Source organism: Callorhinchus milii, unplaced genomic scaffold (assembly GCF_018977255.1).
Source record: "Callorhinchus milii isolate IMCB2004 unplaced genomic scaffold, IMCB_Cmil_1.0 Scaffold11, whole genome shotgun sequence".
In the NCBI taxonomy this organism is placed as follows: Eukaryota; Metazoa; Chordata; class Chondrichthyes; order Chimaeriformes; family Callorhinchidae; genus Callorhinchus; species Callorhinchus milii.
In genome coordinates, this window is record NW_024704752.1 from 17333655 (window position 1) to 17564890 (window position 231236).

Genomic DNA, 231236 nt, shown 5'->3' on the forward strand with positions numbered 1-231236 from the left:
GAGTGGGGAGTGGGGAGAGAGTGGGGGGAGAGAGCTGAATGCAATGCAATGCAAACATAGGAATGAATGCAATGAGCCCAGAGATGGTGGAGATACTGTGGATGTCAGAGGAGAGTTGCTCTGTGAGAGGTGAATGCAGTGCAACGGTGTGAGAAGCCACAACATTTTTTTTTGCTTAATGACTTTTTGATAAAACCAGTGTCCTGTGGCTCTCTCAGTGGTTTAGAGCGCTCGCCTCGCAGCGGGTTCGGTAACCGGCGGGAAATTTTCCCTTACTCCGCACAACGCCTGCTGGTAGTCCCTCGAGAGATAAAGAAAAACAACCACAGGATGACGGGTCCCCTTCAATCCGCGACTGTTTGGGGGACGCCGCTGTGCGCAACTGTCCGCCGCGTTTGGCCCACGGGATGTGCAGTCAATCCACTTTACGGTCTGTCCAGTGAAGCGCTTTGAGACGTCTCGAAGCACTCTTATCAAATGCAGGGATTGTTATTATTTATTATTATAAGGGCTCAGTAACAATAACAGCCCTTACATTTGATACAGCACCTAATCACGTCCTCGAGACGTCTCAAAGCGCTTCACAGGACAGTCCGTCAAGTGGGTTGACTCTAATATTTTGACGGCGAAAGTACGCAGAACGATTAAACCAAAAACTGGATTCCCAATTCGCCCCATGTGGCTCGTGGCTCACTGATCGCACAGCCCTCTGCTGTAAACAGGAGCTGAAAATTGTCTGTTCAAGCTCAGTATTTCAAATAACACTCTGTAATATGAGCCAACCCCACCCCTCGCTGAATGGATTGGCCAGAATCAGTACCAGCGGGAAACAGTTCATTGCATTAGGAGCTATGGGCACGGCTTGTGATTTGCGCCCTCAAGACTGAGCTGGATAGATATTTGTTAGGTCGGGGTATCGAGGGATACGGGGCAAGGGCAGGTAATCGGAGCTGAGGTACAGATCAACCGTGATCTTATAGAATGACGCAACAGGTTCGAGGGGTTGAATGGCCTCTTCCTGTTACTGTGTTTCTATGTTTACAAACTTTGAAGATGTTTCCTCTCAGAAGCAAACCTTGCTCTTGAATGGCTGCGAATGATGCAATCAGTTGTAATGAATTTATAAACTCGATTCTTCCGGATCCAACTTACAATTATTGTTTCCCACTACTCGTTATTCAACTACTTAAATACTTCCAGTGTTTCATATTAAATCGCCCAACTTGTAACTTTCTTCTGCTAATGTGACGTTTTATCATCAATGTTTGCTCTGCAGTGACAGGGCGGGAGATCAAATGCAAAGATTATTATTATATTATTAGGTGTGAGGAGCAGTGCGAGCCCAGAGCAGAGGATTACCATTCCTTCTTATTGAGAGCTACCTGCTCGATTCTCCCTGGCACCTCTCGCTGTCGGCGTGGCCGTACACGCAGGAGATCATTCAGCACAGACCTGAATCCCAACACACCATGTCCCTGCATGTCAACTGCCAGAGGAATCCACATCTGGTTCAAATTAATTGGACAAAATGTCAACGCTCTTCCTGCTTCAATTGCGAAGATTTCAGCTGCATGAAAGAATGGCAATACTGTTGTGTGGACATCAAAGGTCCCGCACAGCTATGTGCCATTGAGGGTTGCTGAGAAAAAAAGTCGACGCAGGAGGTCTTAGATGGATCAATAAAGGACGCTTCTTTAAAAAAATTAAACAAGATTATTTCGCTTGGTAATGCATCATAGTGCAGCGCCTTTGGGATGTCCTCACGCCGTGAAAGGCACTACACACATGTTTGTATTGTGTTATGCATGTGTGACTTTTCTTTAACAGTCTTCCCAGTCAATAAAGCAAAAGGTACATTTAATCATAAAATAGAAATCCATTATTTGCATTTAAGCAAATAAATCTATCGGATTCCCTCCCTCGCTCTGTTCCAAGGTATCATTTGGTGCTGCAACATCTGAAACTGATGACGTTTTTGTACTTTCCAATCCATTTAAGAACAGGGTTACATTAACACTGATGAAGTGGACATCCCATAATCATTAACATTACCGCTGCGATCATTAGTCATACATCAATTCAGAGTCTTGTTCATTGTATCATCAAATTCTCATCATCTCCTCTTTGAGATCATTGAATTTAGTACATTATAAAAAAACTATCTGGATTTCAGATACTTTTCACAGATCTGTAATCCTAAAGCCTAATTAGCCCGAGATTCCTATCAGGTTGATTTTATTTCTTCAACCACCAAATTAATACTTTTGGTAGACGCGTTTCTTTCAAGTGTACTTAATTATCTCCTATTGATTTCTCTCTTTTCCAAAAAAGATTAATGTCAAAACAGAATAAAAGGGAGAGAAAAAAAGTTTAGCCTCGAGGTTGGATTGTATTGGTACATCAGACTGTGCTGTAAGGTGTCAATCACACTCTACGGGGACAGCCGATATACAGCAGGTTTTCAGCAGAATACTGACCAATAAATAATAAAATAATAATAATAATCCTTGCATTTGATTATTAGCACCTTATCAGGGTTTTTTTTTTGCCATAAGTTGAATGAGAATTTGTGCGGGGTGGAACTCCATGGAAATAATAAAATGGACTCTACCTACACTAAAAAAATCTAACATTTCCTTTCTACCCACTTCTGCCTCAAGAATTCTTCTCTCACTTATATTTGGACAAGTTTCCTGACTCCACACGCCTCTGTTTACCTAGCAGTAAGTGGGAACCCGGTTGTTAATCGATTGGTGCATCGCTTTTCCCGGGGTAATAATCCTTTTAAAAAAAATAATAATTTGGTCACTCAACCCACGACTGTTTGTGGGACGCTGCTGTGCGCAATTGGCTGCCACGTTTCGCCCACAATATATACAGTCAATTCACTTTACAGTCTATTCTGTGAAGCTCTTTGAGACGTCTCGAAGACGTGATAAGGTACTATATCAAATGCAAGGATTATTATTATGATTCCTTACCTCCAAGGTCTTGCTTGCTCTCTGAAAAACCTTGTCTTCTGGTTTCTGAGATTGAACTCAGGTCCCACGAACAGCCATATATGCGAGGATTATTAGTATTATTATTATCATTATTTCATCTGTCCGCAGCATTTGTACAATACAAAATTACATTTGTATTAGTGCCTTTCATGTCGGGAGGATGTCCCAAGGCGCTGGATAGTCGGCAATTTGGACCTGAGCTGGGGATCAGGATTGGGAGGGTGGGAGGGTGGGAGGGTGGCCGAAGGCATGGTCGAAGAGGAGCATCTTGAGATGCGTCTTGAAGGAGGCAAGGGAGGGAAGGAGGCAAAGAGAACAGGCCAAAGCACGAGTGGAACAGGCACTGGATTTCTGACTAGAATAAGTAATTAATCCTCACCATTATTAATGTAAAATGGGCTGGAAATTGAAAGCTAAATCCCCAAAAGACGCATAAATAATCGGATGCAATGGATCTACCACATGCTGGTGACTAAAACTCCTGTTATAAACGTGTGAAACAAGATCGTTTTTTAGCAACTTTAGCGACAGAACAAACAAATGTAATATTTGTTGTTGTTGTTGTAGTAAAGTCACAGATTATTCATGCAAGCAAAGTTATGAAATCCTTAATAGAAAATGATCATTCAATTCAATTGTTCAAACTGAGGTATTTTGCAAAATGCAAATGTGATTAAAACAAATAAATGCCATTATAAGGGTTTTACTGACGCTTGTTTTTACTTTCATTTTTGGTCTTAGTGCTAAGATAAGGCATTATTTAGGATGTTATCTTTTGCATCTGAATGTATTAGCGAGAGGGAAAGGTCAGTGCAACAATGTGCTTTGTTCTGCTTCTTGATATGTTCCAAAGATGTGGAAGAAATAACACTGACTGAAGTCTGGCCTTATCACGATGCAAACAATTCAAAGAGACTGCCACCACAGGCCACTTCACAGATGGCATTAACACAGGGTTTTGCTAAGCACGAGGAGGACATTGAGAGGCAGAAGAGATGCCTTTAAATGCTGAGTGTGTTCTGGACAATTGATCTTCATCCCTTGTTAATTGAACAAGCAGAATCTTGTGTATATTTGGGATTATTTGAGGTTGATTGAAAGGTTGAATTCTGGACATGACAGCCCAGCCGAGTGACGGTGAATCAGTTGTACTCAACATGCTTTGTGATTGTTAAATTGTAGTTTATATTGAAAATGTTCCTCTCGTTCTTCAACCAGACAGACTTCTCTTATTACTGACAATGCACAACTCTTACCGGTAGTGTGGAGGAATGCCTATAACTCACTAGATGTTGTGTCAATCTGATGCATCTAATCCTTCATAGAGACCTTATGATGAGGAGAAGATGATCTTCCCCAAGGATAAACCCTTGGCCTTTATCCAGTAATAATTTGTCCATGAGATGTTTGTTCAGTGTGTCAGGAAGGCAAAGTGTGCAATCAATCCTGACCTTCTCTACTTCCTTATTATTTTCTGCTTCAGTTAAGAGTGTACTGGTTCCGTGGGATTCCGTCTCACTTGCCAACAGGAAAGACCGGTCAGTCGTATTCCCTGACGCCTCAATGTGAAGGAAAGGGTAGTTATGGAAGGCAGTACTCCTTAATCTCTAAACAGTTGAACGTAGGAGAAATGTTTCACTTAATGCTTGCAGCATTACGTATTCAGGTGACATGGCAGTTTGCTGCAGTCCGTACTTGATGGTTTTCTTTTCGTGCACTTACGCAGAGCTTCCCTAATCCAGTGGGTCACTAATTGCATTAAAAGCATGGGTGATTGACTTGTGCCATAAATAGAGGCCGGTTATTCCCTGTATTGGTTTTCTTTATTGGGATACATTTGTTAGGCCAAATATTGACTTTGTTCACATTAGAGTAAAACACATGGAATATAATTCATGATTGAATTCCTCAGAGACGATTACATCAAGCAATGCAGAAAGAGTGGTATCCTCAGCAGCAGTAGGGGACACCATTTAAACAGTCATACAATACAATACAAAATTACTTTTGTAAAGCGCCTTTCATGTCGGGAGGAATTCCCAAGGCATTGAACAGTCAGGGACTCAGACCCGAGCGGGTGGGGTGTGTTGGACATCAAGAGGGGTGGAGGGCAGAGACGGTAGAAAGGTAGATGAAGGCATGGTTGAAGATAAGGGTCCTGAGATGTGCCTTGAAGGAGGCAAGGGAGGGAGCGAGGTGAAGGGAATGTGGGATGGAGTTCCAGAGGGTGGGGGCAGAGAGGCTGAAGGCCTGACCGCCGATGGTGGGGCGGGCCAGGCGGTGCATATGGAGCCTGCTGAGCGGAGGGAGCGGATAAGTTGATAAGGGGTTAGAAGGTCGGAGGGGTAGGAGGGGACAAAGCCATGGATGGCCTTGAAGGTGAGGACGAAAATTTTGAACTCGATCCTCTGAGGGATGGAGAGCCAGTGGAGCCAGGCGAGGGTGGGTGTGATGAGGTCACGGAGCCCGGTGCAGGAGAGGACTCGAGCTGCAGGGTTTTGGAGGATATGCAGTTTGTGAAGGGAAGAGTTGGGAAGGCTGACAAGCAGCGTGATGGCATAGTTGAGCCTGGTTGTAATGAAGGCTTGTATGAGGGTTTCGGCAGCCTGAGGGGTGAGGCAGTGGCGGAGTAGGGCAATGTTGCAGAGGTGGGGGAAGGCAGAGTGGGTCATGGCACGGATATGGGGGAGAAAGGACAGTTGAGGGTCGAACAAGATGCCCAGATTCCTGACTGGCTCAGTGAGGTGGAGTGTGCATCCGTGGATGCTGATGCTGCCAGTGCCTAAAGTACGAACCTCGGTCTTGCTGACGTTCAACTGGAGAAAGTTGGCTCTCATCCAGGACCTGATGTCTAACAGACATTCTGTGGGATCCTGGGGTCGAGGGTGGAGGCAGAGAGATAGAGTTGGGTGTCATTATTATTATTATCTGCATACATATGGAAGTTGACTCCATGTCTGCGGATGATGTCACCAAGAGGGAGCACGTTCATAACTGGAAACAACACCAAGATTGCTGGCAGTTTCCAGTATAGGAATGGAATTGCTAGTACGGGCAGGTCTTTGTGCAGATTTGTATTTGAGATTGAGAAGGTTTATGTTTGTGTCAGGCAGGAGCCAGCTAGAGTTTTCTTTTTGGAAAGAAGTTGCAGAACTGGCCCATGTGTGGAGCTCAATACGTTCACGTCATTCTTGAAGCTATTTGCTACACGATAATGAGTTTCGTACTTAGCCGCACTGTACTGTACTTCATCTGAATGCTTGTCTCTGACCATTTCTGTTCCACTTCCTGCTTTTCGTAGAGTTTTCATGAGTCAGTCAATCAATGTAGCTGTGCGAGCGATAAAGAATCCTTTCCGACTTGCAGCACAGAACGTTCATTTGGGCAAATTTTTGACAAGTCATTTTGTTTAATGGGAGAGGATCTTGGGAGATGGGAGGCCAAATGCTGTGTTGCTTTCAAGCGAGAGCACTAAACTATTCACAGAGTCAAGCAGGATGTCCAACATTCTTTTTATGTACTCCACTTCCTTGAAAAGAAAAACTTAAAGCAAAATGTTACTGCTCGAATCTACCAGTTTCAGTCACAGTAACGCTTTTTATAAAAAATGTACAATTTCTCAATGACGTTGTTGTAAGTTATTGTGTGCTGTTTACTGGAACCAATCATGTAAATGGGATTAACAGACGTTTACATTTTAATTACAGGCTAAACTCATTTAAACTCAACATGCGTTGAATTGTTAGTACAGCTCCATAAATATGTATCCTTGTAAGAAACGTTACCTCTCTTTGTCGGGGTCTTTGATACACAACGATTTCTGAATTAGGGGTCAGTTTTAAGTTCCCGCATTATAAAACTGTTTCCTTATAGCATTTTTATGCTGCATCACCTTTTTATACCGCGATTTTACACACTTCAAAGAGCTTCATAAGGGAGGTGGGGTCTTTGTAAGAGCGGCATTTTCATGGAATCATTATGAGGGCAGACATTGTCTAGATATTTAGTTGCTGCAAGGCATACATAATTTGGATGTAATCGCAGGAATATGGAGCACAGAAGTAGAAAAGGACAATTCTCAAGCAAGACAAGAGATTTAGAAGGAATTATTTTCCCTCAAAGGGGTAGATATGCAGACCGGAATTTAATTAAAGTGGTTTAACACTGCGTTCATTTATGCCGTTGACAGTCCCATTCAAGTGCCGAGTGCTGAATTGTCAGAAGTGCTGTCCTTCGGTTGAATTATATTAAAATTGAGGTCCTGCCTACTTGATTAATCGAGTGTTAAAGATCCTATGGCACAATTCAAAAAAATTCTCCTGGTGTTCTGACCCGCAATCCTCCAGATAAAATTGGAAGCTCTTTGAGATGTTATGAACACCACACCAAATTCAATGATTATTAAATTAAGAGGTATATTTGGTCATTTCCATCAGAGTTACGCGATACAATATATTTTGACTCTTCATTCTCTATCATAAGATTGGTTCGAGGAAGAAGGCCTCAGCTCCATCCTATCCCAGAATATCCACATATCATCTTCCCATTGCACCAGCAAATATGTTTTTTTTTAAAAATGAGTTTAGTGTCCTGGCCCTTTACTGATAACCTGTTCCAGTTGTTCGGTGGCCTCTGGATGAAGAAATATTTCTTCATGTCTGTCCTGAAATTGCCCTTTGCAACTCTAAACCACCAAATACAGTCAATCCATTTTACAGTAAATCCTGTGAAGCACTTTGAGACACCTCAACGACGGGATAAGGCACTCTCACACTATATTATTATTAAACCTATGTCCTATTGTGCTACATTCTTGGTGATTCCACAAGTAAAATTTGTTTCAGTCAGAGTTACTTCTAGTTCAGCACCCTCATCCACTTTGGTCAAAGCTTCCAAATTTGACTCTGAGTTTCTTTTTCCAGCAAGTACAAGTGAATTTGCATATGCACGTGCAAAATACATTCTAAGGCCTATCATTGAGCTGATCAGATATGTAAACCTTCATTACCGCAAAATAAAGACACCAAATGCAGTTTAGAGTTTTTCCTCTACTGGTTCTTGAACCACCAGTCAAGGCTGTCCTTTGTTTATGCTTAAATGGATTACTTCTTAGTGTAAAATCTGAAAGGCATCTATTTTCAGAGATATTTGTTTCACTTTGGAGACTGCTGTAGAGCAGCCTGTTCTTTTATCTGGTCTCCATAAGTTCAAATTCACACTTTGGCTGCAGTGTCAGGAAGTGTGGTAGCAGAAGATGTGTTTCTGGACCTGCCTGTGCAATTGCTCTAAATCTTTCACTTGCCATCATTCGCAGATAAAACAAGTGTTTAAAGACAAACACAAGATGGGACAATAGTGTCCGCCTAACAACATTTCCTGAATCATAGCTACAGATGCCAAGTTATAATAAATAGAACAATAGCACTCGTATTTGATACAAAGCTTAATCACTTTGTAATGTCTGCAATTCTTGATTCATTGGGGCCCTTTGCACAGTGTCCACAATTTTTTTTTCACTTGTTTATAACGGGGAAATCTTGCTATAATTCAAAATTGAAGGTGGCGCCGAATTGTGGAAAATTCCTAAATTCGATCTAAATTTGGAAGTTGTTTTTCCGCAGTTCTTTAAAAAAAGGGGGTAAGTGCTGGAGTCTAACCAGCTCAACCACATGGCTTGTTATTGATATTGTTTTCCCGCTGCTTGTCCAGCGAGGACCACTCTGCCCATTAGGGCTTTGGCTGCAGGTCAACAGGAGCTGGATGGGAGGATTCCCTGCCCCTAGAGACTGGTCGGCCCTTCTAGGACGTGCCAATGAGTCAGGCTGGGCCGCGCTGTTATCAACAGTGAGTGCCCTGGAATACTGCGGACCTGCCTGGCTCAGGAACCGGACAGGAGACCGTCACAGGCATGTCACCTTGGAGCCAGTTCAACACCAAGGAGACCCTGAGGGAGGAAGTGGATAGTCAAGGAGATTTAACAGGAGCAAAGGAAAGACAATAAACAGTATCAAGTGGAGGAGCTTCCTTCTCATCTGATAGCCTAAACCCCAGTGATAAGCACTTTTGCAGTGAATCTGACTCTAAAAGATCGGATCACATTTGCACTGCCTGATAGTCTTGGCAGGTGACTTTAAAGTTGGCCTCAGGCAACGGCTTCAGCTTCAACTCAGGCACAAAGGTTTCTGGGCAAAGAGCCAAAATTTATGCACTTCTAATGACCTGATTTTAATTTGGAAATGAGTGACATGAAGGGAACAATTGCTGCATTCATTATATTTTATAACTGCTCTTATCTGGACTGTCCACATATCCATTCGCTCACAAAAAAATACACATTCAACTCACTTTACGGTAGAAACCGACGTCTTTCCGATGTGAAAGTCACTATTTCGTACCCTCCCACTTTCACATTGACTCTTCAGGCCAGCTTGCAAACACCGACATCAGTGTGTTTATTTCTTTCTTCCTGAGCCCTGAATTCTATAATTTGTTTTAAGTTTTACCTTCCCCGCCTCTACCCTGACCTCCGGTTGCATTCCCTCCCCCAACATGTCAGCTGCGTGAACTGCAAGCTCACCATGCTACGCTCAGCGCACTGCCTAGTGGCCCGGTCTGCAAACCATAATCACAAACAATAAGCAAATAATGGGATGGAATTTTTATTTTAAATTATATTTTTATATTTTCCTTCAGCTGGTTTCACAAAACTCCTCTTTGCCCTGATCGCCTTGTCTGCCTGTATCAGCGTGTCGCTATCAGACATGACTGGATAGTGTCAGAGGCAGCGTTCCTCCAATTTACTGTTAAGTGTCAACATGCTTTTTGATGGAAATCCATCCCAGAATCCCTCCGCCTTTCCCTTACCCTTGCCTCCTTCAAGGTCCATCTCAAGACCTTCCTCTTTGACTGCCTTCGGCCAGCCTCCAAACCCTCTTGCCCTCCAGCTCAGCTCAGAGTCACAGAAACAAAGGTCCATTTGAAGCAGACAGACACGGTTTTCGGAAGGAGTGGAAATCTGAAACAACAGGGAAGAGAAAATACGCACACAAACGTGCTCACACGCACACGCATACAAGCACGCAAACACACACGCGCACATACGCATGCACACACACACACACACACACACACACACAGATCAGTCAAGACCATATGAAGTAACACAACATTTAAAAATAGATCTGTTTATTGATTTAATGCAAGTGAAGCTCATTGCATCAGAATATTATATTGTGTCCACACTCTCCAGTGAACGCCGTTGGTGGTGAAATCACGTGTTTTGGTGAGTTTGGAGAAAAGTGACTGTTTAATTGTAGGCATTCGTGTCGATGAGCACCTCACACAATCAGTCTTGAAATGAACAGCCAGTTTATCTGGAGGGTTTTTGGTCAGGATACTGGGGGGGGATTTCTTTTTTCCTTTTCAATAGCATCAATAGCACACTGTGTCTGACACACAGCAGCATGTTTGAACCTTCTATGTTGCACCCAAGCAGTGCCAATGCGGTCAATCGCAATCAGTGTTCTTCCCTGTAGATCAACTCGGTGCTGTGTGTATGTGTGTGTGTGTGTGTTTCAGCACCAAATTTTGCGGAGGAGAAATAATACTCAGATCAGAGTATTAAACAGATCATTAAATCTGTATTCAACAGATTAAACAGATCACTAAAGGTGGGAGGTTTCTTTGTTCCACAACCTAAACTTATCACAAATTATTAGTGCATTTTAAAACTCTGATCAAGTCCAGGTAGCACTGGGACATCGGAAATTGCACATCTGGTCTAGTTAGATTCGGGACATTTCAGCAACATAATAAGGTGCTAAATCAAATGCAATGATTATTATTCTTATTATTTTCTTCCTATCACATCACTGTCTGTGCTGGGGATGCAACTTTGTGAAGGAACTGATCGTTTCCGTTTTCAAGCCATTAGCACGAGTACACACTCATCCTTTTATTTCCTCCTCGGAGATCTTAACACAGAATATACCGTGTGTACCATAGAATCATAGAATCTTACAGCACAGGAGGAATAATGGTACAAAGAAGCCATCATGCCCGTGCAAATCTGTCCCACTCCCCTGCTCTTTCCTCACGTCTTTGCCATTTTTTTCCTTTTCAAGTACCTATCCAATTCCCTTTTGACAGTTATTATTCAATCTTTTTCCGCCACCCTTTCAGGCAGTGCAATCCAGACCGTAACAACTCTCTGTGTGTGTAAAAAAAAAATGTCTCCTCGTCTCCCCTCTGGTTCTTTTGCCAATTATCTTACGCCGATGTCCCCTGGTTACCCGCCCGCCCGCCAGCGGGAACACTTTCTCCCTATCCACTCTGTCAAAACGACTCATAATTTCGAACGCCTCTATTAAATCTTCCCCTTCACCTCCTGCGCTCCAAGGAGAACAGCCGTCGCAGCGAAGAGGAATTGGAGAGAACAAAGAGAAAGGGAGGACGCCTCATTTGTGACGTTCTTCCGCTGCGTTGATGAACTGTGGCCAACAGATGGCGACAACATGTTGCACGTTTCTCAAGCTGGGAGCAGGAGAGAAAAAAAAAACCTCGCGGTGATGACATCTGAGCAAATAGCGCCCGGCTGACATGTCGATTCCAATATCCGAAGCTGTGGCGCAGTAGAAAGCACCAATGTGCAATTTTGTGGCGTTACGCTACGAATTTTCTACTTCATTTATGCAACAGGCGGGGTGAACTTGACAGCAAATTCGCAGCACGGCAGGAGCAGTTAACTTCAGCCAGCTAATGAAGCACCCCTGTTATTTCTCCTGACCACGCTTAGCCTGACCGGTATCTCGCTGGTGCCTGTAATAAACTGGTAAAACGATAGCCAGACATTTCCCAGGCTATTGTAGCTTTCTCGCATGTTTCTCTGTATTACTTCAGCTCGGATACATCAGAAGCAATGAAATTATTCTTGTGTTTGTTCAGCTAAATACTTCCTCTTTGCCGTCTTCAGTCTTCCCTTTGCTTCTCTCTCTCTCTCTCTTTCCTCCATTCCCCTTCATTGCTTTTCCCTTCTTCCTTTTCAATAGGTCCTTTAAAGTGTAAGTTTGGAAGAGATAACATTTCATGATAGGGAATCCAAGCCACACATATCCTTCAGATATCTAGAAGTAGACTCTGCTAATCTGTCAGAATTTCATTCCAACACAATTCACTTCCTGAGTTCCTTGAGATATTCTAACCCAGAGATGTAAGCACTGCAATTAATTACCTGCAAACATTGCAAAACAGACTCCATAAATAAAACAATATCTAACAGACAGTGAGTATAGTACAACATCAACAACAAAATTACATTTATATAGCGCCTTTCATGTCAGGAGGACGTCCCAAGGCAGAGTTACGGACCCGAGCTGAGGGTCGGGGTGAGGGAGGGTAGACGGCAAGGGGGGAAACAGGGAGATCGAAAGCACGGTCGAAGAGGAGGGTCTTGAGATGGGTCATGAGGGTGGTGAAGGAGGGGGTGAGATGGCGGGATAGAGTTCCAGAGGGTAGGTGCAGAGTGGCAGAAGACCTGCCCGTCGATCGTGGGGCGAGCAAGGCAGGGGACGTGAAGCAGACCGGAGCCCGATGAGCGGAGGGAGCAAACAGTATAGTAATTTATTATGACAAAAAGATTAATATGACAATGTCCAGTCACATGATTCAGTTAGATTCTGCTCATTACAAATCTGACCTATATTAAAACGAGCAAAAAAAAAGCTTCACATCAAACAGACCACAGTGGTATGAAACTCTGTTTCACTGAACGATTCACTGTGTGCTGGACATTGCAGATAGCAATCAACAAAGACATCAATCCAGTCTTGGGGTTCAGGTGACAATTATGTGCCCTCAATCAGATTATTGCCTCATAATTCACTCTGAGATATGTAAGCCTCTGTGTAATAGTCTGTGTAATAACCTCAGATCGTTCCTAGATGTTGTGCAGTATGTTTTTTCACAACGGGAGAATATGCATTGATTACCTTTCTCCTGCCATTCCCCTATATAAATAATTTATTCTATGGGAAGCTCCGTTAATTTCCCTGTCCACTGCATTAATATTTCACATGTGTAAATCCTCTGAAATTATAATTAAAGTGTATGAGATACTAATTGATGGCTGGCCGGCATAAGGCAGCATTCCAGAAGTCATTTAAAGATGTGCTTAAGGTTTTAGCAGAAGTCCTGTTTGGAGAGATGAATATCCCAGTGGAGGCAGGCTCTCCGGATATTACATGTCCCCCCACAAAGTACACAGTCACTCCATCTTACAGTATATCTGGTGAAGTGCTTTCAGACATCCTCTCAATGTGAAAGGCGCTGTATATACAGTCAACTCACTTTACAGTATATTCTGAGAAGCGCTTTGAGACGTTTCGAAGAAGTGTTAAGGCGCTATATCAAGTGTAAGCCTTATTACTACATCTCTATGACTTGACAATCACAAGCCCCTCATGTTGACTCCCCAAATGGCTCCGTGGCTAAAGCCACTGCCTAATGATGTGCAACCCACCCCATACAGACCAGGAAGTTCCCAGGTTTGATGTACGGTCACTGCTGAGTTAGTTGATCTCAGCTGGGACAACAGGAGCATTATAAATAGGCATTGCACCAAGATAAGGAGGGGGTAAAGTGTTCCCACTCAAGTCCCGATCACTCTCCAGTGACCCCCACCCCCCTCGACAAAATGTGTGGGAATAGGATGAGGAAAGGATAGAGTTCAGCGGTAATACTCGCCATGATTGAATAACCTTCTGACAGTGCTTGTCTGCACTCACATATGAAGAACAGTCACTGTAGTGAGGCACTGGAGGGTTATCAATTGAATTTTTCTCTAGCTTTCTGCACAACAGCAAATCAAGAGATATATTAGGGTCCAATTTGCAATGTTTGCAAATCAGAATGGTCACATCAATTGTGGTTTCCGGTTTGTGAATATCGTAGCTTAGACCACTCTTTCATTCCTCCCACCCCCCACCACCCCCCCACCCCCTCACCACCACCTCCTCCAACCACCACCCTGGGGAAATCTATAGTTAAGAAGTGAATAGAAAATTTGTTTCATTGAAATCTAAAACAGGGACATTGACAAACATATGCTGTCAGTTCCATTTAGATCTTAGGCCCTTGATTTGATAAAGAGAGTCCCTGCATTCTTTGAAAATGTTGCAGATAAATCCTCGTTTAGTTTGTCTTCCAAAAATACACCAAGCTGACGATTTTCTTTTTTTTTTAAAAAAAAAGAAGTGTCTCGGTAGAATGCGAAACAGATGTGAAATTATTTTTTCCCACAAATAAAAAGGTAAAATTGCTGAACGTCTCAGATGGTCGATCTGAACTCCGGCAAAAAAAATAAGAGTTGAACTTGCCATCAGCACTGGGCCTGGTAATCAAGCCTGCTTCACAGCACGTCCTATTGCGAAGCATCTTTCTTGGTCCGTGATTCACTCAGTTGTCGTGGGTGGCAGTTAAAAGATTCCTGGGAAAAAGAGTGGGATACTAACAGTTTCCATAAATATTGGCAGCGAAGAGAAAAAAAAACAATTGACCTTCGGGTTAGATATAACATTACATTATAGCGAGATCATCTCTGCATGCACTTTATGAGAATTATCTGTAATTACTGCCTGTTGTAAAGCTGTGGTTAAATGGTTTAGAACAGTGAGTAGTTGTTATTTTTTGTGTGAGGGTATGACCCTCTTTTTTTTCACAGAGCTTATTTTCTCTGCGCTCCCCCAGCCAATGCCTCAAGGGGACAGTGGGAGACAGACAGGCTGATCTAAATACAAATTGTTGTTGTTCGTTGATACCACTGCTATCTGCTCATCAGGCGATGTATGGGAATGTTCTGAATCTCCCTCCAAAGCTCCTCTCCTGATTACCTATCCCCTTCTCCCCCATCTACTCCGCCTGGAAAATTTTCTCCATTTTTCATTTACACACTCAAAGTAGATTCAAGCAAACCTTGCTGCATTTTGCAGTGTGTCTCATTGAGTTCCTTCCTTCCAGCCCCAACCTCCACCCATTTATATAGGTGTCAATTTTCTGTGTAAACTAAAATGAGTTGGAGGAAAAATAAAATTCATAATGACGCATTCATTATTAGTGTCTGATTTTCACTTGCAATGGCTGTCGCTCCTACTCCAAAACCTCTTCTTATCTCTGCAATGTCAGCGATGTGCCCTAAACACGGCCTTTCTGGCTGTGGATCTATTCTGCAATGCTGTGCCTGAGCACCGCTTGACTAAAATGATGTTACAGGCTGTGCACTCCTGAAAAATGCTGACTTTAGCAATAACACAAACCATTTTGTCTGATCTAAGCAATTATTGACGATCTCTGCACTTGAGCCAAGTTCAGAAGATTGTCTCCTGTCTGTGTCGCTGAGCTGTGTGAGACCCAGACAAAGAAAATAGAGCTGTAGGAGAGTGCATTTGTTCACAGTGCAACTCAGCAAAATAGCCAAGAAAGAATTCCCTGTGCTGGTGCTAGGTTGAATAAATTAGCCAACGCATCTCTGGAGTCCTGGCCATGTATTTAGATATCGATCTTGTTGGTAGCTTGTTTAAAAACGTAAATTTTACCACTGTAGTCTATATTATAAGGCTCTATCATGACTTCAAGTGTGAAATTATTATGACTCAGTTAAACTCTGAAACTCTCTTCCTCAATTTCCCTCCTTGCCCCTTCCTTCCTTCTCCATCTTCAGGTCGCGCCTGAAGACCTTCCTCTTCGACTGTGCCTAAGGTCACCAACCCTCCCCTAGGCTTGGCATCGTGCTCTGCCAGTGTCAAGGACTCTGGGATGCTGCCTGGCTCTACAGAAATGCAAGTTGTTGTTATTGTTGAACAATCCACACTTTGTGCAGTTACTGTGGACTCTTGTCACATATGAAACATCAAAATAGATCAAAATAAAAACAATGAACTGAGATGATGCGATGAGCAGATCACATTCAAAATGCAGATTTCAACAGCAGATTTCTACACAGCAATACAATGATTGCTTTGGAGTTTTTACAAGTGCCATGAAAGCTTGTGCTTTTAGTACAAGCGCAGACTGTGTCTAAAGACCGAGGACACAGGAAAAAAGTTGCTTCATCAAAGCTAAGTTTGTGATGAAGAGCATTTCCCAGAGATCAGCCATTTCCAGAATATGTACAACCAAAACCCAAGTAAGATTTATTCCTTTGTGTCAAAGATTGACATGAAAAGGAGTCTCACAAAATTGACCCTTGGAGAAAGGATCAAATTCAATGTGATTTTGGAATGACTTCATCTTGTTATATACTGACCCATGCTTCAAGATGTCACGATTCTCAATAATGAACAAGTGCAGAATTATATAACGCTCTGAAAGGCCTAATTGTCATCGGTTCGATTTACTGTGGTACTTGTCCCATTTGCTCCGTAATGTTTCATTTATAGTTTTGGGGAATATATAAAACAGAGCCATATCAACAGGAAAGAACCCAAAGTTCTATTTCCTGTTATCAGGTTGTCAAGAACCACTGTATGGGCAGAGGTACATTGAGCTCTAATAGTACACTGAACACAAAGTATATGTCTAACTAATGATAAATTATGACAGTATAACAAAATACCATACCAATCGCACTTTCGCATATAACACTGGGATCCAAAGCTCGAAATTAAATGAGAAGGGAGTTTCTCCCTGTGCAAGGTCAAGAATGCCTTAAATAAAATTGGCCATTCACATAACGGCTGTTGGGGTATTGGTGTGCACAAATTGGCTGTCAAGTTCACCTACAAAATACAGTCATCGCCCATGACAGTTTCCTGTGAAACGCTTTGATGTCTTCCTGACGTGAAGGCGTTGTAAAAAAGTGCAAAGGATCACTTATCATTTTATATCGATTCAGCGAAAGAAAAGGCTGTAAATCTCATGCAATTGAATCATCTCAGTAATTTTAAATCGAATTTCTGTTGTCCAACAGCTTGTATTACGTGCCGTGTGGATCAGTATCAGTTATTAAGCTTAATCATGAAAATCCTTCTCTAATCTTTTGGTCAAACCAAATCCACTCTAGCATTTTAGCACCACAGCTGGGTCAACCCTCAGAAGGACTACACAGTTTCTGAGGGTTTCAAAGCTTCGTCGACTTTCTCTTCAAAGAATTGACATCAGTTTTTTTTTGCGTTTGTGTTTTTGTGCCATAATAACCTCAAACCACAAACAATATGTCATTTATTAGTGTAACATTCTAAAATTCCATCCCTCAGACATCTGTGGGGTAAAGAAAGTTTTTTGAATCATTGTAGATTAAAAAACAAACATATGGTTACTCAAACCAGACTGCAAAAAAAAAGTTAAAACATGGTCATTGTAAAGTGGAATTAATTCTGACTTCACTAACCTCACAAACTAAAAGTCGGCTTGCAAGTTTTTATTCCTACACAGGCAGATTGTCAAATTGGAGTACTTCTACCATAATAGGTTTGATGTGACAAAGAGTAAGTTGCGAGGGGTGAGTTTTTGGATGTTGTTCATCTGTTACATTTACCTCGAGTAACATTTCCTGCGAGCAAAATACTCAAACATTCAGTAATTGTCGTCCCAAAAGAAGCATTCTATGGATATGGATATGAAATGAGGACCCTAATCAGAGACAGTGATGTCCTGTTCACCCATGAACCAAACCCTAATAAAAGTCGGCACCTTAAGGTAAAGAGGTCAGAATAGGGGAGAGTATATCTGGGGGAAAAAACCAAGGAGAGCGGAAAAAATAAAATGCAAGTTGAGCTAATCAAGTAAGCTATAAAGCTTCTCATCATTTATTTATACTGTACATTAGCAACATAACAAATGTTTGTTCCTCAGCATACTTTAATTACTGTATATAAAATCCCACTCGACTGTTAAGAGAATACTATCTGGCACTCAGACTAAACAAGAGAATAGGTTTCGTGTGCTGGAACTATTCAAATTGTACCTGGAAATCATTTCTAATCTGACAAATTGCAGGCTACAATCCTTCCTTTCTGGTACTCCATACTAGGGTTTTACTTTACTCAGTCTCTACTTATTGTAAGAGGCCTTGAGCTCTCTCAAAACTAATCTTTTAAAGCTTTCCTGTGAATCCTCTTAGTCTTGTGTTTCAGATCTTCTGGCAAGACTTTCACATATGTGCCGTTGTACACATTTTAAAGAAATTAGCGGATTCAGTTTGCATTTCAGCAATCAGTGACACATCCCCATCGGGACACAAGTAAAAGAATTGAACTGTTATAAAGAGATGTGATGAAGTGTGACTAACTGTTTGCTTTGTCCGCTCAGTTTGTAGATATTAAAGAATTTCAGCCAATACCCCAAGGTGATTTTGTTTGCGTAAAATACCTATAAACATCTGAATTGTGCTGGATGAAATACAAATGATGTTATTGTGATTGTAATTCTCGGTGACTATTTAATAAATAATTATTTATTATTGGTCCTGATGGCAAGATTTTCTTTTTAATAACCGTGACCTATGTAGAGTCAGAAATGTCCCTGTGTCTGGAATGAAACGTGCACTCTCTCAGCTTGAGGGGACACATCCTGTGTACTCAAATTCCAGAGCATTAGACGCAGGTTGGCAAGAGTCAAGGTTAGCCAAGCACACTCTGGAACCAAGGGACCTCAGGCTGTGTGTTGGGGTACCTGTGGAGTTTAACCAACTAAAACTGCGTAGCTTGCCATCGAGAGCACTGTCTGATGAGCTTTCCATTGCTTGTACGTCTTGGAACGCTTTTACCTGGTGCGCTTTGGGATAACAGGTGCCAAGTGGAAAGAATCTCTACTCCCTGTGACCAGTCTGCTTCTTCCAGGTCATGCTGATCGGCCAGGCTGGCTGGTCAACCAACAACAGTGAACTGGAGGACTGCAGACCTGCCGGGCTCAGGAACCGGTCTGCTCAGACACCACGGAGGGTTGACTTGATTCCAACATTCCGCACTCAAGCACATCACGTTCAAGCGAGTTCAACTCCAAGGAGATTTCACTAACAATCCCTTCCCAAGGAGGATAACACACGTGTTGATTTTTGTGAGGTCAGGGTGTCAAGGGATATGGGGGGGGAAGGTGGGTATTTGGAGTTGCGGTGCAGCTCAGCCATGATCTAATAGAATGGTGGAACAGCCTCGAGGGACTGAATGGCCTACTCCCTTCCCTATGTTGTATCCGGTGCAGACACCACATTGAACCCTATTCTATGCTTCTGCTCATGGTTCATTTTATCATATAGGTAACTCATCACTCCAAATGGAACGGGCTCAGCAATTGGTCATAGAATAGAGCTTGAGGCAACACACAGACCAGAGGCATCTGCCATGCAAGATGATATCTTATAGGAGGAATTACATACTATAGGATATTTTACATATATTAGAATACTGCGGTCAAAAAAAATTAAACCATTATATCAAAGTTCTTCCTGTATTTTCCAAGTATTAAGCCTAAGTTTAATTCTACAAGAATTAATTCTCTGCCCCCACACTCTGGAACAACTCCATCCCATGATCCCTTCGCCTCATTTCCTCCCTCGCCTCCTTCAAGGCCGGTCTCAAGACCCTTCTCTTCGACCGTGCCTTTGGTCTCCCTCCCACCTCTCTGCCTTCCCTCACCCCTACCTCACCCCTCCCCCCGGCTCGGGCCCCGACACCTGACTTTTCAGTGCTTTGGGACGTCCTCCCAACGTGAAAGGCGCTCTATAAATGTCATTTTGTTGTTGTTGTTGTATCTAGTCTTTAAATCTTTAGAATGCACGACTGACTGGGCAGCATTATAATAATAAAAAATCGGCATCTTCCTTAGGCTAATGGATGAACAAAGAGTCACAACAATAAGTGGTCATTCCAGTAATGCGCGTAAAAGTCCTGGAGTCCTGTAGCTCAATGGTTAGAGCACTCGCTTTGCAAGCGAGAGACCTGAGTTCAAACCCCGGCAGGTCAGGGCCAAACCTTGGGCAAGTTTCCTTACTCCACACAGGATTATTAAAAGGCAAAAGTATAACACAATCAGTAACATGTTAAAGTCATATCCCACACATACTCTCTTATTATTAATGACATTAGAAGAAAAACGAATTCATTATATTGCCAGTAAACCGATAATAGCCAATTAAAAATAACCGTAATTTTTTTTCGAAATAATGTATGAAATCTTATCAGTTTGTAATCCCCACCAAGCACCAAAACCTTACTCGAATGTCACCGTTCGGGATTTTGCTGATATGAGATGTTATGTTATGTGTTGGAATTAAACGGAAATAACATTCATTCAAAACTCAAAACTTTTTCTTTCCTTGTTCAAATCAGATGCTTTTCCCCTGCAGTGTGAAGCGCTTTGAGACATCGAGAAGACGTGAAAAGCACTATATCAAATGCAAAGATTACTATTATTATTATTATTATTATTATACAGTATAGGAATCCCTGTAGATAAGTGTTGATCATTGTGTGTTAATGTAGAGACTCCCTTTGCCTTCATAACACGCTATCATTGGTGTTGCATTACTATCCTGGGATAATACTTAGTGTTACTCTATTTCTCGCAACAAATGTCAGCAACGGTGTAATATTACTAGCCAATACTTTTTCGATTAAAATCTATCAGCCTTTTTGGCCTGTGCTTTTCGGAGGCCTTTAAGTTGTCACATTGACAAGCCATGTTTGTCACTCAGCCTCGGTTGGCAGAAATAGAAAGGCGTTACAACCCCTGACGAAACATTTGAATGCACTTTGTTTAAATGTGCGTACATTGCGTGAAATGATTTTTATCACTCATGTGGTCTGGCAACCGTTGAAGTAAAAATCCTATTCCACAATTGCCACGTCAGCTAGCTAGCGTGCCAGCAGCTTCCCCCCCTCCCACCCAGCCAGTCTGTCCAGTAATTGATGATCCATACCACAGCTCTTCTGCATGTATTCAGATACTTTCCGGCAGTAACTTCACAGATTGAAGTGGTAAGGTTACATTTCTTTTCTGCAGAGCATTTTTCGAGGATACGGAAAGATACTTGATATTTGTATTTACTCGCAGTCGTGAAGCACGAAGAAAAGAAAAGGACCCTCACTTTGACGCACTGCTGCAAAGAAAACATTATTGGAAGCCAAGACAGACCATAATTTGAATGTTTTGTTCCTCATTTGGTTATTATTTGATCACTCGTAAACAAAGGGGAAGAGAGACTCATCGTGTCTTGTACAATGGAGACTAAGACATTGTTTGTGTTTATAACAATCCTCATTAAAATAACATAAACTTGGATTCTGCAATTTAGTTTCAACGTGAGAAACACTGGGCTGAGGCTATTGCGGTGAAGTCAGCAGTATTCGAATGCTCTGCTTCACTGGCATCTGTACCATGGCTGTGCTTTAATTTATTTTTCGCAGTTCTTTGCCCAAAGGGCCTTCTTCATCCGAATCAATCTTGTGAGAGTGGGGATGGACGTGACAGTGGAGGAAATGAAAGGAAGAGGTGTGGTAGCAAAAATCAGCAGTGGGAAACTAAAATAGAGAAACCCCTAAAGAAACAGCCAACAACCCTCCCGCTGTTTCCCTTGTACCTCCTCTGTGTCCTCATCCCTTCATCTCCATATATCAATCACAACAAAGATCCAAACTCTAAATGGCGCAGGGCTGCAGCGCGTGATTTTACCAAATCCTTCCACATCCGAATGCTGGGGAGAGAAAAGGTGAACTAGGCAAACAAAATTAATCTCAAATAAACACTCCAGGTTTAGCCGTTCTGCAACCAGCAAACAGGTTTATGGAAAATAAATGACTTGTAACGTGAACCCTGTGTCTGATGCACTCTGTTTCATTTCAAAACCCATGGGGTCCCTCGACAGATCGCCGTGTATCATTTCATATGTGACGCATGTTATTTATACCTAAAATTAAAAGCTTATATTTCAACAAAATGTTATTTTTTTTCATAAGTATATAAATGTCAATGGTTATTCCCATTCTACATGTGGCACAAATATATTAACCTGGACGAGTGTGCAGTATTTGCTATGATGTGAACGGGAGAATATTCTTCCCAAATATGCTACGTTATATAATTTGCAATTTGTACCACGGTGTGATGTCAGGTGCAGTCACCAACTCCAACCTACTGGTTCTGATGTTCAATAAACCAGGGAAGTACCAATCAAAGTTGTTTTAAAAAGTGTTATCAGGAAACTGACCATGCAATTAAAACAAAAAATACTAGTTGGATATTAGTAGAATTTAGACACCAGCAACAACAACTTGTGTTTATATAGTGCCTTTCATGCGGGCAGCGTCTGGAAAACATATATTTGTAATAACGGCTCTTTGCATAATGGAATTGCGCATTTCACGCTCGGAGGACATCCCAAAGCACCTCACAAGATTTACTATAAAAATTAATAGAGTGACTGTAATTCTGTGTCTTTTGCACACATAAAAACATTTTGTACCAGACATTCTGATCTACCTCTGTGTATTCAGAAATGATTAAAACCCTGATGATAATGAATTAAACCATCACGTTGTAGGCTTTTGCGGAAATATGTTTTCCTTTCATAGTAAGGTATTATATATTCAGTTGGAGATCAATTTTGCCTTTAATGGATGATATGCTCAGTCATACATTCAGCAACAAATTATATCTAATAGCGTTTGCAGTGATCTGAGTGCTTGATCTGGTTTCAAACAGTGTTATCAGGTTTCTGCTGAGTTTGATTTTGAACATCACAATGTTAGATTCCACTGTTACGTTAGGCAACCTTAAACATGAGCTTTTCCATTGAAAATTAGCGTTGTTTTCAGCAAATATCGGATTCAATGCAACGAAAAGGTTGGAGAATGTGACTAAACTACCTGTCTTGTATTTGAGATGGAATTCAGCCAGATCTGTGGTTGGAAAAGCTATGTCACAACATAATACTGGTCCAAGGTTTGAGTGCAAGATGAGTTGCATCGAGGCTGCCATTAAACAGAGTTTAAGTAGCCCCATGAAATTTTAATGAGAAATGTGAGGTACTGCAGATTTCTTAGTAAACTGAAATGGAAAGGGCAGGACAAGGTGACTGAGGGTTTGCGTTGAATTTGTGTAACTATCTGCTGAGATTCTGGTCTGTCTGCTGTCGCTAATGCTGCTGTAGGATGCGATGGAGCTCTCAGCTACATGCAGCTAATCCACACTACCAGAGAGAGAGAGATAGAGAGAGAGGGATAGAGAGAGAGAGAGAGAGAGAGAGAGAAAGGGAGACTGGAAGGAGGAAGAGAGCAAGATGAATGATGGATAAGTGGCAGAAGGGAAGGTATGTATACTAATGTCGCACAACTTGATTCGATTCGGCTGCTCACAAGGGTTTGGTTTGATAAATTGGGCGATGCAGTATTGACTTGTATTTTTTTGCTTCCTTTCCTATTTTCAGGAAAATCTTGTGCCATAAATGAGTTCCTTTTTTATCATTATTATTATTAAGTCTTGTTGTGTATCTTTATCTTAACAGCCGCTGTTCGGGGGTGACACTTCCTTGCCTTTCTCTGTCCCGTTTCTGTCAGCACAGTTGACCCCAATCCTGGTGTTAAGAAGGGTATTTCTCTCTCTTTCTCTCTCTCTCTCTCTCTCTCTCTGTGTATTCTGTGCTCATCAATCGCCTTGACTAATTGGAAATTGGTTGGTTTGGGACATATTTTTTTCCCCCTCCATCTTTTGTAAAAAGAGAGAGAAGTGCTTAGGATGTTTCTTCGGTTACACGTGTCTAATCTGGCGTTACTATTAATCGTTTTGAGTTTCGGGCAAGTGAGTGGAAAGTGTGGCAACCTGCTGTGTGGATTACATGAGGGCTGTTGTTTCTACGGCAATGGCACCAACCAATATATTCGGTGCTGTAAGCTGCCAATACACAACTTTCTGGACAACATCAGTTGGGTCCTGAGAAAACTCTCGGGAGTGTTGATACTATGTGTGCTCTTTGTCATTGGCTACTTCCTACAACGCATGATCTGCCCACAACCCAGACGCTACAGGACAGACACCTCTTCCTCTTTACTGAGCGACAACATGACCGCTTCAGACAACTGTCTTCTCGACCCCTTCACCGAGCAGGAGATGCGGGTGATCTCTCCTCATGCCGCCGCCATCACTCGGCCGCCCTCGTACGAGGAAGTCAAAGACTTGCCAAGCTACGAGGAGTTCATGCACAGCAGAGACAATGTAGAAGGCAACACAACAGCAGCAGCAACAACCACAACAGAGGGTCCGTCCATTTCAACAGACTCCCCCAGGCAGCAACGATCAGAGAGCGTAGAGAGACCGGCGCCTGAAAGCCAACTTGCCACCTCATCCTCAACCTTGACTATCCCACAAGGGGAAGCTTGTGTATCAAAAAATGTCACTTAGGAATCTATTAAAATCTGCGGTTCTACAGGATATTGTTCCTGATTGTTTCATGGGGACTTATCAATATTTCAACGCGATTCCCCCCTCCCCCCCATACCGCATGTTTGGCCAAAGTATCGCTGGTGTTAGACAAGGGAGTTTCTCTCTCCTCGTGTCGCTCACTCTATGGCTCGTGGGACATTGCTGTGTAGAAAAACGGCTGCTGCATTTTTCGCAAACAACAGTCAATTCACTTTACAGCAAATCCCTTGAAGCGCTTTGAGACGTCTCTTTGGAATTCCACCCCACAATCCCTTCGCCTCAGTCCCTCCTGTGCTTCCTTCAAGGCCGTCTCAAGACCTTCCTCTTCGACCGTACCTTCAGTCACCCCCCTGCCCCTACTCTCCCTGCCCTCCACCCCGCGCCCCCGAATCCCAAACCCCAGCTCGGATCCAAAACCCTGATTGCCCAGTGCCTTGGGACGCCCTCCCGCTGTGATAGGCGCTATACAAATGTAATTTCTTGATGTTGTTATTGTCTCAATGAGGTGATAAGGCGCTACATCAAATGCAAGGATTATTATTTATCATTATTGTGCTTCATGGGGCTAGCAAAGAGCAAGTACAGCAATAGGTGGAAAATGGAGTGGAGGGAGCGCTCAATCAAGCCTATGGAGTTTTAGTGACAGAAAGCTATTATTTTGACAGATTATATTTTTAAATCATTACGTCCATTAAGTCCTTTCAACATCCTTTCCATCATTTTTCTTTAAAAAGCCAGGCAAATGTATCAAACATGAATTGCTGTGAAACAGCAACGAAAGTGCATAGCTTTTTGGTCGCTAATGGTTGAATTGCCAGCATGCAGAGGAACCATCAACTAATATACAGTACTAACATTTTCCGCATAAGGTTTTAGTTGGTATCCCTGGGGCATAAAATGATGAATTACCATAAACGCAATGGAAAAATGGTCAACTGTGAAAGCAATGATTAACTGAGTCTTAAAATCTAAAGGGAAAGTACGCCTAACCCATCTGTTGCAGTCAGGCAAGATTTGGGATTTAAGGGACAGATCAAAGCCTAGTGTTGGGCAGTTTGTAAGCGCTAATAATTTAAGATGTAGAGTGCTGTACATTCCACGTGGTGTAATCTCAGCGTTTACTCTAATGCTGCAGAGTTCCAGAGTATGTTCTGTATCTGGTGCAGTGGACTCGGAAACCCGTCTGACCCTGAGATATCTTTCTCTCTTGCTCAATCGCGGAGGAGCCGCTGTTTAAATCCACAACCGGGCTTTTTGTCGTTCTCTCTCGACTTGTAAACCGCACATCTTGACTGTAGGGCTTTATTCACACATTTCAAAAACGTTTACTTCCTTGAGCCATAGGTGGTGCCACCCCCTCGCACACGTGATTTTACACTTGCAATAATTCGCCAGTTCATCCAATCATTTTTAAACTACTGTTGCTTTCAGCTGAAATTACACTAATATAATTGTCAAACGGCACGAAATATGAATGTGTACCCATTAACACTCACTGATTTTTCGATTATGGAAAAAAGGACAATAATTGAGTTTCACTAACCTGCTTTTTACAACTAATGCGAAAGGAAATTTTTTTTATGTAGAAATGGCGTAGAAAATCTAGTTTGATGTCGGATGGTATGAACTTCTGTTTATGGTGGAGTTGGTTACTCTGAATGATAATTGTGTAGCATCTCCAGCAGTTTTCGGCTGTTCGCTTATAACCGTGGAGTCCTGTAGCTCAATGCTTAGAGCACTCGCTTTGCAAGCGAGAGACCCGAGTTCAATTCCAGGCAGAGGGCGAAACCTTGGGCAAGTTTCCTTACTCCACACAGAGCCTAATAATAATCCCTCCGAAACCCAAAACGATAATAAATTGGTCATTTTCAATCCACGACTGTTTGTGGGACATTGCTGTGCGCAATTGGCTGCCGCGTTCGCCCACACATATACAGTCAATTCACTTTACAGTATATTCTGTGAAGCGCTTTGGGACGTCCTCCCGACGTGAAAAGCGCTATATCAAATGCAAGGATTATTATTATTATTATTAACCGACCTGTAACTGTATTGAGACTGCCCACACCGATTTCAGATAAGATTCTTACAGCCAGCGGAAAGAAGATACTTTCATTACTGTGGTCGTGGCTGCATTAAAACTCTATCTTAATGGTGAAAGGACAACATACACCCAATTTCAAATCCGCATTATTTAACTTTTCTTTTTAAATAAAGGGTTTGACAGAGTGCATTATGAAGCTAGACTTTTATTCAGCTGTGTAAAAAAATTCAATACATTTACAAGAGGTAAACTTCAAATTCGTGTTTTTTCTGGTGGGACAAACATGAGAAATTGTTTCCATCTTCCATTGAGTAGTATAAAAACACCTTCCCTTTTAACAGTACCCATTAAAATGAATCAATAAATAATAATAATAATCCTTGCATTTGATATAGCGCTTTTCACATTTTCTAGACGTCTCAAAGCGCTTCACAGAATATGCTGTCAAGTGAATTGACTGTATATTTTTGGGCGCAATGCAACAGCCAATCGTGCACAGCAACGTCCCACAGTTGTGGATTGAAGTGACCAATTATTATTGTTTTTTTCTTGATGGATTATTATCAGGCATATGGAGTAAGGAAACTTGCCCAAGGTTTCACCCGGCCGGGAATCGAATCCAGGTCTCTCGCTTGCAAAGCAAGTGCTCTAAGCACTCAGCTACAGGACTCCACAATAAAATGAATAAAATGAAAATGTGGCACAAAAAATTGTTTTGGTCAATTATGTAAATCTCTCCTCTCATGAAACTGATATCTGATTCAATAGATTGTTACTGGTGATTTATCCTCTTATTGAGCTGTTCATTACCAATTTTCTGCTTTCACCAAGATAATCACATATTATGTTTGAAGATGTCCTATTATTATGCATAATCTAATTTTTATTTGGTCAAAATAAACATCCCTATGTGCTGCATATTTTGTAGGGCCATAGAAAGTAGAGACCAAAAGTACAGGATAATATCTGAGTAGTTTGACCAACTCAAGGTGATTTCAGTATTATAATAAAAATATTATTAGCTTAAAGTGTGTTAAACATACCCAGATGCAGAGCAAACCGTTACATAGGTACATTTGTATATTGTTTAATGGTTATAGTCTTGCTTCTTATTTACTAATCTACAACCAGCAACATTGTTGATTCTTTTAAAAAGGAAAAGTAGCTTTCAGGTATTTTATGTACAAGATATATTTTAAAGGGTATACATAAAAGTAGCCCTTACAGGGTTAAAAGGAAATTTCCAGAGGGGGTATAACATTTCAAAGTGCAGATGGTACACATCTAACAGTAATAAAAACATAGGCTTTTTATATTGCAGATTAAAGCATAAAATAACTTGGGTGTTAATAATTCATAAAATACATTCAATAAATAAGTCTATTAATACCACAATTTCTTTTGACCCAATGTTTGCCAAAACTTCTGTAGGACGGTTCCCATCTGGAATTGTACTAACTTGTCTGTCAAAACAATCATGCAGTATATGCACTGTCATGTTGACGATATAATGCAGTTCAAATTTAAAAAGATGTTTCGTATATGAAAGATGAAAAAATTAAACATATATCCAGGTGACGTTTTACAAACTTAATTTATTATTAATAGCTTATGATGAGACGTATTACTAGGAATAGTTTGTTGCAAAAGAAGTGTAATATTTTGTAATCTTGAGCTTGTTGTCCAAAGCAGACCTTAGAAGTAAATTACATTTATCATTTTACTGTAAACCTAATAGAGAATAAAAAGCACACATCTGGAACATTACACAAAAGATAAATATTTGCTGCAAAAATGCTCTCTCGGAATGATTCACAATTACAATCAAAATATATTGAAAAAGATAAAATAGTGTTGTTTTAGAAAGTAGTCATTTATTTGAGATGCACTTCTTTCTTATTTCAAACAAAAACAACGATGGTACTTTGAAGAGCTTAAATGTTCTTCTAATACAACCATTGTCCAGATTAGCACTATCGGTGTAAGGACACAATGCTCCGGGATGCTGATACACTGGAAGTATTGCCTGACCGCTCTCGCTCTTTTGCAATCTCCACCTCGATTTTGGCTTGAATTTTCTCCCAGTTAACTTCTACCTGCAAAAGGTATCACATGAAATCAGTAGGAATAAGGACCCCAAATCCTATTTTAATGTGAATTCAATGGTAATATTGAAATTTGAAGGCATATCTGTTCTATACTATGTATATTAAGTACATTAAGGTGTAGATGACAATTCCAGCAATATTTAAAAAATATTTTTATTTTATAATATGAATAAAGTAGGAATATCAAATCTTTCTGCACAACCAACTGAGAATAGCCCATGACAGCTGGAGACCCTGGCGTCCTATCAGATGGGACTCATTAATCTGTCTGCACGACGTAGTTTAAAATGATTAGTTCCCACTTTAGGGTAGACAGACTTAATGACAATCTGTTCTTATAGTTACTTACTCCTTCTGCATACTGCAAAAACCTCTTATTGGTTTCTTTTTTGCTGAAAACGTCCAAAACTTTCTGCCTGTAAGCCAGTACAGTGTCCACATGTGTCTTGTGTTTTACAGCCAACTCCAGTGCTCTGAATTTGAAAAATCAATAAGATCATAAATACAGATGTCCTAAAACAGGCATTTGGCAAAACCATTTTATCTAACTGCAGAAACAGAATTTGGTAAAAATGAATGAAAGCCCCATTCTTTAAAATATAAAATATAAAATATAAAATATTTTTTTCCAGTTAAAGATAGAGGGCTCAAAACTGAATATAGATTTTTTTAATAAAAAGTCCCATCATACAAATATTTTTAATGATTATAAGAATCATATTAGAATTTTCAAATATCTCCACTCCTGTCTTTGACAACTGCTGCTTCAAACAATGTTTCAGACTCTCAAACACCCAAATCACAAGTATTCCTATTGTGTGAATCCCTTAATTTAAGGCTAATAAACTGTGAAAAAACAAGTGCTCGGTCAATAAAATCACTTATTTTGCTCTTACTGAGCTGTATAAGTGAATGCCCAATCTGCACATGGCTTACCAAGAGGTCACCATGGGGCCACCAGCAATTTTTGAAAAACTGTGAAGAAGCAGGACATTTCTGCTCCAAACACTCTGAATGCGGACAAACCCATTTCCATCACAAGTAAGTTGCTAATCGACTAATGACATATTTTCTACAATATGTTCTCACTAACTACCAAAATGGGCTTTCTTTGAGCGGAAGGCAGTCAACGATACAAAAACAACGAATGCACGAGTGATGCATTCACTGTAAGAAACTTGAAAAATGTTGTTAAAAATAGCTGATCTGTCGTGGAAGATTTTTAGGGCGTTGGGTGAGAAAGTTGATTTACATCGAGACGGCTCTAATTTTTTTTAAAAAAAAGTGGCAAACATTCTTTTCATTCCTTAACGAAGTGCTCTGAGACAATACCCCACGTGAAGGTCACCAGGTATAGATCTGCAAGTTGTCAGTTTACCTAATTTTGGAAAATCTGTTAAAAAAAATCTACTTTTGGAGAGTGATTGCAGTTCCTATAATTTAGCAACACTGACCCCTGGTGTCCATTTTTTGACACTGCGGAAAGACGGAAAGAACACGCGTTGTGCAGCTCCTCCACATCGTGCGTCTCAAAGCACTTCACTGTTTTGTCGTCAAGTGCAGTGGCTCTGTGTTGGCACATGTGGCAGCCATTTGTGTCGGCATGATCCCACAAACAGCCGCAGGGTGGTTGAGCAATCAATCTGGAGGACTGTGGTGCCGAGACACGAGGAGAACCTCATCCCCCCTTTCAAATACTGTCGTGGGATCATTAATTTCTACCTGAAAACAGGTAGATCTATGAGAGTTAGCACTGATTTTAATCCAGCATGGGATCTGTTAGGTCTCCTCACCTATCCCAGTTGTACAGGTCAATGTTTACTTGGATGGCCTGATAAGTAAGTCCTGCTTGGATTAGAATCCCTTCAGCATCTTGTACATTCCCAGTAAATAGCAACAGATGTGCCATTCGTGACTCCTTTGAGGGCAGGTCCTTGATACAGTTGATGTATTGCACTTTGTCAATCTTGAAAATGAAAAAAAAAGATTTTTCCTGAAAAACTACAAATGATGCAAACACAACATAGAAAAACGTATACACACAGCTTCTTAAAATATTCATTGTTTCACACCTTCATTTAATAATAAGCATTTAATTATGCCAACGTACATTTCAAGGATATGAAATTAGTGCAAAGTAATAGGTATTTCTGCATTTGACTAAATTAACCTTACCCTCCACATAAAATGCCTGACCATAATTCTATCCAACCACTCGATCTGATCATTACCCATGGCTTTGACATCTACAAGATCTCCATCACGGATAAGGCCATATCTACCATTTCCTCAAATACAGTCTGGTCTCATACCTCTCCAATCGCTGCATAGGCCACTTCTGCTGTTGTTAAGTCTTTGTTTGCGACTGCCATGGCAGCAAGGCACGCCCACATTGCTTGTTCCTGTTTGTAGAAAAACAAATACTTTCAACACACATACTGTTGCAATATTAAGTGACATTAGTTGATGGTTTATTACAATCAAATATACACAAGGCTCTAGTATCATCCCATTGATACTGTTTGTGTTCTCTGCACTTGTTCCAAATGGTTTGTTGAAGGGCCTGCTAATGTGTAATGCCATTAAAATCATCACTAGTAGCCAATCGGAAACATGATCATGTTATTCAATGAATGTACATCTTCACATTACAACATCCAAAATCAGCATCTTATTTATTGACACAAGTGTATCTGAAATAATTAAATCCTGTGAGTTCTGTGTTTCATTTCATTCAAAACATACATGTAACACAAACAGTTACTAAACATCCATTCCAAAAACATCAGCCTTGATGATGTGATATGTGATAGATGTGGCAGTCTTGAAATTCACTCTGTGTAACGTCTCTGTCCTTTCAAGTGGTGTTCAGCCCTTTCTGAACACTCAGTTTCTGCTCAGCAGAAAGTTCAATCTAGTACAGGCATATAAAATTCAATTGGCAATAAAGTCAAATGGAAGCTCTGGGAACCAGTGATACATAAATTGTGGATGTAAGTACGTGGGCAGAAGTTATGGGTTAATTCAGTAGATCAATATTATGTAATCCTGAACTATTCAGAAATAAAAGTTATAGTTTGGCAAAGCTCAAACCAGAGAAGCATCATCTGATTGTCATTATAAGCACCTTAGTTTGACTCAGATGTTGCTTTAAAAACTGCCAGAGATATTGTTTCAATAGCAATGAATAGTGTAGGATCGCCGTGTGGTGATATTTTCCACTAAACTGCCTTTTAAAAAGGAATCATCTGCTTAAGTAGCATCAGCAGCAATGCTGTGAAAAGGTGAATACACAAAAGCTACTCTAAGAAAATAGCTACATTAATCTTTCAACAGCTGTTAAGGAGTGGGTAATGATTACACGAGTTATTCTGTCAGTCACCTCATTTACTCAGTAACCACTGATCATATCATCATAAAAAAAATCTAGTTACCCTGCAGATTCATTAGTTAGCTCCAAGAAATATAGTTCAGACTGACATACTGGTCAAATAAACAAACCAAAAAAACATAATTAACAGGGATATAAAACTCATTACCCTGGCGTCTCTGTCAGATGGGGGTCTATTATTCTGTCTGCATCCTACAGTTTGAAATTATTAGTGTCCCACTCTAAATATGGAGTGCAGCTGGTCTAACCAGTGAAACAACAATGAAAGATCTTATGATCCTCCTCCGCCTGACACTCCACTGCAGCAATGAGGGAACATTGCATTGTTGGAGGTGAGCTCGTTTGGTTGTTACATTAATCCGACGTCTTGTCTGACTGCTCTGCTAATTCGGTGGACATTAAAAAAAAATCTAAGGAAAGCACTATTTCAAAGAAAAGTGGGTAGGTTCCAGGAGTCCTGGCTAACATTTCTCCCTAACCAAATTTAGCAATTTGGTCATTCATCTCATTGCTGTTTGTGGGTGACTGTTGTTACAGTCTAGTTGCTGTGGCTGTCTACAAACAATAGCAATTGTACTTCAAAGTAACTCATTTGTGTGAAGTGGTTGAGATGTTTTAGAAGGGGAAGGCACAATATCAAACGTAAATATAACATTAGGGCTGGGGAAGCAACAGGAGACTTTAATAACTATGTTATTGACATGACGCAGTACAAATAATTTCATGTTGTTTTGTCTATATATTGCTCAAACACAGAGACATTCAGCAAGCAGAATACACAAGTCTCTTATTGATAGAAACGCTTGTAGTTCAAAGCCTTAAATTAAAATCAATTAAGTACTCTAAATTCAGCATGTCCTGCAGGCATTAATACATTTGACAGCTATCAAAAATCGTTGTTTGAAACTAGCATTGCTGAATTGATCAGTCATTTCCTGATGGATGTTTAATTTTGCTCAAGTTGCTTCAGCACCAATTTCAAGCCACCATTTACGTTTTTGCCTTATTTTGTCTTTTGTCGGTTATTCTTTTGATCTTCCTAGACAATTAGACAATTAGAGTGCAAGAGAAAATACCCACTGGGTGTTTGTGAATGGTGCTGAACAGAGGTGCAGAAGAGTGAGGATAAACACCATCACTGATCTTTCCCTCCCAGAGAGACAACTATTTGGTTTCTCCTCACTGTTTTCTCCAATTGCACAGAAGAGAAGGAACGTTTGGTGGAACACCTCTTCTGCGCAATAGTATCTACAAAAGGCACATGAGGTGCGTACTTAATGTAATGGGCTGGAAGGGAATCTGGGTGTAGTCTGTTAGGGAATAGAGCTGAAACAAAGCGTACATCAGCAGTTGTGTGCAAAATAGTAGGTCAGAAATAACTGAATGTACAGTATCCGATATAAATCTTACATGGCCTTTCATACATGAAAGTAAACTATTTAAATTTGCTTAGCTTAATTTGCTTTGCTTAGCTTAACAGCAGGGAAGAGAACAACTGTACAATTTTAGTTGAAATGTTTGATGTTTTGAAATGCTATTAACTGTGGAAATCAAAGAAATGAGACTCAATGTGTAGGCAAGAGTGAAAAGGAAAGGATAAACCATTTATGAGTGATGAAACAGTAGGAAACAAGATAAGGAAAACCTTACGTTCAGACAGCAGCAAACTAACCAATTCAGGTGTTGTTGCCTTAGGTGACAAAAAAAAATTGAAAGCAGTTCAATGCAGCAACCAAAAAAGTAGATTTGATGTACAAGTTGCAATGTGAAGCCTTTTTTTAAATACTGTAAATATAGGAAGCAAATTACATAGTTTTCTGCAGAAACGTTTGCAGTGCATAAAGTAGGTGAAGCGCAGCATAGACCCACCCAGCACTCTTTGTCCCAGTAATTCTGTGTCATTGCAACTTTATTGAAAAGATATTTCAAAAGCATTTACTATATAGCTCCCTTATCAGTGTCACCAGCACAACTTTAACACAACTTTATCAAAAAGAACTTTTCTAATGCAATGTTTTATTTCAGAACCAATCACAAAGGTATAGATGACAAATCCAACAGCTGCAATGTTTCTTCTACTGCAGATCTTTCAAATCTAATTGTGCAAATGCAGAATGAGGACACAACAACAATGTGGTCATTTTAATGATGTGCAAGAATTTACTTGTTTGGACACTGTCACATTTCTGGGGATGCTCTGTTTGCCATCAAATCTTTAGATCTGCTTTTATGTATCGGGAATTAATTTGATCACAACTGGTTTTCCTTCAAATAAAAAGTGTTCTTTTGTTTTAAAAAAAAGCTTCCTTTTTCAAATCCTGCAGAAATGAAACAGAATACACAGAGAATAGGAAAGAGAATAGGAGAAAAAGGTTGACAGAAGCAGCAAATAAAGGATTTACAACTCTTAAATGTAATCCTCTAACAGTAGGCAGGTCTATGAAAACTCACTTACTCTGTGGGTTGAGTAGATTTGCATAGTTTCAGCTAATGTGCGAATACTGAAAAAAAACTAGTACTGTGTTTTAATATTAAAAGCTTTCACTTATCTTTTTGAAACTTTCAGCACTTTTAGGAGGTGGGAGAATCTTGTTTTAAACAAAAAAAAGACTGGAAATTGTCCTTACAGTTTGGCATTATCTATTAAATATCAAAAACCCCTGTATTTTACAAGTTGATTATGCAGCCAATGAAAAGCTAAATGATAAAGTTTGTACGGTCACATCACAGATGTGCCGCGATTAATCAGACACTATTTTGTATTTAAATCAAGACCTAGCAGTGCCTTAACACTCAGAAGCAAAGATGTAATTTTAACATGTAGCTCAGTTGTTTGCAGTAATTGTGTTACTGTTATATTATCTCAGTGGACAATGCCTAGACCTACATGACTCAAGGAGACAGATGTGCCATCACGCTAAGGATTCTATTACCATACTGGTGTCCTTTTAGAGTCTAGAAACACATAAAAAGATCAAAACCTCTGCTAGCATTGGATCAAACCTATAGCTAAGCACTAAAACACCAGAATCCTACTATAATGAGACCCTTAAAGAAGGGTGAATTTCCATTATCAGTATGACACCCACATGGATACTTACATTGGCAAATTTACACCAGAGTTAGATGTATGCTGGAGTTTCTCCAGTAGTAGTGTTAAGGGGGAATACATGTGGATACGTTTCTTGCAACTTAAATGGAAAACAAAGTTTCTACAAGTTTCAACATGACAAACACAGTTGTAACAACATCGCAGGATGTCAACAGTGGCTTTGTATTATAAACATCAACTCACAGGATTAGGAATTGACTATTTTAGGCTATAACAACAATGATTGCAACCAGACAGAAAACTATAACAAAAACAGCAGAAAAGATGCAAAATACACAAAAAAGCAAAATATTGCTTGAATAGTGGAGTGGATTATACCTCATTTGAACCCAAGATTGTGTAACACAAAATTTAAGTATGTGAAAATGTAAATTTGAAAGCAAACTTAATTGTGAGCAATTGCCTTTATAATGTAGATGCATATAATGAAGTAAATCATATAGAAACAATGTTACATGAAGATCAATATTTGGATGAACAACACATCACACATGAACAATTCAATGAATGCACAGATTTTGGCGAGTCAGTATTAGCGGTTTATTATTTAGGAGTTTGTAGTGCTCAATTGAGCGTCCAAGAGGTTTAAGTGCTTTTGTCCCTCATGTTTAAACAGTGACTGACTTGATTCTCACCACCAGCATTTATAGTTAAGGGCCATTAAAGTCAGTTTCTATCAAAAAAATAAGCGCCAAGGTTTTTTTTGTGTTTCTTTCCCCCCAGGCTCTATTTTCTGTCCTGAGAAGGAGAAGCATATTTTAATATATCTGTATTAAGAAAGAAGTCTTGTATCGGAATGACATTTCAGATGAAAATTGGTTCTCTAGTTACACACTGCAGATTCAGTTTCATAAATTATAACAACTATACAACCAGATTTAGTAAATCAAATAAATCAGCCAAAAGTAGTTATATTGTTAACAGAAACTCTTAGTGAATTTTCATGAATGCTTGTGGCTCTGTGATTAAACTTATAACATGATTACAACATGAATTGAAATATGCTATCTATTCCATAGAAATGGACCTTCTCAATGACGAAATCTGAATTTAATTTACATAGATTTCTCTTTGTAAATACCTTAACGAAGCGACAGAGTCTAACAGCATCATCCCACTGTGAGGCACTGATATATTCATGTAAGATGGCTGGGTAGGGTGATATACTTGTATATATCAGTGAGCCATCAGCTCTTCTGATTGTCACCTGGTTTCCCACATAATTCACAATCTGTGGACTTTTACCAAATTCACTGCAAAAAATTAAACAGAGCCTCAGTATAATTGCACAAAAGGTTGGAGAAACATTTATCACAATCAAGAAACAACTTTTTATCACGTCATTTGCAAACTTCCTGTACAAAAGCAATGTAATTAAAAAATGTTGAATAATTACTTACACCTAGCATAGGATATCAGACTGTAGCAATCGCCTTTAATCAAAAAAATTTTGTCAAAATAATTTAATAAAAAATAATTGTGTAGTTTCTGTGTGTAAATATATACATTTTCACTGTGAACTGGTGATTAAGATTTTTATCAATATTTGCAAACAATGACAAAACACAAAAACATGCCTGCAGTTTATATTAAACATATGCTATGGCTGGATGTTTTATAAAAAGATAAAAAGATAATTTTATACCTTGCATCTTTTTCATAAACTGTTTTGGATAAAAGCTCCTTGTCCACATAGACTGTGTTGGGATAGTACCAAACTACGAAATGCATGTTCTGCAGTCCACACAGTACATTGATTGTATCATTCCAAGCCATTGAGTGCACCATAGTACCTGATTATTTTTTTAAAAAATCCTTCAGTTAGAGTTCAATTTCTTTATTAATTAATTCTCCCCTACATTGTAATGTGTTATAGGAAATACCGTACAATGTTAAAAAAATCTTAGTTTTAGACAAACTGATCTGTTCACACACGTTGCATTTTACTCTGCGTTGGCTCAATGTAGGATGCAATTATATTTCTTTGTTTGCTTGCAGTGTAAATGTGACATCTGTGAATTGCTCAGATTAACCAATGAGAAAATGTGTCTGTAACAATTGCTATGAAATCTTAAATTCAGAACTTACTCATTTTAATTATTCGTTGTTCCTTTCCAAATCTACGTACAGAAGAAATGTAAAGATCTCTATTTTTATCAATGATGGCAATTTTCCTTTCATTAGGTGAACCAAATTGATCCAGTGCAATCTCCATCACCTCGATCTGTAACAATCAAAGAGGTAACCAAATACTCGGTTACATTATGATTATAACCCAATATTCTGTACATTGTAATACCTGTCAGCACTCACTAGGTGCTGTCATACACCAACTATTCAATAGTTATCTTTTTTCTGAAATATCATTATTATAAAATTCCCCATTAGAAAGATTGGAGGATGGTGACCCTAATGGGGCCACACTTGGAGACCCGAATGAAGACCTTAGACCTTTATAGAAATAAAGTAGTAAAAATAAAGATACACAAAGGTACTTTTTTGACAGCAAAAATTGTGTGATTAAATCTCAAGTTGTGTTTCAAGAGAAGAGCATCAGCATTTTGTGAAGACAAATCATTAAGAAAAAGTAAAACAAAAGATTTTGTTTCAGCACAAATTCAGTTGAAACATGTGCCAACAATTTAGCTGGGGAAAATTCAAAGTTTGAACTTTTTTCCTCATGGATATTTTCTATGAAACTGGACCAGACATTCAACCCACAGAGGGAGTGATACAGTTTATGGATGTCATATCAGCTAACAGTGTATTATTATTTTCCATGAACATTTTATTTTAATTTACAAAATTGCGTGCAATCCCAGGATAATAACTGGAATTGCTAGAATAACAAAAGCTGGCTTGGGTGTTGTCTTATTCATTTCTGCTTAACCTGGAATTAAATTTCACTCACAAAATATACAGTCAATTCACTTTAGATTATATTCTTGAAGACGTGATAAAGCGCTCTATCAAATGCATTCGACTCGCAAGCAAGAGACCTGGGTTCGTTTTCTGGCAAGGCGAAACCTTGGGCAAGTTTCCTTGCTTCACACCCTGATAATAATCCCTCAAGAAAAAAAATGCGAATAAAATTGGTCACTTCAATCCGCGACTGTGTGTGGGACGGTGCTGTGCGCAATTGGCTGCCACGTTTCGCCTACAAAATGCAGTCAATTCGCTTTACAGTATATTCTGTGAAGCGCTTTGAAAACGTCTAGAATACGTGAAAAGTGCTATATCAAAAACAAGGATTATTATTATGATACAGTGGAATACCAACTTTGTTCCCATTACAAAGGACCTCCTCCCGAGATTCAAATGGATGTTTCATTGTTCCCATGTGTGTTCTGCGTACACAAACCGTGTAGAGGTTTAAAATAATAATGATGAATGTGGGATATTGAGTAGGGGCATAGTGATTTAGCACATCATTGTTTCACCTATGGGACTACGTTTGAATCCAGTTCAGATTGATGGGATGAATCCCCTTCGTTCCTCTCTGTTGATTGCAAGAGTATCAATTCAAGGATTAATTTGAACTATTTGAGATAACTCATTTTTGCATAATACTTAGCTCACTGTATCACTAACGACTTATTTCATTTGGCTTCTTTAAAGTTTATAATGTTGGCCTTGTGCAACCAAGTGCAACTTTAATGATCCTTCTGCTGAATGGCTTTTAGAACTATTATGTTAGTGAATGATTGAATATTGTTTACATGGATCCAGTAGAGGATAGCTGACCAGATAGGATTATTATTCAGAACCCAAAAGTAAAAAAAAAATTCTGAATAAAAAATAAAATAGTAAAGAAAGATAATAGGAATATAGAATAGAAAAAAAGGAAGAACAGAACATGTTTGAAATGTAATTATTCTTTGGGGCACATTACAGTCTGTACTGGATTAGGCTATCAGTTCTGCAGTTGGCTACCAGTTATTTCAACTTTTCTGACATCTGAGTTTGATGTCAGAAAAGTTTGTGAAATGTTGAGTCAATCACATCTATGACTTCAACACGTCAGTCTTCGATTTCTTGATCTTCTCCTCCGAAAACAATCATCTTTGCTGACAATTTTCAACCAATCAAAGGAAATATTTTTCCAACTGGGATTTAACTCCAAAAAGAAGATAAACAGGTGTTTAAAATAACTTCTTTTTTTGCAAAATACACAATTTTTCCATAAGGCTCTAACTTGCTGCTGCAGTATAGTTTGAAGCTTATATTCCGCTGCCAACAACTGTCACACGTCACAAATTGATTAGTAACACATACAGGAAAGGTCACTATCTTTCTACACAACTTAAATGAGGCTAAAGAAAACAGGATTTTATCATTTTAAAAAGTTCCATAGTCCTTTTTGTTAAGTCATTTTCTTGTCTTTTTTTGTCAGAACAGCCCGTCAGCTGGTTGAGGAAGCATGTCTGCAGTAATAAGTGTGGCTGTTCACTTTCATTTGTTGTTCACACACATGAAAGAATGTTACTGTTACTGTCAGAGGTTCTGATTTAATACTACTCAAGTTTAAACAGGAGGCAGATTGGAAACAGAACAGGGGTAGTGTTACAGCCTAAGGGAAAGGAGTGATGAGCTCAGGGTCTTACTGCAGTGAATTGCAACAAATTACCATACAAGATAGACAGGAGTCCACAATACTTTAAAATACTAATTACCATTTTGCACACACAAAAAATATATTTTTACTCCGAAGGAAAACCTAAATTCTGACAAAATTATGTGCAATCGTAGCAGTAAATAACATGCTCATATTTTAAGCCTGATATTTTAAGGTTGTACTCAAAAAAAATAAAAAGCAGAATTTATGATTCAATTTTAAGTTTAACATTAAAAAAGAGCTGATGAAGTACTGTTTTGTTTTGACTTTAAGCACGACATGGGCAGTTCAATGTCAATGGACTAATAGGTACGCACTGAGTTCTGCTTTTCCTCAATTCAACAGTAAGCATAATTCGATTGTCTGCTTCCACCACTCCGAAAATTGGACTAGTATGATATCAGTACCACGAGTATAATTTGCACTATTAAGTACAATCTGCTCCCTTTANTTTTGCTATAATTTGTGCGACATTTTTCTTACACATCTCATCTTGGAAGTCCTTTCCAAATTTTACAATTGGGATTTTAAAATCATCTCCTTTTACATAAAGTGATCCAAAAAAACCTTGGCTCTACAGCCATTTAAGTGGCTGTGTTAAGCCCTTTGGGGTAACGAAGTACAAACTCTGGGGGATGGTCTCAAAGATTGATCGTTGCATTTATCTGAAACATGATACATGGCTGGGGAGCATGTAGTGATTGCAACAGGACCAGTTCCAAACTGTTTCCTAAAACCTGTTTTTCTGAACCACTATGTATGATATAGTACTAAGAGTCTAATCAACCGTTACACTGCCATTTAAAAAAAAATCTGGGATGACTTGCATAATTGTACATCATTAAGTAATCATCTTACTTCAGAAGAAAAGTAATGTTTAAAGTAGGTTATGACACAGACAATTTTATTTTGCAATAGAAATGAACTATGTGTTACTCCATGATGTGTCCTGTTAAATTGTTTTAGTGCTCTTATAAAACAAAGAATTCTACTGTACATATGGATTCTCTCTACCATGCATTAACATTTGGCCAAAATGGAGCTAAGGTTTTAGTGTTTGTGTACTGAAATGTGGCTGATCCCATTCACGTCTTGTAGACATCTCAAATCGCTTTACAGATTACATTGTAAAGTGAATTGACTGTATATTTTGTGGGCAAGACACGGCAGCCAATTGCGCAGAGCAGTGGTACAGAGGTACAGAAAGAGGGAAAAGAAAGGAATCCAAGGACTCTGCATTTCTCAAGTTCTACCTTCTAGCATTGACACCAATAGAGACCAGGATAAAATATATTATAAATAATGTAATAATGGTTCTGCAAGCATCACGTAAAGCGATTTCAATATGTTCACATTTTTATTTTTCACCTCCAATGTGATGCTCCACTAGACAGCCATTTTGTCTTTGTGAACAATTGCATAATCAAGTGTCACTTACATAATCAACTTATGACACAATGGTAAAAATAATTAAAAGATGATATTTTGAACCTATGTAAAAACACAATTAAATTATTAGTTTCAATGAAAGAAATGAAATGTAATATTTGCACAATCCATTTACAATTATCCCAACACAAGTTATACTACATACCTTATGTATAAGAGGTTTTCCATCACCAAGAGATTTTCCAGACAGTGCATCAATCAGATACATCACTGCAACAAAATGTAAGATAATCAAATTGTAATGAAATCTATTAGTTACATATGTAGTCTAATGATAACAAATCATATAATAAGTAAGGATGGAATACTCATTTTATTCAACACATCAAAAGGCATCACAAAAAAATAAATCTGCTGTGCTGCTAAGGCTAAACTTACCTCAAATGACATTGTACTTAACAGATGTTATTCAACAGTTAGGGAGAAAAAAAAATAACCTTTCAAAATCGAACTTACAAGTGAAATAAGAGTTTAAATCATCCCATCAGCACAAAACACTTCCAAAATTTCTCATTTACAAATGATCATAGATAATTTTACAAATAAAGTGCAGCTTGCAATATATTCCCCTACCATTAACTGTAAATCCGATTACTGTATAGGCAAGACAGTTACAACAGGGAAAAGTGTCTAAAAATACTATATATTTTAACTGAATCATTTTAAAATTCATACTACCCAAAAATATTTCTGTACCAAATTCAGAGTTGTTCTGCCTTACCTTTATCATCAGCCTTATCTCTTATGGCAACTGTATCATTGCTGAGGGAGATGGTTTGTGAACTCAGTATATCAGTTCTCATCCCTGGAAACTTGGGAGAAGAAATCAGGCGGCCCTCATACGAATATAAATAAATCCCTGCTCCGTCAACCAGCAGAAAGTGCCTATAAAAATAAAGAAACTATACTATGTGCAGCTCTAATCTTACAAAACAACAATCATTGGAAAATCTAAAGAAAAACATTCTACGTTTCTTAACATAGTTTGAATTTGGCATGAAATATTTTGGATCATTTTTTCAGTAAACATTTTATGGTAACTATATTTTGATATGTTTTTAAGAAAATAAACAGCAAGTGTGAATAAATTCATAAAACTGGACTACAGTTTATTTTGTATATAAAAGTTCACTGTGATCCAAATTTACAAGAAATTTGGTTTTCATGCTGATTTTTATTTCAGAACAAGTCTCTATTCACATTCCCAATTTGCTTTGCATTCTTCTGTGTTCTGGTTACACTAAGCATTCAGCAATTAATACAGATTTCTCACCTTTCTGCCTGTAGAATTAAACTAACTGTACCTTCTTTAAGGTCAAATACCAATGGAGTATTCCAGTTCTTTGTACTGAAACAAAAACAGTGAATGAATAACATGTATTACATAAATGCACAGATGTGTAAAGTCACATCAAGTCCTAAAACACCTAATAGAATATTAGGTTCTTATTGGGTTTTGTTGAACGTGTTATTGCTTAAGAAAACTAAATCAAAAGTACAAAAAGTATCACTGTATATGGAGCGCTACAAAATGTATTTTAATGCACCTTTTGACTTTTCTTTTCATTGAACATGAAATTTCGATTTACTCTGAGAGGTCAGTTAAGAGACATTTGAAAACAGTTTTGCCGAAGGCTAGCACTCGTATTCTGGAGAAAATATTTTGCCAACCTGTATACGTAACACTGTAACGAGGTTACAACCACCAAATGCCCGTGAGACAGAGAGGCCTTTATCACTCGGTCACGGAATTCTAGGACATCTAACGCATCATTTAGCACATTCCGCACCTGTTATGTAAACCCAAAAAAATATATATATATATTGGGGACTTTTATCACAACCAAATAAGGAGCCATGTGAAGTGCTTCAAAATTAAGGATGATTGGGCAGTTCCAATCAGCACAGATTTCGTTCAGGCTAATTTGTTTTCCGCGAGGAACACGGGTGTTTTGTTTGGTTGCTCACTCCAAAAATTGTCGGAATTCTGGGAAAGAAGGACCTCAATATAATGACTCTTTTCAGCATAAATGTTTTGTGCTCGGTTCAAGAAGAACCAGCAGAGGTTAAGCCTTGTTACTGTAACTTTATAAACAAAGCATTTGCTTCTAAAATAATTTGAACTACCAGTAAATACTAAATAATTCATGTTAACAATCTAATTTAAATGGTCTGGAAAGAACTTCCATCCAGACCTACGGTGCCCCTTAATTTATTACATTTTCTTTCCCCATGTTTTGATTAAGTAAATCACCGTGAACTGCAGTTAGCCACAACTATAATTTCAAAGTAGCATATCAGCAATACTTGCATAAAGTGTGAAAAGTTTTCATAAAGTAGTAAAAATTTCCTTCACCATAAAAGCAACCAAATACAGCAAACACTCCAATTACTGAAGCAAATGATAAAACATTAAGTTTAACTTCATCATGAAAAGCTCAGTAATTTGATAATTAGTTCGAGCACCTTAAAAAGATGGGACACATTTCAAGAATCAAAGAATAATCGATGCCAACAACTATCCAGGAATTTATCACTTCAATCAAAGCTTCCAACAGAAGTAAATCTATACGTAGTACACCACATCAACCTGTTTAACTCTCTCACAGTTTTTTTTTCTGTGTCTACAAATACTTAGTAATCAATTAGAAATAGATTATTTTAAAGAATTCCAAATAAGCTATTCCAGATCTGTGGCTGAAAACAAACTTTTTTTCACATAATCTGTACCATAACTGATATATGAGACTACATACAAAATTTTAAAAATGCTAGGTGAGAAATTCCTCTTGCTGTTTTGATGACTTTGATGATATGACCATAGAATGGGATTTTACGCTTATAAGTGTATATATCGACCAAAGTCATTGCATTTAGTAGCAAGAAGAATTCCACCTCGCCCTGACTCCATTCTGTCCACAATTGTATTAGCAAATGTAATTGGCTTAGAATTTACTGAATATGAGTGAGTTTTTGATATCGTATATAAGCATATACTATATATTAATATGAAAGCCGGAGCATGATGTACTCTTAGGTCAAAGTTATAATTCCTTCATATTACCTTTATAATGCTTAGAATGTGCCCGATCTTTAACTTCTTTGAGGTGGACTTAAACACTTGCTCTATAGTTGAACGGCCAATGTTCTAAACTACCATTTATTTGTTGGAAATTTCTATCTAGGTTAGTCTCTTGGGGATAAATAGTCATTTATCAGAAGTCTCTGACTGCAGCACCAAAATAGACACTGTACAATTAATACACGTAATGCACATTGTGTTACAAATAAAACATAAATTACAATGATAAACAGGCTAGAAATAATAGGTATGCATCGGTAGTTTGAGATACTTAGGTGAAAAGAATTGTTTGATTATCGTATTATAAAGGTGGTGGAAGAACTCTATCTGAACTCAAGCCTTAGGGAGCTCCACAAAGTAAAATGGGCAAATGTGTTCCTGAATTACTGCTGTTCTGATGGATATACACATTTTCTATGCTGCTGGATCTGGTTTCATAAAGGATTATTAGAAACTGCTTTTAATGTGTTATTTATGAAGCTAAGGAGTAGAGATTGGTTGCTCTTACGTGTAAAAGCAGCCAGATGGATTTGGTGTCTGTGCTCTCATGGAGCCCGACCAAATTTGGTGAACATTAATCAAACAGAACTGTAATGATCTTGTTACACAATGACTCAAGCTCTCAGTTGCTGTAACATTTGAAACCTGTTAATATTGCTTTTGTTACATGCAGACAGACAATGTTGACATATTCAAACGTGGCAAAAAAGAAAATTAGAATTGTACATTTGAATAGCTGTCCTAAGACTAGGCACCACCTTTTTTTTTAGCAACAATTTGTTAGAAATGATATTTGACCCTGAATCTTGAATATAGATTCATTAAGTGACAAGGTGTCATTTGGGTATAGTGTAACATACCTGATCCATAATAAATTGCCAAAAGTTATGATGATTTTCAGAAACTGGGAGTGGTAGATTATTTCCGTGCAGCAAATTTGGTTTAGAAATTAAGCTTTACTTGATTTGTTACTAACCAGTAAGTTTTTTTTTTAAACCTGATTTTCATAAATGTGTTTACAATTTTATCTGGTAACTTATAATACGGTACCCTGGGGTGCGATTTTCTCTGAGGTGAGTGGTAGCAGATTTACTGCTCAAATTTGCACTACCATGCAAAACGCATATTTTCTTTCTGCCAGCTGTATGCATAAATTTTAAATGTTCACAGAGTAGACCATCTACACTGTGGCGATCATTCTTCTGCAGCTGGAATACTGAAGACCAGTGATTCTCATTGATGACTGTGTGGTAACTACACCTTTATTTGTGACATGCTTTCACCCACAACTCTACAATAGCTTGGCTCTTCGTGTGCATTGAATCAAAATATTACATCGATGCTTCAAAACAATCACAAAGTTACTGTACTGTGCCTCAGAACATAAATGTCTGAATGCTATCATTTTGGGGAAAAAAATCATTGTTCTTGCGCAAGGTTCTTGTGTTCTTCTCCAGAAGGCATATATATCATTCTATAATTCTCTATCCACAGATGGCAACACCAAAGGAGCAGAGCAAGTCATACAAAAAGCTGGTATTATTGGCCTGCTGGTATATTGTTGACTGGAAGCTTGCTCATTGCCAATTTGTCAGCATGATCTGCTTGAGTGCTCAAATGGCGGTTGGGGAAAAAAAGCAGAAAACTGCAAAAATGCAATTAGAAAATGATATTGTGGTTGACAGTACTAAAGCTCACCACTTGCATGGCAAAAATGCCATCCATGACAAACTTTCCACAATTGTTGATCTTATCTTTGTGAAAGATCATTCATATCAATTTCAAGTAAAGAGGAACCAAGATTGAGTATTGAGAAACATCCAAATTAAGATCTAGGTTTGAAATCTAGAATGAATAATTACTCCTCTATAAATTATTATGGGCAATGATAACATTATTATAAAGAAACGCTATAAAGACTCTTGGTTTTCCAATAAAGCCTATTATTGGAATATAGCAACTTCTACTTGTAGTATAGATGCTTGTATTCCGCACCCCCCCACACCCTTTGATAATATTCTTTTCTTTCTTTCACTTTACAATGAAAGAAAGTAAACCATGTCAGACTGTGAAAATGGGAATTACAGGCCACATGAGAAATATAGTAATATGTGCTTGAACAGACTTTATTTACACAGTGCTTAGAGGCACGTTATTGCCAGGGCATTGTCTCTTCTGTTCTATGGGAATGCCTGCCCTTCTTTGGCATCGGTTGCGAAAAATATCCTCTCGGGCTCAGCTGGCGACAACAAGAGAGAGGCACTGCTCTTGGTATTTGCAGGGAAATTACTGGAGGCATCAAAGTATCTTGTGACTAAAATGTACCATCTCGTGTAATATTTTTCTCCAAATGTCCTTGTTTATTTTTAGTGTTCTCGACAGTGCACACAGCTTCTCATACCAAAGTCGGGATCACAGCAGGGAGACAATTGTCATGGTTGTATGTATGAGAAATGAGAAACTTGTAACCTGAAGGGCATTTTAGAAAAAAAGTTTTGACTTGTGATGACATTTTATAAATGTTTCCTCAGCTGTTAAAAGTTTAGTAAACTGTAAATCTTAGTAAACTAAAATTTTAATTCTTAAGACTACATGACATATAGTTCCTTGGATTCCAAGAACAATGATGAAGTTCAGAAACTGGGAGTGGTAGATTTACATGCTGCAGATTTCATCTAAACATTACTTTTAAATAACATTTGCATTTTATATAGTGCCCTTCAAGTAGAATACATCTCGGAGAGCTTTAGTCACAGACAAATACCTTATATAGTTTGCATAAAATATAACAAAAGGCCTACTCTCGACATATTTAAACTGGAAATGTGCAAACAGAATTTTTTGACTTGAAATTCTAGCACCTGGGAAAAAACTTATACTTGGTTAAATGTTAACATGCGTCTCTTAAAAATTCTCTTCATATTCCAGTTCCATCTGGAGTAGATTTCAAAGAAAAATACCTGCATAGATCTTCTTTTAGTTAATGTGATTTCAAAGTTCTTCCATTCCCAGCGCTGCTCTACAATATGGGCAAAGATCACATGGCCATTCCCACAAGCTCCAGCTATCTGGGTGCCATCTGCAGACCAAGCAATATTGAACACACTCCCTGTGTCTGGCTTTTCAAGTGCATAGGACCACTGTAATATAAAAACGCAAAACATCCAACACATTACATTTTATTTAGAATAAGTTTGTAAAAGAGGAAAAATTAGTTAGAAAGTGTCGTTACAGATGTGGCAAATACTGCAATCTAGACTCATTCATCATGTTCTAATCTGTAGTCCAGTGCTTTCTGGTGTAAATGCAAGAGAGGAAGATTGGAGGAAAAAGGTGCTAACTTTCTGCAAAATTTTCTGCAAAACATTTGACACTATATATAAAATTACTATATTTACCTTATATTTTCAAATTTGCTTGGCTCCTTGAATTTAAGAACTCCAGTTGTGCTCAGAATTAGAATAACATTTGGGGCTCATTTAATGCTGATTGAATAAATAGTAATCTTGCATTATCAATTTCTACTGATTTGTTTAGCTATTCTTAAGCAATCAGCAAGTTTTAATTATTAATCTATAACTTAACTGACGTGAATATCAAACTCCAATTTTGTCTTTGCTAAGCATTCCTTATGGCCACTCTTCTAAATTCTACACAATGCTTCCAAAATCAATTAGAGGCTTACCAATACTAAAATGTACCATTATGCATTGTGGAAATTGGAACCATGATGGCCGTTTCCAAATCTTAGAAACACTAAATGTTGTTGAAGGAAAGGCTGTCATGACATTGTATTTTGTTAATCTGTCATCTGCTGCTGTAACATCACTCTCAACAACTTAGATCTTTACGTGGAATTAACTCAGTAACTTCACCACATAAATTATCCAATCACAATCGAAGTATTCCCTTGCACCTTCATACAAAAGAACATTGTGTTGCGCAGTGTGGCTGTGCAATCAATAGTCATCATCTTTGACCTTCTTTAATGGGCAAACTGAACATTTCTGCATCTGATGAAGGTCGGTGGACATTGAACAAATGGAGTTCCTTAAGGCCATCTTAAAAGCGGCTCTGAGAGAATGAAACAATTTTTTTCTGTAGTCTGCATTACTGTAGGCCTCCATGTGTTCTTCAAACATAGCTGACGTCCATCTGAAGATCTTTGACCAAGATAATCAGCATTTTATATATGCAGGTGGTTGGCAGCTACTGGGCTGTTTAAGAGATTAAAACTTAACTCTTTCAGTGTGTGCAACATTATTTATACAGGATCAAAACAAAATTGTTAACCAACTAAGAACTCTTATGGTTAAAGTCACTGACAATAGGTTACAATAAAATAATACATTCTTAAAGCACAAAATGATTCTTAATTCTTAACCCTCAAGAGTACTCTAAGTTTAAAATTGCAGCAAATGGCTAAAATGCAGTTTGAACATACATTTTAAACATCATTTAAATATGATATTTTATAATCATATTAAAACTTACCTGTTACTATATTATGTCAAGATTTAAACCAAACATTAACAAGCATCTAGTTTTAGCAGTGAACGGAGAAGAAAGGGAAAGAAATAATTTTGACCAGTAGTATATATTATTAGGTAAGTAAATAGGCAATCATGATAGAATTTCTAATTTATTTACATATCCTCATTCCCATATTTATTCTTATTTAATAAGAATTGATTTATAATATTAATTTAAATGTAAAACTTAGTACTAAAAAGATTAAAAACAATTATTTGGAAAGTTTAATCTGTAAATGTCTGCAACAGCTATGTTAAAAAAGCGATAATATTGAGATAAATTGTGTTCGGAAGCGATTATAAGGTAGTTATTTCATCAAGCGGCTCAGGTGATGCCATAAACTGTGAGAGCATAACCTGAGTAGTTTCTACTCATCATCTGAATCTAGAGATGAAATTACAGGCTTCAAATGAAGGGTCAAGGTTTTATTTATGATCCAGAGGAGAACTTCTGTGAAGTTCATAAATCAATGACATGACAATCAAGTCAAAGCTCAGTGCATAAAAACAAAACATAAAACACAGACCAAAACACTGAACACTGGATAGTCAGCAAAATGTTACTTTTTCATGCTGCAGGAGGCAACATGTAGATAACGTGCTCCCAGTAGTGGAAGAAGTGAAGACAGGAATATAATAGATGTGTGCGTGAGAGAGAAAGAATAAATAAGGAGAAGCTGGAGCATGGAAAATTATGTTGCTCATCCGATAATGGGCAAAATAGCATTACCAGTTTACATTTGTTATTTTAAATAGAAGAATCATTGCTTTCATCTATCTTCGGAAATTGTATTCTATCTTAATTGAACATGAGCCACTGTAAACAAAATACTTATATTTTCCTTAATTTTATTTTTAAAACACACCTCCAATAAATGCTTGCTACTATCTCAAGACAAGATGCTGACAGGAAAAAGTTGTGCCAAAACTATACACTAGATCCTATACAAGTACATTTACATGATTTCAGAGTTAGGAAAATGAACTTATTGTTGAATTAGTGCTTACCTAATGCTTTTAGTGTATTTTTTTTTACAGTAGACAGGAAATATGAAACAGCCCACTTCTTCAAACACTTGGCAGAACAGCAACAGGGATCCAAAACGTTTTAGAAGAGTTGCCATTAAGAATGTCTGACTTCAAGTCTGAAGTTCCCTTTTACACGATTAGGTGATGCTATGACAATTATATAATTATTAAATTGATACTGTTATTGCAAACAATTTTATGGGATGCCTGAAAAGAGCCCTAAATAGCTTCATCATAAAGATGCTAGGTTAGTATTTTTTGCCACAACTTTGAATTTACTTAACAATTGCATGCAATAGATCAGGTTGTTGACATGAATTTGTATCACTATGGCAACAACATAAATTGTTCATGTTCCTACTTCAAATTGTTTCATATGAAGATTGCACTTTGAAAATTTGGCATGGAGTACTTTCTTAGGTCATTCTTGGAAATGAGCAAACTGCAGCTATACAATCCAAACTTTATTTGCCACAACCACAATTTTCCAAACCTCTTAGTATTGAGTAATGTACTACTCCATTTCTAAACTATATTAAAGGATTTCGAGTTAAATTTGGTTTGAAAAGTTGTCTTTAATCATCAGAAATAATTATTTACATTTTTTTCTGATCTTGTTTAATACTAGGTGCAGACATGAAAAATTTAAAGTGTTTACATCACTTTCTATTCATTGGCAATACACAACACAATAATAAACATAATTAATACAATTTGTAAAGAAGATATAATTTGCAAGATTTACCTAATACTTAATTAAATGAATACAATAGAAATAGTTTATGAGAGATTCATACAGAGCTAGAAGGCATCATCTTTTCTTTTTTTTAAACAGAAAAATCAATCTTAATGACTTTTAGCATACCTAGTTCCAAACAGCAGCAAAATAGGTTAAACTGGCACAATGCAAAATAAAATTAGCAGCTACAGATACTTTCAGGTTTTTTTATATCATGGTTGTCATTGACATTTTTATTTGAAGGAAAATTAATGACCTTGGAAGAAATCCCAAAACATTATGCACAAAGGTATTCTCAGCCATAAGATATGGGAAATTTAATCAAATCCACAAGGGCCATTAGGAGCACATATGCTATTTTAAAATAAGTTGGATCAAGTACTATGTGCTCTTCCTCTTAGTTACAAATTAATAAGAATAACATGTGGGAAGTTCATATTATGTATGAATATATAATAAATATATTTACACACACGCAGTCACTACCCTTTTACAGTAAATTCTCTGAAGCACTTTGAGACATGTATACAGTATTTAGAGTATTGATTGTGGTTTCCTCTTGAACATTTCCTAGCTATATGGCAAACAAAGAATTAAGTATGATGTTATGAAATCCATGAAGATTGACAATGTTTAATATATATTTTTAAAAAGTCAAAAAACACTACAAGCCTGGATCTGAATTGAAGGGCACCAAAACAAACACATCATGTGTACAGAAATATAAAAATGATATTGCTAAAAGAAACATTAAGGTACAAAACAGATCAAACAAAAAGTGCATCATTTTCTTCAATCCAATCAATACCCAGCATAGATTTCAAATCTTCACATGGAACAAAAATGGATCAAAAAGCAGAAGCTCTGCAGATTAATGTCTATATCTAAATGTTTTAAGTTGTGGAAGGGTTAACAATGGATCAACTCATGGCTTCTGGAGGAATAAACTGCTGATTCAGCCCCTACTACCTCAGATGTATTTGAATAAAGGAAAAACACACGGACCACATTGCACAGCAAGTCAAATCTGGAACGCTTCAAGCACTGATCGCACAAGTGGCATGTGACTTTCTCTCACTTAGTACAAACCCATCCCCCAGTTCTCTGTGTGCCCATTTCTCCAGTCACTGTTTACATACTGTGTCAGAGGGAGGGTTGCAGAATGAAGTGATGCTTTTGGATGGTAATGTTATAAATCAGCGCTTCAGGCAGTTACACAGTGGACTCCAGCTGGCTCTAGTTAGCTCCTTATAGTTGACTGAACTACTTTGGCAGCTTGAAAACCAGGTTCCGTGTAAATCCTTAGCAACATAAGACTGAATGTGTAGAGTGCTCCCACAGACTCCAGCATTTCGAGCACTTCGCTGCCAAAGTTTCTGATATCAACTGCCAGATTTTCACCAATCAGAACGATGAGTACAGTCCTTGCTTACTTTTGGAGGGTTATAATGACAAACAATGAAAATATTCCAAAAATCATATCATGCATATCCTCGATCTCAGATTTAATGAAATGATACCATTATATGAAATTATAAATGTGATTTGTTTGAGAAATTATCTAGTTATTAAAGAATGAAAAGTGAGCAACAAAGGCAATACACAATATTGATTTAATGAAATATGAATATTTTTATCTACAAAACCATGTTAAAAAAATAAAAAGTCACAACAGGATGAAGATTATGCCTACATATTTGCAGAAAAAACTAAACACACCACTCATCAGAATGGTACCGTTCATTTCAATCAGTTACTTGATTTGTTTTCAAATCATGCTCATCAATATGAGAAATGTTAATCCTGGGAAAAAGATTCCAATTTCAAGTGTTCATACCCATATCCCTTGACACTGCCTCAACAATGTGCATTTGCGCTAACCTCACAATAGCATCTTTCCTGCACAAATGTAACATTTTCCATTTCATGACCTGTGACTGTGGTCTGAGTGAGATTGACAATTTCACACTATGAGGGTTGAGGTTGTTCAAACTACGGTAAAACTCACATAAGTCGCATCGTAACATTTAATATGACTTATGCGAAGTCTAAGTTGCAGGCAAACTTGCATTATTCGTATAAAATACGATTTAATCAATAATCTGCACTGCACGTATGTAATTCAATGTAGCTGGTAAGCGCGCATGCAGTGATGGGTCAAGACTACATTTCTCGCGATTCAATGTATCTTGACCCGACGCCGCATGAGCCTTTACCTGTAATACAGCTGGTAAGTGGGAGTTATGGAGGATAGGGGGTCTGTGTTACGAGTTAGGAAATGATTAATACAACTAGCACAAAGAAATCTAAGTAGTTTTGATAGGAAACTGAATGGGACTTGGGTGCATGTACGACTTAGGCGATTATAAGATTTATAAAGATATAAGATTTGTGCAAGTTTTACTTTCATATTGTATTCCTATAGCACCAATTTCATGCCATCATGTGGGCTGCATTTGAATGAAAGTCTGACAGACAAAAGTTGAGCGCATACTACATTAAGATTCAAAATCTAAAAACTTCTTTCTATTATTTTTGAAGAAATGTATTTTTGTATTAATCATTTGATTTTCAAATTAATTTGATCTCTATATCCGAGCTATCACGATGAAGCAGAAGTCCACTGTGGTTCTGAAAACTTTTTAGTTTTATTGTTGTGACAAAGACTTCATAGTGCAACAAAAACAATCTGTCTGGACCTTCTCCATGACACTGATACCATGGTTTCAAATAAAACACCACATACAGAGAAATGGAAACTTCTGACCTATGAACCAAGGCTACACTGAAGGAAACGTTCTTCACACTTCCAACCTCCCTCCTGGCCTCTCCCAGGTTTTCCTGTAAAATCCCTCCTTTGTATTAGAAAGAGTGAATAAGCTGAAACTGATGTATCTGTATATACAGCAGACAAATATCCTTACATTCTACATCTGAGAGGATGTAATACAGCAAAAAAAACTATTATATTCCACAAAATATTAGGAACATAGGAAAGCCATTCAGTCTATTGGGCCAGTTTAGTTTGTTAGATTATGGCAGAACCTTAATGTAATTTTCTTTTCTTCGTGCCATTTCAGAATCTTACTTCCCACAATATTACACCTTTAGGATTTGCTTTTATAGGAATATCTTCACCACAAACAAAAATAAATCGTTTCAGATAACATTTTAATAACTGCTGTACATTATGGATTTTTGTTATGGATTATAATAAAACTAACCTCCTAATCTGACAATACTAAACACAGAATATGTTCTGAGTACAAACATGGTTTTGGAGGAGATAAATATATTGAGAGTAACTATGGACAGTTAAGCACCTTTTTTTTATGCCCATGAGCGTGTGCACTTCTGTGTGTGTGCTTCAGCGCCTTGGGACGTCCTCCCGACGTGAAAGACGCTATACAAATGTAATCTTGTTGTTGTTGATACATTTGACTTTCATTTTCTAACTTGGTGAATAACTACAGTAAAAGTAAATAAGTACAATAAATGTGAATAAGTACAATAAAACTAGATTTCATGATGAATCCCAAAGATCTTATTTTTTTTACACTGTCAAAGGATATCAATCTACCCGGTAAATTAAGTCTAGCTGTAAACGTCAGAATGCAATGACCCAAACTACATGGTTGGAATCAGATCAGTGAAGTAAAGATTTCAGTACAACGAATAACAACAGCAGGTTAATTGCTGCAGCCATACTTGGCAGGTTATACAGTTAGAGTATACCATCTGTGAATCTTAAAATTGGAGTTGTGCTAAGATCAATATTAATTGCACTGTTGAGCCATTTCTGAAGCTATCCATAAAGGAAGTATGGCAGGTTTAGGTGGAACTATTTTACTTTTGTTATTTATGAAGAAACGTAAGATTTAAAGGTTGTGTAATATTAGTTTCTGTGTCATTATACAAATCCAAGAAGAGGTGGCATGTGCTAATAAACTCTATATGCAGAGGCCGTTTTTCCTTGAATGTTAAGGCAGGGAAACCGATCATTCAGCCCAATGTGTCTCCGAGGGATCCTGTCGAGATCACGTTGAATGGCAAATTTAGCATCAAGAACTTAAAAAAGTTAAACTTAAAAGCTTATATTATTTTTGCTTACTTATATAGCGCCTTTTAAGTGGCATGAATTTCTCAAGTACTTAAATATAATAGGGAGCACCAAGTAGGAAGAATAAAGAATATGCACTCCCCGACCTCCTCTCCTCAGCACAGTACCCGTTGCCTACGTACCTCCGGGTCTGGCCTCCTCCTCGTCCCCCGAGTCCTCTGCTCCACCCTCGGCGGCTGTGCCTTCAGCCACTGTGCCCCGAGGCTCTGGAACTGCCTTCCTCACTCCCTTTGCCTCGCTCCCTCCCTTCCCATTTTCAGGTCTCTGCTGAAGACCTTTTTTTTCGACCGCACCTTTGGTCACCTTCCCCCCTTCCCCCCCGGCTCAGCCCCGGGATCCTAAACTGTAAAGCGCTCTGAGATGCCATCTGGCGTGGAGGGTGCTATATAAATCCAAGTTGTTGTTGTTGTTATTAATCTGATCAAAGACTCTTAGTTTATGCTTCTTTATCGGGCTATATTAAAGGATACTGTTGAGGCTATGATGAAGCTGTGACGAGGCACTGAGGATTCAGCCAGGCAAGAACAAGCTAATGAACAAGACTGCTGAAGCCTTAGTCTTGTTCATTAGCTCACGTAAGAGTGCTGGAAGCAGCTCCAGCTGCCTCATAGCTCTTTGATCAGGAAGTTATAAATATCCAACAAAAAACTTCAGTTATATTCTACTGAATTCCTATATAATGTGTAATTCCGATAAAAGAAAGCATCACCCATTGATGTATGAGTGAAGTTCGATATAAAATGTCTAATATGTTCAAAAACATAGTAAAAAGCTATTACTAATTTTCCTTTTATGAATAACAGCGACGACAACTCGCATTTATATAACGCCCTGCACACAGAGTAGCGTCTTAAAATTACCAGCAATTTAGTACAACTTATTTCTCTTTCAATGATTAGTAAAAAAAAATACTTCTGGTTCAAGTGTACATTATTTCAAGTCACTTTCTGTATTTAATCTGTTCACGAGAATAGCCATGTGTTTGTGCCACATGCCAATATATAATTAAAAATATCCATGGTTTGGTATTTTACTTTTCAAAATCTTTATAGCAAAACAAATGACATCGCTGCTGATGGGACAGTTCAGCTCATTATCTGACTTCAGGAACATTTAGGATTTAGGCTGACTCTGAAAGTAGATCGTGGTAATTGCCACTGAGGCAGCAGGAGAGTTAGGGAATATGTGGAAACAGGCCAAAATGGCTGATATCAAATATCAAATTACTAAAATAAAACTATATCCCTGAGCATATACTGTAGCCAAAAATGGGTTGTACACATTGGAATATATAGTCCACAGATTTCGGTTTTAAAACATTTTCAAATAATTGAAAAAGACTTCTGGAAAATCAGCATAAATGCATGAACTATAGGATTTGATTGAATGCCTGTTTTCATATACTTCCACAACCTGTCATTTGCCTTGCGTTTTCCAGGCTTGATCTATCTGGAATTCTGTTTGGTTTAACTCAAGAGATTTTCTATTCCAGATTGTTTATAATAAATCTAAATACGAACTTTGATTAAATGTTAAATCCAGTGGCGTTTAATTAATTAATGTTAGTTTACAACAAGCATAATAAAGAACAAGCAAACCCTAGTGTTCCAAATCTGGACTATTATAGATTCTACCCATTTAACAACCTGGAGAAAAGTTCTATAAAGCTTTTCCCTGCCTCTCCCCAAATATAAAGCAGACAAAATGCCAGAAGATTTATCTATTCATGCACATTTTGACTAAATGCCCTAGTTGACATGTCATTTCTATAGTGATAGCAACTCTGAAACCATTATGTTGCACACAGCATTTGATCATCCCTTATCTGTATTTATCCTTGTAATCTTAAATCTTGTCACTATCCAGATATTTACCCAAATGTTTGATAAAGGCATTAAGCAGCATGCTGTAGTTACAAGTTGATTCCACATATCTACAGCTCTGGCAAGGGAGGAATCCCAACCTCAATTCTTGCTTGAGGCTTGTTAACATAATATTCACCGCCCAATGCTATGATCTTGCTTGGATCTATATCATCCAAGTTCTCCCAACATTTTAAGATTTGGATTATGCCTACTCTCAAATTGGGTCCAGTGGAAACATCACTTCTGTGAGTATTCTTTCATAACCTAATTATTGAAGAGAGTTCAATGGACAGCAATAATAATCACTCCAGTACTAGGAGCTCTTTCCCTTTTACACAGATCCTTATTTGGTTAACTACAGAGCAATCCTGCTGGAACTTACCACTGTTGAGTGCGGGTTCACTTAGAGTTAGAACTACTCTGGACCTGCACTATACTGCTTAACTGATACAAGCTTTATGCAGAAAATGTTACCAATGATACCTTCTGGAGACTGCAAATGCAGCTATTTGCGGGGAGTGACATGAACATCACTTCTCAAATAAAGTAAGGTCAGCAGGTATCCTTGCACATTGTAATGCAAAGATTTTTATTATTATTGTGTACACACGTAGCACTAAGGAAGTGACCTCAGCGACCACTCTACTACCTGGAAATATATATACAGGTATATGCATAAGATTGAAACATGACATGATTTTTCTGAATCTGTGTGCCTTACTTGCAGAAAATTCTGAAGGCACGTGAGCTAGATTTATACATGTAAAATGCATCTATCATTACCCCTGGCTCTTATAAAGATTTCAAATTTGAAATCCATGTCAATTGAATAAGCCTTGCATCTTGCGTTTGAGGGGCTAGAGACAAACAAATTGATTTTAATGCAATGCATTAAATGTTGGCAATTTTGTTTTAATGTTTCCGTCGGGTCCCAAAATGCCCTATAGTACCTTGTCAAAGTGTGCTTCATCTTTGAACTTAGAATGCTGGCATATGATTTGACATTGGGTAATATTAAAGGGAATCCCATCTGTCCTCAGCATTCTCTAGCTGGTGATAACTCTATAGTAATCAGAAGTGGAGTCGGACTAATTTTTCCCTGCCCTGGCTAAGGGACACCGAGACAGTGTAGGGTCCTCCCACTGTTGCCCCAACTGAAATCTTCCAATTTTAGCACAAAACAGATATTAACCCTGAACCTTCCTGATCAGTAAATTTAACATTAGAGATTAAATAGATATTTAATCTATGCAGTGGGTTTATTCACTAAGCCTCTCGTAAAAATTCCAGAGTGGAGTATCTTCAATGTGAAATACTTATCCACAGCCTGTTAGGAGTCACCATTTTGGATCTCCCATCTGCAAGAGATATGCTCCATTTGTTTTTTTTACTACCGGGGTATGGTTCCAGCTGCTTCCGTTATCTCGCTAAAATGCCTACTTATTCATATGAGTGTCAGCAAGTTATTTGCCCAAAGGAGGCATCAACTACCCTGCCCAAACAGTCTCCACATTCTCACCTTCCAGTAGGGGTCTAATAGTGATTAGGAGTGGAAACCCTAGCTGGTTTGCTAAGCCTAACTGTGAACAACAGTAGAGAAAGAAAAGGATTAGGAAAATCATAATAAGTTTTATTTTGTAGTGTTAAAATTGGTTGGAAAAAATGGTTATGGGTTAAGAAAAAGAGATGATTCTGTAATGTCACTAAATCTTCCTTCCAAAAGTATTTTTGTTAAACTACTATATCTGTTTGTGGCATCAGAAAAAAAATTCCAATGATCCTGTTCATTATATATTCTCATAAGTGGATTAAGAGTTAATGTCTAGCAGTATTTCTGAGGGTTGCATGTGGCTGGCATTATCAGGCAGAATATCCACTGTCAAAGAATCTGGCATAGACGATGGGCTGCACTCTCAGAAGCATGTTTGCCTTGTCTGTGAAGGTAATGATTTAATGGTTCAGAAACTAATGACTCTGCCAGAGGGCCTGGCGGGGCCCCATTGTGTCTGAGGCCGTCATTTATCTATTCTCCATGTCTGCGGCGGCCAGGGAATATAAGGGGGGTGGGGGCAGAGGAGGGAAAACCACAAGATTTCATACTGGGAAGATTCCATTCAGGCTACAGTATTTCTAAATTTAAAGTTCAGTCAACCAGAAAAGAATCATTAATTCTCCCCCCACCCCCACTCCTAAACTACAACAATTTATGGACCGAGTCCATATTAACAGCAAGAAAACTGCTACCAAAGAGAAGAGTTTTTCTTCTGCAATAGGTTTACTTTTTTATTTAAAGTACTAAACATAATCCACAAAAGCTTTGTATTTTAAACTTTCGAAAGTTATTGATGCAAAATTTACAAATGATTGTTCAACAGTTCCAAGAATGATCATATTGTACATTAATAGGAATTAAAATTCTGCCTTTAAAGAGCAGTCTAACCCAATTCTTTAATAAGCAACTTAGCAACTTGTGTATTAGTCAATCAACTGTTGTTATGGCAGCAAACTGAATTGGGATTCTATATACTTTCTAAGTCACAGAATACAACTTATTTGATCGTGCCTTCAGTCACCCTTCCACCCCTCTGCCTTCCCTCACCCCTACTCCACCCCTTCCCCATGCTTGGGTCCTGACTCGACTGTCCAGCGCCTTGGGACGTCCTCCTGACGTGAAAGGCGCTCTATAAATGTAATTTTGTTGTTGTTGTTGTTGAGAAGTTATTGGAACTCATATTTATAAACTGCTATAAAGCACATTTAACTTTCACCCTGTAACCTTGTTGTTTTGATACTGTATTAATGCTTAAGGAGGATTTTTTGCTGCCACTGCTGACTCAGGCATCTCTTTGTTTCTTTTTAATGTTATCCCAACCCTTTACTCCCTCCTCCACATCTGCTTTTTGATCAAATTTCCATGAGGACAAGTGACAGTTTCTTCCTTTATCAGTTATTAATATGAATACTACATTCTGAACACTTAAGCTTTAATGATACGCATAAGCATAAATGCTCTTTAACTGTGAAATTGGCTCAACTTGCAAACACGGGGCAAATCCTAAGAATTCCTGTAGCCTCCTGGATCTGCTTGAAATCTGCTAAATTGTATACCATCTTTACATCATGTGTTTGCCTGCAATTACAAATCTGCTTTTGCAGACAAACTGGTAATAATAAGCATTTGAGTGCACATTCACTGAAATACTTAAGAGTTTGAAGCACTAAATGGCCTCATAACGAGAAGTTAACAAGCTCATTACTGCACTTTAGAAATTGTTATACTGTACTTCATTATAAAATCCAGTCTTGTATAAACCTCAGTTTATTTAAATAATACAATATTTACCTTTTTTTAATATTACTATCAATCCAAGATTCGGTTTAAATGCCTGTTGTTCTGACAAAAAGGGGTGGCATTACTAGGTTTGTTCTCCACAGTACTTTTCATCAGTTCTGTCGAGTGTTTTTTCTTTAAACCTAATTGCACGGCATGCAACATGAATGCACTATGACCCGAGTTCACATAAAATTGCAATTTTAACCTCTTTAATGCTAAGTAACCTTTTAGCAGCAATTAAATTAGGTAATTATGAGGTCTGGCATTCAAACAAACGCAAAACATTTTGACTAACTTACTTGGTCTGAGACACTATACAAAGGCACATCAAAATTGCAGCACTGAAAAAAACTATTGTAAAAATCAGACATATTGATTTACGGTATTGAAAATGATTAAGCATACGGTTATTCTCGGACTGTGTAAATTGATGTGGCTTTGCTACAAAGCTATAATCATACAACAATGTCAGAAAAATACTAGTCCTTGACAGTAGTTTGCCTGTTATAATGTGTTTTTGGAAAAGTGTGGGCCCTTTTATAGCAGGGGTGTACCATGGATGAACTTCCAGCACTGACTGGCTGGATTCCTGCCTGTTGATCGCATTTGCAGGAAGCTGGTTACTAAAAGTGCCGGCAGTGACTCCAGCAATGACCTCATGACTGTTGGCCGTTTTTATAATGTGACCCAACAACTTTATAGCGCAGAACTACATCTTAACATATTCTCATTACAAATAAATAAGGAGTAATACAGGTAATTGTTTGGCAATCGTTTTTCTAGAAATAAGAGAATATCACACTGAATACATGTACCAGTGTTTCCTTTCAAAGCTGCAATATTAAAATTAAAGCCAGGATCCAGGAAAATTAATTCCAAGAGCCAAACCCTGACACTGCTGATATCAATTTGGGATTTATTTATATGCTGTTTCATTTGCACTATTTGCAATTCTCCCTAGAAACTTCCAGCAAGTGGAAAGCAACAAAGCCAATTATAGGATGGTATGTGAGGGACCCTCCGATAGCCTAGTTAGCAGTCAAAGAGGTAGGGTTAATAATAATAATAATCCATGCATTTGATACAGCGCTCTTCACATCTTCTAGAGTCACAAAGCGCTTCACAGAATAGACTGCAAAGTGAATTGACTGTATATTTGTGGGCGAAACGTGGCAGCCATTGCGCACAGCAGCGTCCCCATAAACAATCGTGGAATGAAGTGACCAATTTATTATTGTTTTTTTTCTTGAGGGATTATTATTAGGCGAGTAAGATTTGAAGCGAGATAGGGAGGGGGTGAGGCCAAAATGACTTTTGGAGGAAGAATAAAGAAGCCAATCGTCCCTTGGATGGTAAAAACCCATTGCAGCATAGGTGCACAAGACTATAAAATATTGCAAAAGTCCTTGGCTTTCTGTGCAGAGGAATGAAGTACAAAAGTAATTTTAAATTTATATAAAATCTCAGTTAGACTACATTTGGAGCACTGTGTGAATCACTTACCCCTGTTTTATCACACAGACGTAGGGTGTTAAATGAACCAATGGCAAATAGCTCTCCATCTGGTGCCCAAGCCACAGACGTGATAGGATAATCGTGCACTTGGGAACTGTACAGCAAACGGCCATAACTGTCCCAAACCTAAACTCCACATAGTATTTTTGAAAAAAAGTAAAATAAATAATTTAAGTGACTTTAAATAAATGAAGCCAACCGATCCAACTAAGTTAATGTTTTATACAATTGAACATTATCAAGGTTCAGCGTTTAAGTTATTCAACACTTCAAATTAAAGAATTATTCCTTTACATATTATTTATCCAAAATAGTGCAAGAATTTTGTACAGCAATAGAATTTAAATTTAACCAGATTATCAATTATATTAATTCAATATACAGATATATAATCTTTTCACATACAAACATAATGTGTGATGTTCCGAATGATTTGCATAGAAAATATGAAGCAATAAACTCCACAGATAACTATCATTGTGTATTTGTGCTTTATTTGTATACCAGTTCTGGATACTATTGTGTTTGTATTGTATTTCTATATGTAAGAGAACTGCTTTTGAAAGATAATCTTTTGATCAAAGAACACACACCTTGTATTTACAGTCTTCACCACCTGAAAGAATTAGGTCATTCACAGTATTCCAATCTACTTTCAGAATGATTCCATCATGGGCTTTCCACTGCATAGACAGATAAAATATGGATGAGAATGGACAGAAATAAATGCTTTGTTTTGATTTTCTAAAAGAAATGCACACCACTGTAGGATTTTGATGAGTCTCAATAGTTTATATGCAGTAAGTAGAATGCATATAAAATATGGTTATTTTGGCTACTGTTCAAATTCAAGTGCATCATGACCAATTATTTATAATTTTAGTTCTCAAAAGTAAAATACTAAAAGAAAATATTCTGTCATTTAATCAAGCTAAATGATATGGGGCACATATTTGAACTCATAATTCTTCATATTTGAATATTTAACATACAATATTTGAACTTACTTGCAATTATTCAGCAAGCCTGAAAAAATATTCCTTAATTTAAAGAGTAAATATAATTTTGTCTATGTATATACCGTGTCATAATTTCCTCCAGATAAAAATGGGTTCACTTCCTGGCTATTTCTGGGAACTGCTCTGCATAAATTGTCTGCAGCTTTTCCCTACAAATACTGCATTTTACAGAAAAATCCTGTGAAGCTATTTGAGATGTTAGAAGATGCGATAAAACTCTATAGCAAATGCGAGTATTATAACAATATCCCAAGATATGTGAACAGCAAATCAAAATCGCAGAATGAAACAAAAGTTTCCCATTATATTTAGCAATTCTCTTTCCATGGAATTATTTTCAAAGTTTCATTCCCTGATTGAAGTACTGTGCTCTCAATTATTTATGCCACTTAATTAACTCCAATTTGTTTAAATAATGATACAGGAGGCCTTTATACAGGAACTGAGCCCTCATTGACATAATTTCCCCAGTATTGTTAACTGGAAAATTATGCAACCTAGGTGGTCCTTTTAACAGAAATAAGAAACACCTGCACTACAATTGAGAAAAAAAATGTTCTCATTGGGATCTAGTTCCCCCTTTGCATTTTATAAATAAGAAACTATACCATCTCACTATCAGGTTCCTTTTACAATTCACAGTACAAAGAATTCTGAATTACTTGAACATCTGCTTTATTCTATTTGCTTCAATGTTTAAATTTTTATTGCTGTAATAAGTCCTGTTGACTTAATTACAGTTCTGACTTGGGGGTCCTGCTGAGTGTGTAAATTGATTTTTAATTTTTAAAAGTGGTTGAGGGTGAAACCTTCACTTCTGAAAAACGTATCTTCTGTACATTGTTATATTTTAAACAATATGAACAACATCTGGAAGGTAGTAAATTAAATCATTACAGTAGCTAACCAAAGCCGATTTAAAATGTATACCTGCAGGATTTTGGCATTTGGTTGTAGAGGTTTAATAATGAGTTGTTTTCCTGAGGTGTAAAGAATCTTGTCCGAGTCTGGACCCCATGCTACTGAATAAACTGAAGTGCCTGTGGAAACAATAATGAAAATCTATGAGCTCTGCTTATTAGATTACGCTTTTGTTTAACCCTGTAAAATTTGACATGGCATTCTCTTCATTTTCATGTCTTAAATGTAAAAACACCATCTTTTTTCAGTATTATACAGATATTTAAGTAGTCTCCCAACTCAAAAAGAAAAATCCTAGTTGTCAACCTGGCTGAGTTGGTAGTACTCTCGACTGGAGTCAGAAGGTTATGGGATCATAAGAACATAAGAATTAGGAGGAGTCGGCCATTCAGCCCCTCGAGCTGCCCCACCATTCGATAAGATCATGGCTGATCTTCTGACCTAACTCTAATTACCTGCCCTCTCCCCATATCCCCTAATCCCTCTGTTTTTTAAAAATCTATCAGTCTCAGCCTTGAAGATGTTCAAGGACTGACTGAGCATCTACAGCCTTCTGGGGGAGTGAATTCCATAAATTCACTACCCTCTGAGTGAAGAAATGTTTCCTCAACTCTGTTCTAAAAGGCTGACCCTTAATTTTAAGACTGTGAACCCTGGTTATAGATTCTCCTACCGGGGAAACAGTCCCTCTGTGTCTACTTTATCAGCCCTTTAAGAATCTTATATGTTTCAATAAGATCGCCCCTAATTCTTCTGTACTCTAGAGAATACAGCCCTAGTTTACTCGGCCTATTCTCAGAGGTCAGTCCCCTCATCCCAGGAACTAATCTAGTGAATCTACACTGCACCCCCTCCAGGGCAAGTATGTCCTTTTTTAAATAAGGAGACCAAAACTGCACACAATACTCTCGGTGCAGTCTCACCAAAGCCCTATACAGTTGCAGCAAGACTTCCCTACTCTTGTACTCGAGACCTGGATTGGGACTGAGCAGCTGACGAGTGACAGTCTAGGTTGTCACTCCAATGCAGTGCTGGGGGAGTGATGCATTATCAGAGTTGACATCCTTCAGGTGAGATATTAAGCTGAGGTCCCATGTGCCTATTCAGGTGAACATCAAAGATTCCATTGCATGATTTGAAACAAAGGTTTCTCCCAGTGGCCTGGCCAACATTCCTCCAGATAATATTTGTTCACTTGATGATTGTTTGTGGAATATTACTATGCAAAACTCCCTACCCTGTTTGCCTCAAAGTAAAATCCTGTGAAGTGCTTTAAGACATTTTCAGTATGTGATAAGGCACTATATCACATACAAGGACTATTAGGAATATCTTGGACTTGCCGTGAACTTTCATTTTCAATGGAAACAAGTTAAAATGTTGAACCTATAATGAGAAATTTGTGCTTTAACACATCACTTTAACATTTCCTCCTTCGTCACTGGGTCAAGTGTATTATGGAAAACAGCAATATGCTCTCTTTAACTGGCTTTGTTTAGTTGAAAGGGAGGTGGTAGTTTGGCCAAGGAGACAATGTTGACCTAACAATCCAAGCCTAATGAAGAAATTCACACTTATTCTAACTGGTGATTACTATGCTCCAGAGACAGACAGGGATTTTTTTATATGTGGTCAACAAACAGAAAGGTACAATGGATGGATTTGATCAACAACAACAAGATTACATTTGTATAGCTCCTTTCACGTCGCGAGGACGTCCCAAGGTGCTGGACAGAGTACAGCATTTCAGACACGAGCTGGGGTTGGGGGCGGGGGAGGGGAAGGGGGTGGCCGATGGCGTGGTCGAAGAGGAGGGTCTTGAGGCGAGACTCGAAGGAGGCTAAGGAGGGGGCGAGGCGGAGTGACTTGGGGATGGAATTCCAGAGACTGGGGGCAGAGTGGCTGAAGGCTCTCCTGCCAATGGTGGGGCGGGTGGGTCGGAGGACGTGGAGCAGCCAGAGATTTTTTATATCAAACAACATAAGAGCAGTTTTAAACATTTAGAAAGACAACATATAGCAATAACCTCTTCTCTCACAGACTCCGTACAAATAGGGTTCGTGACAGGGACATATCTACAGAAATTACAGATCCCTAGAGTCCAGAGTTCCAAGCCAAAATATTCACTCTCCAAACCGGAAAAGACAGGATCTAATATCCAGATGGTTGGCAGTTATAGACAAACAAAAAGTAATGGAGCACTTCACAATTCTTTCAGTGTGAGAATTTTTTTTCCATAAAAATGGATCTAGTGGAATCCAGAGGCAAGTGAAAGGCAGATTAAAAACGTTATTTTGTACTAAAGATGAAGTTCATGCCATATGCTAGATTTGTTTTTTTTAAATAAATGGCCCACAAACACAGCTACCGTTCTTAAAGGGACTAAATGAATGGCTTTGAATTTCCAATCTGATAAGTTTGTTTTATTAAATGAGGTTTTAGAAATACCACTAGATCACACGCAGTGTAAACTGTAAAGGTACTTGTAATAGAGTCATGGAACTTTAGTCCTATTTTCTATCCCCCTCATCTTGTGCTGACACTGTTCTACTCCAGAGTTGGTTCTTTCATTCAGGTAATCAGCAACCAGGAGCTATGCCCATTAGAATTTAAATTTAAGATCATACCTTGCTGCACCATAGTAGATCGGAGCATTCCACTTTTTGACCAAATTTTAATTTGCCCATCTTCTCCAACTGTAATAAGAGCACAATATTTTCTACAGACAGAATTCTGTTAAAAATGTATTCGTTTTAACGTAAAACAAACGTAAAGGTTAAAGGACCTGAGACCCCAAATTCCACCTAATCCTAGCCTGTAAGACCATGTTGAAATAATGCTTTACACTCAGTCTTACATTTGAAAACATTTCTCCAGTTCTTAAAAAGATCACAACAAAATCAAATAATTGTTATCGTAATAAATCAAGTTAATTGTTAAAATTGAGGATACAATATAATTCACGTTGATATAGCACCTTTCGCTTCAGGAGAACGTTCAGTGGTGAATAGGCACCCAAGCTGGAGATGGGAACCGAAGGGGTTGGGGAAGGGAAATTTGTGGTTGAAAAGGTATGTTTTGTTTGAGGTCAAAGGTAAGTTAACAACATGATTTTAATTTTAAACAAATATAAAGGGAGATACTTTGATTCAAAATGCTACTGATTGAATTCATATTTATTGGTCTAAAGTAGCAAAACAGATTAATTTCACTCACCTGTAACTAGTGCAGTTCCCTCACAATTCCATCTTCCAGCCAACACAGCTCCACGATGTGCCTCAACACTTTTCTCGACTCGTCCAGTTTTCGAAACTAAATGAAATTTGCCTGTAGCAAATAAGATAGTCCAGTTAACTTTCAAACATTTTAATCACTGCAGCTTTTATTTGTATACTACTGAATAATCAGCTAAACCCTATCATGGGATTAAAAGATAGGGCTCAAATTTAATATAATGTAAATGATAAATTATGGAAAGTTTAACTTGTTGGGCTCCTGAAAATGTGGAGAAAATAGGGTTAGGCAAAAAGAAACATGGAATTGTTTTTAATGGATACATATCTATACGGTTTCAAAGCCGATTCAGCTAATACTGTAGTACAAGTAGCATTCCTGAAAACTGCTATTATGATGACTGCAGTAACTTTCTGGTGAAATGCTGCACTGAGTCTGAATAAAACTCACAAATTGCTTCTCGACTTTTAGGAATAACTCTTGAAAGAGGTACATACGCTCAATCAAAAAGTCTTTAACACACAGATTTTGTACATGAGCTCATTGAAAGATCATTAATTCCATGTGGTAAAGCAATGAAATGAATATTCCTTGCATGTTCAGATGATTATTCTGACGTATGAGGACTACAGTTGATCTACAAATATTAGGCACCTGTTGTAAAGGGGAAATGAAATACTTTGCTTCCTTCCTTCTAGTTTACAAGTTAAATTAACAGACCTTTTTTCTACTCTCCGCAGTTCAAAAGGAAGTAATTTGTTGATTTGAAGATAATTACCAAAAAATTATCATCTGCATCAGGCAGCTATTATAGGTTACTGATGCCACAAAGGACCAAAACTTGGTGAAAATAAGAAAGAGCTACAGTACTTCTAAACAGAAGATACAAAGTATGGTGTAGAATAATGTACATTAAAATGACACATGGTTAAATGCTTGATAAAATAATCACTTAAGCGTGCGTTTGATTTTTGTTCTCTCCATTTAGGAATATCTCCCCCTTTCTCTCTCAATCATTCTCTATCTCTCTCCACCTCTTTCTCTCAATCACCTTTTCTCTNCCCCTCTCAATCTCCCCCCAATCCTTTCTCAATCACTCTCTCTACTCCCCTCTCTCTTTCTCTCAATCAGCTACACGGTTCATTATTTGGCAGCGACAACGGCCACTCTCCCAGGCTCACAGGGTGGCTCACCTCTGACAGCGGCAGGAGCTGGTAGCTGGGAGAACGCAATTGGTTAGGAGACCCTCAGCTCAAGGGAATTCCTGGCAAGCTGCAGCAACGGGCAATATTATCTCCCACTCCCACAATTCTGCTGCTGTAATGTGCAAATGGTTCCGCTTGGGAGGAAGGGAGTAGGCAGCTTAAAGTTGGAAATGGTTTGCGGGCCGGATGTGGCCCATGGACTGCCAGTTGACCCACCCTGACTTAGGCGATTTATACCATTTATAAAGATAAGACGTATGTAAGTTTTACTGTACATATTTTAAATGCATTCCAATTTTTCCATTTTGGATTAGATTCCTGTGGCATTATATTGGGTAAGGCATGTGTGCTTTTTAAATAAACTCGTTGAGACATTGAGGGAGCTTTCTAGAATTTCACCAATGAAGGCCTGTGAATGCAACATCAAAACCATTAATATACAGTTGTACATCCAATTTGGAAATTTATTCCCCGTCAGTAATAATGCTTTTACTTACCATCTGTACTGGTGAGCACACATATTTCTGCTTGTATTTGCTTCTTGCCACCTGTAGTTTTAGGGAACCAATGCAGATCAATGGGATAGATTTCCTCTGCTAGCTTTACTACCTGTGATGTTTCACTGGTTAATAGATTCCACTTCAGGATTTGATGATCATCACTGGATGAATACAACTCATCTGCTGTTGTCCAACCTACACAACTGACCAAATCTTTATGTGCAGTGGAATTAAAGAAAATTATCAAATGACATATGGCATTCTCAATATTATACATCAGTGAAATAAAAGGCTGCTGTTCTAAAGATTGTAATTGAAATTTAAACAATCAGGTTCAGATTATAATTGAAAATCAACTCAGTTGCGGAAAGAGGTAATCATTAATAATCGCATAATTATTTCCACCACATCAATTTTACCAGTTTGACAAAAGACAAAACTAATTTTGTAAAGCTGCAAAAAACAGACAATAATATTTAGAACATTACAAAATCAAAGAGAACATTTTGACTAGGATAGACACTACCCTGCGCAAAGTGCACTGTACAAATGCACGTTGTTGTACATAAAAACACATCATGTGTGATTTAATGTAAAGAAAGGCATAATTAGATTGGAAATTTTAATTAATTATTCCTGGTGCTATTCTAAATTTAAAGAGTACATCTTGCAGTTTTGATACTATTTCAAAACTCTGATTTTAAAATAATTGTAATTTTGGCAACGTGGCTGGTACATTTACCAAAACAATAATTTATTTTGGTGTTGTGTCAAAATATGTATGAAGCATGCAAATGCAGTTTGCCCAATGGTGATATCTATGTTCTTTCCTATGTTAAATCACTAAATTGACTATGTTAACTAAGCAACAAAACCTTTGTAACTTTATTAAACTGAGCAAGAATGGTACAACAATTGTCTTTTCATTTTGAATAACTAGGTTATTTTTATATGCAAACTTCCAATGACCTGATCAGATTGGCACTCAACTTCATCCAGCTAACCCATAATTCAGATCCAGGTGTCACTCTTCAAAATTTGATGTTAAGACTGTTACGACTGTGTAATCAGCCGCAGCTGAAACTTGAAGTCTCCGATACTTTCTGTTGATCATCCAACTCCAGAAAGGAAACCGATCATTGCTATGGAGCTGTTTGCTTATGGAACTCTTGGCTGACGTCAAGTGAGTGGCACCCTGGCATTGTTCAAACTGAAAATGGCAAGTGTCCAAAAGACTTTAGGATGAACATTACAACTAAATTGCAAAGTGCCAGATTAGTTTTCCTCATAACATGATAGTAGGGAATAGCATGCAAATGTTTTCCTTTAACTTTGAACTCATGTTTGAGTTCTCCATTTGAACCAAGATAGAGATATTAACCATTTACTTTATTGCTATACAGTATACATTTCACACTCTTGCAGTCAAGGTATTTATTACATGGTTGCTGCAATGGCAGAAGTAAACAATATGTTTATGTTCATCATAATTCCTGGATGAGTTTATCCAAATAATCCCAAGGTGAACAGGCACTTTAGGACAACTTCTTAAAATCAAATTATCTTTTAGGAATTAATTCTTGAGTACTGTACCTTGTTTTCAGAATTATCCCTTTTTAAAAGATGTTCAATTCTGTGTAACTGGATTCAGGCACCTGTTGAATTTTATAATTATAGATCCCTTTAAGAATAATGGGTGCAATTTACAAGCAACCAATTATGAGAAACCTGATAGAGATTCTAACCTCAATAGAATTGTAGACTATGCCTGTATCCAGCACCTTGGGACATCCTCCTGACATGAAAGGCGCTATACAAATGTAATTTGTTGTTGTATCTCCCAGATTATGATTACGAGATTAAGGATTATGCATATCCTGGGATTTGAAGGCATCTGAAAACAGTGGCCTTGAACGATTTTGTACATCTAGTTTTCCCTCACCTCTCACAATCTACTGGGGATCATGCAAAAATCAATTATATATATATATATATAAAACAGTAATCCGTTTATAAGCAAATATTGTGTTATAAAAGGTTCTCCAGAGACCTATGTAGATATGGCGCCATCTGGCGGAATTTATGTCCTCACAACTGAGACACCATTTATTCAATTTGGAGCAGTTAGATAGTAGGAACAACATTTCTCTCTTCTCCAGACACCCCGCCTCTTCTCTTCACCACTCAGAAGAGAGATCGGACATTTAAATATTTCTTTTTGTGTGCTTTCTCAAAACGGAAGACATAAAAACAAACGGTATACGTAACAAAGAAATAACTCTTCTTTCAAACAATACAACTTGTATTGACGCAGTCATTTCACATGATGGAACATTTCAATACGCTTGAGAAATGTAGTGATGGGCTTCAACCATTTAAACTATAAGATTAAAAATTACCAAAAGTACAGAGGAGACATGTTTTTAGATTTTTGAAGACTGGGAGAGCAAGGCGAACTGGTTTTGGAAGTGAGTTTTGAAAGCTCAGGTCCAGTGAAGTGATTTGAAAATTAGGTATCTTAAACTTGATTCGCTGAGGTACTCGGGAATCAATGGCACTTGGTAAAAATGAGAGTAAAAGGTAATCAAATGCACTTATGGGAGAGAATGGCCATGTTTGTCTGATGAGAACTGATTAGACAATTTATCCCTTTTGTTTCCTTCCCCTCAAATGCTTGGCCCAACTACCTCTCCGAAGTGGCCATTTTTTTACCCGTGAGTCTTGGCACACAAGCAAAAAATGTCCACCTTCCATTGCTATGTACAGTACTTTATCCGAGTCGGTTTGCTTTGGTCCAACTCTACGCTATTCGAGAAATGATTCATTTGTTTAGTTCTCTGGCATGTTCTGTGCCTGAAAATCATATGTTTTTTTCTAAATGTCACTATGAAGAACTGCATTCACAGCATAGTGAAAACAAATCCTCATAGTGGAAATGATACAACTTGGATTATTATTTTAAGCAGAATTTCAGAGAAATCCAACAAATAAGCCAACTTTGCTATTTACTGTATGCAACAATTCTGAATAGTACAAAATCAGCAGCCTGGTTAAGTATTCCTCTCCTGGTGGATGTTCACATCAAGTTCAGAAGCTACAATTGCTAAGCCTACACAATCTAATCAACTTCAATCCCTTTGATACCTCAAGCAATTCATCCCAGAAAGAACAGTTCCTGGAACTATGGCATCCCAGGATTTTGAACAATATTGATGACTATTATTTTTTTGTCAAACTCAGATTCAAGGTTCACACCAACTCAAAAATCTGAATGGAATGGGGGAAGAAATTAAATTCCAAGGTTCACTGCTTTAGCTCTTAAAATACATTTTTCATGCAAGGAGAACACCTTCCATGGCAATTTCCAGTTAGCAATATGGTGAATATTTATGTTCGTCTACAAAATATATACATAGTTATTACATTTTACAGTAATCTTGTGAAAGTGCTTTGAGGCATCCTCCTAACAACAACAAATTGCAATTGGATTACAATAATAGTCCTTGCATTTCACACAGCTCATTATCTCATCTTCTAGATGTCTCAATGCACTTAACAGAATATACTGTAAAGTGAATTGACTATATAGTTTGTGGGTGTGAAACGCCCTTGTATTTGATGTAGCTTTCTTCACGAAACTTTCACTTTCAAAGTACTTCCTGCTCCTTGGGACAGCTTCCCGATGTGAAAGGCAATTTGTTGTTGTTGTCAGGAAGATGTCTCAAAGCACTTCCATAGGATTACTGTGAAGTGTAATAACCATATATTTTGTAGAAGAATATCCTACCAGAAGTTAGTCTACCCTAACATTCAGTTGCAATAATTTCATTTCAGCAAAAGAAACCTTTTTGGCTTTCCTCCCCCACCCACTCCCAACAATATAAACCTTACTTTTATAATCCAGAAGTATTGATTGTAAATTTGTCTGTGGCTATTAATGGACAACAGAGTGTTATTCAAGTCCAGGGAGCAAACAATCTTGGTGCCCCCCTCTGTCAATAAACCCCCAATGGCTGTGATAATACACTAAACTGATTGAAAGCCATCATCCGAATGAACAAGTTGACATTAGAGGAAACGTTTCCTCGAAAACAAAATAAAATGCTTTCAACTACAAAAATGGGCTTGTTTATCTTTCACTTCTGAAAATATGCAGCCTTTCTAACTGACATAATACCTCGGCTGTACCTTTCTTCCTTCCATAGAATACTTTTACCCACCTATACGGTAGAGCATTTGTTAGGCGTATACCAGAAACTATGAATACCAGGACTGTGAACAATATCAGACAGATACCAGCTGCATGTGCATATTAGGGTTTTAATGAAATACCAGTATGTGAGCATTCAATGGGCACAAATAATACATCAACACTGACTTGACAGTGTATTTCACAGACAAATGATAGTCCATAGATGTCCGCAACCTGAGCTCAAAACTGAAAAATAGGAAGACAACCAGGTTTTCTCATCTCCAAACTTATTTAGTCATGTTATCTTGTCTTACCTCTAAACTTTTTCCACTTCTATAATAATAATAATAATAATCCTTGCATTTGATATAGCGCTTTTCACGTCAGGAGGACGTCCCAAAGCGCTTCACAGAACACACTGTAAAGTGAATTGACTGTATATTTGTGGGCGAACGCGGCAGCCAATTGCGCACAGCAATGTCCCACAAACAGTCATAGATTGAAAATGACCAATTTAATTATTGTTTTTAGTTTTGGAGGGATTATTATTAGGCGTGTGGAGTAAGGAAACTTGCCCAAGGTTTCGCCCTGCCTGGAATTGAACTCAGGTCTCTCACTTGCAAAGCGAGTGCTCTAACCACTGAGCTACAGGACTCCGCTTCTAGCTCAATATTCATTGTTAAGTCTTATGAGATGTTCGTTTATTTGCCACTAAATAAATGCAAGCTATTTTGATTCAACACTGGAAATTCCCTTAAGTAAAACTGTAGTAAACATATCAATGCTACCTCATCTTCTGGTGCAGGCAGACGTGCAGCCCTCTTCTGGATGTGAAGGTTATGCAGCAGACAGCAGCATTCTGCACATATCAGCTGGATCATATGATTAAGTTATCCTTGAAGCTTGAGAACCAAATACTTACTTTATGACTGAGCCCAATGTCTCTGATTATATTTATGTTTTGTCTGTGTTTATGAGTTGTGTAGTGAGGTCAAAGGCAACATTTTGAACCACTGAACAAATCTTTTAACAATCCTGAAATCAGTTGTCATGAATAAAAAGGTGAAGAGGTCATGTGCTGATCCAAGTTATTGTTCATGCGCACATAATTTCCTTTGCTGTGCACTGCAGGCTACTTGCACGATTAATAAACAAAAACCCTTTGAGGCTGATCTCTCTCATATGTCCTGATTGTTGACACCCGTAATTCCTCATGTGATCGGTACATCACAGCCAAAATACTGCGGAAGACAACAATTATCTAAAATCATTGTGGTATCTTACAACTGCTGATTTGCACCCAGTTAGAAATGGGCAAGACAGTACATTTTTGGCTAAATCCCATAACATACTTTGAAGCTTAATGATAATAACTTGAACCCCCCCCACCCCCACCAAAGTTGACCAACAGAATTGTGAAACAAATATTCTTATTTTGTCATCTTTCAGTTAACAAACTTCAGTGGAAATCCACCTCTTTGTTCGGCAACATCCTAAACCTATAGCATCTCTCTTCTACAAAGTCTCCTATTGAGTCAGCCAATTACATGCCCAAACCTCCTTTTCTTCCATCGAAAGCACAACTGCAACAAAAACTAATGCCATGTTGTTGTCCTCTCCCTAGGTTGATTGAATTATGTGCCCTGAGGTCAACTAGTAGTCAACATATTTGTCCACTTAAGTATTCACAATATCTTTGCTTCACTAGCCACATTCCCAACATCTTAATCATACCATTAATATTTATAATTGCTATATGTTCCCCTAAACCCCAATAGACCTGTTTACAAGATCCAGAATTTATTCTAGATTTCTCTTGTGAAAATTTCAGTGTCAAATCATACTGCTTCAGACCCTTCTTCTGCTCAGTGAATACCTTTGTATCCTGTGTCACCCATCTTAGCCATTCTGCCCCCACTCTCTAGAGCTCCAACCTGGACCACCCAGCCATGCGCTCTCACTCCCCACCATTAAACCTTGCATTAAGCCCTCCACAGTCTTGCCTTCATTACTTCGAGGCTCGACTATATAAACTCATTGCTTGTCGGCCTCCCCAACTCCTCCCTCCACAAGCTGCAGATCATCCAGAACTCTGAAGCCCGTGTCCTCTTCCGCACTAGACTTTGCGACCCTATCATCCCCATCCTTGCCTAACTCCACTGGCTTCCCATCATACAGAGGATACAGTTCAAGATCCTGGTCCTCACCTTCAAAGCCCTCCACTGTTTTGCTCCCCCCTACCTCTCCAACTTCCTAACCTCCTACATCCGTTCTGCTCAGCGGGCTCCGGGCTGCTTCATGTCCCCCGCCTTGCTCGCCCCACTATTGGCAAGCGGGCCTTCTGCTACTCTGTCCCCACCCTCTGGAACTCCATCCCGCAGTCCTCCGTCTCGCCCCCTCTCTTTCCACCTTCAAGACCCATCTCAAGACCCTCCTCTTTGACCGTGCTTTCGATCTCCCTGTTTCCACCCCTGCCCTCCACCCTCCCCCACCCCGGGTCCTTAACTCTGTCTGTCCAACACCTTGGGATGTCCTCCCGACGTGAAAGACACTAAACAAATGTAATTTTGTTGTTGTTGTTGCATTTTGACTGCGCTTTTGGTCACCTTACCTCCCCCACCTGTTCCAGCTTTCAGTCAATTCTGTGAAGGATTTTAAGACATACTCCAGACATAAAAAAACTCTTAGAGATCAAAAATTGTTGTTGTTGATATTAATGTATATGCAATGGAGTAAGGACCTAATTCATAACACTTCATCAAACACCAAAAGGAGTTCCAAATTTGCTCAGTAAACGTGCTTCTCTTTCCAAAAAAAATTTCTGGTTCTGACCTCTCTGCCTCTGCATATTTTATATCCCATATAATTATTATATCCCATATAAACACATTTGTTTATTAGCCTAAGCAGTTATACCTTTTTGATGACTTTGTTTTTGCACTTCTAACTGTCCATTTTCTAAACATTTGTGGTATTCTTGCTATAACTAATATTTAATTTAGTATTGACACAGACTTTGGAATTCACAAATAAATATGACATTCATATTAGTCCTGAGTCATGAAACCACCCAACTAAATTTAGATGGTTTCATGTATTGGATGTAGGAAAAAATACTGTATCAGCCACTGTCTCAGATCTCCTGTAGTCAGCTCACTCTCCCACACAGTGGTTTCCCCTTGACCTAACTGCCCTGCTGAGTGGGGACCAGTTGAAGACGTCTAAAATAAATAATTCAGTGTGCACTATATAGACAGTTAGGGGCAATGGCAACATTTCTGGCAGAGTCAATTCAGCAAACAAATATACTTGCATACTAATTAACAAAATCCTTTTTTTCTGGAAAAAAGTAGAGATCAACCTTAAATTGATCCAAGAACCAAAATTGTCATCCTGCTGATTAACAATTAGATTCTCTCCGTTTATTGAACTTATAATACTCTATTTTCTGTCATCACTTTTAAACAAATTAGCTTCAGCCAAGATCTGATGATCAGAAACTCACTGTTTTTTTGTGAATACACTTCAGGTTCTTCAAATATTACATAGCATTGTATTATGTTATTAATTATTAATATATTAGCCCAATAATATTATTCCACAACTACATATTTATATGGAAAAAACAGTATACTGCTAACTCTAATAAATGGGATGTTGCAATTTTCTTGGTTATGGATAAAGTAAGTTATAGATATCAATGCGTTACAATATTTCTCTTTTTGTAGTTTAAGCAAATTCGATCATCCTCCAACCAAGAAAGTGGAGTGTGGTACAGGGAGGCGAAAAACTCTTGCCAATCATGAACCCTTCACACCCCAAAACACACACACACATATATATATATATATATATACACATTATAAAGTCACATATTGAGTCACTATAAATGACAGCAAATACCTGCAAAACGTTTCAACATAATATACTTTAAACATGCAAGTTATTTCTTTCTCTATTAATCAACATCCAGTCAGTCTCACGTCCTTCTGAACATATGACTATCTTGTCTAGATTCAGCTGTGAACCATGTATTTGGTGTACCCATTACATTACTTTCCTTCATCTGCATACATTTTCTAATACAAAAAAGACCAAACTAATACTTAGTTATGCCTCAAGAGAATAAACCTTTACTGAGTTTGTTAAACTATATTCTTTCGACTTTGACATTTATGTACAATGTATGTACATATAATGGATTTAGATTTATAATTTCAAAAAAATTCCACCATATAGTCTAGAAAACGTTTTTGATTTTATTTAATTGCAAGTCTCATATTAGTTCATACAATTTTAAATGAAGCTTAACCCTCAGCCAAATCTATTATTTTGTACATAGTAGTAAAAGTGGCTATTTAGTATTCTGTTTTATCAGGAAAATGGGAATCCAGCATAAATCAAATCCACTAATTACATAGTTTACTGTAACATTTCTAAATCAAACTTACTTTTCATACTAATATGGCTATATTACTATATTTGTATTTAAAAATTCAAGAGAAAATGTTGATACATAAAGTAGGCATAATTCATAGTTGTGCATTGAATTCCACATAAAATATCTGATGGAATATATTCTGATTAAATCAATTATGGCTAAAAGTAGTATTTAGTCATGGCAACATTCAATAGGGTGACTGGTGAATGTCAAAGCTGATGTAATAAATGGGCAAATTTTAAATGAGTAATGTAAAGTTATATTGTATAATAGTAATCAATGTCATTCCTGATGTATCAAATAAAAAATATTGCTTTCACCGTACTATTCTCATGCTTTTACTTTCCATCCACTCATTGTTTAACATTAAAACTCTGAAACCTTAAGAGCAGTGATATGTTAGATGCAGGACCGAATCTGACATTGTATTTATTTCATCCTCTACACTATTACCAAATTAATAACAAACAGCGATCACAAAATAGTCAAACTCTTGTGTTTTTTTTAAACCAGGTAAGGAAATAATTATATTTTTAAAGTTACACTAATATCTGTATACGGTGAAAATAACGTTTTGAAAAAAGCCGGTCAAGGCATTGCCATTCGGTTTCTTCTCGGATATTGAAATGTGAAATACCTTACCAAATTTTACTTATTAGGACGATGCCCACCCTTTTTACACAGGTCATAGCTCTGATCCGAAACGTATTACCATAGCCAGCAAAGTCAATCAACTGAAAAAAGGATATGCTTCGGTTCCTTCAAGAGCGATGTCTTCAGTCTCATTCTATAAAAATTTAGTTCGGCACACCGGATGGACTTCAGAGGATTCCCAGGAGTGCCGCCGCGCAAGAACAATTTCTACCCGCGGAACTTCCAATGTCTTCAGCGGCTGTCAAAGATCACACGAACAAGCGACGGTTACATATTGTTCCGTTCTCACCGCTTGGAAATCCGTTGCCCAAATGATTGATCGATCAATCAAATCAATCAGTTAATTAGTTTATGAATTGCCAACATTCAAAAGACTAAAAATAAAGCACTCCTGTGCGATACTGGAGTAAAAGTGCACACATAATGAGAAGAGAAGTGACTCAAGTCCCGTCCCCCCCCCCCGCCCCCCTCACCCCTTTGGCGTGTAAAATACAAACAGTCACTACACGTTTCGGGAAATTCAGCGAAGCACTTTGGAGACGTTTCAGTACCATTACAAACTGTCCTCTCCATCTTGCCGCTGGTAAACATCATCCCCATCCCGTCCCGTCCCATTTCCCCTCTGTTCCTTCCCAGGAAAAAAGCTGACGGCTCGTCGAAAAGCGGACGGCCCTGTGTGTACCCTCTCTTGTCACACACACACATACACAACCCCCCCCACACACACAGAACCCCCCCCACACACAACCCCCCCCCCCACAACAACCACACACAGAACCCCCCCCCACACACACACAACCCCCCCCCCACACACAACCACACACACAGAACCCCCCCCCCACACACACACAACCCCCCCCCACAGACAACCCCACACACAGACAACCCCCACACACAACCCCCCCCACACACAACCCCCCCCCACACACAACCCCCCCCACAGACAAGCCCCCCCACAGACAACCCCCCCCCACACAACCCCCCCCCACACACAACCCCCCCACACACAACCCCCCCCACACACAACCCCCCCCACACACAACCCCCCCCACACACAATCCCCCCACACACAAACCCCCCCCACACACAACCCCCCCCACACACAACCCCCCCCACACACAACCCCCCCCCACACACAACCCCCCCCCACACACAACCCCCCCCACACACAACCCCCCCCCCACACACAACCCCCCCCACACACACAACCCCCCCCACACACACAACCCCCCCCACACACAACCCCCCCCACACACAACCCCCCCACACACACAACCCCCCCACACACACAACCCCCCCCACACACAACCCCCCCCACACACACAACCCCCCCCCACACACAACCCCCCCACACACACAAACCCCCCCCCCCCCACACACACAACCCCCCCCACACACAACCCCCCCCCACACACACACGCAAACACGACGACAGGCTTTGCCAGGGGCGAATGGGGCCGAGTCGAGAGACCGACCATTTTTTTCTGCCCCCCCACCCCACCCTCACCACCCACTCTCACCCCAGAAACTCCCAGACGACCAAAAAAAACCCGAAGTCAAAGCCAATCCAATCCCCACCGGTGGGGGGGGGGGGGGTCGGTCAGCGAATCGGTCGGTGACGGGAGTGGGAAGCTCGGAAGTCACGGGAAGCATCGCCACCATCACCACAACACCACACGCGCCATCCGCACCCGTTTCTTTTTTTTTTGTTTTGTTCTGTTTTGTTTTGACAACACGACCGCCGGGGAGGGGGGGGGGTGAGGGCGAGAACCCACGGGGAGACATTCGACAGCAGCAAATCAAGGCGAAAAGAATCTCCGCGCCCTCTCTCTCTCTCTCCCACCTCTACAGAGACGGACGAGTTTTTTTTAAAAAAAACACAACCAACCAACCAACCAACAAAAACAAACGAACGAACTCCCCCCTTCAATTCTGACCCTTGTGCGTAAAATTAAAAAAAACACATAAGACCGTCGGCGGCGGTGGTGTCCCTCTCTCTCCTCTCTCTCTCTCCATCTTACCCTCAGCTCGAGCTCCGGCCGTTGTCACGGAGCGTCAAACAAACAGGTCTCGCGGCCTTTCGCGCGCGAACACGCACCCGCCGCCGCCGCCAAGGAGGAGGGAGGGGGGGGGGGAGGAGGAGGGAAGGGGGCGGGGCTCATACTCACTCACGCCCTCCCTCCCTCCCTCCCCCTCCCCCCCCGCGCGCGCTGCTTTCTTGGCAACGGCCCGGGCAACGGCGAGATCTGTGTGTGTGTGTGTGTATGTGTGTGTTTAAAAAGAAGAGAGGGCAACGGTCTCTCTCGAAACGGTTTTATTTTTCCCCCTCAAAAAAAAATTCCGCCCCCTCCCTCCCTCCCTTTATCTATCTATCTATCTCTTATCTCATTTCGATATCGAGCGAGCGACGAAGATGGGGACGCATAGTGGGTGGAGGGAGGGATCGAAACGCCGTCGGCATTTGTTCTTCTCGCCGCCGCCGCCGTCGTCGTCGTCAGTTTTTTTTTGGCAACGGCCCCATTTTTTCAAATCGGCTTTTCCCACAATGCCTCGCGCGCCCCCCCACCCCTCCTCCTTCCCCCAACGAATTTCAGTCCAGTTGAGTTTTCGGCGCCATTTTCGACTGGACGGAGGTGAGCGCTCGAATTTTCCCTTGACTTTTATTCCTCTATTTTTTTCCCTTTCCACGTGCGGGAGCGGCTCGAAAATATCGGGAAAAATTCTTTAAAAATTCCCGCCGCCGCCCGGCGCCCGAAAAGTTCGGGTTCGGGTGCGTCGCGGGCGGTTATTTTGCGCAAACGGGAGGTGGAATCGTTTTTTTTAAGCGGGATGAGATGCATGACAAATTTGTAAACATGTTGTTTCAAGGAAGTGGATCCTAACTGCTTATTTCCCCCTCTCCCCTCCTCCTCCCCCTCCTCCTCTTCTCTCCTCAACCCCCCTCCTCTCCCTCCTCCCCTCCCCTCCTTTTGCAGTTAATTATTGAGTGAATTTGAAACTTTGGGGAGACGTTATCGATTGAGTCGCAGGTTAAATAGCTCGTAAATAAGATAAGTCTCGGGGTTTTTTTTAAAATAAAGCGGGGTTTTTTTTTCATTCCGGAGCAATTCATTTTAAAGGCAATTCCCCACCCCTCTCTAATAAGTCTTTTACACCCCCCCCCCCGGTACTGAGATGCATCCATCGGGATTTTTTTTGCGTTAAAATGTTTTTTTCTCTCTCTCTCGCTCTGCTTTCGTGCTCTTTTTATATTTAGCCCGAGTCGGCTTATTGCCTCCAGGATTGACATTGGTGGAGTACGATGTCCAATCTGTAATTTTCTTTTACCCGATTAGCTATTCACCTTTTTTTAAAAAAAACCCCCGAAGGCTGACGTAGTTGGGCTGAGATAGATGTCGTTTGTCTGCAGTTTTTTAAGGGGCTGTGTTTTTTTCCCCCCGGTGTGTTTTTTTTTTAAAAAAATCATCATTGATTTTAAGGCACCGAAGTGTCTTTTTTTTTCGTGAGTCTTGTCTCTCTGGCGCAGAACTCTTGCACAAAGTTGTAAGACTTGACTTTTTGACACTGGTTTTCCAACGTCATGATGTGGCATTTGATTACAACAGAGTACAGTAACTTCCCCCCCCCCTCCCACACGCTCCCCACTCCCCCCCCACCCCCCAAAAAAAACAAAAAAAAAATTCTTAAATATAGGTTTGGAATGAGCTCGGAATGAATAGAAGTTTTCCCCCCATAAACTGCTGATTTTGTGTGTGGGGGGGGGGGGGTGGTGTGTGGGGGGGGGGTGAGGGGGGGTTGAATTTCGACTTGTGCTCAATTGGAGAACGCAGAACTGGACTACGACTTTCAGGGCGGGGGTTGGAAAGCCCACAACCGAACTCCAAAGATGACTTTTTTTTTTGTTTGTTTTACAGTGCATGATATTCTTTTTGTGTGCGTGCGTGTGTGTGTGTGTGTGTGCGTGTGCGTGTGTTGATTAATTCGTGGGTCTGACCTGGGACCATGCCTGCCAAAACGAAAACTTCTACCGCAAAACGGACCGCACATTCGGATCCGGAGGGAGCCGAGCCCTCAGATGGATCTGACAACGAAATGGATATCCAACAAAAGGGAACCGGCGCAATTGGGAACGAAGGTAGATTTCGGTTTACCAGCTCTCTCAGTGTCTTCTTACTCACTTCTCTTTCGATTTTTTGTTCTTTTTTTTTTTCCTTTTTTTTTTAAAAAAAAAACCCCGACCCTCTCGCTTTTATTTTAAGTCGAGCAGAGTGGCGAGGGTCATTGTGTAAATGCTGCGTCTTTTTTTTTTGAATTGGATTTAACCGCCTAAATGATGGTTTAGCAGGTTGCCGAGTCCAATATGCTATTGCCTTTGAAATGGTGTTGCGGTGCAGCGTTATAAACGTTCTTTGCGTGTCTTATTTGTAGAATATACCGATGCAGTTTAGAGGAAGGGATTGCCGGCGATTTGATGTTTTGTAAACTTAATATCTTTGTTGATAATTACAAGCGACCATTTGTTATCGGAATATAATTAGTTATTGTATCGAAGATTTGATGACTCACTGAAAACTGTGACAATGAATATTATAGTTCAGATTTATCCCCCAGTGGATTTATTTTAATCGTTTCAAATGGCATCGATTCTTTTTGTGAACTTACGAAAACTGTTTTGTTCTTTACCTGATATGTTGTGAGCTTTGAATGTTACTGTTTTCCCCGTTTTCACACTTCGCGTAGTGTACAGTGGATGGATGGGGGGAGGGGTTGAACTGCTGTAATCTGAAATGCAAAATACGGTGTTGGTGAACTGATGAGACGTAGAAATTTGAACTACTTATTGAATGGGAAGGAGAGATTGCTTTCAAATGGGTAAATGCGAAAAGATTTCAAATATTACTTGTAAGAATAGATTTTTTTTAAACAAATCGTTAATGCAGTAACCCGAAGAGCAAACATTTGGCAAACGTACAACGTTCAACAGCAGCATTAAGCTATTGCAAGTTGAATACTTTCTAACCATTCTTAGTGCACAGTACTTTCTGTGTTGCTTTTTATATAAATGCAAGAGATGTTCCTAAAATAGCATAGTTTGTGGTGTGTTTAATGGTAGGTTAACAAAACTTTTCTCCTCAGCAATATGTGCTGAACAGGCTCTGATTTTTTTTTGTCATCCTATATGTTATAAAAATAATAATGGATATTTGATTTGCAACAAAAACTTTTTTATTAAAAAAAAGCAAAAATGATTGGTTTGAGGGAATAGATCCATCAGCTTCATATTGTCATTTTAAGAAAAAAATTGAATATTTTAACTTGCCTTTGTGTGATTTATATTTAAAAGTTGCTTTTAATTGAAGTTTTAATTGTCAAATATCTATATTCAAGATTTTAAATCTTTTTATATATGGCAATTAGTTTTTATCCCTATTGAAATCTAAATTTATTTGTCCAAGCCGAATAAGTCTCGGATCTATTTCTCATAGTGGATTGTGGTTTAAGATGCTTTTGACATAAGGTTCAACTTTCTTGCTTTCAAACACTTTGAAGGCGCACCGTTTAATTGGTCTTATTTTGATATAGGCATTGTGTCAAATTCAGCAGTGGAAATGGTAGATAACCGAAGTTTAGAGGAAATTTTAGCTGGCATCTCTCCTCCTCCACCCCCAGCAATGACCAATGAAGCTGGGGCTCCTCGTCTTATGATAACACATATAGTGAATCAAAACTTCAAATCCTATGCAGGAGAGCAAATTCTGGGGCCTTTTCACAAGGTAAAAAAAAAAAAATTTATAATGATATTTATCTCGTGCTTAATTTTTACTTGAGGTAACAGATTTTGCGTTGTGGGAAAAAGTATTTTAAAAAAATAAAATAGCACTATATGGAACTGTAATGATGGATCATTTTCCTTTAATCTGTATTGGTATTGATAATTTTGAATTTAAATGTGGCATATTTGTGAATACATAATTCTACATGACTTTTAATGCAATGGTTTCAATAAAAAATGTTAATTTAAGAGTATGAACCTGTTTTGTCAGTGTAGAGCATTACAAGTCGGCCATAATAATCGTCAAAAATGTGTTTTGTGCGCACGTAGAGTGATCCATGATATGTTTATTTCTTAAACAGAGGTTTTCTTGTATTATTGGACCAAATGGGAGCGGAAAATCAAATGTGATTGACTCTATGCTGTTTGTTTTTGGGTACCGAGCCCAAAAAATACGCTCGAAAAAACTGTCTGTACTTATCCACAATTCTGATGAATACAAGAATGTTCAAAGCTGTACAGTGGAAGTTCACTTTCAAAAAATCATTGATAAGGTAATCTTATCTGTTACGTGCGGATGATTATTTTTATATCTGCTTTGCATTTACTGCATACAATATAGAGTGCAATTGTTTTTAAGATTTCTTGATTTAAAGAAGTTGTTGAGCTGCATGGTAATCTACAGTTTTCATTCGAATGGTGTTTTTTCCCACTTTTTTGGCTTCCTTTGGCCTTGAACATTTTGAATGTAAGGAAAAAGAAATGTTATTGTCATTCTAAATAAGATATTTAATTGGAGCTCCTGCTTAATCTAAATTGTTTTCTGCCATGGATAGGGTTAACAGATAAATGACCTCACCATTACCTTATAAAATATATCTTGTGAATCTATTTGTTAAATGCAGCAATTGCTTGGTAATTCTTTTCGAGTAGCACTGATCCATGTTAGTACATGTATTAGTACATTAGTGGCAATGTCAGAAACAAATGCTAAAGAAAGCTTGTTTTTCTTTAAAAGAAATACACTTTGGCAGTTTTTAATAACTGCACACTTCATTTGTTTCCTGATCACAGCCGTGATCATTTCTGTATAGCTACAATGAATCAAGCCATTTTCTGAATGTAGCCTTTTCAAAATGAAGATGACTGCATATATAATAATTTCGTGTCATTAAACCATATTAGATCTGAGAATCTAATTATTGAATATAATTAAGTGCTTAAAAAAAAATTAATTAAAAACAAAATAAATCATAAAATGTGTACATTTTAAAAATCATTTGCTGTGAATAAAAACTTTGAATATACTGTAATCACACCGTTTTCTTAAAAAATGTTAGTGTTTTCCTCTAGTAGAGTTAGCTTTATTAACACCATTACAATGTACCTTTCTGTGCCCAGTGTCAATTTCAATTTCTGGCATAGTATTTATGAAATCCACCTCATCTGCACAGGTTCACAGGTGGGTTAGATCTATTTCAAAAACAAATTTCCAGTTCATCAGACGAGTTAATTTTTTTTACACAAGTGTGAGTGAAAGTATTGTTCTTTAAAATAACTATATACTGAAGTTAATAATACATTTTTAAACCCCTTTTTAATGAAAGGAGGGTGATGATTTTGAAGTACTTCCGAATAGCAACTTCTACGTTTCAAGAACTGCCCACAAGGATAATTCTTCAGCTTACCATGTTAATGGAAAGAAAGCAACGTTCAGAGATGTAAGAATGCTGCTTTGCAGCCATGGAATTGATCTGGATCATAATAGATTTTTGATTCTGCAGGTATGTTTGTTTTTTAAAATGTTTCATTATTCTGTTTGAATGAGTACATTTACAGAAAAAAAATTAATGCGTTTGGAACAAAGTACTGGACATGTTTTAAATTGCTGTAGCAGCACATCATGGTTTGCAGGACTGCCTGATATGGCAAATCATAATTTGCTGCTTTAGTGCTTTAAGGCTTAATCAGAAGACAAGCTTTTAAAAAATACGTCTGTTATATTTGACNTTTTTTAGTATATGTTTTACTTAATGAAAATGCCAGTTACATTCTAGCAGCACGTAAATATTGGCGTGGTGAAAATAAGACCAAAAAACGCCAATATTACTTGTGCTGCTGCAGTGTGGCGTGGTTTGTCGACTCCCAGTCCATATGTGATATTTGAAAAATTGATCTTACCTGAAGGTAATACAATCAGCAAAAGGAAGGTAACAAATTTAGTTGTATGTTTGTATACTAATGTTTGGAATTGATATTTTATGTTTAAAACACTTGCCCAATTTGCAATATGTACAAGTTCTTGCTATTGTGAAATGTAAAAAGCTAAACTTTAAACTCAAACCAAATTTATTGTGGAAGTGTAACTACAATGAAATGTAATCAGTACCACTGAAATGTACCTGGGTCTGGCACAAGTATGAACATGTAGATACTGATGATGATGTAACCACAAGATTGATATGTCAAGTTGTTTGTTGTGAGAGAGATGGTGTATTTCTAATTTTGTTTGAATTCATACTACGTTTTATAAATCATTGTTTGAGTGCCAGCTAATTTGGAATTGGTTGCATATAAAAAAGACATTCGTAAAAAGAACCACTCTCAACAGATCATTGTGGGGCAGTGCTGTATGCAATTGGTTGCCGCGTTTCATCCATAAAATATACAGTCAATTTGTGTTACAGTATATTCTGTGAAGTGCTTTGAGATATCTCAAAGACATAAGGCTCTATATCAAATGAAAGGATTATTATCATTATACAACTAGTTGCATTTACACATGTTCCAACTCTAATTTGAAACTAGGATTGAGGAATCTTCTAATTTCCAGCATCCTTTCTCTAACTTCAATCTGTTTCTCCTTTTCTTGTGTACAGTAGTATCTTGATTTTGAATCTTTAATACTGAAATTGTATTTTTCTGCCAAAAAGGTGTTCTCTTTTCACAGACATTCTGAAAGAATGATTCAGCTATCACATGAAATAACTCAAGTATGCAGCAAAAGTAGCTTTTTTTTATTCTGTAAACCTTGTCTGCAGAAAGGAAAAAATATATAATTAATTGCATTAGTTGTATTCCAATCTTCTATTTAGGTTTTGATACTTTAATGTAGTAGCAGCTGTCAACCTACCTTCTTTGTTTATATAATCTTTCCCACCTGCAGCAAATGTTTTGGCAATTGAAAATTATGCAGTTTAATTTTACATTTATGAATTAATGAATACAAATTGTAATATTTGTTTTTAGAAAGTCCTTCCTGGCACAAACAAGCTGAATACAGAAACCAATGATAATGCTGATTGCACTCATCCTGTTTCAGTTTCTTAGTTTAATATATGTGACATTCAATATATAAATCTGGAATTACTTGTACATAGTTAATGGATATAAATGTTTGTCTGGAAAGCTACAATTTGTAATTTTATAGCTTGATTTATTAAATTACGCTTTGCTTTGAAAAGTACTTAAAATACTTAATTCACAATAATTAAGTGTGTTGATCCTGTTGATGTTGATAGTCAACCATACAGCAAATATGTGCTTCAGAAAATGCAGTCTCCTATATTAGCATACCATTGTCCAATAGAAAGGAAATATCAGCTGACACGAGTTGGTGTTTCTGGTCACATGGATAATTTACCTTGTCTGGTACTTCACACTTGCTGGATTGTTCTGAAAGTAACATCAGACGTTTGACTTGCTCTGACACAAGATTGCATTTCCCTGAATGGCAGGCTGAAAACAACGTTTGGACCTTTTTTTAATCCAATTAAATATAGACAGATTTAAAATTGTATGTTTTCAAATTATATAGTCGTGGGTGAGGTGAGTTAATGTGACGTGGATTATAGATGCACCTAATCTGGAAATGGCCTATATTACATTAATAGGACTACTCTTGACAATGCAGCATCATTTCTATAATGCATTTCTTAGTGGATGTCCTGTCAATACAGTATGAGGCATAATAGTGAAAACTCCAATGGCTACATGATATTAGGCAACAATATCAGCTCATTTCAATATTAATACCACCTATAAGAGATGGCAATTTGAATGATCTGTAGTCAGCTTGGTAAAACTCATTCTCATACATTCTATGAAGTGTACTGGCCTTCTGTGATGCTTAAACTATGTATGATTGTGGTGTAATGAAAGATATTGTGACGGTGTAGAATTTCCTGGAGATTTTGGTACTGTAATAATTTTTGTTTTTTGAAAATTTTATAAAATTCATTAATTTTATAACCTCAAATAAATCCATTCAACTAAATATTTTATATTGCAGCACTCCAATAACTCCGTTTTAGATATCTACAATTAAATATCAAAGTAGTATTTTATTCTGGTATTTAAAATGTGTCTTTTATATTTAAAGCTTTTCTAGACGTATTCCCTCTGTCTCTGACATGCTTTTTAAATGCATTTGCAAGTCGGGTTGCAATTGTAATAATATCTCAAAGAGCCTTATCACATCATTGAAACGTCTCACCTCCACTTTCGAATGCATTTAAAAATCATGGCAGAGATAGCCGAATTGCCCCTTTATTAGCCTGCCAGATCATTTTTAATCCAATGCAAACCTCTTTTTCAAAAAAAAAGTACTGTGGTTGTACATGTTTTTAGACACTAGTAATAATAATAATTTGAGTTAAAGTAGATTTTAAAAAATGCTTTTTNAAAAAAACAAGAGAATAAACAAAGTAGTGATTGGCACCTTCAGTTTTTAAAATTTTTGGTTAAAATTCCGTTTTCAGTGGATTGGTAATAACAGTAATAGCAATATTCTGATGTTTGAGCAGCATTTACTGTGATTCTGGTATTATTTCCGCATCATAATGCATGAATGGAAATTTATAAAATCAGTCATCCTATATAGTCTTATTACTCTTGATTCTAAGTTATTACAGTGCTGTAATTTGGCTTGGAGTAAAAATTTAAAAAAAATCATGGTAATGTTGGAGAGAATTTGGGAAAAATAAAACCAGAAAATGCATATTATTGAGACTTGGTCTTGTCATCACTAAAATCCTTAAATTAATGTTGGAACAATTAAAATATCAGGAAGTTGTTTTGGAAACCTGAATCTTGATTTGCAAATTTCTTCTTTTTTTTTTAATCTGATAATGTGCTGTGCAAAGCGTTTGAGACAAAGATACTAACTAATACAACAGAAAGATGTGAAAATTAACTGCTAGTTCCAAAATAATCGCTTTGGATGCTCTCAGGTGACATGTTTCAAATGAGTTTAAAAGCTGTGTAAACTGAGCTAAAATCTGTAACTAACTTTATGCTAAGCTGTAAAAGGTGGCTTATGCTTGAGCAAAAGTTGCATTTCCATGGTTTGCAGATTGTTAAGCTTGCGGTGAAATGATTTATGACAAAACTTCTGGGTGTATTATAAAATTAAGCTGATCACTTATGAATACTAAACACTTAATAGGAATAATCCATGCATTTCACTTTGGAAGGTTTTCATCTATTTTTAAAAAAATCTAGCTTCTATCCTTGAACTTTAGTAGAAACTAATTGACAATAACTTCCAGTTTTAAGTGCTTAAATTTCACATGGTGCGGCTTTAAATGTTGAAATTTAAATACTTATCCATACATTCCCTTTATACCAAGCTGTGGTGCTTCGAAACATCACCCTGACATGAGAGGCACTATATAAATGTAAATTGTATGCCGTTGACTTTCCGAAGCATTTAGACTAAGGCTCAAATGGAGTGCAACCATTTTGTGATTTAGTGAATCGATCAGCACATCAATTGGAACACTGTGACGTACATAAGAACACTTTAATAATAATAAGAATAATCCTTGCATTTGATATGGTGCTTTTCACGTCAGGAGGATATCTAGAAATGCTTTACGGGATTTACTATAAAATGCAATAACTGTAGCTGAATGCGGCAGCCAATTTATCTACAGCGGTATCGCACAGACAGACGATGAATTTTATCTGGGGAGCACTGGGAGAAACTCCTTTTTCTTTTCAAATTGTTCCATAGGTTATTAACATACACTGGGACAAGCAGACATTATCTTGGTTTAATGCCACAGGGGCCAACCTTTTTGGTTGGCCAACAGAAGCATTGGAATAACAAAATAGCGTAGATTTATGCCATAATTCAAGAAATATTCAACGACAAATTGCGTTTATAAAGCATCTTTCACATCGGAAGGACTGTTAAGGGTTTTCACTCAAGCGGACAGTTGGAATTGAGGGGTGGTGATGGGAGAGTGTCCGAAGGCACAGTCAAAAAGGACTGGCCTTTAAGGAGGCAAGGGAGGGGGCGAGGTGGAAGATTTCTGGGCTGGAGTTCCAGAGAGGGGGCAGTGCCAGCCGAGTGAAGGGAGCGGACTGGTTGGTGTGGTGTTAATGATTCTATCAAGAAACATTTATTTTGTTGGCCAACCAAAGAGGCTGGCCACCACTGGTTGTGATTTAGGAATTATGTATCTTGGACCTTTTCGTTGACACTGGTTCGCAAGTTTGATGATCTCTCTACACTTCCAAATTTCATTGAGTTGGACAAACTAATAATATTGTCTGGAAATTACTCATGTAAAACCTTTGCCTATCTCTTTATGAGCTAGTTCAGACCCAGGGAACCCTACTTCTCTCTCGTCACATGAAGGTTTTTTTGGGTCATCATTTTATTGAATGTCATAGTGATGACAGGACTTCCCCACTATATAAATGCACTTTGTTGAGCTATTAGAAGTTCCATTCACTGCAGCACATTTATGTTATGAAATGTCTTACAAGTTTTATTTTTATATAAACCAATATGTACTCTTAAGTAAAGACAGGTGAATATTTTAGCCTTTCCTGGATGTAGGTCTGAAAATTTGTCAGGTAGCGGAGCAGAGTTCCTATCCATGTACTTGGGAGGACATTTAGCTGTTGTGTGCCGTCTCCCTTCCTTGGAAGATGCCTACCACTTGAACTGTGCTTTTGATCATATTCTTCCTTTCCATCTTGTTTGGTGATGTTATTTTGCATGAAAGGTGCCCAATTCAAAATGAGAAGGAAGTTTCTCCTGGTGACAATCCTCCAAATAAAATTGCTCTGTCACTTCATGCTTGTGTGTTGGACATTGCCTTGAAAAAATGGCTGCAATAAAAAAATACAGTAGCTACACTTTAGCAGAAAAAGTCTGAAGTTTTTTGAGATATTTTGATATGATAAGATGGTACATTAAATGCAAGGATTATTGTGTTGTAAATGTGCACACTTCTCAGTTATTCATCTGTAATGCAGATATTCATACTAGTGAGTCGAGAAAAAAGAGAACTAACCCATGACTTAGTGTCTATAACTGCCTGACAAAATATACACTTCCTTTAGCTGCATACAGATGTCTATATTCTGGCATTCCTTGAGATCCTTGGGAAATGGAACCGTCGAGACCAAGTTTGGTGTAAAATTCTTTAAAAATATGTAAATAGAATGTAAATGTTTTGTAACATTATAGTTTGAGTACTGCATAAACTATTATAATTTCTGTATTTTCCACATTAGTATCTTCAGTGATTGCCTTCATTAAATGTTAGCGATTCAGTGCATCATGCTTTTACTTTGGGCATCTTTAGGGTGAAGTTGAGCAAATTTCCTTGATGAAACCAAAAGGGCAAACAGAACATGATGAAGGCATGCTTGAATACCTAGAAGACATCATTGGTTCAGAACGATTAAAACAACCCATTCAAGTCCTCTGTCGTCGAGTTGAGCTGTTGAATGAGCAAAGAGGAGAAAAGGTGAAATTGAAGCTGGTGTAGTAAATCAACAAAGTAGCCAGACTGGGAAATTACTTTCTGGGCTTCCCTTTGAGACTAGAGCTATTAATTTTTCTAATTAATATTTACATTTAACTTTGTTGTGAATTCAAGAAGCTGTATTCTTTAAAATTCCTGACTTAAATTGAATTAGTATATTAAATTTGCTTTAAAACTGAGGTAATAAACTTATTTAAAACTGTAAATCTGTGGAATATATTGAAAGACAGGCAGAGTGTTCTTTGGTGGTTGAAATAATTTTCATTTTGAAAAGATCAAATTTGTTCAATTTCTTTTATTAAATATTTCTTCTCCAGCTTAATAGGGTTAAAATGGTTGAAAAAGAAAAGGATGCTTTGGAAGGAGAAAAGAATCATGCGATTGAGTTTCTTACCTTGGAAAATGAGGTCATTAAGAAGAAAAACTATGTCGTGCAGTATTACATGTATGTATGCTGAGGGCTTGGCATGCTACTTACTTTAGTGTTGTGCTAAGTATTGCATCAATTCTGAAAGTTCAGTCATACGTTGTTAGTCTATATTTTAACACTTTCAAAGCACTATGTATTTAACAAGTGACAAATGGAATTCTGTGAACAAAAAATCATGGGATATTGCTGATCTCATTTCCTCTTACTATAATAGTTGTCATGGACCTCTAGATCCAATGTCACTCTTTATATTGCACAACAAATACTCCTGTATGTCTGCAAAACAAAACTGCTTACAAAACTAAGTCTAACTTTAGTATTACGAAGATCTTGCCCACTGAGTACTGTTATCAAGACCAGGCTGTGATGAAAGTTTCAATTCTAAAGTTATTGGCCAACAATAGTATTCGGTGGGACAAGGGGCCAAATGTATGCAACTTCTCCCCATCAGTTGTGACACTCGGAGACTTGCTCCTCTTTCTTCTCCCCCGCCCTCCCCCTCCCAGGCCTCTATTTATAACAGATCTTGCTGTGAGATGACATAGCTGGGATTCAGCACTATTTTCTCTCCGTCTGTAGGAAAGTGGAGCTGTAGACAGCGTATTTTTAATAGAAATATCAGAGCTAAATGAATTTCCAATGTGGAAGTGTCATAATATTCACTTTCACACCTCTCCCCAAGGTGGTTATCGAGACTGGCTGGCTATCAATAAGATGTTTTGGAATCACCAACTTCAATAAGCAATATTGAATTATCGTCTTGTTAGAACACCTCATTCAATTATTTGCCTTTGTTTCCATACCAACGTATGTAATTGTAGGTGAGATAGGATAACAGTTTAACATTTATAAAACCTTAGACAATATATTTTCCAAGTATCCAAAGAAGAGATGAAGACTGATTGAATGAGCACTCATTTGTTTGACACTAAAGGATATAATATGGTTGTAAAAAATGGAAATCAGCATACTTTTTTGCCTTGATAATTGGAATTTTAACATTTACATGTTGTTTTATGGTTGTAGGAATATTATTTGGTTTAATCAAAATACTTTCCAAAGGCTACTACCCAAACTGATTTTTAGGGCAGAAACAATACATAAGTCATTTACAACAATTTATTTTCAAATATTTTTTCAGATACGATGTGCAGAAGAAGATATCTGACAGGATAGCACAAAAGCAAAAAATCCATGAAAGCACAAAAGACATTAATGACAAAAATGGGAAACTTGTCGAAGATTTGAAAGTTAAAAACATGTCTTTGAAGGATGCTGAAAAGTAAGCCAAGAATTCCCTCCTGACAATATGCAGGGCGTTAAGAAATTCGCTCAAACTTCCTAACATTTGTATCCTCTTAAGAGCACGACAGATCTTATGTGGAAAATGTGATTACAAATTCAACATGGAATTATCCTATTCCTTCATTCTCCTCACTAGACCAGTGCCACCAACGCATTGCTATCTACTTATCTGAATAACCCTCGATCTCCAGTTTTAAATAAAGACACAGAAAAAACTGCTTTAGCATACATTTTTAAATGATTCTGGTTTTAACATATATGAAGAAGCTGATTTATGATATTTGCTAACTATTCCATGGTACTTTTTTCCTGCAGTGCTTCAGCCAAGAGCCAATTCATATTTGCCAAAACAGTGACCTAAGAAAAAGGGCTGCTAAATCAGTTTAGCCCCACTTTCCAGACATAGTCACTGATCAGAACAGCAATTATGCATTTGAAAAATCCAAAAAAAAGGACTTGTGAATAAATCCCACAAAAAAAAAAGTGATCACCCAGCTGAACTACTGAGGGCTGCTGGTATCTGAAACCTGAAAAGTTATAAGGAGAAAATGGGGAGTGGGAGAAGCATGTATTCTGGTTACTAGGTTAAATTTATTTATATAATGTTTATAGAAATGAAACATGTAATGTACTTAGTATTCAAAACAGTTCAAAATGTTTTAATAATTATCTGATTCTACAGAAAAGTAGCGAAAATCACAAAGTACATTGAACAAAAAAAGGAAAAGTTTGCCCAGTTTGATTTGCAGGATATCAAAATTCGAGAAAAACTGAAACATATCAAGAGCAAAGAGAAGAAGTTGGAGAAACAAGTTCAAAAGGACAGGGAGAAGGTAAAACATTTACATTTATTAAAGGAGTAAACTAAAACCAAATTACGTTTCAATATTCACATGATGAATATCTGTTTTTTTAGCTGGAGGTATTGAAGAATGTACCTGAGAATAGCGAAAAGGTCATCAGTGAAGCAACAATACAAAAAGAAGAGCTAGAACAGAGAAAAGTGAATGAGGAAGAGAAACTGAAGAAAGTCATGATTAGTCTCAAACAAGAGACGCAAGGATTACAGGAAACAAAAGAGGTTAGTTATGTAACACTTACAGCTGAAATGAAGAGAAGTAAGTTAAATTTCATAAAGCCAATTTGACAAGTGGTAAATATCTTCCCTTATGATGTGTAACCAATAATTTATAGTGAATGTGCTTTCTTCCTTGAGGAAGAGACTTCCCATTTCCTCTAATTTCCTACAGTTATTGGGGGAAAAAGTGGAGAGGTTATTAGTCATTCTGAAAACCCTGTAAGGAACTCTGAAACAAACGTGCTGCGTTCTGAGCTTTCACATTGTGTTGCCAAAGTACTAGCTTCATATTTTAATCATAAATCATTAGATGGAACATGAATGAAACAGTCAATATTTTGAAACTTGTTTTGAATTGTACAAAAAATAAAAAATTGACTTATTCTGCAACAGCCTGCCATCTTCATATTCTGAATGTTTGTTTTTAAATAGGTGAACGAGAAACAGCTTATGGAGTTGAGCAAAGCAGTAAATGAGACCAGATCCAAGATGGACGTGGCACAATCAGAACTGGATATCTACCTCAGTCGCCACAAAACTGCCTTAAACCAGTTCAATGAAGCTAAAGAGACCCTGACTACTGTCACTACTACACTTAAAGAAAGAAAAATGGCAATTAAAGAATTAGAAGTGAAAATTCCAAAGAGTGAAGAAGAACTACACAAAGTGAGCAATGCAAATCTGAAGCTTTATTCTCACATAGGTCTTATCAATCAGGACCATAACATTTAATATGACTTACGCAAAGTGCAAACTTTAAGTCGTATAAAATCTGATTTAATCAACAGTTTACACTGCACACGTGTAATTAATTCAATGCACCTGGTAAATGTACATGCATTAGTTTGTCACTGCAGCTAGTAAGTATACATACTGTATGGGTCAAAACTGTTTCCCAAGATTCAATACAGCCAGCGAGTAAGTAACTGCGGGAGTAATGGAGGATCAGGGAGTGGCATTACAAGTTAGGAAAATAAAATTCATCAGTGCAAGTAGTTCAAAGAAATGGTGGTTTTGATAGGAAACTGAAAGTGACTCGGGTGAATGTAAGACTTGGGCGTGTGCAAGTTTTACTATATAACTGGAAAATATTTCTTTAAATTGTTCATATTCTTTTAATATATGATCAGAAGATTACATAATCTTAAGGTGGCTATGTGAATAAACTCAAAAGCTAACACAGGTGCAGATTGCAATCATTGGGTTATTGAATGAAAATATGTGATACATATGTGGATATACAAATGTGGATGTTCAAATCTGAATTTCAATTGCGTTTCTAGGATGAAAAGGCTCTTGAAAAAATAGTCCACTCTGAATCTCAGATTCGGAACGGTGTTAATGAGCTGCGTCAAAAGGTTGAAGAAGCAAAGAGCTCTCTAGCAGCAAATTGCAGCAGAGGTAAAGTTCTGAATGCATTGATGGAGCAGAAGAAGTCTGGAAATATCCCTGGCATCTTTGGAAGACTGGTAAGGAGGGAACATTTTTTTTTAAAAAAAAGCACAAGTACAACTTACAGATCAACCGAAGATTCATTTTCAGATCACCACGTATACTTTTTTAAAATGTGATCTGTTTTTATTTTTAACCAGGGTGACTTGGGCGCTATCGATGAAAAGTATGACGTTGCTGTCTCCTCCAGCTGTGGAGCTTTAGAAAACATCGTTGTTGACACTATTGATACAGCCCAAAAATGTGTTAACTTCCTGAAGAAACAAAATATTGGAGTAGCAACTTTTATTGGCTTGGACAAGGTACTTTGAAACAATTGAGGATATTAAAAAAATGCCACTTCTGAATTTATATATGTTACCTGCTGTAGCAGAATTATTTGATTTTTGTTATTTATTTTTGAAAAACTTCTTCCAGATGAAGGTTTGGGAGAAAAGTACTGGAAAGATCCAAACTCCTGAGAATATTCCACGTCTATTTGATATGGTCAAAATGAAAGATGAGACTATACGTCCAGCATTTTACTTTGCCCTACGTGATACTCTTGTTGCTAACGATTTAGAACAGGCGACACGTGTGGCATTCCGACACGACAAACGATGGCGAGTGGTAACATTGCAAGGACAGATAATAGAACAGTCAGGTATGGGCAAGTGTTGTATAAACTAGGTTTAAGTATTAATTTCATACTATAACTGTAAAAGATTTGATTAAATCTGAAATGGGATGATATAATGCAGAATTGTGGTCCATGGAATGCACCTAATTTTGATCCAGAAATCAAATAGTTTAATTCTGGAAGTATTTATTTATCTGTCCTCTATTCCAGATTTTAGTTTAGCGCTGAGCCGTTGCAGTAATTTTTAAAAGTTTGAGTATGTGTGATTGATATAAACGCTGAAAAGAAACCAGATTGTGGCTAATACGTGAGTATTCCATCTTAAAGTTTGTTTTCTTTGGTAAATTAATCAACTTGTCTGCATTCTTTTTACTTTAGGTACCATGACTGGTGGCGGAGGAAAAGTAATGAAGGGTAGAATGGGATCTTCAGTGATTGTTGAAGTTACTCAGAAAGAGGTCAGTGAATTTCTGAACACAACTGTGGTATACTTATTGAATAGCAAGGACAGCTTGACTCAATGAGCCCTGGTTAATGACTGCAACTGTGTGTTTGAGGGTGTGCGTAGTCTTGTAACAAAAAAAGTTGGTAAATTTGCATTTATTAAATATATTGCTTTCTGGGTACTTCAGGTATAGAATCATTCAACTAAAGCTTTGCTTTTTTTGACTAAAGGTGGACAAAATGGAGTCAGAATTACAGAAGGACACTGCAGTTGCACAAAAATACCAAGATCAAAAAGTTCAATTGGAAGAACGAATAGTGAAGTTGCGCCAGAGCATAAGAGAGATGAAAAATAATTTGGAGAAATACACAGCAAGCATTCAGGTGTGCTATTTTAAAGTATTTGTACTTCTTCATCCTGTAGCTTTATTTATTTTTAAGAAGTGGGTGTCCCTTTTGGGCTGGAGGAAACAGCAGCCTGCTTGCATAACACGTGCATGGCAAGGAATAGAAAAATGACAACACTAGCATTTATTCAAAACCCGGATGATAGCACATGGATGTTCTGAAATGATGCATCTCCAAGGGAATGTGAAATAACTTCTCTTACCATTTCAGAATAAATGGCTCTATATTACTTCTCTAATATCTTACCCTGTGACACACACACTTGTACATACACAGGCATATGGAGTCCTGGAGCTCAGTGGTTAGAGCACTCGCTTTGCAAGCGAGACACCTGGGTTCGATTCCCAACAGGGTGAAACCTTGGGCAAGTTTCCTTACTCCACACTCCTCATAACAATCCTTCAAGAAAAGAAAATAATAAATTGGTCATTTCAATCCACGACTGCTTGTGGGACACTGCTGTGCGCAATTGGCTGCTGCATTTCGCCCACAAATATATACAGTCAATTCACTTTATAGTCTATTCTGTGAAGCGCTTTGAGACGTCTGGAAGACATGAAAAGCGCTATATCAAATGCAAGGATTATTATTATACACTCTGTCTCATGAGTTCGTTATTGAAAAAGGAGCATTTAATGATGGTTGGAAAATGGAACAGATTATGAAGGAATTCGATGTATGCGGATGACACACAAATCTACTTTGCCTCCTCCAGTACCAACTCTATATAAATGCAAGTTGTTGTTGACTTAACCTGTCAACCTGACAAATTAGTTTGATAACTTAGTGGTTCAACTCAGTTCTAAATAGAACTGGTAGTGCAAATGATTGGGTGAATAATGTTACCTTTTGATTTGGAGTGTTATAACATTTTTATGTGGAGTAAGTGTTTTCTGAACTATTCCTATTTTATATATTTAATTAAATTCAGGGTCTGACAGGACAGGAAGCTCACTTGAAAATTCAAGAGAAGGAGTTTGAAGCAATTGTGGCGGCGGCAGCCCCCGACAAGAATAAACAGCAACAGCTAGAGAAAACCCTGAGAGCCTTCAAAAAAGGTTGGCTTTTCTTTCTATAAAGACCATACTTTCCCCTTATAGAAATAAGAGTGCATTTGCAAACTATAAAGACCAGAGTTCTATGAAATTGGGAAAAGTCAGTTAAAGAGCCATTTGTTTAAAAAAGCTTGTTTTATGTTTTTGATGTAGTTCCATTTATTAAGGGTGCTTTAAAAGCCATGGTACTGTAAACCCATGGCAAAAACATTACAGAAATTATTTATCACATTTTACTAAGTCAAATTTGGTTTACAATTGGATAGCTGATTTAAACTGCTTTTTTTAAAAACAATCTGCTTTTCAAAATGAGGTTAGTTTGACGAGTAAATATTTATAGAAGCCATGTTGTCTGTTTCAGCATATGAGGAAGAGGCAGCAAAGGCGGGTAAAGTGGAGGCAGAGGTTAAAAGGTTGCATAACCTTATCGTTGATATCAATAATAATAAGCTTAAAGCCCAGCAGGATAAACTAGACAAAATTAATAAAGAAATGGATAATTGTGTGTCTGCCATTACTAAGGCCCAAGTTGCAATCAAAACATCTGGAAGGTAAGTTCATCATGAAACTGCTTTTATTGTTCATGTAATTTGTTTGCTTTTTTTGTAACCATCTTTGTGAACACCAGTTTTGCTAGGGGGAAGTATGACACATGTTAATTTTTGATCTCAATACAATTACTCACAACTAGCAATCTTGAGTTTTCATTTTGACATGCTTACAAGTGTTGCTGTATTCCAGGAACTTGAAAAAAGCAGAAGAAGCGGTAAGTCGATCTGAGGAAGAAATTGAACAGAATAAACAAGAAATTGAGAACCTGACAGATGACTTGAAGAAACTGGAGGAAGAAGCCACTGCTGTGATGAAGGAATGTGCAAAAGCTCAGGTGAGGCAGAATCTAGTCTAATGAATAGTATGCAGTTTAAATAAAGTGCAGGGTTACTATTTAGTTACTGAACTATTTAGTTACATTCAGTTTTGCAGTAGGACATTTGAAATCTATTTAATCCCATTTTTAGTAACCTGGTATCTTCCTAGTAACATGTTGGTTTACGCATTTTGGTTAGAAAGGGGTAGGATAACAAGTTGTCATCAACAACAAAGACTTGTATTTATATAGCACCCCTCATGCAGGTTGGTGTCCGAGAGCACTTTGAGGAATAAAATATCTAAAATGGATTTCATCATATTGAGTGATAGTTGCAGAAGTTATTTGTGATCGATAACATAAAAGCCCCACAACTATGAATTGCTTAAAATCTTCTATTTTGCAGCTGTAGAAAGAATAGATAAACTTGATGCTGCAAGATCTTTCAGGCTAATTGGAAAGTGGCTGTAAATTAAGTTTAAGGCAGTAAATACGTACTTATGCAATTCAGTTTATACTGGAATTTTAAATAGCTACTTGACATTCTGGAGTTCCTAGATGAATCTTAAAAAAAACTCTGAATCTTTGACCAACTTCAGACATGAGATGCCTGATTTCGCACACTTTGTATTTGTATTCAAGGAAGCGAACTTCTGATACTAAAAAAAAAATGAAATGGAAAGCTACTGGTAGAGCTATAGAGCTTGAACCAAATTGAGAGACGGCTGTTATTCTCAGTAATCTTTTTCATAATGTTTCTTTCCCTCTGTAATTTTCAATAGGAATCATTAGCCAATGTGACTGGAGACCATCAAATTTTACTTAAAGAAGTTAAGTCAATTCAAGAAGAAGAGCAGGCACTTCAGAAAGAAATTCTAAATATACGATTAAAAATAGAACAGATAGACGGACACATTGAGGAGCATCAATCAAAGATCAAATACTGGCAAAAAGAGGTAAGACTGAAAGAACAGAAATAAAGAGCAACCCCAATGTAAAGCATCTTACCAGAGTTCTACTACCAACCAAGTCATTTGGAGAATCCAGGCTATTTGCAAAACTACACACAAAGATTCATTGGCTTAGCCTGTACATTGGTGTGTGGGGGGATATGCTGGCTCCTAGACAATTGCCTGCTGGTTCAGATGTCTATTCCCAGTCAAGTAACAAGATGATCAGATCACTGACTGGCACTTAAACAATTCTATCACTGTTGGTGGAGTTTCCAGCAGCAGAATTCATGTTGTGAGTGGCCTATGAACCTTATGTTGGTTTGGTGACTAAAAACTGAAAATTGCCAGTTCCGATCAAGAATCTAAAAATGTTTTTTTTCTTTGTGTTATCATGGTTATGGCACTGTTTCCTTGTGTTACTACTGTTACTGAGTTTTGATTCACTTAATTTTTTGGTAACTATTTTTATGCAATTTAATCTTAGGTGTCCAAGCTTTCTTTACATTGCATTGATGACAAACCGCAAGACGAGCTTCCAAAACTGAGTGAGGAGGATCTGAGGGAATTCCAAAACCCAGATATGATAAATAATCAGATTGCACTGCTGGAGGCAAAGGGTTTGGAAATGAAACCAAACTTAGGTTCCATTGCAGAATATAGAAAGAAAGTAAGTTTGTCAGGCTTCTCTGTATTGCTCTATGGTTAAATTATATCTTGTACAAAACATCTAAATTATGTTCTGTGGTATGTGTGCAGGAAGAACTGTACCTACGCCGTGTGGCAGAGCTTGATGAAATTACCAATGAACGCGATACATTTAGACATGGTTATGAGGACTTGAGGAAGCAACGTCTCAATGAATTCATGGCGGGTTTTAATATGATCACCAATAAGCTAAAGGAGAATTACCAAATGCTCACACTGGGTGGAGATGCTGAGCTGGAATTGGTGGACAGTCTGGATCCCTTTTCTGAAGGAATTATGTTCAGGTAGGGAAGCTGTCAAGGTTGGTTTTATGATAAATTATGTAAATTTAATTGTGAAGCCCAATGACACCTGAACCCTAATAGGACTGTAACTGTCCTAATAGGACTCCCTTCCCTTGTTCTTTATAACTCTTGTGGTACTTTGAAGCTGGAGTATTTTATTTACATTTAATTGCCCTGAGTTGACTATCTCAAAAATCTGAATCATGTTCATAATAAGCAAGGCAGCTTGCAAATGGAGATATTGCCTTCAGTCTACATTTAGGTATATACTAATGAGTACTACAGCAATACTTTTGAGAAGCAGGCAGGTGTGTGGAGGTGACTTTTTTTGTCTTTTTAAAACTATTTAAGAAATGTAAACTGCAACAGATGTTCTAAACCATGACTGGTCAAAACAATTTTTTTTGAGAATTAATGGTGGGGAATATCCTGACCTACAACCTTCTAGTAGTTTGTTGGACGTTGGCGTAAATGGCTACAATTTGCTTACAAAAGCAGTAATTACCTATGAGGTACCTTAAAACATTTTGAGATAAAGCTCTTTTAACAATTAAGTTTTATTCTGAAACATGAATTCTGTTTAAAGCAAAGCAACATGAACTCACTCATGACCACATTTGCATGGAATGAGAATGTCATTGCAAAATAAAACAGTACTGTTTTGGAACAGCAAAATGATTTTATATAGTATTCATTTGTATTTGATTTTTTAAAAAGTGAAAATTGACATTTTTCTAGTGTTCGACCACCAAAGAAAAGCTGGAAGAAGATTTTCAATCTTTCTGGGGGGGAGAAGACACTCAGCTCTTTGGCTCTCGTGTTTGCACTTCACCATTACAAGCCGACTCCTTTGTACTTTATGGATGAAATTGATGCAGCATTGGATTTCAAAAATGTCTCAATTGTCGCTCATTATATCTACGTGAGTACACTTACTAGCAAATGGGTTAACTTGGGTTCACTGTAGGTATATCTAGAATTGTATGTGGTAGAGGTGTTTAAATAACTTTACAAATTAAATTAGAAAAGCTACCTCTGGTAAATGCCTTAAGTATAATGCTTAGCCTGACAATTGAAATGTATTTATGGACAATGGAACCTATAATTTCCTAATAGGTTAAATAAGTTGAATGTATACTAAAACTAAGCTGATCAAAAGTTATATTGAAAACCTGAGATGTAAAATGGGATTGTGTTTTTCCATTTGTACAATTCATAGTCTGGTATTAAGTTTTTGACGTGTGTGGTTTTTTTTGTTGCCTTAGGAACAAACCAAAAATGCTCAGTTCATCATAATTTCTTTGAGGAACAATATGTTTGAAATAGCTGATCGACTGATTGGAATCTACAAGACTCACAATACAACAAAGAATGTTACAGCCAACCCAAAAGTTATTGGTCTTCAAGCAATTCCTGAAGTACTCACCACAGCGTGAAATTGTAACAACTTTTTAATGGATTGTTGTAAAGAACTATACTGTTTCAAGCGGATTCAACTGGCTACTGGCTTCATACAACGGAGGAGCCCGTTCCAAAAGTAGTGGTGGTGTGAATCATCACAATTATAAGATTCCTGCATACAAGTACCATCTCATCTTGAGGTTTTATACTGTAGAAAATGGAATATTAATGTAGTATTGAAATTCTGACATGGCTGTACATATTTTTAGAAAAGTTATTCTTTTTAACTAACACGTCTGTCAAAACTGACTATTTCTTATTAAAAGGAACTTTTGCAACATATTGGATTGTCTGGTTTTAATGAATTAGTGCTGTATGGGCAAAAAATAATTAAAAAAACCTCTCAAACCACAATCATTTTGTCATTTACGGGATTATTCCTCAAGCAAATGATACCAATTAATGCAGTGGGGTAAAGTCCTCATTAGGAATAACACTAGTTTTAGATCCTGCTCTTTAGGACATCTCACTGATTTGGATCTTTAAAAAATCCTTAAATATTCAACCCCATCCATACTTTAGACGAATAATTCTTAGTTGCAATGTTTGGCTGTAAATGGAACACATAAACAGATTCTGACGTACTAGTTTGGTGACTGAATGTGACACTCAGTTTATTCAATATGGAGAAACAACTTCTCTTTCAAATGTGTACGTTAGATTTTTTTTCACAGATTTCTTTTTAATATGTTTAATAAATAGAAAATACTTATAATAATAATCCTTGCATTTGATATAATGCCTTATCAAATCTTTGCCCCCCCCCACACCCATTAAGAGTCCTACTTCGCCTAACTTTAGGTTTGGCATTTCTGTTCTATTGTCGTGAAAATGATTACCAATGTAATTTTATATAAGTAATATTTAATTCACACAATCGTCCTCAGTACATGAGTTAGCAGGTTCATAATAATTAGTAAAAAAAATACAAAAAATACATTGACCACAAAGTAAGCAACAGTTTTCTAATTATACTACAAATACTACAGGCATTTTGCATTATATCCTAATATAAAAAGCATCAGTACTAAACTTTGTGATTTTTCTCATAATTAAAATAGTAACCCAATACAAGTCTGTTATAAAATTCTGTACTCACAGCAAGCAATCTGGCCCATTTACCTCTTTTCCCTCAGAAATGATTCATAACTCTTTTGAATATATCTGCGCCCGTTAGCTCCACTTTTAGTTGAAATTTGCAACAAATGTTGACTCCGTGCCACAGATAAAAGTAAATCAACAGCAATTTAAAATTGCAAGGGAATCTGCTGCATTCAGTTTGAGAACAAAATGATTTTCATATGCACCTTCTATAAGACTACTTTCTGCCGACATAGGAATAGTAGGCCATTCAGTGCCTCGAGCCTGTTCTACCACCCTACTTGGGTCATGGTTAACCTGTACCTCAACTCCAAATGATTTCCGCATTTCCTGTATACATTTGATACTTGTGTCATCTGTTCAATTACATGAAAAGCATTGGAGAAAAAATGTTTTGTTCAGAAACACTATTAAAATAGAAAGTACATTAAATTTAAATTGGAAGGTGGAAATATATCTTATAAAAAAAGTTAACCAAGTTTTATATTGGTAACTCAGGAATTGATCAAACCTTTTCAGCACCAATGACTTCTGTGGACTGAAACCTTCATATCTATCTTAATGGCCTTGTATAAGCGTTCCTCGCAAAACATTATAAAACTATCGTCTTTTGAGATGGTACCGTTCCTGAATTCTACTGTATTGCTATTTAATACAAACGGCTGTGCTGCCTTTTATTTTTTTGTCGTTTCATTGGTATGTGAATACAATTATGTGCTGCTTTGCATATGTATCTGGCACTGATGTTAAATAAATTCATGAATAACATGTTGAATCTGGCAAGATAGTAAAGTCGTGTCAGACCACGTTCGCTGTAGCGAACTAAATACATTTTGGTATATATTGCCCTCTAGTTTCCTTTTACCACAAGAAGGATCTTCCAAAAGGATCTGATCATCTACAGCAAGAAGGGCCAGCAATAATTATTGTAACTACCTATTGTTTGAGGAAAATATGTCTTTGCAACCTACACAAACTGAACTCAAACCTTATCCTAACAATGTATACAAAAAGTACAATATTCAATTTCCCAATGTTTGCATCGCAAAGGTTGACACAATGGATGACGTGGGCAGATAAACCATTTTCTGCCTTAAAGAAAGAAATCCTAATGTCCTATGACTTCTATATGTTTTAATTTATCCATGGTGTGTGCGAAACAAACCTACAGAACAAATGCAAAAGGCCTCTTTGCTAAGCTTGTTCTTGACTTCCTGATAAAAATAAACTCCACAAACTGTTCGAAGCATATTGAAAAGCACTGCTTAACTGGAAACCAAATATTTGATAAATACAAGGAAAATAGGCTGGCAGCTGACAGAAAAAATCCATTAGTGTTTCAATCAAATTTTCCAAAATTGTTTTCAGTGATTGAAGTTTGGTGCAAACTTCTAAGACAGTTTTCCACGATGTTGCTTGCACATCTGGGAGATTGCTGTTTGTAGCATTCAACACATCAATACAACTCTCCTTCAGGAAAATGCTCAGTGAAAGTATAGCTAACAGAAACAGCACTGCTATGAATACACCTGTAGTTAAAACCTTATGAGATAACTCCCATACGTGTTTCAAATATGATGCGAGATCTTTATTCCATTGGTTTTCCAAACAGTGTTTCACTTGCGGAATTGGTGCTTGTTCAATATGCCCAACTGTGATCTTTGACCATTTCTCCATCAGAAAGTGTCCTGCCCGAGGCTGGATATCTAGCGGGCGAATTACTGGAAGCTTGGTTTTGATCAAAGCGTTCACTCTCTGACGATAGATGTGAATATTCTCAAGAAAGGTCAGGGGATCTTTTTCCTCTTCAACAAATGCACCAAATATTTCAAGGGCAAGCTGTTCTTCCTTCATTTCGCTCATCTTGTAAATCAGTGGATCGTATTCGCTGGCAATTTTTGCATTGACTTCATCCAAAGCAGCAAGAAGAGCTTCCTTTTTAGTTTGCAGAGTCTTTTGGAGATCCTCAAAATATTGGACGACCGTGTCTTTATCCTGTTGAATGATTTGTTCAGCTTGAGCTTTCTGAAGCACCAACTGTTCAATGAAAACGGACATAACTACCCAGTGTTTATCACTCAGTTGCTCAACAAGTTTGTTAGCAGTTTCCTTTTCTTTAATATAAGCATTCTGTAGATCATCAATAGGATGTCCTTGATGCTGGCCCACTGTTAAGCAATAGCCACACACCAACTTGCGGTCTAACAGGCAGAACATGTTTAATGGTTGTCTGCAGTGATCTGGACAGGTTGGAGTCTTTGGATGATCTTCTTTCTGGTATTTCTCAATAATTCCCATCAACGAGAAGTTTATAGGTAATGAGATAATGCCTGTTGGAGGAAGCTCCACAATGCTTCTGCAGGTGGGGCATTTCAGCGGGAATCGCAGGGGACGCCAAACGGAGAAATTGCCTGAACCTTGGATAATGTTCTCCAAACAGGTTCTACAGAAAGTGTGAGAACAAGGCAAGACGCGAGGGTCCTCAAAAATAGAATAACAAACGGAGCAAGTTAAGTCCTCCTCGAAATTATCCATGTTTTTGCCTGAAAATAAAAAAAGAGTACAATTAATGTAGCACGTCAACATTCCTTACTCGATTTCCCCATTTTTTTTTTAATAATGTCGGATTTTACACAACAAAGGTGCATTCACACTGGAAATATGCTCCCACCCGAACGGATGACACGATCCGTATTGTAGCGCAAACATGTCCAATCTGAGAACAAATGAAAACGTCGACAGAACTGTGCTTCAATGGGTTGCTGACTTGTTATTCCCGATGCAAATTGTTGTATATAATTTTTTTTTTTTTGCAAGAGTGCAGTTAGCAAAATCACTCGCGCGACTTTTTAAATCAATCTTTTAATTTTGCTCCATATCTTATTCCCTCTCGGATCTTGTACCAGAAAGTCTGGGGGCAGGGGCGTGACCCAAATTGGGTGCAGGATTATGCCTTTCCGGCCATATTAAACAGACTAATCCACCATCATGTTGGAAATTTCTCTGCACGTTCGATTACATTAGAGTACAATGTTAATAACTTCAATCAAACCCCGCCCCAAACATGCCACGTTTAATTAGAAAATCAATCACATCGACAGTTTAATCTTGAATATTTAAATCATCAGCAAATCAGTTGTCTCACAAAAGTATTCCAGTTCATTTTAGCAAAAGCAAAATTGTCCCAAGGCCAAAATACAGAGCGTCAAGGACTTCCATTAACGTGTGCTTCTCAATTCTAATTCTCATACTCTGTCTATCTACCCCAATCAATTTGTTAGTTTACGTTACAGTTCATGCAGACATGTTAAAAACTGCTATGTGAGAATTCGCTTATTATTGGCACATTTTAATTCACGAGGATCTGCCACGTTCGGCATGAAATAATTTGCATTTATCATTTAAAAGACAATATGAGACAGAATCTGCATAAAGAATTGGAAGCTTCTGTACTGAGGATTCACACACTGGGATTTGTAGCAAACCTTCCCATAAAATATCAGGATTGTGTATTAGTAGAGATCCTCAACAGGAGGCAAAAGAACATTTCTTTGTGACCATTTTTATATCAAATTGAACCTCAACATGAACACTGATGAGGTATAATTCCCTCATCTGGGCGTATTAAGAGTTGTACAGATGGGAAGAGAAGTGAAAGGGTTCAATGCTCCAGGTAAACATGGCCTGGTGTTTGGCAAGTGGTCTCATTCTTTGAACATAATTGATGGATAAATCAATCAGAGGGTTTAAAATCCCAAATGATTACTCTTCTCGTAAAAAAAACAAATCCACCATTTTTAGGAAAGGATTTGAGAAGTTTTGAGACGGTGGTGGTGTTTGTTAACGTGACTATTGCACATCTCTAAAGATTGGAGTCGAATTGATTGCCCAGTGCCCTACAGCACTATTTTTATTGGAACGTTTATTGGTTTAAAATGTTAAATCCTTATCCATATACTCATTTTGTTTCTTCAACTGTAGTCAACAACCATAAAACAGACTAAATTATATTGAAAGCTGATATGATTGAATGCGTAATTACAATTTTAAACAGTACATTTTGAAACGCATTATCAAATTCCATTGAAAGCTACGACGACGAGTTTATTTCACTAATTATCAAATAACTCACACATTTATAAGAACGCTTTTCGCAAAAATGTCACAACGTATCAGAGAATAGGGCAGAAAAACAGCTTCTCTTGCCTGTTACTGATGTTTTTCACTGGCCGAATAAATAGAAAATTCCAGATTTTGCAGCGAATTACTTTTCTTTTATAGTTTCAAGGTTTCCACCAGTACCTCCTTCTGACCAAGTGCTCATTATTGATCTGAGAATATTACGGCACGAGAGTGTTAACAAAGTGCTTAACCCAGGAGAACATGATGGTGGGAGATGTCTTTGGCTTTACCTACACCGATCGCTCAGGGACACTTGGCTCACTGCTTAACAGACAATAGCTCGGTGGACCTATTCCACATCAATGATTTAATAAGTAATCAATACGAAAAAAAAAACAATTTCGAACACATGTTGCGGCCCGAAATGAGCGTCTCCCCCGAAGAATTTTCGGACGCAATGTCTGGATAAACAACTGGAGAGGATGAGAGTCTTCAAGAAGTCATCCTGAAATCAGGAGGAAATGGATATAAATCCGTTGACCTAAAAAAAAAAACGGAGTCTCTCCGATTTCACAAAGAAGTGGGCGTAGTTACTTACAAAATGCCATCCTGGATTATTAGAGTGGACGATGGCAATTGTGGATTAAAAATGAGGTCATAAATATGGATTGCATCAGTCAGGCCTCGGAGTGGGGGAACCACCGCCTCTCTCGCACAGCAGAGGCTCTTTCTGCACAACAATTATCCGGATTAACAATTGCGACAACGACAGAAAAAGGAGAGAGAGAGAGAACAAAAAAATCCTTTGTGGCAAACGAGAGCCCAGTCACACCAGCACTTGGCGCTGCAGTTACACCAGGTTTCCTCTCCAAATCAGCCCATACATGTGCTGTCGGGTTGTGGCAGTTCAGGCGCTTTACAACTAACTAACTAACTAACTAACTAACTAACTACTAACTAACCAGCTTTCAAAGTTGCTGTACAGTTAGGGTTAGGGACAGACAGACAGACTCTAGACATGACAGACAGACAGACAGACAGACAGACAGACAGACAGACAGACAGACAGACAGACAGACAGATGTAGCGAATATAGTATCAGATGTCAAGGCACCAAACGCAGATACATTTACAACTTTGCAACCGATTTGTATCCACGCGATTCAACCCCCAATGATTCAGACTGTGTATGACTTTGACTGCAAGTTTACACCTCCCAACAAAGCCCAACACAGCCCCAACACAGCCCCATCCCCAACACAACCCCAACACAGCCCCAACCCAACACCAACACAGCCCCAACACAGCCCCAACCCCAACACAGCCCCAACACAGCCCCATCCCCAACACCAACACAGCCCCAACCCCAACCCCAACACAGCCCCAACACAGCCCCAACCCAACACCAACACAGCCCCAACCCAACCCCAACACAGCCCCAACACAGCCCCAACCCCAACACAGCCCCAACACAGCCCCAACCCCAACACAGCCCCAACCCCAACACACCCCAACACAGCCCCAACACAGCCCCAACCCCAACACAGCCCCAACCCCAACACAGCCCCAACACAGCCCCACACACCCCAACACAGCCCCAACCCCAACACAACCCCAACCCCAACACAGCTCCAACCCCAACACAACCCCAACCCCAACACAACCCCAACCCCAACACAGCCCCAACCCCAACACAACCCCAACACAGCCCCAACCCCAACACAGCCCCAACCCCAACACAACCCCAACCCCAACACAACCCCAACCCCAACACCAACCCCAACCCCAACACAACCCCAACCCCAACCCCAACACAACCCCAACCCCAACACAGCCCCAACACCACAAACACCCCCCCCACACACACACCCCCACACACACCCCCCACACACCCACACACACACCCCCCAACCCACCCATCTGCCCCCCGCCCCCCCAGAATAGGTACGAGATCGGAAAAGATTGTCGTTGTTGTTGTCTATGGTTTCATTTGACTGCGGCCTCCAAACTGCCAACGGTTCGTCTCAGTGTTGGCCACAAACCCACAGCCACAACACACACCACAAACACACACTGTGAGGGTCGCGAGGGATGTAAATAGCAAATCAATACAATAATAAATACACATCGCTCATCAGACACCGAACTGGACCCACCGTTGTGTGTATAAGGGCTGTACTGCTCCTCCACAGGAGGACCCCTCTCCCTCTCCCTCTCTCTCCTCTCTCTCTCCTCTCTCTCTCTCTCTCTCTGTGTTTCTGCTCTGTACAGTTTGGCAGTTGCGCACATCAGTATTTGCAGTGTTCAAATTCAGCGAATGGCTGAGATCCGCGAGGATTTGAAACCTTGAAACTGCAAAACAAACTAATCAGTCAATCAGTCAGTCAATCAGTCAGTCAATCAATCAGTCAGTCAGTCAGTCAGTCAATCAGTCAGTCAGTCAATCAGTCAATCAATCAGTCAGTCAGTCAGTCAGTCAATCAGTCAGTCAGTCAGTCAGTCAGTCAATCAATCAGTCAGTCAGTCAGTCAATCAATCAGTCAGTCAATCAGTCAGTCAGTCAGTCAATCAGTCAGTCAATCAATCAGTCAATCAGTCAATCAGTCAATCAATCAGTCAGTCAATCAATCAGTCAGTCAATCAGTCAGTCAGTCAATCAGTCAGTCAATCAATCAGTCAATCAGTCAGTCAATCAGTCAATCAATCAGTCAATCAATCAGTCAATCAGTCAGTCAATCAGTCAATCAATCAGTCAATCAATCAGTCAATCAGTCAGTCAATCAGTCAGTCAATCAATCAGTCAATCAATCAGTCAATCAATCAGTCAATCAATCAGTCAGTCAGTCAGTCAATCAATCAGTCAATCAGTCAATCAGTCAATCAGTCAGTCAATCAGTCAATCAATCAGTCAATCAATCAGTCAATCAATCAGTCAGTCAATCAATCAATCAGTCAGTCAGTCAGTCAGTCAATCAGTCAATCAGTCAATCAATCAGTCAATCAGTCAGTCAGTCAGTCAATCAATCAGTCAATCAATCAGTCAATCAGTCAGTCAATCAGTCAATCAATCAGTCAATCAATCAATCAGTCAGTCAATCAGTCAGTCAATCAGTCAATCAGTCAGTCAATCAATCAGTCAATCAATCAATCAGTCAATCAATCAGTCAATCAGTCAATCAATCAATCAGTCAGTCAATCAATCAGTCAGTCAATCGGTCAGTCAGTCAATCAATCAGTCAATCAATCAGCCAATCAGGCAGTCAATCAATGCAAGGATTATTAATTATCAATAATTAATTAGGATTATCAAATGCAAGGATTATTATTATTATAAGATATACACAGTAATGTCCCTACAGCCATGAAATGAATGGCTTATTTGGGAGATTATTGGTCACGGTGATTGATTATGTTATTATGTTGTTTAGGTTTTATTTCATCATTTGTGGAGTCCTGTAGCTCAGTGGTTAGAGCACTCGCTTTGCAAGTGAGAGACCTGAGTTCAATTCCAGGCAGAGGGCGAAACCTTGGGCAAGTTTCCTTACTCCACACAGAGCCTAATAATAATCCCTCCAAAAACAAAAACAATAATAAATTGGTCATTTTCAATCTACGACTGTTTGTGGGACATTGCTGTGCGCAATTGGCTGCCGCGTTCGCCCACAAATATACAGTCAATTCACTTTACAGTCTATTCTGTGAAGCGCTTTGGGACGTCCTCCCGACGTGAAAAGCGCTATATCAAATGCAAGGATTATTATATTATTATTATTATTATTATTATTATCATTGGTGAAAGAAAATGTATAGATGCAAAACTCGGTAATGATAATTAAACCTGTGACAGACACAACGGGCAAAGTTTTCGTTCCATTTTAAGTTTGTTTTTCTGCTGAACCCAAAGGACTTGTGATCGGCGCGACACAAGGTTTAAACTAACGCGAACACACTCAGTGAACGGCTTTTGGTGAAACCCTGTGAAGATTGTAAAATTCACACTTCGGCAAAAGGAGCGCTTTAAAGGGCAGATTGCACCCGGACATTTCTGTTATCCAGCGCTATAATTAGGTCATTAGGAGTTACCGGAAGAAAAACGGTTGTTGATAAATCTGCAATCAAAACAGAAAATGCTACAACTGATAATAATAATCCGTGCATTTGACATAGCGCCTTATGTCTTCGAGACGTCTCCAAGCGCTTCACAGAATATACTGTAAAGTGAATTGACTGTATATTGGTGGGCGAAACACGGCAGCTAATTGCACACAGCACCGTCCCCGCAAACACTCATGGGTTGAGTGACCAATTTTTCAAAAAATGTATCATTTATTAAAATAAATAATATTTATTTAAAATAAATAAATCCATCGGTATCTTCCTTAAGACGTTCTGTTGTTTCGCCCACAAACTATGCAGTCGATTCACTGAACGATATACTTCCGTGAAGCGCTTTGAGACATCTGGACGACACGATAAGGCGCTGTGTCAAACCCCAGGATAATTATTGTTTGAGGAAGGATATAGTGGTGTCTGAGTGACCAACACAGCCCCAACACAACCCCAACACAGCCCCAACCCCAACACAGCCCCAACTGAACGATATACTTCCGTGAAGCGCTTTGAGACATCTGGGCAGCTCATCGTGACTTGGGCGGCGATTGTGAAAATCTACCGTTGTCTATTGGAAGCAGTTGAGTGATTGATTGACTGATTGATTGACTGATTGATAATAATAATAATCCTTGCATTTGATATAGCGCTTTTCACGTCTTCTCGACGTCCCAAAGCGCTTCACAGAATATGCTGTAAAGTGAATTGACCGTAAATTTGTGGGCGAAACGCAGCAGCCAATTGATTTGTTAAATTTAAACAAGTGGGGTATAAAAAATTGAGGAACACAACAGTAAATTGAGTTGGATTATTGGCTGACAAGAACATTCAATAAACCAGCTCTCAGGCCTGGCTGGTATTTGTTTATTATTTGTGTTGTCCTGCATTTCTAATATACTGTAATTATTGTATTACATTTTGTCCTGTGTATATATAGTCACATCGGGTGCAAATATAATCCCTTGGATGGCAATAGTCTGTCTCCTAACATTATTATAGAGAACCAAACACTGGTTAAGTAAACCTACCGCGTTCCACAAAATCAGTTTACACTGTTTCATGTCTTAATTATATTAAATGTTTTAACTCTTGAATCAACATTAAATGCATTGTAAAATACACAGTATCGACGCATGATCAGAAATTAAATTGTCTTTTTAACTAAAGTCCCTCCAGACCCAAATCGAGGGATACTATTCTTGATGCTTGGACTTCCAGACGGGAATTATCACACTTTTAATAATAATAAATAATCCTTGATATTTGATAGAGCTTTTCACGCCTTCGAAACGTCTCAAAGCGCTTCACAGAATACTGTAAAGTGAATTGACCGTGTATTTGTGGGCAAAACGCAACAGCCAATTGCGTACAGCAGCGTCCCACAAAGTCATGGATTGAAATGACCAATTTATTATTGTTTTTTTTTGAGGGATTATCATCAGGCGAGTAAGGAAACTTGCCCAAGGTTTCACCCTGCTGGGAATCGAACCCAGATCTCTCGCTTGCAAAGCAAGTGCTCTAACCACTGAGCTACAGGACTCCACATTGTTTAAGGGGTGGGGTGCAGAGAATATTTTCCATGTGCATTTTACTCTGTTATACTGTAGACCAATGCCCAAGTATAGCTGTGTACATACAGGTTCCAACCTGAATGATCAGAGCACACAGTACAACCCCTCGCTGCCAATTTGCATTACTCTATTAGCGGATGTGGCATTAGATCACTTCCTACATTGCAATAGGAAACCCAGCTTTAACATTCCTTTCCAGAGAATTCTTCTCCAGTGCAGTGCGTTAAAAAAACATGTTGGCCACAAGTTACAAAACGCACAAGACTTGTAGTTACGCATTGTTGAAGAAATGTTTGAACTTGTAAAGATAATTTTTTTGAATACGCTCCAACCCGTCTTAACCAGAAATGTAGAGAATTTTTGCTCAAGCCGCTGTAGAAAATGACAGCACAGACGAAGGCCGTTCTCCACCGTGCCTGTGTTTAATAGACGCGGCAGTGTAATTTCTCCCGCTCGCTCTCCACCCCTTTTCATATTTCCAATTTTCAACAATGTATTTGCTTCCTAGTTAAAAAGCAAATCTAACCTCACCGTACCACATTGCATCTTCAGTCTCAATAGAATAAATGATATACTCTAGTTTTATGAGACGTTGTTACATTGACTTTCTTATGGTAGACCAGTTCAGTCGAATACGTCCAACCGCAACCCCCCAGCGATACCCGACTAAAATATCACGCAAACATCACAAACTGATGCTTGTCCAACAGCAACAATAAAAGGTAAAAGGAGAAACTTTTTCCATTTCATTTAAATCAAAAAGGTTTTAAAATAATTGGTGAGCCTTACATTTCTTGATAAATTCACAAAGGCCAGTAAGGTGTTCCACTCTGAAGCAAAACAACAAGATTCCATTTATTGAGCGCCTTTCACGTCGGGAGGACATCTTTAAGACAACCAGATGCATCAAACGGCACATAGTTTGTCCTAAAATGCTCCTCTGATCCAAGGAACTGGATTGATCGATCTATCATTCGAGGTTCCATCAACTGGGTGCAATCGCAAGTGTAGCATTCGTGTTTTGCTGCAAATGTTTTGGCTATGGAACAGTAGCCAATATTGCCCTGGTCAATGTGAATAAGTCCTGACCAGAAGTGGGGATAGGGTGGCTGTGGTGATGGGAGGGAAGAAGAATCTGAAAGGGCACCAGCAGTTGACAAACCTAAGGAAGGTCAGATTACACACAATTCATTATATGCATTACTTCATCCCGGAACTGGTATCACAGAACCCAGTCAGATTTATGTATGCTTAAAAAATTGTTAATGTTACTGCAGCAACTACCTGCCATGTATTTGATTTGGAGCAATGAATTATGTCTCTACCCCCACCCCCAATTTTGCAATCATGACTTCTTCCAATTTTCAGTTATACCATCAATCCGTTCCATTACGTTTCTCCACATCCATTTCTGAGCAGCAGGGTAGATACCAGAAAAATTCAACACAAGTTGGTTGACAATAAAAGCTTTTTAATACAGGTTAGACCACCATCAGTGAGTGACCTCATTTCTCCATTCGTGAATATTCCACTAGAAAAGGCAAGATCACCAACATAACTCTTGAGAATTAAGATCCTGACATTACCAGCATTTGATTTGAACACTCGGGAGATTCCCCCCCCCCCCCACCCCCTTGAGAAATGTATTCTACAGCACAAAGGTTGAGCAAATCGCAGGTTTATTAGTGATCTAATTTTTAAAAATATAGTAGTCCACCAAATGGAACCTAGAAATTAATGCATCAATGCCACAATGGAATATCAAGCCACACAGAATAGTTTCATTAAGTTTATTTTGCTCTAAGACAGACTGCTTGCACTCTAACAGAAAACAGTGTAAGCAAGCCAGTTTTCTGCCGTTTCCAATTTTTGTCGAGCTTTCAAAGCATGTGTACGAATGACAAAAGTATGCTTCAAGGGTAACCCAACTAATTTACAAAAGAAATTACGACTACAATTAATCCAGTCTACAATATTCTAAATTCCAACACAAAATAGGAACCAGGTAATTATTTTCACACTTCCCTTTAGCGACTATTACCTTAAATACAGCAAAACTTGTTCATGCAACACTTGTGCTCTAAGAGAGAAGGCACAGCATTTCCTACAATGAGCCACCTTACCAAGAGGTGTTACACATTTCCTTTAATAAATAAAACTTACCAAATTTAGTGTGCTGGAACCTCATCAAGGAGGCATTTACTTTTCAGAATCTTAAAACTTGCATAGTTTGAATGCAAGTCACTTGAAACGCACGCTCTTCTTAAAGTGGCTCAAAGATTGTTCATGGCTACTTGTATCTAATTTAAAAATATCCTTCCTAAAAGTATCAAACATGCCAAAGGTGGTTTCATATTTGATTAATACATCTATACATACCTCTATTAATCCCCCTTAAGCAGAAAGTAAGAACTAAAATTAGTCTTAATCCAAATGGTCTATTTGTCAGGAAATCAGGAAACAAATATTTCAACAGCACATTTACCCTCAAAAGGCTATTAGTACTATATTCTATGCAGGAGCTAACCAAAAAAAGCTGAAATAAACTAGAAATCGACATCAATTAATACATGCAAGGTGATTTGAACATCTTAGTCAACTTCATTTACCCAAGTTATGACTATAAAGATGACTATTTCCACAACACTGCTGGTGTTTGAAGATCCCTGCACTTTAAAAATTATGGCAACATTTTAAAGTTAATTATGCAGCAGAGCATGTACATGTGCCTTTTTTTTTCTTCTTTGCAGAATTTATGCACGTGAGCAACTAATTACCATTATATCACTCAATTAATTCATTACTATATTCATGATTTTTATGGAACGCAACTTGCAGCATTTAACTTCAACTGGTGCAATTGTTTAGTTAGGAGTATTTTTTTCAACTCAAAACTACAAATAAAATACGCAAGATGCACGAACTTTCTTAAAAAAATTAGAACGATTAAGGTGAAAGTAAAACAAAATGAGCAAAATGCATATGCTGCAAGATTCAACCCAAAATAATACAGGTAAATTATATAATGCACTGCTGCTAAATTGATTAAATTCTCCAGTGTATATTAAATATTAATAAAAAAACAAACTCATATTGGTGGTTTTCTGGGTTTATTCATTAGCCCCTTGAAGGCAATCAAGTTTGCATGCGTTCACATACAACATCACGCCCATACACTACTCTCTTCCACACAGAACTCCATGAGTTGGGAGTTTTAACTTCACGGGTGATCACAGAGCCCAAGATTTCAAGTAATGAACCTGGCTCCACAGTACTGAGTCCAGACATCCATACAGTGGGTCCATTCACACAGCGCTTCCTAGCCTCGGCCTTCTGACTCTGTTGTTCCTTTCTTGGTTTACGAAGTTTGAAGACTTGTAGCACTTCATTCTTCTCCTGATTCTAGATAATCAAATTCGATCTTTGTTTAGATGCTTCGTAGACATTGATCTCCTTCTGACTTTCAGCCCATTTTCGTTTTAACCTAAAAAGTATTCACTGTGAATTTTTTTCAAACATTTACCACTCTCACGCGCATTCGCACCCACTCGCCAGCTTGACTTCATTTGGGCTTTTCTTGGACACCAAACGCATTCTGCAAAATAGCTCTCTGATTTAATACAGCAGTGGATCCCACATGAGCCAAGCACGATCGATCAAACCTTCCTTTTAGTGCTGCATTATTTTTCTAACTCCAGGAAGTATGCCTTTTTTTTTTAGAACTGGAAACCCTCAGCTGGAACATTGGTGGAAGAGTTGAATCCAAATGTTCCACCTTGAATTGCTTCTGGCACCAAGGTAGGGTCTTCATCAATCTAGAATAAACCCAAAAAAAGTTTCTTAAAAAAATTCAATCAGATCCGAGTGCAATTAACTTGCCAGATATGTTTAGTTTATGTTCAGTTCATAGAGATATGTTCAGTTTAGGTCACAGATTCAAATGCAATTGCAACACTGTATTTTAGTTATTGCGAATGAGGCATTACAACCATTCTGCCGGTCATAGCAATTTCATTATGTAAATTCTAGTCCATGAAATATTTGTTTCTGTATCAAACTTACATCATCTGTTGAGAAGTACTGATCAATGATCTCGTATGCCAGTTTATATATATCCTCATTTTCATGGTGTTGTAACTGTTCAATCTTTTCCAAACCTGAACAGAATATGAAATGTTAGTTTTAAAAATCATCCAATAGTATACAGTATTTAGATGAATTTCTATCACTTGTGGGATCAAATTTTTTTTAGCACTAAAACATAGAGGTTTTATGGCTAAACTAGTACATAATCAAATCAATAGTAAAATTAACAGAGAGCAGCAACACAATTCTTGCTGGGAAATACAGTGACTACTTCTCTGAAACAATAACAAATGTTTGCATTGATTACAGCATCTTTCACATTAGGAGAAAGAAACAAAGCGCATCACAGGATTTACTGTACATTCAAGTAAGAGTTGTGAACATTTTTAGATGTGGCTAACCCAACTTGAATATCGTATAATGTACACTTAAGCAGGCAAAAAAACAGAAATGTAACCATTTTGTGTGTATTTGACATTCTTGAATATAGTCGGCAGAGAATAGGAGGAAGGGGGAAAAGTGACAAAATAAAATATTTAGAGTGCAGAGTTGAAACGCATAGAACTAATCTGTCTATAAAGGCAAGAGTCAAGACAAAAAACATATTCCGGTGGCTGGTGAAAATTCCATGTTGAGCGTTATATGAAAACTGCCAAAAATTCACGAGCTTTGGCTACAAAGAGAATTGGACTGCCCGTTCAAGAAAACCTCAAGAACTTTATGTTCCGGAAAAACAATTGAGATTGTTAACAGGAAAAGGAAACATAATCTCGGTCGTAGAACAAAGTCTTTATAGTCTTTGCACAAATATAACAAAGCTCTGAAAAGGCCACTCCAAGTGATTTCCCCAAATCTTGGCATAATGTCAATGTTAATTAAGACTAAATCTCAAGTCAATTTCCTACCTCCACATTCTTCAATTAGGTTCGCTATTGTTTCCGCCTCATCATCTGCCATCTTGAGAATGTTGCTTAACCCATCCAGGACCACTTGCACTACCTGCGAGTCCTTCACTGTAAGCAGGTTACAGAATGGAGGAACTACCTTTTGTTGGATTAGGTATGCAACCTAGGGAATAATTCAGACAGTAATATCATTTATGTATTTTATCTAAACTATTACACCTCAAATTGACAGAATTTAGCACAAATCCTTATCAAAACCAACATTAATTATTTTACTTTATTTTGGTACTCTTACTCACCTGATCTTTTCTCCCACTTATAGTTAGATTACTTATTGCCCAAGCAGCTTCTTTTTGAGTACCAAAATCACCCTGGAGGGAAGGGGGAGAGAAGTCAGAATTCATAACCAAGTATAAAAGTTTAAAATTATGAACCCTGGAGCATTGGCTCACTTGATTGCCAAGTAACTGAGTTGTCACAGATGTTTACAGCGTCAAGTTTTTGTAACTTCACTTTGCAAAAGCCCTTCTATAATGAAATATACAAACAGTTTAATGTAAACCCACCTTGTCTAAGAGGTGGATAATCATTGGAACAAGGTTAGCATCAATCACTGCTTGGACTTGCTGCTGGTTCCCAGCTGTGATATTGGAGAGGAACCACACCGCCTCCTGAATGATTAACATACGTGAGATATAAAACAGTAACAAGAAAAACTCATTATGTATTTATTTACAAGTTACATCAATCTCTTCAGGGTCTTTTTTGATGCAAAGACTTATATATATCAACTTATTACTGAAAATGTGTTTGTGCAGGGTAGGCATGGCTGGAACAAACCCCTTCTTAACTATGAAACTGCATAACAATCTCCGAGCATTCTTAGATACTAACTCTGTTGGATCAGCTCACAGTGACAGAGTCGCCTGTTAGAGAAGTCTGGGTGCCTCGGTTGACCCGGTGGGCTCTCTGGGGCTCTAATCATCAGCACAATCACACTGCAAAGCCCTGAAAATGAGCTGTGATTGCCTTCAGGTGCACTTCAGTATCAGCACTAAGCCTTGAAATCAGACCCCACCATCGCCAACCTCAACATACACAACCCCATTCACACTCATTCATCATAAGAGTTTTAAACCATTGAACTTGTGTACCTTACCATTACCTGATAACTACCTAAAAAAATACTGCCACCCTTAATACACACATAGACATACAAACACACCCATTAATCTCAATTTCATCATTTCCAACAGAGAAAATACTGCATTTTGTTAAGTATTGCTAAGACTCTACATTATTGCAACACAACTCCCACTCTCCAAGTGATATCTTACCTTGTTGATTTTCTCTTTAGGATGACTGAGCAATCCTGGGAAATGAGAAAGAGCTTCACAGTTCAAGACTACTTGTGTTTGTTCATCAGTACCAGTTACAATATTTCCAACGGCTCGTAATGCTGCAGTCTGGTCAAGAATTAACATTTTGTTAAATCACAGGAAAAGGAAAGGCAATAATGAAAAGCAATGTCCAACACTGTAATTCTTAAAAGATCATACATTGGAACATAGACAAAGTTCCTCAATTTTAAAATAGAACATTTAATTTATCTAGAAACCAGCAGCAATTTAGTCTTAACATTTCAAATTTCTTTATTGGAAGTACATTGAAAAGCAGAAATTCCTTATTTGAAAAGTCAAGCAAATAAGGGTCAAGTACTTTTCAAAATAAACATTTTACAACAAAGTAAAATTGTATCAATTGTATCAGCCCATTTAAGTTTCACGTACACAATCAGTTTTTGAGTCTAGAGGACTTAGCAGGATAAGTACAAACATCAAAGTTCCTTATTATACAATCTCTCGCTCTTACACACACATATATATATATACATATATTTATATACACACACACACACGATTGCCAGCTGAAACATCATAAATCTGCTGTGTGTCAAGATTATGTTACTTAACTCTTTGGCCCCCTTCTGCTGCAACATAAATGGGACAGAGGACAGACCCACAGTGAGCAGTTGTATGGAGAGGCCACTTTATTCTATATGAGCACAGGTTAAATTCATTAACTACTTAAAAATGCCAGTTTTCAATGCAATGTCGATACCAAATCATTATTTAGATTGGTTTCTAAAATGAAACATTTTGTACTGAACAAAAAGTTTATTAAATTAAAATGCTGCAAACACTGAAAGTGAAAGACTTTCAGAACTGAGATTTGAAGCATTTTCGATTTTATTTAAAATCTCCACTAATCAAGTTTTATTTACATCCTGCCTAAGAACAATATTAGATTTATTGGATCCTTACCTGAACTTTGACCTCCTGATGACTGAGCAGAGGCACCAAGTGAGGAACAATTCCTGAATCGATCACCATTTGAATCTGTTCATTTCCTGCATCCGTTAGGTAGGATAGGGCCCAAACAGTATCTACTAAAATCTAAAATCCACAAAAGATAATTTCTGTAGCAGTTAAACTAAAGTCATCACCAAAGAACATCAAAAGAGTTTATTATGCCATAAATATGTATTTGGATACTCATATTAAGCAACATCATGCCTGGAATCAACAAATATGTTGGAGAGGCTATATTCCAGATACACAGGTATTTGCAATTATTGCATATATAAATTTAATGGAGGAAGTATGCCGGATGAATAATATTAATGAACATATGCTTAATCATAACATCCTATTCAATTGTGCATCAATTCACATAATACTTACACTGAAGCTCATACTGTTTTATGAAACTGCATTATATTGCTGACCTGATTTTTCTCACCACCACACAAGTGCATTTTATTTTGACACTGCAGCTGTTACAACCTATATGTAAATAAGATAGTGTACTTTTGGATTTCCCTACCACCGCTCATAGAAGATGACTAACTCCCTTTTTGACTTTCCCCCTCTACAATGTGGAAGTACCCTGTCTCTGCTCGTCACCTGCTTTAAACACATCTCTTTGTAGGAAACTTACTCTGATTTTGCTGCAACTACTAATCTTTTGATCTGCTAACTACAGCAAAAGAAACTGCCAACAATGCCAATTAAGGAATACCATCACTAATGTTCACCTCCCCCTGTTAAATACTGTTCACCTTCCAATGTTGCTAACCAACATGTTCAGAATTGTTTATCAATCACAAACAATGTTCTACGGTAAATCAAATCACCATTAATGAAGTTTTACTCTAACACTATACATTTTGTAATCCCAAAATCCATCAATGAATTACATTCAGATAGAAACATTTTAAGAGGAAATCCATGCAAAACTATATTGAGGCAACTTCAGCTGTGTATTACTTACATTAACATCTACGTGGTGAATAAGCACACATAAGGCTGGAAGGATCTAGGAAGNAAAAAAGGTTCAAATTGCAATTTGTGAAAATTACAGCATTTGTTTTCTTTTAGAATAGGTGCAACAAATTGCCAAATTACTTACTTCCTGAATAGTTTCCATTGGCGGAGGAGGGTCCTTGTGACGGCACAGATTAACCATTACCCATGTGACATTTCGAAGAAAAGTAATGGGAATAGATGGACTAATGAAAGAAAGCAAGGGCTTTACAACTCCCAGATTTATGACATAATCTCTGCACTGAGGTCCATCTCCTGTTGGTATTAATTGAGAGATAACATTCCATAATGTAGAACAAACAAACTTAGATACACCACAATTGTCTCTTCAGGTCCTATACAATCTCATGTACAATACCAATCAATATTAAAAAGTAACCACGCATGGCAAGCAGAACAAACAATTACTTTTTCAAAAACACATTTGTTTATCTTATTAGGTTTATAAACAAAACTACTCTTACTTGTTTGATATTCTCTGACATTATGAATTGTTAAATTTAAAAAAAACTTACCAATGATGTTGCCTAAAGCCCAAACTGCTTGCTCACACACATTCTGATGTGGAGAATGTAGCAATCTCAGGAAAAGTGGGACAGCATCTAAAAAAAACAAGTCAAACAATTTTCTTCAAGTAAAAGTGGATTTGGGGTAATGAAGGCAAGTAGATGTTACTTTTCTTTCAGAGAGCTACCACTCTTGCTTCTTGTTAAATAGAACATGGTTTGCTTTAATTCTTACTTTTCAATGATCATAATTTTGCAATGTTACCTGGGATAAAACACATAGCAATTACATGTATTGTTTTATCAATTATTTTGGGTTAACTATTTAAAAAATAAACTTTGAATTTAAGTTACAGACAAATCACTATTTTTGGAAACGTTGTTACTGTAGTGTAGTTAGCCAGATGGACAAAGCACAATAATGGAAACAGTAATAAAATAATAATACTAATAATCCTTGCATTTGATATAGCGCCTTATAACATCTCTTAGCGATTTTAAAATTAGAGTACTTAGAACTACAACAATATTTTGTACTCACTTGATTTAACCACAGCTTGTGTCTGTTCTGAAGTGCCAGAAGCAATGTTTGTTAAAGCCCATGCTGCCTCAAACTGTAATGAAGGACTGAGAAGAAAAACAATGTTATGAAAAGGTCACTTTCATACATCAATGAGAATTTTTCACCATAATCACTAAATAGATATTTTCCTAAAATCGCACCAGTCTACATTTAATCCAATTTTCAATTAAGAGTCTTTTCCCCCGAATATCAGAATTACTTACTTGTCATCCCGCTCTAGACAGCGCACAAGAATAGGTAAAATACCAGAGTTTATTAGATCATCTATCGGTGGATTGCGATCACTAGACAACAGCTTCCTGTTGAAAGAAAGAAATAGTGTTACGAGACGATAAAAACCAAATTTAAACTAGAAAGCTTCAGCTGCTCAAACTCAATGCTTCAAATCATACATGTCCCAGATAAACAGCAACTGGCAAACATTACACAGGAAATGCTCAGGCATTTGTTTCAATAAGAACCATTCGGGTTAATTTCAAAAGAGTCTCACCTGGCAGCCTGCACTGCACTGAGCTGAAGTCCTTGGTTGTCACTGGAAGCATTCTGTTTGAGACAAATAATATAATTAGAATCTACTAATCTAACAGTCATACCACAGCAAAAAAACAAAATTGCTCCACAATTTGACAGATTTTTAAAAAAAATTGATCACCTGTACTATTGCTTCTAGTGATGTATTTTGCTAGGGAAGGAAAAACACAAGAGCATTAGTCTCACTTCCCAAAGTAAGATACTTAAAAAGAAAAGGTAAACTGGAATAATACTTTCAGATTTGCGAAGGAAGCAATGACAAGATGGCACAAGTTCAGGGCATGTTTAGGATGTATAGTACCAAACTATACTAATAGACAAGTGCACAAGTACATGTGTTCAAGCTTTGAGACATGATTTATTTTTAAGTGAGATGAACCAATAGGCCAAGTGCCATGCTCAGTGTCAAAAGCAGGACAAGATCACATACCACATCTCCAACTCATGTTTCTGTTTATACTAAACATGAGGTAAACAGTTACAACAAGCTTGATATCTACACTAATGGAGACAAACTGGCGGCAGTTGTGAAAGTATATTGTGCGGTACTGCAATAAACTGTCATGCTGCTTTACTGGTCTAAAGTGCACAAAAAATTGTATTTTACAACTTACAGGCAAAAAGGACAAATGGTTTCAAACTGAATTACAAAGTGCCATGTCACATGATACCAGAACCACTGCTTTGTAGGCATGAACGAGATTCAAGAATTTGTGGTTAGGGTATGGTGCATGAAAATTACATAATCAAAATAAGATGTTAAGAGCTTAAGTGGTGCAGAGGAGGTTTACGAGAATGATTCCACGAACGAAGGGCTACAAGTTATGAGAAGAGATTGGAGAGGCTAGGTCTACTTTCAATAGAGCAGAGAAGGTTGGGAGGGGGGGGGGATCCGATTGACATGTACAAAATTACTAGGGAGGTCGACAGGAAAATAGGGAGAACTTATTTCTGTTGACAGGAGTTAGTAACCAAGGGACATAGTTATAAAACAACCACAATAACAGCAAAAGGAGAAATTTAGGATTTCTTTCACCCAGTTTGGGGGATATGGATATGAAAGAGGGGCTTAAACAGTTTGGGGATAAGGCAGGGCAGGGCTTGTTCTGTGAACCGCTGCAGACTTGATGGGTCAAATAGCTTCCTTCTGCTCTGTAAATTTCTAAGTTTCTAAATTTTAAATGTAAATTTTAATTTCTGATGGGAACTAATACAATACAAATTATGAATAGTTCTGATTTCATTATGCCTGATGTTAGTGTAAAAGATTAAAAGCTTTTTCTTGTTGAATTTTCTTTAGTATAAGCAAACTCATTACACAATACATCGATTTGAAAAGCCATTGTGCATTCTAAACTAAGATTAGCAAGTTCACAATCATAGAGCATGCACCATATCAGAATATCCAGCAAATGCTGAGAAATGGCCAACTAATGATCAGAAGATAAAATAATTTGTTGGTCAACACTCATGATTAATTCTAAGCCTAATGTTCTAGCAAATATTTCTCTTATGTACTAGTAAAATTTACCACTCTGATGTCACTATCAAGGTCAGAGTCTTCACAAACATCTTCTTGGGGTACATTTCTTCGCTTGAACAAGTGCTCAACTCGTTTGTTCTGTAAAGGAATAAACAGCTCTCTGGTCAATTAGAACTAATTTAATCTTGCACTTAAAAGTTAATAAAAAAACTCAAATGTTGCAGATATGTTTGGCTACAAGAATCTAAGTTTTCCCATAAATATGCAAATTTTCTCCAAAAGATCATTTCTGATAGAGCAATGCAAGCGATCTCAACTTTTTTTTCCTGATACATAAGCGACATTTTTGAATAACTCTTACCTTTCGTAGTTCTACGACCACCTCATTTCGTTGTCGTCTCATAGACTAAAGAGAAAGAAGTTACAGTTTATTGTTTCTTGACTATCCAGGTTACAAAGGTTTCTTTGTACCTATTGCTTGAGCCGCTTAAGGGAGGAAAATGGTGACTAAACAATTATGACAAGTTTATTCCTTGTATATACACTTTAGTAAACAAGAACACATTTCTAGAGCATGTTTCACATCAGGAAGACGTCCCAAAGCACTGAACAATCAGGTGTCAGGCCCAAGCATGGGGGAGGGATGAGGTAGGGGTGAGGGAAGGCAGAGAGGTGGGAGGTGAAGAAAAGTAAAGTCACTTAGGTTACTAGAATTGACCTTCATACGCCTGGGCATGGGAGCAGTGGGTGAAGTGGAGAGGGAAAGAAAGCGCAGAAGTCAGGATTCCCTACCAAGATTTCTCTCCATTGAATACTAGAGAGTGCAACAGACATCAGGTAAGGAGGATTGCCAACAGCTGCGATTTTACTCCACAATAAATGATTTGCTACCACTTTCCAGCCAAGCTCAGGGACAAAGACTTGTGACCTGCACAGGAAACCCAAGGGTTTATGGTCCTCAGTACTACTCACTGCCTTCAGCAAAAAAATACAAACATCAGCATTGACTCCATCTAGATATTGGAGCCCATACAGCTTCCTGTACAGAAGCTGGTAGCTTACAATTAAAACATTCAACATAGCATTCCTACAAATGTCATGTCATGGAAATTATGCATCTAAGCTGCTTTAGGATGAAAACTGACAGGTAAAGATTATGCCACTATGAACAAAATGAAATGTATAGGTTGTTTAAAATTATCATTCCCCTACGCTGAATAGCTCTTACATGAAGCTTTAAGCACATGTAAGAGCTAAGTGAGGCATGATAAATGAATTAAGAGGGAAAAGATTAGAATTGAAAAGGACACGATGCAAGAGGATGAACTCTTCCAACAATATCCTAAAATCGAACCTTCCTGGAACTTGTCGGTGCACGAATTTTGGGTGGAAACTGACAAGACTTAGCAGCAATACTTTCTAGTCAAAATAGCTTGCTGTAACTCAGTGTTTAGGCTCGCAATTCAAGAATGGTCATTTGGGCAAGGTATTGGAGCACTACTGGCATCTCTGGAATGGAAGGGAGAAAATGGCATATTAGTTTTAATAGGGGCTTTCACTCCAGCAACAAATGTTGGGGTAATCTATCCTACTTGCCAAGTACACTATAGTTTCTTCTTCCCCGTTTTTGTATTTGCATTATATTAAGGAGTTAAAACCTTTCTTAAAAATAGACAATAAGAATGCTAATGACTTTAATGGGCTGAATGATCCATTATAGCGTTAGTAAACTCAGGGATAATTCAGCATTAATACCGCATGCTAATTCAGCTCGGTTTCTCAGTCACACTTAGCAATGATATCATCTCTATTCAATGACATCAAAAAATTTCAAAGGAACAAACTACTAACAGCACCTATGACGCGTTATGAAACCTATATGTTAAATGCTATACCACTTTTCTGGGCGGAGAAAAGAAAATGTAACTACTGCATATAGTTATTTATTACTTAAAGCTTAAGAGCACATGAAGTCTCCCGAGGCACATTTTAATCGCCTCCCAAACAATACATCCATCACACTACTACCTGAAGAAGTTTCATTGCTCATGTGAGTAACCATAGCTTTTCGACTCAACTAAACAATTCTTCCAACTCAAAATTAACGATTTGCCAAAAAGAAGGCACGTTAAATGTTTAAATGCCTTAAGCGTTAAACCTCCAGAATTATCATCACTTAACGTTCTGGGGGAGCATTTATCAGCGACAAAATGAGTTCCCCAAGCCAGCTAAAATAATTTTGCAATGCATTACATCACCCGAAACATTGTCTTCCAAAGAAGCATTGCAATGCTTTAATTTCACCCGAGGCATCAGAAACACTCAAACTTCTTGCACGTCACTCTCGTCCTTCAACTCACCCTCCCCACCCCTCACATCATCGCCTTTGCAAACCGCTACCACATTCTCGGCGCATCAATAAGCAAAATTTCCATTCCACTTTCCATCCTGCAGTCGGTCCATGTGGCGGCCCGAACATCGACTTGAGAAAAGGCCACCTCAAACTCGGGGGGGGGGGAACGGTGAACAAAAACATCTCGCCGTGGAATTCACAACACGTCTCTTAAACCAAATCAAGCCTCCACTAGAATTCATGACGCTTAATTTCCTGTTGAGGAGCACTCTGCGGGGTTCACAAATCACGACCCGACCCGTGTCCCTGGTTTTCGTTCTGTCATTTGCACCTTTTTCCCTTCTTCACAAATCGTTGCCCAAACACAAAATACCGAGTAAAACTTTTAACTTTTAACGCGCAACTGATTTCTTCCTCCTTCCTCCTCCTCCCCAACTCCCCCCCCACCCCAGGTTTGATGCGTAACCAGGCTTTTCTTTTTTTATATATATACATATAGATTACAAAAATTAAGTTTAAAACCCCCGAGTTCTCAAACCCTCGAGACGAGGTGTGTGTTTTTTTTTAAAAAAAAATAAATAAAATAAAAATAAATATCCGGCGCCCGACTTGAAACCCACAGCGCTGTAGGCGATTCGAGATAAAAGTTCGTGGCGTTCGGCTTCGATGAGAGGCGCCTTCCTCGTTCTTCCCATTTTTTTCTCTCTCTCTCTCTCTCTCTCTCCCTCTCTCTCTCTCTCTCGGAAAGGAAAGGAAAAGAAGAGAACGGGAAGAGAGAGAGAGAGAGAGACACGAACGGGACAACATTTCGATTGAACTTTTAAACGCGTCGCGGGAGGTGGTGTGTGGGGGGGAGGGGGGAAGGGGGGGGGACACCGGCCGCTGCTTCACGCCTCCAGCGACTGGTGGCTCTGGGCCTCGCAGTCAGTCAAGGCCTCTCTCTCCTCTTCCTCCTCCTCCTCCTCCTCCTCGAGCCGGCGGGGCTCGGGTATACTTGACGTCTCCCCGAGAGACGGTCCAAGGCGGGCGGGCGGGCGGCATCGTCATGGCGGCCAAAAAAACACGGGCTGGGGGGTGGGTGTGGGTGTGGGTGGGTGTGGGGGGAAGAGAGGAGAAAAAAAAACCCGATGCCGCTGCCCGGCCGCTCACCTCCAGATCCCGCCCTTTGTTCTTGAAATTCTTCAGCCTCTGGTTCTCCAGTTTGTCGTTCTCCGCCATGTTCGCGCTCCGCGGGACGGGCTCGGCTCGTCTCTGCTCCCGCTCTCCTCCCTCCCTCCCCCTCCCCCCAACTCCTCCCCTCCCGACTGCCGCTTAGGCCTCTCGTGTCGTGGTCGTCGTCGTCCGTCCGTCCCTCTCTCTCTCTCTTCCTCGGACGATATTTTTTTCTCTCCTTTCTCTCTCTCTCTCTCTCTCTCTCCTCCCACCCCACCGTCTCGCTCCGGGGAGGGCCCCCCCGACTTCTCCTCACACACTTGGGCGTTTGGTTTGCTTCACCTCGTCCCGTCCGGTCCGTCCCGCCCCCTCCTTCTTCTCCTCCTCCTTCCTCACCGCCCGCCCGATTTGGGCAAAATGCCGGTAAAGGAAAAAAAAACACACGCTTCAGCCTCGCTCTCGCCACAACTCAGTGAGGGAGAGGGGGGGTGGGGAGCGGGAGAGGAGAGGGGGAGGGGCCCGGGTGCCAGTAAACAGCGCGCCTATTGGCCAGCGGCTCCTGGTACGGCTGCGCACCACGCGCCATCGCGGCCTCTGATAGGAAGGGACGGGGTTTCCTCCTCCACCTCCCGGGGGGCGCTCCCTCCCTCCTCCCTCCCTCCCGCCTCCTAGCAACCGCCCACCACCCCCCCGGCGCCATCTTTGGAACCAGAAGCGGCCGTTTGGTGGCGGCTACTGCTGGCGCCGCCGCCGCCGCCGCCGTTGTTGTTATTATAATGATGATAATCCTTGCGTTTGATGTAGCGCCGTACTTTATCGGAGCGCTTCGCGGCAGCCGATTACGCGCGCGGTAGTGGCGTCGTCGTCGTCGTCGTCCCCCCATACGCACACACACACACACACACACACACAAACGGTCGTGGGTAGAAGTGACCGCACTCATATTTTTGAAGTGATTATTACCCACCACCGCCCCCACCTCCCGGACAAGCGATCCACCGACTGGGCTCCTTACTCACCGCCGGGTACAAGTAAGGAAGCTCGCCCCGACGTGTCGTCCGGCCCGGGAGCCATCGATCCCCGGGAGCCATCGATCCCCGGGAGCCATCGATCCCCGGGAGCCTTCGATCCCCGGGAGCCATCGATCCCCGGGAGCCATCGATCCCCGGGAGCCTTCGATCCCCGGGAGCCATCGATCCCCGGGAGCCTTCGATCCCCGGGAGCCATCGATCCCCGGGAGCCTTCGATCCCCGGGAGCCATCGATCCCCGGGAGCCTTCGATCCCCGGGAGCCATCGATCCCCGGGAGCCATCGATCCCCGGGAGCCTTCGATCCCCGGGAGCCATCGATCCCCGGGAGCCTCGATCCCGGAGCCATCGATCCCCGGGAGCCATCGATCCCCGGGAGCCATCGATCCCCGGGAGCCATCGATCCCCGGGAGCCATCGATCCCCGGGAGCCATCGATCCCCGGGAGCCTCGATCCCCGGGAGCCATCGATCCCCGGGAGCCATCGAACCCCCGGAGCCATTGATCGGAGCCATCGATCCCCGGGAGCCTTCGATCCCCGGGAGCCATCGATCCCCGGGAGCCATCGATCCCCGGGAGCCATCGATCCCCGGGAGCCTTCGATCCCCGGGAGCCATCGATCCCCGGGAGCCATCGATCCCGGGAGCCATCGATCCCCGGACCTCCGGGCTGTGCGGGGAGCGCTCCTCAAACGCCGCGCTGCAGGACTGAACCCCGCTTGAGAAGCGTCGTTATCGACCGCGAGGATAAATCGCGGCACCAAAGTAAACCAGTAATAAACCCCGAGCCCCAGCACCGGGATTCCCAAGCGACGTTCTCAGCCGGAAGAGACGGGAACATTCTCTTTTTTTTTGTTTAAAACATTTTTTTTTTTTTTTCGTTAGTGCCAGGTTCAGGTTGCGTTCCACGTCTTTCTTAGCCCAAAACGCTCCGAAGTCACAAAGTTTCATTTTCAAGACTTTTGTTTGTAGGAAGATAGGCAGTACTTTAAATAAGATAACCCAACAAAAAATGTTTTATTTCCCTGCAAGTATCTCATAAATTGAATACCTCTGTTCCCAAATGCAATTCGTAGCTCGATGACACTACACTATATTCATCTTTACCAGTGATTGCCAACCAAATGCGTGTTTCTTTATTGAATGTTTCTTCACTTCTGGCTGCTCCGTGGATATCACTGCTCAGTAGCCGCTGGAAACCAGGTTTTGATTTGCCTGGACTGGTGCAGCGATCTATACTGTATTTTCCAATTCAAAGATCAACGGTCAGTTAGAAAAATCTACTTAGCTGTATTGTGTGGGACGCTTGAGTTAGCACACTTCAGGGACCCAAGTTTAAATGAACTTCAGTCTCGTGGAACAGAAGCATGCTCCTTCTGTCACTTGTAACAGAACCCTGGTAAATTGCAAGTGGATTCCATTAGCATTTTAAAAAGATGTCTCGTGACATGTTTAATAATAATAATAATCCTTGCATTTGATATAGCGCTTTTCACGTCTTCTAGACGTCTCAAAGTGCTTCACAGAATATACCGAAAAGTGAATCGACTTGTGTTTTTGTGGACGAAACTCAGCAGCCAATTGCGCACCAAATTATTACCAGGTATGTAGAGTAAGAAAATTTGTACCAAGGTTTCGCCCTATCGAACCCAGGTCTCTCGCTTGCGAGTCGAGTGCTCTAACCACTGAGCTACAGGACTCCACAAAGTTTGTTACCTTTGTGTGGACGAGATAACTCGCGGAGATTTACTGTTTAGCATATTCCGGATTCGCTGCAGATTTGGGAAGGGGAAGAAAATTCCAAACTATTTGATGCCCACAAAAGCAGCAATAGAAATTCGAACTCCCACAAATGTCATTCTTTTTAGATTTTATTTGGCCAAGCTCATTTTCCCTACAGTTGCAGCAAGAACAAACTTCCATTCATGAGACTGGCCTGGATTCAAACCTAGTTTCCAGGGCTGAAAGTAGACTGCACTACTCCACTTTGTTGCCAAGGTTCTGAGACTTTTTTAAACACTGCCGGTGGACAAGTGATATGTGCAACAATGAGAACATTCCAGCTATTACTATATTAGTTCCATGTTAAAATCTTTTTAAACATGCTTTTGGTCATCTTTCCCCCTCTCACCGCTCGGCTCCGACTCCAGCTTGGGTGCCCGGCCAGCAGTGTTGAGCACTTTGGGACGTCCTCCCAATGTGAAAGGTGCTATATAAATGTAAATTTGTACCCTGAATTCTAGCATGTTTAACATTATAAAAGCTGCACACATAATTAGCTGCTATTCTTATCGTCTGAGCAAAAATATTCCATAGAATTTTGATGAAAATTGCCGTATTGTCATGCAAGCTTACCGAATAATATTACCAATGTATTGTAACTTAATTTTTAATTTTTTTCCATTGGATGATTTATTGGACATTTCTCAGGATTACACCTGTGCATTTTAAATTATTTCAAATGTATTTTAGCAATAAAAATATACTCTTAATATTACACATTGATTAATGTTGCAAGGCATATTTGGAAATAGAAAGTAATGGAAATGAAAACTACAGGTCCCAAGGTCCCCTGCAACTCAAAATGCTGTATAAAAGCCTTTGAAAAACTTGGAACCTGCAGTCTTTACCATCATTCTTGGTAGTAGGCCTCAATTTGCTGACATTTTTTGTCTTTTTCATCTGATGGAAAGCAAGTCCATCTTTTGCATTTCGTGGGAGATTGTTAACTCTTGCTTCTAGCAAATGATTTGAAGAGGACTGTATAATTTTCTGAAGTAATTGTATGTTTTTTAATGATTATCCTTGCTACAAGCAATCACCAGAAGTTTTGTCTGACACCATAATTTCCAAGGTTTGGAATCCTATTAAAGGGCAGACAAGTGGTTTAAATGAGATCAACTTCACAATCCTCACTCTCATTTACAAATCCCTTCTCGCCCTAGCACCTCCCTACCTCTCCAACCTGCTTACCCCCACTCTGCCACCGGCCACCTCCGCTCGGCTGGCTCCAGCCTCCTGCTTCTCCCTCGTTCCCTCCACTCTACTATTGGCAGCCATTCTTTCAACCTCTACACCCTGAAACTTTGGAACCCCCTCGCTCAATCCCTCCTTTTGCGTCTCCTTCCCGTTTTTCACAGCTGGAGACCTTCCTGTACGAAAGTGTTTATGGTCATCTCCTCCGTTCCCCGGCTCACTGTCAGGCTTCATTACTTCGTTACTATTAAGCGCTCCAAGATGCTACCTCGTATGAAGGGTTCTATATAAATGTAAGTTGTTGATGCTGGTCTCTGTGCGAGCAGAATGAGACATGCAAGTGTACCTCAGCAAACTCTAATGTACCTTCATTAAATACAAGTATTATTTATTCATCATCCCATTTTCAATTGTAGTTGAACCCAGGGTCAGTTTATCTTATCAAGATGAACATTAAGGGATCCACCTTTGCTGTTTCCAAAAATAAAATGGGGAGTTTTGCCGGAGAGTGCTGGCAAATATCCACGAAAAACAATCAAATTAACTCCACATTGCTGTTATTTTTGGGACGTTGCTCATAGAAATTAATTTGCACAGTTTAGTACACAGTTTGCCGACTATAATGTTATTCCCTTAATTTATAATTACTATTTTGTGAGGTTCTTCCAGACTTTATTTTTTCTGTGAAAGGATACAATGCAATATCCACATATATCCTATTATATACATATATAATATATAGATGTACAATACAACACCCCCCCAAAACTTCTTTATGATCTAAGTTGCGAACTCTATAAAACTATCAATAGATTAATTTAACCTTTTTAACATACATGCATAGGCACGCTTACCAGAGCATTAAATTGAAGCTTCTTACCGGGTTACATTTTAGACTGGAATATTTTACTCCTTGAAAGGATTATTCAAAGTTGACATCTCGGTTTGCATAATACAATATAAGTAACGATGTAAACAGAAGTATAAATAAATAAGTTGTCCTAATCTTTTGATTAGTTCCATTGCAAGAATCTTGAACTGGGTCACAGCACAGCATTGCCCATTTGTGAATAGTGATGAGTTGGTGGACAAGTTACAGGTCTTTTTTTTTGTCTGACTTTGTTTCACAACCTGTCTTCTTCGAACTCGGGATGTGCGCCTTCATCTTTATAGTTCACCTTTCTTTTGACGTGTAGGATGATGGTCTTCATGGCTGCGGAGAGCCCTTGGCCCGTTTTAGCACAGCACGGCTGTACATACCAGTCTCGATCCGAGCAGCATCTCTTCAAACGCAAACGTCTGGTCACCTCGTCTGCGGTCATGGCATTGGGGAGATCTTGTTTATTAGCGAGTACCACTACTGGAACTCCCTTCAGATGCTCGTGTTTCAGCAAGCTCTCAAATTCCTTCTTTGACTCTTCCAGGTGTGCTTTATCCGCACTGTCCACAACGTACACAATCCCATCCGTATTCTGGAAGTAATGGGGCCAAAACTGCCGCAGCTTCCTCTGCCCTCCCACGTCCCAGACGGTGAGAGAGATCTGTTTATCAGCCTCCAGCATCTCCACGTTGAAGCCTATGGTGGGCACAGTGAAATGTTCAGTCTCACCGAACTTCAATTTGTACAACAGAGTGGATTTCCCTGCTGCGTTCAGACCCAGCATTATAACTCGTGCTTGTTTCCTTTTCGATTCCTTGGAGGTTAACAAACCCATTGGAAACTATTCAGAGCCAACAAGGTGTGAATGTTTCTCTGTGGGTCCACTATTTCAACTTTGGTTTTTCCCACAGATTTTGAGCAAACGTTCTCTGTGAATTTACGCACAACCGTGTCTGTCTTTACACTCGGACCCGTCAGGTTACTGTCACACAATACGTAGAAGTCAGTGGCTATTTATTCAGCGTCTCCTTATCAAAAAGATAAGCTGATGTTTTACCAAGGCGCTGGTGTTACCTGAGCAGAGGGTGTGCTGGTACAATGTGGGTGTCCACGTGAGCAAGAGGAGGTGAAAGTACACTGGTGAGTAACTGAGAGCTGTCGCTCCCAGTGAATTGCCTTGTGTTCAGGGCTTAGATTGAGTGGTCATTCATTACACAGCAACATTAAGATTATATTACAATGCAGGTATGTCTCAAGTATTTTTTTTGTCTCAAAAGGATACTCGTGCTGATTCTTTCGTCCCTCTCACAAATATTAGTTTATATAAAGTGATCTTTGTATAAAGGTGGACTCTTGAGTAAGGGTTTAATAATAATCCTTGCATTTGATATAGCACCTTATCATGTCTTATTCCCAATTGATAGGCACGGTATTTTTCCATACACTTAGAAATTCTATTAGAATTGGAAAAATACAGTGTGCATCCGTTCGAACCCATAAATTAAGTTGATTTAAATAATTTAACAAATTAGTTAATTAAAAAGATGACCAATAATTACAAATAATTAAATTACAATCACATGTCATTACTGTTCGCCAAAGAAGTCCCTAATCCTTTTCTGATGGGCGCTCGCTATTTTCTGACCGTTTCTCAAGGACTTGGTCCTTGAAAACAAAGGCACAGGGTGTAAAATGACTAACAAAAGAGTGGCTACAGGTTGTGTTAGATGGGTGATTGCTGCATGGAAGTGGGTGATTATTCAAAAATCTATCTGCGCTGTTCCAGGATGGTTGCTGAATGGAGGTGGTTGTTTGAACAGGTTTGACTCCAGTCGGTACACTTCACAGAAAATCCTGTGAAACCCTTTGAGACATGAAAAACGCTCTGTAAATTGCAAGGATAATTATTTACTGGAAGGTGTCCATTTACTCTTTCTGTGCAGACAGTCACTGGAACACACTGAACCACATTGAAACAAACTTCTTGAATAACCTGCCCATCAGTGGTTTGATTAACATTGTGAGCCAAGAATATTACTCGCCGTTCACTATATATAGAGAGCTTTTTAAAAGTACTGAATTTCCACCAAGTGCACACGACTTCAATTTTTACCAAATGCAAATGACAACAACAACTTGCACTAATATCGCACCCTTCCCCCGAGGCAGCGTCTCGGAGTGCTTATATAATATAGTTAAATCAATTGCCAAAGTCCACAATTTTGCTTGTGCTATATTTTTTAAACAGATTGAAACATTTGTAAGGCCTCTTGCACATAGAGCAGAATATACCGTGCAACATATACTTTGGGGGCTGGGCCGCAGTCCCTTATTGCATCTTTTGTCATTTTTTTGGTGTGACACGAAATACAGTTTGAAAGGCTTGAGGAGCGGAGCAGCTCCTTGATTTAAACAGGGCCATGTTTCCACGTTGTATTCCATAAAACAATTAGCGAATTGACCTTCCTATCTCGTATCAAGCCACCAAGTGGCACCAATCAATTGTTGCAACAGATGCTTTACAAATAACCATGCGTGTTTGAAGAGAAGCCCTGCCTGTTAAAGTAAAGAGTCATACATCCTGTGTAAGAAAATAAACGGCACCAGTCTCACTGTGAGTCAACATCAGGGTTTTTTATCAAATGAATAAAACAACTAAAATCCCAACGTAGCAAACTGAAGACCCTAAAAGTTCAATAAAGGCACCGATTTCCAGCGACTTTAACTATGGGTACTGGATATGTCACCTTGTGATATTTATCCATGAATATAATAATATTAATAATCTTTCCATTTGATATAGTGCCTTATCACGTCTTTGAGAGAAAGGGAAGTGCATAAAATAAGCAGCGCGAAACGTAAATTATTTCATTTAAGTCTTTATCCACACAATTTTTTAAAAAAAATATTGTTTATTTCTTTCAATTGCTTCTAAACGAACAAAGAGTTTCTACAATCACTTATAAAGTATCAAGACGTTCCTCTTTGAATGTGCCTTTGGTCATCTTTCCACTCCTCCACCCCTTGGCTCCCACCCCTTGCTGCTAAGACGAAGGTACAGGGTATAAAATGAGTAACACAGCCAGGATTGTCAAGCACCTTGGGATGTCCTCTCGACATTAAGGGTGCTATATAAATGTAAATTTAGATTGCACTATGTTGCAGAAATGTCAGTCAGGGTTGAGCTTTGCTCAAACTACTGTATTGTTTTAACAGAGAGCTGAGTAAGGAATCCTTGCCAGACCTGGCCAATCAGCGTAAAGTGATGCTTATCAAAAATCCTCTATTGTCAATCGAGCAATATCATGGAGCACATGACAGAATATAACAAAAACCCGCAGATCTCTGCTGATGCCATTCATATCCCCTTCCTCAGGAAACCGTGCCGCTAGTAATATGACAGGAATCTACCATCTGATCATCTGCCAACCATGACATGGATCAAACAAAGGTACAATTGCATGTTGATGTGAATAGAAGTCATTACATTCAGGAGAGGAGTGGAGTAAAAAGGAAAAACAGGATGCGTTGACTAGACATTTACGTTTTTTGATACAGAGAAATGTGACTGAGATATTAGCCAATCTTATGTTATTAGATTCTGACTGCTCCTACCTTCTCCTTTGCTCAAATGTACCATCAGAGCAAAGCATTGAAAGATAATAATAATAATAATCCTTGCATTTGATATAGCGCTTTTCACGTCGGGAGGACGTCCCGAAGCGCTTCACAGAACACACTGTAAAGTGAATTGACTGTATATTTGTGGGCGAACGCGGCAGCCAATTGCGCACAGCAATGTCCCACAAACAGTCGTGGATTGAAAATGACCAATTTTATTATTGTTTTTGGTTTTGGAGGGATTATTATTAGGCTCTGTGTGGAGTAAGGAAACTTGCCCAAGGTTTCGCCCTCTGCTTGAATTGAACTCAGGTCTCTCACTTGCAAAGCGAGTGCTCTAACCACTGAGCTACAGGACTCCACAGCTACAAGACTCCACATCTAATAAATTAGATAAATTGAGTTTGTGGATATTTGACACCCTTCGATGGTCTTTGGACTTTGTTGCAACAACTATCACTGTTAGATGTGACAATCAGTACACGTTGACACTACATACGCCATTCCCAAGGAAACTGTTATGATCAAAGGGATTCTGCTTTTATTGCAAATTGTATTTTGCTTTCTAATTTTTTTGATAATAAATCGGTCTAATGCACTTAAAGGAAAGAAGTGTCTATTAAAATCCTTTAATGATCAATACCTGTGTAAAGTACTACCTAGAAGCCTGCATTGAGGGAAAAAGATGCAACAAACATCCTATCCTATAGGTAGTCTTGTAGCTCAGTGGTTAGAGCACTCGCAAGCGAGTGATTTGGGTTCAATTCCCGGCAGCCCGAAACCTTGGACAAGTTTCCTTATTGCACACGAGTGATAAAAAATAATCCCTCAAGAAAAAAACAATAATAATTTGGTCGCTCAATCCACAACTGTTTGTGGGGACACTGCTGTGCGCAATCATCTACTGCGTTTCACCCACAAAATATACAGTCAATTCACTTTACAGTATATTCTGTGAAGCGCTTTGAGACGTCTCGAAGACATGAAAAGCGCTATATCATATGCAAGGATTATTACTATTTTTTATTATTTATAGAAGTTTATAGAAGATTGCTATTTTGTCAAACACCCATCACTCAGAACTGTCTAATCTATTTTAAGAGGTACATTCGCTCACTTCTGGATGTGATAAGGTGCTTGCAGTTTTGCACTTATGTTTGTATCGGTAGATAGTGAACACAGATCTAAGTGATGCTAATCCATAACATGAGCAAGTTGGAATAAGAAATTAAGCAAATCATCAAGGTTCCCCTGCTGCAGTTGCACATTGATAGGTGAGTACATACTTAAGTGGCCCCTATGACCATATTTTCTAATTAAACTATAATAGAACTTATTCGCAGCAGCATTCACCAATGGCAATGTGATGGCATAATCAATCCTTTTATTATACACTCCGCTTTATATAAATGTCATGAAGTCTATTGCAAAATGGTTGCAAATCGTTAACACCCTAATAGGATTGTAAATGAGTTTGTCCTTTTCCTACATGAACAGTGAACGTGTCTCGAAAGGAACAACATTTCCTTCCCCCACCCACCCCAACCTCCTTCCTCTTCTGAAAACAGTGACTCATGATGGATCACCCTCCCTGTTTAATTAAGGAATATGTCAGCATATATTCCTGCATCCCAAAAGGTTAGGGTATAAAACGTCACTGTGTTCTTTGCCCTCGCACTGATATGCCTCACTTTTAAGGGCACAAAAGGTCACTAAAAAAAGTGTTATTAAGTCCATAGGATGAGCTCTGTTTCCATGGCACTTCCTCTTACGTGTCTGGACTAGAGGTATTTTTTGAACTCTGTTCACCTATCAGGTATTATCAGTGCCAGACAACCATTAGCAATTTTATTTTCATCTCTTCAAGGACAACCGCAAAAATGTAAAGTAATATTGCTAGTTTATCTGCCCTCACCCTGCTAAAGAGTTTTACGAGAATTTATTTCGAAGAATTAATTATTTTTCAAACAAAATAAAGTCTAAAACAGGAAAAGCAGCCTTGGAGAAACATACTATTTTGTTCCCTCCTCTTAACCCACATTGAATGTAGACCAGATTGATGGGATCAATGTTTTATATCTATGCCGACTGTAGGTGTTTTATGTAAAATGAGTTTGAAGTGACCAATCCAGTTCCTTGTGGGAATAATCTGCAGCACTGAACTGTCCACAAATTGGCACTAAATGTGACTTGGGATGACCAAAATGATAGCTGTTTAATGCTTTGCTGTGTGGCTTTGAACTGTAAGCTTTTGATACTGACATAGGGTGTTGCATCCTCATTGCTCACATAGTCTGATGAGTACAAAGAAAATTACATATCTCTATAAATCAGTATAAAAAACACTCTTTGTGTGACTCCTTGCAGCCAATTACACAGTAGCACTTGCAAAAAGCTAGAAGCAGATGGCCTGCCTGATGTCTTGACAGGGTAATTATGCTTGACATAGCATTTTAAAGAGAGGGAGAAAAATAGGAGTAATTTTGAAGAAGAAATAACTGATAATAGTTTTTTTAGGCAGTAATCGCAGAATCAGTAACAATTGAATTATCAGTGAGACTAATACAATTCATTCACATTTGACCAACCCAATGCAATCTGATGAGCCATTTATGTGTTTTCAGTTTGACCTAAATGATTTGGCTTTCTGCCAATGTTATCGGTGCCATCTCGCAGGAAAAGAAACACAATAAAGATATGTTGTTTTGTAAGCAAATGATTGAGAGACGAGTGCAATTACATGATGCAACGTTTCTGTATGATACGATGTGTGTCTTTTTTTAGAGCTGGGAATTGAATTCTGCGCTTATTTTATTTGGGGATTTTTTTTGCTTTTTAGTGCAGAGTGTCTGCCTTTGTCTGCATCTTTCTTTCATCCCAGCTTTGTCGAAATGCATTTCCATTCGTAGATCGACTGCAAGGTCACAGGATGCTCAGGTCTTTATGTGGGTCACTGGAGCAGCTGGGTCCGTGTGCTTCACTGACTACTGACGTGTATTTGTCATGTTTTGCATTTCCCCAGAACTGCGATGCCTTCTGACAACAAGGCAGTGGGAAGCCACAGTAGCTTTGGGTTTGAAAAGACCTCTGGATGCCTGAACTGAAACGGAGAGTTTATCTTTATTTTGATGAAATTGAAGATGACACAATCTGTTCACCTCCGCAGTTATTTGTAGTTTCGATAAATGTGAAAATAGAAAGTTGTCTTATGATGCTGACAATGATAAGGTTTTTTTGATTCTTTATTGTTAGTGGTGAAAGTTAGTTGCAGTGCATACGGTTGACATTGGTGCCGTTAGCTCAAATAAATTAAAGTATTTCCAGACAAATTAGATAAATGTTAATATTGGTAATTAATGGCCAAATTCTCCTTCTCCCTGTGCAATCAATGGGCATCTTCGGTATATGCTTCTTGGCTGGTTGTACAAATTTCTAAGACTGCTGATAATCTTTACATTTGGTTTCGTGCCTATAACGTTAAGAATGTCTCAAAACAGATCACAAGAGTTGTATAGTGTTGTGACTGTGTATATTTAGGTAGATGAAGCAGCCAATTTGCACACAGCCATAATGTGAATGGTTATCTGCGTGATTGTTGGTCAGGACACCGGAAGAAATTTCTGTCTCAAGACCCTCCTCTTTGACCATGCTATCAGCCACCCCCCTTCCCCTCCCCTCCCTTCTCCCCCCCCCTCCCGACCTCAGGTCTGAAATGCTGTACACTGTCCAGCGACTTGGGACGTCCTCCCGACGTGAAAGGCACTGTACAAATGTAATCTTGTTGTTGTTGTTGTTACACCTCACCGAGGAATGGTTGGGACTAAAGTTCGGTTCCCAGAGGAAGAGACTGATTCATTCTCCAGCACTGATATCCCTCAGTCTGATGAGCATATGAATTCATCATGAATTTGGAGGGTAAGTTTATTACGTTGATATATATTTATTAGAGTTGATCGGCCTGTGTTCACCAATTAGTAGATTTATCCCATAAACAGAAATTTATGGGTATTACGGTGCCATTATTTAATTTGAAAGCTCATTTGTTATGCGAGGACAAAATATGTAAATTTGTTCTGCTTGTTAGCGCTAATTGATATATACAAACTAGATTCATTGCAAAAACAATATTTCCACAACTGAAAAAATACACACCCTTATAACTTTGAAGATATCATTGATGAAATAACATAGTAAGGAAATATATTCATTGTTCCAAATTTACATAAGCAGGTTAGACTAATTACAAAATGCACTGCAAGTACTTGATACACAGGAAACAATACCTATGGAATTTCACTTGGATTTTTAGTACAGGTTGCGGTATTTTACTCTCCAAATTCCATCATTAACTGTACAAATGTTTGACCAGAATTTTTCTCTCGTGTGCCTTAAGATTAGCTGTGTTTTCATTGTGGTGTTTTCCGTTCTCGAATACTGTGGAGACATCATTTCCATCAGTTACAAATAATCAAGTTGTCCTCAGTCATGGATGATTATATTTTTCTCAAATGTACCTCCTTAATTAATAGAAAATTTAAACAATCCTTTTCTAGACGAGCATCAAACTTAGGTCCAAGCTGTGTTTACGGACTGTTGATTTCCTTTTGTTTGCAGTCATCAACTGCTCCAGATAAACAGATCTAATCTCCAGATCTTAAAGGCACAATTCTCCTCATTGATTCAGAAAGTCTCCACACAGCTGCCGTACAAATAATCAAATATATATGAATGATGATTCGTAGATGTCAATTCAATGCAATCTGATGTCTGTGCACTCCCCGATACAGTCAGGTGACAGAAATGTGAAGGATAATGCCTTAAAGTACCTTGAACATCCTGTTCAGAATTTGAATTGTTACCACAGCAATAGGATAGCTTCTTGTCTGGGGAGTGCGCACGAATTTGAACAAAAAAAATGAGCACTGTATTTGCGGTATTTATGGTATGATACACTTTTCTCAGTGGATAATAATAATAATAATAATCCTTGCATTTGATTACAGCGATTGTAACACTTAAATGTCTCAAAAGCACTTCACAGGGATCTTCTTGCAGTCCTGATAAAAGAATGCAATTGTTATTTTTCAGGCTGGTGTCCAACACTGTGAGTAATATATGCCTTCCAGGAAAACCCCACATTCCTAGGATGTGACGCAAAGGGAAATCTCAATGCCTGCAGCAAGATTTCCGAAGTGTTGACATGGAAATATTTGTGTCAGTTAACTTTCACAGCTCAGTTTCATTCATTTCATTTTACCTTCTTCCAATAGTATTGCGCCAATAAAACGTTTCTGTCTCTAATTTTATAACTTTGGATTAAACTCAGAAGTGACCACTAGAACATAGTATTAATATTTTTATTGCAGTATTTATATGCACCGCAGGTATTTTTCCTTTCAGCCACTAGATGGCAACATCAAACCAATTTAATAATAATAATAATAATAATAATAATAGTTGATGCTTAGTTGATATATATAGTTGATGCTGATGGTGCTTGGATCCATCACGTCATTGAGTTGCCAGTGTCCGGGTCAAGGTTCCCTTGAGATATATCGTCAAGCAGAAAGGCAGTAGAAGCGGCCGAAAGTCGGGACATTTTAGCTTGAGTTAGCCAGTTAGCTGGCAAGTGGGTCGGCTGCGCACGTGTTCAGCGCGTGGTGTACATGATTTAAATTGACAAGACGTCCGGGGAAAGTGTGTGCTGAGGAGGAAAGTCAATTCATACTGTCACACTCGGCGTCGTTGTTCGAAGAGTTTTCTTTCGTGGCTCTGAGCTCCTGGGCATTGCAGCAGAGCGGGTTTCCTCAGACGCCCCATTTATGAAGTCCAGGATCGAGTATCGAGGTGGATTTGCGGTAAACGGGGGAAGCAGCTAGAGGGAAGCCGCCAGCCTACACTGACTTGTTGCTCAGCAGTTTGGGGGTGGTCGGCTCACGTTGATTTGTTAAAGCCCTTTACATGAAGACCCCTATCCTCCCATCACTCCTGTGTTTACCGGCTGCATTGATTCGCGGGAAACGTGGTCTTGACCCGTCGTCGCATGCGCACTTACTGGCTGCATCGAATTCCGCATGTGCAATGCAGATTATAAAATTGGATTGATTTAAATCGGATTTTGTACTCATGCAACTCGGACTTCGCGTTAAGTCATATTAAATTGTTGGTCCTGACTGTACGACTTATGTGAATTTTACTGTACATATTTGCATCTTCGATTTCCTGAGGGTATACGATGTAAATTCAGATTTATACTGAATGTAACAAAGTATTGTGAGAAAAAGTTGCAGCAATTGCAATGTGTGGGCTGATTTAATTGCACCTATTCTCCTGAATCTTAATTCCTTAGATATCTGCTATTACATGAAAACCATTCAAGTCACAATTACAAATTTCAATCTTTATTTTTTGCACAACACAACTGCTTGCCCACGTTTTCAGTAGTTTTATCAGTTTCTGATGTTCATCATCACAGTGATTTACATATAGTTAGTACATATGTATAATCCTTTCACTAGTTCTATGTAACTACGATCTTTAGTAATATAATTAATGTCCTGGAATTGTGTACTGTACATCTACGCATACAAAGGATGGCGCTTTGTTGCCCAGTAAATAACTAAGACAGTATGGTTTATTTACATCCAAAACAATTAAAGATTCGTTTCTAGCAGTCTGTACTGTCTCCTAGAGACAAATGTAGAACCATGCAGGTTGTCAGAACCTAAAACAAGAAATTGTTGTGTATTTCATTCTATACTTATCCTAAGCTCCATCTCTGCAATCTATTGGATTCAACACAAATAAAGCATTGAACGTGAAATAAAATACAATTAATAATAAGGCAACAGAATGGATGAAGCTGGAACCAACTGATCAAAGTACATTGATGCCTGAACTGCGCTTCTGTTCAGAAAGCTTGGGAATTGGGATGTTAAGTTTCAGTCATGAAAGCAGACTGATATATTTTTACTATTGTTGAACTTATTCTTTGCATCATCCAGTGTTTCCTTATCCACTTTCAATTCCATTTTAATATTAGAAATCGGAACGTTTTCAATTAAGACATTTAAATATTATGAGGGAATCACAGATGACAGTGATATCCATCAGGTCAAAAGAACAACCTGTATCCACTCATTTTCATTTGGCACAAATTTGTGTGAAGCCCAAATCCCGTCACGTCACTGAGATGTGTAAAGCATGTTTACAGTAAGTGTTGAGAGAGAGTTACTTAGCTGAGAAAAAAAAGTTAGCGAGGCATATAATGTGACTAAATCTGTATAAAGCATGGACTAACAATTTGTTATTTAAAAAAGATTTCCAACTCTTGTTTTTGTGAGGATTATTATCAGATATGAAAAAAGTGGTAATTATTTAGCAGATGCTGAAAAATCAGCCATGCAATTTGCTCCAATTCAAACAAGTTTAGAACACTGCACCAAGGGCTCCATATTGCTTCGTTGTACATTTTTAGATTCTTCCCCACTCCCCCCAGTTAATCTGAATTAATTTTTCTGTGGGGAAAGCTAAACAAGTACAGTTGCAATACATCCATTTTAGATAGGGCTCAGGTGGAGGAAATTTTACTGAGGCTATCTTTCAAAGTCTGTAGGTGTATATCAGCTAATGTTAAGTTTTATTGATACAAGGTTCACGAATTGGGACCTCCTTTATATATTTGTATTTGGAATTATAATAATGACTGCGTATGAAATACTGTTTGTACTTACTCTAAGTGCTACCAAGATAATTTACATTACTGAACGTTAAATATAATTCAAATAATCATATGATGACCATAGGAATATTGCTATCTTAGCAGCGTAATAACTTTCAAATTCTAAGTTCTTTCCCCTATTAGTAAAAATATATTCTGTTGAACTATTCTTTTATCCCCAGTGTCCTTTTATCCTTCAGCCCTCCTGAAGGCTCTGACTGCTTGCCGGGGTATGGTGTCAGAGGACAGTGGAAAGTCGAGGCTAAATCCAAGTCTTGTCCTCAGCCAACAACAAATTTATACTGTCCTCCAAGGGGCACTGTTCAGCAATCAGGACTGGGAAACCCTCCACTGAGGCCATTTATAATGTCCCTTTATATTCTCTTAATTGAGTTTTATTCGATCAGGTCTTTCTATTCATCCACCTTCCCAAGATGACAATTTCCATAAGAAAATCTCGGTGATTGGATAAGGGCTCCATTATGTCATTTAATACAGGTTTTTTGCAATGATAAACATTGTGAAAATATTGGAAATCGTATCTGCATCCTGTTCTTGCAAGTTTCAAAGCACGTTTAATACTTGGAAGTAATATAAGGCCAAAGCTGCAGCTCTATTTAATTCTAGCTTCCACATGGAGTGAGTGAAATTGCCTCCCCTTTCGTGTGGGCTGTTTAGATTTATTCAGCTTTTCAATCCACAATTCCTCAGTGCCAATGATGGCTCAGTTGATAAAACAGATCACTAAAACAGCAACAGGGTTCCTGAATGTTTTTTTTTTGCATTATTGCTTAAATTGGTTCATTTTAAACTAAAGGTAATCACAATTAGTGGCACATTATAACATAAAATTTGCACTTTTGTTAACACAATAAGTATATTATATATAATAGAAATATTATAAGACAATTGAAAACAATTGCAGATAAAAAGGATGACATTTTGACCTCAGCCTGTTAAAATGAATGTGCAGCTACAGTAATCAGTTTAATTGTTTCTACAAGCCATCTACACTGACTGTTTGGATGTGAATATCAATGACCATAACTATTACTATCACACACGTTGCTAAAAATTTGCACAGCATAATCTGAAGAACCTGTCTTCTCGTCTTGTCTTGAAACACGATTCACTGGTCTTCAGTCTTGCTGCTGTTTCTGAATTTCACCACCATTACAGTTATGTTGTCAGGACATCCTCTGTAGAACGACTGCAGGACGATGCTTTTTGCACCAAAGTGAGGCTCGTCGAGACGCTCTTTGATGAATCTCACAGCTTCTTCATTGCTGAAAGCATCCCACAGGCCGTCTGAAGCCAAGATCATGAACTGGGGCTGCAGCTTATCCAGGTCAAAGGACAGGATGTCAGGGTCAGATATGACCACGTTGAGGTTCTTGAGAGGGTAATCTCCCAGGGAGCGAGACATTGCCAAGATGCCTTGGACCCGCCAAGAACCGTTGAAACTTATGAAACCGCCTGTGAAGAGCAAACAAAATATAAATGGTTAACACTCGTCACAAAACAAGACATTTCTTTGTTCTATTCATACCACTTAATTCACATGTATGTACATATTGCTTACAGATCTTATCAAAATATCTGAAATTCACAAAGCGTTTCACCTCAACCTTTTCATTGTGAATCAGGTTCCCTCGTATTTAATGCGATAATTAGTTGGAAAAATTGCAGTAAATTAGCTTTTAAAAGCCTATTTCTAGAATACACAGGAAGGTTAATTCATGTTGCAGATCCTATGAGTTCCAAGTCTCTCCTGGCACAAATGAGCAGCAGGCAAGGACTAAGGGCAGTATTGTGCTTTAAATTTGGTTCAATATTTGGAAGAAGAAATACTAAAGAAGTCGAACATCAATTTTTGAAATTACAATGTTAACCTTAGCTTATCATTTACATTACAAATGTAGTGCCTTGCCATAGTACAAGCCCCACCCAACTGCTTACAAATGTTCATGCTTTCCCAGAAATCTAAATATCAGATTGCTATTGGTCTTTGGGAAGCTGTGGCCAATCTTTGGCTTTTACTGAAGATGTGTTGAGCTAAGAAAGGGAATCTCAGGCTGCATGAGGTACCAGATTATACTGTCCCTGGACAAGATCTTGCTATATATAAATTGTCTACCTCTGCTGCAGACTGATGATGTTATTTTGGAAAAGGTCATGATAATAAAGACAAGAATAAAATCGGTGGTAGGTGTAGATTTACTTCATGGCTGTTTGTGGGACATTGTTTATACAAATTGACTAGTGCATTTGTGTACAAAATCAGTCATTCCCTTGCAGTAAAACCTGTGAAATGCTTTGAGACATCCTCTCGATGTGAGAAATTACTTCCAATTTGATTAGATCTGGTGGTATTAAAACCATTAATTCTCGCAAAGGTATTTCATTAAATACATCTTGTGCTACATTTCTAGTGTATCAAAGCTTCACTTCTCTAATTGATGGTTCATGGTTACATTTTTTTAATTCTCTATGGTAAAAAGGAGAATTTATTAGTTCTGAATACCGCAGGTTAAAGTCATCCTTTTTCTGAAATGTTGCTGATTAAAACCAATAGCAATCAAACCATCTCGGAAGTAGATGAAAGAAGCAGAATTAAAGGGAAACTGATTTGATTTTGCGTGTCGGGGGTGCAGAATTTATATTTACTTAAAAACAGTGTCACAATGTGAGGTTTCTGGTTTGATTAAATGCATGACACTGCCAATGCTGCTGTACAAACAAGAGTCTGGCCTGTCGTCCTGATCAACTGTTCCTAGAATGGTGATGAGAATGCAAATCCCTCTCAGCAACACCCTCCTCAACCACTCCCAACAGTTTCTTGATAATTTTATCTGTAAGGCTTCAAAATGGAATACTTGTCCCGACTATTTTTCACTCTCAGATTACCTGCTCGTTTTATCCTCTTCCTTTCTTTAAGCTGATAAGGCTTGTGGTCGTGTGAAAGCGGAACTGCATTTCCATCCTTGTCACACAGTACGCCTCGTGAATCTCCAACGTTTGCGACAGTTAGCTCCTTGTCAGACAGCAAAGCTACGAGACATGTTGTACCTGGAGACAGAAGAATGCAGAGGTTACTATTCACAAGAGAAATAAAGTGGATCTTGTAATTGTACTGTGTTAGCTTTCTGTACCCATTAATACGGATGAGACATTTGAATTTTTAAAAACACAATTTGTGCCGGATCCACGGCACTGTTTGAAAAGCAATGGCAGTTTCTCCTGGTGTCCTGGCCAAAAAAATACCCCCCTAAAAAAATTGGTCATTTATTTCATGGCTGTTTCTGGGACGTTGCTGTGCACACTCGATCTGTTGCAGTCCCTATGCTTTGCAGCGAATCCTGTGAAGCACTGAGAAAAGACCGCCTGTCATGAAGGCGTTATATCAAATGCAAGGATTATTTTTATTATTGTAGAAGCATTCACGATCTTTTAACAAATTCCACTGATGGTCACGGAGACATCGACAGAATAATAAAATGATAATGTAAGGTGGCTCTGGAAGCAAATCAGGCAAAATTTATGTGTGTACAAGATCAGTGCTTGAAAACAGTCTGCAGAGGTAATCATAGGAAACGGTCATCCTCAAGATCTTCTTCTTCGACCGCGCTTACAGCCACTTCCTCCCCCGGCTCAGCATCAGGCTCCTCCCCTGTTAAACTCTCCGAGACACTACCCTGCACAAGAGGCTCTATATAAATCCAAATTATTAGGAATGTTTATTGTATTGAAATAGCTGCTGTATTAAACAAATGTATTTTGTTCTAGTAATTGACTCCTAGATACTTTAGTATTGAAATGAACAAACCACAATGCCCCAAAAGATTTTAACAACAACAAATTGCAATTACGCGAGGTAGCATCTTGGAGAGCTTAGACATTTTGAAAGGAAATGAAAATAGGGTTCATTTAAATCTCCACTATGCTAAAATATACATAAACAATTGTGTTTAAATAATAATAATAATAATAATCCTTGCATTTGATATAGCGCTTTTCACGTTGGGAGGACGTCCCAAAGCGCTTCACAGAACGCACTGTAAAGTGAATTTTTTTGTGGGCGAACGCGGCAGCCAATTGCACACAGCAATGTCCCACAAACAGTTGTAGATTGAAAATGACCAATTTATTATTGTTTTTGGTTTTGGAGGGATTATTATTAGGCTCTGTGTGGAGTAAGGAAACTTGCCCAAGGTTTCGCCCTCTGCCGGGAATTGAACTCAGGTCTCTCGCTTTCAAAGCGAGTGCTCTAACCACTGAGCTACAGGACTCCACAAGTCCTGTAGCAAATACTATAAAATGCAAATACTATAAAATCCTATGTTCCTATAAATATCATTATGTAATGCAAATAAGAATTATTGCACATAGCTTATATGTATATATATTAGATATACACAGAAAATTCTCCATAGTGTAGGCTGCCATAGCAAAGATTATTGCTGAAAATCAAATATATTTTAATGTGCGCTGGAGACATACAGCATGACTTCAAAACACATTCAACATATGCATTTGTCCAAATACTACATTAATCATGATAATGGTTTATCGACATAAAGGCATCAACACTGAAGAAAACACAATAACTCAAATCGGTGTCATTCCAATGGTACAGAATAATTGAAACCCAATTTAATTTCCTTCACAATCTGCACACATTGAATAAGTTTGGTTGTTTCAGATAAACTATACAAAGTTTTAAAACATTTGCAATTTGACACCTTTCAGGATTTTTTACATTTTAAAACCGGGCACACTTGCTACGTAAAATCAAAAAATCAAATGTTCAACGGAAGATATGCCTTGTCGACCCGATAACAGTAAACAGCTTAATATACTGTGTTTACGTATGTATATCTCAATCTGCATTTATCCTTAAATCTAATACAAGGGACATATTCTGAAAATGCTTCCGTATGTGGGGATTGAGTGGAAGTCCTTTAGGTTAGAAGATCAGCCATGATCTTATTAAATGGCGGGGTAGGCTCGAGGGGCCGAATGACCTCCTCCTGCTCCTATTTCTTATGTTCTTATGAAGTCACAGAGTACTTCTCAATTGCATACGACAACCTCATATGCATGAGCTGCGCTCATAACACCCAGCCAACAGGTGATAGATCAGGCACTATAAAAATGCAAGCTCTTTGTCTATTGAAAATGTATGGCTTGGCATTAAGAACACATTTTACTTATTTTATGTCTTAACAAGAACAGCAAATTGCATTTATATAGCGCCTTTCACATCAGATATGGAAACCCATCAGTCAAACCAAACTGGGAGATATACGTATGCATAATTTCCATGTTTATTCTGACAAGTCCTGTAGCTCAGTGGTTAGAGCAGTCGCTTTGCAAGTGAGAGACCTGAGTTCAATTCCAGGCAGAGGGTGAAACTTTGGGCAAGTTTCCTTACTCCACACAGAGCCTAATAATAATCCCTCCAAAACCAAAAACAATAATAAATTGGTCATTTTCAATCTCCGACTGTTTGTGGGACATTGCTGTGCGCAATTGGCTGCCGCGTTCGCCCACAAATATACAGTCAATTCACTTTACAGTGTGTTCTGTGAAGCGCTTTGGGACGTCCTCCCGACGTGAAAAGCGCTATATCAAATGCAAGGATTATTATTATTATTATTTAAGTCTTCAATTCAAACTTCTGTTGGTGCAGCTTTACACCTCGGTGGATACTTTTGTTCCTGACACAACTTTCGGTTACAAACTCCCAGCACAGCTGTAGGCTTCTACCAATAACTCAGAGCCTCAGATATACACACACACAAACCAGAGTAATACTGATTATCTGAAAGATAATAAATATGTGTTTTATGAAATGCTGGAGATTATGGTCTGTCAGTAAGATGGATGAAAACAGGGTTTCCCAGTTTAATTGCCTGTGAAAGAAAGGACTGGATCGGTACTTATTGCCGAGTGTTGATTGAGAACAGGGTAGTGATGCAAATGCAAACAGCTGTGATTTGTGCAGAAAGCAGCCATGGGAGGAATTGGTTTGCAACGTTCAGTGCAGCATTTGGTGAATACAAAAGAGAAGGAACAACGGCCATGATAATATGGAGTGGAATGGCGAATGGCGGGGCAGGCTCGAAGGGCTGAATGGCCTACTGCTCCTACATGTTATGTTAATATATTTGGAGCACGAACACTGAGACAACATGGGCTCTATATTCAGCATATTAAAGACAGATTAGGCTGATGTCTAGAGTTATAATAATAACCCTTGCGTTTGATATAGCGCCTTATAACTCAAATCATAATTTCTCAAAGCGTTTCACAGACTTACTGTAAGGTGTCTTGGCTGTGTGTCAGTCAATTGTACGACAGCAATGTCCTACAGACAGCCATGAAGTGAATGGTTAAAATTTTTCTGGGGGAGATTTTCTTGTTAAATTGAGGTTGCGTTCAATGAAATTATTTCTAAATTCCCTTACCACAATAAAGGATGTTTCCTTAAGTACATATTACTGGATACCTCCTCCTCCCCCATTATTTCGCCCACAAAATATACAGCCAATTCACTTCACAGTATATTCTGTGAAACTCTTTAAGATGTCTCAATGATGTGTTAAGATGCTCCATCATTATTATTATTAGAAGCAAGAATCACTGATGAAGCCAGAATCACTACTTCTGTGAAAATAAAGAGGCAAATGGATTTAACGTTGTATTAGATTTTCTGTTTGTCTCTCCCGCTTGCATCTTGAGTCAAGGTTCACACTGTTCCATGGTTTATAATTGTTCATTATAAACACTGTNAAAAAAAGCTATTTGAATGTCTGCTGCCGGGAGTCCCGAGGGAATAATGTGCTGGAAGGCACTCTGGCTTTATCTTGGAAAGTACATAGCATCATCTTATTACCTGCTCCTTGTAGCCCTTGAAGACAATAGTCTACCATAACACTACCTTTAGCAACAGCCGGTATTTGTGCAGCATTAATTGCTTTTGGTGTGTGTGCTTTCTCTGCATGTTTAAGTCAAGACTTGAGGTTTTAATGTCAATGTCAGAAACAGTGAAAAAGAGGTTTTAGGAAAATTTTAACTTGTGGTATTTAATATGTTAAAATACCATCAATGAGTTTAGAAATCTGCAGAAAATAATAATAAGCCTTGCATTTGATATAGCGCTTTTCACGTCTTCTCGACGTCTCAAAGCGCTTCACAGAATAGACTCTAAGGTGAATTATTTCTAATTTGTGTATTTGTGGGCGAAACGCGGCAGCCAATTGCGCACAGCAGCGTCCCACAAACAGTGGTGGATTGAAAATGACCAATTTATTATTGTTTTTTTGGGGGGGATTATTATTAGGCTCTGTGTGGAGTAAGGAAACTTGCCCACGGTTTCGCCCTCTGCCTGGAATCGAACCCAGGTGTCTCGCTTGCAAAGCGAGTGCTCTAACCACTGAGCTACAGGACTCCACAGAAAACCAAGTACAAGACAAATAATACAATTTTGTAAAGTTTGTTGAGCAAATGTTTGGGCTGGATGTTTCTAAGTGAGCTTGAAGGCAATAGGATAAAATTGGTAGCATTCCTTAACACATTCCTTAGCTTAATTGACGCCAGTGTTAATTATTATACACACACACAATATTGGGTAATTAAGTTAAGGAATACCACAAATTTTACCCCAGTAAACTCACGCAAAGGAGAATTCCTTCAATCAATATCATAAAGGTTATGATTTTTTTTCATTAAAGAAAATTCACTCCTTCCAAAGATCAACGATTTGAAAAGTTTAAAGCATTCCCCTATCACCATAACCACCATCCTGGGTTACCAAATGGCAACTAATAAGATTTTTTTATTGAGTCAAACTCTGTTTGTTGTTAAGGAAGAAGACTTCACAAAGAATATTGAGGTTGTTCATCATTTTCACAGAGACTAACATTTTAACACAGGTCTTAATACTTCTCAAGTGTTTCTGACACATTGGTGAATGATAAGTGGTTATGTGTCGTGTCGTATTACCTTGATAATCTGAAAGGAAAAGGGAAACAGGAGAGATTTTTTTGTTCAAAGCACTTCTCTCAACTCTCTCAGAAAGTTATACATTTATTTTGCTCAATTTTCAAGGTCAACCTTGAAGACTTGGCATTTTGTGTCCTCTCCACACTGTTCCGATGACGTGAGTTCTGGGGAAAGGCCACATGCATTTTTGAAGGATCTCCATTCCGTTCAACAGATGTAGAGTCTCAGAATGGATCCAGGAAAACAACAACAATATATAGCACAACTTGTACACAAATATAGCAGGATGAAATCTCAAAGGGATTTACAAAGATGAAATAGGAGCTCGAACAAGATTAGAAAGTAGGTGATCAAAGGCAGTCAGTAAGTATCTTTTAGACTGGCTGAGTAACATTGCTGCTCTATATTAATTCTCTACTGAGATGTTCATCTGAACTATAGCTCATGGGAGTGGTATTTTAGAATTCCAATGTTTGTCTTATTTACCAGAAAAGCAAAATCCGTTCAGCGCGATAAGTACTTTTCAATTTTTGTAATCAGTGTTCGTAATTACCAATTTCACGGTTCATTTACCTTTGAAGGGAACCAACATGATAAATCACCACTCTTTACGTTATTTTTATTTATCCTACTTCTGTTTACCCAAGCCGTTTTTTTTTTTTTGCGGTATGGAGGTTTTGTCTCTTTAATTTCACCCTTTCACTGCGGGGTTACCAGTACCCAGAACAGATTCATCTCTGGTTAGATCAAATGAAGGACAGTGGAGGATTGCAGGTGCGAAACAGGGGTAAACATACAACTAGCAGCTTACTAGCTTTCAGGTTACCAAAGGTTATCAGGATTCGTACAGTGGACCGATTTTCTAAATGTAAAGGACAGATTGTCACATTCTCTATTGATCAAAATCAAATCCAGTCGTGGCAAATAGCTTCCTTTTCATATTTATTCTGTGGTTTTCAATTCTCCTCTTGTCAACACCTGAGCTAAAGGTACACGTCTGTTTTAATTTTCTGACGGATTTCTTATTAAAATCAACAAATTATTTTTGTTCTGACTGAGTGAGCCTCGAGGCTTTCAAAATCCAACTTGATGAGAAGCTGAAACAAATCGAGAACAAATCATTTTGTAACTGATTTAATTCAGACAACCGCTGTCAATACGTTTCTCATTATTAAATAACTCTCGATTTGCAATGTTGGGATGTGACGGCGACTTCTGATTAATTCATGAGGCATGGCTCCATGTTCATGACAATGAAGAATTCATAAGGTATCTGTACAACACAATCTGTACAAGCTGTTTCACCAAGACAATTTTTTCACATTCTCGATCCTGAATGCAAATTCTTCCCTGTATTTTATTCCTCTTTATCATTATCCGGGCAAATGGCACAATGTAAACAGAGTGATCCACCAAACATGTTATAGTAGAGAAATTACAAGGTAACCAAAGATAATGGATGAACATGCGGGGATCAGGAGCACAGGATTGGATGGAACAAAGGCAGCAGGTCTATGTGCTTTGGATGCTTCGTGCTGTGTGCTACAATGCACAAAACGGCAATATTTGTTAACGGATTTATGCTGAAGTGAAAATGGTACAGAGTGTAGCGTTTGAAAGCAAAGAAACGGGATGATTGAAAGCAAACTGCAATATTTGTTACACGTATTTAACAAACCCCAGCTCAATGTGTTTTATTGCTGATTTAGCAGAGTGTGGATATTCACAGAATGTTTACAGTACTGAGGAATCTATTTGATTCCTGTGTCCTCGCCGATGCTAATTCCTCTACAGGAGCATCAACTCAAATTCTATTTCCCATACTCTTAATATTATTTTTCACAATTTCATAAATAAACGTGAATGATTTTGATCGGAAACGCTTATGAATATTTTACATTCAGGCACCATTCATCATTATACATAAAACAAACACTGTTTTTAAATGAAATCGTGCGATTCATTATACAGTACACAGCAATTGTGGAAAGAAACAGATGACTGGGCTACACAGGCAGCTCCTCGAAACTCACACCAAAAGTGCTGTAATGCTGTCAGATTTGTTTCTCAGTATCAGCATCATTAACACTTGATCAGCAATCCTTTAACCTTTCAACATGACAACTAAATAGAAGGAGTGTTGAATAGTGCTGTGCTGTGACCCCGCTGGGAATAACGTCCAACTATTTTGTTACATGAATAAATGTCCAGTGATTTTGTTGCTTACATTGCTGATGGATGCAAGGTAACAAAAGTATTTTAACAAGTGAATTGAGAGATTATTTTCAAATGGGTTAGGCTCTATCCTTGGTCCTCTCCCCTTCACTATCTGCATGTTCTCGCTCAGCGATGTTATCCGCAGATGTGGGATTTACTTCCTCTTGAATACGGATACCACTTAACTCTATCACTCTGCCTCCATCACTCAATTCCAGGACCACTGCTCCTCCAACCAACTACCAATCAGACATCCACAACAACATTAAATGACATTTATATAGTGTCTTTTACGTCAGAAGGATGTCCCAATACTCTGGACAGTTAAGGGGTTTGCACCTGAGTTGGGGGTTCGAATAAAGAGGCGTGGAGGCTTGGGGATGTGGGGGTGGGAGGATGGCCGAAGGCATGGTCAAAGAGATGGGCCTTGAAGGAGGCAAGGGAGGGGGCGAGGCAGAGGGACTTGGGAATGGAGTTCCAGAGGGTATCAAGTCCTGGATGGGCTGTAACTTTCTTCAGTTTAATGTTGACAAGACAGAGGCTTGCTTGGCTCCTGTCAACAACTTATCACCTTAGGCTCTGACAGCATCAAACCTGCATGGACGCACAGTCCACCTTGTCGAGCAGCAGAATTCTGCTGTGAGGGGGTGGCAATGCTGATAGTGTTATTGTCAATACCTGTCAATATCAACCTGAGCAGCGAGCGAGGAGGCACATTCAATCATATATATTTTGTACTTTGATTCATGTAATGGGACAGTTGACTGTGGCGATAACACTCAATCCACTCCAGGTTGTGAAATTTTAGTATACTGCGTTTGACACATGTTTTCTGACAGTTATAAAGAAATGGACACACTTTAGAAGGACGTAAAATGTTATTAGACTGAATTGAAATAACCAATCCGGAATTACATTTTATACGCAATCTATCTATGGGTTTGACATGAGTTTTTTTCCCCCTTAAATCTAAACAAAAGTCTAGGCACCTCACATAATTGTGTTGTCAGCCTGAAACGTTTGCTGTTTTATCTTGCTTCAAATTGACAGTCACTTGTAGCGGAGATTAATCCACTGTGATGAACCTTAAATTAAAATCTGATGCTCAGGGCCATGTGCAAACTTGACATCACAAGTACATACTATTAAGTCTGGAGTCATGCTGATCGCTTTTGTAAGGTTGCTGGTGGCAATGGGGCTCTCAGCAGTGTGCACACAAGAGTGGTTCTGGCGTCAGTAAGATGGAAGGAATTAAACATAATATTATTCAAAGCAATCAAAATTTCGCAAAACGCTGCTGGAAATCATCAGGTGACACATACCTGCCTCGTCGTAAGCTGCTGAGAGTTTGTCGAGTAGTTTGCGGTCTATTGCCAGAATCTGCTGTTCAAGGATAGTCTGGTGTGAAAACACACTATTCTCTTTATCTTTCTCATATTCCTGAAGATGTTGTTTCAGAGCCTCGGGGAGATGTAGCTTTGCATACTCCGCAGCGGACTGCACAGAAAAAGATAAGTATATTCAGAGGCCAGTTATTCAAATATTTATCAATCTGAGCTGTACTCAGAATTCAGAAACATTTTGTACTGTAAGAATCCATAATTCATCCAACATTAATCATAACTGAGGTTATTTGCATGACATTGGCAGTCAACTCAAACACTGACAGGAGGGAAGAAACCTGAGGCAAGATTCCTTACTCCACAAACACGCCTACATTTAGCAAGCAGTGAGCAGGAACCCGCTTGTTAGTCGATTGGTGGATCGTTTTAAGGTGTAATTTAAACGAAAGATAAAGAGGGAGTGAGTTGGATGGATGGAGGGAGTAAGTTCCGGAGGTTAGGGGTATAGTGACTGAAGGTTAGGCCACCAATTGTGGCGCCAAGGGGTAAGCAGACCTGTTTTAGCTGAGCGGAGGGGCTGAGCAGAGGAGTGGTGTGCGGAGTTTGGTACCAAGTGAATGTACTGAACTGTAACCACTATAATCAAATGTATAATATGCATCAGTGTCTTTTGTCAATTGTTACTACCTGGATAAACATCTGATAATCTCTCACGAAGAAGTAAATTTGGAGGATCCTCTGGACCCAAAACCCAATTTGTTGAATTGGTGTTAGTTGCGTGACTCAATACAAAAGCGGGAAATGAAAATTATAAATTTTTAAAAACCTTTAAGCTTCGGGCACTGAACAAAATTAATTATGCTCGAGGGTGGCAGCTTTACCAGCCACCCACACTCCTGCCTTCAGCATGAAATTGAACTGTAAAGGCACATGTTTTATTTCTGCACAGCAGCATTCTTGATTTCGAAAAATGGCAAACCTATTCCAAACCTCCCTGACTTCCTAATCTTTAACTCAGGCAGTAACTGTGCTATAGAAGAGTCAAGGATGTGAAAAGTAGTTTCACTCTAAATCTGTGGAAAAGTAAAAAACACAAGTTTGCTGAGGTGGGTCTAGGGTGGGAGGAAAGCATATTAATACAATAACCAACGCAATTTAATCACAAGATTTGTGCACATTCACAGATTGTATAAAGCGAATCATTTTGTCATCATGGTAGTAGCATGAAATCTGCATGATTTGTTTTATTCCCCTGAAGGATTTTCTGTGGATTTATTGCTCTGAAAAAGGAAATCGAGTTGGTCTTGTATTACCGCAATGCATTTGTCCTTGTAAATGTGGCACCAGAATTGCACGTATACAGTGAACATAAAAGGATTTTCGACTGAGGCAGGATTGATTGACTCATTTCTGTCCATTTGTCACACTTTAATTTTGTACAATTCTTTAGTCAGGAGGATGAAGCCGAACAGTCGAACCTTTTTTTTTCTGCTCGAGGATGCAACAGAAGCACCTTTGATGTCGGTTTCTGAATAACGCAGCCGAGAATATCACATTACCCTCAGACTTGGTAAAGGGCAAAAAGAGTACAAAGAAAACACTTATTGGTGAAAACATCTGAAATGATTTACAGGAAGTGACAACGGCAAACATTTTCTCCAGAAGCAAATGTGCCATTTTATGGCACTGTCACGTGGAACGCACAGTGCAATTGGTAGATTAACCTTTTTTTTGTGCTTTCTTTTTATGCTTAAAGGATTAAGAGTAATTTTGACCCAAAAAAGACTACCACCTGTAGTTTCCTCTGAAAAGTGGCAGGCAAATGTCTGTGCTGTTGGATTATCTCTGACATGAGAATACGCTCAGATAAGCAGCCTTACTGCTTTGGTTGCCTCCTTGGGTGACTTTGGTAGGATCAGCTCTTGTGGTACCTAAGTGCACATATAATTGAGGTTACTTGAAACTGAGTGGAAAATTATCTTACAATAAGCTATCCACGATGCAGCGTAAAACGTAGCATTTCTTTTGATGAAATCCATAGGCTCTGGCGTTTTCAGACTGCAAAATGGATGACAAAGATCACAACGGTTGTTACAGTAGCACTAGACACCAACTGCTGTAGAAATGGACATTAACTACTGCACTTAAGCATCAAAGCTTCAGGAACAGGGAAGAGCACCACATTGACTGGTTTGGATGTGGCTGTGATAACCTTATCAAGGCTCATGTGTAAATATTGACTTGGACAAATCTGTGAAAAAGATAAAAGGACTCAAACTATGTCAAGAAAGGAAACTATTTTAAAAAAGGTAAAACATGCCATCAGAGTTTTGAACAGGTGAAATTAGCACCCAAAGCACTTTCTTTGAAGAATAATTAATTTGACTGTTTGCTGATTGCTTTGCTACTTTACCAGTCTTCAAATGTTTAACACTCGGGTTAATGACGAGAAAATGTTTTGATTACGAAGCCTTGGAAAATGGTGCAGTGGAACTTGGCACATTCATCCTGTCACCTTGACAACTTGGTAAACCAAAGGGTTGGTAGCAGTAGTGAAGAGGAATTGGGCAAACGTAAGACATACACCTCAAATCCTTTGATTAGTCAACCAGAATGTGTTTTTATCTATAATTGAAACTAAGAGGAGTTATTTCTCATTTATATCAATCAAATTCTCTGAACTACTCGGTTTGTAGGAAAAGCAGTCTTTGAATTTCGCAGCATTATAATTGAGCATTTCTCTGCTAAAATGCACAATTTTGTTAATGAGCTACAACCATGATTAATAGTCATGGTATGTTCATTGCCTAGGGCTTGAAACCATAAAATTCAGTGAATTATTTTAATCGCAATCCGAATTGATGTGCATTGTTAATTATGTGCCTACAATTTTACAATATATTAGAATACATGGTAGGAAGCCAGAGGCTAAATAATAATAGATTGTAGAAAAAAATGCATCTTTTACCATCTTAAAATAGAAAGGTCCAATTAGTTAAAGGTTCTAACAAACAGATAAGAGGGTTTTCCATCCCTGAACAGAGATATCTTACAGTGGACCTTATAGAGGTATATAAAATAATAATAATGCTTGCATTTGATATAGCGCCTTATCGCATCGTTGATTCGTCCAAGTATCAAAGCGCTTCACAGAATATGCTGGAAAGTGAGTTGACTGATATTTTGTGCGCGAAACACGATAGTCAATTGCGCACAGAATATATAAAAAATATATAAAATACCAAATGGAATTAAGAAAGTGAACAATTCTCTCAGACACCCTACAGTACCAGGACAAGAGAGCACAGACTTAGGGTTGTCAATGGCAATTTTAGGAGACACTAGGAAGTATTTTCTTGGACAGTCCCAACGTTTTAAAATCTCCCCGAAGTTCGTACAGGTCACGCTTATCTACACGAAACCTGGAATTCATTTGGATGGGGTTACAAATCTTTTGTTCTTCTGTACGTCTCTATGTGTATGTCATGGCAATAGAGCACGCAGAATGATGCATGTTTAGGGTAAAGGTGAACATTGCCAGAGTTCCTCTAACATAGCATGTCCGTGATTTCATTAAAGTGCCTTGTGAGGTTTCCTGGCAGCAAAACAGCATAGACCCTTCGACCCGTCACCTGCTGCTTGGCTTCAATACAACAAAAACAACTAAAATACTACAACGTGCACTTATATAGTACCCTTCAGCAGGGTAATGTCTCGGAGTACTGAACAATAGTTTGATGCCAGTTATGTGGCCAAGAGTCAGTTAGGTTGTTTTGGAAACTCACTTGCTGATAAGCTTTGCTGCCTATGATTTTTTTCACCCTCTTCACGTAACTTTACGATGTTTCCGCAATTTACCAACACACAACGATCACCATTAAAAATATCCAATTCTCTTTATACATCCTCCACCGGAATGTTTACCCCTTTATGGTTACAAGCATTACTGAGTTGACAAAAACACGTCAAGTAAGTTATAAATTGATAATAATTCAAGGGAATCTGTACAGTAAAATTAAACAAAATTGTTGAAAGAGCACGTTGTTTAGGATTGAGTCTTCCAGTATAAACTACTGTAGATTACTGAATAAGCCCCAAGATGACATTTGCCGTGTTTTAGATTCCAAAAGCGATATTAATCAAAAGAAGATAATTTTCCCGAGGCAAAGTTTTAAAATAGACATTTACGTTTTCCATCCACACTAATTATGACATGAACTTCAGATGAAGTTAATTCTTCAATTCCCCACTGGTGAGAAACATTATGATTTTGAAGTGTTGCTTTGGCAATGTGCCAAACGCAGTCCTGTTTTTTAGTTTTTCAAACATTTTGACTGATTTTTCAGATATCGGCCAACTATCTGCACATTTTGCCGATGAACAGCTCTCCAGTCCACTAAAATCAGAAATGCCAGAAATCTACAGCACTTAAGAACATAAAAATTTGCTGGGAGAAAGACCAAGCTCCATCTAGTTCATTTTCCACAATCCTAGCAGTTGCTTGACATTTTGTGTCCCAAACTGTACTGTATCCCGAGATATTATACTCTAAAATAATATTTTCTAAAACTTGTAAAAGAAAGACTGATTAATCGGCCATTATTTGTGATATTCGTGAATTGCAAGGTCCAGTTGGTGAATATTGTGATGAAATTCATAGACACGAAGGCCAGCGAGCGAAATGACTGTTTCTCTGACAGCATTTTGCTCGCTGGCCTTTTGATGGGGCTTTGCAGTTTGTGGGATGCAAACCCAGTTGCAATACTTGCAAAGTGAAAGTCACAAACCAGAAGTCGCAAATAACAAAACAAATTTGATTTGCAAAGGTTGTCAATGGTTTCTAATTCAAGAATGAATTCAAGAAACGCTCACAATTCTGCACGAACTTAAATTGAGGACAAAATGATCTGACAGACTTAAATTACAAATAGGTGGAATTTCCTGGTCTGGCGCAGCAGTGACACATTACAAATGCAAACTGTTGCTAATACATGGAGACAAATAACAGAACCGCTATATGCCGCATAAAATGGATATGAGATTTCATAATGGAACAAATTTCTTTGTTCAGCGGGTTTGTCGTCTTCTCAGATAGGAATCGTGCATAATGTCCTTCTCAGAATAATAAGCAATTTGTGTCTTTCAGCAACTGAATAGTTCAGTCCATTCATTTCCAGAGATTATCAATGCCTGGGAAGATCATGATGTACTTCTCTGACTGAGCCCATAGATCAGCCAATATAATGCACCCTGCAGCTGTGGAAGGCAGATAGAAACTCGCCAGGAGGAATGCTGGCCAGGATCAGGCTGAGCCAGCGAACCGCTACAGTACATGCATCTCCCACATAATAAACACAATTCCTTTTAATCAGCTTCAAATAGCTAAGCGCTTGCTGGTGCATGCTACGCAAGTGATACTCTTCTGAGCCGCCACAGCGGACAACGGTGAACAGTCCTTTTAGGCTGAGTTTGGGACTTTTTTTTTGCAATCAAATAGTTGAGGCCCCGTTGGGAGTGGCTTCGCTGGATAGACGCGTAAATCAAGGTGCTTCACAGTAAACGTATCAAAGAAGTTACAGGATAATGGCTTCAAAATTAGAGGCTGCATTTAAGAATTTGATAAATTCTGGACGCTCTCAAACGCTACGTCAATCGAGTAAATCTAGACCCAGGTGGAATTTCTACCCATTGATTTCCTTTCTACATATCGTGCATATCATATGATGCTGTAAAATATTCAATCAATCAAGGTGCGAGGCAATTGTCTCATTTTGTTTGGGGGGGGGGTCACCGCTAAAAAATGCAAAACAACAAATAATGGATTTAAAACAAAAACAGAAGTGGCCGGGAACACTCAGCGGGTCAGGCAGCATCTACGGAGAAAGGAAAGTGAGTCAATATACTGACGGAGGGTCGTGGACCCGAAACGTTGACTCGCTTTCCTTTCTCCATAGATGCTGCCTGACCCGCTGAGTGTTCCCGGCCACTTCTCTTCTTGTTTCAGATTTCCAGCACCTGCAGTATTTTGAGTTTTTTTTTAAAAAAAAATAGTGGACTTAATTGAATTGGCTCTTCAAATTGAATTCTGTTTGCTCTGTCAAACAATGCCACAGCACAGATGAGATATCTGAATTTGTATGTCAGATATCTCATTGTTGAAACACAACACCTGCTGCAATGGTCTCTCAGGATGTGTTGGATGGGGAGTGTCAGATAATAAGGGTAATATTTTTCTTTAGCTTGATATTGTAGCACAGTCCTCCCTCTCTTTCAAGATCTTTACGAAAATAACTAATCTGATCTGTAGCTGACTGAGTGACACGGCAGTTCAAAAAGGATTAATTCGTTGAACCCTTTCCCACAAGGAGACAATAATTAATATTGTCCAGCTTTGAAACTGTTTACGTGTTAATGATCTTTTGGGAGAAACAGGTGATTTACGATGATGCCCATATTCCAAAATATATTTCCATCATTGGTGATATAAATCTTATTATTTCTACAGCTGGTGCTCCAACCAGTTCCCCTAACTGTCAGTCACGTGAGGTGGCAATGACCTTTTGAATTCTACGTTCCCGCATAAAATCATTAATAAAATCAAATCACAAAACAGCTAAGGCACCAATGGTGTCGTCTTCCCAATAGAGTGTTTTTCCCTCTCTCTCCCCTCACTGCTTCTCGGGTCAATGATGTACTATTTATACTATACTATTTATCTCAATGTTGCACAGTCAGTAGCTTAATTTCCCCATGGTGTGAAAGAGAAAAAGGGAAGATAAATTCTATGTCTTGGCCCAGTCAGCATCATCTGTCCCTTTTTGCTAGTTTTCGATTGGAATTCACAACTACGCTTGCCTGCTTTGGGTGAGAAAGAGTTAAAAAGCAAAGGCCGACCAATTCATTTTGATATTTCTGTGCACTTACTAGAATAGGAGCATTACGTTTCAATGATGTTGGCACTGTTCCACGACAGCATGCAATCACACTGAAAATAGAGCAAGACGGCTATGTCAATTGACCACGAAGGAAAGTTTAAACAGAAAATCTCTTGTACGTTGAGTGAACCCATCTCAGTATGTGAACCTGACATTTGTTCTTGATAAAATTACTAAGTTATTCTAAAAGAAATCATGGGTGGGAACTGCTGGTGGGAGCTGGCTCCAATTCAATTGTCTGAATGACTTCAAGACATATTCCCAATGTAATAGTCACTGCGTAAATGTAAATTGTTGATTCTTTCCACCATCAAAAAATGTAACAAATCCCATTCTAAATATACATCATCACAGCCACTACACTTACCAGGAAACAAAATCTCATCTCCCTCCCCCCAAAAGACCACGAGAGCCAATGGAAAAATAAATTCTGAAACATAAGGGGAAATGTCAGGTTTAAAGATAAACAAAGTGATTTACTGTTGTTTGCTGTGGTTCCTTATCATTTTACATTTTAAAACATTACTTTTCTCTTTTATAATGAATGGCCTGCTGAATAATTCTGACTGAAAGGCATACATGTACCTCTCGGTAAAACGCAACCCGGGAGCCATCGTGATGAACTTATTTGTTAATTTATTTTTAGTTACGGCAGCTCGTCCAAAACTCCGTGAGTATCTTCTGCCAGTGAGAAATACTCTTATTTTCCATCTGCCTAATTTCAGAACACAACATCCCGTTGCAGGCTATTCCAGGAAGGAAATTAACAACAGGGGCAGTTAGTGAGTTATTTGTTGAGTGAGTTTCTGGCACCAGAACGGCTTCTGGTCAAAAGGCTGCATTTCATACAGTTTTTAATTCTCTGCAATATCTTTTGTCCGGCACAATTGCAGTTGGACATATCTGGGAAGTATCTTATTACAGTTGAGTGACTTCTCCAATAATACATGATTATACCCAACACTCAAGGTTATGAAATTGCTACTGTTGCGAAATATGACATTTGCTGTAATTCTTTTCAGGCAAATTATCGATTAATTATTTCTAGAATCTGCATATAATAAATTAATAATCCTTGCATTTGATATAGCATCTTATCACGTCTTCCAGATGTCTCAAAGCGCTTCATAGAATACACTGTAAAGTGAATTGACTGTATATTTGTAAGCATAGCGTTCTTCTTAGAAATAATTCCGAGCGAGGGAAATTAAAACCATTTGCATAAAAAGGTAAAAGATGCATTTTCCCTCCTCTTAGCTTTTCTCTCTAACTTTAATCTTATTCTGTTTCATACTGAACATTGATCTGAAGTGACTGGGTCAAATTTTGATAAGTGATACGACCTCTATACTGCCCATACTGAGAGGAAAGCTTGTTTTGTGCCAATCACAAATGGCTTAACACTGTTTGATGAAACTTTTGTCTTATACACCATTTAGTGAGTGCTCGGCCTTACAGATCTGACCCACTAGCATGAAGTATTGGCATTAGGAAAATATCAACAGCCCATATGCCCATAGCTCAGTGTAGTTTCTTTCAGGAAAAAACACGGGTAAAAACTGAGGGCAAGTCGTCGGCTGAAACCTAACAACCAAACACTGTAAAGTATAAAAAATAAACTGCATTGTTGTGAGATTGCAGCACGTCTAAATATTCCCATTGCAAAATCTGAGAAAGCCTAATTAAAGGGGTCAAATGGGCCGTAAACCATTGCTGAATATGTTCTATGCACCCAGGAATTTACTGGATTTTTTCCATACGTTTTGAATCAACCAAATATAAAATGTTCAGTGGCGTTTCTTCAAGACCCTCCAACTGAATTAAATGATACTGTGGATTATCTACTTAACCTATCACCTGTATTATTAAATCACAGTTTCTATAATTGACAATCCAACAGTTCCATAGGAGCATAGGATCAAGCATGTTCCGTACTTTCCAGGTTGAACAAATAACCCACAGATTTGCCCTGTGATTCCTTACCCAGACTCCTTGCGTGTCAGCCCTCTTCTTGTGATGCTATGGAATGTAATCTTCCCACAACATTAAGGGGCCTGCGACCACAAAATAATATTCTTCATTCCAGCTGCACATAATGGGCATCAGAAGCAATAAAAAAAAACACTTTGAACGCATTGCCAGCATAATCATTATTCCTGCATAGAAACCGACGTTGAACACAGCTAAAAAATTCGGCCAGAAGATAAGCTAAACCCATGGGGCAAATGGGCAGCTTTTTGGTTAACCTGTAAATAAATGAATGTTTTCCCAACATGAGCATTTTAGGGCGGGCATGTCCCTTTACGGATTGGGAGATTGTGTTTCTCTGAACAATGCACACTGCTTTCAGATTCCTGCCATTACTCCCCTTCACAGCCGTTGCAAGATGAAATGCTGCTGTCTGCAGATAAAGCCACTGTAATAAAGGTGGCTTGTTTTCAACAATACCTTATAGTCTGGCAGATCTGGTGACAAGAATGTGCTAGTTTTTTCTAAGCATTGTATAGCGTTCCGTTGGTGCTGAGCAGTACAGGATCCCTTTGCCTTAGTCTGAAGGAGTAGGTAAATAGGAGAATTTGCTGCATTAATTCCCCCGTTAGTGCAGAGATGAGGATATAATCAGCCTTGAGTGTCAACCTGGTAGTATTTCTCCCCTCTGAGTCAGAGGGTTGTGGGTTTGAACCTCATGTCAGGGCTTTGAACTAATTTGGGCTGCCCCCCCCCCCCCAAGCAGTGCTTCAGGTCAAGATTTCAGCAACAACCCCCCCACCTTAATCTCTGAAACTCTCTCTACTCTCAATATCAATTTTTAAATCCCGTCTAAAAAACAACCTCTTAGACTGCATCTATTGTCACTGAAGTGCTTTGAGATGTCTCGAAGACATGATAAGGCGCTTTATCAAACGCAAGTATTATTATCATTATTCTCCTACTCCCCCTCTCTTGCTCAGTGTCCAACTCCATCTTTGTGAAGCTCTCTGCAATGCTATCCTATATGAGGGGAGCTTTATAAATACAATATAAATGTTGTGCTGTAGAAGACTTTTAGCCAATTTTAACAGTTCTGGTCCTGGGAGCCACACTGAGCATAGGGGCTCTTCATACTGTTACTGGGGAAACAGACGAGAGAGGAAAGCTGAGGGCAAAATACTGCAGATGCTGCAAAATCTGAAATAAAAACAGAAGTCGTTGGGAAAACTCAGCAGTCAGGTCAGGCAACATCTATGGAGAAAGGGAAATGTGTTACCGTTTCAGGTCGATGACCTTTTGTCAGAATTGGAAGCTATGTTACCCAATACTGTCAAACCTCTCTTTGTTAACCGATGAAAAATAGATTGACAGCAATAAGACCGACAGTCCAAAATAAAAGACAAAGCATGATACTTCAACATATACTCGATCTTTAACTTGATATTGTTATGTTACACAAAGTGACCACTGGACCATATGTCCTTCATCCAGAGACAGTGTACAAAACAAGTTTAACTGGGGATCAACCTTTTGCTCTTAGCAAACAAAAATTGGCTCGAGGAGCACTGTAAACTGGGCAAAGAGTGTAAACCATTGGAAATATCCCTTCACTGGAAGATGCTGTTTACATCCTTTGGGTTTTACTTACACAAGGTTGTGCCGTGAGAAAGTGGAAAATATTTACTTTCAATCAGTTTTGAAATACCAGAGATACTTTCTCCAAATATGAGCATCTACTCTGCACGGCAAGAAGTACTCTAGGCTACACTTGAAGTCAGTTACAGAGATGATCAGGAAAAATTGAAAAATGCCCTTTTTTTTAGTTTCCACTTGCTGATAGCATTCATGTAAAAATTCAGATTATTCATGAAAGTTACTCCAACAATCCATTAATGTTAAATCAGTCACAGTATAAATTGAGCAGTACAATCCCAGAGTAGCAAATTCCTTGTTGGAGCCTGACTGACTATCAGACCTCTTTGAGGAAGGAGGTGGTTTCAACAGCTCATGAATTCACAGCTCTGCAGTATAAATGATTCAAGTCCCTGGTCAATGTGAATAGGATTGTGAAGAATCAATTCTCCTCTACATCGCTCTGGAAATAATATCACTTTGCTATCAGCAGTATAACAATAACAATCTTGAAGTGCCACTGAACTAAACAATGAGTTTACAGAAACAGTTTATAGGAACATAAAAGGAGGCCATTCAGCTTATTGAGCCTGTTTCGATATTGCATTAAATCAGAGCAGATCTCATTCCCCACCTTTTCTGTACATCCTTTAATTTCCATGTAGTTCACCTACACTTTACTGTAAATCCTGTGAAACGCTTTGAGGCATCCTCCTGACATGAAAGGTACCATATCAAATGCAATTATTATTATTATTATTATTATTATCTACTTATTTCCTTTTTAAATATTCTGGACTTAATTCCTGTCCTTTTAGCCTTCATTAGTTCTCAACTCCAAGAATCCTCTTTCTGCTGCTTGTGCTAAAACAGTTGTGTTCTGTTCCATTGCTTGCAGAAATGCGTGATGGATGAGTTAGCAGGATGCTTTCAAATCAGTTATGCCTGATATGGAGAAAGGATGTGCTTGATGCTGACACTGTAGACCAGTTCCATTCTCAGCACTGACATCTCTCACCTAGATAACAACAACAAAAAAGCCACGATCTGCGTCTATGCCACCTGTTTCACTACTCACCGTGACATTGCCTCTGCCTCCAAGAGGGATATGTGTAGGAGACCTGACATTTATGGAAAATCTTTCTGATAGCTGAAAAACATCAAGCCTTTAATGGTATTAACTCAAAGTGGTTTCTTTTGACTTTGCTCAGTTTAGTTATAATTTTTTTTCCTGAAAGGCTAGTCCTTATGTGATGCTGGGGGCATCTTCATGGTGCAGTGGGATTATTTCCATCCATCTATTCCTTCATCATGGCTCATTGGCTATTTGATTTCCTTTCTTCCCAAATACCAGCATCCAGTCTCTGCTTCATACAGAGCCCAACAGCATGTGACACTTTGGGTAATAATAATCCCTCCAAAATAAAACAATAATAAATTGGTCATTTTCAATCTACCACTGTTTGTGGGACATTGCTGTGCGCAAATGGCTGGGGCGTTCGCCCACAAATATACAGTCAATTCATTTCAGTGGTATTATTTGTATCTGGAGAGCATTTTGATGTCCAGAGACTGTGTTGGTTCCTCTTCTACCAACGAGCTGGTCATAAGAACATAAGAACAGAAGAAATACTAGACGAAAAAAGATGAAGCTTCATCTAGTTTGCCTTCCGCCATCCTGGCGCATGCACATATGTCCCAAACTACCTATGCACTATATCCCATAATGTTATTTCCTAAAAGAAAACTATCTAATCTGTGTCACACCATCTCTTTGAGGCTGAGACACAGAGCCTTCCCTTTACTTGTAGAAAATAGGAACTGACACTGCACTTCAGTTTATATCCTTCCCCTTTCATTACTACCAGCCTTTATTGATCATGCTATTCTGAACCTGTCATGTTTTCTCTCCCTAAACTTTCTCTGTATATAGTACTATTACGGTTTGTTTCAAAAAGATATATTCTGTTTGATTGTAGCATCAAAGAGAAGAAGATCGATTTGACTGCTGCCAACACTATGTCCCTCCAATCATCATGTAACTCTTGAAGAACTGAATTGTCTCTTTATTTACACTTCTTAACCTACAATTACTTCTATATTAAACCAATTAATTATTTCCTTTCCTCTCCCCTAGAGTTGTAGTCATGTATTTATCGCACTTCAGTTAACTAATTGCCTTGCAGACTTCTTTCAGATGTGTGAGCCTTTTGCTTTGACCAGGCATGTTATACTTGGGTTGTGTCTGGGATAATAATTCTCCTGCTCTAGGGTCAACTGTACCTGACTAAGTGGGCTTAAAGAGGCCACACATGTAAAGCAGAAGTAAATCAACATGTCCCTCCTGAAAACACTCAAGATCAAGTATATTGGCAACACTCGGAAGGGATCCATATTTCGCTTCAATGGGAATTAACTGAGGATTAACACAAAGTTCAGTGAAAAGTTCCTTTGTGAAAGAACTCATGAAGCTACTGGTAACACTTATCACACCCATTGGGTTCATGAAAATGCCTCCTGGGTCCATCAGTTTTGACATGAATTATTATACCCATACACGTATCCATCTGAAGATACTGTGCTCTACAACTTAATCTTCTATTTTATATTACATCGAAACAACAAACTATGATTTTTGAAAACTTTATTGATTTGCTTGTTCCATTGTGCAGTGCACTGTGCAGTAGCAATTGTTTAATCATTCATAACTCTGCTCTGAACACAAAGTAATACATAATTTCTTAGTGCAATTAGGTTGTTTGCATACTGTACCTATATGTCCATCCACCCCTGCAGTCAGGCTCAAAACACAGCAGAAAGAAAATTGGAAAAAAGAGAAGCTTTGTGCATAGTAAGTGGAACATTAGCAGATGTGGTAGTGTAGAATTTCCATGGGCCCTGGGGAAATAGCTGCAGAGAATTCAAAAGAACTCAATAATAGTTTAATTGAACATCTGTGAAGCAGAATTAATTGATTTCTAAGGAAAGAGAACAAATGCAAGGCAAGGGACCCCAAAGAGCTCAAAGGGAAGGAAATGACTGAACCAAGANTTTTTTTAGGCCATTTTACATAGGCACAAATCTTTATTGAAATCCCCAAACCCTCATATTTTAAAAGAACATGATTCAACAAATAAAATACAAAAGAATATGATTCATTTCTTTACGCTATAATAACCATCCGAGCTTGCAGAAGGCAGAATGCGCAGAAACAATTGCTTCCTATTAAGCTATTCTGCTGAGTGGGATGGAGGTGAAATGCGCAGTTTTGTACAAATCAATCAATGCCTGTTTTCAGCCTTTGCTTGGGAACAAAGTGCTTTCCTGTACGTCTTGGTATTGCTGCTTCTCAGTCACTGGCTGCGACACAATGATTTGATTGTTCAATTATTATTTGCCCAGAGCATTGTCAGTAATTACTTAGAGAGTAATATTGACTGCAGTAACAGTGCAGCATACCCGTGTTATGTGAGGAAGAGAATTAATAGCTCTGGAACTCCCTTCCTAACTCCCTTCGCCTCGCCCCCTCTCTTCCTATTTTCAGGTCTCGGCTAAAGACCTTTCTTTTCGACCGCGTCTTTGGTCACCTTCCTCCCCCTCCCCCCGGGCTCGGCCCCGGGATCCGTTACTGTGAAACGCTCTGAGATGCCGTCCAGCGTGGAGGGCACTATATAAATCCAAGTTGTTGTTATTAAGTGAAGACTGACAAAAGATCACAGGAAAGAAGGTGCTTTTCCTTTTTTCTTCTCTTTGACCATTTTTAATTTTATTATTAATATTTATTATATCAGTTCACTTTACAGTATATTCTGTGAAGCACTTTGAGACTTCTCATTATAAGGTGCTATATCAAGTGCAAGGATTATTATTATTATTAATTCCTCATCTTTATCTATTGTTTCTATGTCGCAGATAAACATTCTTCTCTCAATGGGGGCATTTCACCCTTCACTTATCAATTTGCAATAACTTTCTTGAAGCATTTCAGAGAATCCTTTTAATTATTATTTGTTTTCTGTATTGTTCACAGGTTAGATTCCATCAACTTAATTGATGTGTCAGCATTTTCCATCCCATTTACAGGGTATACAGTCCTATAGCATCCTTTCAACTTAAATCGATGATCATATTAAGTCACCTCTCTAATTCAATGAATGTAGAAACAAAACATCCCATTTTAGAGTGAGTTCAATGCATCCTTGCTTTATTCATCATCATTCAAACCAGTGAATAGCACAAAGCTATTCAGCCTATCAAGCGTAAATTGGTGTGAACTCATTCAATTGATTTGACTATACTCATCCTAATTCCATGATCTTTACATACACCCTTTCTTTTTAAATATTGCCTCAATAGCTACGTTTTAATAAATCTCTTCAAGAAAATGTTTCTCCAACTCTACCTACCCCTTTTGATTCTTCCAGTGACAATAATGGTCTTATGGTTACTAATTGAAAAACATTGGGAATAATCTATTTATCTTCTCAAAACCTTTCAGCATTTTGAAGACATCTTATTGATTCCCCTCTGAAACCTTCTCTGTTCTAAGAAAGGCAGAGTCAATTTTTGTAGCTCACGTTCTTTACTGTAATCCTTCATCCTTGCTATCATTTGTGTGATCCTAAACTATACCTTTTCCGATGATCTGATTTTTCCTATTTTCTGAGATGCGGCTCCCAGATTTGTACGCAGTAGTTCAAACGCATTCCCAACCAATGTCTTGGATTAATGCAAAATAATTGCTTTGTATTCAATTTCTCCTTATATATAAATCCAAGAAATCAATTTGCTTTTTATAGCTTTTTCTACCTGCACTGCCATCTATGTCACCCTGACATTCTATCACCTGCTTAATTTGGTATCATCAGGTCATGATAGACAGAGGGATTAAGAATTCAAAGAACAGAAAAGAATAGCAAAGTATATGTAGACAGGACATTCTTTCCGTCATTTTCATTCATTCAGTTTACAAAGCAAAATACTACAGATGCAAAATGATTACTAAGTGTAATTACACAAATTTTCCAGACTTAACATTTTTTTTATATCCACCAGTTTGAAAGTGCTCTACAATTTCTATGGATTGATGGTTGGCAAACAAACTGTCATTTTTGGAGCGCGATAACTTGCGGAAACATATGAATCCCATGCTCTTTTGTTACCTCTGCATTGAAGAAAATATTCTTGAAACAAAAATATTTAGTGAGGATGAATAGGCAAATAAATTGACTGACAAAATGTGAAACAAAAAATGAATCTAATAATATATAAAGAAGCAGAGAAGCCATGAAAAATGATCAACTGCAAAATGGTTTGGGATATTTTTCTCTGCAGATAAAAAAAACTTCTTTTTAAAAAATACTTTCAGATTGTTTCTCATATTTAGTATGGAATGGTATCCTGTATAACAAAATATTTAAATCACCTGGGATAATCCAATCTTCATTAAGTGAACTACAAGGTCTTGGCATTTTAAGCACTTCCGGGTGCAAACATAAACATGTTCTTTTCTCTCTCTGTAAAGAGTAGGTAATTGATTTTTGGGGGTTTATCCCCTGAACAGAATTTGACTTCAATTTTGTGGCATTGGGAAATAGATGCAATATTCTTTATCCCAACCCCCATCAAAAAAATCAGGATTAAAGATATAATAAAGGGTATTTTTTGAAATTCAAAGTTATGAACAACATTTCAGTGTTATGAAAGCTGTAAGAAGTGTATATGGAACCTCGGTAGTTTTGTATTCTGAACTAGACTAGAATCCCATCTCCTCCCTCATCAGAGAAAACTTCTTAGGCCAGAAGAACTGGTTCAATAGAAACAATTTGGAATTAAAACGGTTCATTGATATCTAAAAGTAATGCTTAAAGTATTATTTGTGGCCATATTTATGCTGGAAAATGAACACAAATTAATACTCTGGACAATGGAGAATGACTTAAGTTTCCCAAAACAGCTGAAACTCTCACTTGTGAAATGCCCCAAGTAAAGAAATGCCATTTATAGATTTCTGAGAAGCTGAATTATGCTAACGAGATGGATTTTTCAGAATGTAAAGAGCCATTTGACCTCTCCAAGGGGATAGGTTCAGTACACTGCTTGCAAAAAAGAATTCCTGGGCCTTTTTGACATAATTCTTTGATGTAATAAAACATGATAAAAATCAATTTCTTTCTTCCTGACATGTTGCGATCAGCTACTAATTTAATCATAAAAGTTGCTTAGTTTGCATGATAGTCCAAAGGCAGCCTCTTAGCCTATTACAACGTATTGATACATAAAATGTACTGATGCAGAAGAATCCCGACAGTCTGAATGAAAGTTAGTTCAAATCAGTTGAAGTAAACAGCAATTGCTGCATATCTGCCTTTTGACAGGAAGAAAAATTCTCATTGGAAGTCTTTGAATAACAGATCGAAACCGAGCTGTCCTACACAGGTATTTTGGGCCAGTACTAAAATGGTTCAACAAAAATACAAGGGAAGCAGAATACCATTGAGCAATTCTCATGAGATCAAGTGGTCGAACACCTTTGCTTCCATTTCAATGTGAAATATAATTTTTAAAATTCTGCATGATCAAATTGCATATAAAATCAGCAGACGGTATATCTGTGTGGGGAAATGTACCTGTGTTCCCTTGGAGCTTCACTAGCTATTTGCCTTCAATTTCTTTAAGGATGTGTAATCCACATCCCATTTGCAAATCAATGGTGAATAATGTGAACAATTCATATGAAATATGGAACAGAAGGAGGATAAGGCCAATATTTTATTTCAATCCAATTACCACTGGTATTGGCTCTTTGGGTTAGATGGGGTTGAGTCATTGTCAAGATTTAAATTGATGGAAACTATAACATCGTTAATAAATAATATGCCCTAACCCTAAACCAATTCACATACAGCAATGTCTTACAAACAGCAATAAAATGAATGACCAATTTCATTTGGGGGATTGCTGGCCAAGACACTGGGAGCAACTCCATAATCAGAGGCACCTTCTGATTCAGAGGCAAGAGTGCTTTCAATTGAACCAGGCTGACACCTGATCATATGTTAAAAAATTCAGTCAATATGAAGATGTTATCGACAAGGTTTATCAAATGGCTGGATGTATCTCTATAGAATTTGATAGCAAATTGAAAGCCCTGATTAACTCAGTGTATTTGGACATTGTACAGTTTTTGGCACCATCTTCGAAAGGATATTAACAACAACAACTTGCCTTTCTATAGTATTCTTCATCGGTGATAGCATCTCAGAGTGCTTTTAAAACGTTGGAGAGTAGAATATGACGACACTATAATGCAGTATTATAAGTTATGAAGCGAGGCTCACAGAATTGGGATTCTTTTACTGAGAGTTTATGATCTAGGTTACAAAAATGCCGAGGGACATGGAACATGCGAATGTAACCAGGTTATTTAAACTTTGATAATAGTCACAGAACTAGGACATGATTACAAAATAAACAAACCTGAAATGAGTCTGGAGATTACAAGAAGTTTCCTTTCTCACAGAACAGAGGACATGTGGAACAAACCCACTAAAAGCAATTAATCCTTTAAAAATAGCTGAACAAATATCTGGACATGGAACATGAAGGTTATCAGGACAAGAACAGAGGAAAGCAATCAAATACTCTGCAGAACACGATGGTTCTTCTTCTAGAAACTATACCTGGGAATGTCATTTGTGGATACAAGACAATGAGTATTCATCCCTTGGAGCGAAAAGACAGCCCTTTATGTTGCTCACTTGTCTCTATATGTGATGATTGTGGTTATTATTTATCATCTTTCTAATGTGCTCATGTTTTCAAAACACCAGATATTCTAAAATTTGATTCACCCGAGTCTTTTGCTTTTAAGTTTTAACTCAAGAACAGTGCCAATAAAATTTTAAAGCATGGCATCTGAAATATTTTTAATTATATAGAAAAGCTGTGTTGTATGCAATTTTCTGTCTGGAAATTTAACTTAAATGATATCAAGAAAATTATATGGCGAAATAACACACTGAAATCTTTTTCTTACAATTATCATTTTTTCGAACCACTTAAATCAGATCTTCTCCTGGTTCTGGGCAAAGCTCCATTTTAGTAAGTGGAAGAGCTCAAACATCCATGAGATTCATCCTAAATGAGAACTATTTCTTTCGAAACAGATTCCTGATTCAAGAGAGAGTGAAGAACTGCAGATTTACTCTCAAGGTAAAAAGGAGATGACCGTAGTGTGAGCAGTTCCTACACTTAATTTGAAGGAGCAACATGAGCTGCTTGACCTTTTGGCATTCCATCTTGTGCGATAATTCCTTTCCATGTTATTTACTGGTCTCTGCAAGTTCAGAAAAAGTAACTTTGACTGTATGTGGCTGAACATTTTATTGACTGTATCAAATTGCTAAATCAATAACACCTTGTTACTTGTCTTTTCATTTATGTTCCCTGAAGGAAGAACATACATTAATCCAAGGTGCTGAATGATTTACAAACCAAATATCCTCCTTGAAATTATCCAAAAATTGAAGAGTTAAATTCTAAGACCATTCCTTCCATGTAGAACTATTGAGAGATGCAAGAAAAATGCAGCTAACTCTGGTTGCAGCATGCCTGGCTCAGAATCCTTGGATGCCTTGTAACTTGCTTTTGCAATTGCAAATACAGTTAGTTCTTTATAATTCAGGAAAACAGAACTATGGAATAAAAGCAAAGTGAAACCTTGTCACGTTAATGTGAAAGATAATCTGAGAAAAGCTACTTCACACACTTACATGGTACATTTGCATTTCAATTCGAAATGAATCTACATAAAACTCCTTGGATACAGGTACTTAATTGACTTCCAAACAAAATACTTTGAAAGTGTTCAGCCTACAGCTTGTAATTACAGAGCCGTAGTCATTAAAAGTACTGATTCTAGTTGTTTTTAAAAATAACTGCACAGGTAGAACTTAAACAATCATTAACTGGAACTTTATTACTTTTAACTTGTCTTGGTAAAAACTGATTTGAATTGAAGTGGTCAGTTATAACTGTATTTAGCACAACTGCATTAAAATATTGTGCATACCCATTTCAGGTCATAATAAAAGAAAGCATGGGATGAGAAAAGTCCATGTCAGGTCCCTGTCTTCCATTGAATAAGCATATAACATGCAATAATCAACACTTATTGTGAACTCTACCAACAACAAATTACATTTGTATAGCGCCAAACCATAGAATCTTTTGAGAACAGTTTCCCCCATCCTACAAAGATGAAATCAAAGAAATCAGGTTTCAGCTTTTAACAGCTGTATTCATGAACTTTCTGCATTCTAGCACTGAAGTGCCTGTTTGTTTACCTACAGAAAACATATGAACTCCAAAGAGACCAGAGAGTATAATAGTGGATGTGTGTAACAGTCCTTCCCCTAAGCAATTGATATCTGTTCATTAAGTGTTTTTCTAAAAAAACTCTACAAGACATTATATTACTATATTGCTTGATCCTCGAGAGTGTGTTGACAAGGTTTTTTTTCTTATTCAGAGTCTTCTTAAACACTTAACAGCCTCCCAACCTCCTCTAATTGTCATAAACAGGAAAATAGGAATCAACCAGCCATTAAATTTGATGTACAAATACTCACGTGACAGTATATGTAAATGCTAATACCTGGATATTTCATAGGTTTTCATGTAACAGTCATTATCAAGGCACTCCCGCTGTTTAAGCCTTTTTAATTGTCAAACAAGTAATGATCTAAGGAGCTTACGAAACAATTGAATGTGTTTTCGTCAAAAAAAACGACTGTTTCCATAGACACGGCCTTAAATGATTCTGCCTCTCGACTGGTGTTCTATTCGCTGTGGTGTAAGCAACAGCTGCATTCCAATCCTAATCACAAAGATGTTCTGAGAAAATATTTTACTCTTTCATTTTGGGATTTGTGCTAACCTGATTTGTTTAAAGTAGGATTTCTCTTCAATCGTCTGCCTTGTATTGTGCGTTATTCATATACTTTCTTCATTCCAAATTTCATGCACATTGATAAACATGAATGCCACAATGGGGCATACTCTTACGAAATTTGGAATGAAGAAAGTTCAAGAATACTCTTCCAATGCAGAATTACAGGCTATTGCTGGTGCCACACTTAAAGGGTCAAACCAGAATCACTATTAACAGCATGCTATCAAATAACTGGGTGTACGAGACCCATCTGTGATCGGCAAAAACAGGAAAAATACAATACTCCCATTAATTAGAACCAACACGACAACTCCAGTTAATAGTACTGTATTTGCATGAACACGTATTTGGTAAACCTCTCATTTTGTGATAGATAGGCAATATAATTGGGAAAAACCCCCACTATCTTTGAGATGAAAATAAAACCTGACTGTTCCATCGTTTCTCCCTCACTGAACAAAAAATAAGCACGCTAAATGCTTTTTCATAAAGACAGTTCATCTTTCGGCACGGCACGCAAGGTGTGATATTCATTCTGAATGTGCCAACGTATCCTGTTAGCTGCAGCAAAATGCTGTGCAGCAGAAAAAATAATTGAAGCTGCAACGTGCTGATACACGGAAACATTCAACAGTAGCAGTTAATAAACCAGCGAAGACTTCCAGACTTGGACGCGCTATCAAATAACAGATGAACTGAATGGATTTTAAGACAAGTCGATATTTAATCTGTCAACGGACCTCAGGCTGCAGCCTCCTGCTTCCCAATGCATTTTAGACGTTGGCAATAGACAGCTGAATAAGCTTGTCTTGTTTCTAATAAGCATTCACCTTAGGGCTGGAACTGTTCCATTTGCACCTGAATGGTGGATGTAACTGATGGCTGATTCTCTTTGCTGCTCCTACTATTTGAATTTGGGCTTCTGCTGGTCATATGCTCACCGTCTAAATTTTGTAATGGGGCCATTTTTGTCACCTTAGTTTTCACTACGACTGGAATGAAACATTATTGTAAGAGGGTCACGTTTCTGGGTTGCTTGCGGGTGCGTCTGCCTAAGGAGAGAATCGGGATCAGTTGAGATGCTTTCTCTACCCCGGGGGGAAAAAAAATATTTGTTCAAGTGAAAAATGTGTTACATGTTCAGTCCACGTTTCGTGTGGATCATTTTCTCTGAACAATAGGAAATACCCCACATATCTTTCTTAATAATCCTTGCATTTGATATAGCGCTTTTCACATCTTCTAGACGTCTCAAAACGCTTCGCAGAATATACTGTAAAGTGAATTGACTGTATATTTGTGGGCAAAAGCCGGCAGCCAATTGCGCACAAATAGGCCCAAAACAGTCGTGGATTGAAGTGACCGACTTTATTATCGTCTTTTTCCTGAGGGATTATTATCAGGCGGGTGGAGTAAGGAAAATTGGCCAAGGTTTCGTCCTGCAGGGAATCAAACACAGGTCTCTTGCTTGCGAGGCGAGTGCTCAAACCACTGAGCTGCAGGACTCCACGCTTCTTGGCACTCAACTGGGTACTAATCAAAATGCTAGAACATTTTCTTATTTTTCTGTACGTTTCCTGTGATCAGTGCTGATACATTAAATCAGTAACAGTACCCACCCCCCACTGCTCTATTAGGCCCCCCAGTATGGTCCTCAGTGTAGCCGCGCCTGAACTTCACACAAGCGCCTCCGCTGCGTGCAATGACATTTGCATTTTACACAAGTTCACCAAAGCCTCCCAGGAGTGATGTTGCCAAAGTAGATAGTTAGTCGAGTGCGGCGTTCTCATGCTCACTTAACTGTACCGTTTACTAACATGAGCAGAAGGAGTTTCAGCTGCAACCTTTAGCCCTTTGATAAGCGGAAGTCTATCACTGCTTGTTTTAAAAGTTCTCCAGTACCTGCCCACAGGACATAATACTTCAACAGCAACATTTGCAACGTTAAAATGGCAAACTACTACCCTAGTACAGTAGACTTTTTGATGACATTAACTTAAGATCTTGTTTGTAAAGATTCCTTCTCTCTAAACAAACTGAGGTGTGAATGGTGATGGAATCTTGGTCATCATTTTCCTGCTCTCTCCATGATTCCAATCCTAACGTTCTGGTACAAAATGGAGCAACATAATGATCAGAAATATGTCTCCTTGGATCAGACAGCTTATGTCATTCAATATACTGTACATACATCAGAGTCAAAAACAAACAGACCCACCTTATCTTGTTATAACACAACCACAAGATTACATTTGTATAGCGCTTTTCACGTCGGGAGGACGTCCCAAGGCCCTGTTATACGGCATAATCTAAGGTTTCTAAACCTTGGGTTTACTTTAAATTATACTGTGCAATTCATAGAGCACTAGGAGGACCCCCTCAAAGCGTTTGACAATAACTGACAATATCGCACAAAGAATAGAATATAGATATTAAGAAGACTAAAAGAAAACTTCATATATGCAAGTGTATTCTCTGTTCATTGCAAGGAGATACTTTTTTTAAAAAAGTGGCTAAAAGTGATGAAGGAACAAGCTGGGATTTAAAATTGTGGACAGTGTTAGTTTTCAAAATAATAGCTGATGTTCTACATTGTTCTTTACATAAAGACAGTGAATGTTGAGAGTCAGTCTTTCTGCTGTCATTTTTGCTGAAAGACTATAATTGGAGGTTTCTTGCCTCAAAATCAAATTCGGGTCAGTGTAATTTGGGTTCACTGCTCAGGTTTGAACAATTTGAGCAGCACTCCTTGTGTTTTTTGTGCAGCAGCTTTCTCAAATTTGCATTTCGTTCACCGTTACCGTGGCACAAATCTTTTTTTTAAGACAATAGTTACCAGAATTTTCTTTTCCATTTGATAAATATGTCCCGTCTCCACGTCTATTCAGCGGTACAGAAAATGACTGTTTTTTTAATGTAATTTACAAAAGAAAGAGCTTGAACAATAGATGGATTTACCGTGTTCACTTCCAAAACATGCAACTGCACATTAAATAGCACTAATTGAAAAGCGATCTTACAGATAAAATGATACTAACCAAATCAAGTACAGAGACCGTATAGACAGTTATGTAGCATGAGATGCTGCTCAGGGGTTGATTTGAGACAAACTGATAGGGCAGTACAAGCTTGATCTATGCTGCATCTCTGTTCAATTGAGATGCTCGACACTATCATTCACATTTTGTCCCATTATCTATCATATTGATGAGTAAAAATGAATGTTGTGTTTGACCTTCCAGTTACTCTCCAGATGTGTGTAAAAGTCAAAAATGTCACTGTAGACTTTGTCTATAGAAATTGCAAAATAAAAAGTCATTATACCACTTTTTCGGAAAAATGAGAATTAAGATGCGACTTGCCCAATATTCATTGCTAGATTTAGCAATTCCAGAAGTTCATGCGTAAGTGAAGAAGAACTGATATCCAATCATGGACAACACAAGAGTCATACGATATTATTTTCTGAAAAACAGAACTGCCTCTTCTAATCACAAAACAGCAAATGCAAAATTATATACGGACATTAAATCATCAATCTTATCACCATCTCTACTCTATTATGAGCATTGCCTCACAGAGTTTGCATCTTGGTGACAAGTAGGGGATATATTCTTTTCACGGAGATATCACCTTCACATTTCAGCTGTGACCTGCTCATTGTCACACACCAAGTGATCGATGTGTGTTGGAAACATATGAGATGCCACTTTATTGTGAAGTGAAATAAGCAGAGTGTATATGTACAGATTAGAGTTACCAACACAATCCATTTGGTGTTGAGTTGTCAGACCTCACTTGTGCCCTTAGGGAGAGTTTACTGTCTTTGAGAATAAAATGTGTTAAATTAACGTTCACTGTTAAAACAGTTAAAACACTGATAGTGTAGATGTCATTTGGTAGTTCAAACACGTACGAGTCTAGCTATAGAGAACAGCTGCTCACAGAACCATGAAATGCAAGGTCGGAGATGACGAGATCTGGCATTGAAATCTACATAGTTCCCCCCCCCACTTGTCTAACCACCCCTTTTATCAATGAACATCATTGGTTTGTCTATGTTTAAGTCCCCCTCTCGCCCCATCTATGATCGGTGAGACCACTACCCATGCTATCGTCATCACAAGCTCTCTGTGTCATTCATGATGGCGAGCAGTGCAGAGCTCACTGCAAAGCTGCTCTAAAAGGGTTAGCCACTTATACACTCCCAAACAGCAGTAAAGTCATTTTGACCACTGCCCTCCAATATGCTCGTGGAGGTTAGGTTAGAAAGCTGTGCTATTTCATATTTCAATCTTGTAGCTCAAGACGTAAGTTCCAGGGAGATGTGAACCTATCCGCTTTCAGACCGGCGTGCATGAGATCTTTTTCCTGTTAAAAAAAAAACCCCGCAATCCCGGAGACTAAAAGAGATGACACACATAAATAAAGGGGAAGCCTTGTTACCACTGTGGGGGAAAAGTATGAGAATCTCAGCCAATTTAGGGTTAGAATCTTAAATGGTCAGGACGAGAAATTCCATTAAAATGTCTGCATGAGGTTGCAATTGGATGTTAGCGTTATCACACAATGGTTTAGAAAAAGGCCAAAATTCGGGAACTAACATGCCGTTGAGAATAAGGTGCAAATAGAAAGCCTTCAGCACCGATATCTGGTTGGTTGTTTTTATGAGCGGGCATTCTCACTTGACACTGTGTGAAAAAGTGTTGCGGTACAGACCGCGGATATTACCTCCAAAACCATAGCAACAAAATGATTCTTTTGCCAACAGCATTATCGTGGGTTACTACCACTGTTTGCTCAGAGGAAGAAGCTACTACCATGAAAAGGGTCAGTTTGACCTTATGTGACAAATAGTGAAATGCAGATTTACAAGGACAAAGCATAAAGCATCATGCGGCACAAACATTCACAGGCACATTGAATTATTTACAGCAGAAATCCTCGCCCCTGCTGCTCCAATTTACCAGCACACGCTGGATTTCGATTCTGTCCTTAGGAATACATTTGGCTTTCGGTTAAGAAACTGCAGGGCCGTACTCTGCGAATCTCGGATAGATCTTAGGATATTCATCTGAAACGACTTCTGCTCTGGTAAAAGGCTACCAAACGGTTCGTGAGGAAACCAATTCCCGCCGGCCCCAGCAAGAGCCCGTAATGGCTGGAGCACGCTTGAGCTCAAGCGTATGGATTTTCGCAGACGAACAACCTCACCGGAGCGCGTATCGAAAAAAAAAAGTGTATTTTTTTTTAAAATGCAAAAGGATCAACTCATTTAATATTCAAACAAACGGGTTAGCGTAACTGTAACTCACAGTGCAAAGAAATGAAATGACATTAATATTTACACATTAATCGTGCACACGGCAACGTTAAATCCACGATAGTTAAGTTTCAACACAGGTCTCCACCTGAAAATCACAGGTTATTAAACTCATCACGTTCTGGTCATGCTCCAGCTGCCGTATATTACTTAGAATCATTTAAGATTAACTGCCTGGGTGACTTTAACTATTAGGACATTAAGAAAAAAAGGTCATTTTGTAAGGGAACATGCTAGTCACAATACGCTTCAGTCACCAACCATCCGATTTAAGGTCCAACTGGTTCTAACTGCGCCGAATATATAGGATCCGGAGTTTAAAGTTTGCAATCTTGCTTTGGATCTTTCCGAGTTAACAATCCGGGGCCGTCTGTGGCGGCGCTGCTGTGCGCAATTGACTGCCTCGTTTCGCCCACAAAAGCACACAGTCAGTTCACTTTTACGGTATGGCCCGTGAAGCCCTCCGAGTCGTCTGGAAGTCGCGGTCGGGCGCTGTATCAAATGCAAGGATTATTACGATTGACCACGCGAGAGACTTTGACATGTATACCGGACCCGGTCAATCTTAAAATGGTTCAGGGTTTTGCGGTTCTTTTAAATATGTGTATAATACATACACACACACACACACATAAACGAAGAGGGCTCACCTCTCCCCCGTGTCCGTCAAAGATCCCGAATATGGAAGGGTGAGTCTTGTTGACCAGATCGGTGAGCGCTTCGAACCGATCCTCCATATGGTCTCGCCTGCCCTGGATGGAATACACCGCGACGTTGTTGGTCTTGTACTCCCAGGTCTTGGAGAACTCTGCCTCCAGCACGTCCAGCCCCCCGAACCGGTCGTTCTGGATGATCTCCACCACCTTCCCCTTCATCATCTTGACCGCGTTCTGGCTGGACTTGACGATGGTCTTCACCTCGTCCGTGTGGAAGAAGTAGCTCCAGAGGGCCAGGCTGATGCACAGGAGGAACAAAGTTTCCGGCCTCAGGAGAAAATAGCGCATGATGCGGCCTAAGAGAGACAACAGAGTCATGGTGTCTTCTATCATTTATTCTACCAGCCTGGGGGGAAAATGGGACCGAGCGAGAGCATCAGTGCACCATCCTCCTGCCCCCCCACCCCAACCCCCCACACAGACTGACTGACTGACTGTCTGGGGAATCTGCGCATAGACCCCCACACACACACACCCCCACACACACCCCCACCCCCACACACAGGACAGGGCTGGTGTGTGTGTGTGTGTGTGTGTGTTTGCAGCTCTGCTAGAAGTTGGCAGCTGTATCTTTTTGACACATAAACCCCCTCCTCCTCCTCTCCTCCTCTCCCCCAACCCAACCCACACAAAAGAGGGGGCGTTGGGGGGGGTGGAGCTGAGATGAGGGTCTCGCGCTGGTATCTGTCCTCTCTCTCTCTCCCCTCTCCCTCTCTCTCCCCCTCTCTCTCTCCTCTCTCTCTCTCCTCCTTCTCTCTCTCCCCCTCTCCCTTCTCTCTCTCCCCTCTCTCTCTCCTTCTCTCTCTCCTCTCCCTCTCTCTCCCCCTTCTCTCTCTCTCTCCTCTCCCCCCTTCTCCCTCTCTCTCTCTCCCTCTCCCCCCTTCTCTCTCTCTCCTCCTTCTCTCTCCCCTCTCCCTCTCCCTCTCTCTCCCCCCTCTCTCTCTCTCTCTCCTCTCTCTCCTTCTCTATCCCCCTCTCTCCCTCCCTCTCTCTCTCCCCCCCCCCGGGGCTGGCGCTGGCACTGCTGCTGCTGCCGCCGCCGACCACACGATCTGCCGCATTCCCCCCCTCCCCCTCTCGCCGCGCGGGACCAGACCATCTCTCCCCACTCCGGGGGGGGGGGGGGAGGGGGAGGAGCCCTCCCGTCATCCCGACCTCTGAGAGGGGGTTTGGCTCCCCCCCCCCCCCCCTCACACACCTTCTGGACACTTGGTTCGTTCCGCTTTCCAGGCCCCGCCCCCTCCCCCCGCAAAAGGGAGAGAGCGGCCACACGGTGGCAGCAGCAGCAGCACTGCTGCACTGTGTGTGTGTGTGTCTGTCTGTGTGTATATATATATATTTTTTTCCTTTACAGAAATAATGGGATCCAAAATTAACTCATCCATTTTTTTTTTGGGGGGGGGGAGGGTGGGGGGGGGTTTAGAAACGTTTTTAGTTCATACTTCTTCTTCTTCAGAGGCACAGAGGGAGAGGGGGGGGGGAGGACCGGGAGAGTTTTGCACAGTTGCCAATGATTGGATTTTACACAGTCACTCGGCAATAACTGCTGTATAATAATAATACTAATAATAATAATAATCCTTTCATTTGATATAGCGCTTTTCACGTCGGGAGGACGTCCCGAAGCGCTTCACAGAACACACTGTCAAGTGAATTGACTGTATATTTGTGGGCGAACGCGGCAGCCAATTGCGCACAGCAATGTCCCACAAACAGTCGTAGATTGAAAATGACCAATTTATTATTGTTTTGGGTTTTGGAGGGATTATTATTAGGCTCTGTGTGGAGTAAGGAAACTTGCCCAAGGTTTCACCCTGACCTGCCTTGCAAATGCAAGGATTGTATATATATATATGGACTATTATATATACCTACACCACGCGGTGACCATACGCGGCCATTTGTGCTGTGGCAAAGGGCGTTACCCGGACAAGTGTTGATTCATAATTAACGACTGCTCATCAAGACTCCACATCCCGTGCCGTGTGCCGTTTTGGGAAGTGGCGTGACTGTATTTTAAACAGAAGGCTGATTCAAAGGCCCGATGCACATCTTAAAAAAAAAACGCCATCGTCCAAAAGTGTTTTTCGGATCATCGAGTCACGCCTGAAGACGGTTGAGGTCGTTAAGTAACGTGAACTGATCGGATGGATACGTTTTGCGCAACGTACTTTTTTTTAAACTCCTTTGTTTTTCTAATAGTACGAAGAGCCATTGGAAATCATTTGATGTATAAGAGATGATATACATTTGATTTGATTACGATTTGATATGTACCTACCCCTAGAATACCCCTACAAATTGCACAATGTGTCATAAAGTAGTGGGATTCAGGGATTTGCTCCTGGGAACTCCTGAGACACCGAGCATATGGGAAGCAATGCACCTGAAGAAAACAATTCTTACCAATTCTTGGCGATTTCACTCGAATGGGGAGAAGCCTGAGAACAGAATGGTTGACACATACCGTATCTTGTTTTTTTACATCAACATCATGGCTTCAAGAGCAGAGCAGAGGCTAAGTATTCTGTGAAGAGTGACTCTCCACCAAATTGCTCAAAGCCTCTCCACCATCAAAAAAAAATAAGACAAGATGGAACAACTTGGTTGGGTGCAACTGAAACAACACTTGAGAGGCTTGACACCATTCAGGGGAATGCAGTTAGTTTGATGTGCGCCCCAATCACTCAAGTCAAGATTCAGTCCCTCTCTCATCAATGCCACTGTGGCTTGCAGTGTGGTTTATCTACAAAATGCACGCACCAACCTTGCTTCAATAGCACCTCCAGGCATGTGATTCCACCTTCCAGAAGACCACCTTCAATTCGCTCACCATTCTGACTTGGACATATCACCATTGTTTCGTCACGGGATCAAAATCCTGGAACTCTATCCCATTCCATCGTGGAAGCACTTTCCCCACAAGATTACAGAGAAGGCCCACCGCTATCTTCTCTGGGCAATCTGGGACTAGCAATAAATGTTGCCATGACAGCATCCCCTACATCCCAAGATAAATAAAAAAACAGTGGAACATATGTTTTACGTAAAGCAGGAACTATTTATTTACCAGGAAGTCGAGTGAGACCAGCACACTGAACTCATTTAAGCAACAATTTGGCGCTGTAATAGGATGATAGATGCGAGGATTGATGTTCCGGGAAGATGCGATCAAATGAGCTGAAGGAACTTATCCACTGGGATCTCTCTTTGGGATCTCTGATACAATTTACGCAACATCTAATTTCACAAGATCACAAGAGTCCACGGATCGAAGAAGGCACTTCCAACACATCCGATCTAAGCTTTCCAGTTGTACCAACACTAGACTAGGGTAGGGTAGGGTGGGGTGGGGTGTTCTGGAGGGATGAGATGGGATGTGGTCGAAAGGACCGTCTTCGGCCGCGCCAATCTCATGATAAATCACAACAATCCTCGCGTTTGACAGGAGCGCCTTCGCCCGTCCTCCCGAGACGTCTCAAAAGCGCTTCGCGGGGAGTGTCGCGTGAAGCCGACTGATCGACCGCACACCTCGTGCGATTTTTGCGAAAGCCCCCGTAGCATCTTCTCAACCAGAACCAGGAGCTCCTGAAACAAGATGCCACCAACTTTTTATTATTACCATTATAACCCCACACCACCCCACCCCCTCCTCCTCCTTCTCCACCCCACCCCCCTCCCCCGCCCCCAGGCCAGGAGACCATCTCAACTCACATACTCACATGATTCATTCCCTTCCTCAGACATTTTTTTTTTGGGTGGGGGAAGGAGGAGGGAGGTGACAGGGCCACTGGGCTCCAGGGAGGGGTGGGGTGGGGGTAACGCCATGTTAAGTGGTCCCACTGTGGCATCAAGCAGGCGCGGCGCGGACAGCTAACCCCCCCCCACCCACCGCCATGTTGTCAGATGGGGCGGTTTCACGCCCAATCGGGCGCTTTCGGGTCTTTTCGTGCCTCGGATAGTTATACTTATATATAAAAAAAATTTAAAACCGTTTTTTTTTCTCTCTCACTCTCTCTCTCTCACTCCCTTTTCTTACGAGGATCGCGAAAAAAAACAAAACAGGACTCGAGCTAAAATGGGTCCGGCGCGCAGCGAGCTTCAATATCGGGCTATTTTGGGGGCGACTTTCGGTGGACGTTTGGGCTACGAACGCGGGAGAGGAGAGGGGGAGAGGGCGGGAGGCGGAGCTTCGGCGGGTCCTCGCGGCGCGAGCTGCACGTTGTCCGGAATCCGCCGCGCGCGGACAGCAGCGCCAAAGCGAACGGGTAAAAAAAGAGAGAGAGCGCTATCGCTCGGGATTCTTCTTCTGTTCGGGGGCGGGGACGGGGGGTAAAGCACTCTCACAACAAGCACCAACTTCAAGGAAGAGCGCTTTCAAAATCCAGGGCCCGGGAGCGCCGGGGCCAGAGCCTGGGCCGGGGCCAGAGTCCGGGGCCAGTGTCTGGGGCCGGGGCCAGGGGCAGTGTCCGGGGGCAGTGTCCGGGGCCAGTGTCAGGGCCGGGGGCAGTGTCCGGGGCCAGTGTCAGGGCCGGGGGCAGTGTCTGGGGGCAGTGTCCGGGGCCAGTGTCAGGGCCGGGGGCAGTGTCCGGGGGCAGTGTCCGGGGTCGGGCCTCTGGCGACGTGTTCTGGCCGTTGAGTGTGACGGGACAGCGCGCGGGGGGTCACGGTCGCTCAAGTTTGAAATTGCGAGACGTTCGGACGACTGAGCCACTGAGTGTCTGTCTGACTGACTGTCTGACTGACTGTCTGTCTGATTGACTGTCTGTCTGACTGACTGACTGTCTGTCTGACTGACTGACTGTCTGACTGACTGTCTGTCTGATTGACTGTCTGACTGTCTGACTGACTGTCTGTCTGATTGACTGTCTGTCTGACTGACTGTCTGACTGACTGTCTGTCTGATTGACTGTCTGTCTGATTGACTGTCTGTCTGACTGACTGTCTGACTGACTGACTGTCTGACTGACTGTCTGTCTGATTGACTGTCTGACTGACTGACTGACTGTCTGACTGACTGTCTGTCTGACTACTGATTGACTGTCTGTCAGTCTCGCTGTCTGACTGTCTGACCGGGGCCTCTGCGACAGAACACAAGAATTGACCGGGCGACGGGAAGCCCAGACTGTAAATTGTACCCCATTGGGGATGACTAGACCAGGATTATGAATCCCCCCGGTCGCCTTCCCTTAACCCGTACCTTGGCGGCGCGCAGTTGGCGTCCATTTTCTTACGCGGGCGTCGTCGCTCGGGTGCAATGCAGTGTGACGTTGAAGCGACGTGGTGGGGTGTTCCCAGCTGGAAAACCCGTCGGAAAGCTCGGACAGCGCTTTCAGTGATCCAGCGCCGTGCGGTTTGAGCTGCTCAGACGCCAGCGGTTTACCCCAACGCGCACTCTAGGGTCCAAAGCCGTCCCGTCCGCTTCGCCTCCCGCCAACGTGTCCTGCCCCAAACTTACACACCGCACCGTATTATTTCCTAGATCTTATTTCCTCGCTGAGATCTTATCTCGTTTGTGCTCGAAGCAAGCAACGTTCCCTGCTTCCGCCCTCCCGTCTCCCTCGCCCGCCTGTTCCGTGCGTTCACCACTCGCTCACGGAAGTGGCGTCTTCCGCAGATTGGTGCTGAATTTACCTCCGTTGCAGAAGGTGTCAGTCGGAGCCCCCGGAGAGGATGGAGTACATGAAGGAAGCCGTCGCCAGCAGCCAGGGACACATGTGAGTCGCTGCCTCATTCCTTCAATGATCCTATAATCACGTCATCGCATCCCCTTGTGTCAGCCAACCTAACCGAGCGCAGGGGGTTACACTCTCCACTCGGTGAGTTAGACGGTTGTGGTTTCAAGCTCTACATCAGGACTTGGAATCATATCGTCTAAGCTATGTGGTCTTGTGGTCTAAGCTGACGCTCCAATGCAATGCTGAGGGGGGTGTTGGAATTTCGGAGGTGCCGTCCTTCGGGTAAGACGTTAAACCGAGGTTCCGCCTGGCAGGTCGGGTGGATGTTAAAAGTTCCCGTGGCACTATTCGAAAAGAGAAGGGAGTTTCTCCCGTTGTTCTGGCCAACAATCCCCCAAATAAAAGTAGTCACTCAATCTCTATAGCTGTTTGTGGGACACTGCTGTGTGTGAATTGGGTACCACATTCACCTGCAAAATGCATTAATTGCACTTTATAGTATAACTTGTGAACCGCTTTGAGAGTCTCGACGATGTGTTAAGGTGCTCTATCAAATGCAAGTATTATTATTAATGGATGGAGCATCTGGTTGTCTTGAAGTGCATGGCAGGCAATACTGTCCAGTATGTAACTAGGCAAAACCTATACCTTTTGAACATTTATTGTAACTCTTTAAATGGAGCTGAGCTTCACTACGGTTTTGCATCACATTTAACTATTGCCATAGTTTTCAACTTAAACAATCTTAGAAATGAAATCTGGTAATTCTACCTGCAAATTATAACTATTTTGTTTAATTCTGCGTATAGATAGAGAACTCTCATTGAATGCAATGTTTTAATTTTTAATCCTCAGTTTATGCTGTCAGTGCGGCACTCCCATCTCGCCGAATCCCGCAAACATGTGTGTTGCCTGCTTGAGGACTCAGGTTGACATCACAGAAGGAATCCAGAAACAAGTAAATGTTCACTTTTGCAGGCAATGTGAAAGGTAGTTATTGAAATAAAATAAATTCTTGCTCTTTGTTGGTTGAATGTCGCATGATTCTTATTCTTTGTTACCGCACTTAATGTTCTATACCTCATGTTGTACAGATATATACTGTGTTTAGAATGTATTTATTCCCCAGAATCATTATATTGATATATAATTTGAATCCTGGTTTAACAGCAGCTTCCATCAAATGTTTAAGGCTCTGGAATCTCTACTCAGCTTTTCAAAGATTTATTAACAAATTGCTAGTTTTTAAACGTCACTGTACAAAGATCTCCTGAAGATTTTATTTGTACAGGGTGTCAAATGACCAACTGTTCTTGCTAAGGGTCATATTTGAGCTAATGATAGATGTGACTGGATGAATGAACTCTAATGTTGTATTCTTGTTCCACAGGTACCTTCAGCCGCCAGGAACTTGGATGCAATGTGCATTGGAGTCTCGAGAACTCTTAACTTTGTGTCTTAAAAAACTGAAGTCGTCCTTGACTAAGGTTTGTAAATTTGGGGATCAGGAGAAAATGTAATGTGAAATCTCAATGACTACCACTGAATTCATCTTCTGTAAAGAAGATTTTGGAAGTCATCTAAAATCGATGCATTGTGGGTGTTTAATATATTGAGATAAAAGTGACTTCAATGAAGATTATAGCAGTGTTGAAGTTGCATTAAAATATTCCCCATTCCCCATTGTATTCCTGGCCATTTACTGTGAAATATGGTTTAGGAATTGGTGAGTGACTATGACTATCTCCACCCCTTTGCCTCTGCTTGTTTGAACATGCTGGTAATGTGCTCAATGAAATTGGAATGAATGAAAGGAGAATGAACATGCTGATACTGATTATGTTTCTATTGTAGCTAAACGTAATCAAATATAAATTTAAAATAGTGGGAGATTTTAGAGACTATTGTAGTCTTTTGTGCTAAACTTGGAATTTAATGGGTCTCTGAACACTTGAATTTATTAAAAACATGCTTGTGCACATTGAAAATTAGTGCCTTATATACCAGTTTATTGTTATAAACCTGCTTTAGTAATATTGTAGAAGCTTATGTAATCTGTAAAGCACTAAGATGTTTTGGGACCTCGGTTTAAAGTCTCATCGGAAGGACAAGATATTATGCTGTTAATCATTGAAAATGTCTTTTCCCCAGAACATCTGGGTTGAAAATACATCATACTTTTTGCTCACAGATGTTATTTTAATTGCTATTTCATTTAGGTACGGCTGATTGATGCTGGTTTTATTTGGACTGAACCACATTCAAAGAGATTAAAGGTCAAACTTACTGTTCAGAAAGAGGTGAGAATTAACTGGTATGCAACAACATACCGTATTTAATTTTTTTAAAAAAATGATCATTGGAGTTATTTAAAGAATTTTATTCTGGAGGAAAATGTGTCTATTAGGAATTACTTTTCATTTGTTTTGTGAGAAAATATATTTCATATGTGGTTGTCACAAATCCTCCTAATAGTGAACTAGATATCTGCTTTTCTGGCTACAATAGTTTAGGAGACGGGACAAAACATTTTGTATCTGTAAACTGGATTAAGATGTAGAATCCTGAGTGAAATTGGATGTGCCCACAAGAAACCTCTTTTTGACGCAGTCTGTTTCCAGTTGGAGCAGAGTTTCAGTGGTGTGATTATTCCTTGACGCTGGCATGATTCGATATTTAAAAATTATTTGTGAATGCATATTAGCAAGGTTTTAGACCCCTTGTGCGATGTACCAGTATTGCAGTCTTAGATTGCATGCCATTGAGAGAAGATGGGCGGGCATTTCTCCAGCCCATGTATTTGGGTTGTCAATTATAAATCCAAAACTTAGTACCAGTTGGGTTTCAAGACTATTTGGAGATTTGCACAAATGATACCTCCTTAAGATCAGACATACACCACTTTTCTGAGAAGGGGGCCTTTTACATTGAAAAGTTCATTTACCCGTGTGATATTCTCCTTTTTAAATGAAAATTGTTTGGTAAAGCAACACTGTAGTGTTTTAAAAATCTTCTATAGTTGTAAATGGAAACATTGACAAACTTGCATTGAAACGAGAATTTAAATCTCAGTAGGCTTTTTTTTTGTGTTTAGGTAATGAATGGAGCAATCTTGCAGCAAATTTTTGTTGTGGATTTTGTCATTCTGCACCAAATGTGTGATGATTGCCATCGTGTTGAAGCTAAGGATTACTGGAAATCAGTTGTCCAGATCCGACAGAAGGTAAGCAGATAATCACTGATTGATATGCCTATTAATCATTTGATTTTAGTGATGTTAAACTCTTTAAAGATATGGTACACAACCCTGATAGTTTACCATTAAAAGTACTGTCTGGCAAGCTTTTCCATTGCTTGTCCAACTAGGACCAGCCTAATCGCTAGGGCTTTGCTCGCAGGGTTAATGGGAGATGGATAGAAACCCTGCCCCCACTAAACTAAGAAAATTTACTACTAATTTGCAGAAAATAGTAAATAGAATTTCCACTTTTGATTTTTACTTATTGACTCATTGAACTTTGTTTGGCAATGTAATGCAAATGCTCTTCATAAAGCTTTGGGGGGAAAATGTCTAACCATGTTATTGCTGACACTGCCTGAAACTTTGTTTTGTTGGTAAACCCTTAGACTTCACACAAGAAAACCTTCTATTACTTGGAACAGTTGATCCTTAAACACAAGCTGCATCAAAACACACTTCGTGTCAAGGAAATTCATGGTAAGTGAGAATTGTATTAGTTTACCTGGTAATATAAGCAGCAACTTTAGTGTGTCTGAACTTTTTGTTAATAGTGTTAAGCTAAGAGGTGACCATACCAGAAATTTGTCGTATATAACTTCTGGATTTGTTTGCATATCCCCAGTAGCTTATTTAATAATAAATATTATTTGGAGTGTCATTGGTGGAGACTTGAGCAGGTTACTTAGTGTGCCTAATGTTGAGAAGTACTATTAAGTAAGTTTGTCTGAATGATTTTACATAATTGGAAATTTTGGTTCAGAGTTGACTATTTACATTTTTATTTTAGACGGACTGGACTTTTACTATGGCTCCAAGCAAAATGCTATGAAGATGGTAGATTTCCTGCAGTGTACAGTTCCTTGCAAGTATGTTTTATTTTGCTCACAAAATATACAGTCAATTCACTTTATTGTATATTCTATGAAGCACTGTGAGATGTCCTGAAGTGATAAGGCTCTATATCAAATGCAAGGATTATTATGTATGCCTGAAATAGTACAGTGGAGCCCTGTTACAACACAGTAGTTATGGTCCATAAAATTTCAACCAGCCTTAAAGGGTGCAATTGCCAGTCTGCCATTACATGGCTGGTGAGGTCACTGCACATGCATGCAGGAAGCCAGCTGGTTTCCCAGTAGCTTTGAGGTCAACTGCAGTACAACTAACTCAACAAATCTGGAATTATGCTTGCAGTTTCTGGTCTGCATCGTTTGTTGTTTTACTGAGTGATTGCTTTAACTACTAGGACACTGGGGCAATCTGTGCCTTTTTAGAAAAACATTTTTAGAAAAATAAACTATCTAAATCTTACAAAACGTTGTGATTGTATACTTTGCTGTATTCAGGGGACATTACATTCAAAAGTTTTTTTTTGTTATTGTAGACTTTTTAAACTGCTTTCAAATTCTGAAGTGCTGGAAAACATTTAAAATGTAAGATAAGTTCCTGACACAACTAAATTGTCACTAAAATAAGACAGAAAGATTGCAAAGGCACTTTGGTAACAGTGCCTGTGTTTCTCACTAGTGTCATGTACAAATTCAAAATGCATTCATTTTCTTGAACATGCATCGGTATTTTTTTAATGGGTCCCAAAAACAATAGTTTATAATGAGTGATATGTTTTTGAAGGTACAAAGCATCTCAACGTTTGATCTCCCATGACGTTCACACCAACAATTATAATTACAAAAGTACCTTCTCTGTGGAGATTGTTCCTATCTGTAAGGTGAGTTTGGTATTGGGTATCTAAAGCCAAATAATAATTTTCCAACATGTTTGTGTCTTTTATTGCAGACTGTGAAAATATGATCTCCAAATAAAATTGTTTTGTCAGTGTAAGCTAGGAGTTAATCAATTCGTAATGCTTTTGCCCCCTTAATATCCCACAAACAACACTTGGAAAAGTAATCCGTTTTTTGCATTTGAGAAGAAAACATTGCATGACTGGAATCCATTCATCGTGTTAGTAAGAAAAGTGAAGAAATCTGGGAAATTGCAGTGCCCTAGTGATGGTAAATGACCTGACTTACTCATGCAATCTCAGCTCAACTACTTCATTACTTTATTATTATTATTATTCATGTAGAGATGAAATCCAGACAGATTACTGTTGCATTACTGTTTAACAATAATTTATGGAGAGAATGGCAGGTATATTTGCTGTTCGGCAAAAATAACAGCTCACAATGCTATAAATAGCAATTGTTTTTCAATAAAAACAATTCATTAACAATTCTACTTATACCGTTGTTTTATACATGAACAACAATATACTGAAAATCCTTTACAGCAAAGCTATTGTAAGGTAATCAATGGTTCAAAATATTTATTTTTAGGCTGTTTCAACTTGTCCAGAATAGTAAAACCAGAGGACATGGCCTGCGATTGAAGGGGGTTAAATCCAGAACGAATCTACGCAAACACTATTTCAGTGAGAGAATAGTGAACCTGTGGATCAGGCTCCCTAGGGAGACCATTTGAAACAGGAAGTGTTGATTCTTTCAAACACAGATTAAATAGGTTTCTTTTAGGAAATAACATTATGGGATAGAGTGCATAGGTAGTTTGGGACATATGTGCATGCGACCACCAGGATGGTGGAAGGCAAATTAGATGGACCTAGGTCTTTTTTCGTCTAGCATTTCCTATGTTCTTATTCTCTTGCAGGACAATTTGGTATGCTTGCCACCACGACTGGCACAAAGCCTTGGAAATATGGGCCAGATTTGTGTATGTGTCCGCGTTACCAACTCTATCCATCTTATTGATCCCAATACCTTGCAGAGTAAGTTTCTGCTGCATATTTGTACTGGATACTTGTACTCAGCAGAGAATAAATACCTTGCATTTATATCATAAAAATAAATGACTTGAAGCACTTTACAAAATATGAATCATTTTTTAATTAAATAAATGTTGTATAAGAAAATGTGGCAGCTAATTGTGTCAGGTAGACAACAATGGTGTAAGAAGCCAACTGATTTGAATTTGGGATAAATTTGAATGGAGTTGGGGGTGGAGAGAGAAAATTGCAGCTTTACAGCATGAGTTGGAATTTTATGGACCCTCGCACTCCCCATTATATAGTTGGAAATCCTTTTTTAGGGAAAAGGGAAAATTCAGGCTCTTTTGGTCATGAACCGATGATCCTCTTTCTTGTTTCCCCTTTCCCCCCAAAAAAAAAATCTGAAAAGTGCACTTGTCGAAGTCTGATTAATCATTGACATTCCCCCCCACCCCCTCTTCCCATTTCTGGATATATCCTTCCATATGTTTGTCAATGTTGTCACCTTTGTCAATGCTGAAATGGTATTTATTCAATGTTATTTTGTGTCTACATGTGGAAATGCAGAAATTTCAACTAAATCATATATATTCTGTTGTACTTTGAAATCATTCAAGACACTCTTATCTTTTGTTCAGCTCTGCTGAGGAAAGCAGGACTTGGAAATTCTGTAATGGGCGCATATGTATACTGTTGGCCTCAGTATAATTAACACAACATCGTTGTTATTTTTACAAAGCTGCAGTGTAATTTGGGGTTCAGATAGCTTTTATAGATAGTATATTCAGAGCTTCTCATATATCCAGAATTGCTTTTTTTATACAAAGGAAATTTAGTGCTTTGCACTACAATCAATTAGTAACTAAAATTAGTTATTTTTAATATTCTAATTTACGTTTTTAAATTATTCATAGTTGCAGAAGTTGACGGCTCAACGTATTGGCGATACCCCTTTCACAGTCTGTGCAATCCTGGGCATTTGGACGAGTTTATTATAATGGAGATTGACATCATTAGAAACTATAAACACATTCCTGGTGCAGGCACAAAATCCAAAAGGGTAAGTAAACAAGTAAAACTACAATTTAGCTGGTGCTGTATTTATACAATACTCCACTTACAGAGGGCGAGGAAAATTTGACTGTCTGGCAGCAACAAAGAAATCACTGTCCATTTGCAGTTGTTTCAAAGTCTTAAAATGTTTTTCTGCGTATGGATTGTTCCTACTGTGGGAAAGATATGTTCAAGCCAATGTGTAAATGGCTGAGAAATCAATCTTGATCATCTCCAAATGCAATTAATGCTGTCTCCAGAAGCAAGAATCGTTTGTGCAGATAGTTATCCATGTCTGGAGAACCATGTAGAATCCTCCAATTTAGTTGTCTTTGCTCGACAACTGTACGTGTTCTATAGTGCTCGCATTGCAATGAGCACTCTTGGCTCTGTTGGTGTGTCCTCTCTGTGGTTCAGCTTTTCCCAGAAATATTTTGCCACAGCAGCTGAACTGGATTACTCATTTGCAGACGTTTGCAGTACTTCTAAATGTTGCTTAAGTTTTGAACAATCAACATTATAGTAACAAAGTAGACCATTGTAAAGGTTAATTGGACCAATGAAACCTTTCCATGTTAAAGTCAGCGTCCGTGCTTGTAAGTATAAAATGCTGCACATCGGGAATTTAATTTAGATACTGGTTAAAAAAAATGTTTCACGATGACATGGATTGTTTTGCTTTGTGCTGCTACTTTTGTCATTTATTTATTCAAAGCCATATAATTCCCAAAGATAAGTTCAAACTTCACTCTGGCTGGGGAATTCTGGTATTTATTTTCGCTTTGGTTTGACCATTAACAGGCCACAAAAGAGGCACACTAATGATCAAAACATTAATCTTTGAGGATTGTGAGCATTTCACCCCCACAATATACAGTCAATTCACTTTACCGTACATCCTGTGAAGTGGTTTGGGATGCCTCGAAGACGTGATAAGGCGCTACATCAAATGCAAGGATTATTAAGTTAAATAAGCTAATTCCAAATAGTTTCACTGCAACCATAATGTGATGTTGCTGTTCAGTAAATGTACTAAGGCGGAAGGTTTTTAAATTGTCTTACTTCAGCTTCAAGAAAAGATCAAAAATGTTATTGTTACAATTAAATGTAAAATAGCAAATATTTTTCTGGCTTCGAAAGTTATTGCAATTTGAGAGTAAGTTGAGGGGAATTGATGAAATCTCTCATGCTTTTAGAGATTCATTTGGAGTGTAAAGACTGTTTTGGACTAACTGGGCCGAATGACCTGTAAGTGTTGCAAGGTCGTAAACCTTAATTTAAAATTGGAAAATTACATGCTTCTGTCGCCCCGAAAAACAGTATTCTTGTGAATATCTCTTGTTTTGGCAAAATTTCTAATGTTTGATTGCATTCAATATGTACACTTTCTTTGTAGAAATAGATCAAACCTATCATTCCTGACAATACTGAAAGATGTTTTTTAAAAAAATCAAATTTCATTCCAGCACACATTGGCTGACGTTTGGGTACAGAAAACTTCAGAGATGAACACAAACCAGCAGTATCATTGTCGTACTCATCTAGGTCACCTTCTCAATCATGGTGATTTAGTTCTAGGGTCAGTATTGTCATAAAATCAAATTGCTGTCAATTAGTAAAATTTGTAATGTGGTTTCTCTTAATAAGTACAGTACATTTTGAATAAAAACGCTAACCTTTAAAGAGTTTTTTATTCTGTTTCTGCAATGTACTTTCTGGCTGCTTGACATACATTATACTGTAGGCTTAATTCAGTGGAAAGTAATTTGTTAACTTCATTTTAGGTTTGATCTGGCTAATTCAAATCTCAATGATGAATATGTGAACAAGATGAACCCTCACCATGTTCCTGATGTGGTATGAAATCTCTTATTTCTTATTGTAATGAAAATACTATCTATTTGCTTTATTTTGTCTTTTTTCAGCATTTTTTGTCTTATTTTTGTCTTACTTTGTGATTTGCTTGAACTAGTTAATATTTTCTCTATGAATTTATAAATCTAAAGATACAACATTGCAGACTTTTTAGTTTACATTTTATCCAAATTGAGACCTATTCACAGTATTTGAGCATTTCTCAAAATAAACCATCCGGTTTATATTAAATTCTGAGACCCCAGCTGGTGGGAAAGTTCAACATGGGTTAGTGTGGTCGAGAGAGGGGTGGAGACCAAGACACCAGCTGAGCGGGATTGTAGTAACAGTTTGCGTAAGAGCTTTGGGACTAAGTGGAAAAGTGTTCTGAAATGGCACAGACTCGTACAGTAATGGAACATGAAGATGTTTCCATCTAAAAAATAATTATTTCTCACAACAAAATAGAACTTGGATTTCTAGAATGTAAGACTGTAGAAATTATAGTAAGTAAAACTAAATTGATGTGCCAAACTTGACAAAATCAAGTATATTCCTTGATTAGTTTGGACCAATCCAGGATATAACTAGTAAATTGTAGAAGTCTTGTAACTTTCTTATGTCTTCAGGTGTTGATTAAAAAAAGTTATGATCGTGTTAAGCGCATACGTCGCAGGAACTGGAAGCTTAAAGAACTGGACAAAGATGCTGGAGACATGGGATCAGACATTGACAAGTATAAACCATTTACTCCTTCTCCCCAATCCCAAATCACATGAGGGCATTGAAATGTTATGTAACATTTCTCTCTGGTTAGATGGATCGTGAATAAACCACTGGAAGAAATTATTCTAGAAATTTGTTCAAGCTCTATTCCTAAAAGTGTTTCATACTATAAAAAACACTGACGGTAATTACCTAACCACACAGTTCTAGATTTAAACTTTAAACTGGCAATGATTTGTGATGCTTTTTGTAAATAATGGCTGAGGCATGGACGGAGCTTTGCTCTTGACATCACTTGGAGTAGATAGTCTCAGGAACTGTGGGTTCTAGACTTGTTGAGTATAAATGAAGTGTTAATTGCACAGTATGAACTGTTTTGCATTTAATGCGTTGTATTCCTCATTTGTCTTAAATTAGGGTCAACAGAAATAGTGACTGTGTCTAGATTTCTGAATTGTTTAAGTCTAATATAATAAAATACAGGAAAATACAATTTGAAATGATTTAGTTGATTGTATAATCAATAATCAATGTCCTCATACTATTATCTTACTTCCCAGACAATACTTGGAATTCCTTGAGGACCTTGAGGAGGATGACATAATTAGGAAGAATGTTAATATCTATCGTGGTAAGCATCATGTTGGTGGTTTGGGGTCTGAATGAAAGGGAATGTGTGCAGGTTATACTAAGAATTCCCCTCTAGATGGCATCAAAGTTCTTTCAGAAGGGTTCAGCTTTGAAATTTTTTTAAATTTAAAAAACATTATATCTTAATAAATATGTACTTCAACTGTCTCTTCAATGCATCTTTAAATGTAGTAATATTTTCTCTTTCCCTTTAGATTCCTCAAAAGTCCCAGTAGAAAGTGATACTGATGATGACTGCGCTCCTTGTATCACCTTAACAGACATGCTGGAAGATCTTTGCATTTCTGTTGATGCCACAGGTGCTGAAGGAGCTGATATGATTGAGTGAAAACACCTTTTGAATTGAACGTTGGCTAACAGAATATCATTAATTTACTTTTGGTTGTAATTGTATACTGGTTGTAATTGAATACTGATAGCCAGATTTGAATGAATAAAGCCTGTTCTTTAGAGACATTCAAAGTATCACAAACTTAGTTTAATATTTAATAGAAGTATGCTGAGATGTGATTTAACCAGTGAGGGTGTGCTTGACATTTGAAATATATACTTTGACTTGAAATTAGTGGAAACTTAAATAAAAAATTCTACTAGTGCCTTACTTTTTCAATAAGTTTCTCTTTTGCAGTTTCTGAAATAAATTTGTGGATTCGTTCTGATGACCATTTGAAACTTCAACTTTTCAAAGCCTCATCTGTAAAACATTTCTTTTATCTTAAAAAGGATCAAGTTTAATGTGTTTTTTTTTCCTCAATTGAAACGATGGTCGCTGAGGTTGTTTCACTGTAGGTAAGGTTCTAAGCTATGATTTTTTAAAAAACTCTTTCTCAGCACCCATGGATACTAATGCAGCATGCTTCATACAGTAGAATGCAGAAAAGTGTATAACACAGGAGTGAAAGCAATAACTGCTGAACGATAAAAGACCGAGGTCCATCTAGTTTGCATGCCTTCCAGGCGGTTGTGTGCACATACGTCCCAAACTACCTATGTACTATATCCCATAATGTTATTTCCTAAAAGAAAACTAATCTGTGTTTGAAAGAAACACAGATAACATGCCTAATCCGTAACCATATTAGATCATGTTTGTGCTTTGAATAAAACAATTTTAAGTTTTTCACCGGCTGTTTTGTATTCTTCCAAATGATTGTTTTAGACCGAAACACCAGCTCATAAATTTGATTAATTTGATTGGTCAAAATTAAATATAGCATCTTTGATGGAAAAGGATTTTAAATAATTTTGCTTTAAGAATTTCTGTTATAGGTATTGAAAAATGTAATTCTGGACTGTAGACAACACTGCAGATAAGGTTGTATGATCCTGCCAAATCCTTGAGAAATGAGACTTCTAATCTTGCTGTAAAATCGGAAGTCTCAATTAGCTAAATAAATAGTTTGTGAATACCACAAGTTAGACTTTTGTTCTGTAATTTCTGGAAGAATTTCAGGGACTGCTCAAGAATTGCAAAGGTTCTTTCTGTGCTGTAGGTGGCAGTAGTATATGAATTTACCTTTGTTCCATCCCTTAAGTATACTGCTTATCTTTGTTTGAGCAGTTGCTTTATATTTAATTGAATTCTTAGCTGAACTAAACATAATTTGTAAAGTTCATGTTTACAGTGTTACCAAACTGGATAAGTTTGGTTTGTGGCCCAGTGCCCACGAACTGAGCTGAAACTGCCTTCATAGAATCACAGACTGTTACAGCATACAAACAGGCTGTTTGGCCCAAGCAGTCCGTGCTGGTGCTTATACTCCATATGAGCTTCCATCCCTCATAATCCCCCTCCTCCTTCCATGAGCCATGTTGAGACTATACTCCGATATTATGTTGGGTTAACAATCCAATCAGTGTTCGGTTGCACTACATTGTTGGGAGTTGCTGTCCTTTGGATGAGACATTAAATCAAAGTCCTCTGTGCCTTTTCAGGTGGATGTTCATCTTTTGGCACTATTTGAAAAGAGAAGGGAGTTTCTTCTATTGTCCTGGCCAATAATCCCCAGGTAAAATTGGTCATTCACTTTACAGTTATTTATGACACGTTACTCTGTGCAAATTGGCTGCCACATTTGCCTACAAAATACACAATCATTACACTTTACTATAAATCCTGTGAATCCCCTTTCCAACGACCCCCCTGATGTAAAAGTGCTATATCAAATTCAAGCATTATTATTCCCTTCTAATTTCATTTCATGTAGGGAAAGAACAGTAAACTGAGAGAGGTGACTTTCAACTTACCAGTGTGGACTGGATTTGAATTGGCATTTAATCTAAATTTATTTTAAACCATTTACACACGGCATTGTTTTCATTCTGAGAATTCAGCACAGAAATGTACCGCTTGAGTGGGTGGCGGGGTTTAAAAATAGGATATTCACTTATAGATTTCATTCCAATGAAAAGTTGTTACAGGGTCAATTTTGTGTCATTAAAACTCGTTTCAAATGAACTTGTGTCATGGGAAATATTTGGAAGTGTACCATTTTCCACTTAGTATATTCTGAGTGTAAATCTTTTTACGGTTTTGGATTCACTGGATCACAAGGAGTTAAATTTGTTCACTTCAGTCCAGTATCAACAAATCAATACTAATGAAGGTGACTGTTGTACAGAACATCAGGGAGAAAAAGCACTCTGAGAATTCCTTTGAGATCATCTTTACATCAAATATGACCAGAAACAACCCCTGGGTACAATCCTGTCTGACTGAAAAATTGCATATAGTCTTGCCCAAATATTGCCGATGTTAAAATGCAATGTGACCAAGAATTTATGGCCAGAGAAAATAGAATTATGAGCAGGACCTGTTTCTGAGGATGTTAGGACGCATGGAAAATAATCTGTCTTTCCAATTCCACAGAGTTAAAAGAAAAATGTTTCAGGCAAATTTAATTTACTTTGCAAGAGATTTCCATCAGCACGGAAATGATTTTTGTCAACAAAATACGCAGCCAATCCACTTCACAATATATTCTGTGAAGCGCTTGGAGACGTCTCAATGATGCGATAAGGCTCTATATCAAATGCAGGGATTAATATTATTATGATCATTAAACACTTAATCTATATTTGGGTTAAACTTGGCAAAGTAGGACAACAGAGCTGATTTACTTTCCAGACCTGGAAAAGACCTAAATTGTGACTAAAGCATGTTTCTCATAATAATAGTATTCAAAATGTTTGTGTAAGAGATTTACCGCCATAGCTTTGCACTCTTGTGTATTATGTATGTCTTAACGTTGTACTTGTAAGGGTGTTAGCTACTGTGTTAATTGTATTGAAGTACAAGCGCAGTGCTCATCTGACTGAACTATCTGAGATGTCAAGATTTTGCCCAACAAGTCTTTAAAGCTTGTGTATTCCATTTGTATTGTAAATGCATCACTGTCAAGCACATGGTAGACAATACTTGTTCCACGTAACTGATTTAAAAATGTTGACGCATTTGATGGATTCACGGTTCCAAATCAAAGAAAATTAAATGCAAATAAAAATGGGGATGAAGAAGATTAACTGAAAGATCAAAGGAAGTCCAGCCAATGTGTGGCAGCCTTATTCAAACCAGGTATAACATAATATAATAATATAACATGCATGTTATCTGCTGGGCTATAAAAGATTAGTTGAGGAGGTTAAAATCAAATCAGATCAATTTTAAAATGGATTATTTAAATTATTGAATTAATTATTAATTTATTATCAATTATTTTAAGAGTAGGAACATTCAATCCAACAAAATTTGGTGGCATCGTTTCTCTTTTTTTTTAAAGAATTCTCTTCCTGCAGAGAATAAATTTTGCTCTTCACCCACAAAATACAGTCACTACCCTACATGGCAAATCCAGTGAAACAATGAGACATCCTCCCAATGTGAAAGGGGCTATAACAAATGCAAGGATTATTTTCATGTTTTCAATTTCTGTTGAAACAGATTTTTCTTAGCATTGCACTCCTAGGCTTCAGGGACAGGCTTGCAACATCATTACAGCTTTAACCCCCCCCCAAGGAACATGACTTATAGGGTCCGGTTCATGGGAAACTGCTGTCAGTTTCAGAGCATGTTGAGTGTCATGCAATTCACATCGCACGGTTCAAAATTTTATCTCCTGCAACTGAGTGGCTCCATTTAACATGATCCATGTACAGTAATATCTGAGCTTTTATTCCAGGATCTTAATAAAAATGATCCAAGTTCATGATTGGTAAACTGAACTGGAAATCCGAACTGAGCCATTTCACATTGATTCACAAACTCTCAAACCTGGCTCACTTTAGTCTTCCCTTTCAGGTATATTCTGCCTAAATGTGAATATGATAGCACCACAAGTCAAAACTATGTTCTCTGACTTTTCTAGAGGTAGTGTAACCTCTGAAGATTAGCTTTGGGGGAATTGGCGGAACCAGGACTCGACCAATTGCTTCAGATCATTTTTATGTGGATAGAATCATGATTGCGACAATGCCATTAAATCTGTATTTAGACAAAGTGCTTCAAAGGACATTGAGGCAAAACATTATACAATACAATGTGTGTTGACGCATAGTGCCTTGAATTATAGAGCACAAAGTAAGATGACCGGAGGCATATTGGAGTACCATTTAGTCCTCGCTATTTCATTTGGGAATGCTTGGAACACGTATAATATCCTGGGGAAAATACTCGGGTTTAAGGGCAGAAGCTCGTAAAGGATCTGGCTTGGCTCCATGTTCACCATATTGAGTGTCAGTAAATCAAATCGTAGGTTCTGCGTGGTCTGTAATTGGAGTCCAAGGCTCTAAATATATAAATATTTTGGAATAAATCTTGTATTACAAAGAATGTGCTCTATTGCCAGAAAGTTTAGATGGGCTGTTTCTACTGTTAAATATTTTCGTTGTTTTATTTTGGCTTGCTTCATTTAGGATGAATTATCCAAGAATATTTCTTCAGGAGTATGAATAATTTAGTTAAAAAGGAAAACGTGTAAGGTCTGAAATGCGGGAAAATATTTAGCTGCCATTTATAAGGTGGGGTGGGGGGGGACGGGCATTGTCATTATGGGGAGAAGGAACAAAGTAATGTAATTACCTCAATCATTTTTACAAGAGGAGGGATTATAATCATTGGAGTCAGGATTATGGATGTTCTATTAAAAGGAAACATTTCCTTCAAGTAACATGATCTGGAAATGCTGGCAAATCGCTGTAGCTGCTTTGGAAGGTGTTTATACAGCTAAATGATTGGAGAACTCATTTAAAATTCCATGTGTGTCTTTTAGGTAGAGATACAGTGGGAGAAAACCATGAGAGAGCCTGCGTTTGCAGTGTTAACATTAAAAATATGATTAATTTTCTACTTAGTTGACCCTGATGCGTTAATACAGGATGGACACGGAATTGAACCTACAACCTTCTGATGGTATAGCTTAATACTACAATGGGTTGTGCCTTTTACACAGTAAATGATCAGGGAAGCTCTCGGAACTAATTTTGATTTAATTTGTTGTTGTACATGACGTTTTGCCTTTGTACCGACATATAGGTTGTTCTAAACGGTGCAGTCAGATTTGAAAGGGTGTCACGTGATCAGACAGCACTAAACATGAGTGATGCCTTGTGCAGGTTATATATGCATTCGAAGTTGCACTGCATCAATATTTCTGAATAAACCTTTGCATACGAAGTACAGCGAGGTCCAGGGAAGGTAATAGGTTGGAAAGTTATTCGTGGAAACTGTAAATTATAAATCACGATGCCCGAGGCAGTAAAAGGACAGTTATCAGTTGACACCTGAGCAAACACAAACTAATTCCAGGTAACTCACAGATAGAGAGAGTAGTTTAACTTGTTCTTAGATTCAATAACCTCACACTGTCGGCAAATTCCAGCACTCCTTTTGATAAGAATAGAAAACAGATTTTAAATAATTCAGTGACCTGCAATGGAGCGAGAAGTAATAAAATACAATGCAATCGTTTAAAAAATATTACATTTTTAGAATTTGTTTACAGGGTTCCTACCGACCTTTGAGGGCCAATCCATCTTTATTCAAAATGTGGCACTTTATATAAAAAAATAATCTTTACGTTTTTACTGGGATGAAACGATACGGACGTTTGAAAAATACAATTGTGCTAGTTAGATTTTGGATCATTATTGGGAGGTTATATGAATAATGCATTTGTTCTTCATTTATACTCTTGGGTTTTGCATTGACAATGCTTCTCATGTAGCCTCAGGAGGCATTAATGCATTCCCAGAAATTGCTATAGTGAGACCAAGCAGCTATGTTGGTCTTTGGCTTGACAATGCACTTTTTATTCCAGTCTCTGAAGAGAAAACTCAGCCATTCGAGAAGGGTGACCCCATCCTTAGTTGGACTTGAATGTACCTGAATCCATTGTCATAGTTCACCGCACTATCCAACTCCTGGTATCACAGAGCTTCAAAAGAGCGAATTGTTGTTTGAAATTTACCCGCGTAATTGTCCAGCCTGAGCTTTTCAGGGTAGCCGCCCAGGACAATGCGAAGCTTGTTCTGCTTTTGTCGAGAGGAAATAAGTACAAGTTCAACACCGGTGTCTGCATTTCAGACAGTCGATTAGAAAGTTGCTAGGCCACATGAGAGAGGCACCTGATGGAAAATTCTGCAGAAATACCGGAAGACTCTTCTAATGATGATAATTTTTTTTTTGCAAGAGTTGCTGACTGGTATCTGTGATGTCCTTTCGGACCTAGAATAAGAGACAAGGCAGTTTTTTAATGCGACCTTAGAGAAATACGTTTTCCATTTGAGAGTGGTTACTCAACTAAACAATCCAATGCTTTATCAGCCTTTATTCTTGTAGTATGACATGCAATTAATTTGACTTCCATAACGATAAGCATAATATTATTTCTGATGCTCTCGCTTCTCCCCAGCTTTAAGAATATACAGTATATATTCTGCGAAGCACTTTGGGACATGCTATCTCAAATGCAAGGATTATTATTATTATTATAGGATGCTATTAAGAACGAATGGCTGCCAATACGTTAAAACAGTCCATCTATTAACAGCAAGTTAAATTGGTAAATCTGACTGTAACATCAGACATTATCTGTATCTAATAAATTGAAGAACTACACTAACGTGCCAAAACAGAATTCTTTTCCTAAATTTTACAATTCACAATTTAGAATTCAGCCAAAAGAGATTAATCTTGAATGGGGAATTTCAAAATTTAGGCTAACATTCACTTAACATTCAACCTTCAAAGTGAAATTTTAGTTTCTATTTGAGGATCACATTTTATAGTGACTCATTCTCTGGGACAAATCCATCACCCGCAAATCTCTTTAAAAGGTCTCCATTAGCAGGACTTTGAGCAAAATGAAGTGGAAATAAACTGAACTATAATTGTCATTTATCGTTTGTACTTTTAAACGATGGTTCAGAAACGTTGCTGCAGTTATGCTATTCTGTAGGGTCTTTCAAACCATCGTATACAAATGGGGGTCACATTTGTGATAGGTTCAAAATTAAAACCGGATTTCGGATCGGGAGACTATCAGGCAAAATATTAGAATTTCATATCCATTACACAGATGCGTTTTGCTGCAATGTGCATTTTCAGCCAGCGTGTAATGAAGGAGCCGGTAAAATATAGATACTTCAGAACATGCTTACCATTTAATTTCTTTTTCCTCTTGAGACACATAACTGCTGGTGCAGAGATTGTGGAACTGCACTGCAATAAATTTAAAACCTATTTATTAGCAGTGACAGCTCGGTTGAAAATCCAACTGTATCCCCAACACCTGCAGGAATCATGTGGTAGCTTCCCATTCTACAGTCAATAGGAACCTAATGGGAAAACACCCAGTGAGGAGCAAAGAGAGACAGTTTTAGCTGATTTCAGATGACTGATGACAGTCATCGTAATACACAAATATGCTCTTTGTGCATTGCAGTTTTTACTGTAANTTTTTAAAACTATCAATAGCATAACATAATTCATATCTTTAAAATGTGCGGAGACCCTACCGCACATGGAATCGGTAGATTGCATTTATTCAGAATGACATTTTTGTTTCCCATCCCTATGTTTTACCCAGGAGATTGTTTTTAGATGGTTACTTTCCATCGAAAGGCCTTTTTCAAGATATCTCAAGACTGAGCTGGGTGATGAGTAGGAGTATGAGGAGAGACAGAGAGTTATGTTTTCACTGTTTTCTGAAACCCTTAGAAATACACATTTTTTTTGCATATTAGGAAAATAAAAACAAAAATGTTCAAGTAATGGGTTTACTGAAAATACTCACCCCTTCCTTCTCCAGGGCAGCAGATTTGGAATAAATCCTCTCAATTTTCTGGGATTAGGGATTCATGGAATTAAGATTTTTTTTTTGGCGTAGGTCTTGTTTTGTAGCATTTATTTTTCTACAGTTTAATTTTAAGTAGTTTGACAGAACTGTGTATGCAGGCTATGTCTTATAAACTGTAATCAATTTGTAATCGTTACACTTTGCTATTTAATCGTACATGGTTCAAATTCTTGTGCGCAGTGTGTGATCTTTTACAAGACCTTGTTAGAGCATGAAAGATAATTGACATGTCCTGGATTGACAATATAAATGACAGAGACGCAAGTGATAGTAATTGGAGAACTTTTTAATGCCCAGATCAGGATTAAATGTAGTGTCTGATTCAGGGATGTGGTATAATGCGAATGAACGAATGAATGATTGGCTCCTCCATTGCTGTATTGGAGTGTCGGCCCAGACCAAGTTCACAGTCCCAACATGGGGCTTGAACACACAATTTTCTGACTCTGAGGTGAAAGTGCCTCCAACTTAGTGAGGCTGCTTCAACAGAAATGTGGGAATGTTCTCCAAACCAAATTTACCCACTCAAATAGCTTACAGTGAGAGATTTTGCATTCTCCAAAAAAATCTCCAGTGCAGTCAGAGTGCCCGTTTATTCATCCAGTGGCATATAATTACATATCATCTCACTGACAAAGTACAATTTTAGTGGCACGGTGTGCAATGAATATCGATTAGGATCAATGTTAATTGTGCCAATAAATTCTCTTCTCACATTTGGGTGGCACTGAAATAAACTAATAAAGCAACAACTCATTGCAAATGTACTCTACATGTGAAGGTTGATGAGTAAGAATTTATATATTAAGAAATTAGTATTTGACCATATCTATGGATAGAGTCATTGAGAGCAGTGTTTTTTTTAAAAAAGGTTTCCAATTCCTTTGCCATAAAAATCATAAGAGATGTATGGCAAACTACTCTGCCATCCATTGCTCTTAATGCCTCAGAACTGAAATGCCAGAAACTTCATGATAATAGTTACATGATTGACAGCTTTTCTTGGGGAACATTTCCAAAGTTGATTTACAAGATTGCTGAGTGAATTCCCCCAATGCCAACACTTTTCATGTGTTCTGCGTTTATAATGTATGTTTTGTAGTAATTTATTGCAAATTGGGTGTAAATGTGAGGCTGAGTGAGGTGGAAAGAAAGACTCATCAAAGCAAAAGTGAGTCTTGGTTCGAAAACCACCTCGCACTTTAAGCAGTTATGATTTGATTTCAGCTCCTCTTCCACAACATCACTTCAATTTTTTTCTCTCTTACAACTGCTCAACGACTTTAAAAGAACCACTGTTAATGTTTTCAAAAGCCGCTCATGTTAAACTTTAGTCGTTTGTTTGCAATGTCTGCGTTCTCATGTCTTACCGGATCCCAGCGCTTCTCAGGAATCAGTCCCGTAGCAGTGTGTCTCGACGAATTTACAAGGTTTGTATGATGATTCTTTATCTTATTTAAGAATAATCTTTCCGGGGCTCTCTGGCTAGTGGTTGGAGAAATAACAAGAGTTGATTCTTTCCTCTTAACCCTGCGACACTGAGGCTGATTGTAGCTCTGGAAACATCAGCCTGACTGAGAACCACTGTTACTCAGCAATGAAAGGGAATTCAAACTGCGGTTTCTGGCATGTCTTAATGCTGCAACCTCACAATGCCTTTACAGTGCATTTCATTGAATCTTTGCTGGATATTATTTGTGTGCAGCGTCATTTATCTTCACTTTTGCATCACTGCCATGTTTGTACTGTATTCTTGTAACATTGTCTTATTATAGAACAGCTTAGAAATGTGATCAGCATGAAGGTCACTTTAAAGCATTTACTATTATATCACGGTGGAACTAACTTGTCAGTTTCCAAGTTTTCTAGTTAAAAAGCATAATTTCTCTGTATGTAACAGTTTTAAACGGTAAATATTTGACAACGGTATACATGGTAATAATGGTCCTTGCATTTGATAAAGCGAGTTATCGTGTCTCCGAGACATCTCAAAGCGCTTCACAGAATATATTGTGAAGCGAATTGACTGTACATTTTGTAGACGAAACACGGCAGCCGATTGCGCACACAGTATATTGGTTCTGGGAAAAAAATGGGACTAAAATGCGACTTTCATTGACAGAAAATAATTAATTATGGTCCCCTCTACTTTTTATCGTACTTCCAAGTAAATAGAGAAGTAGTTTTAAGTGAATCTTGCATCGGTATCTGTGTCAGCATAATATAGCATCTGCTGCATGGCAACTTAATTCCATTTAAAAATAGTATTTGAAAAATGCCTTCATAGCTGAGTTTGACAGAATACCCAGCAAAGCAATTTTAGAAACAATGCAAGTTTTACACTTTCCTCCCAATGTGAACATGTCGCTCTACAGGTATTTGAGGCTTGTGAACTGGATCTTAATGCAGCTTAAGGCCCTCATCAACCAGCTCTATAACAACTGACCACCGTGTCCCTGGTACAAACAGGTGTCTACCCAGAATTGCCTGGTCTGTTTCACTCATTGAAATTAATAAACAAAACGATTGCAATTGTAGGCCTCTGACATTAATCATCCAACACCAACACCGCCCCGTCCACTATTGCCTCTTCCTCCACGGTCATGTTATTCACCACAAGGCGCCTCTGCCTAAACATCTCTCTGAGTGGATCTGAGTGACGTAACTTGCATTTATTTGGAGCAGCGACGCGGGATCTTTAAACATTCTCCTGAACCAGGGGAGCAGTCGGGATCTCGCGGGTTGACAACTCATCCGAAAGACACCAACGCTGAAAACTGCAGTGCGCCCTCAGTACTGCACTGGAATGTCAGACTACATATGGAGCACCACCCCACCCACCCCCCCCCCCCCCCACCACACACATACACACAGGGATCTCACCAGGCCAACCACCTGCCATTGGCAGGAACTTACTTATTGGGCTGGCAACCCAATTCCAGGCAAGATCATGGTTGCCGTAAAGCTGTTCAGTTCTCACGTGGACCACAAGAGGGCGATCCCGAAAAGATGTTTCATCGTCTGCGCTGTGACTGCTTTGCCCTGTGGTTTGCACTGTACAGTGTTAGAATATTCTGTGAAACTCTGAGACTAACAACCAATTACATTTGTAGAGCGCCTTTCACCTCAGGAGGACGTCCCACGGCGCTGAGGCGTCTCAACTTTGCAATAAGGTTCCATGTCAAATGCAAGGATTATTATTATTATTAGCTGCTTCTATCTCCACACCTCTCCAATGTTTGACCACCTTTACGCGCTCAGAACGTTTTCCGTTCAGATTGTTTTTCTGTCGGTTTTCTATTGAAAATGAACCAATCTCGAACCTCGAGCGGGGCAAAGGTCATTTGGGGAACTATTTATAATGATACAGATGTTCTATTCTTGTGTTTATCCGTAATTGTATCCTTGCTGTTTTATTTCACGTGCTTCGGACTGGAATAAAGTTTCCTTTTTTTTTCTCCTATCGTTTTGAAAATGCACATATGTTCGAATTAATGAGCTGAATTTTCATTACCTCTCACAGCTATGCACATCTCAGTGAATTCTTTCAAGGAATTGTTATTGACTCTCACCCTGTCTGTTTTTGCAGCTCCTGGAGTGGTGCGTGTTCTTAAATGACATGAAGCCATTTCATGTTCACTGGTTTAAGAAATTACATTTACATTTTCTGTTTAAAAAGAGAATAAACTCAAAAGCATTTGGTCTCGCGCCTTGATAGAGTCCTGCAAAAATCAGATCTCACTATAAATTGAAATGCTCCATCAGGAAGGCAACTAAAAACCGGCACCTCACCACATTACCATTCAGTTCTGTGGTTGTTTGACAAAGCAAAACACTCTGTGGTAAAGAAAGTTGGGAATACTGATGGAGGTTTGCACTTTTCAAGTCAATCACGAGCTTTCAGGAAGTTTAACTGGTTAATTCTACACGTTTTCCAGTATTAATTGCATCATTTAAGGTTATACTAATGTTCTTGCCTATCCACCTTAATTAAAAAAGTTGGCAAGCGTGAAATGAAGCTTAATGCATTCAAATTTTATTGCAATATATTTCTGATGTGGCTTTACCCGTAATATTGCTGAATTTGGAGTATGTAGGAATTTTGAATGAATGTGCTTTTTTTTTTGCTAGATGTTTATTTTGCTCCTCATTGAAATGACCCAAAAATAGGAATTAAACAGTTGAGGGGTTTTGTAACATTATTTTTATGCATTCTTTGCAGAGAGATTAAAAAAAATTCTGGCAGAATTATACCTAATAACCTGCTGGAAAAATCCAAATGGTTGAAATAATTGAATTAAAAAGGAGCAATTGGAATTGGCTGGAGTTTGGGGGGAAAAAAAGCGTTTCTTTCTGTTAACAGAGAACCTTCAGAATGAAATAGGATCGACTGCCATACGTTCATCAGATAGGTTTGTGTGCAATTGAAAAATACAGATGAACTGTGGCATTTGTTCGGGAGAAGCACAGCAGCAATGTAATCCACATTAAGGCAGATCTTGTCATCGGGTTACACTCTCTTAAATTGCGCTTTTCAGGGTAAAATGTTAAGAGGTGGTGATACTCTTGATGTCCTGGTGAACACGAAAACACATGGAATCCGAGTAAACCCCCAAGAGGTCGGTGTGTTCAGCATTCACATTGTACAGTTACCCAAAACATGTTTGGGGAAGGTGTTTTGTTGCTCGAGATGATTCAACACAGTTATCTTGCAGGATAAATTGAGGAGGGTTTGGTAAATTGAGGCGGGGGGTGGTGTTTCAGTGGCTGCTTTTCTAGGACACAGTTAAAGTTACAACTGTTGTAAGAAACATATCAGATCCACCCTGGATTTGGATTTGGTTTTGCCTTCGAAGTAGTCCACGCAATGTTTTTTGCTCAGTTTTTACCTTCAGAATTGGCACATCATGTTTACCTAAATGAGAAAGACTGGGCAATAAGTTGGCAACCAGTTCGACATAATACCTTTTTTTTCTTTAGGCTCTTTTAAGAAAGTGGAAATATCATTTGGGAAAGGGAATGGGGGGGGGTTGTATGATTATGTGAGTGTAAGCTGTTTTGTTTGTATTTTTAATAATAATAATTATAATAATGATCCTTGCATTTCATGCAGTGGCTCGTCACATCGTCAAAGTGTTTTGAAATGCTTCAGAGGAATTACTGTAAAGTGTGACTCAAAGCTGCTGAAATGAAACCAAAAAAAACCTGTGGGATTTCAAGGCTGGAACTGGTCTCAGAAACTGCCCTAAAGTTATCTTTCACGCACTGCTCTTGCCTCGAATCACTGTCTTAGTTTCACAGTTGATATTTCTGTTTCGCCCAGCAGATGCTTCTGTGGAAAATGTTGAACTACTGTGTGTGTTTTTCCTGAGCCGCATCCAATAATTTAATGAAAAAAAATGTTATTGCTTCATGTTGCTTCAGGGAGTTTTCAAGCGATGTCCCTCAAATGGGCACTTTTGCTGGGCAAACATGGAAACATGGTTGGAAACATGACACCAAACTGATGACTGAGAGGTTGACACTCCATAGAGGCTGCATGCAGAACATATTTTATTTGAAACACGATTTCATTAGACCAAGGTTTATGGTCTGATTTGCCAAGTCCTTTTGTGAAACGAAATCATGACGTTAAAGTGTGATTTCAATGAAATCAATTTCAGACTATATTCAGCGGTGGAAAAATAAAGGATTCTTGCAATGGGTAAGACTGAAGAGATATGCAGCAATATATAATCTACATAGGTCACCACAGTGCGGGTACCTATATGTATCCACCTATGGCATGTAATGCAGTGACAAATGGTTTTCTATTAAGTTAATGGAAAGAGATTTTAAAATTGCTTAAGTAATTCATGTTATTTTGTTTTGCCACTTTGGTAGCAAGTATCATTATTCTGTTCTATGCTGGAATCCCTCTAGATGAGGATAAAAATATTGTTCCATTTGTATTAATTGATAGTTTTTATTACCTAATTACAGTTAATGATGAATGAAAGATTTCCAATAAGGTATAATGAATATCACAATGACATTTTAATTTTAGCCATGTATGGATTGACCTTCCCATCTCCCACACATAAATATCAAACACCATCTTGGAATTATACAGAGATATTGGAATATGCTAAATGGATTTTCTGATAATGTTTAATACAATGTGCTTTACAGATTGTGGGTATAAAATTAATAAATTAACCTGCAAGCTAGGTTTGCAAATAATTACTGGTTTTTTTAATTTGTGTAATTTTTTTTAGTTGACTATCTATTGAATTGGGACTTAATAAAATATCTGTCTTAAATCACCCACGTGAGCGTATCTAGTCACCAAGAAACCGAGAGTGCAGGTAGCAGTTATACGAGTTCATTCTGATAATAATAATAATAATCCTTGCATTTGATATATCACATCTTCGAGACGTCTCAAAGCGCTTCACAGAATATAATGTAAAGTGAATTGACCGTATATCTTGTGGGAGAAAGTCACAAAATAATATTTCGATAACTAAATACTATACATATCAGAAACATGCACCATATTGTTTCAAAATTGAATGCTTTGTGCGTCAGTATTAATGTCGCACTCTAAAATATACCTATATACATTGAGGAACTTTGCATCTGCATTGTCCAAGCTCTTGTGCCTTGGGTAAGACCCACACAGAATGGGATTGCTGAGTTTATGTTCGTTAATGGGTATGTGGTAGTTAAAAGTGCAGCCAATTTGTGACCCGTGAAACTGGATTCAGACTGCAAAACCCGGCAAATAGCCATTAATAAAAGAGAACACAACTAATGATTTGATTTCTGCTCATTTGCTTTGTATTTGAATGAATTATTTGATAGATTGCAAAAACTGTTTAATGACGCGTGCAGTTTAAAAGATCGCTTAATAATTTACCCTTCAGACATTCTTTGAAAAGTCACGCACTAAAATGCGGCATTGCGTGTTATATTAACAATTTGCTCATTAAAATCACAATACTACGAATGCATCTTGCGCTGAACAGTGCTATTTGGGCTTTTAGGAATTGCTATGAAATGTCCTTTGTGACTGAGTTGCTGAGCTAAAATAACATGACTGCAAGTATAATGATTAAATCAGCATGTTTCAGCGTTTCAGTAGTTGCGTCATTTGAACAGTATATGTTAATTCAGCCGCCTTCTGCTGTTGGGCTTAGTATAGACCCCAAACACATCCCCTGCTGATGTTGATTGTATTTATTGCTCAAATGGAAAAAAAAAGGACTGGTTGACTATATACTTTTGCATGTCTACTTTGTGAATGTAAAATGATGACAAATAAATAAGGAACTGGCTCCCCACTTACTTTTCACACTATTAAAAGATAAATAAGAATAGGTGAGCGATCAGTCAGTAAATAATTACTGATTTCACTTTTTGAAACCGAATAAGCAAGTAATCCGTTACTTGTTTACTGATTTTACAATGAAATGTCATGTACTGAATTGGATGAACCTCCATTCAGATTCACTGAATGGATTACTCAAATACTGCCCCAACTCNTTTTTTTCCCCATTACGAGATCAAAAATGAGAAATCTGTTAAATGTCAAATTCTGACCATGGCTACATTTTTCCTTTGCAACAAAATAATTGACCTTGGAGAAGAGTTTCATATAATACNAAAAAAACATGACGTTTGATATAGTGCCTTTCATTTACACCATATTGTAAAATGTAACGTAGATATATTAACAATTTGTTCAGTGAAATTACAATCCATTTTGTAGGCAAAACATTGTACTTTATTTCAAATCCACGATCTTCAACTACAATCCTAAACCAAAATAGTTTGAACGGATCCTTAACAACAACAACAACAACAAGATTCCATTTATTGAGCGCCTTTCACATCGGGAGGACGTCGCAAGGCGCTGTACAGTTGGGTCAGGAACCGAGCAGTGGGGAAATAGTCAGGGTGAGGGGAGGGAAGGGAGGGAGCGAGGAGGGGGTAGAGAGTCGAGAGGGGAGCCGAAGGCACGGTCAAGGAGAAAGGTCTTGAGACCGGCCTTGAAGGAGGAAAGGGAGGAGGCGGCGAAGGCACTGGGGGATAGAGTTCCAGAGCCTCGGGGCTGAGAGGCTGAAGGCCCGCCACCGATGGTAGGGCGGTTGGGGCGGGGGATGTGGAGCAGACCGGAGCCGGAGGAACGGAGGGTACGGGCAGGTAAGTAGGGGGATAGTAGGTCGGAGAGGTAGGGGGGAGCGAGGCCGGGAATGGCCTTGTAGGTGAGGGTGAGGATCTTGAATTCGAAGGCCAGATATTGGAACAGAAAGGTGCTTTTAGTGAAGTTCAATCATTTGCTTAATATGCATTTCGTATTGTGATTTGATCGCGGAAACATAAGGGGCAATTAGACCTCATGTAGTTTTTAAAGTCATAACATTGAAAATGGATCCTGATGACTAGATTGTGCTGAGAATGTGGTAAATTACTGCCCCCAAAAAACACTGTACCAAATTCCTACAACAGATAAACATTGTGATAAACTCTATGCTGGTCCCTGTTAGAAAACAACAGGAGTGAGGTATGAAACATAAAAAGCCTTCGGGTAGCGATGGAAGAAAGACATTCTCGAATTGTTTTTGCTTTTCCTTTGGNAAAAAAAAAGCACAGAACCCACCCGAAAAGGAAAAACAGATATAAAAGAGAATTGCCAATGTTATTGCAACATACTGTACAAAATGAAAGGATCATTTCATTTCATTGCAAAATGTTTGAAACCACAGAATAATATTGGCAGTAGATGTGATCTAAATTGCTGTAGCGTTTCTTGCCATCTGTGTGTGCGTGTGATATTCACTGCCCCACCTTTATTTGGTGAAATTCCCCAAGCTGGTTTCTTTCTCTCAGTGAATCTCATTCACTTCGATTGTTCCAGTTTCAGGTACGCAGACAGGGCTCTCGGTTTTGCTTTCGTTCTGACAGTAACTCATTGTAGTTTTTCACACTTACCTGCAATGACACTCACTTCGTAAACATAGTTATTTAGCCTTCGTGTTTCAGTTCTTGTAAGGACTTTCCACCATAACTCAGTCTTTGTGGGAAATAGCGTTAGGTTCCAGTAGCTTACAATTAATGGAAAAAAACAATCCACGACTGTTTCTGGGACAGTGTTGTGCGCAATTGTATGCCCCGTTTTCGCAAACAAAATACTAGTCATTCCACTTGACAATATATTTTGTGAAGCGCTTTGAGACGTCTCAAAGTAATGATAAAGCGCTATATCAAATGCAAGGATTATTGGTGTTTTAATTACTCACCTTGTTTCTAAGAAGACGGTACAGTGCACACTGCCCTTTTTTTTCCCCTCTGGAACCTGAATTTAAATACAGTAAAAGGTGAAATGACTGCTCTGTAGGGACTCTGTGTGAGTGGAGTCCTGTAGCTCAGTGGTTAGAGCACTCGCTTTGCAAGCGAGAGACCTGAGTTCAATTCCAGGCAGAGGGCGAAACCTTGGGCAAGTTTCCTTACTCCACACAGAGCCTAATAATAATCCCTCAAAACCAAAAACAATAATAAATTGGTCATTTTCAATCTACGACTGTTTGTGGGAGATTGCTGTGCGCCATTGGCTGCCGCGTTCGCCCACAAATATACAGTCAATTCACTTTACAGTGTGTTCTGTGAAGCGCTTTGGGACGTCCTCCCGACGTGAAAAGCGCTATATCAAATGCAAGAATTATTATTATTATTATTAAATCAATTTGGGCAGCTTCATCACTAAGTTCTAATGGGCACAACACCCCCAGCACAAAACTGCACTAATGTAATGAACTCTTCTTAGACAGGCTCAAGGTATAGCAAATGTAGTTACTGTGTCACACTGTTAAAGGGTGCTTTTTCTGCATTTGGCATTGGAACAGAGAAGGGCAAAGTTCACACGCTCCTATTCCAGAATATAACTGAGTGTTTGATGCTAACAGCCAAAACAAAAGAATGAAGAAGTACTTCACACAATGAGCTGGCGCTCAATCAACACTAATAGCTAGAATGGTTAATTTGATATTGACCTGATTTCTAGTATAATTACTGCAACCTTGTACTTTGTACAGTTAATCATGGTTGAATATATAAATAATGAGTTATGAATTAAACCAATAGTTCAGGGTGGATCCAGGGTGAATTTGTTTGGAATAAAAGAACCAGAAGTTTTGCAACTCAACCACCAGTGTTTGTATACGTACCCCATAAATCTAAATTTAGATGTACCCTATACATCTGATATTGATTTTTTGCATACCAAGAATCCTTGGCACGTAACAGTGTGTCTGTGTTAGTAGATCCTGTGTTTGGCAGTGGTAACAGGAGAAAAAATAATCTGAAGCATTAGAAATGATCCTTTTTGAAAAACACAGTGGCAAAGAACCAGCCATTTCACTTTACTTTAGTAGTAGTTCTATCGTCCTGAAAGCATTAGAGATGTTCTTGGAAGTCTTTTTTTTTGTTGCTGGCTATTTATGGACCGATGGTTTTAGCAATTAGTTTTTTCTTTTGAAACTAGTGGAAAATTCACAATGCATGCCCACAATCTGGATCATTCCTTGCAACAGTTGTGAGAAGGTCACTGTCCCATGAATGTCTACCCAGGACCTCCTCTCAATCTGCAGGAAGAATTATGGATATCCGGTATCTCAGTCAACTGACCCGATCCATTTAGAAGGTCGGTAAATGGATTGATCGCAATGACTTTTCAATATAAAACTATTGTTGAAACAAAAGAGCAGCAGATAAGGGCTCAACAAAGATATTACACAGTTAGAGCTACTTGACTGCATAATCAGTGCCATTATAACAGTACTCTCTCTCATGGTTATCCAGGCACTCCCAAGGCTCCAAAGGGAAAAGTTCTTTTCTCTCCTATGCAATTATCCATAGCCTTCGAGTGACAGAACCTTCTGTTCCTCTGTGAGTGTGGAAGTTGAAAGCAATCTTCTCCTTGCCAATCTTCTTGATGCCATGAAGACATTTCTGACACGCTGCCAAGTCCACACACTACAATAGACTGCTCAGGCACATCTTTCCAGGACTTTTGACAGGTTCTGAAGTTCAGCGGTGCATTATATAACTCCCCCAAAAAATAATATCTACCTTTCCACAATTGATTTGATCTCCTAATCTGTAGGCTTCCAGGTTTCTGGGCTTATTTTGGTAATGCTGCCCTTGAATGTAATATGTTCCAGATGCTATTAACATGCAGTGAATTATGAGAATCAAAGATCTAATTTTCAATACCAGAGTTAATTGCTGAAGACAATTATTGAAAGCAGCTATATGTTCGGTAGTTTAAATTACCAGATGTAATCTATTTGCTCGTGTAGATTATGTTTTACCATTAAACACCTCCAATTACAAAAAAGTGGTCTGATGTCAAATGGAAGGAAATAAAGAAACAAAATAAAGGATTTGCATTTATTGAAGAATCCTATTTGTGTGTTGATCATTTTTGACTGCTGAAACGAGAGCAACACATAAAAATATATTTATATTTCCCTTCCCATTTCTTCCTCTTGTTTGAAATCAGTAACCTACACTTTCTTTTGAGAAATACAAACTTATGCTAACATTGAGGTCTCTCATGGATTCATAAAAATTCTTGAAAATGGTGGAATGAGCTCTGTGTTTGAAGAAGAAAATAATGCCCATTTTAATTAGTTCAGCTAATGCTTAAACTGTAAATTGCTGTCATACTAAAGAGCTTCAACACATGAAGTGAATGGGAAGTCAATTTGCAGCTCATTAGATATGTGTAATTTAAGATAATGATAATTGGAATATTTTAGTGGATGGATATCTGCACAATCATGATTAAGGTTTGCTAAATGTCTGGAGAAAATTGTTGCACAGAAAATGAGTTGGATTTACCCAAATTATTGGCTGTATAATGTAAGGGTGCCACAGAGAAGGACAATCAGGATAAGCTGGAAAACTGGGCAATTGATTTCCATTCAATAATAATATATAATAATGCCATATTGCATCTGTCCACCCACTCTGCCACAGTCATAAATGCAACTCTTGTCAGTTCCTGGCCTATGGGCAATATAAGAGATGACAAACTGCTAGGTTTTTCAGTGTTTTGGACAGTTAATCTTCTCATTGATCCGCCCGGTGTACAATTGTCGGATTTTTAGTAATCTGAAGATTTTTTCCCCTTTATATACAAACTCTTCCAGTCTGCTCCACACTGGGTGAGAAATGCTATTGGAACTCACTGCTGCCCTTTAGTGTTTAGGCTCTCCCACGGCACCTGCATTCATTGCTCCATTCATTTAAATGGTTCACACACTACTCTTGCACTGATTTTTTTTAAAAAAAGAACAAATCATTATACATTGATCACCAATGATGATCTTTCTATAATCTGTGGGTTTCTCTCTGGCTACGTATGCCACAGGAAGACAGTATTAAAAATGAGCGACATTTAAATTAAGAATCTCTCGTAAACAGGTAGTAAAGGTGGTTCAAATGCTTCTATCTGATCTTTTTTCGCCCCCCCCCCCTAAGATATTACAGCTGGATCAACGGTGGAGATTTTTCTTCTAAACACATACTTCACCAGGGCAAGGTCAGAAGAAAAAAAGTGAGATGAGAAAGACTGAATACATTGGAACGGAAGACAGGCATTGTTGAGCAGACCGTGGGGAGAATGTTACACCGCTATGAAGTCAAACTAATATGGCAATTGAATGCAAAATGGTCACGGGACACAGAAAAGTCACTTATGTCAGTGCTTTTACTGTATTGTGCTGAATGAATCGTTCGTACTCCTAAGAGTGATGCCCTGGATTTTTCAGACAAATGGGATTTTGAGTTACATATGAGCAAAGAATTATGGAATCAAGCACATCATGACTTAACCAAATCATGACTCTGAGGAAAATTGTGAGTTGGAAACTCGCCAATACTGTATATTCATCTACGTTCTAACGTCAGGACCAAAAAAGTCGTATTCTGAATTCATCAATTTCACTCCTCAATTCCCATCTATGATGTGGTCAGTGAGGCATGGAATAGTTTGACATTTGAATGTCCAGCTTCTGTTAATGGCCAATAGTATCATTACATCTTGAGAAGTGACCATTCCTTATCTGCACCTGAGTCTAAATCTCTTACTGATTGTATTCTGCCTTAACTTTGTTCTGTACAGTGGCCATGATCAATAGACATACATATGTATTGTGAAACAAATTGATTTATTATTTCACATTGCAGAGGGAACACCCAAATAACTATTAAACCAGAAAGATAGACCAAGATACTATTTACTCAATCATTCTTTGGATGCTTAGTTTATTGGTGTATGTGCTAAAGGTAGGGACAGACTTAAAGGCAAATTAAAATTTCATGTCTATTTACCTGAATATTTCTATTTTTTTCTAAAGGGAGTACTGAACAGCGAAGAATGAATAAATAAATCAAGCATGCATTCCTCTCAATTAAATTCTTCCCTGCATTCCCCTCAATAAAGTATTTTGAATGAGGAACTTACGAAGTCTCAGGATAACTGGTAAACAACATTGTGGTTTCAGGAAATGGGGCTTGAATTTAATTGATTTATATTATAATTTTAGCAATAATAGGATGTGAAAAACTGTGTTGACTCAATGTTGAAATAGAAGATAAGCATAAGGAAGGATCACCCAAAACAGATCCCAAGATTGGTTGTTCTTTCATGTACTCATGATGCCCTGCCTGTGTAGTTTTAGTATTTAGACTGATAAGACATCTGGCTTTCGGACTTGTTTCAACTGTATTTTTGGTGATGAATCACTGCAACCTGACAGCAATTCCCTACCAAAATCTGCAACAGAATGTGCAGGAGAAATCAAGCTTCAACAACAACAACAACTTGGATTTATGTAGCGCCCTCCACGCCGGACGACGTCTCAGAGCGCTTCACAGTAACGGATCCCGGGGCCGAGCCGGGGGGGAGGGGGGGGAAGGTGACCAAAGGCGCGGTCGAAAAGAAAGGTCTTCAGCAGAGACCTGAAAATGGGAAGGGAGGGAGCGAGGCGAAGAGAGTGAGGAAGGCAGTTCCAGAGCCTCGGGGCACAGTGGCTGAAAGCATCTGAGGTCAGTTAGAAATGCAACATTAAATTCAATTACCCATTGAGGTTGACTCGAGGTCACAAGGGTACCCGTTGTTGCCTTGTAACATAGAGGGAGATTAATATTTATCTCTGCGAGACTGGGCACCGTCTTACATTGCACTAATAAGGACCAAGGATATTCAAGGGTCATGATTCTGGCAGTAAAGAAGAGGTACGAAAAGAAATTACTATGTGATTGAGAAAACAACACATTATGGTGTATTTTTGGTCAAATATATTTACAGCGGTTATTGGAAATCACTCTGAAAGAGAGCATCTGACCTTCAAAATTCAAAGCAAAACAGGAGTGTTTGAGGAATGGGACAAATATTTACATGCTGCTTCCTACCTGGAAGCAGAATATTTCAGCCTTAACTAATACCCATTATCGGTAATAATAAAAGAATAATTAGGTTTTCATGCTATAATTACTGTCAGGTGCAAAATCTAATACAACAGTAATCACCACTCTTCTCATTCGTAAGGTAAAGAATAATGCATTACAGGGACTTAGCTATGCTATTTAGAATAAAAAAACTATCATTTAGCTTTTAATAAATCCTCATTAGAAGTTAACTACTTGGCTGTCATTGACTATGTCCTTGATGCTGGGCAGTACTAGATTTGTCAAAAGTATAACACAAATACTGAAGTGTAATTGATAAATTTTATACGTCACTGCCTCTATCTCAATATTCAGCGAGGACTTTCGGGGAGACTTTTTTTTGGTTACTGGCAATTGAAATAAGTTTCATTCACCTATTTTCAGAGTTTGCGAAGTAATTGTATGCTAAAATAAAAAAAAACTTTGCATTTGATCTAGCGCCTTATCACATCATTGAGCCGTCTCAAAGCACTTCACAGGATATACGGTCAAGTGGTTTTGCCTGTGTATATTGTGGGCAAAGTGTGGCAGCCGGTTGCACAAACAGCCATGAAGTCAGTGACTAATTGATTTAGGGGATTCTTGGCCAAGACACTGGGAGAAACTCCAAGCAGGGTATTGTCCCAGAGCACTTTCAGCTGACGAGTGAAAGCATTTGCTTTATATGTGCAGAGTTAACTTCAAGTTCAATGTTCTTCACTGTGCAACAGAATGGTTTGTGGGATCCTTTATGTTAGACTTTAGAATACTATTATGCCAGTTTGCAAAAGCAGGCCTTCCTTTTCTTCCCAAATATTGCAGGTATTGAGACCCTGTGGAAATCAGTTCAAGGACAACATGAATATGCTGCAACAGTTTTTGAGCAGCAATTGATGATTCAGGCATTGACACAGGCACCAACAGAAAGGGAATAATCCAGTGGCTTTGCCCCTATCCTCAAAGCACAAACAGACTGCAGGCACCAGTCTTCTTTTTATCTCTTATCAAGGAAATTAAGCAGCATTGGATTCCATTGAAATCAATGAGACTTTTTTTCCATTTGATAAACGTGTTTTAAATGGCTTGTAAGGTTTCCTAACATTGTGGCACATACATATATCCATCTTCTCAATAGAAAATTATCCAGTTGATGGTGTGAGGTTCAGGAGGGGTTTGTGCATGAGCTGTAGAAACAACTGCATATTTTCACATATTGTCACAACGTGAAACATTTGGTTCTAATTTGGAAATATGGATGAGGATAACACTAAAATATAGAAAAATGAGGAAGCTGATATCCTTAATGAGTTTTATTGAAATCTGAAACTTACAACCATTTTGCTGAATAATACAGTAAGGAAAAACATTATCTGCAACGTATTTCTCAGAACAGCAGGCAAATTTGTTTTTGTGACAATTATCTACTGGATCTGGTGTGTGTACAGTTATAAACATACAAACAGTGACACTTTAAACAGATATAAATACATTCACATCGTTTTGGTGGGAAACTTGCCTAGTGCTTTATCCGTGATGTATACATTTACAGTTTCCTGTAACTTGTTTATTAACATCACTGGCATTGCCCATATTCTTTCACAAGAAGGGTGCCTAAGATAGATATGGAATAAACATGTACATACATTTCAGGCTTTGTTTGGTATCATGTCTATGAAACAAACATCTTGAAAATGAAATTTTAAATTTGTAAAGTGTCTTAAAAAAAGTCACAGTAATATGAAGTTATTTGAATTACATGGAAAAAATCCTCATTCATACAAACACATGCTCATTATTTGCAGGAAGCAAAGTAACAAGAGTTTATAAAAATAAAATCAAGGTATCCAGAAGTCATTTTCTAATGACTTTATAATACATGCCTGAACTTGCTTTAAGTTGGAATGTTAATGCAAACTTATATTTCACAATTTCAGACAGTCAAAGAAGCCAGTCGAGCAAGTTTAAAACGAGAAAACAATCCTAGTCTTGCAATAAAATGGTCAACAAAAAAAAGCAAAGGGAAAACATTAACATGAAAGAGGGTTTTGACAATATATTTAATCAGTAAATATTTGTTTCCCAGTACCCAAACTATTATTCTGTAGCTAATTTTATATTGAATTAACATTCCTACTAATCTTCAGACCACCACCTTAACCTAGTATGGTGTACTAGACTTGGTGCAAGATAAATAATAGTGCAGGTGTGAAATAAGTTCAAAACCTATTCCCAAAGTTGTCTACCAGATTTGCAGATTTTAAACCCATCGCCTCGATATTAAAGTGGAACACGGGTCAAGTCATGATGGCGATAGTGCTTTCAGGCCAACTCCCTCCAAGGCCTGAAAAGAATTCTAGGGCCAGACGAATGTGGATTGGAATGAAGACATAAGCTGTGTACAGGACCATTGCTACAATGGTGAACAAAAAGGAATTAAAAATTGTCTGTTCCCAAGGCTCCAGGACATAACTACATGTGATAAGTAAGTACTGATAATAAAGCCAAGACAGTGTTTCTTTCACACGTTTCAAATCCATCCTTTTCTCGTTTTGTGATTAAGTTAACCTAAATAAATAAAGAGTTGCATTAGAATAAAGGACACCATCAAATAATACTCATACATTACTGATTTTACCTCTACAGTGTGGAAAAATAAAACAATACTCCAAATATCGCACCAAGCCTCTTGAAAGTGGATTAAAAAAATGACCTCTGTCTTTTTTAGACTAGAGATTTCAAATACCAATAAACCACAGATATCTAGCAGTGATATGAGACTACCTGAAATATCTGAGTACAAAGAAAAACATGATACTCATCGTAAATAGAAATGTTGAGATTTTGCTACAGAAACACGTTAATGATGAAAAACTAACCCCTCCCCCCGCAAAGCTTTACAAAGTGCATATGCTTTAACGTTTGGATACTGAGATCAGCTCTGGTTTTGCAAATTATCCATATATTTGAACTTTAAAAGTAGGACAGAATCCTGAAACTGTATCACCACTCTGAGCCAATTGAAGTAGGGAATAATTTTCATTAGGTTAATTTTTTAATAATTATTTGTTGGATTTATTGGGCTCAAATCATTTCACAGTTTTACTGTAACATGCAAGTTTCTCTCTCCTGACTGGATAGGCATTACATGTGACAATACAACCTTGAAATGATTTGAAATGTTTGATGTTGTAGGCACTATGTGTCTGTGTTGATGTTGTCTGTTTCTGAGTCACTTGCTAGGTTACTGGATATCTGTGTCCAGTTTCTATACTAATGTACTGTTCTAAGTGTATTTTTATGTGTATATTGACTTACCCAATTTGGTCAGAAGGGATGTTCTAATTTCCAATTTTAAATTCCAAAAACTACATTGGGTACCAATCTGGCTAATCTGTTTTACGGTGTGAAACGAAATTTCCTTCTTAAACCTATAAGATAAACCAAAAATGATAAAGGACAACATTAAATATATGGGGTACATTTACTTATACTGTACATATGTACTGCAGCTGCAAATTTCAGAATCTGCCTCAACATTTTATAGATATTGCTGATGAAGCAATGTCAAGAACACTAAGGAGTACTAATTGACAGAAGGAACCCTGTTGAATTAAGCATTTAATCAGCATTGATTTTTGTATTTTATTAACTCTCATCTACAAGTGGTCTGAGACCCTACCATGCATGAAGGGTGCTATATAAATGCAAATTATGTTGTTCTCTTTTACGAATCGTAAAAATTTTGACTTTAAAATAAAACTAAATGCTCAGAGCAGCTTTTCCCTTCTTCTTGTAATGTATGACAAAATGTATAATATGGCAGGATGTCAGTCTACCTCAGTTCAAACCACTCATCTCCAAATCAGAAGGTTGTGGGTTCATGTTGGGACTTTGAGGTCATAGTCTAGGCTGATGTTCAAATCCATTAATAATAATAATAATAATAATCCTTGCATATTAAATATGTTGTCCTATTCTATTACGCTGCATATTGCAGTTGCAAAACAATTTACAAAACAACTTGAAGCTTGACATTCTGAAATTGAACAGTTTAACATTAATATTATTCTGTACCATCAGTAATTTGTTCTCCATGGAGCATGCAACTAACACTGAAAACATTAGTTTATTAGGTATGCTGGACTTCATCCAACGACATAATAATTATAATAATAATAATAATAATCCTTGCATTTGATATAGCGCTTTTCATGTCGGGAGGACGTCCCAAAGCGCTTCACAGAATACACTGTAAAGTGAATTGATTGTATATTTGTGGGCGAACGCAGCAGTCAATTGCGCACAGCAATGTCCCACAACAGTCGTAGATTGAAAATGACCAATTTTTATTATTGTTTTTNGGGGTTTTGAGGGATTATTATTAGGCTCTGTGTGGAGTAAGGAAACTTGCCCGAGGTTTCGCCCTCTGCCTGGAATTGAACTCAGGTCTCTCGCTTGCAAAGCGAGTGCTCTAACCACTGAGCTACAGGACTCCCTCCACTGGCGGAGTACTTCATTGGTGGAGGTGCTGATTTTCGAATGAGGCTGAAGTTAAACTAAAGTCCTGTCTGCCAATTCACAGGGATAATAATAATCCTTGCATTTGATATAGTGCTTTTCACGTCTTCTAGAAGTCTCAAAGCGCTTCACAGAATAGACTGTAAAGTGAATTTACTGTACATTTGTGGGCGAAATGCTATATATTTCTTATATAGACATTAAATATTATTAAATATTATATAGACATAGATATTAAAGATCCCATGGTACTATTTGAAAAAAGAGAGCTTTGCATGGTATCTTGGCCAAATATGGGAACTTTCACTTGTAGGTGGCATAATAATAATAAATAATCCATGTATTTGGTTTAGCACCACAAAGTGCTTCACACAATATACCTTGTCGTGGAGGGACCACGTATTTCGTAGGCAAACACAATCAAGGTTTAGTTTGGTCCCTCCATTTGGTGTGGATACACTTAAGCACAGTGATGGGTTTCTGCATGTGCCAGACACCTGACTGACCAAATATATATATTGATATACAATGGTTCCAGTGGTGCCCTTTAGTTCTTTCTTTAATATACCAAAAGAAAGGATTATTACTCTGTACCATTCATTAAAACTGAGAACAGGTTCAATTAAAAACTATATGGCATCACTAGAACGATTGTACATCAATTTCGTTTCCATTGATATCTAATTGTATTTGACTTATTAAAGCATATTATAAACAAATGATATAAATAACCCTCGTATTATATATCAAATGCAAATATGGTAAAATTATGATTAGCTATAAAACTGATTATAGACCTTTAAGGATTAAATTACTTGTAAGTGACTGAAGCAATCCACTGATGGGATGATAAATATTTTCACTGACTGATCCTTTTAAACAAGAATTTTGTTAAATGTACAAACCCACATGGTCTCACCTATTGCAGTTAAGCCGAAATGAAAGAAGATCACAACCGTGTGCAGTAATAAATCAATTAGACCAAATACTATTTCAGCTGATAGTTCGAGTATTTCCCAGTTTTCTGCTTTATTAATATTACCCAACACACGTTTACGCATCTAATCTACTTCTGAACACTAGCAAGTATAGATATCCTTGAAACCGAAGACAGAAACTTACCTTCAGTACGCTTGTTTGTGTCATCTGCTGCACATATCAACTTTGGAAATAGCTTGAAACAATGGGTATAGCATCGTGTTGTACAATATATATCACACGAGCAATTGGAGCAATTGGAGCAAACTTGAAGCTTAGCTACAAAATGAACAGGCAAAGAAACCCTGGCACATAAAGTAAGTAAATAGTGTGTTCTGGTCAGGGCCAGTTTCAAAACCACCTTTGCAAGAAAACTGGAAAGACCGGTCTTATCACATGCTTCACTGTATTAGAAAAATCACACACTGAAATGTCAAAAACTGGTGGATTTCGGACCAAGTTAAATATCGTTAGCGAGGATTTACGTCTCACCTTTCCAAGATTTGGGTTACTTTTAATACAAGTGTTCTCACTTATAATTGCTACTTCTGAGCAGCACAGGATCAACAACCTAAAGTTATGTGTGTTTAGTGAAGTGAAGCGAAATGATTCCAGGATCAGTTGGACAGGTATCTTGTTCACACCTTCCATTTGACACATGATATCAGTTGCCTTTACTGACAAGTGACAAGAGCAGTTCAGGCCGGTCTCCCTGGAGAAGCAGCCACCTCCCTTAAATTCTTTCCAACTGCTCTGAATAACTTGGGGGTAATCCAAGATAAGGCTTCTTGGATTTACCAGCACTGAAGGAATGTGGGGAATATAAATAACTACAAGTCAAACCTGCCTCAAAAACTAGAATTGGTTGGTTGTCCTCGGTTAGCTGTATGTCCTAATCAGTGAGCCTGTGGCAAAAAAAAAAACAGCTTGGTGTGCAGCGTGGCACAGGAGTTATTGCAAAAATAATAAATCAGCAACCCATCTAAAAGGTTCACTTCACGTTTCATAAATTTATGGGGTTGTGAAGCATTTTATGTTGTGCTCATGTGGTGTGGTGGGGGGGATTTTAGTACGGCTAAATTGGGTAGAATTATAATAATAATAATCCTTGCATTTGATTATGTTCACCAGAGTTGTACCTGAGGCTAAGATGGGAGGCAAGAATGTGCTTCTCTAAATAAAACTTCTCTAAATAAAACTTATGTGGAGTCCTGTAGCTCAGTGGTCTCAGTGGTTAGAGCACTCGCTTTGCAAGTGAGAGACCTGAGTTCAATTCCAGGCAGAGGGCGAAACCTTGGGCAAGTTTCCTTACTCCACACAGAGCCTAATAATAATCCCTCCAAAACCAAAACAATAATAAATTGGTCATTTTCAATCTACGACTGTTTGTGGGACATTGCTGTGCGCAATTGGCTGCCGCGTTCGCCCACAAATATACAGTCAATTCACTTTACAGTGTGTTCTGTGAAGCGCTTTGACGTCCTCCCGACGTGAAAAGCGCTATATCAAATGCAAGGATTATTATTATTATTATTATTATTATAATTATTATGTCGTTGGATGAAGTCCAGCATACCTAATAAACTAATGTTTTCAGTGTTAGTTGCATGCTCCATGGAGAACAAATTACTGATGGTACAGAATAATATTAATGTTAAACTGTTCAATTTCAGAATGTCAAGCTTCAAGTTCTTTTGCAAATTGTTTTGCAACTGCAATATGCAGCGTAATAGAATAGGACAACATATTTAATGAATTATTTTAAATTAGGCAATGGAATTCATTCATATTTATTGAAGAATCAGAGTAGCTCATCATTTTTCAGTGGTTTGATGCTGTTGTTTTGTCAAAATTCCCTTGAAAAGTCTAAACTCTCCCCACTCTCTTGCTGTCTGACATAGGAAAGAAGATCAGGGAATGTGAAGGAGGAGGAGAGGGGGATGGAAGGAGAGGGGAGAGGGGGATGGAAGGAGAGGGGAGAGAGGGATGGAAGGAGAGTGGAGAGGAATGGAAGGAGAGAGGAGAGGGGGATGGAAGGAGGGAGGGGACGGGGATGGAAGGAGAGGGGGATGGAAGGAGAGGGGGAGAGGGGGATGGAAGGAGGGTGGAGAGGGGATGGAAGGAGAGGGGAGGGGGGAGGAAGGAGAGGGGAGAGGGGGATGGAAGGAGAGGGGAGAGGGGGATGGAAGGAGAGGGAGAGGAATGGAAGGAGAGAGGAGAGGGGAATGGAAGGAGAAAGGAGAGGAATGGAAGGAGAGGGGAGAGGGGGATGGAAGGAGAGGGGAGAGGAGGGTGGAAGGAGAGGGGAGGGGGATGGGAGGAGAGTGGGAGAGGGGATGGAAGGAGAGGGGAGAGGGGATGAAGAGAGGGGAGAGGGGGATTGAAGGAGAGGGGAGAGAGGGATGGAAGGAGAGTGGAGAGGAATGGAAGGAGAGAGGAGAGGAGAGGGGAGAGTGTGGGTGTGAGTGTAGGTGTGGGTGTGGGTGTGAGTGTAGGTGTGTGGGTGTAGGTGTGTGGGTGTGGGTGTGTGGGTGTGAGTGTAGGTGTGTGGGTGTGGGTGTGGGTGTGAGTGTAGGTGTGGGTGTGGGTGTGGGTGTAGGTGTAGGTGTGTGGGTGTAGGTGTAGGTGTGTGGGTGTGAGTGTAGGTGTGTGGGTGTGAGTGTAGGTGTGGGTGTGGGTGTAGGTGTGGGTGTGGGTGTGTGGGTGTGAGTGTAGGTGTGAGTGTGAGTGTAGGTGTAGGTGTGGGTGTGGGTGTAGGTGTAGGTGTGTGGGTGTAGGTGTGGGTGTGATTGAATTCCCAGAGACTGAATCACCGACAACTGGTGTCTGTGGGTTTACCTTTACGACGTTCTAAAGAAAACTGCTCCAAACAACTTCACTCCTCGACAGGTCATCACAGCCACTGAAATGCTGCGAAGAGCAAGTTCCAAAGTGTCTCTTTCTCCAGGAAAAGTGCGCCATCTCTAGGAACGAAGACAGATCCTCATCAATCCAAACCAAAAGAGAAGTGACAGACATTGGGATTGTCGAAATTAACGCCTCAAAACGTGAAGTTTAAAAAAGTAGCCACGACCTCAGGGGCTTTAACCCACAGGAACACTCACAACACCGGTACAATTTGTTTATATTACACCACCGCCGTTTAAATGACATTAACCCCTTTTCCAGCGACATTTGCACGGGACCCAGTGGTGTAATCCCCGCTCCAGAAGTGGATGCTTCTCACCGAGAGCTGTCGACAATTGTCAAAACAAAAAGAGCGATGGTTCAGTGCAACTAAATAAATAAAGGCAAACCATTTCCTCAGTCGGGAAACTAAACGCTTCAAAGGTAACAGCCACTGGGGACCGATTAACATCAAATCGTGTTTGCACGGATTGCAGTCACAAGTGCAGTGACCAAATCAAAAGAATTCGCTGAATTCTTTTTTTTTAAAAGTTTTGACAGCGCAAAAATATTCCATAAGTGAAACCTAATGGGGGCCGAGCTTCCACCTGCAGGGACACGGTGCGAGATTGCTGTGACTATGTTTTAGATTAATTCCGTCCACTCCACATTTCAGGAGCAGCAGTGCAATATAACACGATGTCGGTCCAGCGTGAGAACTGCGATCTGATTTTGTTTTGAGCTGTCGGGCGGTGCAGTCGGTTTCTTTTCCAGGCGGTGTTGTGCGAGTCCTCATTATATGTAGACTTGCACAAGAACCCGACTGCGGGATTTCAGTGGAATAAAGATATCATGAAAATGCTCCCGAATTTCTGTCATTTTCAAACGTACAACAACGAACGCCATCAAAGCCACGTTTATAGGATATATAATATATAATATATAATATATATTATATATGACCGTGATGCTTAACCTCAGGAAAATACGATATTCCCACTGAGGGCCATAATTGTTTCCCCCCTCAAATACACCGTATTATATCAAGTGACGACACACAACATTATAGCAGAAGAGAGAAATCGAGCAAATGTATTTGAACGGTCACATCACTTGTACTGAAATTCACTGCAATTTCCTTCCATTACTTCGATTGACTCAAAAACGAATGCAGCTTCGTCATATCATTTATCCACACGAATAACAGGGTGTAGGATTCAAATAATTACACTGTTCGGAGCCCAGATTATTTCAGTAGGAAAATAAGAAAAAGTCATTATGTTTGGGCGCTGAAGCGTGGTCGAGAATCCCACTGACTAGTAAACCACGAGCAGTACTCCGAAAGTGTAATTGGTGAACTGCAAAGACTTTTTTACCAAAAAAAATGGTTCGCTGGATTTAAAATACATAATATTAATGGCAAAACGCCACTTTTCGTTGAAATTGTCCGAGGTGTCAACCAGGGTGAAATGAAATGTGTTTTTTTATGGCATTTTTGTTAACAATCCGAATCAACGTAAATGACAAACTTGATTTAAAAAAAAACTTTAATACTACAAGATACACCTGTCTGATCAAGACAGTACATTTGTTACAGATCTCAAAAATTGACGCTGATGTATCTTTGTATAATACTCCAGTATCGACAATGTTCAACGAGGACAACAACATTAAACTTTCTTTTAATGAA

General features: G+C 38.7%; 9 protein-coding genes and 1 non-coding gene across 16 annotated transcripts; 3 read left to right on the forward strand and 7 right to left on the reverse strand.

The window, feature by feature from the left end:
• The first annotated feature begins 23723 nt into the window (after nucleotides 1-23723).
• On the forward strand, nucleotides 23724-24386 carry LOC103176350 (uncharacterized membrane protein C3orf80). Its single transcript, XM_007889809.1, has one exon. The coding sequence runs from the start codon at nucleotides 23724-23726 to the stop codon at nucleotides 24384-24386; it is 663 nt and encodes a 220-aa protein (XP_007888000.1).
• Nucleotides 24387-28026: 3640 nt separating this feature from the next.
• Nucleotides 28027-79615, reverse strand: ift80 (intraflagellar transport 80 homolog (Chlamydomonas)). 4 transcript variants are annotated; one of them, XM_042338991.1, is made up of 20 exons: nucleotides 79530-79615; nucleotides 77604-77746; nucleotides 68219-68440; nucleotides 66499-66609; nucleotides 65910-65978; nucleotides 63292-63401; nucleotides 61936-62025; nucleotides 61331-61468; nucleotides 47169-47348; nucleotides 42798-42916; nucleotides 42400-42474; nucleotides 41848-42011; nucleotides 41272-41336; nucleotides 37151-37286; nucleotides 36708-36855; nucleotides 36144-36315; nucleotides 30872-30961; nucleotides 30353-30525; nucleotides 28909-29032; nucleotides 28027-28547 (listed from the first exon to the last, which is right to left on the reverse strand). In XM_042338991.1, exons 2-20 carry the CDS (start codon nucleotides 77638-77640, stop codon nucleotides 28425-28427), a joined length of 2346 nt encoding a protein of 781 aa, XP_042194925.1. In that variant the 5' UTR covers nucleotides 77641-77746; nucleotides 79530-79615; the 3' UTR covers nucleotides 28027-28424. The 4 variants fall into 4 exon arrangements, with proteins under 4 accessions (XP_042194925.1, XP_042194924.1, XP_007886718.1 ...); XM_042338990.1 differs by lacking the exon at nucleotides 79530-79615 and adding an exon at nucleotides 79405-79505; XM_007888527.2 differs by lacking the exon at nucleotides 79530-79615 and adding an exon at nucleotides 78060-78243.
• Nucleotides 79616-81428: 1813 nt separating this feature from the next.
• smc4 (structural maintenance of chromosomes 4) lies at nucleotides 81429-102412 on the forward strand. The gene is made up of 23 exons (XM_042339032.1): nucleotides 81429-81643; nucleotides 83092-83282; nucleotides 83644-83835; nucleotides 84889-85065; nucleotides 90886-91050; nucleotides 91386-91513; nucleotides 92640-92780; nucleotides 93486-93636; nucleotides 93720-93884; nucleotides 94314-94547; nucleotides 95165-95350; nucleotides 95474-95635; nucleotides 95751-95976; nucleotides 96331-96410; nucleotides 96628-96780; nucleotides 97736-97862; nucleotides 98221-98410; nucleotides 98601-98745; nucleotides 99510-99683; nucleotides 100165-100347; nucleotides 100437-100669; nucleotides 101408-101591; nucleotides 101935-102412. The coding sequence occupies exons 1-23, from the start codon at nucleotides 81511-81513 to the stop codon at nucleotides 102103-102105; spliced, it is 3891 nt and encodes a 1296-aa protein (XP_042194966.1). The 5' UTR covers nucleotides 81429-81510; the 3' UTR covers nucleotides 102106-102412.
• A 513-nt stretch (nucleotides 102413-102925) lies between these two features.
• On the reverse strand, nucleotides 102926-105766 carry trim59 (tripartite motif containing 59). The gene has a single exon (XM_007888552.2). It carries the CDS (start codon nucleotides 105764-105766, stop codon nucleotides 104426-104428), a length of 1341 nt encoding a protein of 446 aa, XP_007886743.2. The 3' UTR covers nucleotides 102926-104425.
• An 8722-nt stretch (nucleotides 105767-114488) lies between these two features.
• kpna4 (karyopherin alpha 4 (importin alpha 3)) lies at nucleotides 114489-128487 on the reverse strand. The gene is made up of 17 exons (XM_007888560.2): nucleotides 128017-128487; nucleotides 124876-124920; nucleotides 124563-124652; nucleotides 123153-123182; nucleotides 122991-123043; nucleotides 122704-122799; nucleotides 122459-122544; nucleotides 121927-122013; nucleotides 121497-121666; nucleotides 121359-121403; nucleotides 120350-120481; nucleotides 119363-119491; nucleotides 118592-118696; nucleotides 118325-118396; nucleotides 118026-118188; nucleotides 117097-117191; nucleotides 114489-116849 (listed from the first exon to the last, which is right to left on the reverse strand). Exons 1-17 carry the CDS (start codon nucleotides 128083-128085, stop codon nucleotides 116751-116753), a joined length of 1566 nt encoding a protein of 521 aa, XP_007886751.1. The 5' UTR covers nucleotides 128086-128487; the 3' UTR covers nucleotides 114489-116750.
• Nucleotides 118924-119277, reverse strand: LOC121849926. Its single transcript, XR_006085413.1, has one exon.
• A 3579-nt stretch (nucleotides 128488-132066) lies between the features above and the next one.
• LOC103175491 (ADP-ribosylation factor-like protein 14) lies at nucleotides 132067-133921 on the reverse strand. The gene has a single exon (XM_007888571.2). The coding sequence runs from the start codon at nucleotides 133734-133736 to the stop codon at nucleotides 133146-133148; it is 591 nt and encodes a 196-aa protein (XP_007886762.1). The 5' UTR covers nucleotides 133737-133921; the 3' UTR covers nucleotides 132067-133145.
• Nucleotides 133922-142907: 8986 nt separating this feature from the next.
• On the reverse strand, nucleotides 142908-182774 carry ppm1lb (protein phosphatase, Mg2+/Mn2+ dependent, 1Lb). Its single transcript, XM_007888582.2, has 4 exons — nucleotides 182276-182774; nucleotides 155789-155963; nucleotides 147150-147311; nucleotides 142908-145718 (listed from the first exon to the last, which is right to left on the reverse strand). Exons 1-4 carry the CDS (start codon nucleotides 182672-182674, stop codon nucleotides 145372-145374), a joined length of 1083 nt encoding a protein of 360 aa, XP_007886773.1. The 5' UTR covers nucleotides 182675-182774; the 3' UTR covers nucleotides 142908-145371.
• Nucleotides 182775-186520: 3746 nt separating this feature from the next.
• nmd3 (NMD3 ribosome export adaptor) lies at nucleotides 186521-199747 on the forward strand. Of its 3 annotated transcripts, none has more exons than XM_042339373.1 (16): nucleotides 186521-186609; nucleotides 187824-188058; nucleotides 188875-189009; nucleotides 189410-189506; nucleotides 190239-190319; nucleotides 191114-191242; nucleotides 191647-191737; nucleotides 192048-192126; nucleotides 192893-192989; nucleotides 193931-194048; nucleotides 194963-195108; nucleotides 196568-196680; nucleotides 196886-196958; nucleotides 197585-197691; nucleotides 198242-198312; nucleotides 198527-199747. In XM_042339373.1, exons 2-16 carry the CDS (start codon nucleotides 188015-188017, stop codon nucleotides 198658-198660), a joined length of 1515 nt encoding a protein of 504 aa, XP_042195307.1. In that variant the 5' UTR covers nucleotides 186521-186609; nucleotides 187824-188014; the 3' UTR covers nucleotides 198661-199747. The 3 variants fall into 3 exon arrangements, with proteins under 3 accessions (XP_042195307.1, XP_042195308.1, XP_007886791.2); XM_042339374.1 differs by having other exon boundaries at nucleotides 187959-188058; XM_007888600.2 differs by having other exon boundaries at nucleotides 187987-188058.
• A 22715-nt stretch (nucleotides 199748-222462) lies between these two features.
• Nucleotides 222463-226995, reverse strand: sptssb (serine palmitoyltransferase, small subunit B). 2 transcript variants are annotated; one of them, XM_007888612.2, is made up of 3 exons: nucleotides 226805-226995; nucleotides 224480-224592; nucleotides 222463-223729 (listed from the first exon to the last, which is right to left on the reverse strand). In XM_007888612.2, exon 3 carries the CDS (start codon nucleotides 223699-223701, stop codon nucleotides 223459-223461), a length of 243 nt encoding a protein of 80 aa, XP_007886803.1. In that variant the 5' UTR covers nucleotides 223702-223729; nucleotides 224480-224592; nucleotides 226805-226995; the 3' UTR covers nucleotides 222463-223458. The 2 variants fall into 2 exon arrangements, with proteins under 2 accessions (XP_007886803.1, XP_042195250.1); XM_042339316.1 differs by lacking the exon at nucleotides 224480-224592 and having other exon boundaries at nucleotides 222469-223729.
• Between the last annotated feature and the right edge of the window lie 4241 nt (nucleotides 226996-231236).

Excerpts from the sequence above, each read along its gene's own strand:
- LOC103176350 (XM_007889809.1), top strand. The coding sequence starts at position 23,724 with ATGTTTCTTCGGTTACACGTGTCTAATCTGGCGTTACTATTAATCGTT.
- ift80 (XM_042338991.1), bottom strand. The coding sequence starts at position 77,640 with ATGAGACTGAAGACATCGCTCTTGAAGGAACCGAAGC. Across the intron at positions 65,979-66,498 it reads GGGAACTGCACTAGTTACAG|TTGGAGAAGATGGGCAAATT; the intron begins GTGAGTGAAATT and ends CTCTTATTACAG. Across the intron at positions 63,402-65,909 it reads ATCTACTATGGTGCAGCAAG|GCACTTCAGTTTATTCAGTA; the intron begins GTATGATCTTAA and ends TTGTTTCCACAG.
- smc4 (XM_042339032.1), top strand. The coding sequence starts at position 81,511 with ATGCCTGCCAAAACGAAAACTTCTACCGCAAAACGGACCGCACATTCG. Across the intron at positions 91,051-91,385 it reads ATGAGCAAAGAGGAGAAAAG|CTTAATAGGGTTAAAATGGT; the intron begins GTGAAATTGAAG and ends TTTCTTCTCCAG. Across the intron at positions 93,885-94,313 it reads GATTACAGGAAACAAAAGAG|GTGAACGAGAAACAGCTTAT; the intron begins GTTAGTTATGTA and ends GTTTTTAAATAG.
- trim59 (XM_007888552.2), bottom strand. The coding sequence starts at position 105,766 with ATGGATAATTTCGAGGAGGACTTAACTTGCTCCGTTTGTTATTCTATT.
- kpna4 (XM_007888560.2), bottom strand. The coding sequence starts at position 128,085 with ATGGCGGAGAACGACAAACTGGAGAACCAGAGGCTGAAGAATTTCAAG. Across the intron at positions 119,492-120,349 it reads ATCAGGAGGTCAAAGTTCAG|ACTGCAGCATTACGAGCCGT; the intron begins GTAAGGATCCAA and ends ATTCTTGACCAG. Across the intron at positions 118,189-118,324 it reads TAAGTGGGAGAAAAGATCAG|GTTGCATACCTAATCCAACA; the intron begins GTGAGTAAGAGT and ends ATTATTCCCTAG.
- LOC103175491 (XM_007888571.2), bottom strand. The coding sequence starts at position 133,736 with ATGGGTTTGTTAACCTCCAAGGAATCGAAAAGGAAACAAGCACGAGTT.
- ppm1lb (XM_007888582.2), bottom strand. The coding sequence starts at position 182,674 with ATGATAGAAGACACCATGACTCTGTTGTCTCTCTTAGGCCGCATCATG. Across the intron at positions 155,964-182,275 it reads TTGACGGACACGGGGGAGAG|TCCGCTGCGGAGTATGCAAA; the intron begins GTGAGCCCTCTT and ends TTTTCTGTGCAG. Across the intron at positions 147,312-155,788 it reads AGCAGCTTACGACGAGGCAG|GTACAACATGTCTCGTAGCT; the intron begins GTATGTGTCACC and ends TTCTGTCTCCAG.
- nmd3 (XM_042339373.1), top strand. The coding sequence starts at position 188,015 with ATGGAGTACATGAAGGAAGCCGTCGCCAGCAGCCAGGGACACAT. Across the intron at positions 190,320-191,113 it reads AACTTACTGTTCAGAAAGAG|GTAATGAATGGAGCAATCTT; the intron begins GTGAGAATTAAC and ends TTTTGTGTTTAG. Across the intron at positions 192,127-192,892 it reads CAGTGTACAGTTCCTTGCAA|GTACAAAGCATCTCAACGTT; the intron begins GTATGTTTTATT and ends ATGTTTTTGAAG.
- sptssb (XM_007888612.2), bottom strand. The coding sequence starts at position 223,701 with ATGGATTTGAAACGTGTGAAAGAAACACTGTCTTGGCTTTATTATCAG.